The sequence below is a fragment of the Mirounga angustirostris genome, unplaced genomic scaffold (genome assembly GCF_029215605.1).
Source record: "Mirounga angustirostris isolate CCGP_5_RB_7025 unplaced genomic scaffold, mMirAng1.0.hap1 SCAF_15, whole genome shotgun sequence".
NCBI classification, from domain to species: Eukaryota; Metazoa; Chordata; class Mammalia; order Carnivora; family Phocidae; genus Mirounga; species Mirounga angustirostris.
In genome coordinates, this window is record NW_026991723.1 from 1622366 (window position 1) to 1861799 (window position 239434).

Below are 239434 nucleotides of genomic sequence, written 5' to 3' on the forward strand. Positions count from 1 at the left end.
ACAATAAAGACCATCAGTAATTCCAGAGCTAACTGATGTTGAAGACTTACGGGGTCATGTCATACACATACTTTTGTAACCTTCTTGCTCAACAATATAACTCGTAACTTCCACGTATCAATAGAGACCTACTTTACCATCATACTTTTTCATGGCATGCTTAAGTGATGACTATGATGAACTTGGAGAGGGCTGTGATTTGCATTTATTTGACTACTAATGAGGGCCACCGTCTTTTCACATTTATTGGTCATATTTATGTCTTTTGTGAATTGCCAGTTCATACCCTTTGTCTCTATTTTAAGGGACTGTCCACTTTCTTCCTATTGATTTGAGAAGAAAATCCACATTACATATTAAGGTTAACATACTAGCACTTCTATAGCTATGTGCACCGACACTAAGTGCTGGTAATGCAGACTCACCTAAACCTTGGCTAAGTATTACTAGAATCCCCACGTTACCCTTCTGAGGCACAGAAAGGCTAAGCAGTGTGCCCAGTGCTGTGTCGTAGTGGAGTCGGGGCAGACAGACCTGGGATTTAAACGCAGCGTCGGGTTCAGGTTCCTGCTCTTAACCGCTAGACATTTTAATTAAGGTTTGCCAGTTACAGATTTTACAAAATTGTTTTTCCAATTTGTCACTGGCCTTTTAACCGTTTTTTTTTTAATTGGATTTTCACATACACGGTCGTATCCATTCGTCTTTCCCATCATGGACCCTGGAGCTGCTTGGTTGGCCGGGACCCGAAAGCAGCGCGTCACGTATTTCGTGCGCACTTTCAAAGTTCCAGGTGAGTGCAGAAAACGTCAGAAAGGCTCACAGTGCCAGGCGCTCCTAGTAGACGGCCCCGGTCCGGGCCGCGCGGTCGAAGGGCAGGGCCCCCCCCCCGCACAACCCAGCCAGGTCAGTGGGCTCGCGCCCCCCCCGAGCACCGCCTCCCCCCAGGAGTCCTCCCGGAGTGCGGCCCCGCTGGCAGGCCCAAGCTCAAGCGTGCCCTCCTCCAGGTTCCCGCGAAACCGCCTCTCGCCTCGGGCACGCGTGGCGGGCGGCACTGCGGGAGCTGCGAGGTGTGAACGCAGCGGGCAGGCGCGACCCGCTCGGTTTCGCACCGACTTTCCGCGCGCGGGCCGGAGCCGCGCGGGCCCGGGGGCGGCTCCCGGGGCGGACCCACCGCCCCCGCAGCTGCTGCCCCGCGCGCCCCGGGTCCTGGCCGGGAAAGCCGCAGCGCAGGCGGCAGCTCCGCCGGAGGCTGGCTTGAACGCGGGAACATTAAGGCTCGCGTTGAGAAGCGTCCGGAGACGAGGCTCTTCAAGGCTGGGACGGCCCCCAGAAGCAACTGCCTCAGCCACGGGCTGGTAAACCGAGGCACAGCGGGCAGCCCGGAGGCCGGGCGCACGGCCGCCCAGCGCGCCCTCGGCGCCACGTGACGGCGCCCGTCCGTCACGCTCGGGGGGCGGGGCGCCGCCGCCACTCTCCGGCTCGCCCAATGGGAAGCGGGGAGCGGGCCGGGTAGGCGGGCCCGCCCGCCCCTCCGCCGGCCGCCCAGCGTGGGGCGGGCCCAGCCACCGCCCTCCAGTGGCGTCGCGACGAGCCCGGCTCGGCCGAGGCGAAAGGGCGAGGCGTACGTCAGTCAAGCGGCCCGGCCAATGCCCTCGCGCGCTGCCCTCGCGCCCGCCCCCGCCCCGGCCTCCCGGCGCCCGCGCTGCTTTCCCTCAGGCCGCCGCGGCCCGCCCGCCCGCGCTTCCATCCGGGTCCTCGCGCGCGACTCTCGGGCGGTGGCGGGCGGCGGGCGCGAGGGCTGGGTCGTCCCCGTGGAGGGAGGCGGCGGATGGAGGCCTCTCCTGCGCGCTCGAGGTGGGTACGAAGACGGACGGCGAGCGCAGGCCCGTCGCCATTTCCCTTCCCTCCGAACTCTAGTGGCGGTGGGAGAGGGGAGTGCTGCGGAGGGGCCGGCGCGGGCCCGGAGCCGGGGCGGGTGGGTGGTGAGCGGGGACGGCGGCAGGCGGGCGGGCGGGGGATGGGCGCCGCGTGGCGCGGTCGGCTGGCCCCAACCCCCCTCCGCTTCCCGCCCAGCGCCTCACGGACCGGGGGGAGGGGTCATTCTTCACATTCTTCACCCCGCCCCTCCCCCGGCCTCAATCAAGCTTGGGCGCGGGAAGTCCCGCCCCCGGGGCGCGCCCATTGGCCGGCGCCGCCTCCCGCTGTAGCGTGGCTGGCTGTGGGCACAGCCGGGTCCCCTGACGTCACTTCCGCTATCAGGTTTGTGGGCCGGGGAGACCTTGGCCTTGGGGGCTGGGATGCAGGAGGGAAGGTAGGAAGTGCGGGGGGAGGGCCGGCGCGGGCGGGCGCGGGCGGGCCCTGGGCTGGCTCCCTGCCCCTAATCCGGCCGGCCGAGCGCAGCCTCGGTCCCCGAGCAGCTGTGCGGCCGGCTCCGCCGCGGCGGCCGTCCTTGGGGGAGCGGGGCGGGCGGCGGGAGGAAGTGGGACCCCGGGGGGCGGTCTCGTGCGCGGCGACCCTTCCCCGCCGGCGGCCGCTCGCCGCGCACGCGGGCTGGCCGGGGTCGGTCCACGGCAGGCCCCGGGTGAGGAATGGGTAACCTTTCTGTCCTTGGCCCGCGATGGCCTTGGGTGTCGGAGGGGAGGGTGCGCTCGGTGCCCCGGCCCTTCCCTCGGTGGCGGACTTGTCCCCGCGGAAGAGGGCGTCCAGGCCGCGGGGCCGAGATGCCCGCCGCCGCTTAGGAGAGCGGACGAGCGTGCCGCTTCCTGGGCGCTCGGGCCCTGAAGTTAGCCGCTCCCTGAGCAGCCCCTGCTCTGCTTTCGGGCGGCCCGAAAGCCCTGCGGTAGTACAGGAAGGCTAATGCTAGGGCGTAGACTTGCACGGAGTTTGCCCGTTCCCAGGCTTTTTGCTGGCTGGCGGCTAGGTTCATTACGGTGTGTTGAGGGAGTGTGTGTAGTTAAGGAAGGGAAGCCTGTGGCTGCTTCGCGTGGGTTTGTGAGGGTGTTTGATTTATTACACACAGGCTTGAAGCTTTTGAGTTGAGAGTAGACCGACGTTTTCGTAGTTAGAAAATGTTTTTCTTTACGTTGGAACGGCTGTGGGTCCTTCCCTCTTCTCCACTAAGTTCACACTGCTGAATTTGAGAGACTCAGGAATTAGGCAGGTGTGAGGGAAACAGAATACCTGCTCATAAATAAGAGGAGGTTTGTGAGTGAGTGCAGACTTGCAGAATGAAGACATGAGTATTCTCGAGTTGGTCTTGTTTACTCCTTAAGGGCATTTTATTCGTTAGCATGAACTGGGATTTCTTGGTTTAGAGTACAGCCCGCCTTTTGGATATCTGTGCCTTTTCTTTCGATAGTGAACAGTAATAGCTTTCCTAATAGTAGGAAGTACTCTGTATTAAGAGCTGTATGCCGTTGTCTCAGACTGTAGGTCTTGACTCATGAGATCACTAGTGGGTGATGGTTAGAATTTTTAAAAAACTGGAATAGAAAATATCAATGTGTTACGTGAAACTTGATTCAGTTACATGCACATACATTCCTGTAAAATCTCTTTTTCTGGGGGTGTCAAAAAAGTTTGAAAAACAGTACTTCTAAAGGGAAGGTTTCTCACAGTACTGGTCTTCTGCAAGGAATACTAAAAGCCCTGTTAATTTATCACTTAGAATTTTTAATATCCTGAGAAGCTTTTATTTAGACAGTAAAGGATCCCAGAATATTAATTCCAGTGATTTCTTTTTTTTCATCTCTAGATGAGCGTAGAAGAATCTGGATCCCCAGTAATGAGTTGTCAACATTGCCTCATGTGACCTCAGCACTGGAGTCAAGGAGGCCTGGTCACTTGTGCCCTTTGCCTGTGTGGGTGTTCTAAGCATTGCACAATCACTTAAGAGTGGACTTCATTAAATAACCAGATAAAATGAAAGCCACTACTCCTTTTTTTGGTGCCAGGTCTTTGAAATCTAGAGTGTATTTTACAGTTACAGCACATCTCTCTTTGGGTTAGTTGCAGTCCAATGCTCAGTAGTGACAAGTTGCTAATGGCTACTGAGTGGCTAATGTAATTCTAGTGGATTGTCTAGCTGCTTTTTAAACATTAGCTTTCTGTAGCTGTTCGCAGTTTCATATTATCAGCAGAAATGTTCCCTCTCTCTATAGCCTCATCTCAAACATGAGGAAATTGCATCAGGTGATTTCTTAGGCTCTTTGTAGGTCTAAGATTTAAGTTTTCTGAGGCAGCTGACAACTACACTTCTGTTAAGTGTTACTTTCGCTTCTCTAAGAATATTTCAAGAGATTTTAGGTGATGTTTTAAAAGGACATAATAAGGATGAATATGATTTTGGATCATTTTGTTCTGTTAAGAAACCATTTTTTGCTTTGTGTCAGTATTCATTATCAGGAAGTTATACCAGCTTTCTGTTCACTTGGGAGGTTTGTTTTTATTTGGTCAATTACATGGTAGCTTAATGTATAGGAGGGAGCATTTTTCTTAGAATTCACTTTTGTACAATGTAGATTATGAATTGTCTACCTAGAATATAGGTAATTGCAGTAAACTGGAATCTAGATTTAAAAACCAGAACATACCTTTTCTTGGCTTTTGGGGATGTGTAGATAATACAGTGATTTTTCAACCTGGGAACATATCAGTATAATGAAAGACAGGAAGACAGATTTTAAAGGATTGAGAAATAATGATGTATATATGAGGACTGTTAAGCAGAACAAGTCACCCAAGTTGTTGAACACTGCCTCACCCTTAGTATTTGCATGTATTGTAGTATTTGTAGCAGAATTTTCTTAGTTTTACAGAGGTAGTATAGAATGCTCTTGTAGTAGCAGGAAGATTGGCCCCAAAGTAACATGCAGCATTGGAAAATTTACAAAGGAATACCAAGAATTGAGTTGGCATTAGTTAACCTTTTTAAAAATTTTCAGAATTGAGGTATTTCATCTAATAGCATCTCAAGGTGCCTGGGTGGCTTAGTCGGTTAAGCATCCGACTCTTGATCTCAGCTCAGGTCTTGATCTCAGGGTTGTGCGTTCAAGCCCTGTGTTGGGCTCCACACCCAGTGTGGAGCCTAGTTTAAAAAAAATAGCATCTCTGTACCTGCTGTATGTTTAAGTGAGTGAAAGGAAATTGTCCTTTTGGAAAATATGACCTAGTATTTCACAATTTAAAACTTGACATGGATCCTCAGTGCAGTGTTTGGTAGGATAAGAAATTGAGATCTTAAAAAAAAAGGAATTGAGATCTTCAATTAGAACTGGGTTAACTTTCATTAGCAAAACTTATTTGTATCTAAAAACATTATTTTGTCAAGTTCACTTGTCAACTTATGTTGATGGAGTTGATCCATTGTTGGAAATACTGCATATGCTCTGTCAAAGGAATGAAAATGTTTTACTATTCAGCCAGCATCATCAGATAAATTATTTCATTGATGTTCAACTGAATATTTGAGATTGAAGGACATCTTTATGAAGCAGCCACTATTCGGTTTGATTATCAGCAAGTGAAACAATGATAGGACTGAAGGAAATGTTTTACTTTATTTGTATGGAAGTTTGGCAAAAATGAAATTTATACAACCCTACATAGAAGGGCATATGAGTAAAGGTTTTTTGTTTTTTGTTTTTAAAGATTTTATTTATTTGACACAGAGAGAGAGAGCACAAGCAGGGGGAGCGGCAGGCAGGCAGAGGGAGAGGGAAAAGCAGGCTCTCCGCCGAGCAAGGAGCCCGACGCAGGGCTCGATCCCAGGACCCTGGGATCATGACCTGAGCTGAAGGCAGCTGCTTAACCGACTGAGCCACCCAGGTGCCCCTATGAGTAAAGGTTTTTAAAAATAAACTTTCTGAGCTTTGATAAGAGTATGTAAATTAATGTAAAGTCTAGAAAACTAGACTTGTAGAAAATCAGCATTTTTGCCCAGAACTCTTAATAAGTATGAAGTGTATAGAAGGTAGAGTATGCCTGCTACTGGACTAAGTTTAGTATATTTTAAGAATTTAGAAGCTAGTTTGTTTAAAATACAATCTTTGTAAAATTGTCAAATACAAAGGTGAAATTTACATATTTTACGTCATTAACATGTAGCCTTCAGAATGTATATTCAGATATGTTTTTCGAACCATGATACTTAACCGTTTTGTCATAGGTATTCTTAAAAATGTGATAAAAGTCATAGATTATTGCAGAAAAATTGTATATGCAATTTCTAGGGGTTACTGTAGCCCTTCTTGAAGCCTGCTGTGGATGCAGGTTAAGACCCCTGACTTTATTGTGATGAGCACTGGGTGTTAAACGCAGCTAGTGAATTGTTGAACACTGCATCAGAAACTAATGATGTACTGTATGTTGGCTAACTGAACATAAAAAAAGAACAACCCTCACTTTAAGGTGTTGGCTGTATAAGTAGTATTTAAATATTATGATATTATGCACTATGATTTACTGAAATATAAGTGGATTTTAAAATGTGTTAAGGATTGAATCTTTTAGTTATGGAACCTTAATATAAGTAGAGATAGAGGCAAACAAGCTTATTGATAATTAATAACTAGCCTCTTCGCAGCACATTTTAAATTGACAAAGCAAATTTTACATTGAACATAAGTATTTCTATCACAAGTAAATCTGGGAAAGGAAAATTACTGTCTGAGACAGGTTTTCAACTTGATTTAATTTAGTAAGAATAGTTATGATTTGTTAAGTACTTCTAGGTCATTAAGGCGTTTTGCACATGTTCCCAGTTCTTAAAACGACCCCATGAGGTGTGCATGTTAGTTCCCTAATCTGAGGTGAGAGAACTAAATCTCAGGGACGAAATGTAATTTGCCCAAGAACACAGCCACCAAGTACCTGCTCAACCCCAAAGTCATTGGCCTGAATTCTTTCTTATACTGCTATGTTCTGAAATCAGTTTATTATCATACATTTGTCCAGATTGAATTGTAACTTTAATGACTATAATTTTTAATGGGTGAGGAGTAGTTCAAGCTACAGATTGAGGTAGTATGTGAATAAGCATTGAAAGTAGGTATAAAAGTGTGTTACTTTCTAAAAAATTTATCAAAGATCAAATTCAGATAGTTTTAATAGCATCTTGTCTAAGAATTTTTTTTTTCAGATTTTATTTATTTATTTGAGACAGCACAAGCAGGGGGTAGGGGAAAGGAAGAGGGACAAGCAGACTCCCCGCTGAGCAGGAAGCCTGATGTGGGGCTCAATCCCAGGACCCCAGGATCATGACCTGAGCCGAAGGCAGCCGCTCAACTGACTGAGCCACTCAGGCGCCCCTTAGTCTAAGAATGTTTTGGTTAACAATCTGATAATTGACGGTTGCAGCTACCAGATAAGGAGCATCCATTATGCACTCAGCATTGTACTTGGTGCATTTTGTATTTTATTTCTAATCCTTCTTAACAGTCCTGTAAAATTTGTCAGATTTTTATAAGTTAAAATAACAAATGCCCGGAGATTACCTGATGTAAATTAAATAAATATATGATAAAATAAAAAGCTGGCATTCAGATCAGGTCTCTGAAATACACTTTAACTATGGAAAGAGAAATCTCAACTGAAAATAAGCTAGTGACGTACACCTACTCCTTTCTCTTTCCCAGTAGCCGAGCATTTTATAGTTGTGATTGTGTACATGGTAGGGTTTTTACTTAACCTTATTTCTTAATGAACATTTCCATGGATCATCATAATTCGTAAGTTCAATCTGAATCTGAAAGCTTGCTTAATTGAACATTGCCTCCTCTCAGGTGTTAGATTTTAGTTTTCAAAATTTGCACTTATCAGTGCTTTCTAGAAAACAGGCTGAGAACTATCAGTGGACCATAAAATCAATTTATTCTGTATAATAAAATAGAAAATATAAAAGTAAGGGATAGTGTTGATTTGTAAATGTTAATATTTTATTGTACTAGTATTATCTATAGACACATGAATGTGGTTTAGAAATATGAAATACTTTTCTTGCTATGGATTGTGGAAAGGTGGAAACCACTGCTCTAATCAATAGTAATGCTACATAGTAGCTATCTGTTTCCTCTGCCCCTTGTTCATAAACAACACCCAACTTTTCAATTATATTTGTGTATGGTTTCCCCCCAAATTGAGCAGCATTTTAATAGCCCTTGGTGTGTAAATTGCCAAATTGCTTTCTACCAATATGGTACTTACATTGCTGGATCAAGAAAAACAGTACAGGGCGCCTGGGTGGCTCAGTTGGTTAAGCGACTGCCTTCGGCTCAGGTCACGATCCTGGAGTCCCGGGATCGAGTCCACATCGGGCTCCCTGCTCGGCAGGGAGTCTGCCTCTCCCTCTCACCCTCCCCCTTCTCATGTGCTCTCTCTCTCTCTCAAATAAATAAATAAAAAATCTTTAAAAAAAAAAAAAGAAAAGAAAAACAGTACAAAGTAAGCACGCCACACTTGCTGAGATTGAAAAATGAATACATTTTAGATTGTACATTTATTTTAGATAACCTATGTTTGATGAGGATTCAAACTTTTTTTTTTTTTTTTTAAAGATTTTATTTATTTGAGAGAGCATGAGAGTGGGGTGAGGGGCTGAGGGAGAAGCAGACTCCCTGGGACTCTATCCCAGGACTCCAGGATCATGACCTGAGCCAAAGGCAGACGCTTAACCAACGGAGCCACCCAGGCGCCCTCAAACATTTTAAATGAGAAAATTGGTTGGAGTTGAGGGTTGGGGTAGAGGTAACCAGCTGGTTTTACTGTTGGCCGTCATTCTTTTAAAAGATCCATGCTGGTTCTAAGGAAGGATTTTGGCTTATAAAGACTTGACTTTTTAGGGACAATTATCTGCATGTTCACACCTTGGATCATCTGGCCTTGTATAATGGAAATGAGCTCAGATATAGTAAGTTTGGAGATCTAGGGCTATCTTCTGTAATTTGGGACAAGTTATTACACTTAGCATGAGTTCCCACCATGGAAATAGAGATGATGACTATTAAATAAGATGAACATGGCACTCATGAAGGGCTTTACAGTGGGGCCTTGTGTGTGTTGGATGCATGGTAAATCTTTCCCCTTATTCTCACAGATCATTCAGCCCAGTGTTCTGATGTAACAGTGAGTGAGCAGGGTCAGGATTTGATCTTGGTTTTTGATGACTCCAAATGAGTATTGCTCCTGTGAAAGATTCATGTACAAGTTTGTGTGTTCAGTTTTCTTGGGAATATACCTATGAGTTGGAATTGCTGGGTCATGTGGTAACTGTGTAACTTTCTAGTGAACTGCTAAACTTTTCCAAAACACCTGGCGCCATTTCACATTCCCACCAGCTGTATATGAGGGTTCTAATTTTAATTTCTCTGTATCCTCACCAATGCTTACTTGTCTTTTTTATCATAACCATCCTAGTGGATCTGAAAGTGGCATCCCATTGTGGTTTTGGTTTAGATGTACCTAATGTCTAATAAATGATGTTGGGTGTCTTCTTATGTACTTGGCCATTTGTGTTTGTTAGTCATTGGAGAGATGTCTGTTTAAATCCTTTGCGCTTCTTTAAAATAGATTGTCACTTTTATATATGGTGTGAGGTAGGGGGTCTAAATTCATTCTTTCACATGTATATATCCAGTTGTCCTAGCACTATTTGTTGAAAAAACTATTCTTTCCTCCATTGAATTGTCTTGGCACTGTTGTTGAAAGTCAGTATCTAAAGTGATCATATTGCTTAGTGCAAAAGTATTGTGCCAAGGTGTTAAATATCTTGGTCTCTACCTTTGACAGCCTCATGGCACCTTTCTAGCTAAAGGAAGGATCCTGGTCCTGAGTCAGATCCAGTTAGTTTTCTGTTAAAAAGACTACTTAGTGTTCGTTGGCATGGAATTAGGTGCATTAGGTTAATTTTTTAATTAAGTTCTTGGGGTGCCTGGGTGGCTCAGTTAGGTGTCCTGACTCTTGATCTCAGCTCGGGTCTTGATCTCGGTCATGAGTTTGAGCCCTGCATTGGACTCCACGCTCGTTGTGGAGAATGAATGAATGAATGAAGTTCTCTTTGTGTACATTAATGCATTTAATCATGGATTATGCATGAGATATATAGCATGTCTGGGTTTTGAGGGCATGAGATTTCATTAGAGGTTCTTGTGTTCCTTTATAATGGATTTTCTTTTTTTTTTTTTGGTTTCTCGTGGAAGGATATGTGATTTTATGAATTTTCATTTCTAGCAACTAAAAAAAAATCAGAAGTTGGTAACAGTCAAGTAAGAGATAACGTACTAGATCTTGTAAATATATGGCATTAGGAGCAGATTCAGATAAACAAGGATTTAATAGTAACCAAAAATAGGAAATGAAGCACTGCATAGATCGTAATGTAGCGAGAACTTAAAATGCTGGTTTTAGAAGGTTTGTTCAGTTACACTTATGTTCACGTTGAGTGAATGAAATTGTTCTAATACTATTTTTTCTGCTTTCATCACACAGGGAAACCAGAGTTACTGAGGAGAAAGCCTTCCTGTGGTGCTCAGCTGACCCTGGACCTTCTCTTCACTGTGGGATGAGGTAGTAGGTTGTATAGTTTTAGGGTCACACCCACCACTGGGAGATAACTATACAATCTACTGTCTTTCCTAACGTGATGGAAAAATCTACATCCCAGCGGCCTCATAGAAAGTTGATAACTAGTTATATAATATTTTAACTTGTATAAAAATGCTATAGTGCAGCATTTTTTATGTTTTGCAGGTTGCTTACTCATTTAATGATTAAAAACTTTAACAAGTACACCTAGATAGCAGTGGGGATACTTTGTTTCTCGTTTCTGTATATAAGAATAAGTGTATATTTTAATTTGATTGATGCCGATAATTTTATTTTATATTTTTCTTTTGAAAAAGATTGTGTTCTCCATTCTACAAGAAAAGATTGCTCTATCAGAGTGAGGTAGTAGATTGTATAGTTGTGGGGTAGTGATTTTACCCTGTTCAGGAGATAACTATACAATCTATTGCCTTCCCTGAGGAGTAGACTTGCTGCATTTTGTCTTTATCTAGATGATATTAAAACTCAGAAGAATTAATTTTGACATTGTTTTGTACTCTATATCAGTTGCTAATTTTCTCTTGAAGGATTGTGTACCTACAGTAGATATAGTGATCTAATATTTTTTACATTTCACATGTGTCAGAAATTTGAAATTAAACAAAAATCTGAGTGGAGAAAGTAAATCTTAACGGGACTAAGCCCCCTTGGAATTAAGAATAGGTTGATCGCTCTGCATCCCACTGCATGTATCCAGGACGAGGTCCTGGGTGGCAGCAGTAAATACAGACTGGAAAGGCACCCTCTGAGCTGAAATGGAGTCAGTTTGCTTATTACTCCCAGTTTGGGGTTTTGGGTGGCCTTCGGCAATGTTGTAAGCAAGCACTGTTTCACTGGTATGTTGATTTGGACAGCTTCACCTCCAGCCTGGGAAATGAGCAATGGGCTCTGGGTCCTACCCTTGCTCCTGGTAAGTCACAAAGACCTCAGCTTTGCCCCCCATAGGGTCCCTTCATTCACAAAGGGAAATCCCCTGAAGCTGTCAGATGGGGAAATCCATAGTTGGTTGTTTTAAAGGAAAATGTGAGGATCATGCTAGAAAGGGCTATTTGAGTTTTAACACCCCCGAAGGCCAGTGTTTCAGCCTTCTTCAGTGGCCAAACCGTATCCTACCTTGGGCCTTTGTAATCAAGCAATACTAAAAGCTCCCTGTTAAAAGCACTTGTGTTTATTTTGTTTTGGGAGAAGAGAAAGCAGCAACGTATGGAGGTGAGGGAAAGGTAACCTCTTCCCAAATGTTTCCTCGATCTGTTCCGAATCTTATAAGATAATTCTAGTGCATTGCCATTGGCAGCAGGAACTTTGTGTTAGAGAAAACATCCAATTCTTTTGGGTGGGCCCGGCCCAGGTGATCTCTCTGGGCTGAATTTATGCTTTTTATTTTATCCCTGGGGTTTAGATGGGACACCTGCATAGTCCAGAGTTTGTTTTTGTTAGAAACAGGACATACAGGGGAGGGGGGAGACCCTTTATGTTCTTACCTTTTGGTGTGCCAAAGAAAAGTGGGAACGTTCAAGAAATCTCTTCGGCTTAATTTTTGTGAAGCTGATAAGGTGAGTAATTCACTGTGTGGCTAGTGGAGTCTTGGGGTTTTGGGGTTTTGTGACACATGTTGCCTCTGGTCTGGACGTCCTGGCCACTCTGCAGTTGGAATGATTAAGGTCTGGAGAAACATGAATCTGTATCTTTCATTAATTAACAAGGGCCCACTTCATATCCTTACTATAAGCCAAGCCCAGTAAGTAAATCAAGTTGTGGAGAACTGCTACAGTCTGTGAAAGCACTTAACTCAAATCCCGGGGCCCAGGAAGGGGCCTGGCTGGAAGTAGGAAACACTTGGTGTCCAAAGGGAACTTGGTAAGTTAATGTGCTCCAGTGGAAGGTGGCAAACAGCATTTACACATACAGTGTCACCTCATTTTCCAGTGGCTCAAGAGAGGCTGGAGATTTTGTGAAATTAGATACTTAAGTTTTGGTAATCCTTTGTTTTTAAAAAGTCTTTGGCTCCAACAATATGTGGTGGGCTGGGAGATATTAGGCTTCTGAGATTTTGCATCTTCTGATATAATTGCATTTTTGTTCTTTTGAACAAGAGGCTTATTTTTAAGCAAATGCATTTGTGAATTTTACCAAGGTCATGGCCAGTAACTTTTATTTAAAAGCCTCAGTGAAGAAATTCTAATTGATTAGAATTTGGAATAAAACCCAAAGAATACGGCCTGATTTGACAGGTTAATTTGAAGTACAGCTGCCAAGTAGAAGACCAGCATGGAAAAAATGGGTTCCTAGGAAGAGGTAGTAGGTTGCATAGTTTTAGGGCAGGGATTTTGCCCACAAGGAGGTAACTATACGACCTGCTGCCTTTCTTAGGGCCTTATTATTCCTCAGTAACCTGTTCCTTGTCACCTTGTTCGGTGTAAGCACAGTTCTTCCTGCGAGTTTTCTTAGAAGTAAAAATGTTGCAGGAATAGCTGTGCCCATGTTAGTGACTTAACAGACCACAGCCAGTGCCAGCGTTGGTTACTACAGAGTTAGAATGCAGGACTCCAAGGAATACCTGGTTGCTTATGTGCCTCACTTGGAGGTCACTGGAAAGTTTTGGAAAACAGGTTTTTGGGTTTTGGTCAAGTTGCCGTTTCTGATCTAGAAACTGCCAGCTGCTTCCCCCGTTAAACTTAATGAAGGCACCGGGTCAGGCCATCGAGACACCTGCTGCTCCCTACACTGTGTGTGCAGGTATTTATCTTGCGAGGGTCTGGGTCTGGACTTAAAGTTTGGGCAGCTCTTAGGGTGGTGTTGCATGTTGTGGGAATCCATCATTGCCTTGAGCACCATTATGGTATGTAACCCTGTGATTGAATCTTAAATGTGTGCATGGGCATTAAGTATCTTTTCAATAAAATACTACTTTTAAAACTCGTGGTTCTAAAATCATTCTTAACTTTCATCTCCATCCTTGCAGAACTAGATGTATTTAAGTATTTAGACTTGTTTTAAAATCTCTTAAAGTACTTAATTTCGTTTTTTTATGCACAGTAATTTGCTAATCATACTATTCACAGATGTACATTAATAAAGCTAATGAGCCATATCCAACATTTCCATTTTTACAAGCGCTTGTGTCTCTGTGCACGCAATTATATATGCTTGGGATGCCCCCACTTTCTTGGGAGTAATTTTTTTGTATCTCCTCAAGCAGATAGAACCTTGCAAAAATTGCTGTCCTTCCTCAGTTCCCCAGTATGGTTCAAACATCTGTTGAGCATGGGATGTGTGTGCATTAGCATCCCAGCACTAGATTTAATTTATTGCAAACTACTTGGAACAGTGATTAGAAGGTTCCAGAGTGGAAAGGTTGAAGGGGCATTCAGTGGAGTTGCACATCCTGTCGCCCTTAGAGGATGTTCAGGGGAGGAAAGGTCAGGAGGTGGGTTCTAGGCATAGTCTACAGCTCTGGGGCTTTAAGTTTCTCTGTAAATTGAGATAGTTGGATGTGGCTTCCAAGATGCTTTTTACATTGTGTATCCTTTTAAAATAAAAGATTTGAAAGATTTCAGTTGATGAGCAAAAATACATAAATTTTGTGTACACTGATTTGAGTGAAAAATGCATAGGGAAAGCGAGAAAGTGGAAATGGTACTGGCTATATACTAAGATTGGGGGTGATTCATCAACATTTCAGATTTCTTCTGCTTTTGCTTCTAAAAGTATTCTGAATTATTTCCAACCATCCTCATGGGCCATGCCAACCAGACCTCATTTTTTCCTCCATACCACTGAACTGACTTTCCATGTGTTCTTGCTCCCTTGCTCCCCCCCCCATTTTGTTTCCTTCCACAACAGCCTTCCACTGTTGGGGTCTTGGTGAGAGGGGAGCTGAGGGGGCCCCCTGAGCATTGGCCAGTGGTGCTCAGCAATGTCAGCTGGTTGGATGGCCCACCTGAGGGAAGCATCTGCTGGATGTGGATGCTGAGATCCTGCCTCTTGTTTGAAACCCATAACTGACAATTTCAGTTTAAAGGCTATTTTTCCCTAAGGAAGAGGGTGTAGGGGTAGAGTAGTGGCTGTGAAGACTGGGGGTTAGAGAAATCAGTGTTTCAAAGAAATACCAAGCCTGTAGGAAGCATCCTGACCAACATCCTAAAAGTTCTAGCTTCTCTTCCATCCTCAGCACGTGGTTTCCCTTCTCGAGATGTCCCCTTTTTGTCACGGAGACTGCTCTAAACTGCCTGGCAGCCTTTTGAGGAGTTCTGGGCAGTGCCGCCTATTGACCCCTCTGCCAACAGTGGGTGATTGTCACATGTGGGCAGGCCATTTCCCCAGCAAGGAGACAGAGGAGGAGGCGTGCAGGGAATTGGAGCAGAGGGTGTTAGGAAGGAATGTAGAGAGGGTGAGTAGGCCCTGATCCACACCTGCCATTAACACTTGCACAGCAGATTTCCAGCTGAGGCAGGAGGTCTAGTCGGAAGGGCTGTGGGGCTCCACCTCTCCAGTGAGCAGCTGAGCTGCTCAGGAGGCCTGTGTGGGCCCTTGGCCTGGTACAGAACTAGAGCTAATAAGGCATTTCCCCCCTTAACGTTTTGTTTGGAACAGTTTTAGGTTTGGGGCACATGGGTGGCTTAGTCGGGCTTAAGTGTCTGCCTTCGGCTCAGGTCATGATCCTGGGGTCGTGGGATCAAGCCCCCCCCCCCCAGTTTCCTGCTCAGTGGGGAGTCTGCTTCTCCCTCTGCCCCTCACTCACATGCTCTTGTTCTCAAATAAAATATTAAAAAAAAAAAAAAACGTTCTAGGTTCACAGCAAATGCAGCAGAAAGTACGGAGTTCACATAACCCTGCTCCTCCCCCTCCAAACTTCGCTCCACCGACACCTGACCACTATCGTCTTAAAGCACATCGTTTCTCCCTTTGCTTGAAGTTCTTCCGCCACTGGAATTAGGCTCAGAAGCTTAGCTTGTTGCCCCATAGAAGCAGACACGGAACAGCAATGACCAGGGGACGGATTCTTGGCTCTGAATGCCAAAGTCAACTGGAAAATCAGTGGCAAAAGCAGGTACCTGAAATGATTTTTTGGCATTTTGTATAAACTTGTCAAGAGGTAAACTTGGAGGACTGAGGGCAGTGAGTCGCGTTGTAGCTGCAGAGTAGAGGGAAAGGCGTGATGAACTGTCTCTGCCCAGGAAGCAGGCAGTAAGGTAGGTGGGGATGGGACTGGTGGGTGCTGGGGAGCAGTCCCCGGGCTCCACTCTTTGGAGCGGGCCTGGTGGGAGCCCAGGGGCAGCAGGTGGTGGGTTTGCCGCCTGTCCCCAGAGCACAGCCTGGGGAGAACACAAAGTGTCCAGGGAAGCCTGGGTACGAGGTGGTATTTCAGCCATGACGGCTGGAGGAGAGCTGTGACTACCCACAGGGAGGTGCTGGGACCTCTGGGGAGGTGCCCTAGCTCTTGGTCTAGGGATAGGTTGTGCTTGGATCCCACCCATGAGCTGTAAGGAGTGGTGGAGGGCACAAGGGATCCTTCAGAAGGTTGTGGAGGAGAAACTGCCTTGTGCTGTACCCTGCTGCTTACCTTCAAACACGGTTGTGTGGTGACCAGGGCTACTGCAGCCGTCTGTGACCATGAGAGGGATGCCATGCCAACCTAGAGTTGTGACATCACTGAGCTTTAGGGACAACGCCAGTATTTGCCCACTCCACACTTCAGTTATGTGAGAAAAACTACGCCACAATGAGCGGATGTGCTGTTACTTGCAGTGGAAAGCTCCCTAATGGGATCCCACCTCACTCAGGGAAGTCCAGGGCAAGCCCCCAAGTGTGCTTACCTGTTGGGGAGGAGTGAAGAAGGTGCTGAGGCCATCCGCTAGGAAGGAGTCTTATGGCTGAGATGAGGGTGCTAAAGACTGGATCTCTGGCATCTGGAGGCTGCAGTAGAACCTGAATCTGAGCATGACTTGTGGCAGGGATTGGCACAAGATTACATATATATAAGGTGTACGATTGGTGGTGTGATGTAAGCATACCTTATGTAACAATTGCCACAAGTTAGCATATCCGTCACCTCCCAGACTTACCATTTGTGTTGAAAACTCTTAAGATCTACTCTCATAGCAAATTTCAAGTATATAATACATTATTATCAATTATAGTCACCATGCATACAGTGGATTTCTAGAACCTACTCATTTTATAACAAAGTTAAAGTTTAAAGAAAGTTAACCCTATGACCAATATTTCCCCACTTCCTACATGTCCCAGCCCCTAGCAACCACCATTCTACACTCTATGTAAAATTCTACATATAAGTGATATCATGCAATATTTTTTTTTCTGCGTCTAGCTTCATTTAGCATAATGTTCTCCAAGTTCATTCACGTTATCATAAATGGCAAGATTTCCTTCTTTCACATGCCTATAATAGTTGATGACACATACATACCATACTTATATCCATTCATCTGTCAGTGCGCATAGGTGGTTTCCATACCTTGGCTATTGTGAATATTGCTGCAGTGAACATAGGAGAACAGATACCTCTTCAAGATTCTGATTTCAATTCCTTTGGGTAGATACCTAGAAGTGGGATTGATGGATCATATGGTAGTTCTATTTTTAATTTTTTGAGGAGCCCCCATACTGTTTATCATGGTGGCTGCACAATTTTATATTCTACCAACAATGCACAGGGTCTCTCTTCACCACATCCTTGCCAACAATTTTATCTATTGCTGTTTAATGATGGCCATCCTAACAGGTGGAAAATTATATTTCATTGTTTTCATTTGCATTTCCCTGATAATTAGTGATGTTGAGCACTTTTTAATGTACTTGTTGGCCATTTGTATGTCTTCCTTACAGAATGTCTATTGAAGTCCTCTGTTTTCTTAAAACTTTAATTCCAGTATAGTTAACATACAGTGTTATATTAGTTCCAGGTGTACAATATAGTGACTCAACAATTCTATACATCATTCGGTGCTCATCATGATAAGTGTACTGTTAATCCCCTTCACCTAGTTCACCCCTCCTCCACTCCCCTCCCCATCAGTTCTCTATAGATAAGAATGTTCTTTGGTTTATCTTTTTTTTTTTTCTATTCGTTTATTTTGTTTCTTAAATTCCACATATGAGTGAAATCAGATTGTGTTTGTCTTTCTCTGACTTATTTCACTTAACATTATACCCTCTAGATCCCTTCATGTTTTTGCAAATGTCAAGATTTCCATTTTTTATGGCTGAGTAATATTCCATTGTATAAAAGGTACCACATCTTTTATCCATTTCACCTATCAATGGACACTTAGGTTGCTTCCATATCTTGACCACTATAAATAATTCTGCAATAAACATCTGGGTGTATGTATCTCTTCAAATTAGTGTTTTTGTATTCTCTGGGTAAATACCCAATAGTGAAATTACTATATCATTTGTTAATTCTATTATTTAACTTTTTGAGGAACCTCCATACTGTTCTCCAGAGTGGCTGCACCAGTTTGCATTCCCACCAACAGTGCACGAGGGTTCCCTTTCTCCACATCCTCACCAACAGTTGTTTCTTGTGGTTTTGATTTTAGCCATTCTGACAGGTGTGAGTTGATAAATCTCATTGTAGTTTTGTTTTGCATTTCTCTGATGATGAGTGATGTTGAGCATCTTTTCAGGTTTCTGTTGGATGTCTTCTGTGGAGAGATGTTTGTTCATGTCTTTTGCCCATTTTTTAATTGGATTATTTGTTTTTTGGGTGTTAAGTTGTAGAAGTTCTTTCTATTTTTCAGATACTAACCATTTATTGATACATCATTTGCACATATCTTCTCTCATTTTGCAAGTTGTCTTTTAGTTGATTGTTTCCTTTGCTGTGCAGAGGCTTTTTTTTTTTTTAATGAAGTCCCAGTGGTTTATTTTTGCTTTTGTTTCCCTTATCTGAGGAGGCATATCTAGAAAAATGTTGCTATGACCGATGTCAGAAATTACTGTCTGTGCTCTCTTCAAGGATTTTTTTGGGTTTCAGCTCAGACATCTAGATCTTTAATCCATTTTGAATTTACTTTTTTGTGTATATGGTGTAAGAAGGCATTTCAGTTTAATTCTTTTGCATGTTGCTGTCCAGTTTCCCCAACACCATTTGTTGAAAAGACTCTTTTCCCACTGTATAGTCTTTCCTCCTTTGTTGAAGATTAATTGTGGGTTTATTTCTGGGCTCTCTATTCTGTTCCATTGATCTATATATCTGTTTTGTGTGTGTGTGTGTGCCAGTACCATACTGTTTTGATTACTACAGCTTTGTAGTGTATTTTAAAATCTGAGATTGTGATACTTCCAGTTTTGTTCTTTTTCAAGACTGCTTTGGCTATTTGGGATCTTTTGTGATTCCATATAAATTTTAGGATTCCCTAGTTCTGTGAAAAATGCTGTTGGTCTTTTGATAGGGATTGCATTAAATCTGTGGGTTGCATTAAATCTGTAGATTGCTTTGGGTAGTATGGACATTTTAGCAATATTTGTACTTCCAGCCCATGAGCATGGAATGTCTTTCCATTTGTTTGTATCCTCTTCATCTCTTTCCTCAATGTTTTATAGTTTTCTGAGTATCAGTCTTTCATCTGCTTGGTTAAGCTTATTATTTTGGCTCAGTTGTAAATGGGATTGTTTTCTTAATTTCTCTTTCTGCTGTTTCATTATTAGTGTATGCAAATGCAGTGGATTTCTGTATATTGATTTTGTATTCTGTGACCTTATTGAATTCATTTATCAGTACTAGTAGTTGTTTTTGTGTGTGTGTGGAGTCTTGGGTTTTCTATATATAGTATCATGTCATCTGCAAATAGTGAAGTTTTACTTCTTCCTTACCAATTTGACTACCTTTTCTTTTTCTTTTCTTTTTGTTATCTGTTATCCCTATCTTGTTCCTGAGCTTAGGGGAAGAGCTCTCAGTTTTCCACCATTGAGGATGATGTTAGGTGTGGGTCCTCTAAAACCTCTTTGTTGAGGGTTTCTATCATGAATAGATGTTGTACTTTGTCAAATGCTTTTTCTGAATCTATTGAAATGGTCATATGGTTTTTATCATTTCTCTTGTTGATGTGACATATCACATTGATTGGTTTGCGAATATTGAACCACACTTGCATTCCAGGAATAAATCCCACTTGATTATGGTGAATGATTTTTTAAAATGTATTGTTGGGTATAGTTTGCTAATATTTTGTTGAGGATTTTTGCATCAATATTCATCAGAGATACTGGCCTGTAGTTCTCTTTTTTTGTAGTCTCTCTTTTTTTTTTAAGATTTTATTTATTTATTTGACAGAGAGAGAGACAGTGAGAGCAGGAACACAAGCAGGGGGAGTGAGAGAGGGAGAAGCAGGCTTCCCGCTGAGCAGGGAGCCCGACGCGGGGCTCGATCCCAGGACCCTGAGACCATGACCTGAGCCGAAGGCAGACGCTTAATGACTGAGCCACCCAGGCACCCCTTTTTGTAGTCTCTTTATCTGGTTTTTATTTTGGTATTGGGATAATGCTGGCCTCATACAATGAATTTGGAAAATTTTGACATCTTCTCTCTCTCTTTTTTTTTTTTTTTGCATAGTTTGAGAAAAATAGATGTTAACTCTTTAATATTTGGTAGAAAGGTAGAATTTACCTGTGCGTCTGCCTGGTCCTGGACTTTTGTTTGTTGGGAGTTTTTTGGATTACTGATTCAATTTTATTTTTGGTAATTGGTCTGTTCAAATTTTCAATTTCTTCCTGATTCAGTTTTGAGAGGTTATATGTTTCTAGATATTTATACATTTCTTCTAGGTTGTTTAATTTGTTGGCATTTAATTTTTCAAAATATTCTTTTATAATCCTTTGTATTTCTGTGGTGTTAGTTGTTATTTCTTCTCTTTCATTTTTAATAGTGTTTATTTGAGCCCCCCACCCCACCCCGGCCTTGGATGAGTCTGGCTGAAGATTTATCAGTTTTGATCTTTTCAAGGTATAGGATGCTGATATCATTAATCTGTTCTATTTTGTTTGTTTTTTAGTTTCTATATCATTTATTTCTGCTCTAATCTTTATTATTTCCCTTCTTCTGGCTTTAGGCTTTGTTCTTTTTCTAGTTCCTTTAGGTGTAAGGTTGTGTTGTTTATTTGAGATGTTTCTTGCTTCTCAAGGTAGGCCTGTATTGCTATATACTTCCCTCTTAGGACCACTTTTGCTGTATCCCAAAGTTTTGGACCACTGTGTTTTTATTTTCTCTTATTTCCATTTATTTATTTTTTTATTTCTTTTTTGATTTCCTGGTTGAGCCATTCATTGTTTAGTAGATTATTTAACCTCCATGTATTTGTGGTCTTTCCAGATTTTTTTTCTTGTGGTTGACTTCCAGTTTCATAGCATTTTGGTCAGAGAAGGTGCATGGTATGACTTTGGATCTTCTTGAATTTGTTGAGACTTGTGGCCTAATATGTGCTATATTCTGGAGAATATCCCATGTGCATTTGAAAAGAATGTGTATTCTGCTATGTTAGGATGGAATGTTCTAAACATGTCTGTTAAATCCATCTGGTCCAGTGGGTCATTCAAAGCCAGTTTCCTTGTTGATTTTCTGTTTGGATGATCTGTCCATTGATGTAAGTGGAGTGTTAAGGTGCCCTGGTATTATTGTATTATTATTGATTAATATCTTTATATTTGTTATTAGCTGGTTTATGTATTTGGGTGCTCCTATGTTGGTGCATAAATATTTACAATTGTTATTTCTTCTTCTTTTTTTTTTTTAAAGATTTTATTTATTTATTTGAGAGAGAGATAGAGAGCACAAGTAGGCAGAGAGGCAGGCAGAGAGAGAGGGAGAAGCAGACTCTCCACTGAGCAGGGAGCCCGACGCGGGACTCGATCCCAGGACCCCGGGATCATGACCTGAGCCGAAGGCAGCCGCTTAACCGACTGAGCCACCCAGGCGCCCCAATTGTTATTTCTTCTTGTTGGATTGTTCCTTTTATGATTATATAAGTGTCCTTCTTTCTCTCTTATTACAAATCTATTTGTTTTAAAGTCTGTTTTTTCTGATGTAAGTATTGCTTCTCTGGCTTTCTTTTGATATTCACTTGCATGATAAATGTTTCTCCATCCCCTCACTTTCATTCTGTCTCTATGTGTCTTTAGGTCTGAACTGAGTCTCTTGTAGGACAGCATATAGATGGGTCTTGTTTTTTAATCCATTCTGTCACCTTGTGTCTTTTGATTGGAGTCCATTTACATTCAAAGTAATATATTTTTTTAAAATTCCAGTATAGTTAACATACAGTGTTACATTAGTTTTTTTAATGCTGAAAGGGAAAAATCTACAGTGACATCATTACTGATAGGTAAGTACTTATTACCATTTTCTTGTTATGGTTGCTTTGTAGTTCTTCTCTGTTCCTTTCTTCTCACTCTTTATTCTTTGCATATCTATTACTGTTTTTTTATTTGTGGTTACCATTAGGTTTATATGTAACATCTTCTGCATATAGCAGTCTATATTAAGTTGGTGATCATTTCAGTGTGAACCCATTCTTTACTCATCTCCTCTCCACATTTTAGGTATATGATGTCATACCTTACATCCTTTTATTTTGTGAATCTCTTGACTGATTTTCACAGAGATACTTATTTTTACTGCTTTTGTGCCATCTACTTTTCTTACTCCTACTTATGGTTTTTCTTTTCCACTCAAAGAGTCCCCTTTAACATATTTTGTAGGGTCAGTTTAGTGGTCATTAATTCCTTTAACTTTTGTTCATCTGGGAAACACTTTATCTTCTATTGTGAATGATAGCCTTGCTGGATAGAGTATTCTTGGCTGCATGTTTTTTCCTTCAACATGGATATATATATCATGCCATTCCCTTCTGGCCTGCAAAGTCCTACTGAAAAATCAGCTGATAGCCTAATGTGGTTCCCCTCGTATGCAACTGTTTTCTCTCTTGCTGCTTTTAAAATCCTTTCTTTATCACCACTTTTTTGCCATTTTAATTCCCACATGTCTTGGTGTAGAACTCCTTGGGTTGATTTTGTTGGGGGCTGTCTGTGCTCCTGGATCTGGATATCTCCAGAGTCACTGATCTGTTCTTCTATTTCCTGTAGTCTTTTATTCCTTCTAATGTATTTTTAATTTCAGTTACTCAGTTCTTCATTTCTGACTTGTTCTTTTTTATGTATTCTCCTTTTTGAAGATCTCATTGAGGTTCTCCACTCTTTTCTCAAGTCCAGTGAATATCTTTATGACTATTACTTTAAATTTTCTATCAAACATATTACTTATCACTGTTTTGTTTAGCTCTCTTGCTGTGATTTTGTTCTGTCCTTTCATTTGGGACATATTCCTCTGTCTCCTCATTTTGTCTAACTCTCTGTGTCTGTTTCTATGTGTTAGGAAAGTCAGCTACATTTCCTGTTCTTGAAAGTCATGGTCTTACAAGGAAGAGGTCCTATAGCGTCCTGCAGTACAGTATCCTCTGCTTACCGAACCTGGTGTTTCAGAAGTGTCTCCTTTGTGTGTTGTGTGTGCCCTACTGTTATGGTTGAGTTGTGTTTGTCTTCAGACCAGTCATCTGCAGTGGCTCTCTTTGCCATTATTGAGGGCAGGGTTTGGTTCTTTGTTGTTAGTGGGCCAGCCTGGGGCTGCCTTGGGCTTGAAGTGAATCAGACCAGGCCTTTGTCAGAGATTCAGTAGCACAGAACTGCAGGGCACTCTCCCTGTGTCGTCTCAGAGAAGCTTTTATTGGTGGGTGGGGCCTGTAGTCAGAACTAGTGTCTACTCCTAGTCTACTGCTGGGGCCTCAGTTGGACAGCTGTGGGTGGTATTCTTCCCCTCTCTCTGGGGCAGGAGTCACTTTGGAGTGGTGCTGGCCCCTATCGGGACTGCTTGCACACTGCTAGGCTTATGGCACCACTTCGGATGGGCTTGGCCAAAGGTGTATTTAAGAAGGCAGGTCCATAGGAGGACATGGGGGTGGGAGACAGTGCCAGCAAGGTCCACTGGTCTGCTGTGGGGTGGGGGTGGGGGGTACCTGGAACCAAGGCCTGGCTCTAGGGGCAGATCCACAGAAGAATATAGGGCAGGGCATGCAGTGTTAGCAAAGTTTGTGCTGGTCTGCTGTGGGAATGAGGCCAGCTGGAAGGGGCTCTGTCCACCGGAGATCACAGGGGCACAGCACACTGTTAGAAGGTTAGGTTGTGCATGTTGGTGCTGCACTAGTTTTCAGAGGTGTCTGTGTGTCAAGGCTGGGGCAGGCTGGGGCGGGGGTGGGGATGGTGCTTGCCAGCTCTTTTGTTCTTGGAGAAGTGTCCAATGATCCCTGCCCCTACAGCACATGCTCTGAGATGAGTAAACAAATATCCCTCCCATGTACCCCAGACATTTTTCAAACTGCTGCTTTTTTGCTCTATCTCCACAGGGCTGTTTATTGTGCTATCTTTTTAAGGCCGGGGACTCCATTTTCTATCACCCTCTAGCTCTTCCAGAGCTGAGCCTGTAATTTTTAAAGTCCCAAGTGTTAAGCCCCACAGATTGTAAAAACTCATGAAATTCAGCCCCTCTGGTTTTCAAATTTGAATGTTACTGGATTTGTCTACCTCCTGTGGGTTCCCTGTGCCTGGGGCACCTAGTGTGAGGGTTTGTTTCTCTCCTTTCTCTGCACTCATGCCATCTCTCCTTCCTGAGGACAGTCCTGTGTGTCTGCCCTTCCTACCCTCCTTCATGTGACCTCTTCTCTACAGTTAGCTGTGGAAATTGTGTTCTGCCAGTTTTCAGGTCATTTTCTGGGTTATTTACATTCATGTGGGTGTTATCTACTTGTAACTGTGGAACAAGGTGAGCTTGGAGTTCTCCTACTCTGCCATCTTCCCCAGAAGTCTCCTCTGCCCATTTTGTAATCAGAATATTTTGCAATCGATTTCCTTATATATTTTGGATATTGACCCCTTGTCAGATAGGTGGTTTGTAAATATTTTCTCACATTCTGTAGGTTTCCTTTTCATTTTTATTGATTGTTTCTTTTGCTGTGAAGAAATTTTTAATTTGATGTGGTCCCACTTGTTAATTCTTTTTTTTGTTACTTGTGCCTTCAATGTCATCCAGAAAAGCACTGCCAAGACTGATGTCAAGTAATACTAAAATTTGTATAGAACCACAAAGACTGTGAATAACAACCAAAGCAATCTTGAGAAAGAAGAACAAAGCTGGAGGTATCACAATCCTAGGTTTCAAGATATACTACAAAGGTGTAGTAATCAAAATAGTATGATACCAGCACAAAAAAGGCACATAGATCAATGGAACAGAATAGAGAGCCCAGAAATAAACCCATATTTACGTGGTCAACTAATCTATGACCAAGGAGGCAAAAATATACAATGGGGAAAAGGCAGTCTCTTCAACAAATGGTGCTGGGAAAACTGGAAAGCTTCATGCAAAAGAATGAAACTGGACCATTTTCTTACACCATGCACAAAAATAAACTCACAATGGATTAAAGACCTAAATGTGAGACCTGAAACCATAAAACTCCTAAAAGAAAACATAGGCAGTAACGTCTTTGACATCAGCCATAGCAACGTTTTTCTAGATAGTTCTCCTGAGGCAAGGGAAACAAAAGGAAAAATAAACTTGGGACTACATCAAAATAAAAATAAATAAAAAGGGTTTGCTCAGTGAAGGAAACAATCAAAGGACAAAAAGACAACCTACTGAATGGGAGAAGATATTTGCAAATGATATACCTTATGGGGGTTAATACCAAAAATATATAAAGAACTTAAGATGACTCAACACCAAAAACAACAACAAATAATGCAGTTAAAATGGGCAGAAGACCTAAAGACACATTTTTCCAAAGAAGACATACAGATGGCCAATAGACACATGAAAAGATGCTCAACATCACTGATCATCAGGGAAATACAAATCAAAACCGCAATGAGATATCACCTCATAACTGTCAGAGTGACTAAAGTAAAAAAGACAAGAAATAAGTTGGTGAGGATGTAGAGAAAAAGGAACCCTTGTGCACTATTGGTGGGAATGTAAATTGGTGCAGCCACTGTGGGAGGCAGTATGGAGGTTTCTCAAAAAATTAAAAATAGGGGCGCCTGGGTGGCTCAGTTGGTTAAGCGACTGCCTTCGGCTCAGGTCATGATCCTGGAGTCCCGGGATCGAGTCCCACATCGGGCTCCCTGCTCAGCAGGGAGTCTGCTTCTCCCTCTGACCCTCCTCCCTCTCATGCTCTCTGTCTCTCATTCTCTCTCTCTCGCAAATAAATAAAATCTTAAAAAAAAAAAAAAAAACCTAAAAAAAAAAATTAAAAATAGAACTACCATATTATCCAGCAACTCCACTACTGGGTATTTACCTACAGAAAACAAAAACACTATTTTGAAAAGATATATGCACCTCTATGTTTATTGCAACATTATTTACAATAGGCAAGACATGGAAGTAACCCACGTGTCCATGGACAAATGAGCAGATAAAAAAGATGTGGTATATATACATAATGGGATATATGCAGCCATAAAGAATGATGAAATTTTGCTGTTTGTGACAACACAGATGGACCCAGAGGGTATTATGCTAAGTGAAATAAGACTGAGAAAATACTATATAATTTTACTTATGTGTAGAATCTAAAAAACAACAAATGAATAAACAAAAAAAAGCAGAAACAGATCCATAAATACAGAGCAAACTGGTGGTTGCCAGAGAGGAGGAGGGTGGAGGGATGGGCAAAATGGTACGTGGGAGTAGGAGGTACAGGCTTCCAGTTGCAGAATGAATAATCATGGGGATAAAAGGTACAGTGTAGGGAATATAGTCCGTGGTGCTGTAATAGTGTTGTATGGTGACAGATGGTAGCTACACTTGTGGTGAGCACAGTATAATGTCTGCAGTTGTCAAAATACTGTGTGGTACACTTGAAACTGGCATAACATTGTGTGTCAAAAATAGTAAAAATAAAATGACTCTTGTCAATGATATGTATCTCTCTGTTTGCTCTAGGAGCTTCTAGGAGTTTCACAGGGGAGGTCTAGTGTCCTTCCATTTCAACTTGAAGGACTTCTTTGAACGTTTCTTGTGGGCAGATCTAGTAGCAATGACTTCCCTCAGCTTGTTTGGGAATTCCTTAATTTCTTTCTTATTTTTAAAGAACTGTTTTGTCAGATATAAAATTCTCAGTTGACATTTTTTCTCCTCCTCCTCCTTCTTCCTCTTTTCTTCTTTTTAAAATATATATAATCGAATTGCCTTCTGTCCTGCAAAATTTCTCCTGAGAAATCCACTAATAATCTTACTTGTGATTCCTTGTACGTGCTGAGTAGCTCAACTGTTTTTCAGCTTTTGAGATTCTCTTTTTGTGTTTGGCTCTTCCCAGTGCAGTTATAATGTGTCTTGGTGTGTGTCTCTGGATTTATCCTACTCGAGATTGCTGAGCTTCTTGAATTTGTAGAGCTTTGTTTTTTCCTCAAATTTTGGAAATTTTCTTCAAATAATCTCTCTGCCCCTTTATCTCTCTCTTCCTCTGGGATTCCTATCATGTATACATTGATCTCTTGATGGTGTCCTATAAGTCCCTCATATTCTAGTCACTTTTCTTCATTTTTTTTTTCTTTTCGCTCCTCAGACTCAGTAATTTCAAATGACCTGCCTTCAAGTTTACTGATTCTTCTGTCTGTTCAAGTCTGCTGATGAACCTGTCTAGTAAATTTTTCAGTTCATTGTATTTTCAGCTCCAGAATTACTTTTTGGCTCCCTTCTACTATTACTATCTCTTTGTTCAGTATTATTTTGCTCATATATTATTTTCCTGATTTCCTTTAGTCTTTGTCCAAGTTTCCCTTTATTTCTGAGCACTTAAGACACTTGTTTTAAAGACATTGTCTAGTAAGTCCAGAACCTGTGTTTCTTCAAGGATGGCTTTTGGAGATTTATTTTGCTGCTTTGAATATGCCCTTAGTTTCTGTGTATGTTTTGTGATCTTTTGTTGAAAATTGGGCGTAGGGGAAAACAGCCACCTCTCCTTGTCTTTGCAGACAAACATGAAAGACCTTCAGTAATTAGCAGGGCATGTCTTTAGCCTTGAGATTTGTCTGGCATAAAACTAACACTTTCTCAGTTCTTTTTGGACATGCATCTTGCTTCAGCCATATGTGTGCAATTTTTCCTTCTAATTTCTCCAGAATAAATGACTGCCCTTAAATGTGTTAACTTCCCAAAGAATCTCATCAAAGCCTCTTAGGGCCTTAGATGTTCTTTTGTGTTCCTTTGCCTGTAATTCTTGCTCCAGGTGTCCATGGGTCTGCATTTTTCATGTGCTATTGTGTCCTCCACTGCCTTACGTGAGTTCTGCCAATCTGAGTTCTGAGCTATGCTGTTCCCTCTCTGAGCTTTGAGTTGGGCAAGACAGAAACCAGTTCTTCAGGTAGTGCACAGATTAGTCCTTCCAGTCTGAGGGAGGGAACGGGGAATTGGGTTATTTCCTCTCAACCATGCTGTGCATCTGGGAGAAGGTGGGGTGAGGATGAATTTAAAATGCCTCGACATTTCCTACCATTTGAATGTGGCTTTTTCTTCATTGTGCATTTGCTTGGTTGCTGTAGAGTTTGGTTTCCAGAACTCCTATAAAATTACATTAGTCAGTCTCTAATTGTATTTTTAATGTTTCCTTGGGAGAATGAGGGCCTGGAGCTTCCTAGTCTGCCATCTTGCTTAACACTTCTTTATTTTAGCGATTCTAATTGGCGTATAGTTATATTTTCTTGTGATTTTAATTTGCATTTCTGTAATGATTAATAATGTTGAACATGTTTACATGTGCTTATGTGCCATAATTATTTCCTATTTGATGAAATGTCTATTCATATATTTTGGCCATTTTCTGGTTGGCTTGTTTTTCTAATGTTGAGCTTTCAGAATTTTAAAACATATTGTAGATAGGGACTTTTATTAAGTACAGCGTTAGCAAGTATATTCTCCCAGCCTGTAGCTTGTCTTCTCTTCCTTTAACAGGGTCTTTCACTAAAGTAAACTTTTTTATTTTGATAAACTCCAATTTATCATTTTTCTTTCATTTATTATTTTTTTTTAGCAACATATCTAAGAATTCTTTGCCTAGCCCTAGATCCCAAAGATTTTATCCTATATTTTTTGTAATGTTTCATAGTTTTATATTTTACATTTCAATCCATGATCCACTTTGAGTTAATGTTTGTGGAAGGTGTGAGGTTTGGGTTGATTTTTTTTTTTTTTTTTTTTTTTTTGGTACCTATGAATTATCCAATTACTCCAGCACCATTTGACAAAAGACCATCTTTTCTCCATTGAATTGCTTTTTCACCTTTATGAAATGTCAGGTTTATATGTATGGGTCTATTTATGGATTTACTATTCTGTCTCATTGGTCTATGTGTATATCTTTCTGCTAGAGCCACACTGTGTTAATTATGTTAGCTATATAGGAATTTTTTTAACATTGAAGAGAGTGATTTCTAACTCTGTTCTTTTTTGTTTCAAAATTATTTTATCTATTGCCATTCCTTTGCCTTTCTACATAGTCTATAATAAGTTTATCTATGTCTTCAAAACATAGAGCTGGGATTTTGAAAGGAATTGTGTAGATCATTTTGGAGAGAACTGATATCTTCACTATGTTGAGCAACCAGAACATTAAAAAAAAATTATTTATTTCATTAGCATTTTGTAATTAGAAGGATGTAGGTCCTTCATGTATTTTGTTACATTTATAACTAAGTATACATTTTAAATTGTGTTTTAAAATTCAATTACAGTGTGTTTATTGCTAGGTGGTAGAAATGCAATTGGTTATGTGTTGATCTTATATCCTGTGACATTACTGAATTCATACTAGTTTTAGGAGATTTGGGGCTGGTTTTTGTTTTGTTTTGTTTTGTTTTGTTTTTTGTCTTTTTAGATTCTTTGTAATTTTCTACATAGGCAGTCATCTTCAGATAAAGATATTTTATTTGTTCTTTTGCAATCTCAATGTCTTTTATTGACTTTTCTTTTTAATTGAGATGAAATTCACATAATGTAAAATTAGCCATTTTAAAGATAATTCTGTGGCATTTAGTGCATTCACAATGTTGTGTAATCACCACCTATATTTAATTCCGTAACATTTTTATCACCCCAAATGGAAAACCTGTACCAATTAGTCTGTTATTCCCCATTCCCTACCCATTCCACCTCAGGCAACCACCAGGCAGCTTCTGTTTCTATGAATTTTCCTATTCTAGGTATTTCATGTAAATGGAATCATGTAATATATGGCATTTTATGTCTAACTTCTTTCACTTAGCATGTTTTCAAGATTCATCCACATTGTATTATGTATTGCTACTTTATTCCAATAATATTCCATTGTATGTATGTATCACAATTTCTTTATCTATTCATCTGTCGATGGATATTTAGGATATTTCTTCCTTTTGGCTATTGTTAATAGTGTTGCTATGAATTGGGGTGCCTGGGTGGCTCAGTCAATCAGTTAAGTGTCTGATTTTGGCTCAGGTCATGATTGTGGGGTCCTGGGTTCCATGCTTAATGGGGAGTCTGCTTGTCTCTTTCCCTCTGCCCTCCCCCTGTTCCTCCTCTCTCTCTCAAATAAATAAAATCTTTTAAAAATAGTGTTGCCATGAACATGTGTGTACATATACTGGATTAACTGTTTTCAATTTTTCTGTGTATATACCTAGGAATGGAGTTGCTGGGATATATGATAATTCTATATTTAACTTTTTGAAAGAGCACTAAACATTCCTCCCCTGTGACTGAGCCATTTACATTTCCTCAATGGACAAGGGTTCTAGTTTCTTGAAATCCTCAACAACACTTCATATTTTCCTTCTTTTTCTTTTTTTAAATTTAAATTCAATTAGCCAACATATAGTACATCATTACTTTCAGATGTAGTGTTCAATAATTCATCAGTTGCATATAACACCTAGTGCTCATCGCATCACATGCCCTCTTTAATGCCCATCACCCTATTACCCCATCATCCCACCACCTCCCCTCCAGCAACCCTCAGTTTGTTTCCTATAGTTAAGAGTCTCTCATGATTTGTCTCCCTCTCTGATTACTTCCCATTCAGTTTTTCCTCCCTTCCCCTATGATCCTCTGTGCTGTTTCTTATACTCCACATATGAGTGAAACCATATGATAATTGTGTTTCTCTGATTGACTTATTTCACTCAGCATAATACCCTCCATTTCCATCCACATCGATGTAAATGGCAACTATTCATCCTTCCTGATGGCTGAGCAATATTCCATTGCATATATATATACCATAACTTCTTTATCCATTCATCTGTTGATGAACATCTGGACTCTTTCCATAGTTTGGCTATTGTGGACATTGCTGCTCTAAACATTGGGGTGCAGGTGCCCCTTTGGATCATTTTGCTTGTATCTTTGGGGTAAATACCTAGTAGTGCAATTGCTGGGTCATACGATACATCTATTTTTAACTTCTTGAGGAACCTCCATACTGTTTTCCAGAGTGGCTGTACCAGCTTGCATTCCCACCAACAGTGTAAGAGGGTTCCCCTTTCTCCACATCCTCACCAACATTTGTTGTTTCCTGACTTGTTAATTTTAGTCATTCTAACTGGTGTAAGGTAGTATCTCATTGTGGTTTTGATTTGTATTTCCCTGATGCCAAGGGAAGTGGAGCATTTTTTCATGTGTCTGTTGGCCATTTGGATGTCTTTGGAGAAATGTCTGTTCATATCTTCTGCCTATTTCTTGACTGGATTATTTGTTTTTTGGGGTGTTGAGTTTGATCAGTTCTTTATAGATCTTGGATACTAGCCCTTTATCTGAGGGACCTTCTGTCCCTCTCTTTCTCCTTCCTCTGTGACCCCAATAATTCTAATATTGTTTGGCTTTATGGTGTCACTGATTTCTCAAAGCCTCCCCTCATGATCCATTAGCTGTTTTCCTCTCTTTTCCTCAGCTTCCTTACTTTCCAACATTTTGTCTTCTAGATCACCGACTCTCTCTTCTGCCTCATTTACCCTAGCCTTTAGAATCTCCATTTTAGGCTACATCTCAGTTAAAGCATTTTTAATTTCAGCCTGATTAGATTTTTAGTTCTTTTATTTCTGTACTAAGGGATTCTCTAGGGTCTTTTATGCTTACAAGCCCTGTTAGTATCTTATATTATAATCATTTTTCTGAAATCTAGGTCTGACATTTTACTTGTATCCATATTGATTAAATCTATGGCAGTGAGTATTACCTCTGGTTCTTTCTTTTTGTGTGTGTGAATTTCTCCTTCTAGTAATTTTGTCCACAGAAGAAGAGATGAACAAGAGAACAAAATTAAAAATATCAACCATGACCCCAACAAGATACATACTAAACAAATCCGAAGAGATCCAAAACCAAAAAAAAAAAAAAGAAAAGAAAAGAAAAGAAAAGGGAAAAAAGAGAGAATATAATCTCACAGGTGGACAAAACAGGGTGATATACTTGGTCCTGGGTGTATTTTGGTCTCTTTGTTAGAAGACACTAGATCCCAGAATTGTAAAGAAAGAAAAACTTATATATATATACAAAAAATAAAATAAAATTGAATAAAGTGAAAGGAAGCCAAAAATGAAGAATATATCTATAGAATATGAATGTAAAAATGAAAATTAGACTTAAAAACAAAGAGTTGATAAAATAAGAAACTAGTTGAAAAGAAAAAAAAAGAAAAAGAAAACTTTAAGCTGAAAGACTAATGACTAATGAGAAAAAACCTCAAATTCTATATTCTATTTTCCCTTAGTACAGGAGTTTTTCAGTTCTGTGTGATCCATATACTTGATATTAGCCTGATGTTCCTGCTGGTCTTCTGGGGGAGGGGCCGGTTGCACTGATTCTCAGGTATCTTTGCCTGGACAGAGTTGCACTGCCACATGCCAGGGGCTGGGCTCAGTGTAAGCTGCTTGGGGTTGCTCTATGTGGCTTCTGTTCCTTGAAGGCTTTCCACACCACTTTAGAGGATGGAAAAAAAGAATTAAAATGGCGTTGCCCTGATTTCTAGCTGGGGAGCTGAATGAGCACAGTCCTCACTCCTCAGTGCACCCTCAGGGAAAAGCAATCAATCACATTTGTATGTGCCAATTTCTGCAGACCCCTGCAGTGTGCACCCCCACCAATCTTCCCAGGGGAGGGAGGAGGGTCGCCACAGTTCTGCTGCTTGTCGGGCCCCTGTTTGGAGAGCGGTCACCTGATCAGGCCTTGGTTCATGGTTTATGGCAACAGTGAGCTGAGGGCCCACTCCCCAGCTTACTGATTATAGCCAGCTTCCCTGATCCAATGCTTGGGAACTCTGCTGCACTCAGGCACCCCAGTTCTTTCTGTGACCCCAGGGTCCTGAGACTACATTGTCCCACCTAGGATTCTGCCCTGCTTCACCACCTGAGCACCTTTCAGGCAGGACATCCCTCCCTGGAGCAGATTTCTAAAAGTTCAGATTTTGCACTCTGCTGCTGTATCACTTTCCAGCAGCTGGCTTACAGATGCTCCTTCCCCCCATGGTTTATCTTCCTATATGTCCCCTCAGATTCACTTCTCTGCACCTCCTACCTTGCAAAAAGTGGTCACTTTTCTATTTGTAGAATTGCAGCAATTATTTTCTTAGATCTCAGGTTGGATTACAGGTGTTCAGAATGATTTGAGAGATATCTAGCTGAATTCAAGGGATCAGATGAAGCAAGGGTCCCCTACTCTTCCTCCATCTTCCCTCCCCTCACAAAGCATCTTTCAACTAATGCCTTCTTTTTCTTTTTTTAAGTACAGACATTTTAGAGAATATGAAATGGTACTTCATTGTAGATTTGATTTGCATTTCCCTTAATGAATAATGCTGTTGAACATCTTTTCACGTGTTTCTTGCCCATTAGTAGACCTTAGAAAAAATGTCTATATAAGTCCTTTTGCATTTAAAAATTTTGTTTGTCTTTTGCTGTAAGAGTTCTTTAAATATTCTGGATACTAGTCCCTTATTAGAGATATACATTGCAAGCATTTTCTCCCATTCTGTAGGTTGTCTTTTCACTTTCCAGAAAATATCCTTTGATACACAAAAGTTTTAAGTTTTGATGAAATTTAAATTTAAAGTTTTGCTCATGCAAGAATCCATTGCCAAATCCAAAGTCAAGAAGATTTGCCAATATGTTTTAAGAGTTTTATAAATTTAGGTCTTACATCAGGTCACTGATCTATTTCTAGGTAATTTTTATATATAGTATGAGGTAGGGATCTGACTTCATTCTTTTGTATGTGGCTATCCAGTTGTCCCATCATCATGTGTTGAAGATACTATTTTTCCTCCCATTGAATGGTTTTGGTCCCTCATCCCAAATCAATTGGCCATAGATGTGTTGTTTTATTTCTAGATTTTCAATTTTATTTCATTGGTCTAAATGTCTATTCTATGCCAGTACCATGGTGTTTTGATTCTTGTAGCTTTACAGTAAGTTTTGAAATAGGGAATGTAAATCCTCCAAATTTGACCAATCTCTCTCCTCAAGGCTCTTGTAATTTCATAGGAATTTGAGAATTGGCTTTTCCATTTCTGTGAAATAGGACATTCAAAAATTTTTTAAGTTTTTATTTTAGTTCCAGTTAGTTAACATACGGTGTAATATTAGTTCCAGATATACAGTATAGTGATTCAGTACTTCCATAGAACACCAAGTGCTCATCACAACACATGCCTTCCTTAATCCCCATCACCTATTTAACCTATCCCCCACCCACCCACTTCCCCTCTGGTAACCATCAGTGTGTTCTCTATAGTTAAGAGTCTGTTTCCTTGTTTGCCTCTCTCTCCACCCCCCTTTGCTCATTTGCTTTGTTTCTTGAATTATATATATGAGTGAAATCATATGGTATTTGTCTTTCTCTGACTGACTTATTTTGCTTAGCATAGTATTCTCTAGCTCCATCCATGTCATTGCAAATGGCAAGATTTCATTCTTTTTATGGCTGAGTAATATTCCATTGTGTATGTATATATATACCACATCTTTTTTATCCATTCATCAGTCAATGGACACTTGGGCTGTTTCCATAATTTGGCTATTGTAGATAATGCTGCTATACACATTAGGGTGTGTGTATCCCTTTGAATTAGTATTTTTGTATCCTTTGGATAAATACCTAGTAGTACAATTGCTAGATTATAGGGTAGTTCTATTTTAATTTTTGAGGAACCCCTCCATACTGTTTCCCAGAGTAGCTGCACCCGTTTGCAATCCCACCAACCATGCAAGAGGTTTCCCTTTTCTCCTCATCTTTGCCAAATGTATTGTTTCTTGTGTTGTTGACTTTAGCCATTCTGACAGGTGTGAGGTGACATTTCATTGTAGTTTTGATTTGTATTTCCCTGATGATGAGTGATGTTGAGCATCTTTTCATGTGTCTATTCGCCATCTGGGTATCTTCTTTTTTTTTAAAGATTTTATTTTATTGAGAGATCGAGAGAGAAAGAGTAGGGAGGGGCAGAGGGAGAGGGAGAGAGAGAATCCCAAGCAGGCTCCACACTCAGTGCAGAGTCTGATGCAGGGTTCAATCTCATGACCCTGAGATCATGACCTGAGCCAAAATCAAGTGTCAGACACTAAACTGACTGAGCCACCCAGGCATCCCCATCTGGATGTCTTCTTTAGAGAAATGTCTGTTCATGTCTTCTGCCCATTTTTAATTGGATTATTTGTTTTTTAGTGTTGAATTTTATAAGTTCCTTATATATTTTGGATACTAAACCTTTATTGCATGTTACTTGCCAATATATATTCCCATTCAGTAGGTTGCCTTTTAGTTTTGTTGATGGTTTCCTTCACTGTGCAGAAGATTTTTATTTTGATGAAGTCCCAGTAGTTTATTTTTGCTTTTATTTCCCTTGCCCCAGGAGACATTTATAAAGAAGTTGCTAAAGCCAGTGTCAAAGAAATTACTGCTGGTGCTCTCTTCTAGGATTTTTATGGTTTCAGGCCTCACATTTTGGTCTGTAATCCATTTTGAGTTTATTTTTGTGAATGGTATAAGAAAGTGGTTCAGTTGGGGCTGGGTGGCTCAGTTGGTTAAGCGACTGCCTTCGGCTCAGGTCATGATCCTAGAGTCCCGGGATCAAGTCCCGCATCAGGCTCTCTGCTCAGCAGGGAGTCTGCTTCTCCCTTTGACCCTCCCCCTTCTCATGTGCTCTCCCTCTCTCTCATTCTCTTTCTCTCAAATAAATAAAATCTTAAAAAAAAAAAAGTGGTCCAGCTTAATTCTTTTGCCTGTTGCTGTCCAGTTTTGCCAACGCCATTTGTTGAAAAGACTTTTTTTCCATTGGATGTTCTTTCCTGCTTTGTCAAAGATTAGTTGACCATATAGTTGTGGGTCCATTTCTGGGTTTTCTCTTCTGTTCTATTGATCTATGTGTCTCTTTTTGTGCCAGTACCATACTGTCTTTTTTTTTTTTTTAAGATTTATTTATTCTAGAGTGAGAGAGAGCATGAGTGGGGGGAGGGAAAGAGGAAGAGGGAGAGAGAAAATCCCCAAGCAGACTCCCCACTGGTCGTGGAGCCTGACATGGGTCTTGATCCCATGACCTGAAATCATGATCTGAGCTGAATTCAAGAGTCAGACACTTAACAGACTGAGCCCCCCAGGCACTCCAGTACCATACTGTCTTGATCATTACAGCTTTGTAATATAACTTGAAATGTGGAATTGTGATGCCTCCAAGTTTGCTTTTCTTTTTTAAGGTTGCTTTGGCTTTTTGGGGTCTTTTATGGTTCCATACAAAATTCTGGATTGTTTTAGTTCTTTGAAAAATGTTTTTGGTCTTTGGTAGAGATTGCATTAAATCTGTAGATTGCTTTGGGTAGTATAGACATTTTAACAATATTTTTCTTCCAATCCATGAGCATGGAATGGCTTTCTTTCTTTCCTTTTTTTTTTTTTTTAAAGATTTATTTATTTATTTTAGATATAGAGAGATCGTGTGAGTGTGGGGGGAGGGGCAGAGGGAGACGATGAGGGAGAATCTCAAGCAGACTCCCCGCTGAGCTGGGAGCCCAACAAGGAGTGCCATCTCATGACCCTGAGATCATGAGCAGAGCCAAAATCAAGAGTTGGATGCTTAACCGACTGAGCCACCCAGGTGCCCCCAGAACGGCTTTCCATTTCTTTGTGTCCTCTTCAATTTCTTTCATCAGCATTTTATAGTTTTCAGAACACAGGTCTTTCACTTCTTTGGTTAGGTGTATTCCTAGATATCTTTGTGTGTGTGTGTGTGTGTAATTGTAAATGGGATTGATTCTTTAATTTCTCTTTCTGCTGCTTCATTATTGGTCTATAGATGCAACAGATTTCTGTACATTGATTTTGTATCCTGCGACTTTACTGAATATGTGTATCAGTTCTAGCAGTTTTTGAGTGGAGTCTTTTGGGTTTTCTGTGTAGATACTATGTCATCTGCAAATAGTGAAAGTTTTACTTCTTCCATGTTGATTTGTATGCCTTTTATTTCTTTTTGTTGTCTGATTGCTGTGGCTAGGACTTCCAGCACTATGCTGAATAACAGTGGTGAGAATGGACATCCTTGTCTTGTTCCTTATCATAGAGGAAAAGCTCTCAGTTTCTCCCCACTGACAATATTAGCTGTGGGTTTTTCATATACGACCTTTATTATATTGAGGTATGTTTTCTCTAAACCTACTTTGTTGAGGGTTTTTATCATGAATGGATGTTGTACTTTGTCAAATGCTTTTTCTGTGTCTAATGAAATGTTCATGGTTCTTATCCTTTTATTAGTTTGGTGTATCACCTTGATTGGTTTGCGAATATTGAACCACACTTGCAACCCAGGAATAAATCCCACTTGATTGTGGTGAATGATTTTTTTAAATGTATTGTTGGATTTGGTTTGCTAGCATTTTACTGAGGATTTTTGCGTCTGTGTTCATCAGGGATATTGGCGTGATGTTCTCTCTCTCTCTCTCTCTTTTTTTGGTAGTGTCTTTGCAAAGTTTTGGTATCGGGGTAATGCTGGCCTCATAGAATGAATTTGGAAGTTTTTCTTCCTTTTCTATTTTTTTTTTTTGGAATAATTTGAGAAGATAGGTATTAACTCTTCTTTAAATGTTTGATAGAATTCACCTATGCAGCCATCTGGTCTTGGACTTTTGTTTGTTGGGAGCTTTTTGATTACTGATTCAACGTCTTTGCTAGTTATTAGTCTGTGCAAGTTTTCTATTTCTTCCTGATTCAGTGCTGGTAGTCTATATGCTTCTAGGAATTTATCCATTTCTTCCAGGTTATCCAATTTGTTGGCATATAGTTTTTCATAATATTCTCTTACAATTGTTTGTATTCTTCTGGTGTTGGTTATTACTTTTCCTCTTTCATTTGTGATTTTATTTATTTGGGTCCTTTCTCTTTTCTTTTTGATAGGTCTGGCTAGAGGTTTATCAATTTAATTAATTTTTTCAAAGAACAAGCTGTTCTATTATTTTTTTAGTTTCTATATCATTTATTTCTGCTCTGCTCTTTATTATTTCCTTCCTTCTGCTGCCTTTAGCAACATTTGTTGTTCTTTTTCTAGCTCCTTTACATGTAAAGTTAGTTTGTTTGAGATGTTTTTTGCTTCTTGATGAAGGCCTGTATTGCTGTATACTTCCGTCTTAGGACCCGTTTTGCTGCATCCCAAAGGTTTTGAACCATTGCGTTTTCATTTTCATTTATTTCCATGTATTTTAAAAAATTTCTTCTTTGATTTCCTGGTTGACCCATTTACTATTTAGTAGCATGTTGTTTAACCTCCTAGTATTTGTGGTCTTTCCAGATTTTTTCTTGTGGTTGACTTCTAGTTTCTCTCTTCTAGTTTCTCTTGTGGTCAGAAAAGATTCATGGCATGACTTAGATCTTTTTGTTTTTGTTAAGGCCTGTTTGTGTCCTAAGATGTGATCTGTTCTGGAGGGATCTGTTCAAATGTCCCATGGGCATTTGAAAAGAATGTGTATTCTGGGGACGCCCGGGTGGCTCAGTCAGTTAAGCGTCTGCCTTCAGCTCAGGTCATGATCCCGGATTCCAGGATCGAGTCCCGCATTGGGCTCCCTGCTCAGCGGGGAGTCTACTTCTCCCTCTGGCCCTCCCCCATCTCATGCTCTCTCTCTTTCTCACTCTCAAATAAATAATTTTTTTTTTAAAGAATGAAACAAAGGATATCCAAAAGGATAACTAAAAGAATATCCACCCATAAATCTTACAACTTAGATGAATTGAACTGCTTCCTTGAAAAACACAAACTACCAAAACCCACCCAGTATGGAGTAATTTGAACAGCTCTATAACTATTAAGGAAGTCTAATTTGCAACCTAAAAATTCCTACAGAAGAACTCTATGCTATCTTTATTTCTCCTTTCTTCTGTAATGGATAGTTTTCCTGGATATAGAATTCTTAGTTGACACATGTCCTCTTGCTGTCTCTGATTTCTGTTGTTTCTGATGAGAAGTTAGCTATTAATTGTATTGTTCTATATGCAATGCTGGTTTCAAGATTTTCCCTTTGCCTTTGGATTTCAACAGTTTAACTATGATGTGTATAGGTGTGAGTCTCTAAGAAGCACATTGTGCTTCTTAGGTATGTAAATTAACATTTTTTATCAAATTTAGGAAGGTTTTGGCCATCATTTCTTCAAATATATTTTTTCTGCACATCTCTGTTTCTTCTACTTCTAGAGCTCCATTACATATATTTTGGTGCATTTGATGTTGTTTCACACTTTTCTGTGGCACTGTTCATCTTTTAAAAAGATTTTATTTATTTGAGAGACAGAGAACATGAGGGAGGGGCAGATGGAAAGAGAGAAGCAGGCTCCCCACTGAGCAGGGAGCCCAACATGGGCCTAGAACCCTAGGATGATGACCTGAGCCAAAGGCCAATGCTTAACCAAATGAGCCACCCAGGGGCCCTGGCACTGTCCATTTAAAAAAAAAAAAAAATCATTTTCTCTCTGCTTGTCTTATTGGAAGATTTCCATTGAGCTGTCTTCAAGTTTATTTATTCTTTCTTTCGCCATCACAAATCTTTTCTTGAGACTTGCTGGCAAAATTTTCATTTCAGTTATTGTAATTTTTCATCTCAGAATTTCCACTGTGTTGTTTTTAAAAGCAATTTCTTTCTCTTAATGATATTCTCTACTTGAGCACTGTCATCATTTATTCCTTTAATTATTTAGATGTGGTTTCCTTTATTTCTTTGAAATATATATATTTAAAATAGTTTTCTTGTACATCTTTGTCTGCCAATTCCATTGTCTGAGATTAGTCAGAGATAGTTTCTACTGACTGCTTTATTTCCTAAGTATTATTCACACTCTTTCTTTACATATCTGGTAATTCTTTTGTATAAAAGTTGGCATTTTAGAAAACATTTTGCAGGAACTGTGGATTCTTGTTCGTTCCCCTGAGAGTTATTGTTGTTGTTGTTTGTTTTTTGTGTAGTAAACTAGTCTGGACTAATTCCGTGGTGTTCATCTTTCTGACAATGTGCAGCTGTGGGTGTCTATGCTCACTTTATTTATTTGTTTGTTTGTTTATTTTTTGTAAGCCTGGCTTTCTAGAAGTTGCTTCTGCTTCAGCATATCTTAGTTGTCAGCCAAAGATTAGTCAGAGGTTCTGTTCAAACACCTTGAGCCAATAAGGTTCCCACTCGTTGCTAATATATCTATGCGTAGTTTGGGGAATGTATTCAAAGTTCAGGCCATTTTCAAGTCCCCTTTAGCTTTTATTTCTCTTGGGCCATCTCACGTTTCCACATGTGTGGACACTCTTACGGTCATCCAAGAATGTATAGATGGCTTAAATTCCCTCTGGTTTCTCCTGCACATGTTGCAGCCTTCCAGTAAGCCTGGGGCATGTGGAGAGCTCATTAAGGTTCTCCATTTGTATCCTTGTTAAATTTCTGACTAGTCTTTTGGTCCTTTGCTTTCCCTAGCCAAGACTGAAGCCTCAGAGTAGTTGGTTCACTGGTATTCCCTCCACCCTTTTTTGCTACCTAGATGCTAGATGCTACTCTTCCTGATAACATTGTTGGGTGTAGGTTTTTGTTTGTTTTTGCATTCTGCTCCAAAGAAAGTAAGTCTCCCTCACAGTGAGTCTTGGTTTTCAGGGCTTGCCCCACCCTTATAAAACTGAAACTGACCCAGCTGGGTGGGGAAGTAGGAGCAGTCCCAGTAATAAGGCCACATACTGCATCATTCAGTAGTTTTTCATGACTAAATTCTAAGTTTGTTGTCTTTTTGTCAATTTTTGGAGTCCTGAAATCATTGATTTTTGACAATTTTTCTCCAGTTTTATTGTTTTGTTTTATTTTTGGAGAAGAAGATTTTCTGAGCTCCTAACTTTCCCATGTTGGAATCCCCATCTTCCTAAGAATCTTAATTCTTAGCACTATGAAAGATGTTCTTTTGAAGAAACAATGTTTTCATTCAAATTAGCATCCCAGCAATCAGTTCTGGAAAGATGCTCAAGGGTAGCTCTATGTTGGCTCCAGATAGCTGTCTTGATTAACTGAACATTTTTGTATTGCAAATGCTAGTTTCCTTTTACATGGAACTGCTGGAATAAGCCAGCTGTTTCTCTCATCAACATAGCAAATAAAGCCTTTCCCTCTCAACACTGTTGAGTTATTAGTATCACTTGTCCAGTATTTTACTAGTCACAAAGTCATTCCATAATCCTTCCCTCATTTCCCTCTTTTTTTTCTTTTTTAAGATTTTTTTATTAACAGAGACAGAGATAGCGAAAGCAGGAACACAAGCAGTGGGAGGGGGAGAAGGAGAGCAGGCTTCCCACCAAGGAGGGACCCTGATGTGGGGCTCGATCCCAGGACCCTGGAATCATGACCTGAGCCGAAGGCAGACATTTAATGACTGAGCCATCCAGGCGCCCTCATTTCCCTCTTTTTTTTTTTTTTTTAGATTTTATTTATTTATTCACGAGAGACAGAGAGAGAGAGAGAGAGAGAGAAGCAGAGGGAGAAACAGGCTCCCAAGGAGCAGAGAGCCCGATGCGGGACTCGATCCCAGGACCCTGGGATCATGACCTGAGCCGAAGGCAGACACTTAACCATCTGAGCCACCCAGGCACCCCTCCCTCTTTTTATACCTAGCACCATAGCACTAGAAGGGCCGTTATTAACACTGTTCCTCTGTTTTAGATTGCAGAAGATATTGCTAAGAGCTCAGGCTTTGGAACAGCCTGGAATTCAGTCTGAATTCAGAGCCAGCAACTAAGAGTTTTGTGATCTCAGGTGAGCAACTTTGACTTCCTAAGCTCCAGCATCATGATGACAATATGCACCTCAAACATGGTTATGTAGGTGATGGAAAATTATGCATGTAACACTCTTAGCATTTTGTTCAATAAGTAGTAGACATCATTACAGATGAGGAATCAATCCCAAAGGAATGAGATGATTTATATGAGGTCATATAACTAGTGAGAGGCAGAGATAGGACTCCAGTGCTTTCCACACAATTATTTTGAGTTGGGCAAGTAATCCATTTCACAGAAGAGGTAAAGTGAGGCATGAAGAAGCTACTTGTTCTTTTTACCCAGTAATTCTGGAATGTACCATAACCTCTTGAGACTGGAGCTCTGCTTTTTTGAATCCATGTACACATTTGCAGGATGGTGCCCAAGGAAGAAGTAATGATATGGAAATGATCTTACAAATAAAACTAAGACATCATTTTGACTTGGTCACAGATTGGGTGAATTCCCCAGAAAGCAGACTCTGAGGTAGAGGCTAGTTTGCAGAACATTTATTATTTATGCTTTCAGGATCAACATTTTAAAAGAGGGGAAGGAAGCAGGACTGGGCAGAGACATTGAGTAGGGAAGTTTAACAATGACTACAGCCAGCCACATACATTAGGGTCTGTGGAACTCAGATGGCCTTTCAGAGTTGCCCTGACTTGGGATAAGAGAGTTGGGTTTTAGGCTCACATGTTGATCAGTTATTGGATGCTGGGACCAATCTGTAAAGGCACCTAGTATGAACTGACTGTCTGCAGCCAAGGCAATCTCCAAAACGGTCTGGGACTGAGGGTTGCCTGCCAATTGTACCTCCAGCAGCTGGGATAATGATTCTTCATTCCTGAAGAGGGATCTAGGTGGCACATTCTAGCATCCACCACAGACCTGAAGTTAAGAAAAGCAGAGGAAGGTTATGTGTGGATAGAGACCATGTGCACAGGATGATCATCCAGTGGCTGTAAAGGTGGCCAACAGGGCATCAGAGATGGAGTATCAGCTCTGACCTGATCTCAGGAGATTCATGTGTACCCTGACCTTTCATTATATGAGTTGTTCATGAAATGTGGCTAGGGAAGTTGATGAATTGGAAGTACCAAACACCATGAAAGATTGGCGAGCAACGAGGAGGGATTGTTTAAATCTGAACACAACATAGTCCAATCCAGAGTTTCTTTATTCCAGCCATGAAGACAGGTGAAATTTTCCAGGAGGTGTCTTCTATGGAGAAATTGAACCAGAGAGGTCTGACTTCCAGGCATGAGGTTGGAGTAATATACTGGAATGTTGGGTGAGAGTTTGAATATTGAAACCCTTAGCCCCTTTATTTTCACAGAACTCCTATTGATGGAGAATTCTCATTTCATTCCTATCCCTTTAAGGCAGGGGATTGTAGAAACACCTGCCCCAGAGAAAAGATCTCCAAATACTGACATTTGGGAGAACCCTAACTAAGAAGATGGTACATTACCTGATCAGTTGACAAACAGCAGTTTTCAAAGTGTGGTCCATGGACCTCCTAGGGGACCCCAAGATTCTTTAGAGGATCCAAAGATTAAGTTATTTTTATAATTTATTATTTGTATAGTATATTTCAGATGCTGTTTGCCTTTTTAAATGTGTTAACCTTCACACAGATGGTACAAAGCAATAAGCAAAACTATTGATCCATTTAGCATGAATCAAGGTAGTGGCACCGAACTGTACTAGTAGTCATTCTTTACTGCCACACACTTAAAAGGGTTTTTCTAAAAAAAGCCAGTGTCACTTAAGATTTCTGTTGATGAAATAAAATTTATTAATTCTATTTAAATCTTGATCCTTGAATACATGACTTTTTAATACTCTGTGTGACAAAATGGGAAGCAGCAGAAAGCATTTTTGAGCAATTATTTGTGTTTGTGATTGAAGTAGCTGATTTTGTCTCATAGGAAAACCATTTCTTCCTTGAAAAACTACTGACAGATAAAAATATGAATACTCAGATTTGGGTATTTGGCAGACAATTTCTCAAAAATGAGTAAGATGAGACTGTCATCTCTGACACTCTATGTTCCTAATACAATTTCATCTTTCAAGCAAAATTTAGAATTATGGAGATTTAAAAAAAAGAATTGTGGAAATTCGTAAATGTGTGAGAGTTTGGCACTTTCCCAATATTTAGATATGTTTCTTATTAGGTCATTGGTGATATTAATGATATTTTTTGATATTATATAATGAAATGTGTTAACATTTGAAAGACCTACATATCTCAGTAAACCAGTATTTTCCAAATAACCAATGCATGATGTAATAAAATCATGTATAAAAGATCTATTCAAAGTGTAAAAATAGGCTAATGGATTTTAAAATTATTATTGAAGTATAATTGACATACAGTGTTGTATTAGTTTCAGGTATAAAACATACTGACTTGACAATTTATACATTACTCCCTCACCATGATAGATATAGATATTGGTCACCTTACAAAGTTATTACTGTATTATTGACTGTGTTCTCTCTGGTGTACTTTTCATCTCCGTGATTTTTCATCTCTGTATTTTATAACTGGAAGTTTGTACTTCTTAATCCTCTTTATCTGTTTGACCCACCCCTACCCGCCCCTCTGGAAACCACTAGTTTCTTCTCTGTATTTAAAAGTCTGTGTGTTTGTTCATTTGTTTTGGTTTTTAGATTTCACTGTTAGTGAAATCATATGGTATTTGTCTTTTTCTGTCTGATTTATTTCACTTAGCATAATACCCTCTAGGTCCATCCATGTTATTGCTAATGGCAATATCTCGTTATTATTTTTTTTTTAAAGATTTTATTTATTTATTTGACAGAGAAAGACACAGCGAGAGAGGGAACACAAACGGGGAGTGGGAGAGGGAGAAGCAGACTCCCCGCCGAGCAGGGAGCCCAATGCGGGACTCGATCCCGGGACTCCAGGATCATGACCCGAGCCGAAGGCAGTCGCTTAACCAACTGAGCCACCCAGGCACCCAATATCTCGTTATTTTTATGGTTGAGTAATATTCCATTGTATATATACCACATTTTCTTTATCCATTCACCTACTGATGGACACTTGGGCTGCTTCTTTTTCTTGGCTATTGTAAATCATGTTGCAATAAACATAGGGGTGCATGTATTTTTCAAATTAGTCTTTTCATTTTCTTTGGGTAAATACATAGTAGTGGAATTGCTAGATTATATGATATTTCTATTTTTAATTTTTTGAGAAACTTACATACTGTTTTCCACAGTGGCTGCACCAGTTTGCACTCCCATCAACAGTGCCCATGGGTTCCTTTTTCTCCACATCCTCATCAACACGTTTTTTTGTCTTTTTGATTTTAGCCATTCTGACCAGTGTGAGTTGATAGCTCATTATGGTTTTGATTTGCATTTCCCTGATGACGAGTGATGTTGAGCATCTTTTAATGTGTCTATTGGCCTTCTGTATGCTTCTCTGGAAAAATGTCAGTTTAGATCCTCTGCCTATTTTAAGATTGGGTTGTTTGTGTGTTTTGTTTTTTTGTTGTTGTTGAGTTGTATGAATTCTTTACATATTTTGGATACTAACCCCTTTTGAGTATATCATTTGCAAATATCTTTCAGTAGTTTGCCTTTTTGATTTATTGATGGTTTCCTTTTCTGTGCAAAAGTGTTTTATTTTGGTGTAGTTCCAATAGTTTATTTTGATTTTTTTCCCCCTTGCCTGAGGAGACATATCCATAAATATATTGCTAAGACTGATGTTCAAGAGATTACTGTCTATGTTTTCTTTTAGGAGTTTTTTTGGTTTCAGGTCTCACATCTATGTCTTTAATCCATTTTGAGTTTATTTTTATGTATGGTGTAAGAAAGTGGTCCAGTTTCATTCTTTTGCATGCAGCTGTCCAGTTTTCCCAGCACCATTTGTTGAAGAGACTGTCTTTTTTTTCCATTGCATATTCTTACCTCTTTTGTCTAGATTAATTGACCATATAAGTGTGGGTTTATTTCTGGGTTTTCTATTCTATTCTATTGATTTATGTGTCCATTTTTGTGCCAGTACCATATTGTTTTGATTACTATTAGCCTAATGGATTTTAATGTAAACAATATGAGAATTTATTGATAGGTATTCAGATTCCACATTGCATTCCTCTAAGAAACCACCAGTTGTTGAATTTCAGCATAGTATCAAAGTAGAATACCCATAATTACCTTTAAAAACTATTAAAACAACTCCCGCATTCCAACTACATATTGGTATGAGGCTAGATTTTGATCATATACTTCAACAAAAAAAGTGTTATCACCACAAACCAAAGAAGTAGATATGAGAATGTACTTGTCTTCTTTTAAGTCCGATATTAAAGAGAGATTTGCAAATGTAAAACAATGCCACTCTTTCACCATTTTTTTGTTTTGAAAGAATAGTTATTTTTCATAAAATCTACTTTAACATGTAATGTGCTTATTATTATTTTACAGTAATTATTTTACAATTTTCTCAGTCTTAATTTTTAATGTGTAAATAGTGATAGACTTAACCCATTTAAACAGAAATTCTTTGGTATCTTCAATAATTTTTTAAGTGTCTAGAGGAGTCCTGAAACCAAAAAAGTTTGGAGCCGCTACTCTGGAGATCACCATATACATATGTAACTTATCGCTGTCTACCTTTAAAATATAATATGTTGTTTCATGGGCAATATGGGAACTTTATACAGGGTATTTCTAACTGGCACCCTCCCATACTCTGTGTCTTTGTTGTCATATATGTTACTTCACTATAGACTAAAATCCTCATGTTATGTTGCTATTTTCACTTATACAGTTTAGGAATCCATAGACTAGGTGTGCTGCTCAGATCTGCCTTTAAGAAAACACTCACTGTTCAGCTGTGAGAAGTGCAATTATTTGAGAGCCTCTGGTTAAAGAACATCCAGGACCTGCCTCAGCTTTAGAACTGAGGTCATGGTTCCTTAGGCAGCCTGCAGCTGATGAATAAGCATGGTGGGCTGGCCAGGACTTGACCATTCCAGCACAGTGCATGGCTTCTCTGGTGGGTTTGCTTTGCTATGGAGCTCCCTATTAGACTGGCTAAAATTTCAAAAGAACTTCCTGCCAAATCCTGCTCCCTTTCCCATTCCTTTCTCAGATGTTCAACTTACATTGTGGTCTAAAGGCTTCACCTGCCAAATTCTGAGCCCTCTTATCTTTCAAAGACATCACCCTCAATAAACCTCTTGCACTCCTAACTATCTTGTCATTAACTTTCTGGAAGATCCAGCTGACACAATGGTATGTCTTTCAAAAAGATATTACTTTGTCTGGTGTTTCATTTCTCCCTGTAGAACTGAGTTTCTCTCTGGTATCCTTTCTTTTTTACCCTAAAGGACTTTTCACATCTTGTATAGGTCTGGTGTACTAGAGACAAAATCTTTCAGCCTTTGTCTGATAGTATCTTTATTTTGCCTTCATTTTTGAAGAGTATTTTCACTGGATATGGAATTGTAAGCTGACAGTCTGTCTTTCATCTCTTCAAAGATGTGCTTCCATTGTCTTCTGGCTGTCATTGCTTCTGATGAGATGTCAGTTATTTTTCTTCTCACCGTTCCTGTACATGTATTATGTCTTTTATTTTTTTTCCCTGGCCGCTTTCACAATTTTGTTATCTTTTGATTTTAGCAGTTTGACTAGACTGTGACTATATGTGGACTTCTTTGCATTTATCTGTTTGTGTTTCATAGGTCATGTTGGATTCATGGGTGGCTATATTTCACTAATTTTGTTAAATCTTGGCCATCATATCTTCAAATATTTCATCTGTCCCATTCTTTTTCTTGTACTTCAACAACACATAGGTTAGACTGATATTGTGTCACATGCTTCAGAGGCTGTATTCCATTTTTAAAAAACAGCTTTATTGAATAATAATTGACATGTAATAAATGACACATATTTTAAACTTTTTTTATTTAAGTTCAATTTAATTAACATATACTATATTATTAGTTTCAGAGGTAGAATTTAGTGATTCATCAGTTGCATATAACACCCAGGGCTCATTACATCAAGTGTCTTCCTTATTGCCCATCACCCAGTTGCCCCATTCCCCCACCCACCACTCCTCCAACCCTCAGTTTGTCTCCTAGAGTTAAGAATCTCTTATGGTTTGCCTCCCTCTCTGTTTTTGTCTTATTTTTCCTTCCCTTCCCCTATGTTCATCTGTTTTGCTTCTTAAATTCCACATATGAGTGAAATCATATGGTATTTGTCTTCCTCTGACTGACTTATTTCATTTAGCATAAATAACACATATTTAAAACATACACTTTAAATTTGATAAAGTATACATTAAAATTTGATATAAAATTTAAAATTTAGTAAGTTTTTACATATGTATGCCATACATAAAACCATCACTCCATCATCTCCAAATGTTTCCTCATGCCCCCTCAATTTTAGCCATTCCAATAAGTGTGTGGTGGTATTTATTGTGGTTTTCATTTGTATTTCCCTAATGACTAATGATCTTGAGTTTCTAATTCATGTGCTTATTTGTTATCTGTACATCTTCTTTGGTAGAATTTCTGTTCAAACTTTTGCCCATTTTAAGAAATGAGTCATATGAGTCCTTTTTAATTGAGTTTTGAGTGTTCTTTCTACATTTGGATATGAGTTCTTTTTCAGATATTTGATTTGCAAATACATTTTTTTTCCCAGCCAGTGGTTTCTTTCCTATTTTTCTTAACAAGGTCTTTTGAAGATCAGAAGTTTTTTATTTTGATGAAGACCAATTTATTAATTGGTTTTCTTATGGATCATGCTTTTGATGTTGTATCTAAGAAATCTTTGCCTAACCTAAGGTCATAATGATTTTCTCTTGTGTTTTATTTATAAGGTTTTGTTGTTGTTGTTCCTTAAGCTTTTTGTTTTAAGATAATTGTAGATTCACATGCAACTTCAGAAATAATACAGAGGGATCACAAATACTCTTCACCCATTTTCCACAGTGGTAACATCTTACATAATTGCACTACAATGTCACATCCAAGAAATTAACATCAGTACAACCCATCAGCCTTGTTTAGATTTCATGTTTTCCAGGCCCTCATTTGTGTGTGTGTACATGTGTGTGTGTAGTTTTATGTGATTTTATCACATGTGTAGATACATGTGACTAGCACCACAGTCAAGATACAGAAGAGTTTCATCATAAGGATCACTGTCCTTTTATAGCCACAGCTACCTTTCTTCCTCCCTCTTCCTCATCCCTGATAATCATTAATGTGATCTCCATTTCTATAATTTTAGCATTTCCAGAATGTTATGTAAGTGAAATTATTTTTTAAAAATATCTAAAAATAGGGGCACCTGGGTGGTTCAGTCCTTAAGTGTCTGCCTTCGGCTCAGGTCGTGATCCCGGAGTCCTGGGATCGAGCCCCACATCAGGCTCCCTGCTCAGCCAGGAGCCTGCTTCTCCCTCTCCCACTCCCCCTGCTTGTGTTCCCTCTCTCGCTGGGTATCTCTCTCTCAAATAAATAAATAAAATCTTTAAAAAATATATTTTAAAATAAATAAATAAAATATTTAATTATTTCAGTGAGAGAGAGAGAGTGCATGAGCAGGGGAAGGAGCAGAGGGAGAGAGAGAGGGGGGAGGCAGACTCCCCATTTAGTGTGGAGCCCGTCCCAGGGCTCAATCTCAGAACCCTGAGATCATGATCTGAGCTGAAACCAAGAGTTGGATGCTCAACCAACTGAGCCACCCTGGTGCCCCTAAGTGAAATTATTTGTATGTTACCATTTGAGGTTGGCTTTTTTCACTTAGCATAATTCCCTTGTATCCATCCAAGCTGCTGTGTTACTATTGATGGCTGAGTAGCATTCACTCATTGTTCCTAGTTTTTGGCCATTAAAAATAAAGCTGCTGTGAACATTTATGCACATGTTTTTGTATGAGTATAATTTTTTGTTTCTTTGTGATAAATACTACAGAGCATGATTTCTGGGCCATATGGTAGGGACATACTTAGTTTTATAAGAAACTGCCATATTCTGGGTGCCTGGGTGGCTCAGTTGGTTAAGTGACTGCCTTCAGCTCAGGTCATGATCCTGGAGTCCCGGGATCGAGTCCTGCATCAGGCTCCCTGCTCAGCAGGGAGTCTGCTTCTCCCTCTGACCCTTCCCCCTCTCATGCTCTCTCTCTGTCTCATTCTTTCTCTCTCAAATAAATAAATAAAATCTTAAAAAAAAAAACAAACACTGCCATATTCTTTTCCAGAGTAATTGTATCATTTTACATTCCCAATAGCAATGTATGAGCAATCCAGTTTTTTCACATCCTCCCCAGCATTTGGTGTTAACACTACTTTTATTTTGCCTGTTTTGATAAGTGTATAGTGATACCTCATTGTAGTTTTAATTTGTATTTCCCTAATGGCTAATGATATTGACCATCTTCTCGTGCTTATTTGTCATCTGTATATCTTCTTCAGTGAAATGTTTTTTTTCTTTTTTTCTTTTTGACCTTTTTATTTTTATTTTTTTTTTTTAAAATATCTTCTTTTTTTTTTTTTAAAGATTTTATTTATTTATTTGAGAGAGAGAATGAGACAGAGAGCACGAGAGGGGGGAGGGTCAGAGGGAGAAGCAGGCTCCCCGCTGAGCAGGGAGCCCGATGCGGGACTCGATCCCGGGACTCCAGGATCATGACCTGAGCCGAAGGCAGTCGCTTAACCAACTGAGCCACCCAGGCGCCCTCTTTTTGACCTTTTTAAAAATTGGGTTGTTTGATTTTTTTTTGCTTTTGAGTTTTGAGATATTCTAGATACAAGTCTTTTGTTGAATTTGTAGTTTGAAACTATTTTCTCCCAGCTGGTAGCTTGCTTTTTTATTCTCTTTTACAGAGTGAAAGTTTAAAATTTTGATTGTGTTCAATTTATGAAAGTTCCTTTTTATGAATCATGCTTTTTGTGTCAAGGCTAAGAATTCTAGGCCTAATCCTCCTTGTCTTAGGTCTCAAAGCCTTTTTTCCTTTTTTTGGCTTCAGGTGTAGAATTTAGTGACTCATCACCTACATACAACACCCAGTGCTCATCACAAGTGCCCTCCTCAATACCCATCACTCAGCCCCTCCCCCACCCACCTTCCTCCACAACCCCCAGTTTGTTCTCCACAGTCAAGAGTTTCCTATGGTTTGCCCCCCCCACCTCTCTCTGTCTCCCCCTCTTTTGGTAGAAGTTTTATGCATTACATTTAAGTCTGTGATCCATTTTGAGTTAGTTTTTATATAAGGTGTAAGGGTTAGTTTGAGATTCATTCCCTCCCTCCCCAGGAATGTCCAATTGCTCCAGCACTGTTTGCCAAAAAAGCAAATCTTCCATCGCAATACTTTTGCACCTTTGTAAAAAATCAGTTGGGTATTTCAAATAGATCTATTTTGGGATCTCTAGTCTCTTCTGTTGATCTATGCATCTAACCTGCTGCCAGCCCCACACTGTCTTGATTACTGTAACTATATAGTAAGTTCCCACTTTCTTATTCTTTTTAATTGTTTTAGCTATTTAGGTCCTGTGCCTTTCCATTTAACTTTAGAATAAATTCACAAAACCTTGCTGGGGTTTTGCTAGGAATTGCATTGAACCTAACAATGAATTTAGGTAAAATTGACTTTTTTTTTTTAAAGATTTTATTTATTTATTTGACAGAGAGAGACACAGCGAGAGAGGGAACAGAAGCAGGGGGAGCAGAAGAGGGAGAAGCAGGCTTCCCGCCAAGCAGGGAGCCGGATGCGGGGCTCTATCCCAGGACCCTGGGATCACGACCTGAGCTGAAGACAGATGCTTAACGACTGAGCCACCCAGGCACCCCTAAAATTGACATTTTTACTGTGTTGTTTTCCAGTTCATGGTCACTGTGCGTCTCTTCATTTATAGGAGTTCTTTGATTCTTTTTTATCAGCATATTATAATTTTCATCATACAGATCCTATACATGTTTAATTAGACTTATACCTAATTATTTCTGTTTCTTTGGAAAAATTTTAAATGGTATTGTGATTTTAATTTTGGTTTCCAAATGTGTGTTGTTAGTATATAGAAATGCAATTCATTTTTGTATTTTATTTTGTATCCTATAACTGTGCTGAATTTCTGCTGTACGTTTTATACTTTTGGGTTTTCTGATTAGGTCTATATTCTGAATTAATTTTTAATATGGTGGGAGGTATGGACTGAAGTTCATTTTTTTTTGTTTTGCATATGGGTATATAATTATTCCAGCCCTATTTATTGAAAAGATTATCCTTTATCAACTGAGTTGCCTTTGTATCTTTGTCAAAACCCAGTTTTCTGTATATGTGTGAACCTATTTCTAGACTCTCAATTCTGTCCCATTTACTATTTGCCTATCTTGATGTCAACACCACACTGTCTTGATCGTTGTGGCTTTCTAGTAAGTCTTGAAATTAGATTTTCTTAGTCTTGAAATTACAACTTTGTTCTGTTTTGTTTTTTTTAAGTAGTTTAGATTCTTCTAGATTTTTGCATTTCCATATGAATTTTAGAATCAGCTTGTCAATTCCTAAAAAAAATCTTCTGGTATTTTGGTTGGAGTTTTAGTGAATCAGTAGATCAATTTAGGGAGAATTAACATCTTTTTAAAAAAAATTTTTTTTTAAAGATTTATTTATTTATTTATTTGAAAAAGAGAGAATGAGAGAGAGAGCACATGAGAGGGGGGAGGGTCAGAGGGAAAAAAAATTTTTTTTTAAAGATTTATTTATTTATTTATTTGAAAAAGAGAGAATGAGAGAGAGAGCACATGAGAGGGGGGAGGGTCAGAGGGAGAAGCAGACTCCCTGCTGAGTAGAGAGCCCGATGCGGGACTCGATCCCAGGACTCCAGGATCACGACCTGAGCCTAAGGCAGTGGCTTAACCAACTGAGCCACCCAAGCGCCCGAGAATTAACATCTTAATAACATTGCACCTTCCTATACATGAACAAAGTATTTTTAAAATGTCTTTTTTTTTTTTTTTTTTTTAAGACAGGGAGGCGGGAGGAGAGGGAGAGGGAGAGAGAATCTTTGCACCCAGCATGGAGCCCAACACAGGGCTTGATCTCACAACCGAGATCATGACTTAGAGCCGAAATCAACAGTTGGATGCTTGGGGAACCTGGGTGGCTCAGTCGTTAAGCATCTGCCTTCAGCTCAGGTCATGGTCCCAAGGTCCTGGGATCGAGCCCTGTGCCAGGCTCCCTGCTCCATGGAAGGTCTGCTTTTCCCTCTCCCACTGCCCCTGCTTGTGTTCCCTCTCTTGATGTCTCTCTCTTTCTGTCAAATAAATAAAATCTTTAAAAAAAAAAAAAAAAAGAGTTGGATGCTTAACTGACTGAGCTACCCAGGTGCCCCTTAAAACATCTTTTAAAAGCAATGTTTTGTAGTTCTAGATCTTACAGATATTTTTTCATATTTATCTGTCAGAATTTTGTTTTTGGTGATATTATAAATATTATTGTGATAAACTTAATTTCTTTTTTTTTAAATTTTTTTTTTAAAGATTTTTTTTTATTTATTTGACAGAGGGAGAGACAGCGAGAGAGGGAACACAAGCAGGGGGAGTGGGAGAGGGAGAAGCAGGCTTCCCGCGGAGCAGGGAGCCCGATGTGGGGCTCGATCCCAGGACCCGGGGATCATGACCTGAGCCGAAGGCAGACGCTTAACGACTGAGCCACCCAGGTGCCCTGTGATAAACTTAATTTCTGATCATTCTTTATAAAAATGTTCATTATAAAAACACATTTAAAAGAATCTTTTTTGCAAGTTGCTAAACTTATTAGTTTCCTTGGAATTAATCATTGGATTGTCTACATAGATGGTCATGCCATTTGTGAACAAAGACATTTTTACTTTTTCCTTTCCATTTTGGATACCTTTTATTTATTGTTTTGCACTTATTCCACTGTCCCCCAATTCAGCATTGAACAGAAGTGGTGAGAGTGGACATCCTGGGCACCTTGTCTTGTTTCTGCTGTTAGAAGAGAAAACTTTCATTCAGTATGATATCAACTATAGGTTTCACAGGTTGAGAAAGTTTCCTTCTGTTCATAGTTTGCTGACAGGTTTTACAAATTATGAATGGATTAGACTTTATCAATTACTTTTTCTGTGTCTGCTTAAATGATCTTTTTTTCCCTCTTTCAAGCTTATCAATATGGGGTTTTACATTGACTTTCAAATGTTAAGTGAATGGCATTTCTGGGATAAACCCAATTGTTTTTGATGTATTATTATTCATTAAAAAATCTTCTTAACACTATTTTTCTACTCTTTACTTTTTGTGTTTCAATTTGACTACTTTCTGTTGACTTATCTTGAGTTTATCTATTCTTTGCTGTATCATGCTGGTAAGTCCATTGAAAGATTTTTTTCTTCTCTGATGTATCTTTTATTTCTAGCATTTCTTTTTGAAGAAAAAAAGCTTTCAACTGTATGCCAAAATTCCCCACTGTTCATGTCGTTCTCTCTTTCCACTAGATTCCTTAAAATAGTCAGCTGTTTTTGTTATTTTAGTTTCTGTTTGTTTGTTCCACTATCGGGGCCAATTCTGGGTCAAGAGTCCTTCCTTTGTTGAAGCTGACAGCTGTGGAGGCCACTGCCTCCTATTTCTTGTAAGATCCTGAGTGTCTTACAGTCCCTTCAGTCCTCCCACTGTCCCCCAGACTTCAGCAAATGCTGCCTGCCCCCTTGGCCAATTCTCTTGTCTCCCTGACCTGTCCCCATTCTGTGGACCACCACTGCCCCATACCCAGTGTAATGGCCACAGTTCCTGTGGAGTTCTTCTGTTTTCCTTTTTTGTTCTAGGTTTTTCAGCCATCTGTGAGTGTCTGTGCCTCAGAGGAAGTCTCTTTCAGCTCTGTTGCTCTACCCCCAGTCTTTTTTTTTAATTTAATTTAATTTTATTATATTATGTTAGTCACCATACAATACATCATTAGTTTTTGATGTAGTGACCCATGATTCATTGTTTTTGTATAACACCCAGTGCTCCATGCAGTACGTGCCCTTCTTAATACCCATCACCGGGCTAACCCATCTCCCCACTCCCATCTCCTCTAAAACCCTCAGTTTGTTTCTCAGAGTCCATAGTCTCTCATGGTTCATATCCCCCTCCGATTCCCCCCCTTCATTTTTCCCTTCCTTTTCCTAATGTCCTCCATGCTATTCCTTATGTTCCACAAATAAGTGAAACCATATGATAATTGACTTTCTCTGCTTGACTTATTTCACTTAGCATAATCTCCTCCAGTCCCATCCATGTTGATGTAAAAGTTGGGTATTCATCCTTTCTGATGGCTGAGTAATATTCCATTGTATATATGGACCACATCCTCTGCCCCCAGTCTTTCTCAAGAGCACTCAGTGAAAGCCTGTTGAAAACAGCTGTGCGGGGGCACCTGGGTGGCTCAGTCGTTAAGTGTCTGCCTTCGGCTCAGCTCATGATCCCAGGGTCCTGGGATTGAGCCCCGCATCAGGCTCCCTGCTAGGCGGGAAGCCTGCTTCTCCCTCTCCCACTCCCCCTGCTTGTGTTCCCTCTCTTACTGTGTCTCTGTCAAATAAATAAATAAAATCTTAAAAAAGAAAAAGAAAAAGAAAAAGAAAACAGCTGTGCAGTGGCTGTAAGCTCCCTTTACATCTGGTGCTACTGAAGGTTCTAAATTGTCAAAACAGCCCCCGTTTGGCTTTCAGAAAGTCTTCCTACCCATATCTATGGCACCCTCCTCCTCTTCATGCGGCTCTTGCAATGATAAAATAACTGGGGTACCTTTTCTTTCAAGAGGACTCTGTCACTTTCTATATTTTAACTTAGTAGGTTTCTTGGTGACCTCAGCTTTCTGATGGGCTAAACCATCATTTTGTTGTTGTTATTTCAAATTTTTGTTTAAATTTTAGTTAACATATAGCATAATATTGGTTTTGGGAGTAGAATTTAGTGACTCATCACTTATATATAACACCCAGTACTCATCATAACAAGTGCCCTCCTTAATACCCATCAGCCATTTAGCCATCCCCCCCCAACCTCCCTCCATCAACCCTAAGTTTGCTCTCTATAGTTAAGAGTCTCTTATGGTTTGCTTCCCCCCCTCTCTTTTTTTCCTTTCCCATCATTTTTTTTAAATCTATGATTTTGTAGAGTATTTGGCTTTTGTTGATGTTATTGATCTTAAGGGTAAGAGAGATAGTTCCCCATGACTTTATGTCCTAATCAGGAATGGAAGATCTTGGTGTCTCCTGAGTCCCAGTCTTAATTGATGCTGAGGTCCAGGGACATTGCCACCCCGTCATCCTGCCATCCTTCCCTTTTGCTTAAGCTGAGGAGGGTCTGGTTGACCTCCTCCCCACGAGCCCTGACTGATAGCAGTGGGAAAGGCACTGTGGAACGTTGCGCAGGAGTGGCATGACCCTCTACCAGAAACGCCTCTGCTTCTCTTCTTGCAAAGCAGGGAATTTAAATTCTGCTCACAAATCTCTCAGGAGATTCTTCTGGAATAATGGATGTGAATGAGCTCTATAACATGTACAGTCCACAGACATATATTACTGCTAATGATAAAGTGCTTTTTTCCTGCAGCTTCAATAACTGTGGAGCCTTGGTCTTCTCTCCATTGGTACTTCCATGTTTTGGTTCAGGGCCATCACTTGAAGTTTAGTATCTATAGATGTCCCAGATGAGCACTTTAGGCATCTGTGCTATTCTTATTATGATGTGGCCTATGGATTCCTGCTACCAACCCTTACCAGCTATGTGGTGTTAGAGAAATAGTACAACATCCAAAAGCCCCAGCTTCTTTATTTGTAAGCTGGAGATAAAAATAGCATATAATCCCAGAGTAATAGTAAGAATTAAATACTATGTTTGTGATGTGTATTTGTCACACCAGAAGTGACCTGCCAAGGCCATGTTGTTGGTTTGTATCAGGACTAGACTGGAACCCGCATCTGGGATGCCTTCGGCATTGTTTGAAATCACCGAGTTCTGTGGTCTCTGAGTAGCTTCCCTGGGCTCTCTGCCTCACCTTTGCCTCGTATTCCAAAAGACCATGCTTTTAAGGTCTCTCTCCTGCCCCCAAACCTTTGCTTGTTCTTCAATGCTAGGGGCTCTCTCTAGATTAATTATCTTAGCATTCAAGTCTCCTGACAGTCCTGCACAAAACTTACCTGTCTGTCAAGTACACCTAATTGTTATGTTTAGCCCATGCATGCTCTGGCTGTGCCTTGAACAGTGGGCAAGCTAAGGACAGGCAAAGACAGAGAGGGCTGTTGCAGGTTGTGTGGGAGAGAACATTTCTAGGGGGAACATAATGGGAGCAGAGGCCAGGGGACAGGTAAGCAAGGTTGCATGTGTGTGAAGCAGGAGCAGGCTACTGGGCTGCATGAAAGATGTGTATTGTAGAAGGTGAGGCTAGAGTATCATCCACAGCTGGACTGTTGGGACCATAAGTGCAGGTCTAGGATACCTGGCTCTTATTCAGTAGGTGAAGAAGAATCTACCAAAGTGGTTTGAAAGGAAAAGACATGGGCATCTGCATTCCCTGCTGGGCATCTTTCTCCTGGTTTTGCTCCAACCATCTCAGAGGTCATTCAGAGTAGATTCTAGATGTTCCCCTCCCTCTTCATGCCCCTCGTGGGCTCTGCAAGACCCAGCCTCACCTACCATCAGGAAGGTAATGTCTGCACACTCACACTGCTGAGACTGAAGACCCAAGAGAGGCACAGACTATGACCACAAGGTCTCAGCTTCTCCTGCTTGTCCACATAGATCTCTCAATGGTTTAGTTTCCTCAACTGTGAATTTGGGTTAATAGCACCTACTTTGGTGGGGTCCTATGTGGATTAAACAAGATAATGTAAGAAAAGTGCATAGCACCGGGTCTGGCATGAAGCCAGCCTCCAGGAGAGCCTTCTGCTCTGGGCTTCCCTTGGCCAGTCTTCCCTCTAGTATGTCCCACTCACAGACAGTGTGGTCTGAGGACACAAAGCAGCTATTCTCCCCTTGTTCAGGATTTGGGCATCGCCTGAGAGGTAAGCCGCCCCATTTCTGCCTTCAGGAAATCACAGGCAACCCATGAGCAGAACTGAGATGACTGGCAGTCCAGGTTTCTAGCTCATTCAGGAGCATGTAGAAGGATAGTTCCTTCCTTCCTCTGTGGCCCCAGTGGGTTTGCTAGGATAGCAGGGTGACGCAGAGGAAGACAGTCTGCATCTAGTGACATCTTGTGACAGCTCTGTGAGTCGCCGCTGGGGAACTTGGGCAGATTTCTCCACTCCTCTGATCCTATTTCTTCACTGAAGTTGGGCTGATGGGAGGGGTCAGTGAGAGAATACAGGAAAAGTGCTGCATATTGGCCAGCCCTGCCAGTGCCCACTGGGGATGGCCTCTTCCCCCATGGATTCCCCATGAGACCTGACTGAGGAGAGGAGCAGTCAGGATGGTCAAAGGCTCCTTCTTGATCGGGGCCTTGCTGTGATCTGGACCTCTGTGATGGGGAAGGAGTTCTGTGACACCCATGTGCCATGTGGCTGTCCATCTTGGGGCAGAGGCAGGGGCACCAGTTCCTTGGCTCTGTGCGAGGGAGGTTCTACAGAGAGTCTAAGCCCAGCACTGTCCAGTAGAAATATAATGTGAATCACATGTGTAAGTTCAAGTTTTCTAAGAGTCGCATTAAAAAGAGTTAAAAAAAAAAAAAAAGGTGGAGGGGCGCCTGGATGGCTCAGTCGTTAACTGTCTGCCTTCGGCTCAGGTCATGATCCCAGAGTCCTGGGATCAAGCCCTGCTTTGGGCTCCCTGCTAGGCGGGAAGCCTGCTTCTCCCTCTCCCACTCCCCCTGCTTGTGTTCCCTCTCTCGCTGTGTCTCTCTTTGTCAAATAAATAAATAAAATCTTAAAAAAAAAAAGGTGGAAATTTTATTGTATTTTATGTAAACCAGTATATCTAAAATATTGTTTCAATATGTAATCAATGTTAAAATATTATTTTATTTATTTATTTGGCAAAGACAGAGATAGCGAGAGCAGGAACACAAGCAGTGGAAGTGGGAGAGGGAGAAGCAGGCCTCCCCACCCCGAGGAGGGAGCCCGATGCGGGACTTGATCCCAGCACTCTGGGATCATGACCTGAGCCGAAGGCAGACACTTAACGACTGAGCCACCCAGGTGCCCAATGTAAAAGTATTATTAACGAGGGACTTTATGTTCTTTTTTCATATTCAGTCTTCAAAATCCTATGAGTATTTTACATGTAAAACAGTCTTAATTAGGACTAGCCACATTTAAAGTGCTCAATAACCATTCTGTGGCTAGTGGCTACCATATTGGACAGATCCAGCATCTAAGACCTGGCCTCTGGGAACAGAGCCATGCTGCCATCTGGTGGTGACACTACCAAATAGCAGCCCGAGCACCCACCCTGGGCCAGGTCCCGCAGGGCACCAAGGAAAAGTTACTGCTTCCCAACCTGGGGTGCCGTCAACCTAGTGTGACAGAAAAGGTGGCATAAAGAACCAAACTTCAGAGGCTACCCTGGGATTTTGAAAAACTGAGGATGATACTCAGCCAGAGAGGAGCGAAGGCTCTAGGAACAAGGAGTCATTTCACAGATGTGGAGATTAAGGGGAATGACCTGCTTGGGGTCATGTGATAAATAAGCAGCTGCCCTGAGGGGAGGAAATCCTTGACCAGGACACCAGCACCTCTCACCTGGACCATGGAAATTGCTAAAAAAAATTCTGTTCTTTTTTTTAAAGATTTTATTTATTTGAGGGGGGGTGGGATGGAGGAGGAGCAGAGGGAGAGGGACAAGCAGACTCCGCACTGAGTGCAGAGCTGATGGGGGTCTCAGTCCCACAACCCTGAGATCATGACCTGAGCTGAAACCAAGAGTTGGATGCTTAATGGACTGAGCTACCCAGGTGCCCCAATAGTTTCTTTTTAAAAAAATAAATAAGAATACATTCAATGATTCAAAATCCAAAATGTACAAAAGCAAAGAGTCTCCCTCCCATCCCCACCACTAACTACCCCATTCCCCTTTAGTGAGGCATCACAAACAATGCCATGATTACCCTGTGCACAAATTATACCACATGTGCAAGTATATCTGTAGAATGTTTCTTGAAATGGGATTACTGGGCCCAAGGATATGTGCATCTGATATGTGCATCTGTAATTTTGATAGCTAAGGAATAGCTTTAAAAAAACAGCTTTACTTAGATATAATTTACATACAATAAATTCATGATTTTTATTGTATAATTTGATGAGCTTTGAAAAAGGTATATAGTTGTGTAACCACAACCATAATCAGAATATAGAACATTTCTGTCTCCCCGTAAAGTCACCTTACGGCCCTTTGCAGTAAATCCCCTCACCACCACCCCCAGCTTCTGACAACTGCTGATGGTTTTCTGCTCTATAATGTGGCCTTTTCCAGAATATCTATAAATGGAATGATACAGAATGTAATCTTTTTTGTCCGGTTTCTTTCACTTAGCATATGGATTGTGTGATTCATCCAGGTTCTTAGGCATCATGTATCAAAGTTGTACTCTTTTTTATTGCTAATTTGTATTCTATTCTATGGGCATATCACAGTTTCTCCACTCACCAGTGGATGCACGTTTAGGTTGTTTCCAATTTGGGGCTATTATGAACATTCAAGTATAAAATCTTCAGTGCTCCTGGATAAATACATAAGAGTAGAATTCCTGGGTAATACAGTAAGTAAATATATAACTTTATGTAAGAAACTGGCATACTGTTTTCTTTAAGAGGTTTTTTTTTTTTTTTTTTTTGACAGAGAGAGAGAAAGCACAAGCAGGTTGAGCGGGAGAGGGAGAAGCAGACTCCCGCTGGGCAGGGAGCCCAATGTGGGACTCGATCCCAGGACCCCGGGATCATGGCCTGAGCTGAAGGCAGATGTTTCACCGACTGAGCCACCCAGGTGCCCCTGACATACTGTTTTCTAAAGTAACTCTACCATTTTGCTTTGCCACCAGCATTGAGAGCTCCAGTTACACAAATCCTTACCAACACTTGGTGCAGATGGTCTTTTTAATTTCGGCTATTCTAGTAGATGCATAGTGTTATCTCACTGTGGCTTAGATTGACATTTGACATGCTACACACTGTCCATGTACTTCTTTGCTGTTTGTATACATTCTTAGGGGAAGCACATTTTCAAATCTTCTGTCCATTTTTTTAAAGATTTTATTTATTTATTTGTCAGAGAGCGAGAGAGAGGGCACTAGCAGGGGGAGCGGCAGGCAGAGGGAGAAGCAGACTCCCCACTGAGCAAGGAGCCCGATGCAGACTCGCTCCCAGGACCCCGGGGTCACGACCCAAGCCAAAGGCAGCCACTTAACGGACGGAGCCATCCAGGCGTCCCCTTCTGCCCATTTTTTAATGGAGCTGCTTGTCTTCTTGAGCTATATCTTTATATATTCTTAGATACATATCCTTTGTCAGATATAAGCTTTGCAAGCATTTTCTGTCTGTGGTCTATTCATAATCTTATCAGTGTCTTTTGATGAACAAGTGTTTTTCATTTTGATGAAGTGCTTCTCTGGTCTTCCTCTCTGCTGTCCTTGGGCTGCTCCTGCTCTTGGCTTCATCACTATGGGGCAAGAAAACCTTTGTTCTGGTTCTCACTGTCTAAGGTGGAATTCTCCTGCATTGGTTCTGGGCTGTGGCTGTTGTCTGAGGCCATGTCTTCCATTAACTGCTTCTTGTCCTAGTCCTCTGTTTTCAGAGAGTTGTCACCTTTTTTGGTCAAGAGATAGTATTATCTTTGTTTTCAGGTTTTGTGTTATAATTTTAAAAACTGATAAAGTCATTGCCCAAAAACCATCAGGAACACACCTGTAGTCAAAGTCATATTTGTTACTCTGCAAAAGGGGAGCACAAAGACCATATGGAACTGTGTGGGGCATCTCAGAATGGGGTAGGGCGGGGGCTGCTATGGGATGTCTGGGGGCTGGAGTTGGGCATAGGATGGTATTGGTAGGGATTATTCAGAATTTATAAATTAGGGACTTAACTATAACAAATAGTGGTCTATTTTTTAGAATGTACAAGTCTCTTTAGGTTACTCTTGGGCTGGTTCATCTGTGGTTCTATCTTAGAACACATTTAGGTCTGTCAGAACAAACTGGTATTACAAGAGTTGTACAGAGTTAGTGATGGACATCATAGTTTTGGTTTGGTAGTTTGTTTTGTGAGTCAGTGTATGTTTTGCAAGCTATGCTTTCTTCATTTTTATCTATTATGGCACTCCTGTGGAGTTTTGATTACTGAAGTGCAGGGCTCAGGAATATAAGATTAAGACAATTTACAAAATAAGTGGTAAAGACCCAGAGCTTGGCAGGGGCTACTGGGGCGAGTGGATGGCTATTTGGAAAAAAATACATTCACACCTCTACTACCTGTATTCATGATTCATACCATATACAATGGATTATAAGTAGATAAAGTGTCTAAATGAATTAGAAGAAAATATGGGAGAATATTTTTATAACGTCAATGTGAGGAAGGTATGTCTAATAAAGACACAAAAGCTAGGACACACTTATACAACAAAAGTATAGAAATAGTAATATATAAACATGTATATAATACATATGTTATTTGTTGTTGCTGGTGCTTTTGGAATCACACCCATGAAATTGTTGCTAAATCCAATGTCACGAAGACTTTCCCCAGCATTTTTTCCAAAAGTTGTATCTTTTTAGTTGTTATGTTTAGATCTTTGATCTATTTTGAGTTAACATTTGTATATGGTATGAGGTAAGGATCCAATTTCATTCTTTTGTATGTGGATAGTTTTCCCAGCACGATTTGGAGAAAGTATTGTCCTTTCCCTATTGAATGGTCTTGGCACACCTGTCAAAAATCAATTGATTATATATGTGAAGGTCTATCTGGACTCTACTGTGTTCCATTTCAGTAATTTATATGTCTGTCCTTCTGCCAGTACCAAATGATTTAGTTACTGTAGCTTTGTAGCAAGTTTTGAAGTTGGGAAGTATGCAATCTTCAACTTAATTCTTATTCCTTTTAAGATTGTTTTGGTGGGGCGCCTGAGTGGCTCAGTCGTTAAGCGTCTGCCTTCGGCTCAGGTCATGATCCCAGAGTCCTGGGATCGAGCCCCGCATCGGGCTCCCTGCTCAGGGGGAAGCCTGCTTCTCCCTCTCCCACTCCCCCTGCTTGTGTTCCCTCTCTCGCTGTGTCTCTCTCTGTCAAATAAATAAAATCTTAAAAAAAAAAAAAAGATTGTTTTGGTTATTTGGGGCACCTTGTAATTCCATATGAATTTGAAGAACAACTTCTCATTCCTGCAAAAAAAAAAAGGCAGTTGAAATTTTTGTAGTAATTGCATTGAATCTCTAGATTGTTTTGAGTAGTACTGCCATCTTAATGATGTTATGTCTTCCAGTCCATGAATGTGGGATATTTTTCCATGTATTTAGGTCTTCTTTAATTTCTCCCAGCAATGTTGTGTAGTTTTCAGAGTATAAGTCTTTTACCTTCTTGGTTAGATTTATTCCTAAATATTTAATGCTTTTAGATGTTACTGAAAATTGAATTGCTTTCTTAATTCTTCTTTGATTGTTCATTGCTGGTATATAAAAACACAACTGATTTTTGTGGTTTTATTTTGTATACTACAAATTTGCTGAATTTGTTTATTAGGTGTACTAACTTTTTTGTGAATTATTTGGGATTTTGTGTAATAGGAACATGTCACTTTCTAAGAGAGGTAGTTTTACTTCTTCTTTTCCAATTTGAATGTCTTTCATTTCTTTTTCTTGTCTAGTAACTCCGACTAGAACTTCCAGCAGTGAAATGGGTGTTCCTATCTTATTCCTGATTTCAGGATGAAAACTTTTAGCCTTTACCATTGAATTTAATATCAGCTATGGGCTTTTCATAAATAACCTTTACCATGTTGAAGAATTTTCTCTTTACTCCTAGTTTTCTGAGTTTTTATCATGAAAAGGTGTTGGATTTTGCCAAATGCCTTTTCTATGTCAATTAAGATGATCATCTTTTTTTTCCTCCATTCTATCAGTGTGATATAGTACACTGATTTTCTTTTTTTAAATTTAAATTCAATTAGCCAAGTTATAGTACATCATTAATTTTTGATATAATGTTCAATGATTCATTAGTTGAATATAACACCCAGTGCTCATCATATCATATGCCCTCTTTAATTCCCATCATCCAGTTACCCCATCCCTCCACCCACCTCCCTTTCCGTACCCTTAGTTTGTTTCCCAGAGTCAAGAGTCTCATATGGTTTGTCTCCCTCAATGATTTCTTCCCATTCAGTTCGCCCCCCTACCCCTATTGTTCTCTGCACTATTCCTTATGTTCCACATATGAGTGAAACCATATGATAATTGTGTTTCTCTGATTGATTTATTTCACTTAGCATAATACCCTCCAGTTCCATCCATGTCAATGTAAATGGTAGCTATTCATCCTTTCTGATAGCTGAATAATATTCCATTGTATATGTGAACCACATCTTCTTTATTCATCCATTGAAGGACATCTCAACTCCTTCCACAGTTTGGCTATTGTGGATATTGCTGCTATGAACATTGGGGTGCAGGTGCCCCTTCTTTTCACTACTTGAAAAAATGCTCCACATTACTTGCCATCAGAGAACTACAAATCAAAACTACATGAGATACCACCTCACACCAGATGGCTAAAATTAACAAGACAGGAAACAACAAATGTTGGCAAGGATGTGTAGAAAAGGCAACCCCCTTACACTGTTGGTAGGAATGCAAGCTGGTACAGCCATTCTGAAAAACAGTATGGAAATTCCTCAGGACATTAAAAATAGAGCTACCTTATGACCCAGCAGTTGCACTACTGGGTATTTACCCCAAAGATATAGATGTACACTGAATTTCTTATGTGAACCATCCTTGCATTCCTGGGATAAAATTCCACTTGGTCATGGTGAATAATCTTTTAAAGATGCTATTGGAGGGGCGCCTGGGTGGCTCAGTTGGTTAAGCAACTGCCTTCAGCTCAGGTCATGATCCTGGGGTCCCAGGATCGAGTCCCGCATCGGGCTCCCTGCTCAGCAGGGAGTCTGCTTCTCCCTCTGACCCTCCCCCTTCTCATGTGCTCTCTCTCTCTCATTCTCTCTCTCAAATAGATAAATAGAATCTTAAAAAAAAATTTTTTTAAAGATGCTATTGGATTTAATCTGCTATTTTGTTGAGTATTTTTGCATCTGTATTCATGAAGAATATTGGCCTCTAGTTTTCTTTCTTTCTTCCTTCCTTCCTTCCTTTCTTTCTTTCTCTTTCTTTCTTCTTCCTTCCTTCTTTCTTTCTTTCTTTCTTTCTTTTCTTTTCTTTTTCTTTCTTTCTTTCTTTTCTTTTCTTTTCTTCTTTTCTTTTCTTTTCTTTTCTTTTCTTTTCCTTTCTTTCTTTCTTCCTTCCTTCCTTTCTTTCTTTCTTTCTTTCTTTCTTTCTTTCTTTCTTTCTTTCTTTCTTTCTTTCTTTCTTCTTTGTCTGGCTTTGGCACTAAAGTAATGCTGGCCTTGTGGAATGAAATAGGAAGTGTTCCCTCCTCTTCAGCTTTTGGGAAGAGTTTGAAAAGGATTGGTATTAATTCTTCTTTAAATGTTTCATAGAGTTCACCAGTGCAGCCAGCTTCTCCAGAACTTTTCTATGTTGGGAGATATGTGGTTACTGTTTCAATCTTCTTACTATTCTATGTCTGTTCAAATTTTCTTTCTTTCTGAGTCAGTTTATGTAATTTGTGTTTCAGGAGATTTGTCTATTCTAGGTTAATTTGGTGTACAGTTGTTCATAGTATCCACTTCTAATCCTCTCTGCAAGATTTTATCTGCAAGATTCATAATAATATGCCCACTTTTATTTCTGATTTTAGTTATTTGCATCTTCTCTCTCTTTTTCTTTGTCATCTTAGTAAGGATTTGTCAATTTTGTTATTTTTTCAAAGAACCAAATTTTAGTTTCACTGATTTTCTCTGTTATTTTTCTATTCTTTAAATCTCTACCCTAATTTTTATTATTTCCTTCCTTCTGCTAGCTTTGTGTTTAATTTGTTCTTTTTCTAGTTCTTGAAGGTGTAAAGTTAGGTTAGTGACTTGAAATCTTTCTTCTTTATAATATAGGCATTTACAACTATGAATTTCCTATTAATTTTGGTATGCTGTGTTTTTGTTCATATTCACTTCAGGATTTTCTAATTTCCCTTGTGGTTTATTCTTTTTCCCATCGATTATTTAAGTGTGTGCTGTTTAATTTTCACATATTTGTGAATTTTCCAGTTTTCCTTGTGTAATTACTAATTTCATCCTGTTGTGATTAGAGAAGATACTTCATATGATACTTTTAAAACCTACTGGGACTTACATTGCAGCCACACATATCATCAGCTCAGGTCATGATCTGATGTTCTATCATGGTTCAGGTCATGATCTATCCTGATGTTCCAAGTGTGCATTAGAAGAATTTGTATTGTGTTGTTAGATGGAATATTCTGTATATGTGTTAATTTTAGTTGGTTTACTGTGCTGTTCAACTCCTCTATTTCCTTACCTATGGCTAGTTGTTTATCTATTATTGATAGTGGAGTATTGAAATTTTCAACTATTGTTATAGAACTGTCTGTTTTTGCTTTAATTTTGTAAATTTTTACTTTGTATATTTTGAGGATCTGTGATTAGGTACATACATATTTATTATTTTACATTTTTTTGTTTTATTGAAACTTATTATTAATATATAATGTCCTTCTTTGTCTCTTATAACCTCCCATCCAAGTATTAACCAGGCCCGACCCTGCTTAGCTTCCGAGATCAGACGAGATCGGGCGCGTTCAGGGTGGTATGGCCGTAGACTGTCTCTTATAACCTGTTTTGATTTTTTCTACTTTGTCTGATATTAACATAGCAATCCCAACTCTATTTCAGTTACTATTTGCATAGAATATCTTTTTCTGTCTTTTTCCTGTCAAAGTATTTGTGCCTTTGGATCTAAAGTGAGTCTCTTGCAGAAAACATAGAGTTGGATTATGCTTTTTAAAATCTGTTCTGCCGGGGCACCTGGGTGGCTCAGTCATTGAGCGCTTTGGCTCAGGTCATAATCCCAGGGTCCTGGGATCGAGGCCCTCATTGGCCTCTCTGCTCAGCAGGGAGCCTGCTTCTTCCTCTCCCACTCCCCCCTGCTTGTGTTCCTTCTCTCACTGTGTCTCTCTCTGTCAAATAAATAAAATCTTTTTTTTTTTTTAGAGATTTAATCTCTTTTTTTTTGAAGATTTTTATTTATTTATTTGACAGAGAGAGAATGAGAGAGAGAGCACATGAGAGGGGGGAGGGTCAGAGGGAGAAACAGACTCCCTGCCGAACAGGGAGCCCGATGCGGGACTCGATCCAGGGACTCCAGGATCATGACCTGAGCCGAAGGCAGTCGCTTAACCAACTGAGCCACCCAGGCGCCCAATAAATAAAATCTTAAAAAAAAAAAAAAAGCCTCTTTTAGGGGGTATTTTAAAAAATAAATAAAATAAAATCTGTTCTGGGGCACCTGGGTGGCTCAGTCATTAAGTGTCTGCCTTAGGCTCAGGTCATGATCCTGGGGTCCTGGGATCGAACCCCGCATCGGGCTCCCTGCTTGGCAGGAGGTCTGCTTCTCCCTCTCCCACTCCCCCTGCTTGTGTTCCCTCTCTTGCTGTGTCTCTCTCTGTCAAATAAATAAAAAATCTTAAAAAAAAAAATCTGTTCTGCCAATCTCTGTCTTTTGATTGAAGAGTTTAATCCATTTACACTTAAAATAATTACTTAGGAGTAACTTATTTAAAGAGTGACTTTTGCTATTTGTTTTCTATATTCCTTATAGACTTTTTGTCCTTCATTTCCTCCATTATTGCTTTCATCTGTGTTTAGTTGATTTTTGCAGTGGAATACTTTTATTACCTTATTTCCTTTTGTGCATAATCCTTATTCTTGTATCAAAATTATAAAAATCTAACTTGAATTGGTACCTTAATTTAACTTTTTTACCATACCAAAAAACCTCTGTTTCTATATAGCTCTACTTATTTTATGTTATTATTGTCACAACCTATATTTTTATAAATACCATAGATTAATATGCATTTGCCTTTTAAATCATGTAGAAAATAAAAGGTGGAGTTACAAACCAAAATTAGAATTATACTAGCTTTTACAATTGCCCATGTATTTACTATTACCTGAGATCTTCATATATTTTTTCATATAGCTTCAAATTACTGTTTAGGGTTCTTTTGTTTCAAACTGAGGGACTCCCTCTTGCTTGGCAGGTCTAGAGTTCCCTCTCTTGCTGTGTCTCTCTCTGTCAAATAAATAAAAATTAATTAATGTCCTCAGTTCCTATTTATCTGGGAATGTCTTAATTTCACCTTCATTTTTGAAGGGCAGTTTGTATGGATATAGAATTATTGGTTGACAGTTTTTTATTTCAGCACTTTGAATATTTCAACTCACTGCCTTCTGCCTTCCAAGGTTTCTGATGAGAAATTGGATAATTTTACTGAGAATTTCTTGTATGTGATGAGTTGCCTCTCCTTTGTTTTTTTCATGATTCTTTTTTTTTTCATTTGACAGTTTGATTATAATGTGTCTTATGTGGGGTCTCTTTGTGTTTATCCTACTTTTAGAGTTAATTGAACTTCTTGAATTTGTAGATTCAGGTCTTTTGACAAATTGGGAAGCTTTTAGCCATTCTTTCTTTCTTTTTTTCCCCTTGTTTTATGTTTCATGTTTTCATTTTTTTACTTTAAAATTGTTTTTATTATGTTATGTTAGTCACCATACAGTACATCATTAGTTTTTGATGTAGTGTTCCATGATTCATTGTTTGCGTATAATACTCAGTGCTCCATGCAATACGTTCCCTCATTAATACCTACCCATCACCAGGCTAACCCATCCCCCCACCCCCTCCCCTCTAAAACCCTCAGTTTGTTTCTCGGAGTCCATAGTCTCTCATGGTTCATAGCCATTATTTCTTCAATTATTCTTTTTGTCATTTTCTTTCTTTGGGATTCTGCAATGCATGCATTGTTCTGCTTGATGGTGTTCTATTGGTTCCCATAGGTTCTATTCACTTTTGTTCAGTCTTTTATCTTTCTGTTCCTCAGACTTTATCATTTCAATGTTCCTATCTTCAAGATTGCTTCTTGCTCAAATCTGCTTTTGAACCCCTCTTGTGAAATTTCCATTTTAGTTACTATAATTTTAGTTCCAGAATTTCTTTTTAGTTCTGTCTTTATATTTTCTGTCTTTTACTGATATTCTCATTTTGTTCATACTTTGTTTTCCTGTCTTTGTCCATGCTTTCCTTTAGCTCTTTGAATATCTTTAAGAGAATTTTTTAAAAAGTATTTTTCTAGTGAGTTTGATGCCTGTGTTTCTTCAGGGCCACTTTCTGTTGATTACTTTTGTTCTCTCAAATGGGCATTTTTTCTTTTTCTTCATGTGCCTTGTGATTTTTTTCTTGTTGAAAACCAGACATTTGACTCTTATAATGTGGTAGCTTTGGAAATCAGATTCTCTTTCTTCCCTAGGGTTCGCTACAAGAAAACCCTGTTCCCCTAGCCAAAGGACTGAGAAAAATATGGCTTGAGAGGATAGCAAAAAACTTTAACAACATGTATCTTACCCCAGCCAAACACCATTAGGACTCTCCCTCTCCACCATGGAGTTAGTGGGCTGAGCAAGAAGTTGATCTTACACCCAACTTCCACTCCATGTAGCAAGTGGTGGCACTCTTATTCCCTTATTTCTCCTTTATTTTTGAAGGATAATTTCACAAGGTACAGAATTATGGGTTGGTATTTTATTTCTACCAACACTTTAAAGTATTTCAATTCACTCTCTTCTTGCTTGCATGGTTCCTGAAGAGAAGTCAGATATAATTCTTGTCTTTGTTTCTATATAGATAAGGTGATTTTTTTTCCTATGCCCTCTTTCAGAATTTTTTTCTTTATCTTTGATTTTCTGTAATTTGGATTATAGTACCTCCTGCTTCCACTAAGCAGAGGATGAAATATTAACTCCTAACTTGGTGACACTGACACTACTGACAAGAACTTCAAAGTAGCAACCATAAAAATGATACATTAAGTAATTATAAATTCTCTTAAGACAAATGAAAAAATAGAAAATCTCAGCAGAAAAATACATAATCTTAAAACAAACAAAAAGAACTGAAATACAATAACTGAAATTAACAATTCATTGATGAGCAAAACAATAGCTTGGATGTTAGATGGAAGAATTAATGAAGTCAATGAGAGATAAATAGAAACTACACAATCAGAACAACATAGAGGAAATAGAAATGAAGTAAAAATAGAAATGAAAAAGAATGAACAAGGCCTCAGTTTTGTGGGACAATAACAAAAAAACCTTGGTGGTAAGCAATCAAGAGGAGGCTGGTAGCCATATGAAAACAACAGCTAATTGTAGGCCAGCTAGTTTACTAGAGAAAACCAGGGGGAAAGACAGTTAAGAAGAACCTTCCAGGGGTTAGAACAAACCTCAAATACTGGCCCCCCAAAATAACTCTTCCTGAATTTAATTACATCTGACTGTGGGGCAGTTTTTACCCCCCAGAATTTGTTAAAAACAGTAGAGTGATAAACAGCATTAGTGAAGCTTAACAGATGGGTGTAATACCAGTAAAGGGGAACAACATAACAGAGAGATCAGGGAAGATTTTCCTTTTCAGCAGTTACCCTGCAAAAACTTTTGTTATCCCAGGGTAATTGTGTGAATGCCCAGGACTGTACCCTCTGAGGAGTGACAGCAGAGTCTTCAAACTTCAGAGGAAATAGAATAATCTACTCACTAAATTTCTCTAGCCAAATCACTAAACAAATAAACAAGCAAACAACAACAAAAGAAGCCATAGAGAGGGGATAGGGTAATCAACATTCAGTTATTACAATATATTACTTAAAATGTTCAGTTTTCAACAAAAAATTATAAAACTCGCAAAAAAATGTAACTGTGATTCATACACTGAAAAAATAGCAAGCAAAAAAACCTGCCTGTGAAAGAACCCAGATGTCAGATTTAGCAAAGACTTCAAAGCAGTCATTATAAATCTGTTCAAAGAACTAAAGAAAAACTATGCTTAAAGGAAACTATGATGGCAATGTCATCAAATAGAAAATATCTAGGGACGCCTGGGTGGCTCAGTTGTTAAACATTTGCCTTCCACTCAGGTCATGATCCCAGGGTCCTGGGATTGAGCCTCACATCGGGCTCCCTGCTCCATGGGAAGCCTGCTTCTCCCTCTCCCACTCCCCCTGCTTGTGTTCCCTCTCTCGCTGTGTCTCTCTCTGTCAAATAAATAAATAAATTATCTTTAAAAAAATAGAAAACATCTATAAAGAGACAGAAATATTAAAAATAACCATATAGAAATTCTGGAGTTGAAAAGTACAATAGGGAGAATGCAAAATTTATTAGAAGGACTCAACAGTAGATTCTAACTGGCAGAAGAATCAGCAAACTTAGAAATATATTTATAGAGGTCATGCAATCTCAATAGCAGAGAGAGAAAAGGATGAAGAAAAATGAGCAAAGCCTCAGAGAAACATTGAACACCATTAAGTGCACCAAAATATGCATAATACAAGTACCAGAGGAGAGGTGAGAGAGAAAAGAGCAGAAAATAATTAGGAGAAATAGTGGCTGAAAACTTTCCAAGTTTGGTGAAAAACATGTATTCACATATCCAAGAGGCTTAGTGAACTCCTAGTAGGAGATCCATACCCAAGTACATCATAGCCAAAATCTCAAATGACAAAGACAAGAATTAGAAAGCAGCACCTCCCCCCACCCACCCAACTCATTACATGTAAGGGAACATCAATAAGATTTAACTAGGTGACTTATCAGTAACACTGGAGGCCAGAACATATTGACATATTCAAAATGATGACATCAAAGTGCTGACATTGGAGGCCAGAACAAATTAACACATTCAAGATGTCAAAAGAAAAAAAAAAAAACTGTGGCAGAGGTCAAAGAGGTTGCTGTCTGCATTCTCCTCTAGGATGTTGATGGATTCCTGTCTCACATTTAAGTATTTCACCTATTTTGAGTTTATTTTTGTGTATGATGTAAGGAAATGGTCCAGTTTCATTCTTCTGCGTATTGCTGTCCAGTTTTCCCAACACCATTTGTTGAAGAGACTGTCTTTTGTCCATTGGATATTCTTTCCTGCTTTGTTGAAGATTAGTTGACCATAGAGTTGAGGGTCCATTTCTGGGTTCTCTATTCTGTTCCATTGATCTATATGTCTGTTTTTGTGCCAGTACCATACTGTCTTGATGATTACAGCTTTGTAATATAGCCTGAAATCCAGAATTGTGATGCCTCCAGCTTTGGGTTTTTGGTTTTTTTTTTTCAATATTACTTTGGCTATTCAGGGTCTTTTCTGGTTCCACACAAATTTTAGGATTATTCGTTCCAGCTCTGTGAAAAATGCTGATGGTATTTTGATAGGGATTGCATTGAATGTGTAGATTGCTTTGGGTAGCATAGACATTTTAACAATATTTGTTCTTCCAATCCATGAGCATGGAATGTTTTTCCATTTCTTTGTAGGATTCCTTTTATATAGAATGTCTGGAGTAGGCTAATCCATAGAGACAGAAAGTAGGCTAACATAGACCCAGCAGCAGTAAATTTTATTTGTGAATTTGAGTGAGCCTCAAGGTGACTGAATATTTTGTAAAATATTATTTTGAGTGTTTCTGCAAGGGCGTTTTTGAATGAGATTAATGTTTTCATTGGAAAGGTAAAGAAGATTGCCTTTCATAATATGGATGGGCCTCATCTAATCAGTTGTAGGCTTACATAGAACCAAAACTCTGACCCCCTGCCAAGTAAGAGGGAATTCTGTAGCAGACTGCCTTCACATTTCGTCTATACTATCAGAAATTCTGGGTTTCTGCCTACTGGACTTCAGATTGGAACTATACCACTGGCTCTCTTGGGTCTCGAGCCTGCCAGTCCCCACTGCAGACTTTGGACTTCCCAGCCTCCACAATCATGTGAGTCAATTTCTTTTGTACAAAATATGTATGTATAGATATAAATATATCCTATTATTCTGTTTCTATGGAGAGTTCTGACTAATACAGATTTTGGTAATGAGAATAATTCTGGAGGAATAGAATATTTTTCTTTTTTTATTGAGGTAAAATATGCATAAAAATTTACCACCTTCACGTTTTTAAGTGTACAGTTCAGTGTATTAAATACACTCACATTGTTTTGCAGCTGTCACCATCATCCACACCTATAACTTTTGTAAACGAGACTCTGTACCTGTTAAACAATGACCCCCTTCTCCCCTCCCCCTCAGCCTTTGAAAACCACCATTATACCTTCTAATGTTAGCCTACTTTCTGTCTTTATGGATTAGCATACTTTATGATTTTGACTACTCTAAGTACCTCATGTAGGTAGAATCACATAGTATTTGTCTTCTGTGAATTGCTTACTTCACTTAGCACAATATCCTTAAGTTTCATCCATGTTGCAGAACATTGCAGAAGTTCCTTCCTTTTTAAGTCTGAGTAACATTCCATTGTATATATGGACCACATTTTTATTTAAATTCAATTAACCAACATTTAGCACATCATTAGTTTTTGATGTAGTGTTCAACGATTCATTTGTTGCGTATAACACCCAGTGCTCATCATATCATGTGTCCTCCTTAATGACCGCATTTTGCTTATCGGTTCATCAGTTGATGGAACCTTGGATTGCTTCCATGTTTTGGTGTTGTGAATAACGTTACTATAAAAATTGGTGTACAAATATCTCTTTGAGACCCTGCTTTCATTTCTTTCAGTTATGTACCTAGAAGTGGAATTTCTGGGTAATGTGGCAATTCTATTTTTAATTTTTTGAGGAACTTCCATACTGTTTTTCACAGTGGCTGCACCAGTTTGCATTCCCACCAATGGTGTACAAGAGTTCCAATTTTTCCATGTCCTTGCCAACACTTGTTTTCTGTTAGGTTCTTTTTTTTTTTTTAAACAGTAGGCATCCTAATGGATGCAAGATGGTATTTCATTGTAGTTTTGATTAACATTTCCCTAATGATTAGTGATATTGAGCATCTTTTCATGTGCTTATTGGCCATTTGTATATCTTCCTTTGAGAAGAGTCTATTCAAGTCCTTTGCCCCAGTTTTGAGTTGAGATTTGTCATTGTTGGTGAGTTTTAGGGGTGTATTTTGTGAAGATTAATCTCTAATCAGATATATGACTTGCAAATATTTCTCCCTTTTCATGGGTAGCATTTTTAATGTGTAGTGTTTCTTGAAGCACACAATTTTAAAATTTTCATGAAGCTTAGTTTGCCTGTTTTTTCTTTTGTTGCCTATGCCAAGAAATCATTGCTAAATCTCATGTTTTTGTCCCACGTTTTCTTCCAAGACTTTTATTGTTTTAGATTCTTAAGTACTTTTTGAGTTATTTCCTTGATCTATTTTGATTTACTCTTGTATGTGGTGTTAGGTAAGGATTCATACTTTTGCATATGGATATCCAGTTTTTCCAGCACCGTTTGTTAAAAAGACTGTCTTTTCCCCATTCATTGGTCTTGGCACCCATGTCAAAAGTCCTTTGATAATATATGTAAGAGTTTATTTCAGGCTTTTATTTTACTTTATTATTTTATTTTATTTCAGTGTAGTTAACATACAGTGTTATATTAGTTTCAGGTGTACAATGTAGTGATTCAACACTTCCATACAATACCTGGTGCTCATCACAGAAGGTACATTCCTTAATCCCATCCCTAATTTCCCCCATCCCCCTGCCCACCTCTCCTCTCATAACCATCAGTGTGTTCTCTATCGTTAAGAGTCTGTTTCTTGGCTTGTCTCTCTCTTTCTCCTTGCTTGTTTGTTTTGTTTATTAAATTCCACATGAGTGAAATCATATGGTATTTGTCTTTCTCTGACTGACTTATTTCACTTAGCATTATACTCTCTAGCTGAATCCAGGACATTGCAAATTCTTCTTATGGCCAAGTAATATTCCATTATATTGTTTATTCATTCGTTTATTATCTTCTTTATTTATTCATCTATTGATCTTCTTTATTCACTCATCTATTGTTGGGCACTTGGGCTGCTTCTATAATTTGGCTATTGTAAATAATGCTGCTATAAACACAGGAGTGGATGTATTCCTTTGAATTAGGGTTGTTTTTTTGTTTGTTTGTTTGTTGGGTAAATACACAGTAGCATGATTATTGGGTCATAGGGTAGTTCTCATTTTAACTTTTTGAGGAACCTCCATACTGTTTTCCAGAGTGGCTGTACCAGTTTGCATGCCCACCAACACTGCAAGAGGGTTGGTTCCTTTTTCTCCACATCATCGCCAATACTTGTTGTTTCCTGTGGTTTTTATTTTAGCCATTCTGACAGGTGCGAGGTGATATCTCATTATAGCCTTGATTTGCATTTCCCTGATGACCAGTGATGTTGAGCATCTTTTCATCTGTCTATTGGCCATCTGTATGTCTTCTTTGAAAAAATGTCTATTCATGTCTTCTGCCCATTTTATAACTGGATTATTTGTCTTTTGGGTGTTGACTTTTATATGTTCTTTATATATTTTGGATACTAACCCTTTTCGGATATGTCATTTGCAAATGTCTTCTCCCATTAAGTATAGATTTTCTTTTGGTTTTGTTGATTGTTTCCTTTGCTGTGCAGAAGCTTTTTATTTTGATGTAGTCCCAATAGTTTATTTTTGCTTTTATTCCCCTTGCCTCAGGAGACATATCTAGAAAAAATGTTGCTGCAGCTTATGTCAGAGACCTTACCACCTGCACTGTCATCTAAGATTTTCATGGTTTCGGGTCTCGCATTTAGGTCTTTCATCCGTTTTGAATTTCTATTTGTGCATGGTGTCAGAAAGTAGTCTAGTTTCATTCTTTTGCATGTTACTTTTAAGCTTTCTCAGCACCATTTGTTGAAGGGACCAGTCTTTTTCCCACTGGATATTCTTTCCTCTTTTGTTGAATATTAATTGACCACATAATTGTGGGTTTATTTCTGGGCTCTCTATTCTGTTCCATTGATCTGTGTGTCTATTTTTGTACTAATACCATACTATCTTGATCACTACAGCTTTTTAATATAATTTGAAGTCCAGAATTGTGATGCCTCCAGCTTTGCTTTTCTTTTGCAAAATTGCCTTGGCTATTTGAGGTCTTTAGTGGTTCCATATAAGTTTTAGGGTTGTTTGTTCTAGCTCTGTGAAAAGTGCTGCTGGTATTGTCAATTTTTTGATCCTTTCAAAGAATAATATATTGGTTTCATTGATTATCTCTATTTCATGTATCCCTGCTTTAATCATTATTATTTCCTCCCTTCTGCTAGCTTGGGTTTTGGTTGGTTCTTTTTCTAGTTCCTTAAGTTGTAAGGTTAAGTTGTTGACTTAAAATCTTTCTTGTTTTTTTTTTTTTTTTTTTTAATGGAAACACTTACAGCTATACTTCTCCTTTAACCCTGTTCTTGCTGTGTCCCATAGGTTTTGGTATGCTGTGTTTTTGGTTTTGTTCATCTCCTATTTCTAATTTCCCCTGTGATATTTTTTGATCTATTGGTTGTTTCAAAGTTTGTGGTTTAGTCTCTATAATTTTTTGAATTTTTCAGTTTTCTTTATGTTATTGGTTTCTAATTTATCCTCTTGTGGTCAGAGAAGATACTTTGTACAATATGTATCTTTTAAAATCTAATGAAACCAAATTGTGGCCTAATGTATGGTCTATCCTGGAAAATGTTCCATGACCACTTGAGAAGAATGTGTATGCTGTTGTTGTTGGGTTGAGTGTTCTGTATGTGTCTGTTAGATCTATTTAGTATATTGTGTTGTTTAAGTCCTCCATTTTCTTATCTTCTGTCTAGTTTTTGTGTCCATTATGATAAGTGGGGTATTGATGGCTCCAATTGTTATTGAAAAACTGTCTATATCTCTCTTCAATTATGTCAGTTTTTGCTTCATATATTTTGATGGTCTGTCAGTAGGTGTGTAAATGCTTACAATTGTTATATTTTCTTACTGTATTGGACCTTTTATTAATATATAATACCCTTTGTCTCTTGTAAAAAAATTTTTTAAAAATTCAAGTTAGTTAACATATGGTGAATTATTAGTTTCAGGGTAGAGTTTATTGATTCATCAGTTGCATATAACACCCAGTGCTCATTACATTAAGTGCCCTTCTTAATGCCCTTTACCCAATTACCCCATCCCCCCACCCACTTCCCCTCCAGCAACCCTCATTTTGTTCCCTATTTTTAAATGTCCCTTATGGTTTGCCTCCCCCTCTGTTTTTATCTAATTTTATTTTTAACTTCCCTTCCCCTAAGTTCATCTGTTTTGTTTCTTAAATTTCACATATGAGTGAAATCATATGGTATTTGTCTTTCTCTGACTGACTTATTTTGTTTAGCATAATACACTTTAGTTCCATCTACATTGTTGCAAATGGCAAGATTTCATTCTTTTTGATGGCTGATGAATATTTCATTGGGTATGTATATATGTATGTATATGTGTGTATATATGTGTGTATATATGTGTGTCTCACATCTTCTTTATCCATTCATCCCTCGATGGATATCTGGGCTCTTTCCATATTTTGGCTATTGTGGACATTGCTGCTATAAACATTAGGGTGCATGTGCCCCTTTGAATCACTATTTTTGTGTCCTTTGGATAAATACCTAGTAGTGCAATTGTGGTGTCATAGGGTAGTTCTATTTTTAACTTTTTGAGGAACCTCAGGAAATAATCAACAAAACTAAAAGGCGACCTATGGAATGGGAGAAGATATTTGCAAATGACATATCAGATAAAGGGCTAGTATCCAAAATCTGTAAAGAACTTATCAAACTCAACACCCCCAAAACAAATAATCCAGTCAAGAATTGGGTAGAAAGCATGAACAGACATTTCTCCAAAGACATACATTGTATTACCTGTAAAGTTCTCGTTTCTGTACACTCTCTGTTTCTTTCTGATCTATGTTACTTTTGGGCTCTCTCTTCCCTTACATGAACAGACATTTCTCTAAAGGGGACCCTTATAGGATCCCCTTTAATATTTGTTTCAGGGCTGGTTTAGTGATCACAAATTATTTTAGTTTCTGTTTGTCCGGGAAGCTCTTTATCTCTCCTTCCAACCTGAATGACAGCCTTGCTGAATAAAGTGTTCTTGGCTGCATGTTTTTCTCATTTAGTACCCTGAATATATTCTGCCTGCCCTTTCTGGCTTGCCAGGTCTCTTTGGATAGGTCTGCTGCCAGTCTAACATTCCTACCCCTGTAGGTTAAGAACTTCTTGTCTCAAGCTGCTTTCAGGGTTTTCTCTTTCTCTGAAATTTGCAAGCTTCACTATTATATATCAGGGTGCTGATCTATTTTTATTGATTTTGATGGGGTTCTCTCTACCTCTTGGACTTGAATGCCTGTTTTCTTCCCCAGAGTAGGGAAGTTCTCAGCTATGATTTGCTCAAATATTCCTTCTGTCCTTCTCTCTTTCTTCTTGCTCTGGGACCCCAATAATTCTAGTACTGTTTTACTTTATGGTATTACAACTTCTTTTTTTAAAATTTAATGTAATTTTATTATGTTAGTCACCATACAATACATCATTAGTTTTTGATGTAGTGATACACGATTCATGGTTTTCGTATAACACCCAGTGCTCCATGCAGTACATGCCCTCCTTAATACCCATCACCAGGCTAACCCATCCCCCCATCCCCCTCCCCTCCCCTCTAAAACCCTGTTTGCTTCTCAGAGTCCATAGACTCTCATGGTTCATCTCTCCCTCTGATTCCTCCCCCTTCATTTTCCCTTCCTTTTCCTAATGTCTCCATGCTGTTCCTTATGTTCCACAAATAAGTGAAACCATATGATAATTGACTTTCTCTGCTTGATTTATTTCACTTAGCATAATCTCCTCCATGTTGATGTAAAAGTTGGGTATTCATCCTTTCTGATGGCTGAGTAATATTCCATTGTATAGGGGCACCTGGGTGGCTCAGTTGGTTAAGCGACTGCCTTCAGCTCAGGTCATGATCCTGGAGTCCCAGGATCAAGTCCCATATCGGGCTCCCTGCTCAGCAGGGAATCTGCTTCTCCCTCTGACCCTCCTCCCTCTCATGCTCTCTATCTCATTCTCTCTCAAATAAATAAATAAATAAATAAATAAATAAATAAATCTTAAAAAAAAATTCCATTGTATATATGGACCATATCTTCTTTATCCATTTGTCCGTTGAAGGGCATCTCGGCTCTTTCCACAGTTTGGCTATTGTGGACATTGCTGCTATGAACATTGGGGTACATATGGCCCTTCTTTTTACTACATCTGTGTCTTTGGGGTAAATACCCAGTAGTGCAATTGCTGGGTCATAGGGTAGCTCTATTTTTAATTTTTTGAGGCACCTCCACACTGTTTTTCAAAGTGGCTGTACCAACTTGCATCCCCACCAATAGTGTAAGAGGGTTCCCCTTTCTCCACAACCTCGCCAACATTTGTTGTTTCTTGCCTTGTCCATTTTTGCCATTCTAACTGGTGTAAGGTGGTATCTCAATGTGGTTTGGATTTGAATTTCCCTGATGGCTAATGATGATGAACATTTTCTCATGTGTCTGTTAGCCATTTATATGTCTCCTTTGGAGAAGTGTCTGTTCATGTCTTCTGCCCACTTTTTGACCTGATTATTTGTTTTTTGGGTGTTGAGTTTGAGAAGTTCTTTATAGATCTTGGAAATCACGCTTTGTCTGTAGTGTCATTTGTAAATATCTTCTCCCATTCTGTGGGTTGCCTCTTTGTTGACTGCTTCCTTTGCTGTGCAGAAGCTTTTTATCTTGATGAAGTCCCAAAAGTTCATTTTTGCTTTTGTTTCACTAGCCTTTGGAGATGTATCTTACAAGAATTTGCTGTGGCTAATGTCAAAGAGGTTACTGCCTATGTTCTCCTCTAGGATTTTGATGGATTCCTATCTCACATTGAGGTCTTTCATCCATTTTGAGTTTATCTTTGTGTATGGTGTTAGAGAATGGTCGAGTTTCATTCTTCTGTATATAGCAGTCCAATTTTCCCAGTGGAAAGCCACCAGGGAAAGCCGCCAGAGATCAAAAGCCCCCAAAAAACGGTTTTCACTGAGCCCATCCACTGCCACAGGGGGCAGGGCAACTCTGCCCAAACAGGGTTCCCTGAGTAACAGTGCAGCAGGCCCCTCCCCCAGAAGACAGGCTGAGAGAACAAGAGGCTGACAACCCTAAGGTCCCTTTAAAACAGATGCATCTTGCTTGGGTTGTGGTCAATAATTTGGACTCTGTACATTCCCTCAAACACCCATCAACAGAATGACTAGGAGGAGGAACCCCCAAAATAGGAAAGACTCAGAGACTATGACTTCTGCCACAGATTTACAAATGGATACAGATATAACCAAGATGTCGGAGATGGAATTCAGGATAGCAATTGTGAAGATAATAGCTAGAAGGGAGAAATCGATTAATGGCAACATAGCGTCTCTAAGGGCAGAAATGAAAGCTGAATTGGCAGAACTTAAAAATGCTATCCATGATATCCAATCTAAACTAGATAATCTAACAGCTAGGGTAAGTGAGGCAGAAGAATGAATTAGTGATCTAGAAGACCAATTAATAGACAAAAAGGGAAAAGAGGAGGCTAGGGAAAAACAACTCAGAATCCATGAAAATAGAATCAGAGAAATAAGTGATACCATGAAATGTTCCAATGTCAGAATTATTGGAATCCCTGAGGGGGTGGAGAGAGAGAGAGGACTAGAAGATATATTTGAACAAATCGTAGCTGAGAATGTCCCCAATCTGGGGAATGAAACAAACATTCATGTCCTAGAGGCAGAGAGGACCCCTCCCAAGATCAAGGAAAACAGGCCAACACCCCGGCATGTAATAGTAAAACTCGCAAATAGTAGAACCAAGGAAACCATCTTAAAGGCAGTGAGGGGGAAGAGATTCCTAATGTACAGAGGGAGGAACATCAGAATAACATCAGACCTATCCACAGAGAACTGGCAAGCCAGAAAGGGATGGCAAGACATATTCAGGGTACTAAACGAGAAGAACATGCTGCCAAGAATACTTTATCTGGCAAGGCTGTCATTTAGAATGGATGGAGAGATGCAGAGCTTCCAAGACTGGCAGAAACTTAAAGAGTATGTGACCACTAAGCCAGCCCTGCAAGAAATATTGATGGGAGTTCTATAAAAGGAGAAAGACCCCAAGAGTGATATAAGAGTGATATAGAAAAGAAATTTACAGAGACAATCTATAAAAACAGGGTCTTCACAGGTAGCATGATGACAATAAGTTCATATCTTTCAATAAGCACTCTCAATGGTATTGCAACTTCTTGCTAGACACATCTCCAAAGGCAAGGGAAACAAAAGCAAAAATGAACTATTGGGGTTTAATCAAGATAAAAAGCTTCTGCACAGCAAAGGAGACAGTCAACAAAACTAAAAGGCAATCTATGGAATAGGAAAAGATATTTGCAAATTACGTATCAGATAAAGGGCTAGTATCCAAGATCTATAAAGAACTTATCAAACTCAACACCCCAAAAAATAAAGAATCCAGCCAAGAAATGGGCAGAAGACATGAACAGACATTTCTCCAAAGAAGACATCCAAATGGCCAACATACACATGAAAAAATGCTCCACATCCCTTGGCATCAGGGAAATACAAATCAAAACCCCAATGAGATACCACCTCACACCAGTTAGAATGGCTAAAATTAACAAGACAGGAAACAACAAATGTTGGCGAGGATTCAGAGAAAGGGGAACCCTCTTACACTGTTGGTGGGAATGCAAGCTGGTACAGCCACTCTGGAAAACAGTATGGATGTTTCTCAGGAAGTTAAAAGCAGAGCTACCCTATGAACCAGCAATTACACTGCTAGGTATACCCCAAAGATACAAATGTAGTGATCCAAAGGGGCACATGCACCCGAATGTTCATAGCAGCAGTGTCCACAATAGCCAAACTATGGAAAGAGCCCAAATGTTCATGGAGAGATGAATGGATAAAGAAGATGTGGTATATATATGCAATGGAGTATTACTCAACCATCAGAAAGGATGAATACTTGCCATTTACATCAACGTGGATGGAACTGGAAAGTATTATCCTGAGCAAAATAAGTCAATCAGAGAAAGACAATTATCATATGGTTTCACTCATGTGGAATATAAGAAACAGCTCAGAGGATCATAGGGGAAGGGAGGGAAAAACTCAATGGGAAATCAGAGAGCGAGATAAACTATGAGAGACTCTTAACTATAGGAAACAAACAGGGTTGCTGGAGGGGAGATGGGGGGGATGAGGTAGTTGGGTGATGGGCATTAAAGAGGGCACATGATGTGATGAGCACTGGGTATTATAGGCAACTGATGAATTATTGAACACTACATCTGAAACTAATGATGTACGTACTATATGTTGGCTAATTGAATTTAAATTAAAAAAAAGACATACAAATAGCTAACAAACACATGAAAAATGCTCAACATCACTCATCATCAGGGAAATACAAACCAAAACCACAATGAGATATCACCTCACACTGGTCAGAATGGCTAAAATTAACAACTCAGGAAACAAACACATGTTGAGGGGATGCAGAGAAAGCAGAATCCTCTTACACTGTTGGTGGGAATGTAAACTTTTTTTTTATTTAAAATCTATTTAGTTTTTGCTTCACTAGACTTTGGAGATGTATCTTGAAAGAAGTTGCTGTGTCCCATGTCGAAGAGGTTACTGCCTATGTTCTCCTCTAGGATTTTGATGGATTCCTGTCTCACATTGAGGCCTTTCATCCATTTTGAGTTTATCTTTGTGTATTCTATTAGAGAATGGTCGAGTTTCATTCTTCTGTATATAGTTGTCCAATTTTCCCAGCACCATTTATTGAAGAGACTGTCTTTTTTCCATTGCATGTTTTTTTCCTGCTTTGTCAAAGATTATTTGACCATAGAGTTGAGGGTCCATATCTGGGTTCTCTATTCTATTCTATTGGTCTGTGTGTCTGTTTTTGTGCCAGTACCATGCTGTCTTGGTGATCACTGCTTTGTAATATAGCTTGAAATTGGGCAACATGATGCCTCCAGCTTTGTTTTTCTTTGTCAACATCTCCTTGGCGATTCGGGGTCTTTTCTTTTCTTTTTCTTTTTCTTTTTTTTTTTAAAGATTTTATTTATTTATTTGACAGAGACAGAGACAGCGAGAGCAGGAACACAAGCAGGGGGAGTGGGAGAGGGAGAAGCAGGCTTCCCGCCAAGCCGGGAGCCCGATGTGGGACTCGATCCCAGGACCCTGGGATCATGACCTGAGCCGAAGGCAGTCGCCCAACCAACTGAGCCACCCAGGCACCCCAGGGTCTTTTCTGATTCCATACAAATTGTAGGATTGTTTGTTCCAGCACTTTGAAAAATGTCATTGGAATTTTGATCAGGATGGCATTGAAGGCCTAGATTGCTCTGGTTAGCATAGACATTTTAACAATGTTTATTCTTCCAATCCATGAGCATGGAATATTTTTCCATCTCTTTGTATCTTCTTCAATTTCTTTCATGAGTGTTCTGTAGTTCCTAGAGTATAGATCCTTTACCTCTCCAGTTAGGTTTATTCCGAGGTATCTTATGGTTTTTGGTGCTATTGTAAATGGAATCGTTTCTCTAATTTTTCTTTCTATAGTTGCGTTGTTAGTGGATAAGAAAGCAACTGATTTCTGTGCATTGATTTTGTATCCTGCCACATTACTGAATTGCTGGATGAGTTCTGGTAATTTGGGGGTGGAGTCTTTTGGGTTTTCCACATCAAGTATCATGTCATCTGCGAAGAGAGAGAGTTTGACTTCTTGTTTGCCAATTTGAATACCTTTCATTTCTTTTTGTTGTCTGATTGCTGTTGCTAGGACTTCTAGTACTGTGTTGAACAATAGTGGCGAGAGTGGGCATCCTTGACGTGTTCCTGATCTTAAGGGAAAGGCTCTCATCTCTTCCCCATTGAGGATGATATCCACTGTGGGTTTTTCATAGATGGATTTTATGAACTTGAGGAATGTTCTCTCTATCCCTATACTCTGAAGAGTTTTAATCAGGAAAAGGATGTTGTATTTTGTCAAATGCTTTTTCTGCAGAAAAAACATTATGGTATTTAAGTTATAGGATATCAAGGAGAAGAGTGAACATTATTTAAGGTCTTTGCATCATTTTCTGGAAAAAGGGTTAGTGTCTTCATTTGTATACAGGATAATTGTATGCTGGGGAAAGTATGACCATATTATCCCATATTTATGCATGTCTGAGATATAAATTTTCTAAATACTGTTATTTTGATAACCTAAAGCTGTTTTGCTACTTCTGGGCTCTTGTCCTCTCCAAGTTATACAGTGAAACCCATGGAATATAGAAAGAAACTCATTATTGGTTCCTCCCTCACAATCCTCACTTCCTCCACTCCTTCCTGAACTATAGTTTTCTTCACCACATGGTCCCCCTGTGTTACTGCTGCCACCAAAATGTCCACTCTTCCAGGACCATAGTTGTAAGGTTGCTAGTTATATTCAAAATCATTGTAATTTCCACTTGCATAATTTCTTCCTATATCGTTGTCAAAACCACTTCTGTAGCCCCCACCCTGTTTCCACAGCCTATATCTCCACCACTATATCTTCATTCTTCTATTCTTCTCCTTCATAACCATGCTGCCTCCAAAAATGCCACCTCCAAATCCTCTTCCATACCCATTATAGCCACCTCCAAATCCATGTCTTCTTCCTTTTTTTTTTTTTTTAAGATTTTATTTATTTATTTGACAGGGAGAGACACAGCGAGACAGGGAACACAAGCAGGGGGAGTGGGAGAGGGAGAAGCAGGCTTCCCGTGGAGCAGGGAGCCCGATGCGGGGCTCGATCCCAGGACTCCGGGACCATGACCTGAGCCGAAGGCAGACGCCTAACAACTGAGCCACTCAGGCGCCCCTGCATGTCTTCTTCCATACCCATCAGAACCTCCTCTAATCTTGCCTCCTGATCCACTGCCTCTGCATTAATCCTTCACAGCAAAATACCTCCCTCTGCCACTCCTGAAACTTTTGATCCCCTGAATTTCTTGCCTGCACAAAGACTTTCTTATTTCTGACCACAGATGGTATGGTATTTCCATAGTACAGTTTTATCCACAGGATTATGATCATCAAAAGTAATAAAACCACTGCGTCTCTTCTTTCCAGACTGCCTATCAGTAATGATCTCAAGTGGTACCAAGTTTTCCATATTCCTTGCATAGTTTCTTAGGTGATGTTCCTTAGTATCTTCTTTAATTCCACCACAGGTAGCTTCTTCATAGTTACATGAGTGCCAGGTCTTCCAGATTTCTCTTGCTACAGTACATTTTGACTCAACCACTCTCCCATCAATTGAATGAGATCTTGCAGCCATGATAGCACCAACCTCTGTCATGTATGAAAAAATTACAAAACCCAATACTCTTGAACTCTTGCATGAGGGATTTCTTATTACCACACCGTCTGTAAATTTTCCCCATGGCTTACAGTAGTTCCTCAGACTTTCTTCTGTGGTTTCAAAACTTAAGCCAGCACTAAAGAAGTTCCAGAAATGTCCCTTCTCTTTCTCCATAGCAGACTCAGTAACTTCAGCTGGACTTCAGCCAGAGAGATGAGAGAGACCTCTGCCTATGAGCATTAGCACACTTGTCCTGGTGCTGCTGTCTTGAAGCCTTCTTTTCTTGTCTCTGCTTTGGTGTAATTCATACAAAAGCCTTCCATACCACAAGATAGTTTTCAAAATCATTTATACTTCATCATGTTATGTCTTTGATTTCTTTTTACATTTGTTTTGTGAGCTAGCTTACCTTCCCACAAATAACTATTTTCTCAAGCATTTCAAACTGATTTGAAACCATTCTCTCACTTTTCCTCTCTCTCTGCTTCTCCCTTCCTGGTTGCTTTACTGACTTTCCCTTTAGTTCTGTTCAGTTGACTTGCACCATCATCACACTGATTATTTTAGTTTTAGATTAAAATGCTAATAATACAGGAAATTAAGCTTTATTGATTATCACCATTGTATTGATGAATATAGCCACCCAGATAATATTAGAATTACTTTTGGTGTTGAAAAGTATGCAAATGCTATTTTAATTGGATCATATTAAGTGTACAACTCACTTTATGGAGACCATGAATTTAGGCTTCTTTAAAATTTATTTATATAAGACTATGTGTAATTCTGCATACGTAATTCATGCAAAAATGAAAGCGACTTTTAAGATTTCTGAGACACATGTTCTCTCCCCCAAATTGAATATAAGAATTATCTCTAGGGGCACCTGGGTGGCTCAGTCGTTAAGCATCTGCCTTCGGCTCAGGTCATGATCCCAGGGTCCTGGGATCGAGCCCCACATCGGGCTCCCTGCTAGGCGGGAAGCCTGCATCTCCCTCTCCCTCTCCCCCTGCTTGTGTTCCCTCTCTCACCATGTCTCTCTCTGTCAAATAAATAAATAAAATCTTAAAAAAAAAAAGAATTATCTCTATTAAGCATTCAGGCCTAATTTTGCCCCACTATTGAGGCAAAACCCTTTTGAGTAGTTTTCCTCCATGCCATGTGAATTATGAAGATTTTTCAGTCTGTCTGGTGGAAACAGGCACTATTCCTGGCATATGTGAGCTCACAGTATTTCCTTCTAATCCTGTCCAGTGGTTCTTTCCTCAGGGTTGCACAGGCCTTTGTTGCTCAGCAATCAGCTGATACTTGAGGGGGAAGATCCTCCACTTGGGTTTCCCTTCTCTGGCTTATGACCTGAAGTTTGTCTCCATCCAGGGAAGTTCAAGGGATTACCTGGTTTATTACTTATCTCTCAAGGTTCACTGCTCTTCGTTGTCTTATAACCAATGTCTTCAAACCCATCTCCTTTTAAAATTTATTATAGGCAGGAGGCTAAATCTGGTTCCTGTTACTTCATTTTGAGCCAAAGCTAATAGGAAGTAATTTGAAAACACTTGTCAAATTCCTAGAAAAAGAGTATGTGTCTCTTTATAAAGGCCTTGATGTTTCTGAGCTCTCTATTCTGTTACATCTGATCAATGATTTTTGTATTAAAATAATTTTAGTTTTAATTTTTACAGCTTTAAGTGTTTTCACATTTACTTTGTAAAAATTAATAAAAGGAAACCTGGTTTAGCATGTAGTCAGGAGGACAGTAGGGAGAACTCTCACACTCTCCCACATTACGACTCATGGTCAATTGCAGACCTAACAGGAAAAGATGCACCTTGTAAATGAACACCACTTAGCTACTACTTTACTAACCCAGCAGGAAGAAGGAAGATTTCTTCTGCCGGGCAAGAGCTCAGCCAATGAGAGATTCTCACAGCTCAGCCAATGAGAAGCCAATACACTTCCAGCTCCCCATTTATTCCAGGGGACTTTTAGTTTACAACAGCCCCTCCCCAATTCCCCTTTCCTCTATAAAAGAACCTTTCAATCCTTTGATTTCTGCATTCGCCTATGGTTTGCCACAGCTTTCTTGTCCCGGGTTGCAATCCTCTGCTGTTCCCAAATAAACCTATATTTTACTGGTAAAATAACTGGCAGTTTTATTTCTAAGGTTAACATTACTTGTGATCAGAAATGAGATCCAGCAAAGACCCTCAACCACACCAAGGCTAGTGAGCAAACAGGTGCTGGTGCCCACAGAGCCAACTGGGCTAATTGGGTCCTGCTGACCATATAGTGTGAGGGTAAATTTTCTCCTGGGTTTTGAGCTCTGCTCTCTTTGTGTTCCAGCTCTCCAGGCTTTATTCAGGATCTGTTTTAAGGCTTTGTTTTTTCCAAGAGTACCCATTTAGCCTCCAGTCTGGCTTCTTTTTGGAATTGGACTGTTCTTACTGGAACCATGCTGGCCTTTCGTTTGATTCCTTCTGGAGCCAGGCTGTTCCTGTTGAAACTGTGTTGTTTTGGTATTTTTCTTTATGTTCTAGAGAAAAACCTCTAAGAAATGGGATCTCAGGCATCAAAATACTTTGAGGGTCCCCCCGCCACACACATATATTGGAACTCCAGAGGATTTTATGTTTAAAAAGACTATGGTCGTTCCTCATGTGCACTGACTTAACCAAAAGTAATTTGTTTATTTTTTTTATTTGAGCATAGTTGACACACTCTGTTACATTAATTTCAGGTGTACAACATAGTGATTTTAAAAGTTTATACATTATGCTATATTCACAAGTGTAGCTACCATCTGTCACCATACATCACTATCACAATATTCCTGACTATATTCCTTATGCTGTATCTTTTATTCCCATGATTTATTCATTCCATAATTGGAAGCCTGTATGTCCAACTCCCTTTCACCCATTTTGGCAATCACTTCACCCTTTCTCTCTAGAAACCATCAATTTCTTCTCTGTATTTATAGTTCTAATTCTGCTTTTTGTTTATTCATTTTTTTAAGATTCCACATATGAGTGAAATCATATGGTGTTTGTCTTTCTCAGTCTGACTTATTTCATTTAGCATAATACTCTTAAGGTCCACCCATGTTGTGAATGGCACAATCTCATCTTTTTTATGGCTGTGTAATATTCCATTGTGTGTGTGTGTGTGTATGTATGTATGTATACATACCACATCTTCCTCATCCATTTATCTATCAGTGTACTCAGGTTGCTTCTGTAACTTGGCTGTTGTTGATAACGCTGCAACAAACATAGAGATGAATGTATCTTTTCAAGTTAGTGTTTTAATTTTTGTTGGGTGAATACCCAGTAGTGGAATTATTGGATCATATAGTATTTCCATTTTTAACTTTTTGTGGAACCTCTATACTGTTTTCCACAGTGGCTGTACTAGTTTATATTCCCACCAACAGTGTATGAGGGTTCCTTTTTCTCTACATCCTTGCCAGTACTTGTTATTTCTTGTCTTTTTTATTTTAGCCATTCTGACAGATGTGAGGTGATATCTCATTATGGTTTTGATTGGCATTTCCCTGATGATTAGTGATGTTGAGCATCTTTTTGTGTGCCTTTTGGCCATATATATGTCTTCTTTGGAAAAATGTCTATTCAGGACATTTATTTATTGATATTTATTAAATGGATTGTTTTTTTTGGTGTTGAGTTATATAAGTTCTTTATATATTTTGGATGTTAACCCATTATCAGATATATCATTTGCAAATATCTTCTCCCATTCAGTAGGTTACCTTTTTGTTAGTGGTTTCCTTTGCTATGCAAAACTTTTTAATTTTTTTAATTTTTAAATTTTATTTTATTATGTTATATTAGTCACCATACATCATTAGTTTTTGATGTAGTGATCCATGATTCATTGTTTTTGTATAACACTCACGGCTCCATGCAGTACATGCCCTCCTTAATACCCATCACCAGGTTAACCCATCCCCCCATCCCCCCTCCCCTTTAAAACCCTCAGTTTGTTTCTCAGAGTCCATAGTCTCTCATGGTTCATCTCTCCCTCCAATTCCCCCCCTTCATTTTTCCCTTCCTTCTCCTAATGTCCTCCATGCTATTCCTTATGTTCCACAAATAAGTGAAACCATATGATAATTGACTTTCTCTGCTTGACTTATTTCACTTAGCATAATCCCCTCCAGTCCCATCCATGTTGATGTAAAAGTTGGGTATTCATCCTGATGGCTGAATAATATTCCATTGTATATATGGACCACATCTTCTTTATCCATTCATCTGTTGAAGGGCATCTTGGCTTTTTCCACAGTTTGGCTATTGCGGACATTGCTGCTATGAACATTGGGGTGCATATGGCCCTTCTTTTCACTACATCTGTGTCTTTGGGGTAAATATCCAGGAGTGCAATTGCTGTCATAGGGTAGCTCTATTTTTAATTTTTTTGAGGCACCGCTACACTGTTTTCCAAAGTGGCTGTACCAACTGGCATTCCCACCAACAGTGTAAGAGGGTTCCCCTTTCTCCACAACCTCTCCAACATTTGTTGTTTCTTGCCTTGTCAATTTTTGCAATTCTAACTGGTGTAAGGTGGTATCTCAGTGTGGTTTTGATTTGAAAACCTTTTTATTTTGATATAATCCCAATAGTTTATTTTGGCTTTTGTTTTCCTTGCCTTGGGAGACATGTCTAGAAAGTACAGATTTCCCAGAATTGAAGCAGACAACATACATCATCTGACCAGACAGCTTTTCCATGATGTCTGGACCAGGCCACTATATCTTCTTCTCACTGTTGTTTCTTCTCTTTTTTGTAGGGAGACAAATGCCCCTTTCTGCTTTATCCAAGTTCTTGTGAAAGGGGGAAATCTCTTCTTATTGTTTTTTTGTTTTTTTTTTAAGAAACAACCTCATTATGATCCCAGGACAAGTAAAATTTTCACTTGTGTTCTTCAAAGGGATAGAAGGTTCAGAATTCACAAGAGTCTTCTTACTTCTGAACTATTAACTGACTTTGAATTCTTCTCTAAATTCATGATCTCTGAATTTACAGGCTTATAAGCTGTATTATCAATAGCAGATTTGGCCCCAAACCGTTCTTTTGAGATAACAACATTGTTTTAGAATGTCTTTGAAGTTGTGCTGTTTTTGCAAAAAGTTCATCAGCTGTTGTTTCATATTTATATCTGCACTGTATCTTCCCAAATATACTTGGTTAATTCTTTCAGTGTGCTCTTGCAGTATCCACTATCAGCTTTTGTGGTTGCCTTTTTTTTTTTTTTTTTATTCATTTGACAGAGAGAGAGAGATAGTGTGAGAGAGAGCACAAGCTCTCTCAGGGGGAGCGCCTCTCAGGGGGAGCTTCAGGCAGAGGGAGAAGCAGGCTCTCTGCTGAGTAAGGAGCCCAACTCAGGGTTCTATCCCAGGACCCTGGGGATCATGAGCTGAGCTGAAGGCAGGTGCTTAATTGACTGAGCCATCCAGGCACCCCATTATGGTTGCTTTAAGCAGAAACTTCCAGGAGGTATACATGATCCCAGGTTTGCCTTCATGAGAACCATTCTCCCCTAAGTTGGAATAAAGGCCAATAGATTTTTTAGTTGGCTACTTTCAGACCTAGATTCCTGGTTTAGAACCATTGTACAATTTGGAATTGTTATGTTACTTCTGTTGTATATAATTAAGTTTCATATTTTGTTGCCTGGTCAAACTTAAAAAAACCCTTCATGTACCCAAAAAAGCAATGCTGGCTCAACCCAAGATGATCTCCAACACTTGTGATTTTTTTTTTTAAGATTTTATTTATTTATTTATTTATTTGACAGAGAGAGACACAGTGAGAGAGGGAACAGGAGCAGGTGGAGTGAGAGAGGGAGAAGCAGGCTTCCTGCCGAGCAGGGAACCGGATCCCAGGACCCTGGGATCATGACCTGAGCTGAAGGCAGACGCTTAACGACTGAGCCACCCAGGTGCCCCATACACTTATGATCTTGAGAAGATAACGGACTTCAGGTTAGAGTACCTGAGAGTTCTCTCTCCTAACCTTCTTTGTTAATCAAATGTGGCCTTAAGTGGTTTCCAACTGCTATGCATTTTCCCTCTGATGTAGGCTATGACAACCAGGAAACATTTTTCCTGGCACCGAGGGACAAAACCGCTAAACATAAAAAACCTGACTCGTGATCAGCAGTACTTTTGAAGAAAGATCTTGATTGAAAAGGGGAAATGTGAAAATAAAAGGAAACCTCATTTAGAATGGAGCCAAAAAAAAAAGAAGAAGAAGAATGGAGCCGCGAGGCCGGCAGGAGGAGCTCTCAATTCCTATCACTCATGGACAGTTGCAGACCAATAGGAAAAGATAGACCTTGGGATGCTACTTTACTACCCCAGGAGGAGTTAGGTAGTTTTCCTCCTCCTCCACACTCCCCTGCAGCAGCCCAGCCAATGAGAAGCCACTACACTTCCAGCTCCCGGTTCTCTCCAATGGACTTTTAGTTTAGAACAGCCCCTCCCAAAGCCCCCGTTCTTCGTTAAAAGAGCTTTCTCTTCTTCGCTCCTGAACTTGTTGATGGTTTTGCCAAAACCTGCTTGTCTGGGATTGCAATCCTCTATTTCTCAATGAACCTGTTTTTGCTGTTAAAATAACTGGCAGTGTTGTTATGTTATGTTATGTTATGTTATGAGTAGGCTCCACCCCCAGCAGGGAGCCCCGCGCTGGGCTTGAACTCACAGGCTGAGATCAAGACCTGAGCTGAGATCAAGAGTCCCACACTTAACTGAGCCACGCAGGTGCCCCTGGCAGTTTTATTTTTAAGGTGAACAAGTTTTTCCTCATTTTTCCTCTAATTATTATTTTTTTAATGAACTTCAGTATTTTCTTTAAAAAAAGAACAATACCAGTACCTTTGGCATTTTTTTTTAGAAGTTCGTTAATTTTGCACTGTTATTTAAACGTAAACACAGGGGTGAATCTGAAGGATGGAGGACAAGTACACATCCAGGTAACCATTTTTTTTATTATTATTAAAAAATACAAGGGCCCTATAAATTAAAACGATTTTCTGCTCACCTGAGCCACCCTTCTCTTGTACGGGGAAGTCCGTTTGATTTTACTTGCCTGATTCTTCACAAGTTCTGCAAAAGCCCAAGGGCCTGTAGTTGAAGGGGCCCATGGAGTGCAGCGGGCAACTACCACACGGGGTCGCCCAAGGCCCAGTCCGGTAGGGGGTGTCAGCGCAAGCGCGCTGTGCTCTGTGGCATTGTGGGTATTGAAGACCCTCGCCCAGCGCCCTGTGGGTAGCGCAGTCCGGCGCCCCGGGGCACTGTGGGTAGTGTTGCCCGCGCCCGCCGCAGTGGCTGGTCGCCGGGGACCGTCCTTGCGCGCTTTGGTAAGCGAGTCCGCCGCGGGGGGAGCAGGGTGGGGAACGCGGGCGAGGACAAGCAGGGTGGTTGGCTGGGGCCGCGGGTTCCTGGCGGTTTGGTTCTCCCGGCGGGGCCGCGGAGGGCCACCCGGGAGGGGCTGCGGCGGGAGCTCGGCGCGCTCTGTCCGGGGGCCGGGGTCCCAGCGTCCTGTCCCGGAGCGGCGCGCGGGCGGTGGGCGCGTGGGCCGGCGGAGCCCACCGCGGCGATGCCGGCGCCGCTTGGCCCACGCGCCCGGCTCTTGGCGGGGAAGACCGGCCTGGGGCAAACGCCCAGCTTTGCCTCAGTGGTGGGGGCGGCCGGGGCGAGGGACTCGGGTCGGTGGCTCAGGTCCGCGGACCCTTGAGGGCGCTGAAGGCCCGGCGCGGTCAGACATCCCCGGTTGCGTGCGGCGTCCTTGGGTCCACATCGGCGCCTCCTGCCGCTCTCTGCCTCCTCGGCCGTGGGGGCCCTTCCAGGAGCTTGGGGCGGCGCAAGTGGAGGGGAGTCCCCCGGACAGGGCACGGGCTGGCTGAGCCCTGAATTACTGGAGGTGGGAGAGGCAATGGAGGGCAAGACCTACGCCCTTAAGGTCTTCTTTCTAACTTTCCTTACGGAAATGAAACCCAGGCGTGCCCAGAAGTAGCCGTGAAGTTCGGGGGTTCATCACTCAGATTCACCAGTTATCAGTGAGAACCCTGGCCTTTCTCCCCCCGTCTGCAACCCCGAGTGTCCATCTCTTTGGGCACTGCCTCGTCCAAGGGGCCTGTGCCGGGCTTGCCGTTGGAGACACCCCCTCCCCCTCGGCCAGAGCGCCCCCCCCCCCCCGCCCCGACTGTCCCATTGGGAGAGTTCAAATCCCGGTCTGCCCCTTCTCACTGACTCATCCTGATCAAGGCATTGACCCTCCTTGGAGCTGGTGTGAGCGCGGAAAGAGTTAAAACTTGTGTCTGACACATACTAAGTGATCGATAACGTGCATGTATGTTTTTACTGAGCCCCGTGGGCGTGTAGAGGATTAACATACTGGGTGTCAGCCTGAATTCAGAGCAGGTTTGCGCTAAAATCACACCCTGACTGTTCCTGGGGAGGTGCATCCCTTCCCTGCCTGGTCTGATGCTGTAGTGAAGTGGAACCCAGCTGCAGCCTTGCAAGTTTCCAGCCTGTTTCTGGGCGGGAAGAGACTCCTGAGGTGGGAACTGCTGCTGGTATGCCCAGGTGGGCCCTGGAGCAGTCTGCCCTCCCCCACCACACCCAGGGAGAACTGCCTGTTAGGGAGGGGAGAACTCTTAAGGGCCTAGCAGCCCATCTCAGGGGGGCACCACTTCTTTGTGTTCTTGTGGTGTCAGCTTTGCTGTGTGTGTAATATTCCCTGTGGGGCTCAGAGCTGCAGATGGATTCCCAGGAAGCCTGGCCTGATCTTGAAAGGACACATTCCTGCACAGGTGTCCTCCTGGGGCACATTTCTCTGCCTTCATTCAGGAGCTTTTCAACCTCTCCATACATTCACTGTGCTGTATTCTCAGGGCCTTGGCAGTGCTGGCAAAACAAAGATGGGGAGAAGTGCTGGTTTGAGAACAGTAGTCTTGTATTGGCTATATTTTTATTTCCTTAGCCATCTTGCACATTAGGTGGTAGAATTTTCATTTTGTAGAACAGTAAATGGTGCAGTAGAGGATTAAATGACTTTTTCCTTGGAGCTCGCTGTTCTTCTTTCACTTTCAAAGTTGATGAAAATTTAAAAGGAGGTGCTCTATTTTTAAAGATTGTCTCATACATCTAATGCTGATTAAAAAAACATTCATTCATTTTCTCCTGATCCTTGGTCTCAGCCCCTAAGGACATTAACAGGAATCAGACCATCCAGTGTTTGCAGTCCGCATATCCCCACCCTTTAAAGTTTCTTCTACTTTCCTTATTTTGGGGGGTGTGGAGGGAGAGGGGGTTATTAAATTTAAAATTTATTGTGGAAATTTTACAAATAGAGCCACATGTAGTAAGAATATTGAAAGAGCATCTCTGTACCCCTCACTTGGCTTCAGCAATTGTCACCATTCTGCTCTTTGTCTTCCTTTTTGGTTTTCTCTGCTGAAGTATTTTGCAGCAAATCCCAGATATCATTTTACTTGTGAATACTTCAGTATGCATCTCCTATGAATGAATAATTTTAAAAAATATTTTTATTAAAAAATTTTTATTATAATTAACATGCAATGTTATATTAGTTCATGTACAATATATTGACTCAACAATTATATTACTCATTGCTTACCACGATAAGTGTAGTCACCAAATGTCACTATACAATGTTATTACAATATCATTGACTATATTCCCTATGCTGTACTTTTCATCTCCGTGACTTATTTATTTTAAAACTGGAAGTTTGTACCTCTTTTTTTAAGATTTTATTTATTTGAGAGAGAGAGAGAGAGTGAGAGAGAGAGAGAGAGAGAACACAAGAGGGGGAGGGTCAGAGGGAAAAGCAGACTTCTGCTGAGCAGGGAGCCTGATGCGAGACTGGATCCCAGGACTCCCAAGATCATAACCTGAGCCAAAGGCAGTCGCTTAACCAACTGAGCCACCCAGGTGCCCCAAGTTTGTACCTCTTAATCCCCTTTTTCTATTTTGCCCATATATCCAACACCTCGGCTCTGACAGCCACCATTTTGTTCTCTCTATTTAGGAGTCTTGTTTTTTGTTTGTTCTTCATCCATTCATCTATTGATGGACACTCAGGTTGCTTTCATGTCTTTGCTATTGTAGATAAAGCTGTAATAAACATAAGGATGCATGTATCTTTTTGAATTAGCATTTTCATTTTCTTTGGGTAAATACCCAGTAGTGAAATAACTGGATCATATGGTAGTTCTATTTTCAAATTTCCTAGGAAACTCTGTACTGTTTTACACAGTGGTTGTACCAGTGTGTCAGTTTACATTTCCACCAACAGTGTATGAAGGTTCTTTTTTCATCATACCCTTGACAACACTTGTTATTTCTTGTCTTTTTAATACCAGCCATTCTGAATGGTGTGAAGTAATATTTCATTGTAGTTTTAATTTGCATTTCCCTGATGATGAGTGATGTTGAGCATCTTTTCATGTGTCTGTTGGCCATCTGTATGTCTTCTTTGGAAAAATGTCTATTCAGGTCCTCTGCCAATTAAAAAAAATGTTTTTTGGTGTTGAGTTGTATAAATTCTTTATATATTTTGGAAATTAACCACTTATTGGAGATATCATTTGCAAATATCTTCTCCCATTCAGTACAGGTTGTCTTTTTGTTTTGTTGATGGTTTTCTATACTAAGCAGAAGCTTTTTATTTTGATGTGGTCTGAATAGTTTATTACTGCTTTTGTTTCTCTTGCCTGAGGAGGCATATATTTTTTTAAGATTTTATTTATTAGAGAGAGAGAGCTCAAGGAGGGGGAGTGGCAGGCAGAGGGAGAAGCAGGCTCACCGCTGAGCAAGGAGCCCAGTGCGGGACTTGATCCCAGGACCCTGGGATCGTGACCTGAGCCAAAGGCAGACACTTAACCAAGTGAGCCACCCAGGCCTCCCTGAGGAGGCATATTTAGGAAAATGCTGTGACAGCTGATGTCAAAGAAATTACTGTTTTCTTTTAGGAATTTTATAGTTTCAGGTTTCACATTTAGGTGTTTAATCCATTTTGAGGCCTTTTCTCTTTTTTAAATTCTAGTACAGTTAACATCAGTGTTATATTAGTTTCAGGTGTACAGTGTAGTGATTCGGCAATTCTATACATTACTCAGTGCTCATCAGATAAGTGTATTGTTAATCCTCTTCACCTATTTCACCCATCTCCCCACCCACCTCTTCTCTGGTAATCATCACTTTGTTCTCTATAGTTAAGAGTCTGCTTTTTGGTCTCTTTTGTCCTTTGTTCATTTGTTTCTTAAATTCCACATACAAGTGAAATCATACGGTATATGTCTTTTTCTGACTGGCTTATTTCACTTAGCATAATACTGTCTAGATCCATTCATGTTGTAAATGACAAGATTTCATTCTTTTTTATGGCTAAGTAATTCCATTTTTTTGTGTGTATATCAAATCTTTTTTATCCATTCATCTATCACTGGATAATTAGGTTGCTTCCATATCTTTACTATTGTAAATAATGCTGCAGTAAACATAGGGATACCTATATCTGTTCAAATTAGTGTTTTCATATTCTTTGAGTAAATACCAAATAGTGAAATTACTGCATCATATGGTAGTTCTATTTTTATTTTTTTGAGGGACCTCCATATTGTTTTCCACAGTGGCTGCACCAGTTTGCATTCCCACTAATAGTGCAAGAGGGTTCCTTTTTTTCCACATCCTCTTCAATACTTGTTTCCTGTATTTTTTATTTTAGCCATTCTGACAGGTGTGAGGTGGTATTTTGTTGTGGTTTTGATTTGTATTTCCCTCATGATCAGTGATGTCGAGCATCTTTTCGTGTGTCTGTTGTCTTTGGAGAAATGTCTGTTCTTGTCGTCTGCCTATTTTTAATTGGATAATTTGGGGGGTTTTTGGAGGTATTGTATAAATTCTTTATATATTTTGCATTCTAAGCTTTTATTGCATACGTCACTTGCCATATATATTCCCATCCAGTAGGTTGTCTTTTAGGTTTGTTGATTGTTTCCTTTGCTGTGCAGAAGCTTTTTATTTTGATGTAGTCCTAATAGTTTATTTTGTTTTTGTTTCCCTTGCCTCAGGAGACATAGCTAGAAAAATGTTGCTCTGGCTGATGTCAGAGAAATTACTGCCTGTGCTCTCTTACAGGATTTTTCGGTTTCAGGTCTCACATTTAGGTTCTTAATCCATTTTGAGTTCATTTTTGTGTATGGTGTAAGAGAGTGGTCCTGTTGGATTCTTTCATGTGTAGCTGTCATTTTCCCAACACCATTTGTTGAAGAGACTTTTTCCCATTGGATATTCTTTCCTGCTTTGTTGAAGATTAATTGACCATTAGTCATGGGTTTATTTCTGGGTGTTCTTTTCTGTTCTGTTGACCTATGTGTCTGCCTTTTGTGCCAGTACAATGCTGTTTTGATTACTACGACTTTGTAGTGTATCTTAAAATCTGTGATTGTGATACCTCTATTTTTGTTAAGATTGCTTTGGCTATTTCTGGGTACTTTGTTTTGTTTTGTTTTTTGTTTTTTGTTTTTTTGTGTGGTTCCATACAAATTTTAGGATTATTTGTTCTAGTTCTGTGAAAAAGAGCTATTGGTATTTTCATAGGAATTGCATTAAATCTAGATTGCTTTGGGTAGTGTGGACATTTTTTTATTTTTAATATGTTATGTTAGTCACCATACAATACATCATTAGTTTTTGATGTGGTGATCCACGATCCACTGTTTTTGTATAACACCCAGTGCTCCATGCAGTACGTGCCCTTCTTAATACCCATCACCGGGCTAACCAATCCCCCCTCCCCCTTCCCCTCTAAAACCCTGTTTGTTTCTCAGAGTCCATAGTCTCTCATGGTTCATCTCTCCCTCCGATTTCCCCCCCTTCATTTTTCCCTTCCTTCTCCTAATGTCCTTCATGCTATTCCTTATGTTCCACAAATAAGTGAAATCATATGATAATGGACTTTCTCTGCTTGACTTATTTCACTTAGCATAATCTCCTCCAGTCCCATCCATGTTGATGTAAAAGTTGGGTATTCAACCTTTCTGATGGCTGAGTAATATTCCATTGTATATATGGACCACATCTTCTTTATCCCTGTTGAAGGGCATCTCTGCTCTTTCCACAGTTTGGCTTTTGCGGACATTGCTGCTATGCACATTGGGGTGCATATGGCCCTTCTTTTCACTACATCTGTGTCTTTGGGGTAAATACCCAGGAGTGCAATTGCTGAGTCATAGGGTAGCTCTAGTTTTAAATTTTGGGGGAACCTCCACACTGCTTTCCAAAGTGGCTGTACCAACTTGCATTCCCACCAATAGTGTACGAGGGTTCCCCTTTCTCCACAACCTCTCCAACATTTGTTGTTTCTTATCCTGTCCATTTTTGCCATTCTAACTGGAGTAAGGTGGTATCTCAATGTGGTTTTGATTTGAATTTCCCTGGTGGCTAATGATGATGAACATTTTTTCATGTGTCTGTTAGCCATCTGTATGTCTTCTTCAGAGAAGTGTCTTTTCATATCATCTGCCCACTTTTCGACTTACTTGTTTTTTCGGTGTTGAGTTTGAGAAGTTCTTTATAGATCTTGGATACCAGCCCTTTATCTGTAGTGTCATTTGCAAGTATCTTCTCCCATTCTGTGGGTGGCCTCTTTGTTTTGTTGACTGTTTCCTTTGCTGTGCAGAAGCTTTTTATCTTGATGAAGTCCCAAAAGTTCATTTTTGCTTTTGTTTCACTAGCTTTTGGAGATGTATCTTGAAAGAAGTTGCTGTGGCTGATGTCAAAGAGGTTACTGCCTATGTTCTCTAGGATTTTGATGGACTCCTGTCTCACATTGAGGTCTTTCATCCACTTTGAGTTTATCTTTGTGAATGGTGTTAGAGAAGGGTCGAGTTTCATTCTTCTGCATGTGGCTGTCCAATTTTCCCAGCACCATTTATTGAAGAGACTGTCTTTTTTCCATTGCATGTTTTTTCCTGCTTTGTCAAAGATTATTTGACCATAGAGTTGAGGGTCCATATCTGGGTTCTCTATTCTGTTCCATTGGTCTGTATGTCTGTTTTTGTGCCAGTACCATGCTGTCTTGGTGATTACTGCTTTGTAATATAGCTTAAAATCAGGCAACGTGATGCCCTCAGCTTTGTTTTTCTTTTTCAGCATTTCCTTGGCGATTCGGGGTCTTTTCTGATTCCATACAAATTTTAGGATTGTTTGTTCCAGCACTTTGAAAAATGTCATTACAGTTTTGATCAGGATGGCATTGAAGGTCTAGATTGCTCTGGGTAGCATAGACATTTTAAGTGTTTATTCTTCCAATCCATGAGCATGGAATATTTTTCCATCTTTTTGTGTCTTCTTCAATTTCTTTCATGAGTGTTCTGTAGTTCCTAGAGTACAGATCCTTTACCTCTCCGGTTAGGTTTATTCCGAGGTATCTTATGGTTTTTGGTGCTATTGTAAATGGAATAGTTTCTCTAATTTCTCTTTCTACACTTGCACTGTTAGTGGATAAGAAAGCAACTGATTTCTGTGCATTGATTTTGTATCCTGCCACATTACTGAATTGCTGGATGAGTTCTAGTAATTTGGGGGTGGAGTCTTTTGGGTTTTCCACATCAAGTATCATGTCGTCTGCGAAAAGAGAGAGTTTGACTTCTTGTTTGCCAATCTGAATACCTTTTATTTCTTTATTGTTGTCTGATTGCTGTGGCTAGGACTTTTAGTACTCTGTTGAACAATAGTGGCGAGAGTAGGCATCCTTGACATGTTCCTGATCTTAAGGGAAAGGCTTTCAGCTTTTCCCCATTGAGGATGATATTCACTGTGGGTTTTTCATAGATGGGTTTTATGAACTTGAGGAATGTGCCCTCTATCCCTATACTCAAGCGTTTTAATCAGGAAAGGATGTTGTATTTTGTCAAATGCTTTTTCTGCATCAATTGAGAGGACCATATGGTTCTTCTCCCTCCTCTTATTAATGTGTCCTATCACACTGAGTGATTTGTGAATGTTGAACCACCCTTGCATCCCAGGGATAAATCCCACTTGGTTGTGTGGATGATCCTTTTAATGTGTTGTTGGATCCTATTAGCTAGGATTTTGTTGAGGATTTTGGAATCCATATTCATCAGGGATATCGGTCTGAAATTCTCCTTTTTGATGGGGTCTTTGCCTGGTGTGGGGATTAAGGTAATGCTGCCCTCATAGAATGAGTCTGGAAGTTTTCCTTCTGTTTCTATTTTTTGAAACAGCTTCAGGAGAATAGGTATTATTTCTTCTTTGAATGTTTGGTAGAATTTCCCAGGGAATCCATCAGGCCGTGGACTCTGGTTTTTTGGGGGTTTTTTGATCACTGCTTCAATCTCGTTACTGGTTATTGGCCTATTCAGGTTGTCGATTTCTTCCTGTTTCATTCTTGGCAGCTTATAAGTTTCCAGGAGGGCCTCCCTTTCATCCAGATTGCTCAGTTTATTGGCATATAGTTGTTGATAAGAATTTCTAATAATTGTTTCTATTTCTTTGGTGTTAGTTGTGATCTTTCCCCTTTCATTCATAATGTTATTAATTTGGGTCCTTTCTCTTTTCTTTTGGATAAGTCTGGCCAGTGGTTTATCGATTTTATTAATTCTTTCAAAGAACCAGCTTCTAGTTTCATTGATCTGATCTACTGTGTTTCTGGTTTCTAAATCATTTATCTCTGCTCTAATTTTAATTATTTCTTTTCTAATGCGTGGCTTAGGCATCTTTTGTTGCTTTTTCTCTAGTTCTTTAAGGTGGAGAGTTAGTTGGTGAATTTGGGATTTTTCTGTTTTTTTTTGAGTGAGGCTTGGATGGCTACGTATTTCCCCCTTAGGACCGCCTTTGCAGTATCCCATACGTTTTGGACTGAGGTGTTTTTGTTCTCATTGATTTCCATGAATTGTTTAAGTTCTTCTTTGATTTCCCGGTTGACCCAGACATTCTTGAGCAGAGTGGTCTTTAGCTTCCAAGTGTTTGAATTTCTTCCAGATTTTTTCTTATGATTGAGTTCCAGTTTTAAAGCCTTGTGTTCTGAGAAGATGCAGGGAATAATTTCAGTCTTTTGGTATTAGTTGAGACCTGATTTGTGACCCAGTATATGGTCTATTCTGGAGAAAGTTCCATTTGCACTCGAGAAGAATGAGTATTCTGTTGTTTTAGGGTGGAATGTTCTGTAAATATCTATGAGGTCCCTCTGGTGCAATGTATCATTCAAAGCTCGTTTCCTTGTTGATTTTCTGCTTAGATAATCTGTCCATTGCTGAGAGTGGAGTATTGAGGTCTCCTACAATTAACGTATTGTTATGAACATGACTCTTTATTTTGGTTAACAGTTGGCTTATGTAGATGGCTGCTCCCATGTTGGGGGCATAGATATTTACAATTATTAGCTCTTCTTGTTGGATCGACCCTTTAAGAATGATACAGTGTCCTGTGTCTCTAATTACAGACTTTAGCTTAAAATCTAATTTGTCTGATATAAGAATTGCTACCCCAGCTTTCTTTTGAGGTCCACTGGCATGGAAGATGGATCTCCATCCCTTCACTTTCAGTCTGGATGTATCTTTAGGTTCAAAATGAGTCTCTTGTAGACAGCATATGGACGGGTCCTGTCTTTTTATCCAGTCTGCAACCCTGTGCCGTTTTATGGGAGCATTCAGTCCATTCACGTTGAGAGTGATTATTGAAAGATATGAATTAATTGTCATCATGTTGAATGTGAAGACCTTGTTTTTATAGATTGTCCCTGTAAACTTCTGTTGTATATCACTCTTGGGGTCTTTCTCCTTTTATAGAATCCCCCCTTAATATTTCTTGCAGGGCCGGCTTAGCGGTCACATATTCTTTCAGTTTCTGCCAGTCTTGGAAGCGCTGCCTCTCTCCATCCATTCTAAATGAAAGCCTTGCCGGATAAAGTATTCTTGGCTGCATGTTCTTCTCATTTAGTACCCTGAATATGTCTTGCCAGGCTTTTCTGGCTTGCCAGGTCTCTGTGGATAGGTCTGACCTTATTCTGATGTTCCTCCCTCTGTACGTAAGGAATCTCTTCCCTCTAACTGCCCTTAAGATGGTTTCCTTGGTTCTAGGATTTGCAAGTTTTACTATTACATGCCGGGGTGTTGGCCTGTTTTCCTTGATCTTGGGAGGGGTCCTCTCTGCCTCTCGACACGAATGTTTGTTTCATTCCCCTGATTAGGCAAGTTCTCAGCTACGATTTGCTCAAATACATCTTCTAGTCCTCTCTCTCTCTCTCCACTCCCCCTGGGATTCCAATTATTCTGACATTGGAATGCTTCATGGTGTCACTTATTTCTCTGATTCTATTTTCATGGGTTCTGAGTTGTTTTTCCCTGGCCTCCTCTTTTCCCTTTTTATCTATTATATTGTCTTTCAGGTCACTTATTCGTTCTTCTGCCTCAGTTACCCAGGCTGTTAAATTATCTAGATTGGATTGGATCTCACTGATAGCATTTTTAAGTTCTGCCAATTCACCTTTCATTTCTGCCCTTAGAGACTCTGTGTTGCCATTAATTGATTTCTCCATTCTAACCGTTGTCTTCCCAATTGCTAGCCTGAATTCCATCTCTGACATCTTGGTTATATCTGCATCCATTTGTAAATCTGCAGCATAAGTCATAATCTCTGAGTCTTTTCTATTTTGGGGGCTCCTCCTCCTAGTCATTCTGTTGATGGGTGTTTGAGGGAATGTATAGAGTCCAAATTCTTGACCAGAACCCAAGCAAGGTGCACCTGTTTTATAGGGACCTTAGTGTTGCTGGCCTCTTGTTTTCCCAGCCTGTCTTCTGTGGGAGGGGCCTGCTGCACGTTTACTCAGGCAACCCTGTTTGGGCGGATTTGCCCTGCCCCCCTGTGGCGGGGGATGGGCTCAGCGGGAATCAGTTTTTGGGGCTTTTGTTCTCTGGTGGCTTTCCACGTCTCTTCCGCGAGTTAGAGTAGAAGAGACCATTTCCAACCCTCTACCTCAGAGCAGAGAGACCGTAGTCTGTTCTTCAGTGAGCTCTCCAGGCCACACTGTCTCCGTTTCTGTCTGTGCTGCTATAAACTGCAGCGTCCTGGCTTGTGCGCCCCTCCGCGACTGGGGTCGCCTCCAGGTTGGGGCACATCTCTGCCCTTTGTGCTTCTAAAACCGCCAGCTGCTCCCAGATTGAATGTGTGACCCCGCTGCTCCGGGATTCCTCCCCGGGGACTGCCCTAAAGTCCTTTCCCCGCCACTACCGGTCTGCGAGTTTGTGCCCCGTCCACAGCACGCGAGGCTGTCGCTCACCGGCGGTGTAGGATTCCCACGGCCAGGCACCCTCCCGCTGCCATTTACCCTCCGATATCTGCCCTCAGAATCACGGCTCCCCGCTTCGTACCTCGAAACCAACCACCTGCGATATTCTGTTTGTAAAGATCCAGATCTTCTTAACATCTCAGGCTGGTTTCGTGGGTGTTCAGAGTGGTCTGGTAGATATCCAGCTCAATTCCGGGGACCAGTTGAAATAGGGTCCCCTACTCCTCCGCCATCTTTCCCCCCTCCTCCTCTAGTGTGGACATTTTAACAGTGATTGTTCTTCTGATCAATGAGCATAGAATATCTTCCCATTTGTGTCATCTTTAATTTCATCAGTGTTTTATAGTTTTCAGAGTACAGGTTTTTTTACTTCCTTGGTTTAGTTTATTCCTTAGGTTTTATTATTTTTCAGGCAATTGTAAATGGGATTGTTTTCCTAATTTTTGTTTCTGTTACTTTGTTATTAGTGTATAGAAATGCAATGCAACGGATTTCTGTAGATTGATTTTGTATCCTGTAACCATATTGAATTCATTTATCAGTACTGTTATTGTTTTTTTTTTTTTTTGTGGAGTCTTTAGGGTTTTCTGTATATAGTCTCACGTCATCTGCAAGTAGTGCAAGTTTTACTTCTTCCTTACCAATTTGGATGCCTGTTATTTCTTGTCCAATTGCTGTGGCTAGGACTTCCAGTATCATGTTGAATAAAAGTGGTGAGGGTGGACATCCTTGTCTTATTTTTGATCTTAGGGGAAAAGCTTTCAGTTTTTCACTATTAAGTATGATGTTAGCTGTGGGTTTTTCATATATGGCCTTTATTATGTTGAGGTATGTTCCCTCTGAACCGGTATTGATCAGGGTTTTTATCATGAATGGATGTCGTTCTTTGTCAGAAGCTTTTTTTTGCATCTGTTGAGATGATCATATGGTTTTTGTGCTTTCTCTTGTGATATATTATGTCGATTGATTTGTGAATACTGAACCACTTTTGCAGCCCAGGAATAAATCCCACTTAATTATTGTGAATGATTTTTGTAATGTATCGTTGGATTTAGTTTGCTAATATTTTTTGCATCTATGTTCATTAGAGATACTGGTCTGTAGTTCTCTCTCTCTCTCTCTTTTTTTTTTTTATGGTGTCTTTATCTGGTTTTGGTATCAGGGTAAATTGGGCCTCATAAATGAATTTGGAAGCTTCCTTCCTCTTCTATTTTTGAAATAGTTTGAGAAGAATAGTTATTTACTGTCCTTTAAATGTTTGGTAGAATTCGGTGCTGGACTTTTGTTGGTTGGGAGGTTTTTAATTAGTGATTCAGTTTCACTGCTGGTAATCACAATGTTCAAATTTTCTATTTCTTCCTGCTTCAGTTTTGGGAGGCTATATGTTTCTAGGAATTTGTCCAGTTCTTCTGGGTTGTCCCAACTTCTTGGCAAATGATTTTTCATAATATTTTCTTTTAATCCTAATTTCTGTGGTGTCAGTTGTTCTTTCTCTCCTCTTTCTGATTTTATTTGATTCTACTTTTTTTTTTTTTTGAGCAGTCTACTTTTTATCAACTTTATTTATTTATTTTTTTTTCCCAAGGAACCAGATGCTGGTTTCATTGATCTGTCCTATTGGGTTTTTGCTTGTTTGGTTTGGTTTTGTAGCTTCTATTTCATTTATTTCTGCTCTAATCTTTATTATTTCTTTCCTTCTACTGGCTTTGGGTTTTGTTCGTTCTTTTTCTAGCTCCTTTAGGTGTAAGGTAAGGTTTGTGATGAGGTAGGCCTATATTGCTATATAATTCCCTCTTAGGACCACCTTTGCTGTTTCCCAAAGTCTGAACCATTGTGTTTTTATTTTCACTTATTTCCATTTTTTTTTTAATTTCTTCTTTGATTTCCTGGTGGACCCATTCATTATTTAGTAGCATGTTATTTAACCTCCATGTATTTGTGCTCTTTCCAGATTTTTTCTTGTGGTTGATTTCTAGTTTCATAGATAGTGTTGTGGTCTGAAAAGATGCATGGTATGATTTTGATCTTCTTGAATTTGTTGAGACTTGTTTTGTGGCCTAATGTGATTTCTTTTGGAGACTGTTCCATGTGCACTTGAAAAGAATGTGTATTCTGTTTTAGGTTGGAGTGTTCTGAATATATCTGCTAGAGCCATCTGGCCAAATTTGTCATTGACAGCCACTGATTCCTTGTTGATTTTCTGTTTGGATGATCTATCTGTTGATGTAGGTGGGGTGTTAAGGTCCCCTACTCTTATTTTATTATTATTGATTATTTCCTTTATGTTTATTATTAGCTGCTTTATGTATTTGGGTGTTCCCATGTGGGGTCACAAATATTTAAAATTATTATATCTTTTTGTTGGATTGTTCCTTTTATGATTATATAGTGTCCAGTCTATTTTGTCCAATTTATATATTGCTACTCTGGCTCTCTTATTTCCATTTGCATAATAAGTGCCTTTCCATCCCTTAACTTTCAGTCTGCATGTGTCTTTGGTTCTGAAATGAGGCTCTTGTGGACAACATATAGATGGGTCTTTCTTTTTTATCCATAATGGCACCCTGTGTCTTTTGATTGTTATATTTAGACATTTACATTCAAGGTGATTATTATTAAGTATGTATTTATTGCCATTTTGTTACTTCTTTTACGGTGTTTTTGTAGTTCTTGTCTGTTCCTTTTTCTTTTTGTCTCTTAACAGTTTGTTGGCTTTCTTTAGTGATATACTTGGATTACTTTCTCTTTGTCTTTTGCTTATCTGTTATTTTTATTTGTGATTACTATTAGGTTTATATATAATATCTTATGTATATAGCACTTTATTTTGTTTATTTTTTATGTTCAATTATTCAACTTATAATACATCATTAGTTTTTGATGTAAGTTGATGGTCACTTAAGTTTGAACCCATTCTTTTTTCCTCTTCCTGCCATGTTTTAGGTATATGGTGTCATAGTTTACATCCTTTTATTTTGTGAATCCCTTGACTGATGTTTTTTAAAGATTTTATTTTTATTTATTTGAGAGGGAGTGAGAGAGAGTGCGCCAGTTGGGGGGGAGGAGCAGAGGGAGAGGGACAGGCAGACTCTGCACTGAGTGCAAGATCCGATGCAGTACCCAATCTCATGACCTGAACTGAAATCAAGAGTTGGATGCTCAACCAACTGAGCCACCCAGGCGCCCCTCTCTTGGCTGATTTTTTTTGTCTTTTGTATTCATTCATAAAGTCCCCTTTAACATTTCTTGTAGGGCTGGTTTAGTGGTCATGAATTTCTTTAACTTTTGTTTGTCTCGTAAACTCTTTAAAATATATATTCTTTAAATTTTCTTTTTGAGAGAGAATGACAGAGAGAGAGAGAATGAGAGGGGTGAGGGTCAGAGGGAGAAAGACTCCCTGCTAAACAGGGAGCCCGATGCGGGACTTGATCCTGGGACTCCAGGATCATGACCTGAGCTGAAGGCAGTCACTTAACCAACTGAGCCACCCAGGCGCCCCTGTCTGGTAAACTCTTTATTGCTCCTTTTATTCTGAATGATAGCCTTGCCAGATAGAGTATTCTTAGTTGCAGATTTTTTCGTTTTAGCACTTTGAATATAACATGCCACTCTCTCTGGCCTCAGAGTTTCTGCTGAAAAATCAGCTGATAGCCTTATGGGGTTTCCTTACATGTAACTGTTTTCTTTTTTCTTGATGCTTTTAAAATTCTCTCTTTATCACTGCTTTTTGCCATTTTAATTACTATGTGTTTTGGTGTGGACCTCCTTGGGTTTATTTTGTGGGAAACTCTCTGTGCCTACTGGATCTGGATTTCTCTTTCCTCCCCCAGATTCAGGAAGTTTTCAGCCATTATTTCTTCAAATAAATTTTCTGCTCCCTTTTCTCTCTCTTCTTCTGGGATCCCTATAATGCAAATGTTACTACTCTTGATGGTGTTGCTGAGTTTTCTAAGTCTGTTTTCATTTTTTATTACTATTTTTTCTCTTTCCTGTTCAGCTTGATTGCTTTCCATCCCTCTGTCCTCTAGGTCATTGATTGATTCTTCTGCTTTCTCTAGTCTACTGTTTAATCCCTCTGGTGTATTTTTAATTTGTTATTAAGTTCTTCATTTCTGATTAGTTTTTTGTGTGTTTTCTGTCTCTGTCAAGGGTCTCATTGAGGTCCTCCAGTCTTTTCTCAAGGCCAGTGAGTATTTTTATGACCATTACTTTAAATTCTCTATGAGGCATATTACTTACTACCATTTAGTTTAGCTATTTTGCTGTGATTTTGTTCTGTTCTTTCATGTGGGACATATTCCTCTGTCTCTTCATTTTGTCTAACTCTTGTCTGTTTCTCTGTTAGGAAAGTCAGCTATGTTTCCTGCTTTTGAAAATCATGACCTTATTTATTTTTTTAAGATTTTATTTATTAGAGAGAGAGAGCACGCATGTTATTAGCTGCTTTATGTATTTAGGTGCTCCCATGTTGGGTCACAAATATTTAAAATTATTATATCTTTTTGTTGGATTGTTCCTTTTATGATTATATAGTGTCCAGTCTATTTTGTCCAATTTATATATTACTACTCTGGCTCTCTTATTTCCATTTGCATAGTAAGTGCCTTTCCATCCCTTAACTTTCAGTCTGCATGTGTCTTTCATTCTGAAATGAGGCTCTTGTGGACAACATATAGATGGGTCTTGCTTTTGTCCAATTTATATATTGCTACTCTGGCTCAGAGCAGCAGAGGGAGAGGGAGAGGCAGGCTTTCTGCTGAGCAGGGAGCCTGATGTGGGGCTCCATCCCAAGACCCTGGGATCATGACCTGAGCTGAAGGCAGACACTTAACTGACTGAGCAACCCAGGTGCCCCAGCAATTGATTTTTGTATATTAACCTTGTATCCTGCAGCTTTGATATACTCATTTGTTAGTGTCAGAAATTTCTGGTTGAATCTTTGGTATTTTCCAAATAGTCAATCAGGTCATCTGCAGACAAAGATAGTATTGTTTCTTCCTTTCCAATCTGTGTACCTTTTATTTCTTTTCTTATGTTCTTATATTAACTAGTATTTCCAGTGTGATGTTCATAGAAGAGGTGAGAGGGGACATCCTTGCTTTGTTCTTGTTCTTCAGGGTCAGCACTGCTTTCTGCTTTCTCAGCACTAAGCAGGGTATATGAGTCGTGGCTTTTCCACTCTTTCTTTAAGCACAGCCATAGTTATCTGCAGAGGCCGTCAGCACAGCCTGTTCTTTTTTTTTTTTTTTAAAGATTTTATTTATTTATTTGACAGAGAGAGAGATAGCTAGAGCAGGAACACAAGCAGGGGGAGCGGGAGAGGCAGGCTTCCTGCTGAGCAGGGAGCCCGATGTGGGACTCGATCCCAGGACCCCAGGATCATGACCTGAGCCGAAGGCAGACGCTTAACGACTGAGCCACCCAGGCGCCCCCAGCACAGCCTGTTCTTAACCTGAGCCTGACAAAATTAATATTACTTCTTTACTGTTCTCTAACATCCAGCCAGTGTTCTTATTTCCTGGATTGCTCAAAACTGCTAAAACAGTGTCCACACATTGCATTTGGTTGCTGGGTCTCTAAAGCCCCCTTTTATTCCACAAGTGCTCTCTTTTTTATGGTGTTAACTTATTGAAAGTTTCACATTTTAAAATGATTACACACATATCATTTCACTCCTCAGTACTTCACCATTTCTTTTTTTTTAAAGATTTTATTTATTTATTTGAGAGAGAGAGACTGAGAGAGAGAGCACATGAGGGGGGGAGGGTCAGAGGGAGAAGCAGACTCCCCGCTGAGCAGGGAGCCCGATGCGGGACTCGATCCAGGGACTCCAGGATCATGACCTGAGCCGAAGGCAGTCGCTTAACCAACTGAGCCACCCAGGCGCCCCATTACTTCACCATTTCTTAATAACAACTTGTTTTCCCCATGTGCAGAATATCATGATCACAGCTAACAGTGTTCACAATAGTTCTGTAACACCCAGTTCATCTTGAATTGTCCTTTGTAATCCCCAAAATACTTTCTAGTTCATTTGTGCGAAGCGTATACTCACATCTGAAGAATGGTTATCTAGTCTTTGTGTGAAGGAAAGTCTCCCCTCTTTTTTTTATTTTTTATTTATTTATTTGACAGAGACACAGTGAGAGAGGGAACACAAGCAGGGGGGAGTGGGAGAGGGAGAAGCAGGCTTCCCATGGAGTAGGGAGCCTGATGTGGGGCTCGATTCCAGAACCCTGGGATCATGACCCGAGCTGAAGGCAGATGCTTAACGACTGAGCCACCCAGGCACCCCTGAAAGTCTCCCCTCTTCATTTCTTCATGACATTGGCTTGTTGAAGACCTGTGTCATTTGCTGACTGCACCTTTTTAAATCTCAAGTCGCATTTAAAATCTCGGGAACTCAATCTTGGACATTTAAGTGAGAGGGGCAGCCACAATGATGGCACCCACCCTGCTTCATGCCCCCCCTCCCAAATCTACATTCTGTTGGAGACCTGTAGCACTCTTTCTGTTTGGATTTCCTGGGACTTGTCCTTTGGCTTCAGGGCAGATGTGGATGGGGAGTTTCTGTTTCCCTCTGAGAGGTGACTTTGGCTCTCAGTGTGAGTGCCCTCCTTTGGGTACTCTGAGGCCCTTTCCCTCTTAATAGAGTCCCCACAGTGAGAAAAGTCTCATCTACCTGCAGGGGGCTGAAGGCTTCAATTCTCAACTGGGGATTGAGACAGCCTGTTGCTGATCTGGCTGTGGGGGCCTTTTTTTTTTTTTGGACACTGGTTAAGAATGGGCAGCTCTAATGCCCCCTGCAACCTGCCTTCCTTATCTGCACTCACCCGTGCTATACTGGGAGGCTAATGGAAGGGTACTTCTCCTAAGCGCCCCCTTACTTCTGTTCTCTTTCCCCAGCTCTGCCCGGCAACTTGACTCTTCTCTAGGAAGAGCACTCAGCTGACCAGGAATATGGCCCCAGGGCTCCTGACAACCAGGGATGAGGTGAGTCCTGAAGTTTTTTCCTAGCTCTTGTAGGATGGACTCATTGCCTTTCCTTGTCCTAGAGCTGCCCTCGTGGTGTTAGGTCATATCTAGCCCTGATTTTGGAGGTGTGGCCCATCTTACCCAGAGTCTTTTCTCAGACTCCTCTGTTCCATTCATGACTTAGGCATTCACCAAGTAGTGAACTGTAATCAACACAGTTAAAATACAAATACAGGACATTCATGCTTATGTGCCCAGTAATTCCCAAGGCATAAAAAAGTGAAGGAAGGCTTTCAGGAGAAAGCTCTTTACAGAGCTGCCTGAGCTGCCCCTGATGGACTTGGGAAGTTGAAGAACTTCCAGTAGGAGTGTGACAGGAAGTCTAGTGCATCTCAGAAACTGGGTGACTGGCAGCCTGTCCCTCACCATTTGGAAAGCTTGGAGCAGCCAGTGGCCTTTGGTCACATCAGTTTTCTCTGTGTAGTGGTGAAGATGCTGACCTGCTGTCTGCTTGTGTGTAACTTGTGGATACGTTTAGTTTGGCCAGTCCTGTGCTATATATATATATATTTAAGATTTTATTTTACTTGAGAGATAGAGTGAGAGAAAGCACAGAAGGAAAGGGAGAAGCAGACTCCCTGCTGAGCAGAGAGCCCAACAGAGGGCTTGAAGGCAGATGCTTAACTGAATGAGCCACCCAGGCGCCCCCTGTACTTTATATTTAAATGAGTTTTCCACACTTAGAAATTGGAAGATTATGTCTGAAGGTCTGGATTGCCAATTTCTCTGAGAATAGGCCGAGGAGTCTGATTCACTCACTTATTATTTTCCTGGCCCCTGAAGGCTTTGCCTTCACCTGCTCTGAGCCTGGATGGACAGTTCAGCCAGAATCTGGAAAGCTAGGTTGAGGACTGTGGGCTTGAACTTGGGAGTAAACTGGATTTTGAAGGATTTTGAGAAGGATTTCGCCATGTTGAAATCAAGAATTAGGAAATAAACAGTATAGTGGATCCTTGAACAACATGGATTTGAACTGTGTGGGTCCATTTACGTGTGGATTTTTTTCAGTAAATACAGGACAGTACTATAAATGTATTTTTCTCATGAATTTCTTTTTTCTTTTTTTTTTTTTTTAGATTTTATTTATTTATTTGAGAGAGAGAATGAGAGACAGAGAGCACGAGAGGGAAGAGGGCAGAGGGAGAAGCAGACCCCTTGCTGAGCAGGGAGCCTGATGTGGGACTCGATCCCGGGACTCCAGGATCATGACCTGAGCCGAAGGCAGTCGCTTAACCAACTGAGCCACCCAGGCGCCCCCTCATGAATTTCTTAATAATACTTTTTTTTCTCTAGCTTTATTGTAGGATTATAGTATGTAATACACAGCATACAAAATATATGTTCACTGACTGTTTATGTTATCAGTGAAGTTTCTGGTTAATTGTAGGCTATTAGTTAAGTTTTTGGGGAGTGAAAAGTTATACAGATTTTTGACTGTATGGTGGGTTGGCAGCCCTAACCCCCCTGTTGATCAAAGGTCAACTGTAACTGAGTGAATATATGTCCTAAAGGAAAGATTTTCTAATCCCCAAGATTAGGCAGGATGTGAGTTTTACATAATTGGATAAAATTAACATTTACTAACCACCTAAATACATACCAAGTGGGATACTTTTGTGTTGCTTATATCAGTTACACAAAATAGTGTCAGTTATATTCAGTTTTTAATTGCCTGTCATATCAAGTGTAGAATTTTTTTTACAAGAAGATCTGAACTTGATCTTAATACTGGGCTCATATGGTGGATATTTGTACTTCTTACTGTACAAGTTAAAAATGATTGGTTATCAGAGCCATTGAGAGCTGTGTGTCCCTCAGTTGTCAAATATTTTATACCTTTGAGGGAAAATGTTTGTGTAGTGCATGCAACTCAGAGTGTTACTTAGGTAAGAGAGAAAACTTTTATATGTTTCATTTTACCATTTATGATGTTAATAGAGCAGCATTCTTGGCCAAAATGGAATGTAGCACTGGCTCACTTTTTCTGTCCCTACTCTGCCACTTCCTGTGGGATCCTTAGCACACCCTGTATCTCATCCTGTCTGTGACCAGTATCTCTCAATATATATTTTTTCTTTTATTCATTTCCTTGTGAAAAATTGATGTGAGGGCATAAATATCTGAAGGGTTTAGTTTTTTAAGATGAAGTTTCCATACCTGGAAGAGTGTCAGGCATCCAAACCTACTTGTTTCATAAAGGGACCACAGTCTGAACTTTTTTTTGTTTTTGTTTTTGTTTTTTTTATAGGAGGGGCAGAGGGAGAGGGAGAGAGAGAATCTTAAGCAGGCTCTACACCCAGCATGAAGCCTGATGTGGGGCTCAGTCCCACAACCCTGAGATCATGACCTGAGCTGAAATCAAGAGTTGGATGCTTAACCAACTGAGCCACACAGGAGCCCCATACAATCTTAACTTTTTTTTTAAGATTTTACTTATTTATTTGACAGAGAGAGACACAGCGAGAGAGGGAACACAAGCAGGGGGAGTGGAAGGGGGAGAAGCAGGCTTCCCAAGTAGGGAGCCCTATGCGGGGCTCGATCCCAGGACCCTGGGATCATGACCTGAGCCAAAGGTAGACGCTTAACGACTGAGCCACCCGGGCGCCCCTTAACTTTTTTTTGAAAGAATGAAAGAACAAAGGGGTTTCTTTGTTTTGCTTTTTGTTATTTGAGGCATAGAAATTACATGTTTTAGGAATCTTTAAATTGCATTTCCATATACTTTGATATATATCTTTTTTTTTCCTGTGGTATGTATCTGATGTGAATTATATAAAATCTTTTGACCTATATTTTAATTGAATATATTGTTGACCATATATACACATGGTATTTACGCATGTCGAAGGAGTTTGGCCTGATACAAAAGAAATTGGAATATGCTTTAGGGTTGTGACCTAGATGAGGGCTGGACCTAGAGGTTGTTAACTGGTAAGAAATTAGCACTCTTTCATTATTAATCTTAAAAAATCGTTTTGAATGTCTGCTGTGTGAAGGAGCATTTGGTCAACAATGATATCCACAGCACAGCCTCCATTCTTATAAGACTCCCAACTTACTTAGGTGTTTACCTTTCATTGGAATTAAGCATTTAAAAGTTCCTTTATTGAGGTATAATTTACATCCAATAAAATTCACCATTTTAAAATGTACAGTTTGTAGATTTTAGTATATTCACAAAGTTGTGCAACCCTCGCCCCTATCTAATTCCATAATGTTTTTGTAACCCCCAAAGAAACCCCACACCCATTAGGAGTCACTCTCTTTTATCCCCTCTCCCAACCTCTGGTGAGTGCTCATCTATATTCTGTCTCTATAAATTTGGTTATTCTGGGTATTTCCTATAAATGGAATCATAATATGTGGTTTTTGTGTCTGTTTTCTTTCATTTAGCATAATATTTTCAAGGTTCATTCATGTTGTAGCCCAAATCAATAATATTTCATTCCTTTTCATGGTCGAATAGCATTCTATTGTATGGATATATGATATTTTGTTTTTTCATTCATCAGTTGATGGACATTTCATTTATTCCTGTTATTGGAACTTAATATCTTTGGTCTATGCACATTTTTGATAGATCTTAATGGTAAAATTGTATTAAAACTAGTGACTACCCCAGTATCAGATCTTTAAAGATGAAGAAACCCAGGAATCCATCAAAATCCTAGAGGAGAACATAGGCAGTAACTTCTTCGACATTGACCACAGAGACTTCTTTCAAGACATGTCTCTAAAGGCAAGGGAAACAAAAGCAAAAATGAACTTTTGGGACTTCATCAAGATAAAAAGCTTCTGCATAGCAAAGGAAACAGTCAATAAAACTAAGAGGCAACCTACAGAATGAGAGAATATATTTGTAAATGACATTTCAGATAAAGGGCTGGTATCCAAAATCTATAAAGAGCTTATCAAACTCAACACCTAAAAAACAAATAATCCAGTCAAGAAATGAGCAGAAGAAATGGACAGACACTTTTCCAAAGAAGACATACAAATGGCTAACAGACACATGAAAAAATATTCAACATCACTAGCCATCAGGGAAATAAAAATCAAAACCACAATGAGATACCACCTTACACCAGTTAGAATGGCAAAAATTAACAAAAGAGGAAACAACAAATGTTGGCGAGGATGTGCAGAAAGGGGAACCCTCTTACACTGTTGGTGGGAATGCAAGTTGGTACAGCCACTCTGGAAAACAGTATGGACGTGCCTCAAGAAGTTAAAAATAGAGCTACCCTACGACCCAGGAATTGCACTACTAGGTATTTATGCTGAAGATACAGATGTAGTGAAAAGAAGGGGCACCTGCACAGCAACGTCCACAATAGCCCAAATGTGGAAGGAGCCGAGATGTCCTTCAACAGATGAATGGATAAAGAAGAGGTGGTTCATATATATAATGGAATATTACTCAGACAGCAGAAAAGATGAATACCTGTCATTTGCGTCAACATGGATGGAACTGGAGGGGATTATGCTTAAGTGAAATAAGTAAAGCAGAGAAAGACAATTATCATATGGTTTCACTCATATGTGGAACATAAGGAATAGCATGGAGGACCACAGGGGAAGGGAGGGAAAACTGGGAAGAAATCAGAGAGGGAGACAAACCATGAGAGACTCTGGACTCGGGGAAACAAACTGAGGGTTTCAGAAGGGAGCGGGGTGGAGGGAGGGGGTAACCAGGTGATAGGTATTAAGAAGGGCATGTGTTGTGATGAGCACTGGGTGTCATATGCAATTTAATGAATCATTGAACACTACATCAAAAACTAATGATGTACTTTATGTTGGCTAACTGAACATAATAATAAAAAAAAGATGAAGACACCACCTACATTCACATTCAAATCTATGACTCTTTGCAAGTTAAAAACATTCATGGATTTTCACTATCCCATCCCATTATTTCTCAGTCATTACGAATTTAACTTGTTCCCAATGTTTGAGAACCTATTTCTTTCTTTTTTTTTTAAGTTTTATTTATTTGAGAGAGAGGGCGAGAGAGAGAATACCCAAGCCGGGGGAGGGGAAACTCTCAAGCAGGCTCCCCACTGAGTGCAGAGCCTGATATGGGGCTCAATCCCACAACTCTGAAATCACGACCTGAGCTGAAATCAAGAGTGGGATACCCAACCAAATGAGCCATCCTGGCACCCCTTGAGAACCTATTTCTGTGGGAAATTTTGTTCATGAAATGAATTTTAGTCTGACAGTTTTTCTCACCACAAAATATGACCAAGTGAGAACACATGAGTATTTTAAATTGTAGAAGCTACAACTCTGTAGTAGAGTGTCTGTGTTCTTTTTGTCTGCTTTCAAAACCATCCACAGGTTACTACAACACCTCTGCTTTCTGTTCTACCACTAGCTACTTTTCCCTCCTGCCAGGTGCTTCTCACCCACATCATGGACTTCTCCCTTCTCTTCCTCTGCTCATGGCATCTGTGTTCCCTGCCTCCCTACATGCTTCATTTAGATTCTTAGCCCTCTACTCTTTTCTTGATTATTCTGAATCTTAGCCATCTTTCAATTTTTTTTTTTTGAGATATAATTCACATACCATAATTTACCCTATGGATGAAATGATCAGATAAGGACTTTAAAGTCTCTGTCTTAACTATGCTCAATGTGGAAAAGGAAAATGTCGTAATATCAGATAAAATGAACTTCAAGACAAGGGGAAAGAAAACCATTTCAGAATGATAGAAGAGTCACTTTAGCAGGAAGACATAGCAGTAATGTATGTATGTGTCTAATAACAAAGCTTTAAAATAATTGACAGAATTAAAGGGAGAAAATGGAAATTATACTATTACAGGTAATTTAATCTCCTCTGAGCAATTGATAGAACAAGTAGGTAAAAAGTCAGTAAAGACATACGATCTAAAGAAAACTAGCAACTACATCATCTTGATCAACAGTTACAGAACACTGTACTGTGCAACTGCAGAATATACATTTTTTCAAGTATGTTCAGCAAGAGAGACTTAGTGAATTTGAAGGGGTTTAAAGATACAGCTTATATTCTGAGATTCCAGTCAAATTAGAAACCAATAATAAGTTATCTAAGTAAGTCTCAAATATTTAGAAACTAAACAACACATTTCTTCACTGATCCTTACGTTGAAGAAGAAATTGCATTGTGACATCAAAATGATGGAGTAAGGGAAATACATGGCTCTGTGCCTGCTGCAAAACAACTAATGAGCTGCTAAAATCTGCCAGAATTACCTTTTGTCAAACTTTGGAACCTAGTCAAGAGTGGAAAATTTGGTGAAGAAAGAAGTTCCTACTTTATGGCAGAAGAGTGCTGCAGCATTTTAAACTGCCTGCTTATCAACTATATTAAATACACACAAAGAGCTAAAGGAAACCATGAACATGGAACTAAAGGAAGTAGGCCAACAATGTTTGAAGAGATAGAGAATATCAATGAAGAGATTATAAAAAGGAGTCATACAGAACTTCTGGAGCTGTAAAGTACAACTGAAGTGAAAAACTTGGTGTGGGGGTTTAACAGCATATTTAGGTAGGCAAAATAGTCAGTGAATTTGAAAATACTTCAACTGAGATTATCCACTCTGAGGAGCGGAAAAAAAAGAACACTGAAAAATGCACAGAACTTAAGAGACCTGTGAGACACCAACGGATGTACTTACATATACATAGTGGGAATTGCAGAGGGAAAGGAGGGAGAGAAATATTTAAGAAATATCCAGAAACTCCTCAAATATGATTTTAACCCCCCCCAAATCTATATGTCAAAGAAGCTTAGTAAACTCCAAGTAGGATAAACTTAAAAAGATCCACACCCAGACATATAGACAAAATTATCAAAACCCCTACACCAAGACAGAATTTTGAAAGCAGCAAGAAGGTATTTGTTACCTACAAGGAAGGAATCCTCAATAAGATTAAGAGCTGATTTCTCATCAGAAACCATGGAGACCACCAGTCAGTAGGATGACATATATAAGGTCTTGGAGGAAAAACTGTCAACTAAGATTTCTTTTTTTTTTTTTTAAAGGTTTTATTTATTTGACAGAGAGAAAGACAGAGAGGGAACACAAGCAGGGGGAGTGGGAGAGGGAGAAGCAGGCTTCCTGTAGAGCGGGGAGCCTGATGCAGGGCTCGATCCCAGCACCCTGGAATCATGACCTGAGCCGAAGGCAGACGCTTAACGACTGAGCCACCCAGGCGCCCCTCAACTAAGATTTCTATATCCAGTAAATTATCCTTCAAGAGTGAAGGAAAAATTAAGAGGTTTCTAGACTTAAAAAAAACGGAGAGAGCTCATTAACAGTAGACCTGCTCTACAAAAAAATGCTTCAGTCTGAAATGAAAGGACACTAGACAGTAACTCTAAACTGTAAGAAAAGTGAACACTAGAGCACTCAGCATGGAGTCTGCTTGAGGTTCTCTCTCTTTTCCTCTTCTCCTCCCTCCGCTTGCATGCATGCTCTCCCTTTCTCTAAAATAAATAAATCTTTTTAAAAAATCATAATGAGGGTGCCTGGGTGGCTCAGTTGGTTAAGCGACTGCCTTCAGCTCAGGTCATGTGATCCCGGAGTCCTGGGATCGAGTCCTGCATTGGGCTCCCTGCTCGGCAGGGAGTCTGCTTCTCCCTCTGGCCCTACCCCTTCTTGTGCTCTCTTTCTCAAATAAGTAAGTAAGTAAGTAAATAAATAAATAATCTTTTTAAAAAAATAATAAAAATAAAAAATCATAATGAGATATTACTTTGCACCAGTCAGATTGGCTCTTATCAAAAATAACAAGTGTCATGCACTATTGGTGGGAATGAAAACAGCCACTGTGGAAAACAGTATGGAGACTTTTCATAAAGGTAAAAATAGAACTACCACACAGTCCATCAATTCCACTTCTAGTATTTATCCATATAAAACAAAAACATCCATTCAAAGGCATATATGCACCCTTCTGTTCATTGCACCATTATTTACAAAAGCCAAGGTATGAAGGCACCTTAAGTGCCCATCAATAGATGAATGGATAAAGAAGTGTACACACACACACACACACACACACACACTGGAATATTAGCCATAAAGAAAAGAGTGAGATCTTGCTGTTTGTGGCAACATGGGTGAGGTGACCTAGAGGGTATTATGCCAAGTGAAATAAGTTGAAGACAGATACTGTACAATTTTACTTGTATGTGGAATCTGAAAAACAAACACAACAAAACAGAAACAGGCTCATGGATACAGGAAACTATTAGTTACCCAAGTGGGGAGGAGCTGAGGAGTGGGCCAAAGAGGTGAAGGGGGATTAAGAGGTACAAATTTCCAATTATAAAGTAAGTCACAGGGATGCAATCTATAGCAGAGGGAATATAGTCAGCAATACTGTAATAACTTTGGTGACAGATGGTAACTAGATATTGTGGGGCTATATTTGTAATGTATAAAAATATTGAATCACTATGATGTACACCTGAAACTAAGAGGATACTGCATGTCAATTATATTTCAATTTTTAAAAAGTCACAAAAGATTAAGAAGGATATCATATGTTGAAAACAGGTTTATTATGGAGAGAAGATATAACAATTATAAATATGTACATACCTAGCAGTAGAGTACCAACATACATGGAATAAAAATGGGCAGATTCGAAGAGAAAAACTTGTTCTACAATAATGGGTATAGACTTCAATACCCAACTTTCTATAATGGATAGAGCAGCCAGACAGGAGAGCGAAGGAAATACACAACTTGAACTATACTATATATCAGCTGCAACTAATACACACACACACACACACACACACCTCTCACACAGCTCACACACCTCACACACATACCACTGCCCAACAACAGCAAAATATATATTTCACCCGTGTGCCTAAAACATTTTCTAGGATAGACCATATATTAGGCCACAAGTAAGTCTTAATGAATTTGAAATGATTGAAATGATACAAAGTAACTTCTGATCACAGTGGAATGAAAACTAGAAATGAACAGCAGAAGGAACTCTGGAAAATTCACAGATATGTGGAAATTAAGTAGCACACTCAAACAACCATTCTATCAAAGAAGAAAAATCACAAGAGAAAGTAGAAAATACATTGAGACAAATGGAAGTGAAAACTAGACATACTAAAATTATGGGATACAGCAAAAGCAATGCTTAGAGGGAATTTCATAGCTATAGATATATCATGTAAAAAATAGAAAGATCTAAAATCAGCAACCTAATTACACAATTTAAGAAGAGCAAACAACCCAAGCTAGAAGAAGGAAGGAAATAATAAAGGTTAGAGCAAAGATGAGCTAAAATAGAGAACAGAAAAATGATAGAGAAATCAACAAAACTTAAAGCTGGTTCCTTAAAAAGATCAACAAAATTGACAAACCCTTATCTAGATTGACTAACAAAAAACTCAAATTACTAAAATCAGAAATGAACTTGGAGACACTACTGTCCTTTTTTTTTTTTTTTTTTAAAGTAAGAAGGGTGATAAGGGAATGCTAGTGTAAGAGAACAGCTGTATGCCAACAAATTGGCTACCCAAGGTGAAATGGATAAGTTTCTAGAAATGCACAATTTATCTAAACTGACTCAGGAAAGAACAGATTCTTGAATAGACCTAGGAATACTGTAGATATTAAATCAATAAAAAAAACTCTCCCAACATAGAACAGCTCACAACCAGATGGATTTACTTGTTAATTCTACCAAACATAAAAAGAAGAATTAACAAAATCTTTCTCTATTCTGAAATATTAAGACACTTCCTAACTCATTCTATGAGGACAGCATTACTTTGATACTAGAGGTCTCAGACAAAGACACTGCAAGAAAAGAAAATTACAGGCTAATATCCCTTATGAGCACAGATGCAAAAATCTTCACCAAAATATGCCCAAAGCTAATTCAGCGTATTAAAAGGGTTGTACTTCTTAAGCAAGTGAGATTTACTCCCAGAATGCAAGAATGTTTCAACATATTAAAATCCATTCTGTAACATACCACATTAGGAGAATGCAGGATGAAACCATATGATTATCTCAGCTAATGCAGAAAAAGCATGTGACAAAACTGAACCCCCTTTCATGAAAAAACACTCAGCAAACTAGGAATAGAAGGGAACTTCCCAACATGATTAAGGTCATATATGAAAAATCCACACTAACATCAGTGTTAGTGGTGAAAGACTGAATGCTTTTTTTTCTGAAGAACACGAAATCTGAGATAAGGATGTCAGCTTTTGCCACTTCTGTTCAACACAGTACTGGCAGTTCTAGCTAGGATAATTAGGCAGAAAAAGAAAAGGCATCCTATTGGAAAAGAAGTAAAATGATCTCTTCACTGAAGACATTCTCTCATATCCATAAAACCTTAAAATCCACACACATAAAAAAATGTCAGAGCAAGAAATAAATTTAGCAAAGTTGCAGGATACAAAATCAACATAGAAAAAGTTAGTTTTGGGGCGCCTGGGTGGCTCAGTCGTTAAGCGTCTGCCTTTGGCTCAGGTCATGATCCCGGGGTCCTGGGATCGAGCCCCACATCGGGCTCCCTGCTCGGCGGGAAGCCTGCTTCTCCCTCTCCCACTCCCCCTGCTTGTGTTCCTGCTCTCGCTGTCTCTCTCTCTGTCAAATAAATAAATAAAATCTTTAAAAAAAAAAAAAAGAAAAGAAAAGGAAAAAGTCAGTTTTATTTCAGTATATTTTCAAAAACTATCCAAACAGGAAATATATATATTTTTAAGTTCCAATAAAATAAAACCCAAAGAATAAATTCCAGTAAAATTCCAATTTATAATAGCATCTAAAAGAAGAAAACACTCAGCAATAAATTAACCAAGGAGGCAAAAGACTTGCTCACTGACAACTATAAAGTATTGCGGAAATTAAAGAAGACCTAAGTATATGGAAAGACTTTGCATGCTTATAGACTGGAAGACTTAGTATTGCTAAGATGACAGTACTACCCAAAGTGATCTATAGATTCAAAACAATCCCCATCAAAATACCTTTCATGCCTTTTTTTTTTTTTTTTTACAGAAATAGAAGAGACTATCCTAAAATTCATTTGGAATATCATGGGATCTTGAGTCTTACAAAACAACAAGTTTGGAGGAGTCACACTGCCTGATTTCAGTACTTAGTACCAAGCTACAAACAGTGGCAACATAGGTTCTCACTGACATAAGAATAAATACATAGATCAATGGAATAGAACTGAGAGCCTGAGAAAAAAGCCTCACATACATGGTCAATTGATTTTTGACAAGGGTGCCAAGACCATTCAACTGGAAAAGGACAGTCCATACAATGGTGCTTGGACAACTGGACATCCACACTAAAAGAATATGTGAAATAAATGAAAAATTAGAAAGTCTCTGAAGAAATAAGAGATACAGTGAATAAGTATATGGAAATTTCAGAACTGAAAAATACATACCTGAAAGATAAAGCTCAGTAGATGGGCTTACTAGCAGATTAGAGGTAACAGAAAAATCAGTGAACTAGAAGATAGAACAATAGAAATTAGCCAATCTGCACAACAGGGAGAAAATATACTGGGAAAAAATAATGAACAGAGCCTCAAAAACTGTGGGAATATAACAAAATATCTAACATTTGTGTCATTGTAGTTCTGGAAAAAGAAGTGAAGGTAGGCAGAGGCTGAAAAAATATTAGAAGAATTAATGGCTGAAAACTTCCCAAATTTGGCAAGAGATGTAAACCTACAGATTGAAAAAGCTTGAACATATGCCAAACATGACAAACCCAAAATGAAGGAAACATCTTGAAAGCAACCAAAGAAAATGCATTTCTTACAAGGAAAAAGCTATTGGAATGGTAGTAGATGTCTCATCAAAAACCACAGAAGTTAGATGGAAGTGGTGTGATGTTCTTTAGGTGCTGGAAGAAAGGAACTGTCAATTCCAAGTCCTGTACCAAATAAAAATATCATTCAGGAATGAAGGGAAAATCTGGACATTCTCAGATGGAGAAAAACAGAATTTGTCTCCAGGAGCGTGGACAGAGGCAATTTTATAAACAAGGAAACAATAAAAGAGGGAACCTTGGAGCATCTGTGTGCAGTAGAGTTAACATAACAGGCTTGAGACTGCTATTCTTCGGAAATCCTGCTTGCAAGATTATCCTTTGGCTGGCATTGGGATCTTGCATTTCTGGAGGGTTAGCACCATTCTCAGAACTGATAAGAATGGTTCACTGTGCCTAAAAGTGTGCAAACTAGGGTTTATGCTGAAAGTGCCTGTGTGACCAGTCCCCACTAAAAAAGTTGGGCACTGAGCCTCTAATGAGCTTCCTTGTTAGACAACATTTAACACACGTTATCACAAGTCCTTGGTGGTGGAGTTAAGTGGGTCATGTTGTTACTCTACTGGGAGAGGATTCTTGGGAGGTTGTTCCTGGTTTCCTTTGGACTTTGTCTCGTACCATTTCTCTTTTGCTTTGTATCCCTTTGTAGCCATGTGTACAAAACTATATGATGAGTCTTACAAGTCCTAGTGAATATCAAACCTGGGGGTGGTCTTGGGGACCCCTGACACAATCAGGAAGAAAGAAAACACAGGAAAAATAGGGGTAAATATAGGAGGCACTCCTCTTACACATGAATTTTCCAAACTAATTTTGATGGTTGAAGCAAAAATTATTACACAGTATGATGTGATTCTAAATATGTAGAGAGGAACTACTTAAAATTACCAGAAGGGCAAGAGGATGTAATGGGAGGTAAAGTTTCTATACTTCATTAAACTGGAAAATGAAGATACTAGTAGACTGATTAGTTATGTGTACATAATGTAGCTCTTAGAGTAACCACTAAAAATGCTGTACAAACACAGAAATCCCATAAATGTGGAGGTGTGGGAAAACCAGAGATAAAGGAATAAACTGGGCCACCCTGCCCTAGGACCTCGCTGCTGTAGGCGTGGGGGGTGGGTGTCTTTTTTATGATAATCACCTATGAACAACAAAGAATAACCAGACCCTAAAAAGAAAGTAAGCCATTGAAGGTGTTATCACTAGTCCTTGCTCAATGGTGATATCAGTAGAAATGTTCAAAGGATTTAAGTTCCCTGGTTAGCTTTCTATAAAAGACCAAGCCTAAAGGCCCTCGTTGGCAACCCTGTCAGGACCCCTCTCACTCTTGAGAGCTTTTTCTGTATCTTCATTTAATAAACTTCTATCGCTTTACTCACACACACACACACACACACACACACACACACACACACACATGCTATACAAAGAAATACACAGAAAGCACTGGATAAGTCAAAATAGAATTATAAAAAAAAAAAAAAAGTCCAAGTAACCCAGAAGAAGTCAGTAAAAGAAAACGAAGCAAAAAGAAAATGATCTAAATACACCAACCAAAAGAGACAGACTGGCATAGTAGACTAAGAAAAAAAACAAAACAAAACACAACAAACCCTGTATTCTATCTAAATGAAACTTCAGATATTATCACATAGGCAAGTTAAAAGGATAAAAAGAAACATGCAAACATTAATCAAAGGAAAGCTGGAGTGGCTTTATTAAATCAAGTAAGGCAGATTTCAGAGCAAGGAAAGTTACCAGACACAGGGTGATAAATGGTCAATTCCAGGAAGACAGTGATCCTTAATATGTATGCATCACATTACAGTTTCACCATATGTGAAGAGAAATAGACAAATCAACAACTGGGAGACTTCAACACCCATCTCACAGTGATGGAAATTAGACCCCAAATCAGTAAGAGTCTGTCATTACCATCAACCACAGAATCTAATCTTTACAGAACACTTTACCCAACAATAGCAGAATACATATTCTTTTCAGATGCTCACAAAAACATACACCAAGATAGACCTATCCTGGGCCATAAAACATAAGAATTTGTTTACCTTAAAAGTAAAGAACTGATACGAGGTGTGTTCTCTGACCACAGTGGAATCAAAATTGAAATCAGTAAGAGAAAGTTGACAGAAAAGTCTATAAACACTTACAAAATAAACATGCTTTTAAATAATCCATGCATCAGAAAAGAAGTTTCAAGGGAAATAAAAACATACATGAAAGAGAATGGAGAAGAAAATACAATATATCAAAGTATGTGGAACAGCAAAAGCAGTCCTGAGAGGAAAACCTGTGGCACTGAACATATGTATTAGAAAAGAGGAAGAGTCTCAAATCAATAAGCTTCTACCTCAGGAACCTAGAAAAATAAGAGCAAAATAAACCCAGAGGAAACAAATAGAAGGAAATAATAGTGATAAAAGCAGAAATCAGTGAAACTGAAAATAAATAGAGAAAATCAGTTAAAGAGCTACTCTTCTGAAAACAATAACATTGAAACAACCTCTAACAATACTAAGAAAAAAAAGAGTAGACACAAATCACCATATCAAGAACAAAACAAAGGGCCGCCTGGGTGGCTCAGTCGGTTAAGCGTCTGCCTTTGGCTCAGGTCATGATCCCAGAGTCCCAGGATCGAGTCCTGTGTTGGGCTCCCTGCTCAGCAGGGAGTTTGCTTCTCCCCCATCTCATGCTCTCTCTTTCTCTCAAATAAATAAAATCTTAAAAAAAAGAGAGAATGAAATAAAGGCTATCACTACATACTCTGAAACCACCAAAAGAATATTCACCCATAAATCTCACAACTTAGACGAAATGAACTGCTTCCTTGAAAAACACAAACTACCAAAACCCACCCAATTTGGAGTAATTTGAACAGCTCTGTAACTATCATGAAGTCTACTTTGCAATCTAAAAATTCCTACAGAAGAACTCTATGGGCCCAGATGTTTTTACTGTGGAATTCTGCCAGATCTTTAAAGAAGACTTAACACCAGTGCTACATGATTTCTTCCAGAAAATAGAAGAGGAAACACTTCCCAATTCGTTCTATGGAGAAGGTATTACATTGATATCAAAATAATTATGTGCTATTACCAAGTGCAATTTACTTTAGGAATGTAAGACTAGTTCCATATTTGAAACTTAGTGTAATCCACCATATTAACAGACTAAAAAACCACATGATTGTATCAGTTGATGCAATAAAAGCATTTATCTCACAGAATTCAATAACCGTGGTGGAAAAAAAAGTCTTAGAACAAAAGGAATGCAGGGGAATTCTATTTGAGTAGGGACATCTACCAAAAAAAAACAATAAAATTTTTTTTTCCTCAGGCCTTTCTTGGCCACTTATCTAACATTTTTTTTTATTGTTGATGTATACATAACATAAAATTTACTGTTTTAACCAATTTTAAATGTACAGTTCAGTGGTATTAAGTACATTCACACTGTTGTGAAACCATCCCCATTTTCCATCTCCAGCACTGTTTAATCTTCACAAACTGAAACTCTGTCCATTAAAAACTGACTCATTCCCCACTCCTCCCAGCTCTTGGTAACCTCTATTTTACTTTGTCTCTAAGGTCTGTGTACCAGCTATAAGTGAAATCAAACACTTTTTGTCCTGTGACTGGCATATTTCAATTAGATAATATTTTCAAGGCTAATCCTCGATGTAGAATGTATCAGAATTTCCTTGCTTTTTATGACTGAATAAAAGCACATTTTCTTTATCTGTTGAGGGACATTTGAGCTATTGTGAATAATGCCATTAAGGACGTTGGTGTACAAGTATAAAGTGGTAGATAGCTAGGAGTGGAATTGCTGGGTCATAGGGTCAGTTGTACATTTAATGTTTGAGGAGCTGGTGGACTCTTCCACAGAAACGACACCATTTTACATTTCCCACCAAAAATGCACAAAGGTTCCAGTGTCTCCCCACACCCTGCCAGAACTTGTTCTTTCCCTTTCCTTTGGTAATAGCTATCCCAGTGGGTATGGCATAGCATCTCATTTTGGAATAGTATTCTTAATGCTGTGAGACATAACGCTTTCCTCCTTAGGTCAAGAATAAAGCAAGGACGTCTGCTTTCACCACTCATTCTTTATTATGCTAGAAGTAATGTAATAAAGCAAGAAGAGGAAAGAGAATGCATACAGATTTATATAAGGGAAGAAATAAATCTGTTCCTATATGCAGATGCCGTGCTTGTCTATGTAGAAAATCTCAAGGAATCTAGGAGGGAAAAAAATCAGAACTAAGTGAGTTCAGCCAGGCTGCAGGATTTAAGATAAACATAGAGACAGTTGTATCTCTGTGTCCTAGCAATGAACACAGTGTCGCTGAAATTAAAAATATAATACCATTAGAAGTACTTAAAGAAGTTCTTAGGTGTCAGTCTAAAAAAAAACATATATGGATTTGTATGCTGAAAACCACAAAATGCTGATGAAAGAAATTAGAGAACATCTCAGTAAATGGAGAGACATACCATGTTCGTGGATTTGAAGAGTCAACCTAGTAAAGATGTTAGGTCTCCTCAAATTGATATAAAGGTTTAATGCAAATCTTATCAAAATTCTAAGGTTTTTTTGGTAGATATATATTAAGATTCTAAAATTTATATGGAAAGGACATGTCTTAGAGTAGCTAAAATAACCTTTAAAATGAAGAATAAGGTGGGAGGAATCAGTCTAGCTGATTTCAAGACTTACTCTATAGGTAATCAAAACTGTGTTTTTGACAGCATCATAGACATAAGATCAAGAGAAGAAAGGAGAGGACCCCTAATTAGACCCATGAGCAACGTGAGAAGGGGATTAATAGTCTTGAACACATGGCACTAGAGTTTGGGTTAAAAGCAGGATCCGTGAATCTCACCAGGGTGCCCCCACACCAGCATTCTTCCTGATTTGGCCCTGGTTAGTGGCTTAGGTTAGGTTGACTAGTGCATGTGGCTGGCTTCTGCGTGAGCAGGAATGTGTTTGTGTTTCAGACATTAATGGCCTTCAGGGATGTGGCAGTGGCCTTCACCCAGAAGGAGTGGAAGTTACTGAGTCCTGCTCAGAGGACCCTGTATCGGGATGTAATGCTGGAGAACTACAGCCACTTGGTGTCACTGGGTAAGGACGGCTTGTCTCAGGTCTCAGACTGCCTGTGGGCACCTTAAGATTTTATGTAACAGCCACCATGCTTCTGGCTCAGAAAGAAAAATAGTATTTTCTCTATACCCCCAGAGAATGTGTGGATTCTGTAGAGTTGAAAGAGTAAAGGTGTCTTTGGGAGGGTATGGTCTGACACTGAATTGCCAGGCCTTTTCTGAGGCTGGGCCCATCCTCCAAAGTGATTTTACCTCAAATTTGGGAATACTAGTATTCACTTAACCACAGAGGAGAATTAGTGTACTGCCTTTAGATCCGGGATCCCCCCTCCCTTTAGTCATCATTTCTCAGCACTCAGAGAGCCTTTGCACACCCTCTGCTTCCCTGCCCCCTTTTGGGTTATTGCATTTGCCTGTTGACTGAGTTCTGCCATAGCCTCTTAAATCACTAACCCAGGGTCCCCTTGGTTTCTTTCCCTTTGAGTAGGAATTGCCTTTTCCAAACCCAAACTCATCACACAGCTGGAGCAAGGGGATGAGCCCTGGAGAGAGGAGAGTGAATGTCTTCTGGACCTTTGTCCAGGTGAGTGGGAAGCAGTAGGCAGATGAGGAGACTGGGCCGTGAGGCGCTCAGCAGATGAGGAAGGAGAGCCCATGAACTTTTGGGGAGGGCTTTTCTCCAGGCCTCCCTTCCATGCCATCCCGCTCACCCAGAGAGGGCTTCCCTGGCAGCCTCATTCCACTCTCCACTGGTATCTCTTTTCCAGCACCTTTTCTAGTTCTCTGATCTCCCCGTTCTTGGGCTTTTGTTGGTTGGCCTAATATTCTGCATAGCATTTGCCCTCAGAGACTAAGTCTGCTGCCCTTGGGAGACACTGTCCAGTTTCTGTTCTTAACCTGCTAACTTCTTAGTGCATTGGTTCTACCCCATAAATCCCCATAACCTTGTTTCTTTTATGATGGATTATTTAAGATTACAACAGGATGTGTAGAATTGTATGATGAGTGCCTGTTGTGTACCTTCCCTGTGGTCTGAGAAACAGACCTTAAAGACCAGAAAACAGTCCCTGCACCTTCCCTGGTGCGTCTTGCTTCTCCACCGCACCTGAGAATCCAGTTTCTGCATTAGCATTCTCATTGTGCCTTAATCCTTTTTTTCCCATCCGATGGTTCCTTCAACCATGTAGGGTTTTGCATGTTTATAAACTTCCTTGTATATAGTATTGTATACTATATACATCCTTCTGGAAAATGCTTTTTTACTGACTTTATGTGAGAATCATGTTAAAATGTGTAGATTTAGTTTATACTTTTAAAAACTTATATTGATTCCCTTATATGAATATTTCTATTTAAATGCGGTTGAATTATCAGTTCCCTTTTTTTGGACATGTATTTCCAATTTTTGGTTATTAAATAATGCCACTATATATTTTTGTTACTTCCGTGGAAACAAGGGCAAGTTTCTCCAGGATGCATACCTAGGAGCACAGTAGCTGGTCGTTAGGCACGGGTAGCCTAGAGGTTCTTGTTCCACATCCTTACCAATACTAAGTATTGTCAGATCTCATTTTCCACTCATCTCTTCCCTTTGCAGTGAAACCTCAGAGGGGCTTTGCTTTTCAGGGAGCAGGAGTATCTTTTCCTATGTTGTTTGGCCATTGGTATTGACTCTTCAGTGATTTGTCTGTTCAAAGAGTTTCCCTGCTTTTCATTTGGGTTGTTTCTGTTACTGATTGTAGAAATTCCACATAAATTCAGGGAACATTCATGTCTTTAATGCAATGGGAATTAATTTTATGTGAATGTCTAGAGGTAAGAATACAAAAATTTTTTTCCTGATTTATCTTTTTTATTCTTTTATTTTTAACATTCCTGGCATTTTATTTTGTTTCTAAATACAACCATGTATCTGGACTTGTACTTTATACCTAACTCAGTGCTTTTGTCTTTAAGGGGAACTATTATATAAGCTATAATTATGGTATAAAAATATGGTATAAGGTATTACAGTATAATAGTTAAGGGATAATTATGAGATATATAATCAAAATATAATAGACTACACATATTTCTTTATTTAAGATTTTATTTATTTGAGAGAAAGAATGAGAGAGAGTGAGTGAACATGAACAGGGGTGAAGGGGGACAGAGAGAGAAGCAGACTCCCCGCTGAGCAGGGAGCCCAACGTGGGGCTTATCCCAGGACCTTGGGATCATGACCTGAGCCAAAGGCAGATGCTTAACTGACTAAGCCACCCAGGCGCCCCTAGTCTACACATATTTAAAGCATAAAATGTATAAAGTTTTGATATATGTACACAACTATGAAACCATTGCCACAATCCAAATACCAAGCATACCTATAACCTCAAAGTTTCCTTGTGCCTTATTATAATCCCTATCTCCTGTCCCTCCCTGTCTTATGCTCCTCTCCTCCTCCTCTCTATACCCAGGTAACCACTGATCTGCTTTCTATCATTACAGATTTGTTCACATTTTCTAGAATTAATATAAATTGAACAATACAGAATATATACCAGATTCTTTCACTCAACATAGTTATTTTGAATTTCATCCATAATGTTGTGTGTATCATAGTTCATTTCTTTTTATTGCTGAATAGTATTCCATTATATAGATACCACAATTTAACAATTCACCTACTGAAAGACATTTGAGTAGTCTCCAGTTTTGACAAATACAAGTAAAATGAGTGTGAACACTCATGACAAGTCTTTCATTTCTTTTAGATGAATGCTTAGGACTGGAAAGGCTGGGTTATAGGATACGGTGTATATTTAGCTTTTTACAGAACTCAAAAACTGTTTTCCAATCTGGCTATGCCATTCACATTCCCACCAGCAGGGTATGAGGGTTCCAGATGCTCCACATCTTTGTCAAAACTTGGTATTGTTATTTTAATTTTGGGCATTCACATAGCTGTGTAGTGGCATCTGTGTTTTTCTTGACATTTACCCAGTGACTGATTATGTTGAGAATCTTTTCATGTGCTTATTTGCCATCTGTATATATCTTTGGAGAAATGTATTCTTGAATCGTTTGCCCATTTAACAATTTGGTTTTTTTTTTTTTTTTAATTTTTTTTTATTACATTATGTTAGTCACCATACAATACATCATTAGTTTTTGATGTAGTCATCCACGATTCATTGTTTTCATATAACACCCAGTGCTCCATGCAGTACATGCCCTCCTTAATACCCATCACTGGGCTAACCCATCCCCCCCACCCCTGTCCCCTCTAAAATCCTCAGTTGTTTCTCAGAGTCCATAGTCTCTCATGGTTCATTTCTCCCCCCGATACCCCCCTTTCATTTTCCCCTTCCTTCTCCTAATGTCCTCCATGCTATTCCTTATGTTCCACAAAAAAGTGAAACCATATGATAGTTGACTTTCTCTGCTTGACTTATTTCACTTAGCATAATCTCCAGTCCCATCCATGTTGATGTAAAAGTTGGGTATTCATCCCTTCTGATGGCTGAGTAATATTCCATTGTATATATGGACCACATCTTTTTTTTTTTTAAGATTTTATTTATTTGCAAGAGAGACAATGAGAGAGAGCATGAGAGGGAGGAGAGTCAGAGGGAGAAGCAGACTCCCTGCCGAGCAGGGAGCCTGATGTGGGACTTGATCCCGGGACTCCAGGATCATGACCTGAGCCGAAGGCAGTCGCTTAACCAACTGAGCCACCCAGGTGCCCTGGACCACATCTTCTTTATCCATTCATCTGTTGAAGGGCATCTCGGCTCTTTCCACAGTTTGGCCACTGCGGACATTGCTGCTATGAACGTTGGGGTGCATATGGCCCTTCTTTTCACTACATCTGTGTCTATGGGGTAAATACCCAGTAGTGCAATTCCTGGGTCATAGGGTAGCTCTATATTTAATTTTTTGAGGCACCTCCACCCTGTTTTCCAAAGTGGCTGTACCAACTTGCATTCCCACTAACAGTGTAAGAGGGTTCCCCTTTCTCCACAACCTCGCCAACATTTGTTGTTTCTTGCCTTGTCAATTTTTGTGATTCTAATGGTGTAAGGTGGTATCTCAGTGTGGTTTGGATTTGAATTTCCCTGATGACTAATGATGATGAACATTTTTTTCATGTGTCTGTTAGCCATTTGTATGTCTTCTTCGGAGAAGTGTCTGTTCATGTCTTCTGCCCATTTTTTGACTTGATTATTTGTTTTTTGGGTGTTGAGTTTGAGAAGTTCTTTATAGATCTTGGATACTAGCCCTTTATCTGTAGTGTCATTTGCAAATATCTTCTCCCATTCTGTGGGTTGCCTCTTTGCTTTGTTGACTGTTTCCTTTGCTATGCAGAAGCTTTTTATTTTGATGACATCCCAAAAGTTCATTTTTGCTTTTGTTTCACTAGCCTTTGGAGATGTATCTTGAAAGAAGTTGCTGTGGCTGATGTCAAAGAGGTTACTGCTGTGTTCTCTAGGATTTTGATGGACTCCTGTCTCACATTGAGGTCTTTCATCCATTTTGAGCTTATCTTTGTGTATGGTGTTAGAAAATGGTCGAGTTTCATTCTTCTATATATAGCTGTCCAATTTTCCCAGCGCCATTTATTGAAGAGACTTTTTTCCATTGCATGTTTTTTCCTGCTTTGTCAAAGATTATTTGACCATAGAATTGAGGGTCCATATCTGGGCTCTCTATTCTGTTCCATTGGTCTAAATGTCTGTTTTTGTGCCAGTACCATGCTGTCTTGGTGATCACTGCTTTGTAATATAGCTTGAAATCGGGCAACGTGATGCCTCCAGCTTTGTTTTTCTTTTTCAACATCTCCTTGGCGATTCGGGGTCTTTTCTGATTCCATACAAATTTTAGGATTGTTTGTTCTAGCACTTTGAAAAATGTCATTGGAATTTTGATTGGCATTGAAGGTCTAGATTGCTCTGGGTAGCATAGACATTTTAACAGTGTTTATTATTCTGATCCATGAGCATGGAATGTTTTTTCATCTTTTTGTGTCTTCTTCAATTTCTTTCATGAGTGCTCTGTATTTCCTAGAGTATAGATCCTAAACTCTTTGGTAAGGTTTATTCCCAGGTTATCTTATGGTTTTTGGTACTATTGTAAATGGAATCATTGCTCTAATTTCTCTTTCTACAGTTGCATTGTTAGTGTATAAGAAAGCAACTGATTTCTGTGTATTGATTTTGTATCCTGCCACATTACTGAATTGCTGGATGAGTTCTAGTAATTTGGGGGTGGAGTCTTTTGGGTTTTCCACATCAAGTATCATGTCCTCTGCGAAGAAAGAGAGTTTGACTTCTTCTTTGCGAATCTGAATACGTTTTGTTTCTTTTTGTTGTCTGATTGCTGTTGCTAGGACTTCTAGTACTATGTTGAACAACAGTGGTGAGAGTGGGCACCCTTGACGTGTTCCTGATCTTAAGGGAAAGGCTCTCAGCTTTTCCCCATTGAGGATGATATTCGCTGTGGGTTTTTCATAGATGGATTTTACTCTGAAGAGTTTTAGTCAGGAAAGGATGCTGTATTTTGTCAAATGCTTTTTCTGCATCAATTGAGAGGACCATATGGTTCTTCTCCCTCCTCTTTTTAATGTGTTCTATCACACTGATTTGTGAATGTTGAACCACCCTTGCATCCCGGGGATAAATCCCACTTGGTCGTGGTGGATGATCCTTTTAATGTATTGTTGGATCCTATTAGCTAGGATTTTGTTGAGGATTTTGGAATCCATATTCATCAGGGATATCGGTCTGAAATTCTCCTTTTTGATGGGGTCTTTGCCTGGTGTGGGGATTAAGGTAATGCTGCCCTCATAGAATGAGTCTAGAAGTTTTCCTTCTTTTTCTGTTTTTTGAAACAGCTTCAGGAGAATAGGTATTATTTCTTCTTTGAATGTTTGGTAGAATTCCCCAAGGAATCCATCAGGCCTGGACTCTGGTTTTTTGGGAAGTTTTTGATCATTGCTTTATTCTCATTACTGGTTATTGGCCTATTCAGGTTGTCGATTTCTTCCTGTTTCAGTCTTGGCAGCTTATAGGTTTCCAGGAAGGCATCCATTTCTTCCAGTTGCTCAATTTATTGGCATATAGTTGTTGATAAGAATTTCTAATAATAGTTTCTATTTCCTTGGTGTTAGTTGTGATCTTTCCCCTTTCATTCATAATGTTATTAATTTGAGTCCTTTCTCTTTTCTTTTGGATAAGTCTGGCCAGTGGTTTATTGATCTTATTAATTCTTTCAAAGAACCAGCTTCTAGTTTCATTAATCTGATCTACTGTGTTTCTGGTTTCTAAATCATTTATCTCTGCTCTAATCTTAATTATTTCTCTTCTAACGCTTGGCTTAGGAATCGTTTGTTGCTTTTTCTCTAGTTCTTTAAGGTGGAGAGTTAGTTGATGAATTCGGGATTTTTCTACTTTTTTGAGTGAGGCTTGGATGGCTGTGTATTTCCCCCTTAGGACTGCCTTTGCAGTATCCCATAGGTTTTGGACTGATGTGTTTTCGTACTCATTGGTTTCCATGAATTGTTTAAGTTCTTCTTTGATTTCCTGGTTGACCCAGACATTCTTGAGCAGAGTGGTCTTTAGCTTCCAAGTGTTTGAATTTCTTCCAGATTTTTTCTTATGATTGAGTTCCAGTTTTAAAGCATTATGGTCTGAGAAGATGTAGGGAATAATCTCAGTCTTTTGGTACTGGTTTAGATTTGTGACCCAGTATGTGGTCTGTTCTGGAGAAAGTTCTATGTGTGCTCAAGAAGAATGAGTATTCTGTTGTTTTAGGGTGGAATGTTCTGTATATCTATGAGGTCCATCAGATCCAGTGTGTCATTCAAAGCTCTTGTTTCTTTGTTGATTTTCTGCTTAGATCTGTCTGTTGCTGAGAGAGGAGTATTGAGGTCTCCTACAATTAACGTATTGTTATCAATATGACTCTTTGTTTTGGTTAACAGTTGGCTTGTGTAGATGGCTGCTCCCATGTTGGGGGCATAGATATTTACAGTTGTTAGATCTTCTTTATGGATAGACCCTTTAAGAATGATATAGTGTCCTTCTGTGTCTCTAACTACACTCTTTAGCTTAAAATCTAATTTGTTTGATATAAGAATTGCTACCCCAGCTTTCTTTTGAGGTCCGTTGGCATGGAAGATGGATCTCCATCCCTTCACTTTCAGTCTGGATGTATCTTTAGGTTCAGAATGAGTCTCTTGTAGACAGCATATGGATGGGTCCTGTCTTTTTATCCAATCTGCAACTCTGTGCTGTTTTAAGGGAGCATTTAGGCCGTTCACATTCACAGTGATTATTGAAAGATATGAATTTATTGTCATCATGTTGACTGTGAAGACCTTGTTTTTATAGATTGTCCCTGTAAATTTTTGTTCTATATCACTTTTCGGATCTCTCTCCTTTTATAGAGCCCCCCCTTAATATTTCTTGCAGGGCCGGCTTAGTGGTCACATATTCTTTCAGTTTCTGCCAGTCTTGGAAGCTCTGCCTCTCTCCATCCATTCTAAATGACAGCCTTGCCAGATAAAGTATTCTTGGCTGCATGTTCTTCTCGTTTAGTACCCTGAATATGTCTTGCCAGGCCTTTCTGGCTTGCCAGGTCTCTGTGGCTAGGTCTGACCTTATTCTGATGTTCCTCCCTCTGTACGTAAGGAATCTCTTCCCTCTAACTGCCCTTAAGATGGTTTCCTTGGTTCTAAGATTTGCAAGTTTTACTATTACATGCCGGGGTGTTGGCCTGTTTTCCTTGATCTTGGGAGGGGTCCTTTCTACCTCTAGGACACAAATGTTTCATTCTCCAGATTAGGGAAGTTCTCAGCTATGATTTGCTCAAATTTATCTTCTAGTCCTCTCTCTCTCTCCCCCCCATCAGGGATTCTAATAATTCTGACATTGGAATGTTTCATGGTGTCACTTACTTTTCTGATTCTATTTCCATGGATTCTCCCTGGCCTCCTCTCTTCCCTTCTTGTCTATTAATTGGTCTTCTAGATCACTAATTCTTTCTTCTGCCTCGCTTACCCTAGCTGTCAGATTATGTAGTTTAGATTGGATCTCACTGATAACATTTTTAAGTTCTGCCAGTTCAGCTTTCATTTCTACCCTTAGAGACTCTATGTTGCCATTAATCAGTTTCTCCATTCTTGCTATTATCTTCACAATTGCTACCCTGAATTCCATCTCCGACATCTTGGTTATATCTGTATCCATTTGTAAATCTGTGGCAGAGGTCTCAGTCTCTGAGTCCTTCCTATTTTGGGCGTTCCTCCTCCTAGTCATTCTGTTGATGGGTGTTTGAGGGAATGTACAGAGTCCAAATTATTGACCACAACCCAAGCAAGATGCACCTGTTTTATAGGGACCTTAGGGTTGTCAGCCTTATTCTCCCCGCCTGTCTTCTGGGTGAGGGGCCTGCCGTGCTGTTACTCAGGCAACCCTATTTGGGCAGAGTTGCCCTGTGCCCTGTGGCAGGGGATGGGCTCAGTGAAAACCGGTTTTCTGGGGCTTTTGTTCTCTGGCAGCTTTCTTTGGTGGCTTACCGCATCTCTGCCGAGAGTCAGAGCAGAAGAGATCGTTTCCAACGCTCTGCCTCAGAGCAGAGAGATGACAGTCTGTTCTTCAGTGAACTCTCCAGGCCATACTATCTCCTTTTCTGTTTGTGCTGCTATAAACTGTGGCGTCCTGGGTTGTGCGCTCCTCAGCAGTGCTCCCAGTCCTCGCCTCCAGGTTGGGGCATGTCTCTGCCCTTTGTGCTTCTAAAACCGCTAGCCGCCCCCAGTTTGCCTTCATGGCCCCGCCGCTCTGGGTTTCAATCCGGGGGTCTGCCCAAAGTCCTTTCCCTGCCACTGCCAATCTGCGAGTCTGTGCCCAGTCCCCAGCACAGGAGGCTATCGCTTACTGGTGGTGTAGGGTCCCCACAGCTCCCTCCTCCTGCCATTTATCTTCTGATATGTGCCCGCAGAATCATGGCTTCCCACTTCATACCTTGAAACCAACCCCCTGTGATATTGTTTATAGAGATCCAGATATATCTTCTTACATCTCAGGCTGATTTCGTGGGTGTTCAAAGTGGTCTGGTAGATATCCAGCTCAATTCCGGGGACCAGTTGGAATAGGGTCCCCTATCCTCTGCCATCGTTTCCTCCCCCTCCTCATTCTTTTAGTAGTGTCTTTCAAAGAGGAATTCTTAATTTTTGGAAAGCTTATATTCAGTTTTTTATCTAATGAATTTTACTTTTGGTAATGTATTTAAGAAATCTTTGATCTAAGTTGAAACAGATTTTCATATATTTTTTTCTTTTAGAAGTGTTATAATTTTTGTTTTATATTTAGCTCTGTAATCTATTTTGAATAAATTTTTATACTTAGTACCAGCTCTGGATTTAAGTATATTTGTTTTTGCATACAAATGCCCAAATTTTCCAGCACCATTTATTGAAAAGACAACCTATTCTTTATTGAATTGCCTGTTTACCCTTGTGGTAAATTAGTTGACCAGATGTATATGGGGTCTATATTTGGACTTTGTCTTTTTTTTTTAAGTTGGCTCCATGCCCATTGTGGAACCCAATACAGGGCTTGAACTCACAGCCCTGAAATCAAGACCTGAGTTGAGATCAGGAATTGGACACTTAGGGGTGCCTGGGTGGCTCAGTCGTTAAGCATCTGCCTTCGGCTCAGGTCATGATCCCAAGGTCCTGGGATCAAGCCCCACATCGAGCTCCCTGTTCAGCAGGGAGCCTCCTTCTCCGAACTGTCCCACTCCCCCTGCTTTTCTTCCCTTTCTCGGTGTGTCTCTCTCTGTCAAATAAATAAATAAAGTCTTAAAAAAAAAAGCAAAAAAAGAACTGGACACTTAATCGACAAAGCTACCCAGGCATCCCTGGACTCTTTTTCCCCCCACTCCTTTCTTTGTCTGTCTTGATGCCACTACTACATAGTCTTGATTAATGTAGCCTTATAAGTCTGGAGCTCAGTATAAATCTCCAACATTTTTTCCCTTTTCAATTTGTTTTTATTATTCTGTTTTATTATTTGCATTTCCATATGGATTTTAGAGTCAGCAATTTTCACCAAAAAAAGCCTACTGGGATTTGATTTGGATTGAGTTAAATCTACCTCATTTTGTGATAATTTACATGTAATTAACACTGTATTACTCAATATGTGAATACAGTATATGTCTCCATTTTTATGGCACTTCTTTTTGTCAGCCTTGTTTTATAATTTTTAGTACACAGGTCTTACACATCTCTTGTCAGATTTATCCCTCTCTGTTTCATATTTTTGATACTATTTAATCTATTTTAAAATTCAGTTTTTAACTGTTGAAAGTACAGAGAAATAAAATTAACTTATGGATAATGATCTTATATCTGGTAAACTTGCAAAACTTACTTTTTAGCCCTAGTAGCTTTTTTGGTAAATCCTATAGCATTTTCTATATAGATGATAATGTTACTTGTGAATAAGTTTTACTTCTTTACATTCAGTATATCTTTCATTTCTTTTTCTTGCCTCATTGCACAGGCGAGACCATCCAGTGCAATGATGAATTTAAATGGTGAGAGTGGACATCCTTTCCTTGTTCCTGATCTTTTGGGGAATGCTTTCTCCTAAGTGTAAGTTTTATAGCTCCCCTTTATGAGCACAACAAATTTTTATTCCTGTTTGCTGAGAGTTTTTATTGGGAATGGATGTTGGATTTTGTCAAATGTTTTTTGGGCATCTTTTGAGGTGATCATATGTGGGGTTTTTTAGTCTTTCAATTTTTTTTAAGTTTTTTATTTTAATTTCAGTTAACATACAGTGTTATATTAGTTTCAGGTGTACAATGTAGTGATTCAGCAATTCCATACTTCACCCTGTACTCATCTCAGCAAGTGCAACCTTTTTTTTTTAATGTTTCAAGTTTTATTTAAATTCTAGCTAGTTAACATATAGTGTAATATTGGTTTCATCACTTACATACAACACCCAGTGTTTATCACAAGTGCCCTCCATAATACCCATCACCCATTTAGCCCATTTCCTACCCACCTCCCCTCCAGCAACCCTGTTTGTTCTCTATTGTCAAGAGTCTCTTATGGTTTGCCATGAGAGACGATGGACTCTGAAAAACAAACTGAGGGTTCTAGAGGGGAGGGGGGTGGGAGGATGAGTTAGCCTGGTGGTGGATATTGAGGAGGGCACATTCTGCATGGAGCACTGGGTGTTATGCACGAACAATGAATCATGGAACACTTCATCTAAAACTAATGATGTAATGTATGGGGATTAACATAAGAATAAAAAATAAATAATAAATAAATAAAAGAGTCTCTTATGGTTTGCTTCCCCTTTTTTTTCCTTCCTCCCGTGTCCGTTTTGATTCTTAAATTCCATATATGAGGCAAATGACATTTTTTTTTGTTAAAACAGCCTTTTATTTTTGTTAACACAATGCACTATTCAGATTTCACCAGTTTTACCTTCACTCTTTTGTGTGTGTGGAATATATATTTAGTTCTATGAAATGTTATCCCATATACATTCCTGTAACTGCCACTATATTCAAAGATACAGAACAGTTACATCACAGGCATGCCTTGTGCTGCTCTTGTATAGTCACAGCCAACTCCCCCCACCCCCCGCCCTCTTCCCGTTTCTTCCTCTGCCAACCACTAATCTGTTCTCTGTCTCTATGATTTTTGTTACTTCAAGAATGTTATATAAAAGAAGTCATATAGTATGTTACATTTTGGGAATGCCTTTTCAGTGTAGTTCTCTTGAGATCCACCCAAACTTAGTATGTACCAATACTTCATTTCTTTTACTGATGAGTAGTATTCCATAGTGTGAAAGTACCTCAGTTTGTTAAACCATTCACCCACTGAAGGACATTTGGATTGTTTAGTTTTTGGCTATTATAGATGAAGGTGCTTTGAACATTTCCATACAGGTTTTTGTGTGAATATAATGTCTTCTTTCTGGGATAAATGCTCAAGAGTGCAGTTGCTGAGTCACATGGTAAATAAATGTTTAGTTTTATAAAAAAGTGCAATACTCATGGGTACACCATTTAAGTTCCCACTAGCAATGTTTGAGTGATCGTTTCTCCACCTTCTTGCCCACAACTGGTATCAGCATTACTTTTTATTTTGGCCATTCCAGCAGATTTCTAGCAATATCTCCTTGATTAGTAAGAGTGATGAGTTTAGTGTAAGCAGTTCCTCTCAGGGAGAGCTGGATAGCTGAGCATATCTGAGTAAGAGCTCTGTATCAAGGCTTTACTCTTCTTGGAAAAGAGACTGGTATTCTCCCTATGGGTAGGTAAAGAGCTTATAAGGCCCTGGTCATGGGTGGCTGTTGCTGTCATTTTGTTAGGTCTTCATGGCATGTCCTTGCATTTCTGTTGATTCTCCTTACTTAGACACCCTCTATCCCTCAAGAGTGGTTGACAGGTGTTAGTGTGTCTTAAGATCTGATCTGACCACTGAACGGACCTGGCAAAGACAGTCTAACAAGTGAGAGGAAAGGGACAAGTCTCCTCCTGGGTTGGCTCATGTGGGTGGTTGGCAGGCAGGGACCCATGGACTCAGGTCTAGGGTGTCCACCTAAGCATCTTCAGATACCACATCTTAAGAGGGCAATCCCTAGCATTTCATCTCCGCTAATCAGAGCCATGAAAAGTGGTTGACCCTGGGAGCAATGGGTAGATGTGTATCATTACCTAGAGTACTGTATTTCTTCTATTTAGGTGGAATTTACTTACAGGAAATGCAAAATCTTAAGTTTGCTAGTGTATGAGTACAAACAATGTGTACATCTCTACAACCCAAACTTTATCAAACAACAGATTACTATCATCCCAGATAGCTCCCTTCTGGCCCATCCCAGTAAACCCCCAACCCTATCCCTCCGAGGTGTCACTGGTCTTGATTTTATTTTATCATAGATTAATTTTTCCCACTGTACAATTTTGCATGAATGGAATCATACATACTCTTGTGTAGGCTTCTTTCAGTATAGTTTCTAAGCTTCATCCATGCTGTTGCATACATCAGTAGTCTTTTTATTTATTTTTTAAAGATTTCATTTATTTATTTGACAGAGAGATACCGAGAGCAGGAACACAAGCAGGGGGAGTGGGAGAGGGAGAAGCAGGCTTCCCGCCAAGCAGGGAGCCTGATGCGGGTCTCAATCTCAGGACCCTGGGATCATGACTGGAGCTGAAGGTAGATGCTCAACAACTGAGCCACCCAGGCGCCCCAATTTTTTCCTTTTTAATGCTGAGTGGCATCCCATCACATAAATATACAACTGTTTATACATTCTCTTTGGTAGACACCTTAATGGCTTCTAGTCCTTAGTTATTGTGAAAAACTTGTTATTGGTATTCTTATGCTATGTTTTTTGTTTTGGTAAACCTATGTTTTCATTTCCTTTAGATGAATACCTAGAGTAAGTTTGGGTGTATTAGTTTCCTAGTGTTGCTGTAACAAATTACCACAAACTGAGAGGCTTAAACAAAAGAAATCTACTCTCTCACAGTTCAGAAGATGGGAGTTCAAAATCAACCTGTTGGCAGGGTTGGTTCCTTCTAGAGGTTCTGAGGGAGATCTGTTCCTCACCTCTCTCCTGGCTTCTGGTGGTTGCTGGCAATCCTTAGCATTCCTTGGCTTGTTGCTGTGTCACTCTACTCTGTGCCTTTCTTCCTTCTATATATCTCTGTATCCAAGTCTCTCTCTCCTTGTAAGGATGCCAGTTGTTGAATTAAGACTCACCCTAATTTAGTATGACCTCATCTTAACTTGATCACATCTGCAAACACCTGATTTCAAAATAAGTCCACATTCACATGTTCCAGGTAGACCTGAATTTTGGTGGGATACCATTCAACCTGATACACTGGGTCACAAGGCTACAGTATATGTAGTTTTATGAGAAGTGACCATTTCCCAAAGTGGTTGTACCATTTTTCACTTCCATGAACATATGAGAAGAGAGTTCCTATTGTCTCACATCCTGACAGTTTTCATCATATTTGTGATGGATATGTAGTGCTATCTAATGGGGGCTTTAATTTCAATTTCCCTGATGGTTAAGTGTTGAGCACCTTTGCTTTTTGATCATTCATATATATGTCATATATCTTACTTTGTGAAATAGCCATTCAAATCTTCTTCCAGCTTCCAGTTTGTTGCATTTTTAAAATTGTTGATCTCTGGGAGTTCTTTATTAATTCTGGCCACCAGTTCTTTGTCATATGTACATTTTGCAAAAATTTTCTTAGTCTGAAGCTCTTCTGTTTATTTTTTTAACAGTTAATTTTGATGAGCAGATGTTTAATTTTGAGGAAGTCTAATTTTTCTTTTAAATTTTTATTGTCATGAAGATAACCTGTATTTTCTAAATGCTGTATAGTTTTAGCTTTTACATTTAAGTCTGTGATCCATCTTGAAGTAACTTTTGTGTACAGTGCGAGGCAGGGATCAAGGTTTTTCTCATTCATATAGATACCCAGTGGCTCTAGCATCATTTGCTAAAAAGACTTGCCTTCCCCTCCTTAAATTGCTTTGTTGAAAATCCAGTGACTGGCTAAGGGTGGGTCTGTTTTACATTTTCAGTTTTATTTCTTCCCATTAATAGGCCTTTCCTTAACCACACTGTCTATTACTGTAGGACCATCAGAAGTCTTGAAGTCAGGTAGTGTAAGTTTTTCTTTTTAAAGATTGCTTTGCGTAATGTAGGTCCTCTGCATTTCCACTTAAATTTTAGGATCAGCTTCTCTTTAAAAAAAAAAAAAGGAAAAAAAGGGAAAGGAAAAAGAAGGGAAAGGAGGCAGCAAGGGAGGGATGAAGGAAAAACGGAGAGAGAAAGAACACCTGGGTAGTGTTTACTATTGAAATTTTAGTGTACCTATAGATAATTTACATCTTATCAAGTCTTGTAACCCACTCTTTAGATCTTTTAAATGTATGTGCTAATAGGGACATCTATAGCCTGAAGTGCTTATATTAGAAGAGAAGAAAGGTCGATGATCAGTGACTTAAGCTTTTTACCTTAAGAAGTCACGGACATGGCATATTATGAAAGTTGTCCGATCTCCAGGGATTGTGATTAATGTTGAAAACATCTCCCTTTTACTTGTGCACCAATGTCACAGAATTCTGAAACTTGTTTGAAAGCAGTGAAATGCCCAGCATGCCTTCTCTCAAGGGCCAGTGTCTAAGACCATTCACTTAACCCACAGCTATACTTTTCATTCCTCAACAGCAGCTTCAGAAGAAAAATTTTCTTTGGAACCATTAGGCATTGATTGTTTTTTTCTCTTTCTTTTGTAAAGTTTTGAGTTCATGTACAATTACTGAAGTATTTAGTGGTCTAAAAAGTCACTTAGCACAAGAGCAGTGGGAGATTTTAACAGAATTTATGAACTGCTTAATTTTCTTTTACATCCTAAAAAATGTTACGATTAACCATTCTGTTGGTAAAATTTTATTTTTTATTTTTATTTTTTAAAGAGGGAGTGAGAGAGAAAAAGAGAGGATGGGGGAGGAGCAGAGGGAGAGTGAGAGCCTTAAGCAGGCTCCACACCCAGCATGGAGCTTGATGGGGTGCTTGATCTCAGAACTCTGAGATCATGACCTGAGTTGGATGCTTAACCAACTAAGCCACCCAGGCACCCCTGTAAAATTTTATTTTTATTTCTTTTATTCTAGAACTTCTACATGTTTGAAAACATGTTAAATTTTAGATTCCCAAGGTGGACATTGTAATTCTAAACAGCTTTTAGTTAAAATTTGCCACATTACTAGATAGGCATGAAAATTATGATAAAAAAAGAAAAAAAAACCATTATGATGAATGAAGCTATGGCTTCCATAAGTGATGCTAACTGTATTTAAATCAGCCACCATATTTAATAGGGAAGACACACAGAAGTGCTTCCTCCACACTGAAAGCTTTATCACCCAGTGGGGATATAAGCAAGCCAAGGAGAAGGCAGATGGAACACTCTGGTAAGTTACTCCATCTCTTTCTTGTAGGAAAAAAAAATCACTAAAGAAATCTGTAGTAAGTTACATAGTTATTTTTATTTAGATTTATTTAAATTCCATTTAGTTATCACAGTGTTATATTAGTTTCAGGTGTACAATCAAGTGATTCAGTAATTCCATATATCATCCTGTGCTTATCACAAGTGCCCTCCTTAATCCCCAACACCCATTTAACCCCATCCCCCCACTCACCTCCCCTCTGGGACCATCAGTTTGTTCTCTACAGTTAAGAGTCTGTTTCTTGGTTTGTCTCTTTTTTTCCTTTGCTCATTTGTTTTATTAAAGTCCACATATGAGTGACATCACATTGGTATTTGTCTTTTTCTGACTGACTTATTTCACTTAGCATTATACTCTCTAGCTCCATCCATGTCATTGCAAATGACAAGATATCATTCTTCTTTGTGGCCGAATAATATCCCATTGTGTGTATGTCTATATACGTATAACATCATATAACAATGTATATATATACACACACATATATACACATACACATACATATAACATCTTCTTTATCCATTCATCTATCAATGAACACCTGGGCTGTTTCCATAATTTGGCTGTTGTAAATAATGCTGCTGTAAACATTGAGGTCCATGTATCCCTCTGAATCAGTATTCTTGTATTCTTTGGGTAAATACCTAGTGGTGCAATTGCTGGATCATATGGTAGTTCTGTTTTTCAATTTTGAGGAACTTCCATACTGTTTTCCGTAGTTGCTGCACCAATTTGTATTCCCACCAAACAGTGCTAGAAGGTTGGTTCCTTTTTCTCAACATCCTTGCCAACACCTGTTGTTTCTTGGCTTTTGATTTGAGCCATTCTGACAGGTATGAGTGATATCTCATCATGGTTTTGATTTGCATTTCCCTGATGATCAGTGATGTTGAGCATCTTTTCATCTGTCTTTTGGCCATCTGGATGTCTTCTTTGGAGAAATGTCTGTTCATGTCTTCTGACCATTTTTAATTGGATTATTTGTTTTTTGGGTGTTGAGTTTTGTAAGCTCCTTATATATTTTGGACACTAATCCTTTACTGCATAGGTCACTTGCCAATATATATCCCCATTCAGTAGGTTGCCTTTTAGTTTAGTTTTTTTTTATTATTATTATTGTATCCTTTGCTGTGCAGAGCTTTTTATTTTGATGTTGTCCCAATAGTTTAGTTTTGCTTTTATTTCCCTTGCCTCAGGAGACATTTCTAGGAAAATGCTGCTACAGCCACTGTCAGAGACATTACTGCCTGTGCTGTCTTCTAGCATTTTTTATGGTTTCAGGTCTCACATTTAGGTCTTTAATCCATTTTGAGTTTATTTTCGTGTATGGTGTAAGAAAGTGGTCTAGTTTCATTCTTTTGCATGTAGCTGACCAGTTTTCCCAACACCATTTGTTGAAGAGAATATCCCATTGTATATTCTTTCCTGCATTATCACAGATTAACTGACCATAATTGTGGGTTTATTTCTGGGTTCTGTATTCTGCTTCATTGATCTATATGTCTGTTTCTGTGCCAGTACCATACTATTTTGGTTACTACAACTTTTGTAATATAACTGCAAGTCTGGAATTATGATACCTCCAACTTTGCTTTTCTTTTTCAAAACTGCTTTGTCAATTTGGGGTCTTTTGTGGTGCCATATAAATTTCAGGATTGTTCTGTGAAAAATGATGTTGGTATTTGATAGGTATTGCATTAAATGTATAGACATTTTTAACAATATTGTTCTTCCAATCTAGGAGTATAGAATCTTTCCATTTCCTTGCATTGTCTTCATTATCTTTCATTGGTGTTTTATAGTTTTCACAGTACAGGTCTTTCACCTCTTTGGTTAGGTTTATTCCTAGGTATCTTACTATTTTGGGAGCAATTGTAAATGGGATTTTCTTAATTTTTCTTTCTGTTGCTTTATTATCAGTGTATAGAAATGCAGCACATTTCTCCAAATTGATATTGTATCCTGCAACTTTACTGAATTTTGGTGGAGTACTTAGGGTTTTCTATATACAGTCTCATGTCATCTGCAAGTAGTGAAATTTTTACTTCTTCCTTACCAATTTGGATTCCTTTTATCTCTATATATTGTGAATTGCTGTGGCTAGTACATCCAGTATGAATAAAAGTGGGGAGAGTGGACATCCTTGTCTTGTTCCTGACCTTAGGGGAAAAGCAGTCAGTTTTTTCCCCATTGAGCATGATGTTAGCTCATATATGTTTTTCTTATATGGCCTTCATTATGTTGAAGTATGTTCCCTCTAACCCTACTTTGGTGAGGGTTTTTATTATGAATGCTGTACAAATGCTTTTTCTGAGTCTACAGAAATGATCATACAGTTTTTATACTTTCTCTTATTGATGTGATATATCACATTGATTGATTTACAAATATTGAATCACCCTTGCATCTCAGGAATAAATCCAACTTGATGTGGTGAATGATTTTTTTTTTTTAGATTTTATTATGTTAGTCACCATACAATACATTATTAGTTTTTTTTTTTTTTAAAGATTTTATTCATTTATTTGACAGAGAGAGACACAGCAAGAGAGGGAATACAAGCAGGGGGAGTGGGAGAGGGAGAAGCAGGCTTCCCGCCGAACAGGGAGCCTGATGCAGGGTTCAATTCCAGGACCTGGAATCATGACCTGAGCCGAAGGCAGACACTTAACGACTGAGCCACCCAAGTGCCACAGTACATCATTAGTTTTTGATGTGGTGATCCACGATCCATTGTTTTCGTATAACACCCAGTGCTCCATGCAGTACGTGCCCTCCTTAATACCCATCACCGGGCTAACCAATTCCCCTCCCCTCTAAAACACTGTTTGTTTCTCAGAGTCCATAGTCTCTCATGGTTCATCTCTCCCTCCGATTTCCCTCCCTTCATTTTTCCCTTCCTTCTCCTAATGTCCTCCATGCTATTCCTTATGTTCCATAAATAAGTGAAACCATATGATAGTTGACTTTCTCTGCTTATTTCACTTAGCATAATCTCCTCCAGTCCCATCCATGTTGATATAAAAGTTGGGTATTCATCCTTTCTGATGGCTGAGTAATATTCCATTGTATATATGGACCACATCTTCTTTATCCATTAATCTGTTGAAGGGCATCTCGGCTCTTTCCACAGTTTGGCTATTGCAGACATTGCTGCTATGAACATTGGGGTGCGCGTCCCATCTTTTTACTACATCTGTGTCTATGGGGTAAATACCCAGGAGTGCAATTGCTGGTTCAGAGTAGCTCTATTTTTAATTTTTTGAGGCACCTCCACACTGTTTTCCAAAGTGGCTGTACCAACTTGCATTCCCACCAAAGGTGTAAGAGGGTTCCCCTTTCTCCACCTCTCCACCATTGGTTTTTCTTTCCCTGTCCATTTTTGCCATTCTAACTGGAGTAAGGTGGTATCTCAATGTGGTTTTGATTTGAATTTCCCTGATGGCTAATGATGATGAACTTTTTTCATACCTGTTAGCCATTTGTATGTCTTCTTTGGAGAAATGTCTGTTCATATCTTCTGCCCATTTTTTGACTTGATTATTTGTTTTTTGGGTGTTGAGTTTGAGAAGTTCTTTATAGATCTTGGATACCAGCCCTTTATCTGTAGTGTCATTTGCAAATATCTTCTCCCATTCTGTGGGTTGCCTCTTTGTTTTGTTGACTGTTTCCTTTGCTGTGCAGAAGTTTTTTATCTTGATGAAGTCCCAAAAGTTCATTTTTGCTTTTGTTTCACTAGCTTTTGGAGATGCACCCTGAAAGAAGTTGCTGTGGCCGATGTCAAAGAGGTTACTGCCTGTGTTCTCCTCTAGGATTTTGATGGACTCCTGTCTCACATTGAGGTCTTTCATCCATTTTGAGTTTATCTTTGTGAATGGTGTTAGAGAATGGTCGAGTTTCATTCTTCCGCATGTGGCTGTCCAATTTTCCCAGCACCATTTATTGAAGAGACTGTCTTTTTTCCATTGCATGTTTTTTCCTGCTTTGTCAAAGATTACTTGACCATAGAGTTGAGGGTCCATGTCTGGGCTTTCTATTCTGTTCCATTGGTCTAAATGTCTGTTTTTGTGCCAGTACCATGCTGTCTTGGTGATTACTGCTTTGTAATATAGCTTGAAATCAGGCAACGTGATGCCCCCAGTTTTGTTTTTCTTTTTCAACATTTCCTTGGCGATTTGGGGTCTTTTCTGATTCCATACAAATTTTAGGATTGTTTGTTCCAGCACTTTGAAAAATGTCATTGGAATTTTGATCAGGATGGCATTGAACGTCTAGATTGCGCTGGGTAGCATAAACATTTTAACAATGTTTATTCTTCCAATCCATGAGCATGGAATATTTTTCCATCTTTTTCTGTCTTCTTCAATTTCTTTCACGAGTGTTCTGTAGTTCCTAGAGTATAGATCCTTTACCTTTCTGGTTAGGTTTATTCCGAGGTATCTTATGGTTTTTGGTGCTATTGTAAATGGAATCATTTCTCTAATTTCTCTTTCTACAGTTGCGTTGTTAGTGGATAAGAAAGCAACTGATTTCTGTGCATTGATTTTGTATCCTGCCACATTACTGAATTGCTGGATGAGTTCTAGTAATTTGGGGATGGAGTCTTTTGGGTTTTCCACATCAAGTATCATGTCGTCTGCGAAAAGAGAGAGTTTGACTTCTTGTTTGCCAATCTGAATGCCTTTTATTTCTTTTTTGTTGTCTGATTGCTGTTGCTAGGACTTCTAGTACTATGTTGAACAATAGTGGCGAGAGTGGGCACCCTTGACGTGTTCCTGATCTTCAGGGAAAGGCTCTCAGTTTTTCTCCATTGAGGATGATATTCGCTGTGGGTTTTTCATAGATGGATTTTATGAACTTGAGGAATGTTCCCTCTATCCCTATGCTCTGAAGCGTTTTAATCAGGAAAGGATGTTGTATTTTGTCAAATGCTTTTTCTGCATCAATTGAGAGGACCATATGGTTCTTTTCCCTCCTCTTTTTAATGTGTTCATTAATGTGTTCTATCACATTGATTGATTTGCAAATGTTGAACCACCCTTGCATCCCGAGGGTAAATCCCTCTTGCTCGTGGTGGATGATCCTTTTAATGTATTGTTGGATCCTATTAGCTAGGATTTTGTTGAGGATTTTGGAATCCATATTCATCAGGGATATCAGTCTGAAATTCTCCTTTTTGATGGGGTCTTTGCCTGGTATGGGGATTAAGGTAATGCTGCCCTCATAGAATGAGTCTAGAAGTTTTCCTTCTGTTTCTGTTTTTTGAAATAGCTTCAGGAGAATAGGTATTATTTCTTCTTTGAATGTTTGGTATAATTCCCCAGGGAATCCATCAGGCCCTGGACTCTGGGTTTTGGGAGGTTTTTGGTCACTGCTTCAATCTCGTTACTGGTTATTGGCCTATTCAGGTTGTTGATTTCTTCCTGTTTCAGTCTTGGCAGCTTATAGGTTTCCAGGAAGGCATCCATTTCATCCAGATTGCTCAGTCTATTGGCGTATAGTTGTTGATAAGAATTTCTAATAATTGTTTCTATTTCCTTGGTGTTAGTCGTGATCTCTCCCCTTTCATTTTTAATTTTATTAATTTGGGTCCTTTCTCTTTTCTTTTGGATAAGTCTGGCCAGTGGTTTATCGATCTTATTCTTTCAAGAACCAACTTCTAGTTTCGTTGATCTAATTGACTGTGTTTCTGGTTTCTAATTCATTGATCTCTGCTCTAATTTTAATTATTTCTCTTCTAATGTGTGGCTTAGGCATCGTTTGTTGCTTTTTCTCTAGTTCTTTAAGGTGGAGAGTTAGTTGGTGAATTCGGGATTTTCCTATTTTTTTGAGTGAGGCTTGGATAGCTGTGTATTTCCCCCTTAGGACCGCCTTTGCAGTATCCCATAGGTTTTGGACTAATGTGTTTTCGTTCTCATTGATTTCCATGAATTGTTTAAGTTCTTTGATTTCCTGGTTGACCCAAACATTCTTGAGCAGAGTGGTCTTTAGCTTCCAAGTGTTTGAATTTCTGCCAAATTTTTTTCTTCTGATTGAGTTCCAGTTTTAAAGCATTGTGTTCTGAGAAGATGCAGGGAATAATCTCTCTTTTTTGGTTATCGGTTGAGACCTGATTTGTGACCCAGTATGTGCTCTGTTCTGGAGAAAGTTCCATGTGTGCTCGAGAAGAATGTGTATTCTGTTGTTTTAGGGTGGAATGTTATGTATATATCTATGAGATCCATCGGGTCCAGTGTATCATTCAAAGCTCTTGTTTCCTTGTTGATTTTCTGCTTAGATGATCTGTCCATTGCTGAGAGAGGAGTATTGAGGTCTCCTACAATTAATGTATTGTTATCAATATGACTCTTTGTTTTGGTTAACAGTTGGCTTATGTAGATGGCTGCTCCCATGTTGGGGGCATAGATATTTACAATTGTTAGATCTTCTTCTTGGATAGACCCTTTAAGAATGATACAGTGTCCTTCTGCCTCTCTAATTACAGACTTTAGTTTAAAATCTAATTTGCCTGATAGAAGAATTGCTACCCCAGCTTTCTTTTGAGGTCCGTTGGCATGGAAGATGGATCTCCATCCCTTCACTTTCAGTCTGGATGTATCTTTAGGTTCAAAATGAGTCTCTTGTAGACAGCATATGGATGAGTTCTTTTTATCCAGTCTGCAACCCTGTGCCGTTTTATGGGAGCATTTAGGCCGTTCATGTTGAGCGTGATTATTGAAAGATATGAATTAATTGTCATGTTGCCTGTGAAGACGTTTTTATAGATTGTCCCTGTAAATTTCTGTTGTATATCACTCTTGGAGTCTTTCTCTTTTTATAGAACCCTTCTTAATATTTCTTGCAGGGCCTGCTTAGTGGTCACATATTCTTTCAGTTTCTGCCAGTCTTGGAAGCTCTGCCTCTCTCCATCCATTCTAAATGATAGCCTTGCTGGATAAAGTATTCTTGGCTGCATGTTTTTCTTGTTTAGTACCCTGAATGTGTCTTACCAGGCCTTTCTGGTCTGCCAGGTCTCTGTGGATACGTCTGATGTTATTCTGATGTTCCTCCCTCTGTACGTAAGGAATCTCTTCCCTCTAACTGCCCTTAAGATGGTTTCCTTGGTTCTAAGATTTGCAAGTTTTACTGTTACATGCTGGGGTGTAGGCCTGTTTTCCTTGATCTTGGGAGGGGTCCTCTCTGCCTGTAGGATGCAAATGTTTGTTTCATTCCCCAGATTAGGGAAGTTCTCAGCTATGATTTGCTCAAATACATCTTCTAGTCCTCTCTCTCTCTCCACTCCCTCTGGGATTCCAATTATTCTGATACTGGAACACTTCATGGTGTCACTTATTTCTCTGATTCTATTTTCATTGGTTCTGAGTTGTTTTTCCCTGGCCTCCTCTCTCCCTTTTTATCTATTATATTGTCTTCCAGGTCCCTTATTCATTCTTCAGGCTCACTTACCCTAGCTGTTAGATTATCGAGATTGGATTGGATCTCACTGATAGCATTTTTAAGTTCTGCTATTTCAGCTTTCATTTCTGCCCTTAGAGACTCTATGTTGCCATTAATCGATTTCTCCATTCTAGCTATTGTCTTCACAATTGCTACCCTGAATTCCATCTCTGACATCTTGGTTATATCTGCATCCATTTGTAAATCTGCAGCATAAGTCATAATCTCTGAGTCTTTTCTATTTTGGGGGTTCCTCCTCCTAGTCATTCTGTTGATGGGTGTTTGAGGGAATGTATAGAGTCCAAATTATTGACCAGAACCCCAGCAAGATGCACCTGTTTTAAAGGGACCTTAGGGTTGCTGGCCTCTTGTTCTCTCAGCCTGTCTTCTGGGGGAGGTGCCTGCTGCACTGTTACTCAGGCAACTCTATTTGGGCGGATTTGCCCTGCCCCCCTGTGGCGGGGGAATAGGCTCAGCGGGAATCAGTTTTTGGGGCTTTTGTTCTCTGGTGGCTTTCCCTGGCGGCTCTCCATGTCTCTTCCATGAGTCAGAGCAGAAGAGACCACTTCCAGCCCTCTGCCTCAGAGCAGAGAGACTGCAGTCTGTTCTTCAGTGAGCTCTCCAGGCCATACTGTCTCCATTTCTGTCTGTGCTGCTATAAACTGCAGCGTCCTGGCTTGTGCGCCCCTCTGCAGCGCTCCCAGTCCTGCCTCCAGTTTGGGGCACGTCTCTGCCCTTTGTGCTCCTAAAACCGCCAGCCACTCCCAGTTCATATGCGTGACCCCGCTACTCTGGGTTTCCGTCTCAGGGGCTGCCCTAAAGTCCTTTCCCTGCCGCTACCGGTCTGCGAGTCTGTGCCCCGTCCCCAGCGAGCGAGGCTGTCACTCACCAGCAGTGTAGGATCCTTATGGCCAGGCTCTCTCCCACTGCTGTTTATCCTGACATCTGCCCACAGAATCACGGCTCCCTGCTTCATACCTCCAAACCAACCGCCTGCGATATTCTGTTTGTAGAGATCCAGATCTTCTTACATCTCAGGCTGATTTCGTGGGTGCTCAGAGTAGTCTGGTAGATATTCAGCTCAATTCCGGGGACCACTTGAAATAGGGTCCCCTACTCCTCCGCCATCTTTTCTTCCCCATCGTGAATGATTTTTTAAATGTATTCTTGGATTCTCTTTGCTAGTATTTTGTGAAGGATTTTTATATCTATGTTCATCAGAGATACTGACCTGTAGTTCCCTTTTGTATGGTGTTTTTATCTGGTTTTGGTATCAGGGTGATACTGGCCTCATAGAATGAATTTGAGAAGAATAGGTTAAGTATTTTTTTAAATAGATTTTATTTATTTGACAGAGAGAGCACAAGCAGGGGGAGCAGCAGGCAGAAGGAGAGGAAGAAACAGGCTCCCCGCTGAGTATGGAGCCCAACGCGGGTCTCAATCCCAGGACCCTGGGATCATGACCCAAGCCAAAGGCAGACGCTTAACCAGCTGAGCCACCCAGCTGCCCCAAGGTTAACTATTCTTCAGATCTTTGCTAGAGGGGCACCTTGGTGGCTGAGTTGGTTAAGTGTCTGCCTTTGGCTCAGCTCTTGATCTCGGGATCCTGGGATCAAACCCTGCCTCGGGCTCTCTGCTCAGTGGGGAGTCTGCTTTCCTTCTCCCTCTGTGCTCTCTCTCTCTCAAATAATCTTTAAAAAAAATCTCTGGTAGAATTCAACAGTGAAGCTGTCTGGTCCTGGACTTTTGTTTGTTGAAGTTTTTTGGTTACTGATTCAATCTCCTTACTGCTAACTGGTTTCTTCAAATTTTCTATTTCTTCCTGCTTCAGTTTTGGTAGGTTATATGTTCCTAGGAATTTATCCATTTCTTCTAGGTTGTCTAATTTGTTGGCATATAGTTTTTCATAATACTCTTTTTAACAACTGTATTTCTGTGATGTTGGTTGTTATTTCTCCTCTTTCATTTCTAATTTTGAGTTTGTTTTGTTTTGCTTTTTGATGAGTCTGACTAGGGGTTTGTCAGTTTTCTTGATGTTTTCAAAGAACCAGCTCGTTTTTTTGGTTTCTATATCATTTATTTCTGCTCTAACCTTTATTATTTCCTTCCCTTTGCTGGTTTTGGGTGGTGTTTTGTTCTTTTTCTAGCTCTGGTAACGTTAGGTTGAGATTTTTCTTGCTTCTTCAGGTAGGGCTGTATTGCATATACTTTCCTCTTAGAACAGCTTTTGCTACATGCCCAAAGGTTTTGGACCATTATGTTTTCATTTGTTTCCATATACTTTTTGATTTATTCTTTGATCTCTCAGTTGACCCATTCATTGTTTAGTAGCATGTTATTTACCCTCATGTATCTGTGGTCTTTCCAGATCTTTTCTTATGGTTGATTTCTAGTTTCATAGTGTTATGGTTGGAAAAGATGCATGGGATGACTTCAGTCTTTTTGAATTTGTTGAGGCTTGTTTTGTGGCCTAATATATGATCTGTTCTGGAGGATGTTCCATGTGCACTTGAAAAGAATGTGTATTCTGCTGTTTTAGAATGGAATGTTCTGAATATATGTTAAATCCATCTGTTCCCATGTGCCAATCAAAGCCACTGTTTCCTTGTTGCTTTTGTTTGGATGATCTGTCCATTGATGTAAGTGGGGTGTTAAAGTCCCCTACTGTTTGTTCTTAACTCTTTTATATATTTGGGTGCTGCCATGTTGGGTACATAACCATTTACAATTATTGTATCTTCTTGTTGGATTGCCTCCTTTACTATTATATAGTATCCTTCTTTGTCTCTTTTTACAGACTTTTATAGTCTATTTTGTCTGATGTAAGTACTGCTACCCACCCTTCTTTTGACATCCATTTGCATGATCTCCTTCCCCTCAAGACTTTCAATCTTCATGTGTCTTTAGGTCTGAAATGAGTCTCTGGTAGGCAGCTTACAGATTTTTTTTTTTTTTTAATCTGTCACACTATGTCTTTTGAGTGGAGCATTTAGTACATTTACATTGAAAGTAATTATTGATAGATCTGTATTGCCAGTTTGTTAACCTGTTTTGTGGTTGTATTTGTAGCTTTTTTTCCTGATTCTTCTTTTTCTTTCATGGTTTGTTGGTTTTCTTTAGTGATATGCTTAGATTCTTCATGTTTTGCTTATCTATTACTGTTGATTTATGTTTACCATTTGATTTATATATAACATCTTCTGCATACAGCAGTCTATTTTATGCTGATGGTCATTCTTTACTCCTTCCCTCCCCTCCATGTTTTAGGTATATGCTGTCCTAGTTTACATCCTTTTATTTTACTAATCCCTTGACTGACATTTACAGAAATACTTTTACTGCTTTTGTGCGTTTTTTACTTTTCACACCCTAACTTTTCTTCTACAGCTGGCTTAGTGGTCACATACTACTGTAGTTTTCGTCTGGGAAACTCTATCTCTCCTATTCTGAATGATGGCTTTGCTGGATATAAAGTATTTTTGGCTGCAGAAGTTTCCCTTTCAGCATTTTGAATATATCATGCCACTCCCTTCTGGCCTGCAAAAATCTAATACCCTTATGGGCTTTCCCTGTGTATGTAGGTCTTCTTTTCTTTTGCAACCTTAAAATTCTTTTTTTTTTTTTTTAAGATTTTATTTACCTATTCATGAGAGACAGAGAAAGAGAGGCAGAGGGAGAAGCAGGCTCCCAAGGAGCAGGAAGCCCGATGTGGGACTCGATCCCAGGACCCTGGGACCACGACCCGAGCCAAAGGCAGACGCTCAACCACCCAAGCCACCCAGGCGCCCACAACCTTAAAATTCTTTACCCAGTATTTCTTGACATTTTAATTACAGTGTGTCCTGCTGTGGACCTCCTTGGGTTGATTTTGTTGAGGGCTCTGTACCTCCTGAATCTGAATTTCTTTTTCCCTCCCCAGATTTAGGAAATTTTCAGCTATAATTTCTTCTCTTCCCCCCTTTATCTTCTTCTGGGATCCCAGTAGATGCAAATGTTACTATGCTTGATGGAGTCACTGAGGTCTCTAAGTCTATTCTCTATGCAGTATTTGTCTCTCATCTGCTTAGGTTGACTGCTTTACATTACTCTATCCTCCAGGTCACTAATACATTCCTCTCCTTCCTGTAGCCTACTATTTATTCTATCCATTGTAGTTTAGTTTCATTTATTGAGTTCTCAAGGGTCTCACTGATGTCCTTCATTCTTAAGTCCAGTATCTTTATGATCATTACTTTAAATTCTCTAACTACTTCTGTTTTGTTTAGGTCTCCTGCTGTGTTTTTGTCATGGTCTTTCATTTGGGACATACTCCCCCTGCTGCCTCATTTTGTCTAACTCTGTTTCTGTGTGTTAGGAAACTCAGGTATATCTCCTCTTGAAAGCAGTGCCCCTGCAGTGTTCCCTGTTCACCAGGACCTGGTGTTTTAGAGGGGTCTCCTATGTGTGTTGCCTGCATCTTGCTGTTGTGTTGGAGTAGCTTTTCCTTTCAGTCCAGACTCTGCACTGACTCTATTGCTATCTGTGGTGTGAGAGAGACCCAGGTAGGCTGGCTCTGAAGGGGAGTGACCAAGGGAGAGCTCAGGGGTAGGGTGGTGGTGTTAACAAAATTTGCATTGGGGAATCTGGCCTAGGACTAGTGACTCAAAGTGTGGTAATTGCCAGGGGCATGGTGTACATTAGCAGCAGTGGCCTGGGGTAACTCAAGCAGCTGAGGTGGCCATCAATGGACACATGGCAGCTGGGAGCCTATGGTGGCTGGGCATGGCATGCACAATGTCAGCAAAATTTGCACTGGGCCACTAGTCCTAGGCCGATCCCCCAAAGCAAGGTGGCAGCCAGGGATAAAGTGCACAGGAGCAGCAGTGGCTTCAGGTGTGCAGCAACTGACCAGGGCATGCATGAGCTGCTAGTCCTAATCCAGATCCCCCAAAGAAATGCAGCGGCCACAGAGGCACAGCGCATTAACAGAATTTTTGCTAAGCCCAGGCCTGAGGCCAGCTGGCTTGGCGTGGGCAAATCCTCAGGAGAATACAGGGGTGTGGTACACTGCTAGCAGATTAGGTAGCAAGTGTCTGTGTAGCCCCGTGTCCCACAGGTGGCCCTCTGTGCTGGGGGGTGGGGAGGAAAATGGCACCTGTCAGCTCCTTTGTTCCCAGAGAAGTCCCCCAACATGCTCCGAAATCAGTATAAACAGATCTCCCTCCCGTTGTGCAAGCTGTCGCTTCTATGTTGCCTCTCCTTGGGCTGCTGTCACTTTAGGGGCAGGCTCTGGCTATCACTTGCCTAGCACTGGCGTGGCTGACTTTTAAAGCTCCAAATCCCACTGGTTATACAAACTCACGGAATTCAGCCCCTCTGGTTTTCAAGGCCAGACATTATAGGGATTTGCTTGCTCTGTGTGGGCTCTATGATGCTTTCTCCTTTCCATGACCACAGTTCCATCCTTCCGGCAGCTTCCAGCCACTGTTTCTGCCCTTCATAACCTCTCAAATGTGAGTCATGGAGTTTGTTTTGCGTGTCTTCAGATCACTCTCCAGTTTACAGACTTGGATATGAGTGATATCTAGTTGTAAACATGGGACTGGGTGAGCTTAGGGTCCTCTTATTCTACCATCTTGCACTACCTCCCCCATGAGTCACCTAGTTTCTCAGTGGAAGCATATATTTGTGGATAATGTTTGCGTTAGCTTTGGCTTGCAGAAAACTGTATTGGGGGGAAAGTGTGTAACTCTAATGGCAGCAGTTTATAGGCTCACGCTGCCTATGATGCTTTCTTGCTGGGCTGGTAGTTGGAACTGGCTCATCATGAGTGTCTTCTGTGTTGCAATAAGATACGCATTAATGTGTCAGCGAGGGATGGAAGGTAGGTATGTAAAGGATGTCTTGGTTGCGGGAACAGCTGAGGAATGACTGTTGGGCAGGTGGAACCAACCATTCACAAGGTACCTGTGGTGATTCTGACCATCGTTTTCTCTCCAGCAGAACCAGGGACAGAATTCCGGCCATGGGGCCATTCCTGCCCGGTGACCTTTTCCAGTACCCAGTTCCTCGAACAGTATGTGCTGTGTGGTCACCTTCCTCAGATCTTCCCAAGCTCATACGCAGGAAGCCCCATCCCAGTGGAAGCTCCAAACTGCTCAAGTGAACAAGCGGACGATGGAGGCATGGAGGGGAGACTCCGGCTGAGTGGGGTTTCCAGGGTGCTCTTCAGACCCTCTCAGGACTGGCCAGTAGACTGGGTAGAAGGCAACAGAGCTGGGCATCCTGAGGAGGCAGGCCTTGCAGCATCTGAGGCAACCATGTGTGGAAAATACAGACTGGGACTTGGTACCAAATCTAGCTTCTTGAGCCTCCAGAAGCATCATGTATGCCCTGAATGTGGCAGAAGCTTCTGTCAGAAGTCAGACCTCACCAAGCACCAGAGGACACACTCAGGGGAGAAGCCTTACAGCTGTAGGGAGTGTGGGCGAGGCTTTGGCCGCAAGTCCTCCCTCACCATCCACCAGAGGAAACACTCAGGGGAGAAGCCTTATGTGTGCCGGGAGTGTGGGCGCCACTTTAGGTACACTTCCTCACTTACCAACCACAAGAAGATACACTCTGGGGAGAGGCCCTTTGAATGTCAGGAATGTGGGCGAGGTTTTCGCCAAAAGATTGCCCTCATCCTGCATCAGAGGACACACTTGGAGGAGAAGCCCTTTGTGTGTCCTGAATGTGGGAGAGGCTTCTGCCAGAAGGCATCACTCCTCCAACATCGCAGCTCACATTCGGGCGAAAGGCCCTTCTTGTGCCTTGAGTGTGGGCGTGGCTTCAGGCAGCAGGCACTACTCCTCAGTCATCAAGTCACACACTCAGGGGAGAAGCCTTATGTCTGTGCTGAGTGTGGGCATGGCTTTCGCCAGAAGGTCACCCTTGTCAGACACCAGAGGACGCACACAGGAGAAAAGCCTTACCTGTGCCCAGAGTGTGGGCGTGGCTTTAGCCAGAAAGTCTCCCTCATGGGACACCAGAGGACACACACAGGGGAGAAGCCTTACCTGTGCCCGGAGTGTGGGCGTGGCTTTGGTCAAAAGGTCACCCTCATCAGACACCAGAGGACGCACACAGGGGAGAAGCCTTATCTGTGCCCGGAGTGTGGACGCACCTTTGGCTTCAAGTCACTCCTCACCAGACACCAGAGGACACACTTAGAGGAGGCGGCTGATGTGTATGGAGTATGTGAGCAAGGACTTGGCCAGAAGTCTCACTTCACCTCTGACCAGAGGGCACACTCAGTGGGGAAGCCATGTGTATGCAGTGAATGTGGGCGAGGCTTCGGCTTCAGGTCAGCCCTTGTCAGACACCAGCGCACCCACTCAGGAGAGAAGCCATATGTGTGCAGGGAATGCGGTCGAGCCTTTAGCCAGAAGTCTCACCTTCACAGACACAGGAGGACCAAGTCTGGCCATCGCCTCCCACCTCAAGAGCTGCTCTCCTGACCTTTCCTTTCCTCCTGAGTGTGAAGATGGCAGAAAGCACTAGGAGATGTTCCACTTTCCTCAGATGCAGTGGAGGAAAAAATGTGTTCTTTCAGTGATTGGAAGATAGTTGATTTATGGTTTACTTTATGTGCTAGCAATGTGTTTTAATTTGCTAGGGCTGCCATAAAGAAACACCACAAATTTGATGGCCAAAGAACAATTCAAACTTGATGGTCAAAGAACAATTTTCTCACAGTTCTTGGGACTGGAAGTCCAAGATCAATGTGTGCACTTTGGTTTCTACCGAAGCCTCTCTCCTCCGTTGACAGATGCCTACATCCTTACTGTGTCCTCGCATGGTCTTTGTGCACTTGTTCTAAGGACAACAGCCTTACTGGGTTAGGGCCCCACTCTGTCACCAAACGAGGTCACACTGTGGGTTCTGGCTTCAACATAGGAATTTGGAACAATTCAGTCCATAACAGCCTCCTGGACCCCCGAAATTCGTGTTCTTCTCACATCCACAGCATGTTCTTAACAGCTCCCAAAGTGTTGACCCATTCCAGCATTGACTGTGTCCAAAATCTCATGTAAATCAAGTGTGCGTGAGGCTAGGGGTATGTTTCATCCTGAGGCAAACCAGACAAGTTACCAAAGATGTAGAATTTGCATTCCCTTTCCACAAGGGGAAACAAGAAAAGATTGATGGGTCCCAAGCACATCTGTGACCTAGCAAGCAAATTCTATTAGGTTTTAAAGGCTTGAGAATAATGTCTGGTAGGATGCTTTGCCCTCTGGTCCTGCTGAGGTGGCAGCAGCAGGCTGACAGCAGTATGCAACCCCCTGAGACCATGGAGGCATTCACCCTCCAGGCCCACCACGGGAATGTCAGACCAACTGATCTGTTTCACTGTCAGGGTCACTGTTTCCTCCTCTTGGTGGGTAGCACCACAGAAGTCTGACAGCCGGCCTTTGCTGTGTCCCGTCTGTACCATCCTTAGTACAGCCTCGTAGTTACCACTGAGCATCAACTGGTTCCAAACTAATCTCTTTATCAAATGACTGTCCAACAACACCACTGGTATTCTCTCTAGAACAGGCTTTCTCATTTTCACAATATGGATAGGCTAAGAATTCTCAAAATCTTCAAGTTCTGGCTCCTTTTTGCTAAACAGTTCCTTCAATTTACCTCCCTCCTCACATATTTCTAGGAGGAGCAACAAAACAGGTATACCTTTCAACACCTTGCTTAGAAATCTCCTCAGCTAAGAATTCGTCACTTCTGTCACCTAAGATTTTGATCCTCCACTAAACACTGGAACACAACCCAGCCACATTCTTTGCTGCTTTATAATCAGGATTGCCTTTCCTTTAGTTTCCAGTAATGTTCCACATTTCTGTCTGAGGCCACAGCAGAATCACTTCTAATTTCCCTTTTCCTACCATAGTCTCCTTGAGGCAACCCCGGCTTTCTCCAGCAAGCACCTCTAAACCCATCCACCCTCTACCCACCACCCAGTTCCAAAACCACCTCCATAGTTTTTCATATTTATAGTAGCACACCACTCAGTACCAAAACTGTATATTCTTTTACCAGGGCTGCCATAACAAAACCAGAGACTGGAAGTCCAAGATCGCCCTGACCTACTGAACTTTGCCTGCTGGCTGGCAGGTGGTACCTTCTCCTCACGTGGCCATTCCCCTACACATGTGCCAGAGAGCAAGTGAACTCTGGTGTCCCTTACTCTTGTAAGATCTGGGCTCCACCCTTACAACATAATTTAACTTTCAATATTTCCTTAGGTCCTGGACCAAATACTGTCACATTAGGAAAGGGCTTCATCATGGACTTTTTTTGGGGAAAATTTAGTTCATAACACTGCCCTCTGGACTCCCCGAATTCCTACCTGGCCCTCAACTCCTGCCATAAAGGGTCCTGATCTTTTCTTTCCCAGGAGTGTGAAGCCAGCAGGAAGCACTGGGCGGTGCTGCACTTTCCTGAAGTGGAATGCAGGAAGCATGCTGGTCCTCTCAGTGGCCAGGGGTGTGTGTGTGTTGTGTGTGTGGGTGGGGGGGTGTTGGACACACCTTTCTAAGCCCTCCTCCACACCCAGGTCTGTTTAATAAACTGCTTCCTTACAAAGCTGAACCTGATCATATACCTCATTCCTTCAGCTGTCAAGAACCCCATGATCCTGAACCTCAGGAGACATGGAGGGTCACTGTCTATTTGTTCTTAACTGTGGCCCTGAGTGTGGGGAGGGCCCTCATCATCACCCTTTCTTAGGTCCTCCAACAATGCCAGTAGGGGCATCTTCTTGTACCCCCAGCCCTGCATCCTGTTAGCCACACCCATGTACCAGTGATCCAGCCTGAGGACTTGGGGCCTTTCTTCCATGACCCTCCCTAATCCTCCAGTCAGAGGAGCTAGAGCACCTGTCTTTATACCCAGTCCAAAGTACTGTCCCTTTAGCCTGCCTCTCACTCTTGGATCCCCAGAGCCTGACAAGTGTCCAGCCCAGGATAGGCCTTGTCCTTTTCCCCAGGCCCAGAGGTTTTTCCTGGCTTAAAATCCAGAGGCAATAAAAGATTAATACACACACAAAAAAAAAACCCCAAAATTTTACATGTCAAAAATATCAAAAGTAATACCAAAAGACAAATTTCCTTCCTTCTGGAAGGAAAATCTAACATATTTCACAAATAAAGGGTTAATATCCCCATTTTACAAGAACTTTCAAAAATCAAAAGACCAGAAATGCCACAGAAAGTGGGCAAGAGACATGATCAGGAGTAAGTATACAAATAAGTGCAGTCTGCTGCTTACAGGAGAATGCCAATGGCCAACTGGTAACTACATTTTTTTTCCTCCTACTAATATCTCATATCACAGTGTTTTTATCAAAGCTATGAAATTAACTTTAGGACAGCACTATTGGGAACTATTCAGATTTTCCATTATTGTCCTTTTTGTGATCTAGGATCCAGTCTAGGATCCCATATTGCATTTATTCTCATGTCTCTTTAGTCTCCTCCAATCTATGACAGTTCTCTGCATTCCATGACCTGGATACTTAAAGAGAGCTGGTCAAATATTTTATAGAACCTCACAGTTTGGAATTGTGTGATATTTTCTCATTACTAGATTTGCATTATAGATTTTCTAGAATACCACAGAAGTGAAATATCCTTACTATATCATATTAAAGGGTACATGATACCAACAAGATTTATTCATGGTGATGTAATCTTGGTCACTTTGTAAAAGTGGTGGCTACCAGGACTCTCCACTATAAACTTGCCATTTCTCTTTCCATACCCCATTAGTTGGAAGTAATCTGTAAGTCCAGTCCATACTCCAAGACAAGGGAATTAAGCTCTATCTCCTGGAGAACGCACCTTGTAATTAGTGCTTCTTACATCCCCCACCCCACAGAACAAAGTGGCACAGTGTTTTATGGCTCCCAAACTACCAAAAGACAGCCCAGGTAGGTCCATTCCTCCCTGGATGGAACAGAAGTCCTGCTGACAACACCAGGTGAGCCCAGCAGCACCAGCAGGTGGGAATGATTAAGGGAAATGCTTTCTTATCTCACAGGGTTGAGACTCCCCTCCCCAACCTAGACCCAACATAGCCAGGGAGGGTCGGTCCTGCCACAGAAACACCTGTTCCAGGAAGTACTCTATCTCTAGAGACCTGAGATTCCCCATCTAAGCAAGACACTTAGCTGGGTGGCACCAGCAAGGACATCCCTGCTAAACTGCCCAGCCCAAGAAGAGATCCATCTCCCTTACTGGCAGACAACAGGTTGCCAGGAGGCACTGGAAATGGGGATCCTGACACATTTAACAGCTCAACCTGTGAAGCTTTTGCTTCCCTTTTGGGCCAGAGCATCCCTTCCCCTATCTAGAGACACCAAGCAGCCTGTTTTTGGAGAACTCCTTCCACACTCCCAACACCAGCCGGAAAAAGTGGAAGGAACGGTGGTACCAAATAAGCCAAGTAGACCTAAACAGCATTGCAAGAGTTCTGAAAACTATACTGTCATTGGATCATAGGCTGCAATCTGGGAGCTAACCTAAAAGCAGGGTGACTGCCTGCTAAAATCAAAGGTTTAAATATGACCCAGAGTCTCTTAACAGCTAAATGTGCAGGATGCAATAGAAAGTTACTCATCATACCAAAAACCAGGAAATCACAACTTAAATGAGAAAAGACAATCAACTCACACCAACACTGAGATAAGTTTGATGCTGGAACTATTTGACAGGGATATTAAAGCAGCCATCATAAAAATGCTTTGAGCAATCACAAGTTCTCTTGAAACAAATGAAAAAATACAAGATCTCAAGAACAAAAAACAAAAACAAGTTACACCAAAGTTCAACTGAAAATTATAGAACTAAAAAATAGAGAATTTAAAAGCTCATTGGATGGGCTTAATGGTAGAGTTGATATGACAGAAAATGTAATTGTAGAATTTGAGGGCAGATTAATAGAATTTAGCAAATCTGAACAATGGAGAAGAAAGACTGAAAAAAAAATCTTTGCGACAAGAACAAAAAAAGCTAACATTTGTGTCAAGTCCCAGAAAATGAGAAAGGAAGTAGGATTGAGAAAATACTTGAAGAAATATTTTGAAGAAATGACCAGAAACATCCCATATTTGGCAAGAAACATAAATGTGCAGATTCAAGAAGCCAAGTGAACACCAAATAACATAAATCGGAAGAAGTCCATACTAAGACATCATAATTAAAATTCTGAAATCTAAAAACAAAACAAAACAAAAAAACCTTGAAAGCAACCCCAGAGAAATGTCTCATTACCCATAGGGGGACACCAATTCAAATGACAGCAGATTTCTCATGAAATCATGGCAGTCACAAGGATGTAGCATAACATTTTTCTTCCAAGTGCTGAAAGAAGACTGTTAACTGCAGTCTTCTGCATATCTGCCAAATATCTGCCAAAACCATCCTTCAAAAATGAAGGCAAAATTAACAAACACATTCCCAGATGAAAGAAAACTAAGAATTTGTTGCTAGCAGACCTGACCTTAAAAAACGGCTAAAAGAAAGTTCTTCAAACAGAGAAAATAATAAAAGAAATACTGGAGCATCAGGAAGAAAGAAAATACCATGAAAAGAGCACAAATATGACTACATAAAACAGGCCCTCCTTCTACCCACGTTTTTAAAATTACATGTGATGATTGAAGCAAAAGTTATACTATCACCTCATACTCTAGACAACAACGTTTAAAAGTGGGAAAAAGGCCCTAAACAAAAATAACATTTTCACACTTCACTCCAAATGGTAATATACTGAGAGACTGTGATAAGGACTTATGTGTATTGTAATACCCAGAGCAACCACTAAGAAAACTATACAAAGAGATACACTAAAATACATGAAGAATGAATCCAAATGGAATCTTACCAAATAACCCACAGAAAAGAGAAACAGAAAAATGAGACCTAGAGGAAACAAATTTAAATTCAGTAATAAAATGGCCAACTTAAGCCCTAACACATCAGTAATTAATTACCTTAAGACTGGTTCTAATTACACCTATCAGAAGACAAAGATTGGTGAGGGTGGATTTAAAAAAAACTCCCCAACTATACACTGTTTATTAAGTTCAGTGACATAGATTGAAAGTAAAAAGGGTGGGAAAATATACACCATGCAATCAATTTTAAAAAGCATAAGTTCCCATATTAATATCAAATACAATAGACGTCACAGCAAAGAAACTGACCAGAGACAAAGAGGGGTGTTATATAATACAGGAATCAATGCACCAGGATGGTATAACAATTCTGTGAATGAACCAAATAACAAATATGCATGAAGCAAAAACTGATAGAGCTGAAACAGATTTTGAGAAAATTCGTCATTATTGTTGAGTTCTCAGCAACTGAGAACTACAGAACAAAAATCAACAAGGATGTAGTAGAGCTGAACACCATAATCAAGCACCAGGATCTGACATATATATCACTCCATCCAAAAACAACAAAATATGTTTGTTTTTCAAACACCAGTGGAGTATTCACCAAGACAGTCCATATTCTGGTCCATAAAACACACCTCAACAAATTTGAAAGAATTAAAATAATAAAGAGTATATTCTTTACAGTTGAATCAAACTAGACATAAGTAACAACAGGAAAATTTACAAAGACTCTGAAATTTGACAACATCATACTAAACCATGGGTCAAACAGGAAGTTGTTTCAAAGGAAATAAAAAATATATTGCACTGAATGAAAATGAAATACAACATCTCAATCTGTGGGATGCAGCTAACGCCATGAGGAGGAAATATAGCAGTAAATACATCATACATACAAAAATGTTTCAAACCAGTAACAAATTTATACCTAAAGAAACTTCAGAAGTAGAACAAACCCAAAGGAAGCAAATGGATAGGGAGAATAAAGAGCAAAGATCAATGTAGTTCATACAGAAAAATAGATAAATCAAAGGAATAAAATGCTGTTTCTCTAAAAAGTAAAATAAACTTGACTAACCTCTTGTAAGAATGACAAAAATTAGAGCAAAAACACAAATTATCTGGGATGCCTGGGTGGCTCAGTCGGTTAAGCATCTGCCTTCAGCTCAGGTCATGATCCCAGGGTCCTGGGATCGAGTCCCGCATCAGGCTCCCTGCTCTGCGGGAAGCCTGCTTCTCCCTCTGCCTCTGCCTCGCTCTCTCTATCTCTCATGAATAAATAAAATCTTAAAAAAAAAATTATCAAAATCAGGAATGAAATGGGATATCACTACAGATCTGGTAGCCATCAAAAGGGTTAAGGGAGTGCTATGAACAATTTTACTACTGTCATGAATTCTGTATCTTTGAAGAAGTCGACCAATTCCTCAAAAACCACATCCCAAAACTCTAGATCAGAGTGTTTACATAACCACTAAGAAAACTGAATTCATAATATAATTCTTTTTATACATGGTTGGGTTCTATTTGCTAATTTTGAGAATTTTTGTGTGCATCTTCATGAGAGATACTGGTCTGTAGTTTTATACTCTTACATTTTCTCTGTCTGCTTTTGCTATTAGGTTAGTATTGGCCTCATAAAATAAGTTAGGAAATGTTCCTTCCTCTTTTCTGGAAGAGACTATATAACCCTGGTATTAATAATCCTTCTTCGAATGTTCAGTAAAATATTCCAATGAAACCATCTGGACCTGGAGATTTCTTTTTCAGGAACTTTTAAGATCTACTACTGCTCTTGTGCTGAATAACTTTTCAGACCAATAAGTCGTACTTCAGTAATTGTACATAAACTCAAAACTTTACCCAAAAAAGGAAAAAAAATGCTTAGGCCTCATAAGCACCACATTTCCAATAAAGTGCAGTGGCCTTAGCTATATCTCCCAGGGCTAGAGCTGAAAGCCACAAGGGAAGTTTGTGTGGTGGTGTGTTTTGGGGGATCAGAATAGAAAATGGGCCTTTCTTATTCCAAGCAACTGTGGTGCTGCTTCTGTTCCATATGAGAACAAAAAACTCCAATCACCTTCTTTTTTAAAAATGGTAGAAAGATGGGGCACAATTTTTTTTCTATTAAATCCACACAATCTTTTGGAGGCTCTGAAGGCCTGGCCTATGGTTGGCCCAGCTGAGCATAGAATGAAGGGGTCTTTCTTTTCAGTCTGTGTAAGAAGATTCTGGTTTCCTCAGCAAACCACTACTTACTCACTCTTGGGTCTCCTGGAAGGGATAGGGTTTTGCAATCAGCACCATCCCCTCTCTGGTCTCCTGGCTCCATTCCAGAAGGAACCAGACTGAAATGTGCTAGTAACTCTCAGAAGAATTGCTCCAGGAAGAGAAGAGGCAGCACAAATAGATACATGACTCAGGATATCGGAGGCCATGTTTTTGTGTACATACCTGCAAGCCAAGCACATGACTCATATTTATTCTATCCAAGGGACAGATATTTGTCATCCTTGAAACTGGTAATAATATCTACCATTTAGGGTTTTGTGCATTTTGTTTGTTTTTTAAGAAATAAGTGACATAACGTAGAATATTCAGGGTACAGAGGGAAATCAAATATTAGAAACTCCCCATTTCCAACTTCAGCTCTTCTATCACAACTTCTAAAGTAAAAATATTAGGGTTTTTTTTCCCCTTTCATAAAACATCAGGATCCCTGAAATAGGACACATTGTACTAACATATATGCCCACTCCCCAGCACGGGAATTCTAGAAAATCATACAATTTTAATGTATATAACTTATCTTGAAAAATAAAAGATGAACAAAAATACAAAATGAACATCTGGGGGCTGATGTTAACATTTCCTAGACCAAAATACGATAAAATTACAAATAAGAAAAAGCCTCTTATGCTTAGAAAACTAAACAAAATTCTATTAATTCATGTGTCAAGAAATGAAATCATAGTGGAAGCCTAATAACGTTTATAACTTGATAACAATGAACCCAATATATATCATAAATAGAGAACTAAAATGCTAAAGGAAAATCAATAGCCAAGATACCACTATTTGACACTAATATTGGAAATAAATGAGCATTTCACTCAGAAAGTTGGAAAAATAAGTAAATGCTCAAGGAAAAAGAACATAAAAAAAGTATTTAATGGCAGAAACTAAATGAAACAGAAAGCAAAGAAACTTCAGTGTATTAGAGTTCTCCAGAAAAATAGAACCAATAGGTGTGTGTGTGTGTGTGTGTGTGTGTGTGTGTTTATTAAGGAATTGGCTCATATGATTAAGGCGCTGACAGATCTGAATCTGCAGGACAAGCCAGCAGGCTAAAAACCCAGTGAAAAGTATGCTTGGAAGCACAAATAAACAAAATACAGAGATAAATTCAGATATAAAGAATAAACTCGTGATTCCCAGAGGAGTAAATAGGCAAAAAAAAAAAAAAAAAAAAGCAAGTAAGCATGCTTAGGGCATAATTTCTTATCTGGGAAACCTCAGATTTTGGTGTTATGGCCTTGAACTCACTGGATGAGACTTACCCACACTTCTAAGAGTAATCTCTACTTAAAGTCAACTGATGGTAGATGTTTTAACTACATCTACAAAATGCCTTCACAGAAATACCTAGATTTGTATTTGATTAAATAAGTAGGTACTATAGTCTAGCCAAGTTAACACATAGAATTATCCATCACAGCCCACCCTTGGTCAACTTGACACCTACATACATCTCTTTAAACCATATTCTCCAAATAAAGATAACAAAGTCATACTTCTGCCTAATGTGATACAACTTTGTAGGGAAATGCTAGTTCATTTTTGGTTGTACAGAGTTCATTGGTCATGTAGTTGTAGCTGGTATTTATATCTAGCTTATTCCACTACCCATTCTGTATTCTCTTTGCCTTCAGTAAGCCCCTCACCTCGTGGTTCTTTGCCAGATGAGGTGTCCCAAACTTTCATTTTTCAATGGGCCATTAGTAGTTCTGCCTGATTTGTAATTTTCCATTGACTTTAATCACAGGACATGAGAGATGTCCTAGGGTATCTCCTATGTTCTGGACACTCTCCTTCCTTAACTCCACTCTGTAGTAGCAGCCCAATTTCTCCTTAATATTCAGGACCAATCACCCCTACCACTACAGTGATCTCTTTTTTGCCTATTGAGAGGCATGAGGATCTGAAAGTGGCTGGGGGAGATGGAGTCTCAATTTCCAGGTCAACAGAATTATTGTTGTCTCCTGGTAGAAGCAAAATTTTTCTAGAGGATCTCAATGGTTAATAGTGAGTAGAGCTACTCCCATTTCCACCCCTTGATTCCTGGACCAGTGAATCCTGACTGTGGGAAAACAACATTATGTACTGAAGGCAGATTTAGAGTATATACAGCTGCTAGGAGTACACTGCACCAGCCCTGCAGAGTACTGCCACCTAGGCTGGCACTGTAAATGAATTTTCAAAAGGCCAGTTCACTTCAGGCAACTACTTCAGGATTGTGGGGAAATGATAGGACCAGTGAATTCCATGTGTTAGCCCATTCACATTCTTTATCTGCTGTGAAGTGAGTTCTTTGACTAGAAGCAATGCTGTTTGGAATACCATGAGGGTGGATAAGACATTCTGTAAATCCACATGTGGTAGTTTTGGCAAAAGCAATGCACGCACTGAAGACAAAACCATATCTAATAGACTGTCTATTCTAGTAGAAACAAAGCACCAATCCTTCCATGATGGGAGACAGGCTTTGCAGTCCTCTGGTTTCCACAGGATTATGTTATTGTTTTGTTTGAGTAACTCTATGGGCTATCAGGGAACTGAAACCTACTTCTCATGAATAAGGCACTGTACCTAGTCTCTGATAAGGAGGGTTGTTAGACAAAGAGAAGAGTGGAGAGAACTTGCCAGTATGCCATTTGAAGTCCTGATGGCTTCAAATATCAAGGCACATAATGCCGAATTTTATTCAAAGAAATTATAGCCAAAAACTTCCCAAATCTAGGGAAGGAAATGGACATCCAAATCGAGGAAGCTTAACAGAATCAAGTTAGTGGAATCCAAAGAACTGCACACCAAGAAGCATTATAATCAAATTGTCAAAAGACAAAGGATTTTAAAAACAAGAAAAAAGCAACTTCATGAATAAGGTCCCCCATAAGATTTTGAGCAGATTTTTCAGTGGAAACCTTGCAGGCCGGAAGGTAGTGGGACAATACACTCAAAACACTCAAAGAAAAAAACTGCCAACCAAGAACACTGTATGTGGCAAAACTATCCTTCAAAAGCAAGGGAGAGAGAAGGATTTTCCCAGATAAACAAAAGCTGAAGTTGTTCATTCACCACTAGACCTTTCTTACAAGAAATGCTAAAGGGAATTCTTCAAGTTGAAAAGAAAGCATGCTAAACAGCAACAGGAGAGCAAATAAAGGTATTATACTCACTGGTCAAGGTAAATATGCAGAAAAATACAGACTACTAAAATACTGTAATAGTGGTGAGAAAATCAATCTAATATAGAATAGACAAAAATAAAAATATATAAATATGTTAAGAGATTCACAATATAAGAAGATACAAATTTTGACATCAATAACTTAGTTGTGTACAGGAAGAGAAGTAAATATATAAAGCTTTTGTATACAACTTTCTATCAAAACTAAACCTAGAGGGAGGAGTTAAGATGGCAGAGTAGGGAGACTCTGAGCTTGCCTTATCCCTCAAACACAGCTAGATCAACAGGAAACTATTTTGAACTAGGAATACAACCTGAGGATTAAGAAAACAATCTGCACAACTGGAGGGAGAGAACATGGCAGATGCGAGGTTCAGAGTGGTGAATTGGGGAAGAGGGAAGTCGCAAGGCAGTGAAGGGGAGGGAACCCTTTTTGTGGAGCAAAGTCAGGGAGAGAGCAGGAGGGAGTGCAGCACATAGGGTTTGCACAATAAGCCACAGTGGGGGGATCCCCTGCGTCACACTAGGAGAGAAGTTCCCCTTCCTGGAGCACATTTGGGAGAGTGTAATTTGCCTCTCCAAAGACAAAAGGCCAGCTGGGAGCCATTGAGTGGAGTTTAATAGCAGGGAAAGAGGTGTGCAGAGAGATCAGATAACCTAGTAGCAGTTTTTTGCTATGAGCCACAATAGATTTAAGCCACCATGTGCACACCGGGTGGCTGCTTTTCTGGGACAGAACTGACAGAAAGCAGTGACACACGCAGACTGCAGATAACTTGATTGCAGAGTTTCACTGTGTGCCACAATAGACTCAAGCTGCTGTGTGACTGCTCTTCCAGGACAGAACAGAGTAGGGGACTGAGGCGTGCACAGACGATGGATAACTCGGTCACAGCTTTTTGCTGTTCATCACAATAGAATCTAGCCACCATATGCGCACTGTGCAACTGCTTTTCTGGGACAGGATGGTGCCGGGTGTGCCACAGGGCTCTCCTTCAGAGGAGGGAAATGGATCCATACGTTGTTAGGCACTATAAAATTTAGAGTTTTGAATCCTAGCCATTGGCCAGAGATAATATACAGCAGATCTGTGGTGCCAGACATGCTGACGGCCCAGGCACAGACAGGTTAAGGGCAGAGATCTGACAAAAGCCCAGGACACAGGAGACTATTCATTTTTCTATGAGGGCCTCCTGAAGAGTGGCAGCCACGATTTGCCCTCCCTAGGGACAAGAGGGTGGGGTGACGTCATCTTCCTCCTTCATCACCTCTCCCTCTGCCTGCCCACCAGCACAATCAGACTTCAAAGAGAAGCACAGCACCTCCAGTGGAGGCTGGACTTGCTTACACCAAACTCTGCACCTCCTGCACCTGACAGGGTCATCTTTACAAGGGCAACACTATTTATGAGCCAGCCCAGAAGAACACTCCCTCATAAGACCAACACAGGCCCCTGCCATGTACCAAGTCTATCAATTAAAGAGTGCTACAAAGCGTGTGAGCTTCAGTTTTGGTGGAAATAGGACCAGGGTTTCTTTTTCATTTTTTAAAGTTTTTCATTTTTTTAATTTCTTATTTTTTAATCTTTTATTATATATGTGTACATTTTTCTTTTTTACTTTTTTTGGTATCAGGCTTATAATTTCTTATTCACTTCTTGGTTTGTTTCCTTCTCTTATTTTTTGGGTCAGGCTTTTGATTTTTTTTTCTTCTTCTTTCCTTACTCTTTCACCTTCTTTCTTATTCTTTAGAATCAGGCCTATCGTTTTTTGTTTCTTTGCTTTTTTGTTCCTTTTCCTTTTCTCTGGTCTTGGATCAGGCTTTTTTTTTTTTTTTCTTTTTCTTTTCCAAGCTTATCTTAACAAATAAAGTAAACCTAGTTAATGGTCCAAACACTCCCCAGGCAAAGAGGAACTCTGTAGAGGATGGACCACTGGGAAAGAGCAGTCAAAACTCAACAGCAGAGTGCACACAGCATACACCAGAAACACTTTCTGAAGTGCCAAGCCCTGGACAGTGAATGACCTCTTTTTAATATAGCATTACTTTGAGGTGCAGGAAACACAACAAGCTTTCATAAGACTCAAAATATAGAAACTTAGCCAAAATGACAGGAAGGAGGAATTCTCCCCAAAACAAAGGTCAGGAAGATATCACAGCCACGGACTTGCTCAAAGCAGATATAAGCAATATATCTGAAAAAACGTAGATCAATAGTTATAAGACTACTAGCTGGACTTGAAAAAAAAAAAAAGCATAGAAGACAGCAGAGAAACATGCTGCAGAGATAAATGATGTAAAAACTAGTCAGACTGATGTAAAAAATGCTATAACTCAGATGCAAAACAGACTAGATATAATCACTGCCAAGGATTGGAGAAGCAGAAGAGATGAGAGTGATAAAGAAGAAAAAAATTATGGAAAATAATGAAGCTGAAAAGAAGAGAGAAAGAAAATAATTAGATCATGAAGGTAGACTTAGGGAACTCAGCAATTCCATAAACCAAAATGATAATCTGTATCACAGGAGTCCCAGAAGAAGAAGAGTGGGAAAAGGGGACAGAAGGTTTATTTGAACAAATTATAGGTGAAAATTTCCCTAATCTAGGGAGGGAAATAGGCATTCAAGTCCAAGAGGCACAGAGAACTCCCCTCAAAATCAACAAAAACAGGTCAACACCATGACATATTGTAACGAAACTTACAAAATGCAAAGATAAAGAAAGAATCCTGAAAGCTCAGGAGAAAAAATCCTTAACCTACAAAAGTAGGCACAAAAGGCTGGCAGGAGACCTGTCCACAGAGACCTGGCAAGCCAGAAAGGACTAACATGATATACTCACTGTGCTAAATGGGAAAACTATACAGCCAACAATACTTTATCTATAAGGCTGTCATTCAGAATAGAAGAGAGAATTTCCAGGACAAACAAAAACTAAAGGAATTTGTGAACACTAAACCAGCCGAGCAAGAATGTTAAAGGGGACCCTTTAAGCAGAGAGAGAAACGAAAAGTAACAAAGACTAGAAAGGAACAGAAACAATATACAGGAACAGCGACTTTATAGGTACTACATGTAATACAATGGCATTCAATTCATATCTTTCAGTATTCACTCTGAATGTAAATGGACTAACTGACCCAATCAAAAGACATAGGGTACCAGAATGAATTAAAAAAAAAAAAAAAAAAGGCCCATAGATAATTTGCCTATGAGAGACTCATTTAGACCCTAAGACACCTCCGGATTGAAAGTGAGGGGGTAGAGAACAATTAATCATGCCAATGGATATCAAAAGAAAGCTGGAATACCCATCCTTATATCAGACAAACTAGATTTTAAACCAAAGACTGTAATAAGAGATGAAAAAGGACACTATATAATAATAAAAGGATCTATCCAATAAGAAGACTTAACAATTGTAAATATTTATGCCCCTAACTTGGGAGCAGACAAATATATAAACCACTAATAACAAAATTAAAGAAACTCAGTGATAATAATCCAATAATAGTAGGGGACTGTAACACCCCACTCACAGCAATGGACAGATCATCTAAGCAGAAAATCAACAAGGAAACAAGGGCTTTGAATGATCCACTGGACCAGATGGACTTCACAGATATATACAGAGCATTTCATCCTAAAGCACCAGAATACACATTCTTCTCGAGTACACATGGAACCTTCTCCAAAACAGATCACATACTGCATCACAAATCAGGTCTCAACCAGTACAAAAAGACTGAGATTATACCATGCATATTTTTAGACCACAGTTCGTTAAATTTTGAAGTCAACCACAAGAAAAAATTTGGAAGGACCACAACCACATGGAGGTTAAAGAGCATCTTACTAAATGAATGTCAATCAGGAAATTAAAGAAGAATTTTAAAAATACATGGAAGCAAGTGAAAATGAAAACATGACAGTTCAAAACCTTTGGGATGTGGCAAAGGCGGTCCTAAGAGGGAAGTATATGGCAATACAGGCCTTCCTCAAGAAACAAGAAACATCTCAAATATTCAAGTTAACCTTACACCTAAAGGAGCTGGAGAAAACAGCAAATTAACCTAAATCGAGCAGGAGAAGAGAAACAACAAAGATTAGAGCAGAAATCAATGAGATAGAAATTAAAACAAAACAAAACAAAAACCAGTAGAACAGATCAATGAAACTAGGAGCTGGTTTTCTGAAAGAATTAAGGAGATCGATAAACCCCTAGCCAGACTTATCAAAAAGAAAAGAGAGAGGACCCAAATAAATAAAATCATGAAAGAGATCACAACCCAAAGAAATATAAGCAATGGTGAGAACATATTATGAGCAACTATATGCCAACAAACTAGGCAATCTGGAAGAAATGGATGCATTCCTAGAGACATATAAACTACCCAAACTGAAAACAGGAAGAAATAGAAAATCTGAACAGACCCATAACCAGCAAGGCAATTGAAGCAGTAATCAAAAAGCTCCCCAAAAACAAGAGTCTAGGGCCAGATGGCTTCCTAGAGGAATTGGGATCCAACAGTACACGAAAAGGATTACTCACCACAACCAAGTGGGATTTATCCCTGGGCTGCAAGGTGGTTCAACATTCACAAATCAATCAATGTGATACACCACATTAATAAAAGAAAGGGCAAGAACCATATGATCCTCTCAATAGATGCAGAAAAAATCATTTGACAAAATATAGATCCTTTCTTGATAAAAACTCTCCACAGTGTAGGGATAGAGGGAACATACCTCAATATCAAAAAAGCTATATATGAAAGACCCATTGTGCTTATCATCCTCAATAGGAAAAACTGAAGAGCTTTTCCCCTAAGGTCAGGAACATGACAGGGATGTCCCCTCCCACCATTGTTGTTCAACACAGTACTGGATATACTAGCCTCAGCAGTCAGATAACAAAAAAGAAATAAAAGGCATCCAAATCAGCAAAGAAGTCAAACTTTCACTCTTCACAGATGACAAGACAGTCTATGTAGAAAACCCGAATGACTCCACAAAAAATTTGCTAGAACTGATACAGGAATTCAGCAAAGTGGCAGGATATAAAAATCAATAGACAAAAGTCAGCTGCATTTCTATACACCAATGACGAAGCTGGGGAAAAAGAAATCAAGGAATCCATCCCATTAACAACTGCACCAAAAACCATAAGATACCTAGGAATAAACCTAACCAAAGAGGGAAAGAATGTGTATGTACTCTGAACACCATAGAACACTTATGAAAGAAATTGAGGCAGACACAAAGAAATCCATGCTCATGGATTGGAAGAAAAAATATTGTTAAAATGTCTGTGCTACCCAATGCAATCTACACATTCAATGCAATCCGTATCAGAAAAATCACCAGCATTTTTCACAAATCTGGAACAAATAATTCTAAAATTTGTATGGAACCAGAAAACACTCTAAATAGCCTAAGTAATGTTGAAAAGGAAAACCAAAGCTGGAGGCATCACAATTCCAGACTTTGAGCTGTAATCATCAAGACAGTATGGTACTGGCACAAAAACAAACACGTAAATTAATGGAACAGAGAACTCAGTATTGGACCCTCACTCTATGGTCAACTAATCTTCAACAAAGCAGGAAAGAATATCCAATGGGAAAAAGTCTCTTCAACAAATGATGTTGGGAAAATTGGACATGCAGAAGAATGCAACTGTACCATTTTCTTACACCATGCAGAAGAATGAAACTACCATTTTCTTACCATACACAAAAATAAACTCAAAATAGATGCAAGACCTAACTCTGAGACAGAAATCCATCAAAATCCTAGAAGAGAACACAGGCAGCAATCTCTGTGACCTCGGCCACAGCAACTTCTTGCTAGACATGTCTCCAAAGGCAAGGGAAACAAAGGCAAAAATGAACTACTGGGACTTCATCAGGAAAAGAAACTTTTGCACAGCAAAGGAAACAGTCAACAAAACTAAAAGTCAACCTACAGAAGAGAGAGTCCAAGATGGCAGAGGAGTAGGAGACCTTAGTTTCGTCTGGTCCCAGGAATTCAGCTAAATAGCTATCAAATCATTCTGAACACCTGCAAACTCAACCAGATATCTAAGAAAATAGCTGCAACTCTACAAATAGAAAAGTGACCACTTTCTGCAAGGTAGGAGGTGCAGAGAAGTGAATCTGAGGCAATATATGGGAAGATAAACCATGGGGGGAGGGAGCCCCTGTCAGCCAGCTATCAGAAAATGATATAGCAGCAGAAAGTCAGCTGGGTGAGGGACGTCCCTGCCTGAAAGGCACTCAGGTGGTGAAGCAGGGTGGAATCCTAGGTGGGAGAGTGTGGTGTCAGGATCCTCAGGGTCATATGAAGACAGGGGTGCCTGAGTGTGGCAGAGTTCCCAGGCATTAGAGCAGGGAAAGCCAGCTGCCATCAGCGAGCCCAGGAGTGGGCTCTAAGCTTGGGGTTGCCATAAACTGCGAACCATGGCATGGTCAGGCGACTGCTCTCTGAGCAGGGGCCCAACAAACAGCAGAACCAGCGAGAACCCCCTTCCTTCCCTGGGAGGAGTGGTGCAGGTACACACCACAGGAGTCTGCAGGGTCTGGAGACTTGAAATGGGGTCACGTACCTGAGATACACTCAGTCACAGGCTGAGTTAGCACAGAGTGCAGACAGAGACTAGGGAGACAGGAGTGATTTTTTCCTGAGGGTGCACTGAGGAGTGGGGCCCCGAGCTCTTGGTTCCAGGGCTGGAGATTGGGAGGTCGCCATTTTCATTCTCATCCTCTAAAGCGGGGTGGAAAGCTTTCAGAGAACAAAAGCCATATAGAGCAATCTGGAACAGATTACTTAGCCTGGCCCCCTGGCAAAGGTGGTGCAATTCTGCCCAGGGAAAACACTCGAAAATCAACGCAACAGACCCCTCCCCCAGAAGATCAGCAAGAACATCCAGCCAAGACCAAGTTTACCAATCACTGAGAACTGCAAAACTTTAGCACTAGGGGAATATAGCATATAGAACACATGGTTTTTCCCCATGATTCTTTTTTTTTCCCCAAGATTTTATTCATTTGACAGAGAGAGCACAAACAAGGGGAGTGTCAGGCAGAGAGAGAGGGAGAAGCAGGCTCCCCACTGAACAGGGAGCCTGATGCAGGGCTCGATCCCAGGACCCCGGGGATCATGACCTGAGCCAAAGACAGACACATAATCAATTGAACCACCAAGGTGCCCCCACAATTCTTTAATCTTTCAATTTTAATTTTTTTTCTCTTTCCTTTTTCAACCAATTTCTTATTTTATCAACTTTTTAAAAAATATTTAATTTTCATTTTTACAGTTACATTCTATCCTTTCATTGTATTTGATTTATATTGTGTGTATATGTGTGTTTCTAGTGTATGGGCCTGTTCTCTTCACCTGTCTGATCATATTCTCCTTTTATCTTTTTCTTTTTGTTTTGTTAAAGTCTTTGTTAATTTTCATCTTCATAGTTACATTCTATCCTTTCAATGTATTTTTTATTTTTGTATATATATGTTTTTCTTTCTTTACAGTTTTGAGATACAGTATCTTCTAACAAACTGACCAAAATACACTCAAGACATAACGTATTGCCCTGTTCTGTTCACCTGTTTATGTTCCTTTTTTCTCTTTTAATTTTCATTTTTGCAGTTACATTCTATCCTTTTATTGTATTTAATTTTATTTTTGTACATATATGTTTTCCTTTCTTTACAATTTTGGGATCTAGTTTTCTAACAAATGGACCAAAATATACACAGGATCCAGTGTATTGCTCTATTCTGTTCACCTGTCTGATTATATCCTTTTTTTTTTTTTTTTTTTTGGTTTTGGGTCTCTTCTGATCTGTTTCTTGTATATTTCTCTGGGGTCACTGTTGCCATTCTAGTATTTTGTTCTCTCCTTCACCTATTCTTCTTTGGACAGAATAACAAGACAGAAAAACTCACCTCAAAAAAGAGAACAAGAGGCAGTACTGACTGCCAGGGACATAATCAGTACGGATATAAGATGTTGGAACTACAGTTCAGAATAATGATTATGAATATACTAGCTGGGCTTGAAAAAGCGATAAACGTAAAGGCATCCTGTGTTCACAGATTGATGTAACATTCTTAATATGTCAGTATTGCCTACCAAATGCAATCTCTTTCAACACTGTACAGATTAAATGCAATCTCTTTCAACATTCCAATTTTTTCAGAAAGAGAAAAATCCACCTGAAATTTCATATGGAATTTAATAGACTTAAATTGTCAAAACCAAATGACCTTGAAAAGAAACAAAGATTGAGGTCTCGAACTTTTTTATTTCAAATTAATCTACAAAATTGTAGTGGTTAAAAAATCATAGTACTGGCATAAACACAGGCATATAGACAATGAAATAGAATAGAAACCCAGAAATAAATCCTTACATATATCACCAAATTTTTTTAAAGTTTTAATTTAAATTCCAGTTACTTAACATACAGTGTAATATTAGTTTCAGGTGTAGAATTTAGCAATTTGACACTTACATGCAACTACTACTACTTAACCAAAGACTACAAAAATACTAATTCAAAGGGATCATGCACCCTGATGTTTACAGCAGCATTCTCAACAACAGCCAAATTATGGAAAAAGCCCAAATGTCCCTTGACTGATGAATGGATATAGAAGATGTTGGTGTATATTTACATATATACACACACATACACTAGAATATTAGACATAAAAAATAAGGAAATCTTGCCATTTGCTGTGACATGGATGGAGCTAGAGAGTATTATACTAACCAAATGACTTTTAACAAGAGTGCCAAGACCATACAATTAGGAATTGTATGAATATCAGAGTCAAAAGAATGAAGTTGGACTGTTACCTTATATCACATAAAAATTAACTCAAAATGGATCAAAGAACTTAAATGTGAGAACTGTAACTATAAAACTCTTAGAAGAAAATGTTGGGAAAAAACCTCATGATGTGGGACTTATCAATCACTTCTTGGATATAATACAAAAGTGGAAGCAATAAAAGAAATAGATAAACTGGATCAATCAGAATTAAAAACTTCATCAAAGAATACAATAAGCACAGGGAAAAGGAAACCTGCTGAATGGGAGAAAATATTTGCAAGTCAAATATCTGATAAAGACTTAATAACAGTATATATAAAGAATTGCTACATTTCAACAACATGAAAAAAACCTTTAAAATTTGAGCTAATGATTTCAACAAACATTTCTCCAAAAAAGATATATATATATAATCAATAAGCACCTGAGAAGATGCTCAACATCTGTAATTACTAGGGGAATGCAAATCAAAGCTACAAAATACCACCTCATACCCACTAGATGGCTACCATAAAAAAGAAAAAAATAACAAGCAAATACCAAGTATTGGCAAAGACACAGAGAAACTGAAAAACCTGTGCACTGTTGGTGGGAATGTAAAATGGGGCACACACTATGGAAAATAGTGTGGTGGTTCCTCAAAAAATTAAAAATAGAATTTCCATATTATCCCTTAATTCTACTTCCCATTATATACCCCAAATAATTGAAATTAGAGACATGAAGAATCATTTTTTCACTCATGTTCATAGCAGAATTATTTGCTATAGCCAACGGGTAAAAGAAACCCAAGTGTTCATTGATAGATGAATTGATAAATAAAATATGGTATATACATGTGAGTTAATATTCTTCTTTTTAAAAAAGGGAATTCTGGCACATGCTACAACATGGATTAAACTCAAGGCATTATGCTAAGTAAAGTAAGTCAGTTGCAAAAGGACATATACTATATGATTCCACTTAATATAAAGTACATTGAGTAATTAAATTCATAAATACAAAAAATAGAATGGTGTGTGCTGGGGCTTTGGGGGTGGGGGAAATGTGGAATTATTCAATAATTACAGATTTTCAGTTTTGCAAGAAAAAAGTTCTGTGGATGATAGTGGTAATAGTAGCACAGCAATGTGAATATACTTAATGCCACTGACTTGTGCTTTTAAAAATGGTTAAAATTGTAAATTTTATGTGTATTTTACCAGAATTTTTTAAGTGAAGGGAAACTGAGACATATTCACATAAAGAAAAACTAAAGAAGCTCATCACTAGTAGGTCTGCTCAAAAAGAAATGTTATAAAAGATAAAAAGAATTGGCAATCCTTTAGCTAGATGGACCAAGAAAAAGAGACAAGGCTCAAATTAATAAGTTCAGAAATGAATATGGAGACATTGCCACTGACCTTCCAGAAAGAAAAAGGATTTTAGGAGAATCCTATGAACAGTTTTATCCCAACAAATTGTATAACTTAGATGACATCAACAAGTTCCTAGAAAAAGAATACCGAAACTGACTCAAAGAAATAGAAAATCTAAACAGACCTATATCAAGTGAAGGGATGCAATCTGTAATCAAAAACCCCCAACAAAGAAAAGCTCAGAACTAAAGGGCTTTACAAATGAATTCTACCAAACATTTATGGAATTATCACCAATCCTCAAACTCTTCCAAAAAATCAAAGAAGAGGGAACATTCCATGATGTCAATATTACGCTGGCATCAAAGCCACATAAAGATATCACAGGAAACATAGATATTATTTCCCTATTTCTCACACACAGATGCAAATATCCTCAAAAAGATACTTGCTAACCAAATCTAGCAGCATATTAAGAGGATTATCCATCATGATGAATTGAGATTTATCACAGGAATGGAACGATGTTTCAAGATATGAAAATTAATCAGTATAACATATGACATTAATAGAATGAAGGAGAAAATAAACATGGCTTTTCCCTTTTGTGGCCATTGCTGAAGTGCCAGCAGCCAAAATGAATTCCAATCCTTCTGTGACTTCTGACCAGAGCAAGAACCATAACAGACATCTCAATGCACGACTATGTCTTCCCCTCTTCCAAAGAGCTGAGACGAAGTATGACATTTGATCCATGCCCATCTGAAAGGATGATAAAGTACAGATTGTGTGAGGACACTACAAAGGTCAGCAAATTGGCAAAGTAGTCCAAGTTTACAGGAAGAAATATATCACCTACGTTGAACAAGTACAGTGAGAGAAGGCCAATGGCACAACCATCCGTGTGAGCATTCACCCTCGCAAGGTGGTTACCACTAGACCAAAACTAGACAAAGACCACAAAAAGATCCTTGAAGGTAAAGCCAAATCTCGCCATGTAGAAAAGGAAAAGGGCAAATATAAGGAAGAAATAACTGAGAGAATGCAGTAATAAAGTAATCATATATATGACTTTAAATAAAAACTGTCAAAATGAAAAAGACATGATTGTCTCAGTTGATACAAAAAATTTTAATGAAATCTATCATTCTTTTATTTTATATATATAAAATACATACATATATAAAACACACACACACATATAGGAAAAAGATAATCTAAGTAGGAACTGAAGGTCATGTCCTAAACAAGATAAAGAGTACAAAAGGGGCGCCTCGGTGGCTCAGTCGTTAGTCGTTAAGCGTCTGCCTTCAGCTCAGGTCATGATCCCAGGGTCCTGGGATCGAGCCCCGCATTGGGCTCCCTGCTCAGTGGGAAGCCTGCTTCTCCCTCTCCCACTCCCCCTGCTTGTGCTCTCTCTCTCGCTGTGTCTTTCTCTGTCAAATAAATAAATAAAATCTTAAAAAAAAAATAAGAGTACAAAAAACCCACAGCTAACATTATACTCAGTGGTGAAAGGATGGATGCTTGCTTTTGCCTTTTCTATTCAGCATTGTACTGGGAGTTCTAGCCAGAGTAGGCAAGAAAAAGACATAAACACATCCAAATTGGAAATGAAGAAGTACAGTTCTCTGTTCGCAGGTGACATGATCCTATATATAGAAAAGCCTAAAGAACTCACAAAACACTATCTGAGCTAATTAACAAATTCAGCAAAGTTGCGAGATATTAGATCAGTGCAAAAATCAGTTGTTTTCTATAACCTAGCAGTGACCAATCAGAAAATAAAATTTAGAAAAAACATCTACTTACAACAGCATCTAAAAGAATATAAGAGAATATTACTGAGCCATCAGAAAGGATGAGTACCTACCATTTGCATCAACATGGATGGAACTGGAGAGGATTATGCTAAGTGAAATAAGTCAAGCAGAGAAAGACAATTATCATATAGTTTCACTCATATGTGGAACAAAAGGAATAGTGCAGAGGACCACAGGGGATGGGAGGGAAAACTGAATGGGAAGAAATCAGAGAGGGAGAAAAACCATGAGAGACTCTGGACTCGGGGAAATAAACTGAGGGTTACAGAAGGGAGGGGGGTGAAGGGATGGGGTAACCCAGGTGATGGGTATTAAGAAGGGCACATGTTGTGATGAGCACTGGGTGTTATACACAAGTAATGAATCACTGAACACTATATCAAAAACTAATGATGTACTATATGTTGGCTAACTGAACATAATAAAAATAGAATAAAATACTTAGGAATAAATTTAACCAAGGAAATGCCAGACTTGTACACTGTAAACTATAAACCACCAGTGGCTGAATGGATAAGCAAAATGTTGAGTATTTATCCAATCATATGTCTTTCAACCATAACAGGAACTAAACAAGGAGTGACAGCAGATGGCAGGCTAGGCAGTCACTACCCCATTCTTACACAAAACAATAACAACTACCCACAAATAAAAATATCTGGGAAAGTGCCAGAATAAAATTAAGAAGCTGCAGCAACCCAGTGGAGCACAAAATCCATGGATGTACACAAAGGCAAGTGAAGGAAGCATTCTACCTGTGTCACTCCATCCCCTAGCCCAGCGGTTTGGTGCCCAGTGTGATCAGCAACCCCCCTCTACAGGCCAGAGGACAGCAGGAGGACCCCAACAGCCTTCATCACTGAGGACACCAGCAGTCCTTGCCATTCACCACCAGGGTCTAGTGCAGACTTCACTGATGCTGACCCTAACTGACAGAGCTGCCCAGGGTTCATGCCACTGTGCTCCTCTGGAGCAGAAGCCAATGCTGTGAGCCCCCCTTCCCCCTGGCTGTACAAATACCATGCATTCCCATGCCCCAGACCCCGGTGTCACTATCTAATGTTGTCCATGCCTTGGATCCTGGTGCCAAGAGAGATCCCTTAAACTGCGACCTCCTTATGTAGAGGAAAGGGAGAGCAGAACCCCAGCAGCCCTCGCTACTCCCATGGAAATCTTCAGTCTTTGATGATGCTGACTGAGCTAACAAAGCTGCCCATATTCAATACCACTGTGTCCCCTTAGAGCCAGAGTCACTGTTGTGCCACCCTGAAGCTGAAGATGCCACATTCAACTCAGCCAAAGCACTCATATCCACTCACATGTGAAAGTCTTTCCCAACCAAAGCCAGTCTACAAAGCCTGGAAGAGTGACTGGTCCTTCAAATGTGTAGACATCAAGACAAGGAAACATTAAAAAAAAAAAAATCAAGGAAATATGATACCACCAAAGGAACAAATTTGAAGTAACCTGAAAGAAAGTAGGTATCTATGAACTGCCTGCAAATACTTTAATTTTTAAAAAGAATCTCAGCAAGAAAGGGTCCAAGATAGTGACATAGGAAGACCCTGAATTCACCTCCTCCATGGACACACCAAATATACACCTATTTATAGAGTAATTCCTTTGGAAAAACTGAGGACTGCCTGAACAGCCTGTTCACAACAAAAGACAGAAAAGACCAAATAGAGAATGGCAGCCATGAAAGTGCACATAGAGTCTACACAGGGGAATACTATACAAGTACATTCCTACAATTTCAGGAGAAGTAGCTGTTCTAATTTACAGAAGCAAAGAAAACCAAGCAAAATGAGGAGACAGAGGAATATGCTGCAAATGAAAGAAAAGACAAAACCTCAGAAAAATAGCTAAGTGAAATGATGGAGATAAGTAATCTACCTGATAAAAACTCAAAGTAAGGGCGCCTGGCTCAGTTGGTTAAGCCTCTGCCTTCAGCTCAGGTCATGTCACAGGGTTCTGGGATCAAGAGCAGGGAGCCCACTTCTCCCTCTCCTGCTCCCCCTGTTTGTGTGCTCTCTCTCTATGTCAAATGGATGGATAAAATCCTTAAAAAAAATTTTCAAAGTAAAGTTCATGAAGATGCTCACCAGACTAGAGCAAATAGTGGATGAATTCAAGGAGAACTTCAACAGGGAGATAGAAAATGTAACTGGGTGATATAAGCAACTGATGAATTACTGAACATTACATCTGAAACGATGTACTGTATGTTGGCTAATTCAATTTAAATTTAAAAAAAAGAACTAATCGTAGTTGAAGAACACAATAACTGAAATGAAAAATACAACAGAGGGAATCAACAGTAGATTACAGGATGCAGAAGTGCAGATCAGCCACCTGGAAGACAGGGAAAGGGAAGCCCCAGCATAACAGCAAAGAGAAAAAAAGAATTTAAAGAAAATGAGGGTAAGTTCACGGATCTCTTGGACAACATTAAGCGAGAAAACATTAAGATTACAGGGATCCCAGAATGAAAAGCGAGAAAGCAGAAAATTATGCGAAGAAAGAATAGCTGAAAACTTCCCTAACTAGGGAAGGAGACAGACATCTAGGTTTAGGATACACAGAGAATTCAATTCCAAACAAGATGAACCAAACGATGTCCATGGCACAACACATAATAATTAATATGGCAAAATTAAAGATAAAGAGAGACTTAAAAACAGCAAAAGCAAAGCAACTTGTTATGTATAAGGGAAACCCCACAAAGCTATCAGCTGAGTATTCAGCAGAAACATAAAGGAGTACCATGGTACACTCAAAGTGCTGAGAGGGAAAAACATATAACCAAGAATACTTGGCAAAGTTATCATTCATAATTAAAGAGATCAAAAGTTTCTCAGACAAAAAAAGTTAAAGGAATTCATCACCATTAAACTGGCCTTACAAGATATTTTAAGGAGACTTTAAGTGGAAAAAAAATGCCATAATTAGAAGAAAATCATGAAAGGAAAAATTTCATTAGTAAAAGCAAACACAGTAAAGGCAGTAGGCAATCACTTATAAAGCTGGTATGAAGATTAACATACAAAAATTCTAAAATCAACTACATCTTAAAAATCACAAAATAAAAAGATGTAAAATATGACATTATATATATAAAATGAGGAGAAAGTAAAAACGAAGTTATTTTAGAGTATGTTCAAACTTAAGTGACCATCAACCTAAAATAGATTGTTCTATTCTTTTTTTTTTTTTTAAGATTTTATTTATTTGACAGAGAGAGAGACATAGCAAGAGAGGGAACACAAGCAGGGGGAGTAGGAGAGGGAGAAGCAGGTTTCCCACAGAGCAGGGAGCCCAATGCGGGGCTCCATCCCAGGACCCTGGGATCATGACCTGAGCTGAAGGCAGACGCTTAACGACTGAGCCACCCAGGCACCCCTAGATTGCTCTATACTTAAGATGTTATATATGAACCCCAAAGTAACCACGAACCAAAAACCTAGATACACACAAAAAATAAAAAGCCAAGCATAATACTAAAGAAAGTCAATCACAAGGAAAGAGAGCAAAAGGAACAGAGAAGAGCTACAAAAACAACCAGAAAACAGTTAACAAAATGGCAGTAAGTACATACCTATCAATAATTACTTTGAATTGAAATGGTCTAAATGCCTGGGGGGGGGGGGGGGAGGAGATGGCGGAGGAGAAGGGGATTCCAATTCAACAGGTCCCCTGAATTTAGCCGGATATCTACCAGACAATTCTGAACACCCACAACATCAGCCTGAGATGTAAAATGTAGGAATATATATCTGGATATATATTCCAGATATATACATCCAGAAATACATATCTGGAAGCAGAAAGTCCTCAGTTTCAAGGTATGAAGGATGGAGCTGTGATTCTGCGGGCTGATACCGGAAGATAAACAGAAGGGGGAGGGACCTGACATACCTGGAACCTGGAAAGTAATATAACACTGGACTGCAAAAACGTCCTGTGCCGGGGACGGCGATAACTTGCAGAGCAGTAGTGGCGGAAGGGGAAGGGCCTGATAACAGTGCTCAATCAGGATCCAGGAGCTTAGGGGGCATGTAGGAGCAGACCTGGGGCAGCCTCTGACCCAGGACCAGTCACAGTTTTAGAAGCACAAAGGGCAATGACAAGCAGGGGCCTAAGTCAACCGCTGAGAGGGCTGCTGGGGGCGTGCACTGCCTGTGGGTGGCTGCGGGTTTTTGGCAGGCGCTTACAAAAAGGGAGACTCTGTGTTCTGGAGGGTTCAGAGAGGAGCAAACTGTGGTTTCCCTGCCCTGGGGCAGAAGTCTGGGTGTGGACATTTTCCTTTGCCCTGACCCTCCGAAAAGGTGAAAAGGCAGAAAAGCTGCCAAAGAACAAAAGCCCCCAAAACCAGTTTGGACAGAGCCCAGACCCCACATAAGGGGCAGGCCAACTCAGCTGAAGCAGGGTGGCCTGAAAAACAGCGCAGCAGGCCCCTCCCCCAGAAGACAAGCTGGAAGAACAAGAAGATGACAACCCTAGGGTCCCCATAAAACCATAAAACCCCAACACCAGGGGAAAGTAGTATACTGAGCTCCAGATGTTACCTGATGGCTGGTTTATTTCTCAGATACAACTTTTTTTTCTTTTTTATTCTTTCTCATGTTTCTTCTGTTTTTTCTTTTTATCTTTTTCTCATTTCAACTAGATGTTTAATATAACATATTTCATAGCTTTTTAACTTGTACTTTCTCACACCTATATATTTTTTCTTTTCCTTTTATTCTTATGTTTCTTCTGTTTTTTCTTTTTACCTTTTTCTCACTTCAACTAGATGTTTAATATAACTTTTCATAGTAGCTTTTTAACTTGTACTTTTTCACACACACACACATATATTTTAATAGCTAAAAGCTTCAATGTAGTCCTTTTTCCCTATTCAATACTACCTTTATATGTGTACCAGTTTTATTTTCCCTGGAACTCTGGGAAGTAGTGTTCTCTATTAAAGAGAACAAAATACACCCAAGAAGTACTGAAACACCCTACCTTGCCCATACTGAGAGATTATAGCCCCCCTCACGCTACTTTTTAAAACATTTTTTTAATTTTTAAAAAATTTTTAATTTCATAAATTTTATTCTTGGGTTTCATTTTGGCTTTGTTTTTTTGGTGGTGGCTTCCGAACACTTCAGATTTTCCCAGGGTGCATCTTTCCTGGGTTGTGGTTGATATTTAGGACTCTGTACACTCCCTCAACCACCCCTCAACAGAATGACTAGGAGGAGGAACCCCCAACAAAGGAAAGAATCAGAGACTGTGGCCTCTGCCACAGAACTAATAGATATGGATATAACCAAGATGGCAGAGATAGACTTCAGAGTAACAATTATCAAGGCAATATCTAGGTTTGAGAAAAATACTAAAAACAGTATAGAATCTCTAAGGGCAGAAATGAGATCGAATCAGGCCAAATTAAAAAATGCTATAAATGAAATGCAGTCTAAACTGGATACTCTGACTGCCAGGGTAAACAAGGCAGAAGAACAAATTAGTGAGCTAGAGGAAGATGATAGAAAAGAAGGAAACCGAGGCAGCATGGGAAAACAAATTAAAACCCAAGGAATCAAACTGAGAGAGATTAGTGACTCAATGAAACGTTCCAATATCAGAATTATTGGGATCCTTGAGGGGGTGGAGAGAGAGAGACGTCTAGAGAATATATCTGAGAAAATCGTAGCTGAGAACATCCCTAAAGTGGGGAAGGAAACAAGCATTCGTGTCCAAGAGGCAGAGAGGACCTCTCCGAAGATCAATGAGAACAGACTAAAGCCATAACATATAATAGTACAATTTGCAAATCTTAGATCCAAGGAAACAATCTTGAAAGTGGTGAGGGGGAAGAGATTTCTTACATCGTACAGAGGGAGGAACATTAAAATAACGTCAGACCTGTCCACAGAGACCTGGCAAGCCAGAAAGGGCTGGCAAGACATATTCAGGGTACTAAATGAGAAGAACATGCAGCCAAGGTTACTTTATCCAGCAAGGCTGTCATTCAGAATGGATAGAGAAACAAGGAGCTTCCAAGACAGGCAGAAACTGAAAGACTACGTGACCACCAAGCCAGCCCTGCAAGAAATGATTTGTATTTCTCTGATAGCTAGTGATGTTGAACATTTTTTCATGTGTCTGTTGGTTATATGTATGTCTTTGGAGAAATGTCTGTGTCTTCTGCCTATTTCTTGACTGGATTATTTGTTTTATGGGTGTTGAGTTTGATAAGCTCTTTATAAATATTGGATACCAGCCCTTTATCTGATACGTCATCTGCAGATATCTTCTCCCATTCCATGGGTTGCCTCTTAGTTTTGTTGACTATTTCCTTTGCTGTGCAGAAGCTTTTTATCTTGATGAAGTCCCAAAAGTTCATTTTTGCCTTTGTTTCCCTTGCCTGTAGAGGCGTGTCTAGCAAGAACTTGCTGTGGCCAATGTTGAAGACGTTACTGCCATATGCTCTCCTCTAGGGTTTTGATGGTTTCCATTTCTTTTCTTTTCCTTTTCAACTAGTTTCTTATTTTATCAATTCTTTTTTAGGTCTTTTTTTAACTTTCATTTTTACCTTTATATTTTATAGATATATTCTTCATTTTTGGCTTCCTTTCACTCTATTCAATTTTATTTTTGTATATATGTAAGTTTTGCTTTCTTTACAATTTTGGGATTTAGTATCTTCTAACACAAAGACCAAAATACACTCACAACCAAGTGGATCACCCTGTTTTGTCCACCCTCCTCTCAGATTATATTCTCTCTTCCTGCACCCCCCCCCTTGTTTTTTTTTCCCCCACACTTTTTCTTCTTCTTTTCTTTTTTTGGTTTCTGACCTTTCTGGATTTGTTGGGTGTGTATCTTGCTTGGGTCATGGCTGATATTTTTTATTCTGTTCATGCATTCATCCATTCTTCTCTGGGCAAAATGACTAGCAGGAGGAATTCACAATAAAAGAAAGACCCAGAGGTAATACTCTCTGCCATAGATCTATTGATATGGATAGAAGTAAATGTCAGCTGGAATTCAAGATAACAATGATGAAGTTACTAACTGGGCTTGAAAAAAAGCATAAAAGACACTAGAGAATCTCTTAGTGCAGAAATGAGATCTAATCAGGCCAAAATTAAAAATCCTCTGAGATGCAGCCTAAATTGGATGCTATAACAGATAGGGTAAGTGAGGCATAAGAGAGAGTAATGACATAGAAGACAAGTTGATGGAAAGGAAGGAAGCCGAGGTAAGCAGAGAAAAACAACTAACTGACCATGAGGGGAGGCTACAAGAAATCAGCAATGATATAAAATGAAGCAATATCAGAATTATTGGGGTGCCTCAGGGAAATGAAAAAGAGGGCCAGAAGGAATATTTGAGCAAACCATAGATGAGAATTTCCTTTATCTGGGTAAGCAAACAGGCATTTATGTCCAAGAGGTAGAGAGGACCCCTCCCAAAATCAATAAAAATAGATCACCACCCTGACATATAAAAGTGAAGCTTGCAAATCTTAGAGCCAAGGAAGCTATCCTGAGAGCAGCTAGGAGTAAGAGATTTTTTACATATAGAGAAGGACTATCACAATAACATCAGATCTATCCACAGAGACCTGGCAGGCCAGAAAGGGCTGGCATGATATATTTAGGGTACTAAACGAGAAAAATATGCAGCCAAGAATACTTTATCCAGCAAGTCATTCAGAATGGAAAGAGAGATAAAGAGCTACCAGGACAGACAGAAACTGAAAGAATATGGGATCACCAAGTCAGTCTTGCAAGAAATATTAAGGGCGATCTTTTAAGTGAGGAAAGAGCCCAACATAGACTAGAAAGAAACAGAGAAAATCTACAGAAACAGGGACTGTACAGGTAATACAATGGCACTAAATTCATATCTTTCAATAGTTACTCTGAATGTAAATGGGCTAAATGCTCTAATCAAAAGACACAAGGTATCAGATTGGATAAAAAAGCAAGACCCTTCCATATGCTGTCTGCAAGAGACTCATTTTAGACCCTAAGACACCTCCAGACTGAAAGTGAGTGGGTGGAAAACCACTTACCATTCTAATGGACATCAAAAGAAAGCTGAGGTAGCAATCCTTGTATCAGACAAATTAGATTTTAAGCCAAAGACTGTAGTAAGAGATGAAGAGGGACACTATATCATACTTAAAAGGTGTACCCAACAAGAAGATCTAACAACTATAAATACTTATGCTAATTTGGGAGCAGCCGATTATATCAACCAATTAATAACCAAAGTAAAGAAACACATTGATAATAATACATTAATAATAGGGCATTTCAACACCCCACTCACAGCAATGGACAGATCATCTAAGCAGAATATCAGAAAGGAAACAAGGGCTTTCAATGACACACTGAACCAGATGAACTTCAGATATATACAGAGTATTCCATCCTCAAGCAACAGAATACACATTCTTCTCTAGTGCACATGGAACACTCTCCAGAATAGATCACATACTGGGTCACAAATCAAATCTCAACCGATACCAAAAGATTTGGATTATTCCCTGCATATTTTCAGATGACAATGCTTTGAAACTCAATCACAAGAGGAATTTTAGAAGTAACTCAAACACTTGGAGGCTAAAGAGCATCCTACTAAAGAATGAATGGGTCAACCAGGAAATTAAAGAATAACTGAAACAATGGAAACTAATGAAAATGAAAACACAACTGTTCAAAACCTTTGGGATACAGCAAAGATGGTCCTAAGAGGAAAGTACATAGCCATCCAAGCCTCTCTCAAAAAATTAGAATCCCAAATGCACAAGCTAACTGTACACCTAAAGGACCTAGAGAAAGAACAGCAAATAAAGCCTAAACCAAGTAGGAGAAGAGAAATAAAGTTTAGAGCAGAAATCAATGAAATAGATATCAGAAGAACAGTAGAACAGATCAACGAAACTTGAAGCTGGTTTTTGAAAGAATTAATAAGATCAATAAAACCCTAGCAGACTTATCCAAAAAGGACCCAAATAATAAAATCATAAATGAAAAAGGAGAGATCACGACCACCACCAAGGAAATACAATTTTAAGAACGTATTATGAGCAACTATATGCCAACAAATTGGGCAATCTGGAAGAAATGGATGCATTCCTGGAAACTTATAAACTACCAAAACTGAAACAGGAAGAAATAGAAAATCTGAACAGACCCATAACCAGCAAGGAAATTGAAGCAGCAATCAAAAACCTCCCAAAAAACAAGAGTCCAGGGCCAGATGGCTTCCCGGGGGAATTCTACCAAACAGTCAAAGAAGAAATAATACCTATTCTACTGAAGCTGTTTCAAAAAATAGAGATGGAAGCAAAACTTCCAAACTCTTCCTATGAGGCCAGCATTACCTTGATCCCAAAACCAAACAAAGACCCAAAGAAAAAGGAAAATTACAGACCAATTTCCCTGATGAACGTGGATGCCAAAATACTCACCAAAATACTATCCAATAGGATCCAACAGTATATTAAAAAGATTATTCACCATGACCAAGTTGGATTTATTCCTGGGCTGCAAGGGTGTTCAACATTCACAAATCAATGTGATACACTACATTAATAAAAGAGCCATATGATCCTTTCAATAGATGCAGAAAAAGCATTTGACAAAATACAGCATTGTTTCTTGATAAAAACTCTCCACAGTGTAGTGATAGAGGGTACATACCTCGATACCATAAAAACCATCTACGTAAAGCCCACAGGGAATATCATTCTCAATAGGGAAAATCTGAGGGCTTTTCCCTTAAGGTCAGGAATATGACAGGGATGCCCACTCTCACCACTATTGTTCAACACAGTACTAGAAGTCCTAGCCTCAGCAATCAGACAACAAAAAGAAATAAAAGACATTCAAATTGGCAAAGAAGTCAAACTCTCTCTCTTTGCAGATGACATGATACTTTATGTGGAAAACCCAAAAGACTCCACCCCCAAATTACCAGAATTCATACAGCAATTCAGTAATGTGACAGGATACAAAATCAATGCACAGAAATCAGTTGCTTTCTTATCCACTAACAATGCAACTGTAGAAAGAGAAATTAGAGAATCGATTCCATTTATAATAGCACCAAAACCATAAGATACCTCAGAATAAACTTAACCAAGGAGGTAAAGGATCTGTACTCTAAAAACTACAGGACACTTAAGAAAGAAATTGAGGAAGACACAAAGAGATGGAAAAACATTCCATTAGAAGAAAAAATATTGTGAAAACGTCTATGCTACCCAGAGCAGTCTACACACTCAATGCAATCCCTATCAAAATACCACTGACATTTTTCACAGAACTGGAACAAACAATATTAAAATTTGTATGGAACCAGAAAAGACCCAGAATAGCCAGAGGAATGTTGAAAAACAAATCCAAAGCTGGAGGCATCACAATTCTGGACTTCAAGCTACTTTAAAAAGCTGTGATCATCAAGACAGCATGGTATTGGCACAAAAACAGACACATAGATCAATGGAACAGAATAGAGACCCCAGAAATGGACCCTCAACTCTATGGTCAACTAATCTTTGACAAAGAGGAAAGAATATCCCATGGAAAAAGAACAGTCTCTTCAATAAATGTGCTGGGAAAATTGGACAGCCACATGCAGAAGAATGAAAGTGGACCATTTTCTTACACCATACACAAAAATAGACTCAAAATGGATGAAAGACCTACATATGAAACAGGAATCCATCAAAATCCTAGAGGAGAATATATGGCAGTAACATCTTCGACCTGGGCCTCAACAAGTTCTTGCTAGACACGCCTCTAAAGGCAAGGGAAACAAAGGCAAAAATGAACTTTTGGTACTTCATCAAGATAAAAATCTTCTGCACAGCAAAGGAAATAGTCAACAAAACTAAGATGCAACCCATGGACTGGGAGAAGATATCTGCAGATGACGTATCAGATAAAGGGCTGGTATCCAATATCCATAAAGAGCTTATCAAACTCAACACCCATAAAACAAATAATCCGGTCAAGAAATGGGCAGAAGACACAAACAGACATTTCTCCAAAGAAGACATACAAATGGCCAACAAACAAATGAAAAAATGCTCAACATCACTTGTCATCAGGGAAATACAAATCAAAAGCCCAATGAGATACCACCTTACTTACACCAGTAACAATGGCAAAAATTAACAAAACGGGATACAACAAATGTTGGCAAAGATGTGGAGAAAGGGGAACCCTCTTACCCTCTTGGTGGGAATGCAAGCTGGTACAGCCACTCTGGAAAACAGTATGGAGGTTCCTCACAAAGTTAAAAATAGAGGTAGCCTATGACCAGCAATTGCACTACTGGGTATTTACCCCAGAGATACAGATGTAGTGAAAAGGAGGGGCACATGCACCCCAATGTTCATAGCAGCAATGTCCACAATAGCCCAATTGTAGGAGGAGCCGAGGTGCCCTTCAACAGATGGAGAGGAGGGCAGGAAAAGATGGCAGAGGAGTAAGGGACCCTATTCCAACCGGTCCCCTGAATTGAGCTGGATATTTACCAGACCACTCTGAACACCCACAAAATCAGCCTGAGATGTAAGTAGATATATCTGGATCTCTACAAACAGATTACCGCAGGCGGTTGGTTTCAAGGTATGAAGCAGGAAGCTGGATTCCCTGGGCAGATATTGGAAGATAAACAGAAGGGGGAGGGAAGCTGTGGGGATCCCCACGGCTCCTGCACCCGCGGTGAATGAAAGCCTCCCACACTAGGGACAGGGCACAGACTTGCAGACCGGGGCAGGGGGGGAAGGACTTTAGGGCAGCCCCCCGATAGAAACCTGGAGCGCGGGACTGCACGTGCAAACTGGGGGCGGCTGGCGGATCTAGAAGCAAAAAGGGCAGAGACGTGCCCCCGTGCCCTGACCTGGAGGCAAGGACTAGGAGCCCTGCTGAGGGGCACACAACCCAGGACGCTGCAGTTTATAGCAGCACAGACAGAAATGGAGATAGTGTGGCCTGGAGAGTTCACTGAAGAACAGACTGTGATCTCTGTTCTGAAGCAGAGGGTTGGAAATGATCTCTTCTGCTCTGACTCTTGGAAGAGACATGGAAAGCCACCACGGAAAGCCGCCAGAGATCAAAAGCCCCCAAAAAACGGTTTTCACTAAGCCCATCGCCTGCCACAGGGCACAGGGCAACTCTGTCCAAACAGGGTTGCCTGAGTAACAGCAGGGCAGGCCACTCCCCCAGAAGACAGGCTGGGAGAACAAGAGGCCAACAACCCTAAGGTCCCTATAAAACAGGTGCATCTACTTGAGCTGTGGCCAATAATTTGGACTCTGTACATTCTCTCAACCACCCCTCAACAGAATGACTAGGAGGAGGAACCCCCACATAGGAAAGACTAAGAGACTGTGACTTCTGCCACAGATTTACAAACGGATACAGATATAACCAAGATGTCGGAAATGGACTTCAGGGTAACAGTTATGAAGACCATAGCTGGAATGGAGAAATCAATTAATGGCATCATAGAATCTCTAGGGGCATAAATGAAAGCCACTCTAATCTAAATAATCTAACAGCTAGGGTAAGCGAGGCAGAAGAATGAACTAGTGATCTAGAAGACCAGTTGATAGAAAAGAAGGAAAAAGAGGAGGCCAGGGAGAAACAACTCAAAATCTATGAAAACAGAATTAGAGAAATAAGTGACACCATGAAACGTTCCAATGTCAGAATTACTGGGATCCCTAAGGGGGTGGAGAGAGAGAGAGGACTAGAAGATATATTTGAGCAAATCATAGCTGAGAACTTCCCTAATCTTGGGAAGGAAACATACATTCGTGTCCTAGAGGCAGAGAGGACCCCTCCAAAGATCAAGGAAAACAGGCCAATGCCCCAGCATGTAATAGTAAAACTCGCAAATCTTAGAACCAAGGAAACCATCTTAAGGGCAGTTAGGGGGAAGAGATTCCTTAGGTACAGAGGGAGGAACATCAGAATAACGTCAGACTTATCTACAGAGAACTGGCAAGCCAGAAAGGGATGGCAAGACATATTCAGGGTACTAAATGAGAAGAATATGCAGCCAAGAATATTTTATCTGGCAAGGCTCTCATTTAGAATGGATGGAGAGAGGCAGAGCTTCCAAGACTGGCAGAAACTGAAAGAATATGTGACCACTAAGCCACCCCTACAAAAAATATTAAGGGGGGGTTCTACAGCAGAAGAAAGACCCCAAGAATGATATACAACAGAAGTTTACAGAGACAATCTATAGAAACAAGGACTTCACAGGCAACGTAATGACAATAAATTCATATCTTTCAATAATCACCTTCAAAGTGAATGGCCTAAATGCTCCCATAAAATGGCACAGGGTTGCAGACTGGATAAAAAGACAGGACCCGTTCTTATGCTGTCTACAAGAGACTCATTTTGAACCTAAAGATACATCCAGACTGAAAGTGAAGGGATGGAGGTCCATCTTCCATGCCAACGGACCCCAAAAGGAAGCTGGGGTAGTAATTCTTATATCAGACAAAGTAGATTTTAAACTAAAGTCTGTAGTTAGAGACACAGAAGGACACTATATCATTCTTAAAGGGTCTATCCAAGAAGAAGATCTAACAATTGTAAATATCTATGCCCTCAACATGGGAGCAGCCATCTACATAAGCCAACTGTTAACCAAAATAAAGAGTCATATTGATAACAATACATTAATTGTAGGAGACCTCAATACTCCACTCTCAACAATAGATCATCTAAGCAGAGAATCAACAAGGAAACAAGAGCTTTGAATGACACACAGGACTGATGGACCTCATACATATATACAGAACATTCCACCCTAAAACAACAGAATACTCATTCTTCTCGAGTGCAAATGGAACTTTCTCCAGAATAGACCATATACTGGGTCACAAATCAGGTCTCAACCAAATACCAAAAGACAGATTATTCCCTGCATCTTCTCAGACCACAAAGCTTTAAAACTGGAACTCAATCACAAGAAAAAATCTGGAAGAAATTCAAACACTTGGAAGCTAAAGACCACTCTGCTCAAGAATGTTTGGGTCAACCAGGAAATCAAAGAAGAACTTAAACAATTCATGGAAACCAATGAGAATGAAAACACATTAGTCCAAAACCTATGGGATTCTGCAAAGGCGGTCCTAAGGGGGAAATACATAGCCATCCAAGCCTCACTCAAAAAAATAGGAAAATCCCAAATTCACCAACTAACTCTCAACCTTAAAGAACTAGAGAAAAAGCAAGAACGATGTCTAAGCCATGCATTAGAAAAGAAATAATTAAAATTAGAGCAGAGATCAATGAATTAGAAACCAGAAACACAGTCAATTAGATCAATGAAACTAGAAGTTGGTTCTTTGAAAGAATAAGATCGATAAACCACTGGCCAGACTTATCCAAAAGAAAAGAGAAAGGACCCAAATTAATAAAATTAAAAATGAAAGGGGAGAGATCACGACTAACACCAAGGAAATAGAAACAATTATTAGAAATTCTTATCAACAACTATACGCCAATAGACTGAGCAATCTGGATGAAATGGAGGCCTTCCTGGAAACCTATAAGCTGCCAAGACTGAAACAGGAAGAAATCGACAACCTGAATAGGCCAATAACCAGTAACGAGATTGAAGCAGTGATCAAAAACCTCCCAAAAAACCAGAGTCCAGGGCCTGATGGATTCCCTGGGGAATTCTACCAAACATTCAAAGAAGAAATAATACCTATTCTACTGAAGCTGTTTCAAAAAATAGAAACAGAAGGAAAACTTCCAGACTCATTCTATGAGGGCAGCATTACCTTAATCCCCACACCAGGCAAAGACCCCATCAAAAAGGAGAATTTCAGACCGATATCCCTGATGAGTATGGATTCCAAAATCCTCAACAAAATCCTAGCTAATAGGATCCAACAATACATTAAAAGGATCATCCACCACGACCAAGTGGGATTTATCCCCGGGATGCAAGGGTGGTTCAACATTCGCAAATCGATCAGTGTGATAGAACACATTAATAAGAGGAGGGAGAAGAACCATATAGTCCTCTCAATTGATGCAGAAAAAGCATTTGACAAAATACAACATCCTTTCCTGATTAAAACTCTTCAGAGCATAGGGATAGAGGGAACATTCCTCAAGTTCATAAAATCCATCTATGAAAAACCCACAGTGAATATCATCCTCAATGGGGAAAAACTGAGAGCCTTTCCCTTAAGATCAGGAACATGTCAAGGATGCCCACTCTCACCACTATTGTTCAACATAGTACTAGAAGTCCTAGCAACAGCAATCAGACAACAGTAAAGAAATAAAAGGTATTCAAATTGGCAAACAAGAAGTCAAGCTCTCTCTTTTCACAGACGACATGATACTTGATGTGGAAAACCCAAAAGACTCCACCCCCAAATTACTAGAACTCATCCAGCAATTCAGTAATGTGGCAGGATACAAAATCAATGCACAGAAATCAGTTGCTTTCTTATCCACTAACAGTGCAAGTGTAGAAAGAGAAATTAGAGAAACTATTCCATTTACAATAGCACCAAAAACCATAAGATACCTCGGCATAAACCTAACCAGAGAGGTAAAGGATCTATACTCTAGGAACTACAAAACACTCGTGAAAGAAATTGAAGAAGACACAAAAAGATGGAAAAATATTCCATGCTCATGGATCGGAAGAATAAACATTGTTAAAATGTCTATGCTAACCAGAGCAATCTAGACCTTCAATGCCATCCCGATCAAAATTCCAATGACATTTTTCAAAGTGCTGGAACAAACAATCCTAAAATTGATATGGAATCAGGAAAGACCCTGAATCACCAAGGAAATGTTGAAAAACAAAGCTGGGGGCATCATGTTGCCCGATTTCAAGTTATATTTCAAAGCTGTGATCACCAAGATGGCATGGTACTGGCACAAAAACAGACATATAGACCAATGGAACAGAATAGAGAACCCAGATATGGACCCTTAACTCTATGGTCAAATATTCTTTGACAAAGCAGGAAAAAACATGCAATGGAAAAAAGACAGTCTCTTCAATAAATGGTGCTGGGAAAATTGGACAGCCACATGCGGAAGAATGAAACTCGACCATTCTCTAACAGCATACACAAAGATAAACTCAAAATGGATGAAAGACCTCAATGTGAGACAGGAATCCATCAAAATCCTAGAGGAGAACATAGGCAGTAACCTCTTTGACATCAACCACAGCAACTTCTTTCAAGATACAGCTCCAAAGGCTAGTGAAACAAAAGCAAAAATGAACTTTTGGGACTTCATCAAGATAAAAAGCTTCTGCACAGCAAAGGAAACAGTCAACAAAGCAAAGAGGCAACCCACAGAATGGGAGAAGATATTTGCAAATGACACTACAGATAAAGGGCTGGTATCCAAGATCTATAAAGAACTTCTCAAACTCAACACCCAAAAAACATATAATCAAGTCAGAAAATGGGCAGAAGACATTCACACACATCTCTCTGAAGAAGACATACAAATGGCTAACAGACACATGAAAAAATGTTTATCATCATTAGCCATCAGGGAAATTCAAATCAAAACCACATTGAGATACCACCTTACACCAGTTAGAATGGCAAAAATTGACAAGGCAAGAAACAACAAATGTTGGAGAGGTTGTGGACAAAGGGGAACCCTCTTACACCTTTGGTGGGAATACAAGTTGGTACAGCCACTTTGGAAAACAGTGTAGCGGTGCCTCAAAAAAATTAAAAATAGAGCTACCCTATGACCCAGCAATTGCACTCCTGGGTATTTACCCCAAAGACACAGATGTAATGAAAATAAGGGCCATATGCACCCCAACGTTCATAGCAGCAATGTCCGCAATAGCCAAACTGTGGAAAGAGCCGAGATGCCCTTCAACAGATGAATGGATAAAGAAGATGTGGTCCATATCTACAATGGAATATAACTCAGCCATCAGAAAGGATGAATACCCAACTTTTACATCACAGTGGATGGGACTGGAGGAGATTATGCTAAGTCAAATAAGTCAAACAGAGAAAGTCAATTATCATACGGTTTCACTTATTTGTGGAACATAAGGAATAGCATGGAGGACATTAGGAGAAGGAAGGGAAAAATGAAGGGAGTAATCAGAGGGAGAGATGAACCATGAGAGACTATGGACTCTGAGAAACAAACAAGGTTTTAGAGGGGTGTTCTATGAAAACAATGGATCGTGGATCACCACATCAAAAACTAATGATGTATTGTATGGTGACTGACATAACATAATAAAATTTTTAAAAGAAAAAATAAAGACAGTCTCTTCAATAAATAGTGCTGGGAAAATTGGACAGCTATATACAGAAGAATGAAACTCGACCATCCCTAACAGCATACACAAAGATAAACTCAAAATGGATGAAAGACCTCAATGTGAGACAGGAATCCATCAAAATCCTAGAGGAGAACATAGGCAGTAACCTCTTTGACATCGGCCACAGCAACTTCTTTCAAGATACATCTCCAAAGGCAAGTGAAACAAAAGCAAAAATGAACTTTTGGAACTTCATCAAGATAAAAAGCTTCTGCACAGCAAAGGAAACCGTCAACAAAGCGAAGAGGCAACCCACAGAATGGGAGAAGATATTTGCAAATGACACTACAGACAAAGGGCTGATATCCCAGATCTATAAGGAACTTCTCAAACTCAACACCCAAAAAACAAATAATCAAGTCAAAAATGGGCAGAAGACATGAACAGACATTTCTCTGAAGAAGACATACAAATGGCTAACAGACACATGAAAAAAATGTTCATCATCATTAGCTCTCAGGGAATTCAAATCAAAACCACATTGAGATCGAAGAGGTTGCTGCCTGTGTTCTCTAGGATTTTGATGGACTCCTGTCTCACATTTAGGTCTTTCATCCATTTTGAGTCTATTTTTGTGTGTGGTGTAAGGAAATGGTCCAGTTACATTTCTCTGCATGTGGCTGTCCAATTTCCCCAACACCATTTGTTGAAGAGACTGTCTTTTTTCCATTGGACATTCTTTCCTGCTTTGTTGAAGATTAGTTGACCATAGAGTTGAGGTTCCATTTCTGGGCTGTCTATTCTGTTTCATTGATCTATGTTATACACAAACAATGAATCATGAAACACTACATCAAAAACTAATGATGTAATGTATGGTGATTAACATAACATAATAAAATAAAGTTAAAAAAAAAAACCACATTGAGATACCACCTTACACCAGTTAGAATGGTAAAAATTGACAAGGCAAGAAGCAACCAATGTTGGCGAGGTTGTGGAGAAAAGGGAACCTTCTTACACTGTTGGTGGGGATGCAATTTGGTACAGCCACTTTGGAAAACAGTGTGGAGGTGCCTCAGAAAATTAAAACTAGAGCTACCCTATGACCCAGCAATCGCACTCCTGGGTATTTACCCCAAAGACACAGATGTAGTGAAAATAAGGGCCACATGCACCCAACGTTCATAGCAGCAATGTCCGCAATAGCCAAACTGTGGAAAGAGCCGAGATGCCCTTCAACAGATGAATGGATAACGAAGATGTGGTCCATATTATACAATGGAATATAACTCAGCCATCAGAAAGGTTGAATACCCAACTTTTACATCAACATGGATGGGACTGGAGGAGATTATGCTAAGTGAAATAAGTCAAGCAGAGAAAGTCAATTATCATATGGTTTCACTTATTTGTGGAACATAAGGAATAGCATGAAGGACATTAGGAGAAGGAAGGGAAAAATGAAGGGGGGGAATCGGAGGGGTAATGAATCATGAGAGACTATGAACTCCGAGAAACAAACTGAGGGTTTTAGAGGGGAAGGGGATGGAGGGATGGGTTAGCCCAGTTATGGGTATTAAGGAGGGCATGCACTGCATGGAGCACTGGTTGGTATATGAAGAGAATGAATCATGGAACACTACATCAAAAACTAATGATGTATTGTATGGTGACTAACACAATACAATTAAAAACAAAACAAAACAGATGAATGGAGAAAGAAGATGTGGTTCATATATACAGTGGAATATTACTCAGCCATCAGAAATGATGAATACCTACCAGTTGCATTGACATGGATGGAACTGGAGGGTATTAAGCTTAAGTGAAGCAAGTCAAGTAGAGACACACAATTATATGGTTTCACTGATAAGTGGAATATAAGAAACAGTGCAGAGGATCATAAGGGAAGGGAGGGAAAACTGAATGTAAAGAAATCAGAGAGGGAGACTCTTGGCTCTGGGAAACAAAGAGAGTTGCTGAAGGGAAGGTGGGTGGGAGGTGGGGTAACTGGGTGATGGGCATTAAAGAGGCTATGTGATGTGATGAGCACTGGGTGTTATATGCAACTGATGAATTATTGAACACTACATCTGAAACTAGTCATGTATTATATGTTGGTTTATTAAATTTAAATTAAAGACAAAGTATAAAAAAATAAAGTGACCTATAGATTCAATAACCCCCCCCTTTTTTTTACTAGGGAGAAAGAGAAAGAAAAGAAGGCAAAGGGAGAAGGAGACAGAGAATCTTAAGCAGGCTCCACACCCAGCACAGAGCCTGACATGGCATGGGGCTTGATCTCATGGGCCTAAGATCATGACCTGAGCCAAAATCAAGAATCAGATGCTCAATTGAGCCACCCAGGCATCCCAATAGAATCCCTATTAAAATCCCAATGGAATTCTTTACAGAAATAGAAAAAAACAACCCCAAACTTCATATGGAACCACAAAAGATCCTGAATAGCCAAAACAATTTTGAACAAGAACAAAGCTGGAGGCATCACACTTTCTGATTTCAAAATATATTATAAAGCTACAATGTATTAGTACTGGCATATGGACCTATAGATCAATGGAACAAAGAGCCCAGAAATAAATTCATCTATAGTGTGATCTTCAAGAAGATTTCCAAGAACTCACAATGAGGAAAGGATAACCTCTAATAATGATGATGGGCAAAAATGATCGCTACATGCTTAAGAGTGAAACTGGTCCCTTAACTTCTTCTACAAAACTCAATCTGAAATGAATAAAAAAGACTTAAGACCTGAAACTGATAAAAAAACATAGGAATAACACTTCTTGACATTAGTCTGGGCAATAACTTTTGGATCTGACACCAAAAGCAATGGCAACCAAAAGGTAAAAAAAATAGACAAGTGGATTTGCATCAACTAACCAGCTTCTGCACAGCAAAGGAAACCATCAACAAATGAAAAGGCAACCTATGGAATGGGAGACAATATTTGTAAACTATGTATCTGTTAAGGGGTTAATATCCAAAAACATATGAGGAACTCCTTCAACTCAACAGCAAAATAACAAATAACAACAACAACAACAAAACCCAACAAAGTACTTGTATAGACCTTTTTCCGAAGAAGACCTACAAATGGCTAACAGATAATATGAAAAGTTGCTCAATATTACTAAGTGTTAGGGAAATGCAAATTAAAACCACAATGACATATCACTTCACACCTGTTAGAATGGTTGGGTTATTTCTCACTGCTCATTTTACTACTGGGATGTATTTTGCATCTTCACGGCCTGGCATCCAGATGCATTGATAAAGGTTATGTTTAGTTTGTTGGGACGGGTTAACCAGTATGACTGATATTCTGGCACATACAAGGTGCTTGGTCATAACTGCTCACCTCTAAACATCAACTTCATCACCTGAAAAGTGAAACAATAATGTACCCACCTAGTGGGGCTTTTATTGATTTGGCAAGCATGAATATGAAAGTATTCTACATAGTGCCTAGAAACTCAGTGGTGCAGTGATGACACAAATTTACATTTTCAATAGAGCGTGATGAACACAGCTGGGCACTCAATTCGGGTCTGTTCTTCCTTTAACAGTTCAGGACACCAACAGTTTTGGCTGTCAACATCTGGATCATAGGAAACATGCTGCATTCTAATTTATAACATTTATAATTTTACACCCAGTTTATTTTAATTTATATGCTATGCCTGCTTCATTGCATTTGAACTATGAGCCATATGAGTTTAGTTTTTTCCTGAGCAACTTTTGTGTTTGGAACTTTGCAGGGTGCCATGTGTCCTGTGTTACCTATCTTAATTTGTTCTACCTCCCAGTGATATGACAGTGATCAGGCCTGGGATGTGCCCTGAAAGGAGGTAATGAAGACTCAGTTTTCCCATCCTTAAGGGACATGTGTGCCACTAGGCAGCAGGTTCATAGGTCCTGTTGACTGAGTGGACTGTGCAGTTCTTTCACTCATGGATGGCCTGAGTCTTTCATGTGTCAATGGTTACCATTTGCCGGGGATACAATACTAGCTAAGACCCTGACCAGCTTGCCACTTTAGCCTTGAGAGAGACAGAAAGCAACACTATAGGACAATGAAGCAGGACAAAGGCCAAGAGAGTAATAGGGCAGATCTCAGTCAAGAAAGTGCTCCATAAAGAGCCTCCAAAAGCATTCTGACAGGAGGAAACAGAGAATGCAGAGGCCCCAAGGTGCATTTCAAGAACAGAAAGAAGTCTGCTGCACCTGAAGCTCATGACCAAGGCAGAGGGGTGGCAGTGAGAAGAGGTCAGACCAGACGGTGCCTGGGAAGGGACGCAATGAGGAGTCTGGAGTTTGTTCTGAAAACAGTAGGTACCAGGAAGGGGGAAACGAGAGGCAGGAGGATGGTGTGAGAACATGGGGGAGAGGGATCCCTCCCACCTGGAGAAGGTGACTCTTATTCACAGTGTCAGGGGAGAGAGAGCAGGATGGGCAGCAGGGGCAAGGTGGGGAAGGACAGTGAGAACTGACATGCAGGGGGCCTCGTGCTGATGTCACCAGAGGACACACAGTGTGGTAGGACATATGGGCAGACAGGCCAGTCGCAGGGCCAGGCCTGAGAAAGACCGTGTGGGGAAGTTGGCCTTTACCCTGCAGTGGGAACCACCCAAGGGAGAAAGCAGATTTCTCCCTCAGGAACTATCCTTGGGTCTGCTGCTCTCCTGGCAGAGTCCATCCAAAATGTCAGTCCTGCCAGCACATTTTGGAGAGAACTGGTCAAGTCTCACCACCTGGAGGAGAAACCCTGACCTCCCAGCCACCCCACTGAGGAAAGGACTCCTGGGGGAGTCAGCCCCACCCTGCATCCAGCCACCAGCAGAAGTGATATTCCCAGACCCGTCCAGGTAAGTGTAAGAAGACCACTGACCATTCCAGGGGAATGGCTGCCCTAGAGAAGAGACAAGATGACTGAGCAACAGAAGATCACAACAAACAAGGGTCAGTCCACATGGAAGAGCCTCACAGTTGCCAATATGCCCCATGACCCCCTCCCAGGCCAACACACACTCCAGCCAGCCACAGTGAGCCGTGATCACACAGCCCCATGGAGCCCCTCTTATCCCCAAACACACAAACTCTCTACCTACCAGATGCCCGCTTCTGCACCTAGAACTCTCGTGTCCCAAATAGACATATACCCCCCTTCCCAATAAAATTACAGCCATGGTCTTGAATACAAAAATGCACTCCCAACCATCCCCCAATAATCAAACACTTAAATACACACATCCTCATATCCCACAAAAATCCACTCAACTCTGTATCACTCCCCAATGCAATCACCCAAACCCTCCAGCAATAACTGAATACATTCAAACCAAATTCACATACTTAATATTAAACATAATCCCCTAATCCCAAATATACCACATACAGCCCCCTATAGCTGTAAACATCCACATATGTACAATGCCTCCAAAGCTCAAACACATAAATACCATCAGACAGACACACATGGGGTTTCCTACTTTCTCCTAAATACTCCTCAAAACAATGACCTCACCACCCTGATACAAACATATACTTGTCTCCCTCTTGAGAACCTATAAATGGCATCTGTCTACAGCCCCCAATTATAGATACACAACTCACAACACCCCAATACACTGACAATCTGAATCTCCCAGATCCCTCCACTCCCTAAATTCTTACCCTGACAAGATAAACATATGTATAGCCCTGATACTGCAAATACACACAAAACCAGCACACGAAGCATTAACACATAACCTTACATCTTCTCAAATGCACATATGCGTATTCACAATAGTCTCAAAATGCACACACACACACACACACACCATGCCACATCAACTGTATACTAATGGCTCTCATTGCCCCCAAAATCACACATACACAATCGCTACACATCCTTAGCATTACCCTGAATCATCTCATACCCCCAAAAACATATACCCATAGGTCTCCCCCACACCCATTTGTCCTGATTCATTTTTTCCCCAACCTCCTTCCAAACACAACATACACACACACAACAATCCCTCCAACCCCTGTTCTCACCCAAGGTCTCCCGAAAAAAATCCAGAAAAAAATAAGTACTCACCAGATCCTCTTAAACCTGAATATACATGGCCAACCCCTCAAACCTCTCAAAATATGCAAGAATCCTTCAAAATTCGTCAAACACACTCCTAGACCCCTTACATATAGAAATATACACATCTGCAACCTTTCATGCCCCAAATACACATGCACCCAGACACGAACATAAGCAACCCCCAACCCTCAAATGTTTATATTAGATTCCTTACTAAACCCTCTGAATTCGGAGGGGGAAAGATGGCGGAGGAGTAGGGGACCCTATTTCAACTGGTCCCTGGAATTGAGCTGGATATCTACCAGACCACTCTGAACACCCACGAAACCAGCCTGAGATGTAAGAAGATCTGGATCTCTACAAACAGAATATCGCAGGTGGTTGGTTTCGAGGTAGGAAGTGGGGAGCCGTGATTCTGCGGGCAGATATCGGAGGATAAATGGCAGCGGGAGGGTGCCTGGCCGTGGGGATTCTGCACCGCCGGTGAGCGACAGCCTCGCGCGCTGAGGACGGGGCACAGACTCGCAGACCGGTAGCTGCAGGGAAAGGACTCTAGGGCAGCCCCTGGGGTGGAAAACCAGAGTGACGGGGTTGCGCTCACGCGAACCACAGCCCCCCCGACAGAAACTGGAGCGACAGTCGCGTGCACGTGAACTGCAGCCTCCGAGTCGGAAACCTGGTGCACCGGGGTTGCGCCGGTGAACTGCAACCCCCGGGGGTGGAAACCCCAAGCGGTGGAGTCGTGCACACGCAAACTGGGAACAGCTGGTGATTTTAGAAGCACAAAGGCCAGAGACATGCCCCGACCTGGAGGCAGGACTGGGAGCACTGCGGAGGGGCGCACAACCCAGGCTGCTGCAGTTTATAGCACCATGGACAGAAGTGGAGATGGTGTGGCCTGGAGAGCTCCCTGAAGAACAGACTGCGGTCTCTCTGTTCTGAGGCAGAGGGTTGGAAACGGTCTCTTCTGCTCTGACTCGCAGAAGAGACGCGGAAAGCCGCCAGGGAAAGGCACCAGAGAACAAAAGCCCCAAAGACTGATTCCCACTGAGCCCATCCCCTGCCACAGGGGCGCAGGGCAACTCCGCCCAAACAGGGTTGCTTGAGTAACAGCGTGGCAGGCCCCTCCCACAGAAGACAGTCTGGGAAAACAAGAGGCAGGCAACCCTAAGGTCCCAAGAAAACAGGTGCATCTTGCTTGGGTTCTGGTCAATAATTTGGACTCTATACATTCCCTCAAACACCCATCAACAGAATGACTAGGAAGAGGAGCCCCCAAAACAGAAAAGACTCAGAGATTATGATTTATGCAGCAGATTTACAAATGGATGCAGATATAACCAAGATGTCGGAGATGGAATTCAGACTAGCAATTCTGAAGATAATGGCTAGAATGGAAAAATCGATAATGGCAAAATAGAGTCTCTAAGGGCAGAAATAAAAGGTGAATTGGCAGAACTTAAAAATGCTCTCAATGAGATCCAATCCAATCTAGATAATCTAACAGCTAGGGTAACTGAGACAGAAGAGAGAATAAGCGACCTGGAAGACAATATAATAGATAAAAAGGGAAAAGAGGAGGCCAGGGAAAAAAACTCAGAATCCATGAAAATAGAATCAGAGAAATAAGTGACACCATGAGGCGTTCCAATGTCAGAATAATTGGAATCCCGGAGGGAGTGGAGAGAGAGAGAGGACTAGAAGATGTATTTGAGCAAATTGAGAACTTCCCTAATCTGGGGAATGAAACAAACATTCAAGTCCTAGAGGCAGAGAGGACCCCTCCTAAGATCAAGGAAAACAGGCCAACACCCCGGCATGTAATAGTAAAACTTGCAAATCTTAGAACCAAGGAAACCATCTTTTTTTTTTTTAAAGATTTTTTATTTATTTATTTGAGACAGAGAGAATGAGAGACAGAGAGCATGAGAGGGAGAAGGGTCAGAGGGAGAAGCAGACTCCCTGCCGAGCAGGGAGCCCGATGCGGGACTCGATCCTGTGACTCCAGGATCATGACCTGAGCCAAAGGCAGTCACTCAACCAACTGAGCCACCCAGGCGCCCCCAAGGAAACCATCTTAAGGGCAGTTAGAGGGAAGAGATTCCTTACATACAGAAGGAGGAACATCAGAATAACGTCAGATCTATCCACAGAGACCTGGCAAGCCAGAAAGGCCTGGCAAGACATATTCAGGGTACTAAATGAGAAGAACATACCACCAAGAATACTTTATCTGACAAGGCTGTCATTCAGAATGGATGGAGAGATGCAGCGCTTCCAAGACTGGCAGAAACTGAAAGAATATGTGACCACTAAGCCGGCCCTGCAAGAAATATTAAGGGGGGTTCTATAAAAGGAGAAACACTCCAAGAGAACAGAACAGAAATTTACAGGGACAATCTATAAAAACAACATCTTCACAGGCAACATGATGACAATTAATTCATATCTTTCAATAATCACTCTCAACGTGAATGGCCTAAATGCTCCCATAAAATGGCACAGGGTTGCAGATTGGATAAAAAGACAGGACCCGTCCATACGCTGTCACAAGAGACTCATTTTGAACCTAAAGATACATCCAGACTGAAAGTGAAGGGATGGAGATCCATCGTCCATGCCAACGGACCTCAAAAGAAAGCTGGGGTAGCAATTCTTATATCAGACAAAGTAGATTTTAAACTAAAGTCTGTAGTTAGAGACACAGAAGGACACTATATCATTCTTAAAGGGTCTATCCATCAAGAAGATCTAACAATTGTAAATATCTATGCCCCCAACATGGGAGCAGCCATCTACATAAGCCAACTGTTAACCAAAGCAAAGAGTCATATTGATAACAATACGTTAATTGTAGGAGACCTCAATACTCCACTCTCAGCAATGGACAGATCATCTAAGCAGAGAATCAACAAGGAAACAAGAGCTTTGAATGATACATTGGACCAGATGGACCTCATAGATATTTACAGAATATTCCACCCTAAAACAACAGAATACTCATTCTTCTTGAGCACACATGAAATTTTCTCCAGAATAGACCATATACTGGGTCACAAAGCACGTCTCAACTGATACCAAAAGACTGAGATTATTCCCTGCATCTTCTCAGACCACAGTGCTCTAAAACTGGAACTCAATCACAAGAAAAAATTTGGCAGAAATTCAAACACTTGGAAGCTAAAGACCACTCTGCTCAAGAATGTTTGGGTCAACCAAGAAGTCAAAGAAGAACTTAAACAATTCATGGAAACCAATGAGAACGAAAACACATTGGTCCAAAACCTATGGGATACTGCAAAGGCGGTCCTAAGGGGGAAATACATAGCCACCCAAGCCTCACTCAAAAAAATAGAAAAATCCCGAATTCACCAACTAACTCTCCACCTTAAAGGACTAGAGAAAAAGCAACAAACGATGCCTAAGCCACGCATTAGAAGAGAAATAATTAAAATTAGAGCAGAAATCAATGAATTAGAAACCAGAAACACAGTAGATCAGATCAACGAAACTAGAAGTTGGTTCTTTGAAAGAATTAATAAGAGCGATAAACCACTGGCCAGACTTATCCAAAAGAAAAAAGAAAGGACCCAAATTAATAAAATTAAAAATGAAAGGGGAGAGATCACGACTAACACCAAGGAAATAGAAACAATTATTAGAAATTCTTATCAACAACTATATGCCAATAAACTGAGCAATCTGGATGAAATGGAGGCCTTCCTGGAAACCTATAAGCTGCCAAGACTGAAACAGGAAGAAATCGACAACCTGAATAGGCCAATAACCAGTAATGAGATTGAAGCAGTGATCAAAAACCTCCCAAAAAACCAGAGTCCAGGGCCTGATGGATTCCCTGGGGAATTCTACCAAACATTCAAAGAAGAAATAATACCTATTCTCCTGAAGCTGTTTCAAAAAATAGAAACAGAAGGAAACCTTCCAGACTCATTCTATGAGGGCAGTATTACCTTAATCCCCACACCAGGCAAAGACCCCATCAAAAAGGAGAATTTCAGACTGATATCCCTGATGAATATGGATTCCAAATCCTCAACAAAATCCTAGCTAATAGGATCCAACAATACATTAAAAGGATCATCCACCACGACCAAGTGGGATTTATCCCCGGGATGCAAGGGTGGTTCAACATTCACAAATCGATCAGTGTGATAGAACACATTAATAAGAGGAGGGAGAAGAACCATATGGTCCTCTCAATTGATGCAGAAAAAGCATTTGACAAAATACAACATCCTTTCCTGATTAAAACTCTTCAGAGCATAGGGATAGAGGGAACATTCCTCAAGCTCATAAAATCCATCTATGAAAAACCCACAGCGAATATCATCCTCAATTGGGAAAAGCTGAGAGCCTTTCCCTTAAGATCAGGAACATGTCAAGGGTGCCCACTCTCACCACTGTTGTTCAACATAGTACTAGAAGTCCTAGCAACAGCAATCAGACAACAATAAAGAAATAAAAGGTATTCAAATTGGCAAACAAGAAGTCAAGCTCTCTCTTTTCACAGACGACATGATACTTGATGTGGAAAACCCAAAAGACTCCACCCCCAAATTACTAGAACTCATCCAGCAATTCAGTAATGTGGCAGGATACAAAATCAATGCACAGAAATCAGTTGCTTTCTTATCCACTAACAACACAACTGTAGAAAGAGAAATTAGAGAAATGATTCCATTTACAATAGCACCCAAAACAATAAGATACCTCAGAATAAACCTAACCGGAGAGGTAAAGGATCTATACTCTAGGAACTAGAAAACACTCGTGAAAGAAATTGAAGAAGACACAAAAAGATGGAAAAATACTCTATGCTCATGGATCGGAAGAATAAATATTGTTAAAATGTCTATGCTAACCAGAGTAATCTAGACCTTCAATGCCATCCCGATCAAAATTCCAATGACATTTTTCAAAGTGCTGGAACAAACAATCCTAAAATTTGTATGGAAGCAGAAAAGACCCCGAATCGCCAAGGAGATGTTGAAAAAGAAAAACAAAGCTGGGGGCATCAAGTTGCCTGATTTCAAGCTATATTACAAAGCTGTGATCACCAAGACAGCATGGTACTGGCACAAAAACAGACATACAGACCAATGGAACAGAATAGAGAACCCAGATATGGACCCTCAACTCTATGGTCAAGTAATCTTTGACAAAGCAGGAAAAAACATGCAATGGAAAAAAGACAGTCTCTTCAATAAATGGTGCTGGGAAAATTGGACAGCCACATGCGGAAGAATGAAACTCGACCATTCTCTAACACCATTCACAAAGATAAACTCAAAATGGATGAAAGACCTCAATGTGAGACAGAAATCCATCAAAATCCTAGAGGAGAACATAGGCAGTAACCTCTTTGACATCAGCCACAGCAACTTCTTTCAAGATACATCTCCAAAGGCTAGTGAAACAAAAGCAAAAATGAACTTTTGGGACTTCATCAAGATAAAAAGCTTCTGCACAGCAAAGGAAACAGTCAACAAAGCAAAGAGGCAACCCACAGAATGGGAGAAGATATTTGCATATGACACTACAGATAAAGGGCTGGTATCCAAGATCTATAAAGAACTTCTCAAACTCAACACCCAAAAAACAATAATCAAGTCAGAAAATGGGCAGAAGACATGAAAAGACACTTCTCTGAAGAAGACATACAAAAGGCTAACAGACACATGAAAAAATGTTCATCATCATTAGCCATCAGGGAAATCCAAATCAAAACCACATTGAGATACCACCTTACACCAGTTAGAATGGCAAAAATGGACAGGGAAAGAAACAACCAATGTTGGAGAGGTTGTGGACAAAGGGGAACCCTCGTACACTATTTGTGGGAATGCAAGTTGGTACAGCCACTTTGGAAAACCATGTGGAGGCACCTCAGAAAATTAAAACTAGAGCTACCCTCTGACCCAGCAATTGCACTCCTGGGTATTTACCCCAAAGACACAGATGTAGTGAAAAGAAGGGCCATATGCACCCCAATGTTCATAGCAGCAATGTCCACAATAGCCAAACTGTGGAAAGAGCCAAGATGTCCATCGACAGATGAATGGATAAAGAAGATGTGGTATATATACACAATGGAATATTATGCAGCCATCAGAAAGGATGAATATCCAACTTTTATATCAACATGGATGGGACTGGAGGAGATTATGCTAAGTGAAATAAGTCAAGCAGAGAAAGTCAATTATCATATGGTTTCACTTATTTGTGGAACATAAGGAATACCATGAAGGACGTTAGGAGAAGGAAGGGAAAAATGGGGGGGCGAGAATTGGAGGGAGAGATGAACCATGAGAGACTATGGACCTGAGAAACAAACAGGGTTTTAGAGGGGAGGGGGGATTGGTTAGCCCGGTGATGGGCATTAAGGAGGGCAGGTACTGCATGGAGCACTGGGTGTTATACGAAAACAATGGATCGTGGATCACCACATCAAAAACCAATGATGTATTGTATGGTGACTAACATGACATAATAAAATTAAAAAAAAAAACCACTCTGAATTCACACACACCACAACTCAACCTGTGCTACGGACACTCTACACACCCACACCAACTTCCTACCAACACCGTGAACATTCAGAGGCGTTCACACAACCCCAGCATGTACACAGGCTGCACCTCACTGGCACACACATGCACACAGAGCTCCAACCTCATGATGAGAACAGCTCTTCTGAGGGGCTGCCTACATCACACCCAGTCTGGACATTTCCATAAAGACCCGAGCTCAGAATTCCCACCCCAAGCTCCCACTCTGCTTTTCCTAGGGCATCCTTACAAGTAACCACTCAAGAGGTCAGCCCACGAAAAGTTAGTGACAGCCACCCCAACCACCTGTAAGTACTCAGTGCTTGCTACCCTGCTCTCTATGTCCAGCTTGCTCTGACCTGAGACAGAGAACTGCCCTTCTACTGCTCACCGCACACACCAGGATCTCTAAGTAAATCTTGTGACTCTACTTCCTTTGTGGGGGGCTCTACTGAAACTGTGTCTTCGCTTCCCCAAAGTGGGAATGCAGGTGCCAAGGGAGCTCCCTCCTTCAGCAGGTCATACCTTGCAGGTTCTCAATACAGCATGCCAGCTCGGGGCCCCCAACACACCTCAGCACCACATGCAAGGGCCATCCTGACCTCCCTTGGGCACGAGCACAAACCTCCACACTCCCTGACTCCACGCACACAAACTCCATGTTTGCACACACCAACACTCACAACCGCAACACGTACATACACAATTGCCACCACCTTGAAGACACTCACACACTCAGAATCTATGTAAAGAAACTGCTGTAAGCTGTAACAGGCAGGAGTCTGGTGGCAATGGCACATGTCCCGAGTTGACAAGAGCGCCTTTGGGAGACAGTGTCAGCCCCCACCTCCCTCAGGGATGGCGGCAACTACAGCGAGTGACCTTGCCTGGGGGCACCCCTTTCCAGGAAGGTGTTTGTCTCAAGGGAGGCCTGGCTGATTTCCTCCAACTGAGGACAGCTCTGAGAGACAGTGTAGCTCCTCAACTCCAGTAGGAAAAGCAGAGGTTGTTCTGGAGTCTGGCTGAGAGACCATTCTGCCCAATTCTTTCTGTTTCTATCCTCACAGGTGCTGTTTAATAAACATCCTTTTCCCTAAACTCTGTGTCTGGTTCTGTGTTCCAATGAATCCAAACTATGACAATTACTTATCAAGCATCAATGAACACAGTAAAGACCCGTCTTCTGGCTCTTACGTTCCAGGGGCAACAAGAGATAATAAACACATGGCTATATCATGGATTCGGATGCACGCACGTACAGTCATCCGATGTCCAGTCAGGACTGTGATGAAGGACTCTTGAACTCTTCAGATGGAAGTGGGAGAAGGTGCAAACACAGATTTGAAAGTCAGGACATGTTTGTTGTTCAAAGCATGAGAAAGGTGCAGGAAGGACCTAGACTGCTGACCTCCAAGCTACCATTCTCTCAGCGTCCCCAACTACCAGCAGCCACAGGAGTGGAGTCTAGCTGAGGAGCGAGGGTGGGGGACTTCATCTCCTGACCTGTTCCCTCCCCCTCTACCAGTAGAGTCAAAGCCCGCCTCCAGCCCCATCCTGAGTCCCATCCTCTCCCTGCTCTGTTCCTAGTGTCCCACTGAAACTTTTCTGCTTTTCCCAGTCTCTGTAGGCTGTAAGCCTCCTCCCTTGGGCCCTAGCAGACATCAGAACAGGGTCCTTTACGTGGAGAAAGAGTAATACTCTTACACTGTTGGTGGGAATGCACCTGGTGCAGCCACTCTGGAAAACAGTATGGAGGCGCCTCACAAAGTTGAAAATAGAGCTACCCTATGACCCAGCAATTGCACAACTGGGTATTTACCCCCAAAACACAGATGTAGTGAAAAGGACGGGCACATGCACCCGCAATGTCATTGTCCAGGTCAGGTCAGAACGGGGGTCCTTGGAGACACCCCAGACTCAGACCATCGTCCTTACTCAGGCCCCCCTCAGCTGGAGTGCTCCAGGGGCCCTCTGTGGGGGTGCCTCATGTCCCGCACCCCTCTTCGTGGCAGCCTCTGTGCTGGAGACCAGCATGCCTGCCTCGGCCTTTGGGGGCCCCCAGGCTGGCAAGGGAGGCTTGGCCCCAGGCCTTCCAGCCCCAGCCCCGCCCCTGGCTGCCCAGCCGACCCCCATCCTGCCCCCAGTGAACGCCGGGCCACAGCCTCACGGGGCTTCCAGGGAGGGCAGCCTGGCCAGGAGCTCGACCACGGCCTCGCCCGAGGACTCCTGTAACCCCAAGAGTGTTTACGAGAACTTCAGGCGCTGGCAGCGCTTCAAGTCGCTGGCCCGGAGGCACCTCCCGCAGAGCCCCGATGCAGAAGCTCTCTCCTGCTTCCTCATGTGAGTGTCCCCCGCTCTCCTGCAGCTCCCACGCAGGACGACCTTGGGGTGCGCACACGGGGCGGTGACCCAGGGGCGCTGGGAGGAAGGTGTGGGGCCGGGTCCGTGCTCTGGGAAGACACATTCTGGTCCAGGACACCTTTCAGTCACCCACCTCAGCGGAACCCCAACCCTCGGGGAGTCCAGCCAACCTTTACCTTCCAGAGGCATCACGGTGGCATTCGGGGGGCACTCACAGGCGGAGAGGGTCCCGGTGTCAGGAGGAGCCATGGTTTGGGTGCCGGGCTCTCTGCCATCCTGGCTCCTGGGAACACAGGCTGGGGCGTCTCATGGCCAGGGGCCGGCACATCAGAGGAGGCTCGGGACCTGCAGGGCCCAGCAGAGGCCGCGTACGGCCCCCCCCTCGTTGTCCCGGAGGATTCCAGTCAGGAGGGGAGGGGGCAGAGCTGGTGAAGGGGTGAGGGCGTGGATCCCTCCTGCCGAGCTGTGACCCGGCAGGCCTGGCCGTGGCATCTGGGGCCCCTCCTGAACACGGGGCGACGGCACTTCCTGCAGAGGCCTGGGCTCGTTGCCGGCAGTCACCTGCCAGCACGCGGTCATGCTGGGGCGGGGGGCCGCGGGCTCCAGAGGAGCGGGGGCGGCTGGGGGTGACGGACTGCAGCCGGCCCCTGACCCCGACGGCTTGCAGCCCGGTGCTGCGGTCCCTGGCCCGCCTGAAGCCCACTATGACGCTGGAGGAGGGAGTGTGGCGGGCCGTGCAGGAATGGCAGCGCAGAAGCAACTTCGACCGCGTCATCTACTACGAGATGGCAGGAAAGTGAGTCGGGGTCTCTGGCCCGGGGCTGCGGGGTGCGAGGGCCGGGCCGAGGGCAGGGTCTGCCTGTGCTGATACTCACCACAGGGGGCCACCCTCCCCTGCCCCCCTGGGAGTTCCACCCTCCCCTGATCGGGACCCAGCCCTGCCTCCATGGGAAGGTCTTGGGAAGGGCTGGAGATCCTGAGAGCCCCTCCCCTGGGGTGGGACTCCCTCCGCGGGGGCTGTGGAGGGGATGTGCTGGACAGCCAGCCGGCTGCCTCCTTGGTGGCCGGGGCCACGGCCGCCCCTCCAAGGCACTGCCTCTCCCGGTTCCTCAACCGGCTGCTGGCTTTGCGGGCTCCAGGGCCGGGTCCCCTCCTCAGTGCGGCCCGGGCCTCCTCACCCCCAGGTTCATGGAGTTTGAGCTGGAGGAGGAGATGCAGATTCAGAAGTTGCAGTGGCTGAAGGTGGCCCAGGGCCTGCCTCCTCCAGCTCCGCCGAAGCCTGAGCCGCGGGGGCCCCCAGCCCCAGAAGCGGGCCCACAGCCAGGTACGGCCCCCATGTTCCATGGCAGCTGTGGCCCATGGCAGCGGGGACCGAGGGAAGGCCACTGCCCCCATATGGGTCTTCTCCTTCAAGTGGACATTGGTCTTTTGACCAGAACAGCCACCAAGAGCCTGGGGCCTCAGCTGCCCTTTGTCAGGACAGGTGTTGACCGGGTGAATTTCTTCACTACTCTCCCCCCTCCTGTTAGGGGACCCAACACAAAGTCTGCCGGGAGAGTGGGCTGTGGGGAGACCCTTGGAGGATCGGCGGGTCCACACTTGCTCACGCGTATCGCTCTGAGACTCTCCGCCTCTCCCCTCTGCCTGTCCCACGGTGCCTGTGGCCTCGGGTGGCCGTGAGCCATCCCCCACTGACACCAGCGTCCCCCGATGCACTGCTGGAGCCCCTCACGCCCCCTCCCTCCTCCCGCTCCGCCCCAGCGTGCATTCGCAGGAAGGCGGGTTCCAGGGCCCAGCCCTCCCGCCTGCAGCCACACAGACCCCCACGGCCCCTGGAGAACAAGGCGCCCAAGGAGATCCCCCCTGAGGCCGTGAGAGAGTACGTGGACATCATGGAGGGGCTGCTGGGGCCTGGCCACTCAGCCCCGGGGGGGCCAGCCGGTGAATGGGGAGAGGACGGGAAGGAGCCACAGCAGGATGAGGCCACGACCTACCTGGACCCGGGTCTCCTGAGCTACATTGACAAGCTGTGTTCCCAGGAAGACTTCATCACCAAGGTGAGCTGGCCTGGTGTCTAGAAGAGTCCAGGGAGTGGCACTCCAGCACCCCGATCGGGGCTGGCCCAGGCCTTTGGCAGTAAGCTCTGTTTCTTGTTCCTGAGCTGTGTGTGTGCACGTGTGTGTGTGTGTGTGTGTGTGTGTAGCCAGTGACTGTGATGTTAAAACCTCCTACCTTGTGGAGAAGGATGGGTGGGTCTTCACTTTTCCACGTTTCCTGCAGGTCCCCCTGGCCCCCAGGTGGCCCCCTGCCAAGCATGCAGGGGATTTTGAGAGAATTCGGAGCAGGAGGAAGGACTCACCCTTGCAGAGGTGAGCCAGGGGAAGGAGAGAGGGATGCCAGGTGAGCCAGGGGAGAGAGGGGACCCAGGTGAGCCATGAGAGAGGGCACCCAGGTGAGCCAAGAGAGAGAGGGGACCCAGGTGAGCCAGGGGAGGGAAGGGACTCAGGTGAGCCAGGGGAGAGAGGGCACCCAGGTGAGCCAGGGGAGGGAAGGGACTCAGGTGAGCCAGGGGAGAGAGGGCACCCAGGTGAGCCAGGGGAGGGAAGGGACTCAGGTGAGCCAGGGGAGAGAGGGCACCCAGGTGAGCCAGGGGAGGGAAGGGACTCAGGTGAGCCAGGGGAGAGAGGGCACCCAGGTGAGCCAGGGGAGGGAAGGGACTCAGGGGAGAGAGGGGATCCAGGTGAGCCATGGGACGGAGGTGGACCAAGGTGAGCCATGATAGCGAGGAGACCCAGGTGAGCCGGGAGAGGGAGGGGTCCCAAGTGAGCCAGGGAGAGATGGGACCCAGGTGAGCCATGAGAGAGGGCACCCAGGTGAGCCAGGAGAGAGAGGGGGCCCAGGTGAGCCATGGGATGGAGGTGGACCAAGGTGAGCCATGATAGTGAGGGGACCCAGGTGAGCCAGGAGAGGGAGGGGTCCCAGATGAGCCAGGAGAGGGAGGGGTCCCAGGTGAACCAGGGGAGGGAGGGGACCCAGGGGAGCCATAGGATGGAGGTGGACCCAGTTGAGCCAGGGGAGGGAAGGGACTCAGGTGAGCCAGGAGAGGGAGGGGTCCCAGGTGAGCCAGGAGAAGGAGGGGACCCAGGTAAGCCAGGGGAGGGGGGGGTCCCAGGTGAACCATGGGAAGGAAGGGACCCAGGTGAGCCAGGAGAGGGAGGGGTCCCAGGTGAACCAGGAGAGGGAGGGGTCCCAGGTGAACCAGGGGAGGGAGGGGACCCAGGGGAGCCATAGGATGGAGGTGGACCCAGGTGAGCCAGGGGAGGGAAGGGACTCAGGTGAGCCAGGAGAGGGAGGGGTCCCAGATGAGCCAGGGGAGGGAGGGGTCCCAGGTGAACCATGGGAAGGAAGGGGCCCAGGTGAGCCACGAGAGGGAGGGGTCCCAGGTGGCCCAGGGGAGGGAGGGGACCCAGGTGAGCCAGGGGAGTGAAAGGACCCAGGTGAGCCAGGGGAAAGAAGCTTCACAAGTGAGCCGGGGGGTGGGGGCAGAACAAAGGCCCACATGACTCTTCCCCCTTCCCTTCTTGCGAGTCCCAGCACTGGGGAGGCCAGCTCCGGGTGGGTACAGAGCAGAGCATGGGAAGGGGAAGATAGGGAGCCTGGGAAGGGAGGGAGGGACTCAGGAGGATGTCAGGAGAGCCACAGCCTCGTGGGTCACCCCTCCCCTCCTCTCCCAGGGCCACCGTCCCACCTACCCGTCTCATACCCCTGTGCTGGCCAGTCACTGTCCCCTCCTTCCTCTCAGCTGGTGAAGAAAAGACTGGTGGCCTTGAAGGCGGAGGAGGGTGTGCAGGCAGCCCCCCGTCACTGCGCAGCCCGGTCGGGCCCTGGTCCTGAGTGTCAGGCCGGTCCCGGGCTGGGGCTGGGGGTCAGCGGCAAGGCCTGCCCAGCAGAGACTGACGGCCAGGACCTTCAGAGGCACAGCCAAGCACACACACACCTGTCCAGGCCCAGAGCCTTTGCTCTCTCTCCCGGAAGGCAGGAGTCCCCTGCACCCCCGGCCGGATGGCCCCCCTCCGCTCCCCAGGGTCAGAGGTGCACCTCCGCTCGACCAGGCCCCAGGGACGCGCCCGTTCTCAGGGAGGCCCCTCCTGCTCGGGACACTCGAGGGCCAGCGGACGGGTCCAGTGAGGACGAGGAGGAGCTCCCCAGCCTGGCCTTCCTCCTGGCCTCTCAGCACAGCCTGCTGCCCTGGGGGCTCTCCCAGAGTCCCGCTCCTGCCTCGGGCCTCCCCAGCCCTGGAGCTCGGGGGCTGCGGGGGGCTCCCCGGGCCCCCTCCCCTCAGAGGATAGGCCTCAGCCCGGCCACCCCCCCAGCTACCAAGTCCAGGAAGCGCGCTCTGTGTGGGGGCCCAGCCCCTGCTGGGAAGACGCCCCTCCCTGGGGCCAACCTCAGGGGCTCCGCGAGGCCGGCCTTGGCCGTGGGGCTGGTTCACCCCTCACAGCCTGCAAAGAGAAGGTGTGACTCCTTCGTCACGGGCAGGAGGAAGAAGCGGCACTGTAGCCAGCAGGGAGCAGCGGGCCCGGCCTCCAGGGCCGGTGGACCCCAGGGCTCCTCCTCATCCCGGTGCTGAGCCTGGCTGTGGGGCTCAGGGAGGGGGGCATGACTGTGGGGGCGGGGTGGCGGCCGCCCACTGGGGCACTGTGTGTACATTGGGAATAAAGATGGTTTTTCTGGGAAATGTTCGGGGCCGCTGTCCTCCTGCTGGCATCCGAGCTGCTCCGTGGAGAGAGCCCCCCCATGGAGAGGGGCCTCCTGGGGCTCCCGTCACCATCGGGACCCCTGAACGTCCGGGGATGGGGAGCCCGCTGCACCACGACCGTTTCTGAGAATGGAGTCTGCAGACAGCCCCGTCTTCGGGGGCTCCCTTCCGCCTCCCCGAAGCGTCCAGCCACGGGGCTGCCGGGCTGGCGACCCTCAGCCCCTCCAGGGCTCCCTGTGTGGGGGCCTGAGCAGACAGGCTCTGGGCCGCTGGCCTCGTGGTGGGAGGAGCGTCTTCCAGTCCCAGTGGGATCATTGAAATAGGAGGGACAGTGGGGGATCCTCCTAATCCCAGTGAGGACGGACACGGGGCATGGATGAGGGGAGACTCGGGGGCACTGGCCACGGTGCACACAAGAACCCCAGTGGGGGGCAGACGCCGAGTCCCTGGGTGGGATTTCTGGGCCAGACCGACTTCTGCAGCCATGCGAGGGGCCCACCTTGCTGTGGACGCAGAGCGAGGGGCGCTGGCCAGGTTCCCTGGGTCTGCAAGGACACCCCACACTTACTGCCTCCCTTCCCTCCCTCGAGGGACCCCCCTGTGAACAGATGTGGACACAGCCTCGCATTCTCACGTGAAACGGTTCCTACAAACAGACCCCAACCGCCATGCAGGAGCGCAGCCCACCACGGGAGCCGTGGGCCCAGGCGTCTGCAGCCCCAGGGCCGGGTGGGAGCTGGGCTCCAGGCCGAGGGGGGCCCTCCAGGGGCGCTGGCACAGACCCCACGCCAGATAGGCCATCTGCCCGGCTCGTGACAGTGAGATGAGCCGACACTGAGGGACAGGAGCTCCGCGGGGAAGAGACCCTGCTGCTCCCACAACTGCCCGCCCCCCCAGTCTGCTCACCTCCCCTCATGGGTGAGCTGGTGCCCTCCAGCCCCTAGCCCCGCCCCGCCCATATGCTCTGATCCCAGGAGCAAGCACCCGGACCCTCACCCTCCTCCCTCCCAGCCAACGTCTCCTCCCCAGGTTCTAGGTTCTGATGCCCTTTCCAGGTTTGGCCGAGGCCCCCACAGCGCTCACCCCTCACAGATGTGCCGTCCCTGCAGCAGCCCGGGGCTAAGGCCATCCGGGTCCAAGGGACACCTGGCCCTCTGCTTGCCCCCATCCCCCCCCACCCCCCACAGCAAAGAGCTCAGGGAAGAAAGGAACTCATGCCGGGGTCCTCTTCCCGCTCCACAGAATCCACAGGCCACCCCACAGGTGCTCTTCCGCTGCCTTCGCTCCCTCCCAGGCAGGTGGCTCTGGAGTGCTCCCCACCCTCCTGCCCCTTCCTGAAGCAGAGGTTTCACCTTGGCCGCACTCCCCAGCGGCTGCCCCTCCCCGTCCAGCCGGGCCTCCCCAAGAGGGAGACGCGGACAGAGGTTGCCACCCGTGCGCGTCACCCCACTGTGTCCCTGTCCATGGCGTGCGCTCAGCAGGCGCTGGATGCTCACGGCGTGGGCGAAGATTCGCCTGTGCTCCTCGGAAAATCCAAGGTCGGTCCAATGGCAAGGAAAGGAAGTGGAGAAACGCTTCAGATTTTCACGGCAGCCGACCTTCCGCATCACAGAACAAGTTAGGAGAGGTGAAAGTTCGCAGGGACCGTGTGTCAGGGCAGAGTCGGGAGGGAGCTCCCGGTAAGTGGGAGGACTCTGCGGTGATGAGGAGGTCACCGCAGGGCCCCCGGGGAACTCGCGACGCGCACACAGAGCAGGGCCGGCTGTGCTCTGCGCCGTCCAGCGGGACAGCTCCCGGTCAGCTCGCTGGGTCTCCACAGAGAGCCTGCGGGAAGCAGGCCTCACGCTTTCCCGAGAGGACCGTGGGCTCTGGGAGGCCTGGGGACTGAGGGCAGTCACGGGGTGACCCTGTCAGTCGGCCCCGCGGGTTTGGCTGCAGATCCTCCTCCTGCGCCCCTAGGACGAGATCCAACAATGGAGTCATGGAGTCCTGGGGAATCCCTCGGATAGAGGAGCATTCCTGTCACCTTCTGAGGGCACCCGGGAAGGTCCGGGCCCCGTGACCCCCCTTCCGTGGCTGCAGGTCTGTTCATTCAGAGATGCGTGTGCCCCACAGGCCACTGTGCACTGGGTGGGAAGAGGAGAGCAGCCGGCTTGGGGAGTCTTGGCCAGGGCGCCCCCGTCCCCCCACACGCTGTGCTCGCCCAGCGGCTGATAACGGGGGAGCCCTGCCTGCGTCCACGCCTACTTCGATCATCCACCGTCCCTGGACACAGGTGTCACGGGAGGCTCCGGCAGAGAGAGATGGGGTCTGGGGCTGAGTATTCGGACAGAACGTGGGGCGAGCTGGAGTCAGTCCTGCTCGAGTATCTACTCTGGAGAGTCTGGGCTTGGAAAGTCCCCACTTGTGGGCCCCACGACCTACTTGTTGATGGGACCCTCCTCCAGACAGGCTGGCAGGAGACCCCATCACCTGGCACGTCTCCTGGGAGGGCCCTGGCCATGACTCCCTGAGTTCTGAGGGCCCGCTCCGTCCGGGATGCCTGTGTGCAAACCTGGGCCTTGGTGCTCATTTTAGTAAAGAATCTTGGGGTTAGGCTGTGCTGCCTGAGGGTTCCTTCTCCTTCCACCCCACAGTCTCTGAAGGTCAGAGTCCACCCTCATTCCATCATTTGTCCTTAGGAATGTCCTTTGTCTCGGTTCATTCTGAAGATCCTGTTTCAGGGACGTGTATTGTGTGAAAGTGTACAAGGTGTATGGACATTGAGAGATGTTTTCCACCCACAAGCACAATCTACAGAGGGGTCCCCAGTTTGTAGGGCTCCTAATTTATTTACCTTAGTCGATCCCGATGTGCAATCTGTTAGCAGGAAACTGACCAGATGCCGGTTCTCTCATGTTCCTTCCTAAAGCAGGGAAGGAGAGCCTCTAAGTCACTAGTCATACAACGCCCCATGGGGTCTCCAGGACCAGCTGCTGGACATGACCAGCCCCGCTCCATGATGTTTTATGTCTCCTCATATGAGTTGAGGTGACCCCAATGGGGTCCATAGATCACAGTCGGCCCACATTCATTCACACTCACTGCTTTTTTCCTTTTTCAATGAAAATGGGTAAAGTCATTAGGAATGTTTCAACCTTATATAAAAATGGGAAAATGCCCTAGAAAGCAGTGTAGAGAATATGTAGACACAGGGTTAGCATTGTGACATTTATGCTCCAGCTCAATTATAAAATAAAAACTCTATCAAGACATTTACATAGGATATAATTCACTCATTTAAAGTGTATGGTTTTATGGCTTTTAGCGTATAGAATTTGTAACCATTTCCACTATAAATTTTAGAACTTTTCATCAGCTCTGAAAGAAATCTTGCCCCCGTCACCGTCGTTCTGTCCTGTCATCTGGGCCTCAGCCCTCCACACCTGCTCATCCCCTCTGTCTCTAGAGACTCCTACCTTCTGGACTTCGGTATGATTGGAATTATATGACATGTGGCCTTTCACTCGGAATAATGTTTCCCAGGTCCGCCCACATGTTTGCAAACACTACCAATAGTATTCCGCCCTGTGGAGCCACCCCTAGTTGTCAAATCCATTCCTTAGCTGATGAACGTTTGGGTCGTTTCTACCATTTGGCTAATATGAAAATTCTGCTGTGAACATTTGTGTGGAAGTTTTTGTGGGGACGCATGTTTCATTTCTCATGGCTGTACACCTAAAAGGGGAAAGGCTGGGTCATGTAAAATCTCTATATTCTTTTTTCAAGAACCACCTGACTGTTTCAAAGTGGCTGCACCATTTTAAATGTTTCCACTCGCTGTGAACAAGGATTCCACTTTCCACATTCTAGCCAATGCTTGCTATCTTCTGGGGTTTTTTTTTAGGGTTTATTTATGAATTTATTTATTTGAGAGAGAGAGCGCACAGGGGAAGGAGCAGAGGGAAAAGCAGACTCCCTGCTAAGCAGGAAGCCTCGATTCTATGACCCTGAGATCATGACCTGAGCCGAAACCAAGAATTGGACACTTAAACAACTGAGCCACTCAGGCGCCCCTATCATCTTTTTTTTTTTTTTTTAGGATTTTATTCATTTATTTGACACAGAGAGAGCACAAGCTGGGGGAGCACAGAGGGAGATGCAGGCTCCCCACTGAGCAGGGAGCCCAACACCGGACTCGATGCCAGGACCCTGGGATCATGACCTGAGCTGAAGGCAGACACTCACCCAACTGAGCACCCCAGGCGCCCCCATCTGTCTTTTTGATAATGATCATCTTCGTGGTTCTGAAGTGACATCTCAGTGTGATTTGGGATTGCATTTCCCTGATGCTGAGCATCGTTTCATATGCTTATTGGCCATTTCTGTAACTTGTTTGGAGCAATGTGTCTTCATCCTTTGCCCATTCTTCATTGATTTGTCCTTTATTATTGAGTTGTAAGAGTTCTTTATATATTCCAGATAAAATCTTTTTTTCACTGATTTTTGACTACTTTAGATACTTCGTATCTAAAAGCCCCAGCTTTCCTGGGTTTCTGCCTCCACTTCCCTGACACCTGGGCCCTGCTCTCAGGAGCCTGCCTTTCTGTTATAGTCGTCTCACCAGCAGGGAGCAACGGGTTTTGCCCTGCTGATCTATACCCTCAGGGCAGGTATTTGCAGCCTGGCCTGGACACGGAACCCCAGAAGGACAGATGGAGGCCCAAGGGACAGACACCCCTGCCTCGGGACAGGTACATTCTCCCAGGAGGGGCTTTTCAAGGTCCCCTTTGGTCCCTGACCCCCACAGAGGTGCTGGCAGGTGCTCTCTGCCCGCCCTGGGCTCTGTGCACAGGGGACCTATAGCTCCACCTGCCACCCTGTGAGAAACAGGGCTGAGGAGGCTCGCCCTCTCTAAGATCCACATTGAGGGGCCTCTTCTCAGACAGGGGCACAGAGGGGACCTGCACCTAATGTACGGACTCTTCCCTGGGACTCACCCCTATAGTTGACCTGCATTCTTGTTTCCCATCCGGCTGTCCCCACCTTCTGCCCCAGACACTGGAGGGCATCTCCACACCTGGGAAGAATGACATCTTGTCAAACTCACCAGCCCAGTGGTGTTGACCCTGAGGAGACCTTCAAGAGAGCAAGACCAAGGCCTTTAAAGAGACTAGGTTAGTGTTCAGGAGCATGGGCTACAAGATAAGGTGTTCCCACTGTTCTCTGATCCACAAAAAGGATTTCAATTTCTTTGGAATTGAAAGTTGCCAAGAACACCAAGAAATAATAGTTTAAGTGGATGACACATTCGTGGAATCAGGGAAGTGACCACCATCCACGGGTGTGCAGAGGAGATGCTCAGCCTAGGGGCAGCATGGCTGTGGCTCAACTGAGAGAGAGGCAGGTGCTGGGAGACCTTTTGTACACAATATTGAACAAGGCAACCTTAGCCAGTGACACCAGCAAAAGGCCGTCACAGTGAAGGCAGCAACCACCTGGCTTCTCTACCCCCAACCAGGAATCGAAGCCCTGGCTGAAGAAACAGTCTTGACAGTCAGTGAGACCCTGGGTCCCCTGGGCTGAGTTCTCCGCACAGTATGTCTTGTTTCTCCAAGAACAAGGCAAGGAGCCATCATTTTCCAAATCACAGACTGCATATCCTAACAGAACAACCTTTACGAATATGCTGCTCAGGTGGCTTTGTTTGAAGGGGATTTTTTTTTTTTTTTTTTGAGAGAGAGAGAATGAGAGAGAGCACATGAGAGGGGGGAGGGTCAGAGGGAGAAGCAGACCCCCCGCTGAGCAGGGAGCCCGATGCGGGACTCGATCCAGGGACTCCAGGATCATGACCTGAGCCAAAGGCAGTCGCTTAACCAACTGAGCCACCCAGGCACCCCTGAAGGGAATTGTTAAGTGGTGGGCTGAGAGCAATGTGTTCCAGGGAAGACTGGAGCCCTCTGGCCTGCAGGCAACCCTCTCGTCAGGCAGGAGCAATTCTGTACTAACTCATCGGGAAGCTGGGCAGTGTTCCCGGCACTGCCGTCATTCCTCGGAAGGCAGGGACACAAAGAGATGTAGGCAGAGGTCAGCCTCGCTGAGAGCACAGAGCTGGTACCTGCTGTCCCTTCACCCCCACTGCCCATGTGGCCAGTGAGGGTGCCAGCTTCCTGCCTTCACAGAAGCTCCTGACAGCACACAACATCTGAGGTGATTTCCAGCATTGACTTCCCACAATTGTAGAAATCAGGAATGGTCTATGGAAGTCACTAAAAGTCTTGTTTTAGGGCAAACCTGCTTGTTTTGCAAGACGTGCTTCCTAATCAATTTGGGTTAGGATGTCCTTTCTTTATGAAATGATGTTGGTGATGTTTGAAAAAATAAAAGAGGGGCAACCTCATGAGAAATTGTGTCTTTATTTGGGTGGGGGGGTCAGGGGTCATGATGAACATGTTGACTGTTGAAATGGCAGAGGTCAGTGTTAACTTGTCCAAGACTGCTTCCCTGTGGACTAGCCTCCCTGAGCTTTCATAGACACTGCCCACAGCCAGGGCCATGGCTGTCAAAGCTGGTAAACCCCGCCTGATGGCTCAGCCATGGGCCTACTGAGCATTACTGCTGCAACCACAAGCTCAGAATCAGATGCTGACCAGCAAGGGAGAGGCTGGTGCTCCCCTCACCCTGAGTGCTCACTAGATCACGGTGCTAGTTCTAGTCCCTGCCAGCACAGGGCCTGGGATTCTCTGATCATATCCTAGAAAGCACCAGAGTTTGACGGTTGGGCCCCTCTCCTGGATCCTGGATCCTGGCTTTCTTCAGGATCCTTGTGTGCTGGCCTGGAAAGCAAGTATAATGGGGACCCACAAACTCCCACTATTCCCCAGATAAACATGTCTCTGGAAGCCTAGGGTTTATATTTTCAGGGCATGCCCTTATGGTTACTCTAACAAGTACAAAAGACTGATCTGAACTACTAGGTAAAATTAATGTTTGAAAATTGAAAATTCCAATGATATTTGAAGAATACATTTAAAATAACTAAAATAAACATCATCGCACTTTACTATGTCCAAAGTATAAGCTTTAAATAATATAAAAATGACAATAATAAGAAGAAAGCCTACAAATATTTGAAAATTAAGATGCAAACTTCTAAATAATTCATGGTTAAAACAAGGATCTCAAAGAAATTTTAAAAAATATACAGAACTAAATGAAAATGAAAATACAACATATAAAATATGGTAGGAGCCAGATAAAACATTGCTAAGACAGAAAAAAGGCACTAAATGCCTATATTAGAAAAGAAGGAAATTCTCAAATTAATAATCTAAGCTTCCACCAAAGGAAACTATAAAAAAATAGCAAAATAAAGCCAACACATGAAGAAGGAAGGAAATAATAATACACTGTGATTTTTTTAAAGATTTTATTTATTTATTTGAAAGAGAGCACAAGCAGGGACAGCTGCAGGCAGAGGGAGAAGCAGACTTCCCACTGAGCAGGGAGTCCGATGTGGAGCTCAATCCCACGACCCTGAGATCATGACCTGAGCTGAAGGCAGATGCATAACCAACTGAGCCACCCAGGCACCCCAATATACTATGATTAAATGGAGTTTATTCTAGGAATGCAAGCCTGGTTCAATATTCAAAAATCATCAATGTAATCCACCATATTAATAGTCTAAAGAAAAGGACCCACATGGGCATAGCAGTTAATGCAGAAAAGTATTTGACAAAACTCAACACAAATTCATGTTAAACACTCATAAAACTGGGACTAGAAGGGCACTACCTCAGCCCAGCAAGGAGTATCTACAAAAAAACCTACCGATGACATCATAAATAATAGTGAAAGAATGGACATTTTTCTCTTAAATTCAAAAACAAGACCAGAATGTTCTCTCATCTCTCCTTTTCAACTTAGTACTGTAGATCCTGGCCAGTGCAATATGGCAAGAAAAAGAAATAAAAACAAAGAGATTAGAAGGAAGGAAGTATTACTGTCCATATTCATGGATGACATGACTGTTCACATAGAAAATCCAAAGAAATCTACAAGAAAATGCTTAATGAATGATGATCACTCTATCAAAGTCTCAGGATACAACATCAAGAAACATGAATTGTATTTCCTAATACTAACAATGAACAACTGGAAACGGAAATTAAAAACACAATGCCATGTACAAACAATTCCAAAAAGTGAACTATTTGGTTATAAAAATTTTTTTAAAGAGAGGATCTGTATGATAAAACCAATTAAACCCTGATGAAAAGAACTAAACAAGACCTAAATAGAGCTATATCACATTCGTGGATTGGAAGACAATATAGTAAAATGTCAACTTCCTACAGAATTCTTTTGTCAACCTAGACAAACTTATCCCAAAATGTATGGAGGAAGGGTAAAGGTAAAGGAACCAGAATAGCTAGAACTGTTTTTGAGAAAGCAGAATACAATTGGAGGATGTTAAGGCTTGACATAAAGCTATAATATAAGCAGTGTGGTGTTGGTGGAGGGATGGGTATGTGGCTCCATGGACAGGATAGAGAATACAGAGTCACACACAGAAACAGCAAACTTGTGTTTTAGAAAAGTGCAAAAACAATAGGATGGAAAGAGGGTAGTGTTTTCAGCAAATGTTGAAAATAACTCAAAATGGATAATAGATTTAAACGTAAGATATAAAGCATTGAACCTTGGGCGCCTGGGTGGCTCAGTTGGTTAAGCGACTGCCTTTGGCTCAGGTCATGATCCCAGAGTCCTGGGATCGAGTCCCACATTGGGCTCCCAGCTCAGCAGGGAGCTCAAATAAATAAATAAATAAAATCTTAAAAAAAAAAAAACCAAACGTTGAACTTCTTATAAACTAAGCTAGGAGAACATTTTTGGGTGCTAGGGCTTGTTGAAGAGCTCTTAGACCCAACAGCAAAAGCACCAGCCATAAAAGAAAAAAGAAAAAATTGGACTTCATCAAAAATAAAACTTTTCCTGGATGAAAAGCTTCATGAAGAGAAGCTACAGGTTTGGAGAAACTATCTGCCCTACCAGAAGTGGGAAGCAGTTTTCTCTGACCTACACTTGAGAACGTAATGAGGCTCCTGGAGGAAACACTTGTGCAAGTGTGCGCCCCCCTGGGGCTGGACCCCAGAGCCTTGGACTCGAGTAGGTCCACACAGGTCTCTGGCCACCAGCTACTGTGTGAGCTCTCCCACAGCAGGGATGGCTCTGGCAGCTGACTACACTTGGGCAAGCTGGAGTCCTCCATCCGCTGGACTCTGATTTTTCTGGGCCACATCTTGCGCTATGACCTCAAATCTGTGCTGGGTCTAAGAAGAGCTGTTGATTTTTAGTTTGTTCAATATTTTTCATGTTTTGAGGTTGGGAGTAATGACTTCCAAGCTCCTTATACTCCAGACTGGAAGCAGAAAGCCTCTAATTGGTTCTTGTTAGTTTGTTCTCACTTCTGTGGCTTGTCTGGGGTTGACTCGGCAATGAGAGCTGGCAGCTGGTGCCAGCGCCCCATCTAGGAGGGCAGGGAATCCCCAGGGGCAGACCGTCCAGGTCCCTCTCCCCACAGACACCTCCAGTGCCCCTCCAGGCCCTGTTCCCAGGCTCACTGGCTCCTCCACTCGGCCCCTTCTCTCCCACCCTACCCTAGACTGCCTACTCAGGAGTGGGTATCTGGAACCCACTCTTGGGACAGATCTGAGGAAGCCTTTCCCAGGTATCTGAGGGGAGGGCGGGCAGGGTAACAGCATCTGAGTGCAGCCTGTAGAGTTTGGAATAGCAAGGAGCTCCAGCTCCCCAAGAGAGATGTAGGGTTGAGTCCCAGTTCTACTACTTCCTACCTGTGCCATCTCTGAAACACTGCAGAACCCTGAGAGACTTGGTTTTATCTTTAACAGGAAACTGAAGCAGCATAATAATACTGAGCACCAAGTTGACTGCAGGTAATGGGGAAAGTTGGTTGCTCCGTTGTGCGGGTGAGGTATGTGTGGGATGCCTCTGGTAGAGGTCTGAGAACCTCCAGGAGGGGCAGGGAAGGAACTCCAGAACACAGCCAGCTGCAGCTGCCATGGTTGGCAGAAGAGAAGGTTAGGACCAGGCGAGATGCTAATGGTCCAGCTGAACTGCCCAAGCTGCCCTGAGCTTGTGAGAGTGTGAGAACCACGCACCATCTCAGTACTCATGGACATCCAGGAGCCTCAGCACCCCTGCCTGGGGCCCCAGAAGTGAATTTCCCACCAAGGAAGAGAAAACTCACCTTTCCCCTTCCAGGGACAGCTGAGCCAGTGGCAGGCACACAGCCAGGCATGGGGTACCTCATTGGTGGGGCTCCGGCCAGAGGGACGGCTAGGGCAGGGTCTGCCAGCAAGGCCCACACAATGCGGGTCCTGGGAAGACAGGTTCCCGAGGCCTCCCAAGATCATCCTGGAAAGTAGCGCCTGCACCAGTGAGATCCCAGTGTTAACAGGCACGTGAGTCCATTTTTGTCCATCTGTCAGCAAGGATCCAGGATATTGAAACAATGCCAGAATTGGAAAGAATTTGCATGAAACCTTCTGAATGGCACTTGGTCTGTACAGGACATGCATTAAATGGGAGCTTTCCCACCTCACTATGGGTGTGAGGGCTGGGGTGGGTGCATCGTGAGGAGGGGGCTATGATGGCTGCACCAGGGACTCTGTCAGGCAGACAGGCAGGGAGGACACCCTAGAACATTGCTTCGAGGCTTATCACCTGGCCACTAGGTCCTGGGTCAGCTGAGCAGGAAAGGTGACACCAGGATCCAGCTGCTGAAGGTGTGTGGGCACCTCGGGCAGGCTGGCTTGTGGCCCTGGGAAGCAGGGAGCCGTTTCACATCGAGTTGGGCCCCTTCCGACTGGGGAGAGTGGGACCATGGGGGCAGGTGAGGAAGGTGCTGGGAGTCTGCTGTAGGAACAGAGGTCTGAGGACCACTGGTCTGGACCTCAGCTCTCAGCCCAGCATCTGGCCTCCTCTGCTCCTGACTCACTCTCCCTCCATGTCTGAGAGTCCTTCCTACTGCAGGCCAGAACCCCGTTACTCACGGCCTGGTCATGCACCCCAGTCCAACTCAATCACCTTGCAGTCTGGAGCTTCCCTCCACCTCCACTGGGAGTCGGTCCTCCTTCCTCCAAACCCCTGGATTGATGTTTCTCTACTTTGGGGGAGACTCTTGCTCCCTGGCACTGTAGACATCTGGTGAAATGTCTTACTTCCACTTATGCGCTGAATTGTGTTCTCCAAAATTCTTTTATTGGAGTCCTAACTCCCAGCACCTCAGAATGTGCCTGTATTTGGAGATAAGGTCTTTACAGAGGTGATTAAGGGTAAGTGAGGTCACTAGGGTGGCCCTAATCCCACAGGACTGGTGTCGTTATAAGGAGATGAGGACACAGACACGCACAGAGGGACAACCACCCTCTGGTGGCTGGCTGGGGGAAGCCAGCCTGCCCACGCGGGACCTCGGACCTCCCACCTCCAGGGCTAAGAGGTGATAAATTCCCACTGTTTAAGCCCCCTGGGCTCTGGTGTTTGTTATGCAGCCTGAGCTGCCTGACACACTTCCTCTGAAGGCCCCCGTGCTCCCCAGTGCTCTCTTCCCAGCTGGCAGCTCTGGCTCCCCGCACCCCCTGCCCTGGGACAGTCTCCCTGACAGGCCCCCTTTCCTTGCACCAGGAGCCGGATGCCTGACCTCAAGGGAGGGGTGAATGCTGAGGAGCAGGAGGGGCAGTGGGGTCCCAAGACAGAAGCAGGATGAGTCTTTTATTTGTTTCTGTTTGTTTTTTCAGGCTTGGCTTGGGAGGAGGCAGCTGATGGACAGGAAAGTCCTGGAGGAATCACTGAGAGCCAGTGGGGCTTAGGGAGGGGAGGCGTGGAAGGTTCTAGCAAGCAGACTGGGGCCTGAGGCAGAGAGCAGGACAGAGGGGCTCAGCGGGTCACCGCAGGGCCTGCTGTGGGTCCCTGAGCACAAACTACAAGCAGGAGCCAGGTCTGGGGAGGTACAAGGGCTGGGCCGCGCCCAGATGAGCTGACAGCTTGCAGAGTCTGGTCTGGAAACCCGGTCTGAGGAGCAGATGTGGGATCAGGGGGAGGCGTGAGCCTCTGGATCTTGTTGATCCAGTCGGTGAAGTAGTCGACCCTGGTGAAGACGCTGGGGTAGATAGGGTGCCGGCAGTCCAAGCCCCAGCTGGCCAGTCCCACCAGAACCCAGGCTGCAGGGAGGTCACAGACGAGGGGGCCCCCAGAATCGCCCTAGGAAAGAGAGGGGAGTTAGTGTGGCTGATGGAGCAGAGTCTGAGAACAGCAGGGGGCAGGTGGGACTTGTGAGTCTGGGAAAGTCTGGACCCGTCAAGTTCACACGGGTGGGCCTGAGAACTGCGCTTCAGGGTGCTCCTGACCTCCCCTCTGGACTCTGCCCTCTGCCCCTGCACCGAGGAATGGGCTGGCGGCTGGGACGAGGCACCACCCAGGCCTAGAGGGGACAGTTGCAGGGACAGGGCCCAGGAGGGCTGGCTGTGAGTGGAGGTCAGTCGGCCGAAGCCTCTGCACATGCCAACCACCCCCTCCACTGGAGCTGCAGTGTGCATCCCCACTGGGCCCCCCTCCTCTTCATCCTTTTAGGACTTTGGTTTTCTCTCAGCTTCTTGGTTGAGCATGTCCAGAAAATGCCCAAGCCTGGGCCTGGTGGAGGCAGCCCCCATTGCTGGGGGTCTGGGGGAGCAAGCAGGGGTCCCCTGACAGGTGCTGGGAGTTACTGGAGTCCTGAAAGGCTGGCAAGGCACGTTGGTGGCATGGTGGGGACACACCTGGGTGGAGTGGGTTAGGAGACTTGGTACTGTCGAGGGGGGTCTTTCAGGGGAGGAGGGAGCGGGGCCGGGGGAGAGCCTCCAGGGCCCCAGGATGGGCCGGCAGTGCATGGGGGGGGCGGGGGCGCGGCTTGCTGTGGGTGGGGAGGCCGCTGGGCTCCTAGTGCGACGCCCTGGGTGTTGTCAGATCTCCAGCTGAGACCCACGGCTGGGGAAGAGGTCACTTGAAAGAGACAGAAGGGCACGGGGTGGCGGGCCAAAACGTGACCCTGAGAGACACACAGCCTCACCCCTGGAACCTGTGACCTTACATGGGACTCTGCAGTGGTGCTTGGGGTGAGGGTCTAGGAATAGGAAGACTGCCTTAGGTTATCTGGGTGGGTCAGCACGAGACAGAGGGAGGCAGGAGGTCAGAGTCACAGAAGGAGGTGTGCCCCCGAAGCTGAGGCTGGAGCCACATGCTGTGAGGACAGAGGAGGCCACAGGCCAAAGAGTGCAGGTGGCCCCAGGAGCTGAGGAAGGCAAGGAAATTCTTCCCTCGAGCCTCCTGAAGGAGCCGCCAGCGTCCACACCTCCATTTTAGACTCTGGACGCCCAGAAGTGTCAGATGATGACTATCTGTTGCTTTAGGCACCCAGTTTGAGGTGGCTCGTCACTGCGGCCCCCAGACTCACACAGGGGCTCCTTGGAGAGTGGTGACCCCTCGCCCCCCCAGGGGCCCCCACCTGGAGTGCCTTTGGCTCTCCCCGTGGTGTGGCTCCCACAGCTGGTCCCCGTCCTGCGCCGTGGCCTCTGCCCACTCCATGCCTCAGCGATCTGCGCAGGTGAGCAGCAGATGCTATGCGGGACCCGGGCCAGCCTGGAGGAGGCAGGATGGGCTCCAGCGGCCCCCCGGGCCCTGCCAAGCTCTCAGCGGCAGAGGAAACCCCAACACTAACATAGCCCATGCCAAGTGCAACTTGGTTTGCACCGCGTAGGGACAGAACAAGCCACATGTGTGCGTGTGTCAGGCGGGGCCCAGGCTTCGACGGCCATGTTGATGAGGATGAGGCTAAGACAGGCCCAGAAGGACATGTAGACCAGGCAGGAGAGTGAAGGCCAGCACGTGTTCCTTGGTCCTACAGAGCAGGCACTGCACTAAGCTCTCTACAGGAACCTCGTGAAGGGGAGGCTGTCAGCACCCCCACTTCATGGGTGAGGAAACCTGGCTGGGCTCCCAGCACTGATCAATGACAGATTGAGACCGGAGGGGGTCCGTCCACCCCACAATCTGAGCGCTGAGTCATCCTGCAGCACCCACCCCCCGGAGCTGCTTCCAGCGCCCTGTACAAGGAGGGGACCTTCAGGGGAGAGAAGAGAGCCCAGGGTGGGGGCCAGAGGAGGTGGCCTGGAAGACGGGGCCAGGGAATTGCATGGACAGGCTGTGGTGACGGGAAAGCTAAGGGAGGAGGGGGGGCTCCCGGGTGTCCAGCTCAGCGGAGTCCTCAGCCTGGGGTCGAGGGCACTACGATGTCCAGCCCCCAGGCCCACAAAGGGCACCAGCTCTAAGCTCCACAGGCATGGCCTCCACAGGAGAGGGCAGGTGGGGGGCAGGGTCAGAAGGGAGGTCCAGGGTGACAGCCGAGTGTGCATCACCTCTGGGTGCAGGTGACCCTGTGAGGAGGCTGGGCCGAGAGTCCCCACCATCGGCTGTGGCCTGGAACCCAGAAAGCAGGAGGACAGGCGGCCGAGCCTCCTCCTCTAGCTCAGCAGCTCCTGGGCCGCAGTGAGAGCGGCTGTCAGTGAGGCCTCCCCCTGGCAGGCCTGTCTCACACCTCCTGTCTGTGTTTCCTGGAGCCACCACCACACGTGACCCAAACCGGGGGGCTTAAAAACAACAGAAAATCATCTCTCCCAGTTCCGAAGCCAGCGACTTGGCGCCTTTCCCTCTATCTTTTAACAACACCAGGCATTGCATTTAGGGCCCCTCTGAGTGCAGAATGGTCTCACCTCGAGACTCTATAATTACAGCTACAAAGACCCTACAGAATTCCCGGTGAGGTCACATTCTAAACTTCCCGGTGGACATGAATTTGGGCAACAGTATTCAGCCCACTACACCATCCTTTCGACGACCCCATGAGGAGGCCTCAGAATCCCACGCAGGCTCGGAAGGTGCTGCCTGAGGCCCCCGTGCAGGCAGGGACATGTGGCCGAGCCGTGTGTCTGGCTCCCGAGCCCTCCCACTCTCCCTTCCCCTTCTGGAGCCTTCTGTGCAGGAGCTGGGCGCCCAGACACCGGCTCTCGAGGCTGGGCCCTGGGAGTGTGCTTGGAGGCCGGGTGGGCTCAGAGTCAGAGCACCAGGGGGTCCGGCCACGCTGCCTTACGTTGGGCTGGCCACGTCTCCTCCCTGGGCCTGCTGGCCCACCTGCAGGATGGGGCCTTGCACAGAACAGAAAGAGACCCTCATGGTCCACATGCCCAGCATTGGACGTGTATCCAGAATATACAAAAGTGCAAAGAGCTCCTGAAAGAAAAAGACAGCACAGCACAAAAGTGAGAGAGGGAAAAACTAGAAGGGAAACTTCACAGAAGACACACGATGACAACAGACAGGAGAATTTATGCAACTTAATTAGTCATCAGGAAAACACAAATTAAACCCCAGTGAGATATCACGACGCACACACGCCCGCGTGAGCAAAGATGGAGCGTGCCCGCCGTTGGCGAGAATGCAGACGCGCCTGCTGCCCGAGGTGGTACCAGGTCTGCAAACACCTGCCAAAGCTGAGCCTCCACACACCTTTCCCTCCAACAACTCTACTCGGAGTTGCTGTGGATATAAGGAGAATGTGAATGGAAGTGAATGGAAGCTCCGAGAATACTCCTCAGGAGTGGAGGCCGCGGCAGGCCCGCATGCACACGGCGAAGCCGGGCAGAGCCGTGGGAGCAGACGCACGCTCAGGACGAGGGACAGGGCAGAGCAAACGCACAAACCCAACACGGAGACGCGACGCTGCCCCCCGGGAATAAGCCTGCTAAAACAGACGCCGTGTGGGGGTCCCAGCGGGTGCCCTCGTGTGGCTTAGGAAGGGGCTGCGGACGGGACGACACGCAGGCCCGGGGGCTCCACAAGCAGAGGAGAAGCAACACGGCCCCTGGGGACACCGAGGAGAGTGGGCAGGGAAGAAGAGAAACGGCCCCACTCACTTGGCAGATGGCCTTTCCCGTCGAGAAGTCCCCAGCACACAGCATCTCCTCTTGCACAGAGTAGGTCTTGCTGTTGCTAAGTCTTTGTCTGTATAAGACATTACAGAACTCGTTCTCAATGAGGCTCACCTTACCCTCCTGCAGATGGAAGGGCGAATGCAGATGCTCTGTGTGGACGAGAAGGGAACCAGGGACGTGCGCTGTGGGGAAGCCCAGCCATGCCGCACCCCCGCTGCCCCCGAAACATGGGGCCTGCTCAGCACAGATGAGCCTCGAACACGGCGGCAGCCTTCCATCTGTCCCTCACAGGCTCCTCTCCTATTTCCCAGACTTTCCACAGACTCTTCCATTCCCTGCACCTCACTCATATCTGTCCTAGTCCTCAAAGACAGAAGGCAAATCCCAGCAACACACGCCATTCGTGGGCCCTTAGCAACCACTGACCAATGCATGCCATCCATGTCTACTTGTCTGTCATTGACCTTCCTCCCTTCCCTCCATCCTCCTACCTCTCACCCCACCATGCTCCCTCCTTCCACCCACCTAACCACATACCTACCTGTCCACACACCCACCTGCCCATGCACCCACCTGTCCACATACGGCTCCATCCCTCCAGCATCTGCACACTGGCCACCAGCCACTCATCTCCCAGCCACACCTCCCCATCCAGCCACAAGCACTCACCCATCCATCCATCTGTCCTCATGCTGGGCATCTTGTGGATACCCACGACACAGGGGGCATTGTTGTTGGGGACACAGCATGAGTGAGGTAAGTGGACGGGACTATTATAGACCTAATAAATGGTGTGAAGGAAACAGAACAGGAGGAGGTGCCCCTTTCAGCTCCTGTGAGCAAGCAGGAGGGGCCGAGTTGTAGATGTAAAGAGAGTGAGTCCGCAAGCAAACGCCGGTGGGCAGAGAGGCCAGGCAGAGAAGCCAGCCGAGGCCAAGGCCCTGGGGTCAGGACGGTCTGGAGCACTCAAGCAGGAAGGAGGTTGGTGGCTGGGACGGGACGTGGGGTGGGGCATGGGGGGGCATGCAAGGAGGGTGGGGGCCAAGGACACGCAGGCCTGATCGCCAAGGCGGGGAGTTTGGAGTTGTTCTAAGCACAGATGGGAAGGCAGGTGTGCATGTGTGTGTGTGTGTGTGTGCGCACAAGGGAGGGAGAGAGAGAGAGAATGCTGGAGGCTGGACAGTCCTCGGACTCAAGGAACTCTGAAGCTTTAGAATCACACACTTTTCAGAACTAGAACTAAAATGGTCCAGTCCTCTAGAAATGAGGCCCAGAGACCCAACGTCCCGTGGCTGCTTGTCTGGGGCCCCTCAGACTGAGCCCTCCTTCTCCCCTGCGGCCCTCACCCGCCCGCCTCTCCTGCACCCCCTCACTGTCCTCGCTGAGCATCCCCCAGCCGGTGATCCAGCAGGACAAGCTGCTGGACAGCTGCATGCCGGGGCTCGGGAGGCAGGCGGGGGCGATGTAGGAGGTGAGGTTCACGGGCAGGCGCAGCTGCAGCATGACGATGTCGCTCCCGAAGGGGTGATGCCTCTCAAAGTCTGGGTGCACGATAATCCGGCTCAGGGACATCTCCCGTGCATGCTGGGAGTACTGGTACAGCTGCGTGCTTCCCAGCAGAACCCGGTAGTCCGCTGGGGCGTGGGATTTGCTGGCGGAGAAGAGCTCGTGGTCGCTCTCCCCTCTGAGCGTGGGCCGGCGCTCCCCCTGCCCCTCGTCTAGCCGCCCCTTCCTCCAGAGCCTGTGCCTGCAGGGGAGGCCAGGCAGCTTCTGCCTCCTCTTCCCAACCATCTTGAGGCCGACTGATCTTCTGTCCCAGCCTCAGGCTCGTGTCTCCCCCACTACACCCCACACTGGAGGAGCAGGGACTCCTCGTGCTCAAGGCTCCCTGGTGGGGCCTCACACCAAGCTCTTCCATTTTACACAGAGGAGCCCCGGCTCCGGCCTCACTCTAGCCTGACCCTTCCCAAAGCTCCCCACGGCCCAGCTGCGGCCCCACGCCTTTCCTGCCCCTTCTTCCTATAAACACCTTCCTACCCCACAGCTGCTGGTCCACTTGCTCATTTGTTTAAGTGAGCAAATGAGTGCATTTGCCTTGTCCCCTGAACACGAGACACGAAACGGCCCACCCTGCTGACTACGTGGCCCACCCCCTGGAAGCCCACGCCCCCCGGCCCAAAGCCTTCTCCCCAGCACCGGCTGGGCCACTGCACCTCTCCTGACCTCCCTCCCTGTCCACAGGGCCCTCCCCTCTCTCCCACGTTGGCTTTCTCTCCTGCCAACATGGAGGCACCCCCTTGCCACAGAGGGGCTCGTGCGGCAGAGGTCGGTTCTGACGGGGCTCTGGGCCCTTAAAGCCAGTCAGTGCCTGAGCTCTGGCTCCCTGACCTGGGCTGTGATGCCCCCACTCCCCTGAGACCTCTCCTCGTCTGTTCAGAAGCCGGGCACTGAGCCAGGCCCAGGAGGCCAGAGGAGCCAGCCTCCTGAGCAGCCACGTCAAGCTCAGGGAGCCCACCGCCCACCCAGGCAGCCTGGCAGGCAGGTGCCAGCAGCCACGACTCCTCCTGGGCACGCGGTTCTGCAGAAGTGGTAAGAAAACCCAGCTAGCTGCTGGCCGTGTGTGCAGTCCCAGGTCCCTGCCTGCAGTCTGACGCCCAGGAGTCTGCGGATACTGAGGAGAAGCCCTGGCCGGGGAGGCAAAGAGCCTGCCCGTCTCCTGGGGCCCGTTCGTGCTGGAGGAGGCACAGGGGCCGAGGACGGAGACGCGGGGAGCGGGGAGCACATTCAGGTGGAGGGGACATGGGTCAAAGGCAGGAATGTCGTGTTTGGAGGCCACACACCCACCAGAGCAAAGCCCAGAGGAAGTGGCATTGGACACCCATCACCCCTCACTCCTCTCCCTTCATCCCCCAGCCCTACCGGCCCCTCTGCTGGCACCCCGGAAGGAGGACTCACTTGAGAAAGCAGTGGGCAGTGGAAACCAGCCAGAGGGGGTCAATGAGGACGGCTCCGCAGACGTGCCCGCGCTGGAACAGCAGGCTGGCCTGCCACGGCCACCGGCCCTCCAACACCTCCCGGCCGCCGTAGATCCTCCCCATCGCCTTGGGCTTCCCACACACTGCGGAGACACCCCCCCGTCCATGACAGAGACACCGGTGACCCCAAATGATGCGGTCACAGAGGCCCTCCTCCAGGTCACAGGGGCAAAAACCGAGGCCAAGGGTCAAGGGGCCTGGGTTGCCAGACCCTGCCCTCATGAGTGCTGCTGAGGGCTGCAGAGCAGAGCACAGGCCAGCAAGCCCTGGCGGGACGAGGGCCCAGGGGGGATGAGGGCCCAGGGGTCTGGCGGGCGGGGCAAGGGGGATGAGGGGGCCACAGCAGCATCTGCAGGGAGACAGATGTCTCTGAACGCCCCTGCCGGGGACTGGGCACATCCCAGATATTCCTTTCAACAAGCACACTCCACTTCCTCGCCTACTCTGCAGACCAAAGGGCTGCAGGTCTCCAGCCGGGCTCCAGATCACGTGTCCAGGGGGCTCCTGTGGCCGCTCCACCCCACCGCAGCATCTCAGGGAGGGAGGTTCCCAGGCAGGAGTCTGGTGCTGTGGAACTCAGGGAAAGCCACTCCCTTGACTCAGGATGCCCCGTTTCTCAAAGAAGAGGAAGTGGGCTAATGAAGTCAGCCCTGGTTCTGGGATTCACACCTGGGGGCCCGGGAGGTCAGGGATGTGCCCAGGACCCCCGGGAGGGGCGTCCTGGGCCCCTCATTCAGCAGCAGCCCTCCCCCACCCAGCCCCCATCCCAGGGCCAGGCCTGGCCACCTGCCCAGTTCCAGGGGGTCGGCAGTGGGGCCTGTTACCCACCTGTGTTGGGGTTTGGGGATGTCCCAGGGCCGCCCGGTCAGAGGGGGCGGAGAGAAGAGAGGGCTGCGGCCCCGCCCCAGCCCCTCCCGGAACCCCTCCGCCCAACGCACCCGCCGCAGGCGCCAACGGCTGTGCTCCCGGCTCAGGCCAACCCGTCTCCTCGGCCTCCGCCGCATGTGGAGCGGGGTCCGGGGCATCGGAGGCCTCCGACCAGGACCTTCGCATGCCTGCCGGCAGCAGCAGAAACCAGAGCAGGGCCGCCAGCCAGCCTCGGCTGCGGGCGGTTGGCACCTCTGTACCCATAGCCAGAGCTGCTGACCCCAGCCTGACCCGACCCGACCTGACCCTCCGCCCTGACCCCGTCTGGATCCCAGGCCCTGCCCCTGTCCCCACCCTGACCCCCTCCCACACCCAGCACCACGTCGTCCTAACCCTGGGCCCTGAGCCTGCCTGGACCCCAGCCCAGCCCTGCCCCGCCTTGACCCAGGCCTGGACTCCTCCCCACACCTGGTCCTGACCCCTGGGGGGG

General features: G+C 42.0%; 3 protein-coding genes and 1 pseudogene across 22 annotated transcripts; 3 read left to right on the forward strand and 1 right to left on the reverse strand.

The window, feature by feature from the left end:
• The first annotated feature begins 1609 nt into the window (after window positions 1–1609).
• ZNF169 (zinc finger protein 169) lies at window positions 1610–161087 on the forward strand. 20 transcript variants are annotated; one of them, XM_064579343.1, is made up of 13 exons: window positions 1614–1857; window positions 3758–3863; window positions 10486–10563; window positions 41851–41943; window positions 43134–43239; window positions 51643–53673; window positions 60794–60937; window positions 91436–91622; window positions 91720–92611; window positions 110884–110970; window positions 127877–128003; window positions 128469–128564; window positions 157458–161087. In XM_064579343.1, the coding sequence occupies exons 10-13, from the start codon at window positions 110938–110940 to the stop codon at window positions 158954–158956; spliced, it is 1755 nt and encodes a 584-aa protein (XP_064435413.1). In that variant the 5' UTR covers window positions 1614–1857; window positions 3758–3863; window positions 10486–10563; window positions 41851–41943; window positions 43134–43239; window positions 51643–53673; window positions 60794–60937; window positions 91436–91622; window positions 91720–92611; window positions 110884–110937; the 3' UTR covers window positions 158957–161087. The 20 variants fall into 20 exon arrangements, with proteins under 20 accessions (XP_064435426.1, XP_064435427.1, XP_064435413.1 ...); XM_064579345.1 differs by lacking the exon at window positions 3758–3863 and adding an exon at window positions 15393–15652; XM_064579341.1 differs by lacking the exon at window positions 3758–3863 and adding an exon at window positions 44780–44960.
• Window positions 161088–179844: 18757 nt separating this feature from the next.
• On the forward strand, window positions 179845–182088 carry LOC129046018 (ribosomal protein uL24-like; annotated as a pseudogene).
• A 31841-nt stretch (window positions 182089–213929) lies between these two features.
• LOC135362742 (NUT family member 2G-like) lies at window positions 213930–218921 on the forward strand. Its single transcript, XM_064579854.1, has 6 exons — window positions 213930–214237; window positions 214926–215054; window positions 215443–215582; window positions 216020–216315; window positions 216592–216627; window positions 218061–218921. Exons 1-6 carry the CDS (start codon window positions 213930–213932, stop codon window positions 218886–218888), a joined length of 1737 nt encoding a protein of 578 aa, XP_064435924.1. The 3' UTR covers window positions 218889–218921.
• A 15276-nt stretch (window positions 218922–234197) lies between these two features.
• LOC123850216 (putative serine protease 47) lies at window positions 234198–238299 on the reverse strand. The gene is made up of 4 exons (XM_054509537.1): window positions 237998–238299; window positions 236389–236693; window positions 235025–235191; window positions 234198–234341 (listed from the first exon to the last, which is right to left on the reverse strand). Exons 1-4 carry the CDS (start codon window positions 238297–238299, stop codon window positions 234198–234200), a joined length of 918 nt encoding a protein of 305 aa, XP_054365512.1.
• Window positions 238300–239434: the final 1135 nt, after the last annotated feature.

Coding starts and splice junctions, on each gene's coding strand:
- LOC135362742 (XM_064579854.1), top strand. CDS start 213,930: ATGCCTGCCTCGGCCTTTGGGGGCCCCCAGGCTGGCAAGGGAGGCTTG. Junction 214,238..214,925: donor GCTCTCTCCTGCTTCCTCAT/GTGAGTGTCCCC, acceptor GACGGCTTGCAG/CCCGGTGCTGCGGTCCCTGG. Junction 215,583..216,019: donor AGAAGCGGGCCCACAGCCAG/GTACGGCCCCCA, acceptor GCTCCGCCCCAG/CGTGCATTCGCAGGAAGGCG.
- ZNF169 (XM_064579343.1), top strand. CDS start 110,938: ATGGCCCCAGGGCTCCTGACAACCAGGGATGAG. Junction 128,004..128,468: donor CAGCCACTTGGTGTCACTGG/GTAAGGACGGCT, acceptor CCCTTTGAGTAG/GAATTGCCTTTTCCAAACCC. Junction 128,565..157,457: donor TCTTCTGGACCTTTGTCCAG/GTGAGTGGGAAG, acceptor TTTTCTCTCCAG/CAGAACCAGGGACAGAATTC.
- LOC123850216 (XM_054509537.1), bottom strand. CDS start 238,299: ATGAGGGCAGGGTCTGGCAACCCAGGCCCCTTGACCCTTGGCCTCGGT. Junction 235,192..236,388: donor GGTGCAGGAGAGGCGGGCGG/GTGAGGGCCGCA, acceptor TCGTCCACACAG/AGCATCTGCATTCGCCCTTC. Junction 234,342..235,024: donor CGGGAAAGGCCATCTGCCAA/GTGAGTGGGGCC, acceptor TTTTTCTTTCAG/GAGCTCTTTGCACTTTTGTA.